This window comes from Trematomus bernacchii, unplaced genomic scaffold (genome assembly GCF_902827165.1).
Source record: "Trematomus bernacchii unplaced genomic scaffold, fTreBer1.1, whole genome shotgun sequence".
NCBI classification, from domain to species: Eukaryota; Metazoa; Chordata; class Actinopteri; order Perciformes; family Nototheniidae; genus Trematomus; species Trematomus bernacchii.
In genome coordinates, this window is record NW_022987851.1 from 10,219,908 (window position 1) to 10,508,265 (window position 288,358).

The window sequence follows — 288,358 nt, forward strand, 5'->3', positions numbered from 1 at the left end:
CATGATAAATACTAGTAACCTGGCATTTCGATGCCTTTTCTCATCTAAACTATTCAGTATTTGTATCTCTCTATCATGACATAAAGACGAAACTCCTCTCCAGAAGTGAGACGCCGCCATCACTGTTAACTGATTAACTGCTACCAGCTGATGACTTACTTTCCTCTTATTTGAAAAAAATGTTCTTATGTCCATGTTGTCTGGGGGAGAAAACATATCAAACCAAGAGATCGTCAGCTTTGATTTTCGCTGTATTAACCATTTCCTGAACATTTGGTGTGTGTGCCTTACCTCCGCTACCGGCATCGCTTCATACAACAGATCTGGGGCCTCATTTATAAAGGGATATACGCTCAAAAAATGGCGTACGCCAGTTTCTACGCAATGTTTGCGATTTATAAAATACTAACTTGACGGGAAAATGTGCTGTCCTCCACGCAAACTCTAACCCATGCGTACGCACTAAGCACACAAACGGGAGAGACGAGAAACTGCGACACCGTTGGCAGAAGGAAGAATGGAGAGAAATATGTGGAAATAATACCATAAATAAAATGTTACCTCTCATTTATCAAATATGAAGAATTCATTTTCAAACATTGATTAAAGCCAATCTTAAAATGATTAAACAAACGCCTGTTTGAGACTCCTCAGTGCACACAAAAACATAACTTGGAGAAATAAATAAATACGGATATGCTATTTAAAACCACCTCGAATATGTTGTGTTACTGTTATGAAATGTTTTCTAATAAATGATGCGGTAAGCAGGAGGACAGAATAACGTCTAAACTGACGCCGTTTTGTATTTCTATAGGTTGTATAGATATGAGCATGGTTTTATATACTATCACGTTTAATCGTGTTTTATGCCGTTTGCCAAGACTTGATAAGTCGCTCGTAAAACACAGGAGGTATGGAAACTAAGAACACCATATGTGGTAAATTGTACAGCTAATATAACACAACACATTAGTTGTATTTCCTTTAACTGGTGGATTATGGATATATAGTTGCTGATCGACAGCTGGAACACAAACTACCAAATACAACAAAATAATTCAGATCCAGTCGTCATGATTCCACTCCGGAGGGATTCCCCGATCATTTCTTACAGTTTCTCATCAAGGGGGTGTCTCCTGTCCCCGGTACAAACACACTGCCTGAGGAAGGTTATGTGTAATTTTTTTGTCATTAACTTTTTTCGGACCACTTATTTATTTATGTTGGTGACGATCCGACCTCCATGCTGCTACTCTGGTTCAAACTGCACCCACCAAACAATATGATTTATCTCGACCTCTCCACAATAACCAAAATCTGACACGGTGTGAGATGTCTTTTTTAGCTGTTCTATCGTCATTTCCTGCGATCTTCTTCATGCAGTCAGTCAAAATGAATGAATGAATGGCGTTTCTTTGACTATTTATAGGCAAATATGGGCGTTTCGAGTCGATTGTGTTTTATAAAGGGAAACAGGCGTAGGAAGTGCCGTACGCACTTCCCTCGCCGGTACGCAATGTTTTGTGAATCGGAAAATGTATGTACCTATTTTTGTGCTTTGTACTACGTAAGCAACCTTCCTACGTCAATCCTACGCAAGGCGTTATAAATGAGGCCCCTGAGCTGTCCAACTATGACAACACTCCTTGAACATGCGCGCGCTATGTGAGAATCTGCCTTGGTACAAAGTAGCAGTGAAAACATGGTACAGAGTTTCATTGATTTGGGCATTCTCTCAATAAGCAAGTGGAATGGATTTCATTTGATAGTGAAGCACTGACACAGCGCTCTACAAAGTGTGGCGAGTGGATAGACCGATTCACGGACTTTCCGCATAGTAAAAGTGGGGGGGTCTAAACTAATCATTTGAAAAAGTGGGGGGGACTTGTCCCACCCTCATATAATGGCTGCGACGCCCATGGGCCTATGCCTCCTTAGTATTACCGTATATAAAATAAAATACTCTACTTTGAATAATTAGTGTTTGGTATGTTTTCTATCTACTACTTCTCCCATTCACAAATCCGAAATCAAATAAAAAAATCTAAGATTATTTTAATATGTAACAAATATATTCCATTTCAGAGCAGAAGAAACAGCCTTCAAGGGTCAAACTCTGCACATACATCATTCAGCAGTGCACAGTGAAGCTCCAACATTCAACTGTATGAACAAGCAATACTTTGAAATGCAAAAGTCTGTTTGTGTGTGTGTGTACGAGAGTCTCTTTAATAACAATTTTCAACTCGAGCCTGAAATTCGCGTTACACGTTCTCCCGGTAGCCAATCAGCAGTGAGGATAGAAAACCAAAACAGCAGCCGTTAGCTGTTATCACACAGAGCTCACAGCCCCTCATATCTGTTCAGAAGCTGGACAAAAGTTAAACATGAACAAAACACAGACTGTCTATGTCATGGTGAATACAGTCGCTGCTTTATTTTTGTCTTTAGGACGTTGTTGTGAGTTTGGACGGAGCAGCTACAGGTTGGTTTATCCTGATCGATCCGATCTCCATTCAGAAAACACGCATTTTAAAAGGTTTTTCGCCTGCCGTCTTGTGTGCACACTTGTCAAAGCATTAATTCATGGTTTTTCCTAACCGGTATCAGTATTTTGTTACTTCGGCTAGTTCGGCATCATTTTGAAACGTGTATTACAATTAAATCACGGTAAAATATGTTAATTTTTTTGTAGTTGAGTCTACCACAGTTGGATATAAGCCCTGCCCCCTCTCCAGCGCCCCCTGTTTGAATGACAGGAGTAAACCTTTATATATACAGTCTATGGAGTAAACACAGCTGACAGCCGCAGTGAAACTCCAGCGATTACAGCAATGCGAATATTCGCATCGCGTCCGTTGTGAACGCAGCATAATGGCGCCAGAGATTTTCTTTTGGGGGTGCTGTAGGGTAGCTTGATGTTTCATAGAGGGTGCTCAAACATGGGTTTCCCATTAAAGGTAGGGTAGGTAAGTTTGAGAAACCGGCTTGAGATCGCTAAAATTTGAAAATACACAACCGGAGAAAATCTGCCACTTCCTTATAGACAACACACACGAACGCGCACATGACCAATGAGGGCACGAGATAAGTTTGTGCACAGATGGAAGGCTGACAGGCAGGTAGGCCATCCAGTTATTTTAGCCGGCTAAAATGATTGGTCGTACTTTTTACAGTATTACGGCTTCCACAGATGACATTTTTTTAATGGATTTTTTGTCAAAGCACTTAAGATATTCATTGCTATCGGGATGTTAAGAGCATTCCATGGAATATAACAAAAAGTGTATCTCGAGCCGGTTTCTCAAACTTACCTACCCTACCTTTAAGGTACCGGGCGCTACAGTGGAATTTTCTACTGCAACAATCCCCACGCAAATACACAGTGTACCCGCGACTGTTACAATGAAGGCTCGATTATCAGCTCACGGCATATAGGTGTAAGCAGTGGTAAAATGCTATTTTTACAAGTGGGGAGTGGACCTAACATCCTCCAAGGGGGTCCAGGGGCATGCTCCCCCGGGAAGATTTAAATAAAAAAAAAAATTGAATCTGGTGCACTTTGAGAGCAAAATGAAGAGATCTATGGATACATCTCTCAACACCCATATGAGACAGAACTGTAAACAGATTTACTTTTTCTTTATGTATATTTTACAAATCACTCCCCTTTAACTCTATTCTTGTTTTACTGTCATATAGTATTTCATTTTTAGTGAGTTACTCAGATGAGTACCAGGAGACAGCGTTTGGTACTCACCCCACACGAAGCGTGGTCCTCCTCAGTGTCTCCTTCACTGTCCTCTATTTACACTTCTTGCAAGCTAGATGATGAAGATGATGAAGATGAACCTCCCTGTCTCTTTTTAAGCCACGGATTTGCTTTCTCCGAAACTTGTTGCCAAAACTGTGAAGTCCTTGCATTTCCTGAGGCCAAGTTGAAGGATCAAATACTAAGAAATTATCACATGACTTGAAGTCATATCTGATTTAAGATGTGGGAATTTACTAAGTACACTTATTCAAGTACTGTACTTAAGTACAATTTTGAGATATTCCTACTTTACTTGACTTTGATGCTACTTTGTACTTCTACTCCACTACAGTTCAGAGGTAAATGGTGTACTTTTACTCCACTACATGTATTTAATACCTTTAGTTACTTTACAGATCTGGATTAATGATGTGAAATATAATCAACTCTTAAATCAGACTTTAGTCCCACCTGGAGTAAATTCACAAGCTACCCTTTAGTATACAAAGTCATTAAAACTAGCTGCACCTTTACCAGCTTTGATAACACTTTAATGATCAATCATTATAAAACATATCATATATATTATTCTGAAATGGACCAATCTGCAAAACCTTTACTTTTGGTACTTTAACTATATTTTGATAATACTTTTCTACTTTTACTTGAGTAACATTTTGAATGCAGGACTTTTACTGTAACAGAGTATTCCTACACAAGGTCTGAGTACTTCTTCCACCTCTGTCTGATTTCAAATTCTTCCATTAACACCCTGAGTAAGTTTGTTGTAAATAAAACTGCAGCAGCTTGACCACAGAGCGTGAACGTTGTGATCAGCTGATTTTGCGCAGTTCTCCAGTGTGTGCGCGGGGCACAGAATGTGCACAGGGGAGTCTCCCACTGCAGCCAGTTGGCGGAGTTTTGGCACAATTCTGTTGTTCATACCGACGTTAACCCTGTCTGTGCACACGGTGAACAACTCTGTCGTCCAGTGATCTAAGCCTCTGCCTCCTGTAAAGCTTCACAGGTCCGTCGGTTATGTCCTGTGCGGCTCGGCCAGCACCCAGTTACAGTACAATCAGTCATAGAAAGTCCGAAGATTTCTTGCAGGGAGCGAAACGGCAACGTAGCTGCTTAATGTCTTGGTTTTTTTTCACATGTCTTGTAGTTTACTCCATTGAGTGTTGACAAGAAACACGTGTAGACGAAATATGTGTTTTGTTTTGATGTTTTGAGGTACGCAAAGGCGCGTCGTGACACAAGTGACGTTACGCAATTCAGATTTGTGCCGCGCATGCGTACCTGCGTACCAGTTATGTGCACCCCTGATTATATTATTGAGGGAGAATTGTCCGGTGCTACAGAAAAAACATTGGGGGCTAAAGCCCCGAATACCCAGGCCAGGCGACGCCACTGGACCAGACCACTGCTCTAACGCTTTTAAAGCAACTTCGAGATTTTAACAGTGTGAGGGGCACAAAGGCTATGGTGGCCGTAGGACGTACAATTATTTGTGGGGCATAACGGCCAGACCGAGGGGCAACGACGCCCATGGCCGTCATGGCCGCCGTGAAATTCCTACCCTGATTATGACAGTAAAACAGAAAAGGGCCTTCCTCAAACAGCTGGTACAAAGTTAGAAGCACACTGTTGTTTAACATATCATTTTTAATGAAGCAATAGGATTTACTTTGATTGTGACTTATCCCCCAAACCATGATAGAGTCCCTGAACAAGGAAATAAAAAGTATACCTGTCTACATATAGTTTTTACTGCAATATCCTGTAGTGTATTTGGAACTATGGAAATATGAAAATAAATCACCTTATGTCATGAATCAATCCCTAATAAAGTTTACTATTAGTATCGTACATGCTCTGGTGCTATAAGTGTACACACAAATTGAATTGTGTTTTATACAGAATTTTAGATCATGTTTCCAAACTAAGCATTTGAACAGCAGATATTTGTACCCACATGTTGGCATTTGTTTCAGTTTCCTTGGCTGTCATTTACTTCCTACAAAGCCTAGGACTCATGAGGAGGCACATGAGGAATTGATTTCCGATCATCCTACCCTGCCTGAAGGTTCCCATTGTGTTTAATTGGCCGCGATCACTTCCAACTGCCATGACTCATTTGTTCGACAGCTGAAGGAAATAGTTTAACTTTCACAAATTTCACCAAACGATTTACTTTTCCTCTTCACAAGCCAGCATTAGGAAGTCACTTCTTTGGTTTTGACTGAAATTATATCTTCATCATAGATCTACTGGAGTAAAATTGATTAATATTACGGAGGAATAAAATCGAAGAATACATTCGATATTTTATCTTAAAAACGTTTTTTTTAAACCTTTTCTAATTGTTGGGAAAATACTGAATGTACTCTTTCTACACGTAGCTGTGTACGTAACACGATGTATAATTACATGGATGACGCTCATGAGACACTGTGTTAGACATATGATAGCTATGTTGCTACGATTAACATGATGATTCAGTACCTAGGGAGATAGGCATATGACTGTCATGTTTATTGCTTACGCAGGCCTTAGCTAATCTGAACTAAGCATAGAATACTGCTTTCAACCGGTATACATGTATCTTGTGACTGTGTAACACCCTGTCTTGTATATAAGGCACGTGAAGGACACTGTTCAGGAACTAGTTGTATCAAATGCTTTGTATGTGATGACTACTTCCATTCTTGCAAGGATAATAAATACATGTATCCTGATATTGAAACTCAAGCCGGTGACGAGTGATACTTTTCTAACACTAATTATTTCAATACTTAATTCTGCCCTTATGTACAATTTCCATCGCTCCATCTCATATCGATTTAAGAACAAGCTGTCAAAGCACCTGTCAACAGCTGTAAGTTAAAACAGGCTCAGCTGCTCAGCATCATCTCTCTGTTTCCACTGCAGCAAACCACAAATACATTTCAGCTGAAACACTCTTTGAGATAAATTCATTGCGATAAAGGTTAGACATTTGAATGAACTCACACACATTTCAGCCTCGAACACAACTTGTTTTCTGTCTGATTATCATGCCTGGCAATGTAGAATGAAGAGCTGTCAATGGTGATTTCAACCATTCATTTGGGGAAGAGTTTGACATTTTGGCAAATACCCTTGTTTGCTTGCTTGATAATAAGGAGAGGATCAACACTATTCTCATGTTTAAATATAAATATACAGCCAGAATACAGTAAGCTTAGCATTAAGTAAGGAAGCAGGGGAAAACAGCTAGCCTGTCCAAAGCATTGGTGTGTGAAGAGAACTGAATACAAATTACGGGTGATAAAATTACTTGTACCTGTACCTAAGCCCACAGAGCAAGCGCACTAGCATTACCCAGAGAAAGAAAAATAATCTCATCTTTCTGTAAGTCTTCTTAATCTTTTTTTACTTCAGGGTTTTTTAAGTGTTTGTAATGGGAATTTGGTTTACCTAAAAATGGTCTGCTGAATTACAGACGCCTCTTAGCCATTGTAAGTTGGTAAAACGTTTTTATTTTGCCCCGAAAGTAGTGATTCCACCTTTTAACCACTCAGAAAATTGGCTTCAAAGCTTCACTTTTCCTAGGCGCCTGGTCCAAAGGGAAATCTTTGAGCATTGAGAAATGCTGGTAGGCATAAATTAGGTAAACTTCTTGTGGTGGCAACCACAATACAATTTTTGATGAATAACTCAAGCACTATGAGTTCAGAATTGTCAGTGACTAAATCAGATTGCAATTCAGATCTTGTATTAAATCTGACATTGTTTCATTCACACTGCCCATAGCTACTGACCAAATTGAAAAATCACTTTACTGGAGGGGTTGAGAATAATGAGTATTTTTATCGAACAAAGACAATTTGTACCCTACCTGCTTTTCCAATGTCCTGGCTGCTCTCAAACAACTGGTCCTTATCACTCACTAACACAGACATTTTTTTTACTTTTGCAGCGCTAAATGATTTGTGTTCCATAACAAATTGCTTGATAGCTCATATAACTGAATTACTTAAAGGGGATATGGGCTTAGATTTGTCTCATAAATATTTGTGTGAACATAAAAATAATTTGTGTGTAAATATGTGATTTGTAAATGTAAAACACCATCAACAAATACATTTAAAAGATTTGCAAACCCACAAATACATTTGCAAATGTAAAACGGATCTGCAAATATGCAAAATATTTTCACAAATAAAAAAAAGATCTGTGAATACTATAATTAATTTACAAATTAACAAAAGGAATTTGTGAATATCTCTTTAACATTGACAACTTTCGATCAGGCATTTGTGAATCCATTTTATATTTTTCAACCAAAAATGCGCTTGTGGATCTCAAATCTCTGCTTGTGGATCGTCTTTTTACACACACAGAATTTTGAGACAAACTTTCCGCCGGTCTCGACCGAAATCTGCTCGTGTCACTCGGTTATTTTCGGAAACCACATGATGGCCCGCTGATGATGACATTTCCGGATTTCAAGGTTTCAAAGTAAGAGCTTGATGGTTTGTTTAATGTGCCGTTTTTGTACGTTAGGTGCTTTCTTTATCACCATCATGTTATAGTGATACAGTTAGTTTGTGTTAGTTTATTTGTTCAATACAGCCTATTTCGAGCACATTCATATGCATTGATGTTGAAGTAGGCTAGGCTACGCCACTTCCGGGTCCCAGGGGGCTACAGCTGGCAGCCAAGTAGCCCCAGAGATAACTCTTTCTTCATATTTTTTGTGTATTCAATCTCAATCTCAATCTCAATCTTTATTTATTTATATAGCACATTTATAACAACCTTCAGTTGACCAAAGTGCTGTACAGGCAATAAATATTAAATAACACAATGGGAGTACAATAATAAAACAATAATTAAAAACATGATAAAAAGCACAATAACTAGAAAAATATTTAAAAAAACACATACAAATGTAAAAATGTAATGTTCAACTAGTATTAAAAGCCAGTGCAAAGAGGTGAGTTTTTAGCTGAGATTTAAAAAGTTCAATAGACTCAGTAGTCCGGATATGTACTGGGAGGCTGTTCCACAGTCTGGGAGCTGCAACACTGAAAGCCCTGTCACCTCGGGTTTTTTTCCTGCACCGAGGAACCACCAACATATTTTGCTGAGCTGATCGCAATGCTCTAGCTGGAGCATGGCGGTGCAACAACTCAGACAGGTAATGTGGTGCCAGTCCATGCAATGATTTAAAAACAACAAGTAAGTACTTGAACTGTATTCATTCAAGCGGGTCAAAGTTACAAAGCACTTCCCATCTTATTAATCGGCCTAGTTTTACCTTACCAGTGCAGTGGTAAGGTTATCCGTAGAAAAGCACCGTATTTAGGTTAGCCTTCACAGTAAGGCTACATTAATCAAATCAAATCAAATCAGGTTTTATTTATAAAGCACATTTTAAAAGCGATTTTTGGTCGAGCCAAAGTGCTGTACATGTAATAAAAAACACATTACTACAAAACACAATAAACAACAATAAATTACAACAGATATAACTATAACAGATATAAAACACACGGAAAAGTCAGGAGTCATGCTCCGCTCTAATTAGAAGGCCAGAGAGAAGAAGTGTGTTTTTAATGTGGATTTAAAAACCCCTAGGGTCTGGGCCGACCTCACATGGAGGGGCAGAGTGTTCCAGAGCCTGGGGCCAGCTGCTGCGAAGGCTCGGTGCCCTCGGGTTTTTAGCCTGGTCTTGGGCACTACCAGCAGCAGCTGGTCAGCAGACCTTAAAGCTCTGGCTGGGGTGTAGCGCTGGAGCAGTTCAGTTATATAGTCCGGAGCCAGCCCATTTAGGGCTTTAAAAACAAATAAAAGGACTTTAAAATCAATTCTGAACCGAACTGGAAGCCAGTGTAATGAGGCCAGAATAGGGGTGATGTGGTCGCGCTTTTTGTGACCAGTCAGTAAACGTGCAGCCGCGTTTTGGACTAGCTGTAAGCGTTTAATTGAGGCCTGGTCCATACCCACATACAGAGCGTTACAATAGTCCAGTCTCGAGGTTACAAAGGCGTTGATAACCCTTTCCAAGTCTTTAAAAGATAAATACGACTTGGTTTTGGCCAATAGTCTTATTTTAAAAAAGTAGGATTTTACTACGGTGCTAACCTGCTTGTCAAATTTAAAAGTGCTGGTGAATGTCACTCCAAGGTTCATGACCGAGGGGAGGATTTTTTTTTGAGAGAGCCCAGAATATCAACCGGAGAGGCTGGAGGTTGCGGTCCAAAAAAGATGACCTCAGTCTTGCTCTCGTTGAGGTTGAGGAAGTTTTTGCTCAGCCAGGATTTAATCTCTGCTAAGCAGTCCATCAGCTGCTGTAGTGAGTGTGTGACATTTGCTTTTAGAGGCAGATATATCTGTACATCGTCGGCGTAGCAGTGGAAGGGAATGTTATGTTTTGTGAGTATTGAACCTAGGGGCAGTATGTACAGTAGGAAAAGGATGGGGCCCAGAATCGAGCCTTGGGGAACCCCACAGGTAAGAGGGGCTTTGGCAGAGGAGAAGGCACCTAGCTGTACCGAGAAGCTACGGTCTGTCAGGTAGGACCTGAACCATGCAAGGGCGGAGCCTGTGATGCCAGCAGACTGTTCAAGCCGTGACAACAGGATGCTATGGTCCACAGTGTCAAAGGCAGCTGTCAGGTCTAACAGCACCAAGACAGCTGGGCTGCCTGAGTCTGCGGCTAGGAGCAGATCATTAAAAACTCTTAAAAGAGCTGTTTCAGTGCTGTGCATGGGTTTGAAGCCAGACTGGAACTTTTCATGGATTCCATGCGTGGTTAAAAAAGACTGCAGCTGGGCGTAGACTACTCGCTCCAGGGCTTTTGATAAAAAAGGCAGCTGGGAGATGGGCCTAAAATTTGCGAGAATGGAGGGGTCGAGATTTTTCTTTTTAAGGAGTGGCTTAACCACGGCGTGTTTGAAGGCAGCTGGGACACATCCTGAGGTAAGAGAGGTGTTTAAAAGTAATAAAATACTTGCTCCAACTGATTCTAAAACATCTCTGAGAAGGCGAGAGGGAATGCTGTCTGAGGTGCAGTTTGTCGGCCGCAGGTGCTTGACTACATCCGAGAGAGAAGAGAGGGATACAGGGTCAAAGTGGTCGAGGACAGCAGGGCACAGAAAAGGAGCAGGATCTGGGGTAGCACTAGTGTGGGCTAGCCTAAGAGCAGATACCTTTTCAATAAAAAATGTAAGAAACTTATCACAGAGAGTAGTCAATGGGACAATAGAAGAAACATCACAGGGATTAATGATAGAGTTGAGGACATTAAAAAGAACCTGAGGTTTATGGCTGTTTTTGGAGATTAACAGAGAAATGTGCTCTGTTTTGGCTGCTTTGACTGCCGTCTGGTAGTCGGAAAGGCAAGCACGAAGGATTTCTAGGGAGACATGGAGTTTATCCTTTTTCCATTTTCTCTCTGCACGCCTGCAAGCGCGTCTAAGATCACGAGTACAGTCATTGAGCCACGGCTCTGATAGAACTTTGGCGCGTCTAAGCGTAAAAGGAGCAACAGAATCCAGTATTAGTGTACATGTCGAATCAAACATGGAGATAAGCTCATCAGCATTAAAAGCACAGTTCACATCTAATTTACAGATCGGAGAAGCATTAAAAGCATCAGAGAACTGTGAGGCAGTCAAGGGGTTAATCGAACGCAGACGCCGGGGCACGTGATTCGACTCCTGCGGAAGGGATGGTGGTTGTAAACAGAACCGGTAAATGGTCTGAGATACGCGTTGCTGCACATATTTCATCCACAGATACAGACAGTCCAAACGATAATACTAAGTCCAAAGTGTGACCTTTTTCGTGTGTTGGGCCAGCCACGGACTGAACGAGACCAAAGGAATCAAGGAGATTTAAAAAGTCCCTAACCAGAGGTTTGGACTCGCAACACACATGGACATTGAAGTCTCCGGAAATCAAAACACGATCATATTTCACCATGATCCCGGACAGAAAGTCAGAAAAGTCATTTATGAAATCCTTATTACACTTTGGCGGACGATACACGACTGCGCAGAGTATAGGCGAGGCCGGGTTCAGTTCAAAGAGCTGCAACTCAAAGCTGGCATAGCTAGATACAGGGTGAAGCATTCGGCATTGGAGGTTAGCTCTAAACACTGATGCTATGCCCCCACCATGGCCAGTGGCACGGGGGGAGCTGAAGAATGTACAGTCAGGAGGGAGAAGTTCAGAGAACGGTGTATACTCGCCAGCGTGGACCCAGGTCTCCGTCAGGAACATAAAATCCAGTTTACGAGAGGTGAAGAAGTCGTTTAGCAGGAACGTTTTGTTTGCTATCGACCATGCAAAGTTTTCGCTCCGGGCTAGCCGAAGGTGTAGTGCGTCTCAGCTGACGAAGATGTGCATGTTGAACGCCGCGCGGGCCGGGAGCAGTCAGTCGGGCAGGAGGAGCTGCCAGTGGGCCCCTCAGAGTCCGGAGCTCCGGAAAAACGGGGCGAATCCACCGATCCCTCACTTGGCGTGCAGCAGGAGGGCCGTGACATCCGAGGTGTGGATAATTCACGGAAGAAGCCGTCAGGTATGCCTTCAGATGGACCAGTGCACCACCACGCTTTCCCCGTCGTCGAAAGCGCTTTCGGCGAGGCAGGATGCAGGGCAACCTGCGCAGGTAGGTGGGGATATCCGACAGTAGAGGGGGGGGGAGACGATTTATGGTTGCCAGATGTCGGTTTGGGCAGCAATATCAACTCCAGTGAGGGTCTGAGGTGGAGGAGAGCTTGGCGATCATAAACTAGCAGAGCAGAGACATTCTGACAAACATAAAACAAAAACAGGACAGCTAAAGTTAGAGAGCTTAGCGAGCGGCGAGCCGACACAGGCGCCATCTTGAATCACTAAGGGACAACATTAAATGTTGTAATATTCATTGATAACAGCAATAACCCTCTTGAGTCTTTTTTAGATGTCTCCTTAAATCACCTTTTAAATGTACTTGTTATACATGGCACCCCGTGTGTTACATATCAAAATGTTCAGGACAGTCTCTGTTGTTGGTATAAAGTCACTCACCTTGGAGCACTTTGTGATGAGATAATTTGACATCCGATTTTTTTTAAATCTTCAAAACTCTTGTGAAAATACAGAGTTACTCATGTCATCCATTGTTCTGGTGTTTTAGATTTGGTTTACCAAAGTCTTAGGTTCACAAAAGTAGTGTAATATATGACTAACACTGTATATACATTTGTAATTCATGTCTTAAATGAACATTTTTAAATTCGAATTTTGAGTAAAATAGTTGTTTATCAATCTATCAAACAGCAGGGACTGAGATACATCAGGACTGAATGACTTCATATGACATACCAAGGTTGTGTGATGTGTACAAATACAAATTCAGCATTAGAACTCTTTTTCAACCAACAATTTATTATAAATATGTTTTTTTCAACCAACTATTTATAAAAATATAATAAACTGGAAAATCTTACTATTTACAATATCAGAACTTTTTCAACAACCTACTCATTATAAATGTAAAGACAGGGGAGCAGTGGCAGGGTCTTTGTCAGTCTTCCAAGACAGTGGGGCTGGCTGCTGTGCAGGTGGGGGTGATGGTGCAGGGCTGCTGGTGGCTGTGTTGGAGGGAGGTACGTTTGATTGTCCCGGGTTGATGCTGGTGGCTGTGTGGGAGGTACTTGTGCTCTACGAGACCTCCTTGCTGGCCGGGTTGATGGTGGTGGCTGTGGTGGAGGCCTTTGTGCCAAGGTGTATCTTGACCTGGTGGCAGGCACAGATGGAGGTGGAGGCAGCTGTAGTGATGCTGGTCCTCTGGTCCTTGGTGGTGATGGCTCTGGTGAAGGCCCTTGAGCCACAGTGTATCTTGACCTGGTGGCAGGCACAGCTGGAGGTTCTGGCTCCTGGATATATGCCGCCTGTGGGCCGCTAGGCCCAGGCAGCTGTGAAACCTCTCTGTAAAACAAATTAAAATGTAGGACAATAATTACTACTAAGTTCATTGAAATAAAGTTCAAGTGGAATGTTGCTTAAGCACAAATAACAAGGCACAACTAAAAAGAAAGTTTGGGAGGTGGGGAAGGACTGGAGTCACACACACACACACACACACACACACACACACACACACACACAGCCAGAGCCGCCCCATAAACTAACAACTCATTATATTTGTAGTTCTTCACTTTGCAACTCTTTTGTCTCACACACACACACACACACACACACACACACACACACACACACACACACACACACACACACACACACACACACACACACACACACACACACACACACACACACACACACACACACACACATATTTTCAGTTACTTTACATTCAGTATAAAATCACAGACACACATATAAATAAATCTATAACAAAGTCCCCTCTGTACAAAACAGTAAAATACATGTCTATAGCCACTGTAAATGTCTCCGTCTTTCATCAACACATGTAACCTCACTTTTACACATCAAAATAACTTTTACACATAAAAACTAAAAGTTTACTATTTGAGAGTCTATTTTGTCCCAAGAAAAAGTTCAATAAACCTATTGTTCATTTTTGCGGTATTCCACACAAAGTGAAAGTACACTATTACTGTAATATTTACACTTACCCATGTCCAAATGGATCTTTGTTGTCCCTGTATTCTTCTTCTTCAGAAGAGTCGAAGCCTTCTGGTTCTGATGCTCCATTTTCACGAGTGCTAGCGAAAATAATCTCTAGCGCGTCCGTAACTGTTATGTTTTTTTTAGCCATTTTCTCAGTCTCTCTCTTGTTTCCTCACATACGTTAACTGATGGGAGACACGTGGTTTATGTTTTTTTCTTGGTCGGTAGGTCCTTAGTGATTTCTTGAGTGTCCATTTGTCATTTCAGACCAACATAGCTGCAGCTGCCCCGGCCGAGATTTACTTGACCGACATACGATACAACCAAATCCCCAACACAGTCTCACGGCATTTCGTGTTATAGTCACAAAATTAATCTATTGATTCGTGTTCACCAACACGATTTTCCCATTTTTTTCGTGTCACACAAGAATTTTAAAAGCAATGTAAATAATAACAAATTAGAAGGAAAAACAGATTTAAAAAAATACAGATTTCAGTATTCTGACACAGAACGATTTTAGAAGCAATGTATTTATATTGGTAGTATGTTTCGTGCCTGCACCAAATAATAACAAATTAGAAGGAAAAAAAGATGACAAAAAATACAGATTTCAGTATTCTGAGGCTCTGAGCCCCATTTCTTTTCCTCACTGACGGCAAAAAAACTCAGACATTATACAATTTAAAATAAAAGGGATAGGGTTAGGTTTAGGGTAAGATATTGAGTAAGAAAATGTTTGTATGAACCACACAGCTTCTGGTCTTCCAAGACCCGACCGGACAAAAAGACGTGGTGCAGGCACGAAACATACTACCAATAGAAATACATTGCTTTTAAAATCGTTCTGTGTGACACGAAAAAAATTCGAAAATCGTGTTGGTGAACACGAATCAATAGATTAAATTAATGTTGTGACTATAACACGAAATGCCGTGAGACTGGGTTGAAATCCCACACAGTGTAACGCAAAGTCAAGCTGCTTTGAGCGGCCGGCTACTCTGAGTCGACGGGTAAAGTCTCACAATAAATACGTAGAATATGTCGACATGGCGCTGCGAGCGTCGACTCCAGAGGGAAGCCATCATGCTCTTACTTTGAAACCTTGAAATGCAAAAATGTCGTGATCAGCAGGCCATCACGTGGTTTCCGAAAATAACCGAGTGACACAAGCAGATTTCGGTCGAGACCGGCGGAAAGTTTGTCTCAAAACTCTGGGTGTTTCTCAATCGCGAGTACGCTTGCTTGGTAGCACATGTCTGCCGAGCATCTTGCTTCAGAAGCGAGGCAAGAATACTTCCTGGCATTCAGAAAACAAAGAGTGGAATAGGCTAGCAAGTGTGCAGGTGTGCGTCATATGAGAGGCCCGCCTTACATTTTCCGTAACAGAGTATTCTGATTTTAAGACCGCGGAGTCTACTCATGTGCAGCCTCGATATTTCTCCAAACGGAGTACGCCAGGCTCGGTAGATTTCCAAGTATGCTGGAGATTGGAACAGTACTTCGGCGGCACTCGATGACGTAGTATGCTTGAAATAGTGGCTCTGGAGCAGCTTTACTCGCGATTGAGAAACACCCTCAGTGTGTGTAAAAAGACGATCCACAAGCAGAGATTTGAGATCCACAAGCACATTTTTGGTTGACAAATACAAAATGGATTCACAAAGTCCTGATCGATATTTGTCAATGTTAAAGAGATATTCACAAATTCCTTTTGTTTATTTGTAAATTAATTATAGTATTCACAGATCTTTTTTTTATTTGTGAAAATATTTTGCGTATTTGCAGATCCATTTTCCTTTTGCAAATGTATTTGTGAGTTTGCAAATCTTTTAAATGCATTTGTGGATGGTGTTTTACATTTACAAATCACATATTTATTTACACACAAATTATTTGTATGTTCACACAAATATTTATGAGACAAATCTAAGCCCATAAGGGGACCTATCATGCAAAATGCACTTTTTGATGTCTTTTATACATAAATATGTGTCCCCAGTGTGTCAGGGAACTCACGCAGCGTCAGAAAATAAAACCCTCTCTTTTTTCCTCTGTACCCAAATCTCTAAAAACGGGGCTAGAGCTGATCCAGATTTGCGTCCGATATGACGTAATATCGGATCGGCTGGCTTTACACCCACGGCCCTATCAGAAACGTTGCAATCAGAAACAATGCCCAACTGTTTTGGACGTAATAGGGTCAGTGCATGTTTACATTAGCATCGCTAACACTCAGAGCTAACCTGTACTGGATAGAGCATGTGTGTGAAGAAGCAGGAAATAAAAAGGAACTCACCTTGTGGTATAACCGGCAAGAGAGAAAGCCTTTGAGCTCCATACTGTTTCAGAAATAATCCTTGATAATCCATGACATGGCGTTTCATCACAGCAGAATCTGCCGGTAGAATCTCCCGCATGAGCTCAGCCCCCTCCTTCTTTTTTTTTTTTTAAGCTTTATACCCCAAATCAGCACTTTTGAAACAGGAAGTGAAATAGAGGGATATGAGGCATGGCTAGAATGGGTGATCTGTTTGGTATTTTGAGCAAAACACTTCATAGACATGTTTTTTATATATTTTTTTATATATCTGAGACCTATGCTATTGCCTAAAAATAGCATGATACTGTAGGTCCACTTTAAACAAGTACAGGTCATTTGTAGTAATACATTATTGTACTTATTCTACTTATCTTGGATTTAGCAAAAATGATTTATTAGAATAAACTGCTGTCCATTAGCTGAGTGTATGGCAATACTGATAACAAATAATTCTAGTGTCAAAGTGCACTTCAGTCAATAATTTGACTAACACTATTTACCAACAGCATCTAAGGTTGCTCCGGTGAACACCACACTAAATACAGGTAAAACATGTAGACCTGTTAACTATAAACGTACCACTATACTGTTTTATACATTGGCAATACGACACGGCGCTTCCTTTACAAATGTCACACTCTACTAAGTAGACAGTGTTCACAGTGTTGGCAGTGTACTAATCGGAAGTGAGACACTGTGCTAGTTTAGTTTGTTAAGATGTCACTAATTTGTTTTATACTTGAAGTCTCTTCAAGGTACGGCAGAGCTGTTAAACCGGTTATCTTCATTTCTCTTCCCCTCCGTCATTCAGACTCTCTACAGGCATCTTCAATAGCCTGGATCTTCTGACTACTCTTCAGATTTTCCCATTTTAGCCTACGAGCTATCTCTTCTGTTTCTTGAAGTAAACATCTTTTGTGCCAGCAATATTCAACCCATGGTAAGAGTAAAGAGGGAATCCCTTAGTTCATCAAGATAAGATGTGGAATTGATGATCGCACGTTGTGAGCCGAACCATATGAAGCTCTCCCCTGCTGATCTTGGTATGGGTGCAACATCAATAGGCCGCTGGCACAAAGAGAACAAAGTGCAAGTGTGTAGTTTTACTGTGATGTAAACCTAACACTCCTTTGATGAATTCGTTTTAAATAAACCTGTGTTTAAGGTTGAGAAAATGATGGATAAATGTTGCAAATTATGGATAGAAAAATACAAATCTAAAAAGAAAAGCAACACTGTCCCAAGATTTTAAAATGGCTTTATTCTGAGAGTACTACAGTGCTGTCTTATTTCTAAAACAAAACGAAAGACTGTAGGCCTATAACCTTTGAAACAGACCTTTTGATCATACTCCTCCGCCCAGCACTGTCTTCAAGAAACTCTTTATGCACTACCAATTTCAAACAGCATAAGAAAGAAACATAATATCCCTCATATTACATTGTTGTATTGACAACATACCAACAGCCCCTCCACTTTAAATAACACAGTACATTATTTGTCCATGTCCTCAAAAAAACGACACATAGAATAATGACTGATATGATGCACATAGACAACATCATTTGACACATGCTTTCAAAACTGTGCAAAACAAAACAAAATCACAAAAATGTATTATTTACAGGAAAGTTATACAGGAAAGGATAAATTGTCAGGAATCTAAAATCGTTATTATTATATCATTATGTCTTCCAAACAGCTGCATTTAAAAGGAAGTTGAAAAAGAAATCATAGAAAGTGGTGGGAGGCAATAACCTTTGATTCACTAGCAGGAACAACGCCACAACAGTGTGATGTTTGTAGGTTTATTGCACGGGACGTGCTGTGGTCCGTGCAGAGGGAGACTCAGAGTGGGGGTACCGTCTCCGGCATGATCTGCTCGGGCTGATTGCGGGCCCCCAAAAGAGTCGGATTAAAAGCAGCTGACTTGAGCGTGTGGATGTCTGACGTTGTTTCGATTGTTGCGGATGTAAGCGTGGTACGCTTGGGATGACCAGCGGCAGAGGGCCTAGATGGTTTGGATAAGAGATGCCCGGTCTAGCTGCTGTGGACGCTGCGCTGATGCGGGAGAAATGGCTCTAATAATGTTCTGAGAATGCCCCCAAAATGTGTGGGATGTTCTGAAAGTGTTTCTGGACCAGAAACGTGTGGATTGAAAATGACATGCCCGGAACGAATGACTACATCTTCACTTCTAAATCCAACTAAACATTACCATTGAGGAGTTAGAATGATGCGCACGCAGTTTGCCCAGAACCGGGGCTCCGTTACACTCTAAAGGGAAAATACGTTTATGCCATAAATGTTAGGTTGGGTTGTAGGGGCAGGTGCTCCTGGTATGAGCGCCGCCACGGAAAGAGCAGATGTGCATTAGGCGGCAGTTACAGAGAAAGCAGCCTAGCTCATTGAAGTTATTACACGCCATCCTGCCTCCCTGGCGGGTGATAGACGGTTGAAGTCTGAGGCGTTGCGTGATGGAGAGGGAAGTGAGTGAGGTGTTTGAGGTGGTGGAGCGCTGACTGAGCATGCTGAGGCCGGGTGGGAGGGGGCAAGAGAACGCGCTCCGAGGTGTGGTTAAACCGAGGTGTGGTTAAACCGAGGTGTGGTTAAACTTTACCCGTCTCGATGTGGACAATGCTCGTTATCAACAGTGCAATAAGAGTTTAGCATGTAAGGGCGGTAACACGAGCAATTTGTCTAAACATCTTGCAAAAGTGCACCACATTCAGACGGAGAAATGCACCGTTTTCGACTGTCTTTCTAGTAGCTCTGTAGCCCCATCCACGAGTAACGTTTCCACGTCAGGTATTATGTATGCTAGCAGCTTCACACGGAGTTAACTCAATTATACAAACATCACATGGGTTAATGATTAGAGGTAACTGAGTTATTTATTTTGTTAAAGTTTCAGCTATTCTGTTTACAATTCTTTATTTAATACGATTTAATAAAACATTGTTGTTTGTTTTGATGTGAAATATTATGTATTTCATTTAAATAAAAAGCAATGTTAGTTTTGTTCACAATTTGTTTAGTTAGTTTACCTTATTTTTTCTCTCCAAAAGAACCGATAAAAGTACCGTTAAAAGACCGGATCGATAAGCGGTATTGATAAAAGTAGTAGTACCGTTGAAACCTTAATGATACCCATCCCTAGTAGAGACACTAAAGAGTAAAGGCTCTTTTAAGAGCCACCTCGAAAAAGATCCATAAACATGAGTACACAGGGTTGTGTTAGAGTTTGCTCCTCATGCCAGACGGGGTTCATAATGAGTTATGACCGGCACTCATGATGCGAATCCTGCCTGGGGTTGGAGCACGCACACGCAGCTCTCGCCCAGCAGGTGTCATGTGCTCATTGTCATTGTGCCCGTCTCCCTCTGGCCGACAGACAGCGAAGAGCGGACGCTCTCGCTACTGCGGCCGAGGAGGATGATTGGCCTACTGGATGGAGTCCTACTCCGTGGACCAAGCCCTTGAGTTCCTGGATCCGAGTGCTGGGCAGGGGTCAGAAGACTCCTACCCCGCCTCCATCCACGGATCACCGTGTGGTTTCCCCATCCCGTTTCTCCCCAGGACGGAGGAGACAGAGATGGAGCCTGGTGCCGGCCTGGCCCGGCTGCGGGACCCGCAGTCCGTCTTTCCGCCATCACAGCTCTGCCGTCGATAGGCAGGATCCTGCAGGAACTGCCGGAGATCATCGAAAAGGCAGGCGCCTGGAGAGGTCTCCTCGTTCCTCCGGCTCAGGAGAGCTCTCTTGCCGGTGGCAGGAGTGTTTCTCCCGGGTACAGACCGTCAGGAGGGAGCGGCGGCGGCGGCCACTACAGATGGAGCATCTTATTTCAGACTCCAGCTTACAGCTTCCTGCCTACTACCAGCCAGTTACCTGCCTAAGACCTGCCAAAGACCAGTATCTGGGAATGTTAAGCCCTCCCACTATTTTCCAAGAGAGCGTTGCCAGATTTTCAATTTCAGGATTTAACCAGGAGATGGCGCTATATATTAAATAACTATGGCCAAACTAAGACTTAGTTTTTCACAAGAGAAAATGCAGATATTATATAAAAAACTAAAGTTAAAATCTTGTTTTTAATGCCCCAAGAGCAATAAAAACACTTTCATAAATTGCATTTAGCTGACGCTTTTATCCAAAGCGACTTACTATTTAATAAATGATTATTCATAACAAATATGAGTGATGTGTGATTATTATTCATGCTATATACTGATATAGGGCTAAGTAAGCAATCAATCCTGCAAATTAATCCTTAGTTGTTCAATATATTTATTCAGACAATGTGAGTAGAAATACAGAAATTCTGCTCCCACCTAAGGCCAACGTTGCAATATTACAACATTTCCCTAAAAACGTACCAAAACGTAAACATTTTTAAAACTCTTTCATTTCTGCTCCAGAGGCCAGGGGTTAAATTGGGATTTGATATGTGGGGGGGCTCTGTTAGAAGGTGCGACGGGGGAGGGGGGAGAGAGTTAGACGCTCGTGAATTGTCAACGGGGGGGGGGGGCCTCTCTGCACGGAGGAGCCGCAGAGGAAGAGACACACGTTCACTAAGCCGAATCACAGTGATCTGCTATTTTAAAGTAAATTCAACACATATCGACCCTAAATATAGCATATATTAAGAACGAGAAAGTGTTAACATCGTTTTTTGTAAACATATGACAAATGTGCGAGGGTGATGACATCAGAGCATCGTCCTATGGGCTTAGCCCCGGACAGGTACAACAGGTATTCACTCAGAGGGGGGTAGGTACCCATTTACATGTAAAAAATCAACATACAGTAGGGGGGTGGGGGATGGTGAACGGTATGGTCAATGTTTGTAAACACAATCCCCAGGATGTGTCCTTATCAAACCAAAATAGAAAATGCAGATATTACACTCAGACATTGGAAAACTATATGTTAAAAAGCCTCAGTCACCTTAATTCATGTAATAAAAACATCTCAGGTCAGTAACACTGAAAGCTAAATGTGCGTACGTAGCGCTGTAACTTCCTCCACAAAAGCAGCCTTCTGTTTATTCAACGTGGTGGGGGCCGAAGGAACCGGGCAGAGTTTTTCGCCGGTCAACGTGTGTGAAAGTTTAAATCTTCCTTATTGAGCTTTAAAACAAATGAATAACGACTATATATAATAATAAAATAAACACTGGCATTAAATAAAAAGTCATGAAAGAGATAAGGTGGAGAAAAGTTTTAAGGAAGTAAGCAAGGAAAACAGAATGTCGAAATCCTCTGTTTCACGCGATGTTGAACATTGAAAAGTCCTTATAAAATGATAGAATTTAAAAGAGTCTTGAAAAAGCATGGTGATGGCAATAAATGCATTAATGAATCCCCAAAATCTACAGAATACATTTAATTTAAGGGGAGCAGTTACTGAGAAGTATATAATGAGAACTGCTACCAATGGTGGCCTATTTAGTTTATTAAGAAATACATATTTTTAGCTATTCATTTGCAGAAATGTAAAGTGATCTATCTAAGTTCTATTCATATTCTTGACGGGAAGAGTTAGTATACAATAGGCTTTAAAAGCCTTCTCCAAATCAAACCAAGATATCTTGGGTCAGTCTTTTCTTACAAAAAGTTTGTGACAAGATGTGAAGTTAACAGGTATTCACTCAGAGGGGGGTAGGTGAACCGGGCAGAGTTTTTCGCCGGTCAACGTGTGTGAAAGTTTAAATCTTCCTTATTGAGCTTTAAAACAAATGAATAACGACTATATATAATAATAAAATAAACACCGGCTGTTGTTATGCCTGCTGTAACGTTAAATTACTCCGTTCTCCGCTTAAGTAATTATGCCGTTACAAGCTTCATAGTTGTATTTATCATCTAAATTTGCCGAAACAAGTTTAATATTCTGAAAGCCAAGACTTTGTTTATTTGAAATCAGATGAAAACAAACTGTAACGGACCCTGCCGTGTTATCTTGATATTTCGCGATCGCGATAGAAACAACAGGAACTGCGACAGCATAAATATGCGAAGACAAACCTACAGACTGCTGGAGAAGAGATATCACAGGGGGGGGGGTTGGGACACACACATTCCGATGGCCAATTAGTTTTTAAACAAAGAGTAGGCTATACTCAACATAGGGGGGTGGGGGCTGGTGAACGGTATGGTCAATGTTTGTAAACACTGTGACATTTTGACTTTATTTGATCATTTCAGTTAAAAACTAACGTTCATATTTCATATTACTGTTTTGCCTGGCTGGACCTGTAATTTACAGGAAAGGAGTGCACGCTACTAAAGAGACACGCTACCATGGAAACCAAACAATGGTGTTGCTGTATTGAAGTCCGAGTGGAAACAGTCATATTTGGAGCGTTATGTTAGAATGAAACAGCCAGGTCGTGACTCACAAAAAAAAAGTGTTACTTCACTAACTGTAAGCTTGTCACTCAGAGTAACCTACAGTTAACTTAACTGTTGGAAAAGAAAGATCAGGGGGGGGAGAGAGCTGTGATGGGCCATTAGGTGTGTAAACACACAGCTGAGAGCTGCCGTTTCATTCTGACTGTTTAAAAAACGGTAACAACGGACTATTTTTCTTAGCGGATGCATGTCAATTTAAATCAATACATACAACTATTTTTTAAATCAATAAAAACATTTTCTAAATCCATAAAAGCATTTAAATTAATATTGGGAGTCATGTCGTTACTTTGTTGAGAATGTGGCCATGTAATAAGCGGGATAATTTGCAGCGACTTGGTCATTATGGGGAAAAATAACACCCAGGGATCAAGATCCTTCCGCTACGCGGATCTTGATCTGCCTGACCAGGCTCCAATAAAATATAAATATTTTTAGTGAATTACTGAGTTTAGGCACGTTAATAACATTTTAATGAAGTTGAATACAGTATATTCATATTTGTCAGTGATTTCATGTCAATTCGGCGAACATAAACATAAATGATCGTGGTGAAGATGATGATTAAATTAGGATTAAAAATCGAGAGCCGGCTGCATTTCCTCTCGTTCGTTTTTTCGACTAAACAACATTATTTTGTTAAATAACAACATGGTGATGTTTTGTAAATGATTACATGTCTTATTTAGCACAGACTATGATCCTATCCGTGACATATGGATCTTAACAAAGATCCGCTATACATTAGTACCAGACATACTGTACATCCAGCTTACTGTGTCGAAGTTGATTTCACATGACTCCAGTGTGGAACCCCACTGCACCCCCTGGTGGATCAATGATCCATTGCAGCTGGCTTCACAATAATTAAATGTATTTATCACGGGGGCGGTATCAAGTCAGACTGGGGGCCGGCTCTTCATCACGGGCCGATCACGGGCCGATCACGGACCAATCACGGACCAATCACGACCCTCGCGTTTCAAACTGTCTGAAATAAGATGCTCCATCTGTAGGAGCCTGCAGGCTCCGGTGTCCTCATACGTCCCCCTCACTAACGGTACGTCCACACAGCAGCGTTAAAAAAATCTTCCAATGCTTCTGCCCATTCACTTTGAATGGGGTGACGTCACTTTGCCTCACTTTTCGCCAAACTGCATTGTGGGAAGCAGAGCGGAGCTTTCCAGGCATCTCAGGCTTCAAAAGTTGAGCAATGTTTAACTTTTTAAGCTTCTGAAGCTTTCGGTGGAAGCGTCAGCCAATCAAATCATATACCAGTACAAGCTCTAGCCAATCAAACCGCTGCTTGTGTCTCAGGGGCGGGAGATTCATGTTATTTGTTGTTGGTCGAGCTTCAGACACGCCCGCCGGCAAGCTTTTTCCAAAGCCGCTGTGTGGACGGGCCGTAAGGGGTTGACGGATGTTGGTTTTCCGACCGCGCCTCCCCTGGAGCGAACCTGACGGCATTGTTCGGGGTGAAGCAGGCCAGCACGGTCGCCGCACAATCTATGAATTTCAATTTCAATCTGGCTTTAGAACATCCCACTCCACTGACACATGCCTTCTTTATTTGAACGACCACATCAAACAAGAGGTGGACGAGGGTAAATACTGCGGCATGGTGATGCTGGACCTACAAAAGGCTTTGTCAGGCACTGTCAATCACCCCATTCTGATTGACAAGCTAAAAGCAATTGGTTTTGATAAACTATCGGTGAGCTGGATGCAATCCTACCTGGAGGGGAGAGAACAAATGGTGGAGGTAAACGGTACTCTGTCCCCCCCCCTCCCAGTGAGATGTGGTGTTCCACAAGGAAGCATATTAGGTCCGTTACTGTTCCTAATTTATGCAAATGACATGTCATCAGCATGTGACTGCAACTTGTTCCTGTTCGCGGACGACTCAGCCCTGCTGGTCTCTGACAGGAGCAGATTGCAGGTTGAAAAAACCCTCAGCTCCGAGCTCGGCAGAATCTGCACCTGGCTCGCCGATAATAAATTATCATTACACCTGGGTAAAACAGAGTCCATTCTCTTCGGTTCGAAACATAATCTCAGCAAATCCGACGACTTCTCAGTTGCAGTGGGTGACATTATTGTCACAAGTAAGAAGGAAATTACATACCTAGGATCTATTCTTGAGGCAAACCTCTCCTGTGACAAAATGGCATCCAAGGTAATAAAAAAAGTCAATCAAAGAACTAGATTCCTATACCGGATCTCCTCTCTGGTAAACAAAAACACCCTGAAAACTCTGGCAGGAGCACTCATTCAAGGGTACTATGACTATGCTTGCACGTCATGGTACCATAGCACCTCCAAGGCGCTAAAAATAAAACTTCAAACATCGCAAAATAAACTGGTCAGACTACTGCTTGACCTTTCATCTAGAACCCACCTCACCTCTGCCCACTTTGACAACCTAGGATGGCTTAGAGTAGACAACAGAGTACAGCTACTTGCAATGGGCCTGGTCTACAAGATCCACTACACCTCTATGGTACCCATGTACATGTCAAAATTCTTCCCAAAGGTCAAGGAATACCATGATCATAACACCAGAGGGAGCTCTACAAATCATGTAAAACCCAGATTTGGCACAAAAAAGGGGGAATACACGTTTCGCAATTATGCCACATCAAGGTGGAACGCTCTTCCCACAACTGTAAAGGAAAGTAAAACTATACTTACCTTCAAAACCTCTCTTAAAGAGCACCTTCGGGGGAGAGCATTGCAAAACAATGGACAGCTTCCCCCCCCCATCTATGTATATACTCGCATTTTAGACTCTGTTACTAACTGTATATCTGTAGACTTGGTATGTCTTAAATGTCCGGTTAGGATGTATTAGAACGAAATCTAAAATGAAAATTGTAAATAAGCCATCTGTATGTAAAAAACCACCTGTATGTAAATTGTAAATAAGCCATCTGTATGTCAAATATGTCTTATATGTCTTAAATGATATGATGATTTGGAAATGGGGGACCCTGATGTAAACAAGACGAAAGTCTTTCTCTGGTCTGCATCCCCTTAACAATTGTATGTTTTGAGCTGTACTGTACTGTACCCAATATACAAGCTGTTAATAAACGTTTCAATCAATCAATCAAGCACGGCGTCCCTTGCTTTCCTCCCCCGGGGACCAGGTTGTTGTTCCGCTAGACCGGATGCACCAGTGTGCCTTCCAGGCGTCTGCAGCGGCGAACAACATCGCTCTGCTGTCTCACTCCATAGTGAGATTATCAAAGCAGCCCTCCATGGCTTCGGAGGAGATAGAGGAAAGTGCTGCTGGATGCTCCAACCCAGTTCCACGCCATGGTGGAGTCCATGAAAACTGCCGCAGAACAGGGCAGCATGTCAGCTGGCTCCAGCGCATGTGTCTGATGGACAGATGGATGAGCAGGCTGATCAGCAGAGGGTACACTCTGCAGTTCGCCTCCCCCCCCCCCCCCCGCAGTTCAATGGGATACAGGAAACAATCCTGTCATCCCAGGAACAGTGTCTTGCGCTCCATTCAGCGCTGCAGGAACTCCTGTTGAAAAAGGCATTTCCAGAGTTCCTCAAAGGGAGGAAAATCAGGGGTGTTTTACTCCCGTTATTTTCTAAATCCCGAAAAAGACCGAGGGAATGAGACCCATCCTCGATCTGTCAGTATTCCACATGCTGACGATCAAACAGGTGCTGGAATGTGTTTACCAGGACGACTGGTTCACTTCCATAGACCTGAAGGATGCATACTTCCACGTACCCATCATCCCGAAACACAGGAAATTCCTGCGTTTCTCATTTCAGGGAATATCGTACCAGACAATCGTCCGCCGTTCAGATATTCCCTGGCTCCTCGCACTTTATCAAAGTGTGTAGAGAAGGCTGGAGCCACTACACAGAGGAGGGATGAGAGTGTGGTTTTATCTGGATGACCTGCTATTGCGGGTTTGCTCGCTTCCCAGCGAATTGAACAGAGGGGCTCGCAGAGCGCAGGATCACCCCCCTCTGGGGGTAGACGCGTTCGCACATTCGTGTGTGTGTGTGTGTGTGTGTGTGTGTGTGTGTGTGTGTGTGTGTGTGTGTGTGTGTGTGTGTGTGTGTGTGTGTGTGTGTGTGTGTGTGTGTGTGTGTGTGTGTGTGTGTGTGTGTGTGTGTGTGTGTGTGTGTGTGTGTGTGTGTGTGTGTGTGTGTGTTGGAGCTGGCTGTTGGAGCTGGCTGTGCCTTTTGTGGCCCCGATTCTTTGCCCTCGCTGGCGGAGGAGACGAAGCCTGGGATCTATCTGGAGTTGGGAGGTATTTCGTTGGGGGAGCTTTAGTGGAAGTGACGGCTGGTGTGTGGGACACTGATTGCCGAGCGCAAGCGGCTCCGTTCGGATGCTTGGCTGTGATCCGACTGCTGTGCCGTGGATAGCCGATGTCGAAGAGATATTTGTCTGACTCCGGCGAGTTGATCAGCAGTTCGGGATCCGTGATGAGTTTAAATTGTTTTAGTAGTAGCGTTTAAAGTTGGTTTGAACCATGACGACGCGCGGCGTGAATCACGGTCTGCCTGTCTGACGTTGAGAGAATGGAGACAGGCAGTGGCCGGAAGTTTGGCCAGATATAAATAGGGGTGGCTGTGATTAGAGACGGGGTTTAGGCGTGGCCCTGCTCCTGAACCTAGGTTAACAAGTTAACTTCGTATATGGAGGATCTCCTAGAAGGCATTCATGGTGTGGCACTCGTGTTCACATGAAAAGTGCAGACTGACATTTTGCACACCATCTCACACCACATATCCATTGCGTTATCCATGAAAAAATTATTAGAATGATAACATTTATGTGTAAAGAAGACTCTGACAGCGCAACCACAGACAAGTCAGAGCTGCACAACACTAACAAAATATATTACTGTTACAGTATCATTATAAAGAGCAACCAAAAAAGAGAAAGAAATACTTTATTTTCAGCAATCATTTCTCATGTTTTTATAGCAAATAAAACTGTGCAGACAGTCTCCATCGATAAGGATTGCAACAGTTTTCTTGCGAAAAACAACTGATGCTGTAATTGTTCTTCATAGGATAGTCTCGCGTAGCTGTCAGACATTAGTATTCCCTACAATTTCACGCCGGCAGAATATGATCATGCTTATGAAATTGTACTTTTTTTGTACACCCAACATCCTCCTGAACATCCATGACCTCTGAGCGACAGAAGACAAGGCTTCTTTGAGTGGAATAAACATGTCACGTAGCAATTACATTTTCCTCAAAACAAATAAGGTAAGACCATTGTGTGCAGTGTATGTAGACCTGATATCTCAGAGACAGGATTATTTCTGGCACGTAGCCCTTCCGCCTTTTAAGAAGTAATTTGCTAAGGCTATCAAATCACAATTAGCCTCTTTCTTTTCATATCAGTGCATTTCTGGACATGTACAGCAGTTACACTGTCATGGTGTTTACAGAGATTTCACACCGTCTCAGCCGTCAGTGCCAGAGTTAATTGCTCAAAAGAGTCGCTATGCAGTTATACGAGAAGAATATTAAACACCGATTGATCTTGACCCTCATGCTTTACACCTCAACCAGTGAATGTGTACTACTGTAAAAGCACTAACAAGCATGAGTCCTTACCTCTATTCACACTCTTTTACAGAGCAGCAGAGTTGTGTTCCTATTTCTTCTGGACATAGCCCAATAAGACATTAATCTTTCAGGAGTACCCTAAACTCGGCATCCTTTTCTTTAAAAAAGTGGTAACAGGAGCAACCATGCACAGTCTTTCTTGGACTATTTTAACACACATAACACTTCATAAAAATATGGGCTTGTCTTCAGAGGTGGAGAACAAAATGTCTGCCTGTGTTTCATGTGGCATAAGGCGCGTTTTGAAAGAACATTTAGTACACCATAAAGATGTCTCATTGCTAAACATATGCACTGAGAAAGATCAGCCCATTAAAATGTGTCACCGCCTGTCTGTTACTCAATAATGCAGCCACTTTACATCTTTTCCTCCATGTATATTAATGTAGAGCAAACATTTTATATGTAAAACCATTCTTTAGCCAGACCGACAATTCGAGGAGAAATAAGGTTATTTTTCTGTCTCAATCTGATCTTGTGAGCCCCTCGCAGAGATTGTTTTGAGCTCTGATGATATTGGTCAGGGAGAGCAGTGGCTTGATCCACAGTTGGTGCTGCATAACAGTAGCTATTGAATATTGAATGATCAGCCCCAGGGGAAATTAATGGGGTATCACAGCACACAGCCTCTATCAAGTCTAGTAGAAATGACAGTGGCAGGAAAGAGAGAAAAAAGGGGCTGTGGGCCAAAACACTGAGCATACTTATTGTTATCAATTGAAGTTGCAGAGCTGCAGGTGCCCAAGGCTCGACTCCACCTCTCTCTCTTCCTGTGTACACACTCAACTCTTGTGTGGAAAGAGCAACAACAGCTGTTTAACCTGAAGCACTTTTGTCCAACTGAGGGATTTATGGATAGACTCTGTCAATGCTGAGCAGAGAGTCATCACAGTCAGCCTGTGAACACCACATTTGCTTTTCCAATATAAAAAGACAAGTACGGTGCCTGAACAGCTGCTCTCTAACTTACATTTTGCATCAGTTGTAACATCCCCAACAAAAGCATGCCCTGTGAGAAAGAAGAATGAAACCAATACTATTAAACAAGGTTTCCTGGGTGTAGGGCTTTTTGTAGTGGCGGATACAGTACACAGAGAAGCCTGAACAGGCTGCCTCCCTGTTGGACAGCTGAACTAATGGAATCCTGCATAGTCTCAATTATAGCCAAGTCCCAGATCTACTCTAAGTGCCAGTTGGAAACAAGACATTGTGTATTTACAATTTTATTTCTCTACTGAGACCTAACAAGAAAACACAGAAGGAGAAATGAGTACGGGGCCTAAAGGCAAGTAGTGTGCCAAAGAAGACAATATTGTTAGAACACTATATTAGCAAATGCTTGTTGATTTTTTTTACGGCTGCGTTCATGACTTATCCAGAGCAGTCAGCTAAAAAATCTGCACAGCAAAGGAACATTTTACACCATGGATTCATTGAAGGCAGGTGGTATAACTCACTGAACACACTGAACACCAAGTGCCCCTATTCATTTTTTTATAGGACTCAACAGATTTCCTTTTCTAAGCATTATGGGAAAGCAGGAGACAAAAGACTGACCAGCAATGCAAAAAGAAATGGGGTAGAAAGTTGTAAGATTGAAATTTACCGGAAAGCTTGATAATGATACGATAAAGAAAATGGATGAAGTTGTGGTCCACAAAGTTACCTTTACCTGCTTTGGGTAAATATCGGTTGAGGAGATCATTATTATAGACGGTTTTTTGAGGTTTGTTGGATTTATGTTGGTCCCATTTGCCACCCAGTCGTACAAAAGATCAATGGATTATTTAAAAAGGAACCAAAAACAATGTTATACTATAGGAAGCTACTAGCTAGGGAAGCACTGACAGGCCCATAGCAATGATGAAGTAGGAAAGATGAAATTCTCAGATTTAGTTTGTTTCCAGTTTCTCTCTTACCTTACCTCTACTACTTATGTGTGCTACTACTGTAAGCACTCTGCATATGTATAAAACTACACCTTTGCCTAAGCAAATGTAACCATATTTACTGTTTTAAAAGTAAAAGCATGAGGCCACCTCTGTAGATTACATATGCAGTTCCCATAGATGAACTGTTCAGTTTAATATGGCATTGCGCCATTGAACACAACTAATAACGCATAAATCAGCGGCTGCCCTCAGGTTGACTCACCCCCGCCCTGCAGTGTTCGCTGTGACTCAGGCTGCTCCTGACATTCACCTGCCTGCCCTCATGGGCGAAGTAACAGACCAGTAGCTCTAACCTTTACTCAACCCCTGATTTAGCCTGCCTGTCTACACCGATAACACACTCTGTCAGAGTCAGCCTGCGAAGAGGAGATGAGGGTTGCTCTGTGGTGCTGCTGTGCTCAGGTGGGGCCTTTAGTCACTGCCGCCCATCCACTGCGTGTTAGGCGGCATCCTCCTTTATCTCGGCCTTGGTAGCCTCTATTCCATACACCCACTGAACCTTAACACTCATCTATTCTGCAGCAAAAAAAAACATGGCATGGAGCCCTGAAGCTCACCTACATGAACTCACACAAAGGCTGCCTCCAGATCCATCCAGTCAAATGTCCTCACTCTTAAGCTCAATTCACTTCATTGCAGTGGGGGAGACAACTTTAGTGTATATCTCCATACTTCAGATATACACTAAATTGTACATTTACAACAGCTATATAAGAAATGGCACATTGATAAAGTGCATGACTAATGTATTTAGTAAGCACTCACTCTAGCACAGTTATATGAATTATATTATATTTTTTAATACAGATTGTAATTTACTCTGCATGAGACCGAGGCTGACCACTTGTTAGCAGCAATAACATTGCCGCAGTTGATGTTGTGATAATGCCCTATATAATGTAATGAAGATGTCTAAATTAGTGATTTGACCTTAATGATATTTAATTAAAAGTCAAAATTCCTGTGACACAGGACAAGTTTTGATTTTTCATGTAAAACATCAGATTTAATTATTCATTGAAGCCATATAGCATGAATAAATCTCTTTGAGTTTGCTGCTTGGAAAATGAACTCAGTGCTTTCCCTCGTAGATAAAGATGACAGGGACTTTTCCAGAACAATCATCACCTGATAGCAGTTGTGTATTCAGGGCAAAAAGGTGGTTTACTGAGTGAGTATGTGGAGTTTATTTCAGCTTCTTCCTTGATGACAGATGCTCTCTGAATCTGAGCTTTGAGTGATTATGTTTGTCAGCATGGTGGTGTGTTTGCCGAGCACTGGAGAGTGAGATTGGGAAGTGAGAATAGGCAGCAAAGATGGACAGCTGCAGTGCGGTGTTGATTGCCACTTCCTCTAGTGTGATTTGAAATTGAGTTTCTCAGGTAAAAGAAAAAAGAAAAAGTCTCCGCCCACTGTATGTCTGGTGCTCATCCTGCTGCACTGCCAATCAAAGCTGAAGCGACCTCTTATCACTATGCCAACGCTTTAGCCGCTAAACTAGCCCTGTTTAGCCCTTCATCTCCACACCAAGATGCCACGACCGCTCTCACTCATCCTCTGACTGAAGGGTTGTGATTGGGCGGGAGAGAAAGGTGGTTTTGCACAGTGGTCCAGATAAGGAAGACTACACAATGATTGTATGTGTGCAATCAGACCCTGTTGCTCTTGCAATTTTAGTAACAAATTGTCTCCCTTGTAATCAGCATCTCTCTGCCTGCGGTTCTCATCAAACATCTTTTGAGTACCCTGTTGCCATGGTACCTTTAAAAGAATCTGCTGCAGATATGTCTTTTTTCTCTTCCTGAGATTGCAATTCTCATTTTTCTGTCTGCTTACCTCACAGACAAAAACACTTTGGATCAATACAACTCAAAATTAGGACATCATGTTAAAATAGATTTTTTTTCTTGTGGAACTTAACAAATACATACACGGATAGAGAATATTATATAAGAAACATTTTGCTCTCCATCTTCTGCTTTATTTTAGTGGAATAATATCAGATTAAATGCAAACACGAGCTCTCAAAGAAATATGGGGTTTGAAATTGGACTCGGCAGGGCTGAAGAGATTCTTTCAGAGGCAGCAGTTACACATCTTAGGGTGCAATTTCTATTTACAGAATCAACATTATTGGTTTTTAGAAATCTTTAACCAAACTTTTTAATATTTTTCTTTATAAAATATATGTTCTTATAAGTGCAGCTAGTATCGCCTATACTGAATACACCTGCCTTTACAGTACAGTAAATCAGTTTTCACTTATTCCGACTCAATTTGTTTTGTCTAAGGATAATCAAAATAGTGTTTTAAACCTGCACTGACTTAAATTCAACATTTGTGTAAGTCCAATAGATCAAATTCTTATTATTGATTTTGTCTAACATGTTGCTTGTTATTATGAAGCGACAAGGAATTCTCACAGAATGTGCAGTCTCCCTCAGCTTTGAGCTATTTAGTGTCTTTTATCTCTTTTTTTTACAGACTCTTGCCAGTATAACCAACTGTGTTTCCAGCCACAGCAGGGAGCTGTTTTTAGCAAAACAAACTTTGATAAACTGTGCTACCTGTTCAGCACCAAACAGGAGACAGACAAAATTAGCAACTAGCCTTTGAGCATATAGCAGCTAAAGTTGAGATATTTCCCGGGGATCAAACAAGCTAAAAGGAGACCTTACATTTGTTAGGCAGCGTTAATGAGTGATACAATGTCAGCAGGATGTGTGAAGAGGCAACTGTTTGCTGAAATATCTGCCATAACTTTATATGATAGTAATATACATGTGTGTTGCTTTAGTTTGCACAATAATTGCATGTGTATAAGAACTAATAATACTTTTGTGACACTGTAAATTGAGATTATAGTAAATAAAACAATGTCGATTCTTTATAAAACCAAAATGAAATGTGGATTATCAATTTTTATGTTATAACTTTTTTCCCCCAAATTGTTTCTTTCTGTCAACAATCAGATATAACTGACATGTATTGTCATGTTCAAATGCCGGATAGAAAAACATCTTTCACAACCTTGATGCTCTTAGAGAGCTCATGATCAAAATCCAAGCTCGTCTTGAAGAGCAACAGAAAAAGCTTCAATGTCACAAAGCCTCACTCTCAGCCGTCATCAGGGTTACATGATCATTTACAGCCAACAAGGAAAACATTCAAGATGCCTATAATCTTAAGAAAAACAGAGAACATTTCCAAGACTGAATGCATGCAGACATTCATTAACCGTAACACAACAGATGTGATGGATGATTTCATGCCTCTGTGGAAAGTGAAACAGAGTGCTCTTTGAAATACTGAATCACTCAGTGCAGGAGCTCCATTAGGAGACAGGCAGTTAAAAAAATTAAAATGTGAAGAAAGACTCTTTAAAGAGGCCAGTCATGCCATGTCTGCTTTTTCTTTCATTGTCATTGAGAATGTGTCTCTCAGTCCAGCAGGAGATAATTGACATTTTATTAAAAAAAAGAAGAGGGAGACCTTTTGGATCTTTCCTTTTTTAAACGTCTTACCCCTAAATTAATAAATGGGGGACCTGATTTTAAAACCTATCCTCTAACTGTTTTATTAAAATGTCAGATCAGAATTGAACATGGTGATATAATTTTAATGTTTTTAAATGCTGGCATCAAAGTGGCTATTTAAGATGCCCCTGAGAATTAACTATTCATGTTACCCTGTAATACTGATGAGAGCTTTTGCAGCTACAACATGTTGGTCTTTACTCTAAAAGCTTTGTCTTTTGTTCTTAAAGAGCAGCAGGTTTCTTTTTATAACTTGATAAAGAGAGACTCAGAAGATCCCTAGCGAGTGAGCTGTGCCTCACACTTCCCCAGATGGCCCCCTTTATGTTTTCTCTTACAAAGACACATTGAAGAGCACTTTAAGCCATAAGTGCCATTATATTTTGTTTAGTGTTGAGCAGACCAAGGCTGAGATACAGTACATATGAAACATGAGATAAAAGCATGACTGTACCCGGTAAATGGAACAAAGCAGTTCATTGAGAGCGACCCCTCATTCATGCAGAGCAGGAAATGTACCAGATTCCCGGAGTTTGTCAAACACGTCATGATTTTAATCATTAACAGCATTACCTAACAGGCATTTGCGTGAAATACACTTGATGATAAACAAATATAAGACTGAGGTTTGTACATATGATTTTTGGGTATATACATATATGATTATGACAAAATTATTATGGTAACAAGGCTTCAACCTTTTTCAGTCTGCATCAACTTGGTTTGGTTTCTCTCTTCTTCAGAAGGTATTATCTTTATTTATTTTATATAACATACGGTGTTTGCCCACCTTCTCTCTCATCACTCTCTTTCGATTCTACAGAAAGCAGAGTACAAACCTGCTTCCAACATCAAAGACTGAGCGCTCCACATGAACCTATGCCCCCCCATACAGGCGGCCCTTAGTTGAAACATGCAGCTCCCTACACATGCCTGTTATTTCACCATGTTAAGGAAACACCGCTGATAAGCCAATTAGAGACCCTTAGTGAAAATCACATCTACGGTGCTTCCGATGTTGATGGTAAGCTGGAGAGTTTAAAGCACATTAAGAGGACCTATTGCACCGCGAGAGAGTACTAATGCACAGGGTAATTCAACTGTATCAACAAGACTGCTGAAATCCAATATAGAGCGCACTATACACTCAATGATGTTCCTGTTCCACAATGTTTTTATTCTCGACGCTTAGTTAGATTTATATTGCAATTTGATTATGTAAAAAATATGTGTTAAAAAAAACTAAAAAGAGACTACCCAGCATCCAAATGCTGCAAAAAACTCAATAAAACCATGTTGTGTCTGAAAAAGAAGTAGGAAAAGCTGTATGTATGAAGTCATACTTTATATATAATCATTAAACTCAATGTTAAACATAATCATTATAGCTTTCCTCCTCAGTTTCACTATCCACACCTTGACCAAATAACAAAAAACAACAAGAATCAAAACAATTAAATTCTTATTAGCAAACCAAACAACAACAATCTAAAAGTATCTACATATCCTGTACCCGTCTTACTATGCCAGTTCCCTTCATCGATCATCTCAAAGCTATTCAAAATCTTTTAAAAAAGGATTTAAACTTTCAAAATGATCTGCATGTTTTCATTTACTCACTACAGATGTTGAGTCTCTTTCATTCAAAACATATTGTGGATACTATTAGGAAATAAGAGTACTTTCTTTTGGTTTGGTACATGATTTAAACAATTTTGAAGCCAACCAAATCTTAAAATTGTGCTTTTAATATGATGAATATTGATCTTTACTTTATATTTATAATTTAGTATCGGTATTTCTCTAATCTCTATTCAAACTTTGCACACACAAGCGTGACCCATTCACTTCTGACACTGACGGAGCATAACGTTGTAGTTATTTTGGGCTCAGCCGTGGAGAGTAAACAGGGAGTTTCACAGCCCTTAATGGAAATTGATCCGAGCAATTTGTTATGGGCAACTGTGTTATGTCAAAAATGACATTTTGAGGTGGACACATACAAAGGCTATGTACACCTGAACCTAAATTGAGCAACCTCAGTATCTAATATGTTCCAGGTCATTAAACGCACCCTCTGAGGGATATTAGCGGCTGGGTGCGTGGTGTGTACTGGATCTGAGAGCAGACGCCCCTCTTATGTTTTGCACTTTAGAGAACGGCAAGTTTCCTTATTAGAGAGGATGGCTCACACTGACCTAATCTGCTATTATGCTTTCAAAGAATAGTGTGCAGTAATTTCATCACTTTGGTGAGTGAAGACAGTTAAGACGGACAATCTCTCAATATCACACTAATCAATCACTTTTACAGTGCATTACTGCGAAAGGGAGCTTTGCCCCATGGAGTGCAGCCTGGTATAAATAGCAGATTGGCTTCCTTCATGGCTCTTTCTGAATTTCCATCAGTATTCACTGCATGCGTCCCATGCACTCCCCCACCCCATCAACACACATGCTCATTCACATCGGGCTCAGAGCAATCACCTAATGAAACATAAACTCTACAGCACGTTCTGCGGCACAAAAGGCGCTTTCACACCGGAGTACTTTTCCCAGTATAGTTCCGATAGTTCTTGAAATTTTGAGTTCACACCAAAAAAATCCGGAACTAGAATTTAGTTCATGAGAACCTTTTCACCCCCTTTTTAGTCCCTGCTAGAGAGCAGGTACTTTCCTGGGAGAAAAAGCTTCCCATTTCTGATTGGCTGGGCGAATTGCAAACCACGTCCCGTAAAACTCGTTTTGTGAAGCCGCCATTGTATTTGCTGGCATTAGCATTATTAGCATTAGCATTAGCCCAGCGCACCAACGGAGAGAGACTAACTTATGGCAACACAAAAAAAAACATGGGAGCGGTGGAGTGATGAGGAGGTGTCGGCGTTCTGGCGATTTACATTTTGGAAGATCGTCATCTATTCAAAAGGCAAAAAACTAGTTTGAGAGTGCATTTTAATTGAAATGTCTCCCTCTGGTTTCAATCCTATTTAAATTGACTATGCTGGGAATACCTCTCGACTTACTGTTAAGTCGTGGTTTTACCATGAAGCGTGCTTTGAAAGTCTCTCAAAATGTGTCACATCCTACCGATCCATTCATAATGCCCTGGAGGTGCCCAGCCCATTATGAACTGTCCTTTAATTACAACAGGCTGATGCTCTTGTACAAAGGGTGGCACATCAGATTATTGTAACACCTGTCATGTTGCAGCAGTGAAACAAAGATGATGTGAAATGCAGCTGCAGTAAGAGAGGAGGATGTATGTAAGGCAATTCGAGAGAAAACGAAATACTCCTATTATGATTTACAATTATATAATTTTCCTTTTTAGGACATGAAGTGCGACTGTGGTACTCTACTATGAGCAGTAACCTTGTTATTTATGGATATTTTATCCCCTCACATTATTATAGTCCTACATTCGGGACCGGTTATGGGTGATATTTTTATTGTATCTAATCTTTTCTTATAACACCACGTACTTTTTACAGCAAATTAATTCTGCTCACAGCAGACATTACGTTTAAATCACCTGTACTTTAAATGTGAGGTTGTTCTTTCCTCTCCTCACTCTCTGTAGCTCTCTAATATTCACCATCCATACAATGCAATGCAAGTCTGTTTCTTTGCAATATGTATGAGGCCCCTGCAGTCACGTCAGTCTGATTTGACAGGATTTGTCAGAGAAGACACAAGAATTACTTTTCCCCATCACATGTCCTGCGGCCTCCGTGCAATCAGATAATACTCTAGGGGATGAATATGCACCAAAAAACACATGTTATCCTCTTCTTAGAGGAATATTGCGGATGTGAACATTATAATAAAGGATGGGCTGTCTCTGGCTTTCTTCTGCATCTCTGAGAGGATTATCCCTTGTATTGTTTTGTTTTTCATTGTGGGAGGATATTTTCTTTTTTCCCCCTTTCTCTTAATATCCCATTTCCAATGCAGAGTGCTTGACCCGAAGCAAAGTAATGATGCCTCAGACATGTGGGTGGTCAAGCTATTTGTGCTGCTGCTTATCATGATGGGCATTCAAGATTGAGAGGGATAAGAAAAAAAGAAGGGTAGGCCTATAGACTATTCATTACAGACAGAACACAAAGCAGTAAACTCGCCGATAGGGGGGTTGTGGATGTGATTTTTTAAAAGTGCAGCAATGACCCACCCCACCTCCATCCACTTCCCTCCCCACCTTTGCAGTATCTTGTTGTGGTGGACCATGAGCTGCCAGCCCAGCCCGGAGTATCGCAAACACCTCCTCTAGATATGATCCCACCATCATGAGAAAGCATATCACTCTCATCTTCACCACAGGAAAAAGAAACCCTCAGCTTTAAATGCAGCCCAAATGACATCACATTGCTGCAGTGCTGCACTGTCCATGAAAGGTGTCAGTCGTTTTCCTCTCTTACCAAGAATTTGTCCACTGGCCACTTGGCTCTGCTGTGCTCCAGACATCATGGCGTGACAATATGTATGCATTTATATCTGGCTCTTATTACGCAGGTGGACGCCTGCATGAGGAGTAGAGACGCATTTTCAAAGGCTGCCTGTTCTCCAGGACACAGCAAGATTCCCTGCCACATCCCGCCCGGAGAAATCGACCGCATCGCTTTGTTGAAGGAGCGGACAGTCATGTATGAAAACTAATTGCTCGCATGGGTACGCATAGAAGCCTATTAGAGAAGAAAGAGGGGGGGGGGGGGGGAAACAGGGTATTAGTGCATGGGTGGGATTCCTTCATTGCGCTTCAGACGGAGGAAGTTATGACAACAAATTGCTACAGTAATGGTAAACAGCTGCCAGTAAAGCAGGCGTGATAACTGCGCCGTATAGCTGTAATTACTAGACTTTTCGACCTTCGCCAATTTTTTTCACGGACTTCAATTTGACGCCAACCTTCAGCCGTCAGGGGCTTTTTTTCAGGAGCGCAGCACATCGCCTCCAAACGAGCCCTGGACTGCAGTTTTTCTGTCCTGACTCCATCTGTGCTGCAATTCATAATAAGAGGGAGATTTATTGGGAATTGAATCGTATTCCTGCGTTACAAACCCGTACGCGGGGGACTTGATAGGACCACGTCCTGCCGCCTTAACCCCTCTGAAAGGCAAGTCTCGGACTCTCCCGAGCTTTTGGATTTTTTGGGGGGAGATTTCGGGTCTACAATTTATGTATTTTACGCCTTAATCGGATCGTACTGGGATTTAAGGTGGGGTTTTTTCGCGACGCAGGTAACTGGAGAATACCCCTCTGTCTCTTGTTGGTGATACTTGAGCGGCACATTTGTCGCTCATCACGTCCGTTGGATTTTCCAGCACGAGCCCTCAAGAGCCTAATGAGAAGGTTTTTACGCGTCGATATGGAATAAATGAACTCCCGTTACCATCCGAGAGTGAATGTATCCAGAGAGACAAGTGTGTGGACGGCGGAAATCATGTGCAATAGGATCAACCCTTCGGCGTCTGCATTATTAGTGCCACTTTTGGTAAGTCACTTAGTAGACTTGGTGAGAAATGTGCGATGGCTTTGCACTACTGACACAAGCATGGATAAATGTGTGCCTCTCTGAAGAGCTGAACAGGCTCCACATTTGTGATGTGGTGCATCGATTGTGCAAACAACTATATATAGCCTAGAATAATAGGCCTATCTATCTATCCATCAATCTATCTAGATAGACTATCTATCTATCTTCTTGCATAATGTGCACATTTTTGCTCTATTTTAAGAGCAGCCATTCAAACTAGTCTGCTGGATAGTATGATATAGCTGAGATGTGTTCAGGCTACTTGAGATAGTTAGTCCGACTCCTCACGTGTTGGAGCAGTTTCTGTGGAAGTGCATAGGCCTACTGTCAGTTGGTAGATGGGTCCAAAACAGCCCTGTCATTCTATATGTGTTTTGGGCTCCAAAGTGTGCAATGAAATATGGTTAAACAGTGACACATGACTTTAATTCCCAGAGAGTGGAGTGCATGTGGAAATGGACCGGGCGTGTCTGCATCAGCACGACGCAGAGAAGAAGACTTTTCATAAATTAGCAGCAGCTCTGAAATCCTCCCCATCGGGCCGTTCCACTGAGTGCAGAGAGAGTGGACAGTTTTTTTCTGTGGAGCCACAGAGCTTGCTGGAAGATCAAAACTCAGTAATGTCCCTTTTGAGTTGAGTTTAAATATATAAAAAGAGATTATTGTTTTATTTGATGGTGTTGAGTGGAGGCCTCGACAGGATGTGTTTCTGACAATCAGCCGAGCAGGTTAAGAGATGATAAAGAGTTACAGAAACACTGATGCAGCATGATAATAATCTCATGGGCGCTATGACTGAGTGCTGGCAATTATGTTTGTAAAGTACTTGGAATTTTTAGCCCCCCTCATCATATACCAGTTACTCAATAAGCTCAGCCTGCTTTGATTCAACTCAGCATTTCTAGGAAGTTTGTTATGCTCTGCCATTTCTAATTTTGGCACGCAGGCTGGAGAGGTCACTGAAATATCTGTTTATCACTCAGAGGACACGGGCAACAACAGATGGGAGAAATGAGGGTCCAGGATGCCCGCATGGAGGTAGCAAGGTTGTAAATCTATTAGATTGAGGAGGGGGTTAGGTGTCATTGTGCTTACACTCAAGTCACGTGAAGATCCCTCATATAGCTCTGCTTTATCCGCATAATACCTTCCCAAGACATCCCCTGGGGAAGATGTAGGGATTGGCCAGCCATGTTGCTACATCAGGGTTTGCAGTGAGAGTTACTGCAGCTTGCAGTGTTATTGGGAAACAGTGAGTGTAAGCTGCATCTGTAAACAGCCTCCTTTACTCTTATTGAGCCTAAGGACTATATGTGTGCTTCCTACACCTCTGCCTAGCTGTAAAATTAAGTCAGAGTAAGATTGAACACATGTAATTTGTCACATGATCTTGGCATTGTTCAACATTCTTATAATCTCCTTTTGTGTCTAAGAGCGTTAAAAAACATCCTTTGTATGTCACACAGTATATGGCCTTTATAGTAAAAAACAAACAAAAGTACAAGCAGCTAGCTGAGGGGCTCAAGTGCTTCAGTAAATGCTGAATCCTGGGTTTTAGACCGACTGAGTGAATAGAGAAAATATAAATAACGTTTGGTTAAAGCTGTGCACCACACAGGTTTTAACATAAGGGACTTGAAAGACTTCTAAAAACAGAGGTTAATGAGGGTTCTTCTTAGGAGGGTTGAAACCCTTGAGCCTTATTGGATTTGCTATTTGAATTAGCAGTGCATGCAGCAGGGCTCTTATGTATTTAGATGTCGTTTTTTGCTAGCTGTGTGTGTGTGTGTTGCTGTAATGATCACGTCTTTGGCTTGTCAATGTGTTGCGGGGTGTTACAGCAGAAGCTCAGAGCACTTGCTGTCATGTGTAAGCCTAATGAAATCAGGCAGGGTGGTCATTATCATTATCGTGCATTATTGCCAACGCTTCCATGTTTAGCAATGCAATCGCAGGCGGGAAACTGTCTGCCGGACAAATTCATACCTCTGCAGGTAATGCATAAAAAGAAAGTGACAATGCCATGTGTGCAAGGGTTTCTGCTTTCGAGGTTGCTTATGCGGACCATGGGGTGAGATTAATGTGGTCTCTCTGCCTTGCCATTCTGTTGCATTGTGTTACAGCAGCTGCTCATGGTGCCGGTGTCATGTGTTAGCATTATGAAATTGGGACCAGTAAAGGGTTATCAGCCACTGCGGGAATGAGAGAATAGCAGCGCACACAAGCTATTGATCTGCATCTGAAGTATACAATACATAATAGGGTGTATAAACCTGTTTTTGTTCTCTGCATAAAGCATAGTCTTTTGCAGTGAGTCATGCTTGCAGACCAAACAACTGTAAAATGTATATATTTGCTGTCAAGATCATTTTTTCACAAGCCACTCCAAAATATAGTATATACAGACGTACAGTATTGTAGTCATGTGTGCTGGTTTAAAGATGCAAAGTCTGATCACAGCATTAAGGTAAAGTAGTTTGTTGAAACTGAGAAGGGTCGATGGTCTTGTTATGTGATTGATTTTTATTTCCAGTGGTTTAAATCTCAGTCTGCCTTTGCATCTATGCACTTTCTATTAATAACCAACCAAGCTCATCATGACGCAAACAGCGACAGACTTAAAAGAAGTGATTTCTGTGAATAAAAAACGATCCTCTCGTTAATGTGTGAATTCTGGACTCTGCATGCATTACGAAAACAGTAAAGAAAAGAGAAAATAAGTACCAATTAAGTTGTTATCAGACCACAGAAGAGCTGTTTCTCCCAAGGCAAGGCAAGTTATTTAGTGCTCAAGAAGCAATACGAAAAGTTGAAGAAATGGTGTAATTACAACTAGCCAAAAAGATCAAAGGAGTAGCCACCAAAGCTCTGAAGCAATTAAACTAGAGCTAGACTTATTATCATTTTTTAAGGTTAGTAAGTGACTCTGAAGGATAAAAACTGTGGTGAACCCTTAAGCTGTGAACACTGGAGGTAAATAACAACCATGGCTCTAGAGGCATAAAACACTTGTCAACGTTGCTGCATCAGGAATTTAAATAAGAGCAAACAGTAAGAGGACTAAAGTATTACACCAAGAGGTTGCTGCAGTGATATTTTTCAAGTTGTATACAAAGCTATTGTTCACTTATTTGATATATTTGATACATGATTACCCTGCTCAGATTTATTATGTCATCAGGACACTTTTGTTTTTCATTTTAGCACCATGACATTTCATTGCAAGTGTCCTGGGTTTGAATAATATAATCAGAATATTTGTTTCTTCAAGGTTGAGGAAAATAAACTGGGCTATGTAGATGAACTCTTTTTTGCCAGTTTGAAGGTGACTGTGACTTTGAGCCTTGTGTAAGACTAATGACCTCTACAAATTTGACCTTGCCTCTCTCCAACTGCATGCTGGGATGTGCTGCGTTATTATTTTCTACATTTGGCCAGCAATTTTGAAAACAGAACCACTCTTACAAATAGGTTGCAGTCAATCATATGCTGCCAAACATAAATGATTTTGCAAATGTTTAGTCATTCATTGACAAAAAATGTGAAGCAAAAAAAATGAAACAAACTGTCATCTGCATAAAATACAATTCAGCTGAAAACTCTCCTAAACCTTCCAGAAATATTATCGTGGCTGAACCGGAGTAGATAGACTTCATGATTTTTGCCTCATGGTCATGGCTTTTTTTGTCTTGAGAACATTGGTATTCTGACTTGGTAACCTTTGGAAATAATGATTGCTGCATGGCGCCTTTTATCCTAGAAGCCTTTATGTAGCCTCTCACATCTGAGCAGTACATCTGAATAAGGGAAGCTGTCACTTATTGTCAAAGAGCATGAACGTGTGTGTGGAGCATGCCTGTTAACCATGGCTAAGTTGGTTTTGTTGTTTTCTTTGACAAAGACTAATAAAACAGGTGCGCACAGTGAGCGCTGGTGCTTAAAGGCTGACCTGCTCGGGGCAACATGATGAGTGTCGCATGTAAAATGTAGCACGAGAGTATGACCAGAATGTACAATGGGGGCTTGGTGAGGGAAGAAAGCAGTGGAGAGTCACTCTCAGGGACGTGCTGTCTGAAGTGAAGGATACAGACCCACATAAAGATCTATATGGAGGTTAGAGTGCTAATTCCTCCAGGAATGCTGTGCAGGATGTGGTATGATATTGAACACTCCACTGAGCCCAGCGGTAAGCAGCCGTCATAATCCAAACATCCCATATTCAACCTTACAAGAGACACTGGGGTCCTGACACAAATATTAAATTGGAAACAACATGTCATCTACTGTAGAGCATATGGCATTTTAAACTGCAGAGGAGCATCACATTATATTCTCATGAGATCCGCTGCATGGTACCAGACAGTCACCCTCAGATAAAAAAAATGATTAGTGGCATCTGACTGGAGAACCAATGTTGTGCAGTGATCCTACGGTGGCGGCCTTTAACTGTCGTCCTGACACTGTGTCAGAACCTTTATGTGGCCATTTAGATAAAGTGATATGATATCGTTATGTAAACAAGAAACAATGGCTGAGTAGCATAATAGCAAACTCGCTGTGACGTCTTCAACTGCTGCTTCTAGTCTTCCTCTGTTTATCTGAAGGTGACACTGATTTAGATCATGCTGCATGGTCACATTGATCAATATCTTCTGCCAGAACAGCATTTCCCTTTAGCTCTCTTGAGAAAGCCAATTAAGAGAGCTCCATGCTCTCATACAGAACTTCAAATGCACACAAACACTATCTTTCCCCCAGTCACATTAAATAATGCATAAGAACAATATATTATTGTGCAGCGCTCATTACCACAGGTCCTATTAAGACCTTCTTCTCTGAAGTAAGAAGCATTGGGCGAAATGTAGCGCATTTACTCTGCCATTTATTCTGGTCTGAGGCATTAGAAAAAAGATAATGCCTCCATGAATAACTTTAGCTGAATATGCCATTGCAATGAGATCTTTTTGTCCTTAAATATTGATTTGTTTGTCAGAAAGTGGTGCAGCATGCTCTTCGTCAGACTGCAGCAGCCTCATTGGAGATGTCTTACTCTGCTGCCTATTAAAGGCTGGAAGACCGAGGAAGCATGATCTATTCCAGTGAAGTGAACGTTCAAGAGCCTCAACCTTCACTTTCTGTTTCCTCAGTTTGGTTGAATGTCTGACTTTAGTAGAGAGACACATGCATAATCTAGAGCTCCAGTGCAAAAACAAAAAGTCTGTGAATAATATTTTGTTGCTGACCATATTTGTTATGGGTTTGTGTTTTGAAAGTCTGCTGTTTCAGAAGAAATGAACTGGATGCTTTTCAGTTAAGGCTGTTGTGCAACCCCAATACAGTATATGTTATTGTTTTTTGGGGAATATAATAGAAGTTCTTTTTAACTATGCTTTCATGATTCCATAGTCATAATGTTTTAATACGTAATCAAAGAGCATGTTTTATTCTAAGAGATTCACAATCAGGCATCTTGATTTCGTGCTGTTGCGACTGACAAACAATGGTGTAAATATTCAGTTCACCTTAATGAAATCCCCCCCAACCACCCCCTTACTCTACATGTCTGGGAGGAGAATTTCCTTGGTGCCTTACAAAGGACCACTGCTGCAGTGATAATGCTCTAACTAGGCTGGACCATCACAAAAGTACAAAAAGTACACCTTAAGGGAGATGAAGAATCAAAGAAACCTCAGCAGCAGGATGTGTTTGGCCTGAATACATGAAATAAGTTCTCCTTTGGCTCATGCTTTGGTGAATGTTTTGTTTGATATTTATCTTTTAAGCACCCAAGATTAACAAATTGATAATTTACCGCCTTTGGCTTTTTGAAAACAATAACAACCTAGTAGGCTTATCTCAAGGTGAGGTGCACTATATCAGTGCAAAGCCGCAGATTATTACTGTGTAAATCTTTGTCACCTTTTGAAAGCTTTATAACTCTGAAATACTGTGCACATTCTCCTCAGAGTAGATTTAAGACACAGCTTACAACAGTTTCCGAAGAAATGCGGCACAAATAATTATTGATCAATGTTTCCTGAAAGTTGTAGAATATCTTTATCTCTGCCATTGCAGAGAAAATATGTTTGTTATAAACAATGTTTTATTCCTTCCCCTTCAATGTTAATGTGAAATTTAGAAACACTGCTAATTTAAATGACATCCAACAGAATGAATGGTTTGTGCAGTGTGGTGTATTTATTTGGCTGTAGTAAGCAGTATAACTCATCGATCAGCACGTTGTTACACATACGTGGGCAGAAGGACACTTAAGCAGGGTGGATTTCTTGCTGACACCGAGCTTGAAACAGGGCTCAGAAAAATCTATCCCTTAGATCAACATCTATTGGATGTTTCTCCCCTTGTTTCCAAATAGTTCTCTTAGGTTTAGCTATTCATTACAAGGGCTGTTGCTGATGTACTGTTTCAGGCAGTGAGTTAATTTCAGTAATACTTTATTTTGGTGATATTTATGGGCTTGTTTCTGGGGATTGATTTTTGTACCCTGGAATGTTTCCAGTGACTCCCCTGTGTCCACAGCCTGACTTACTGGTTAGTAGACCATATAAATCCTGCTGAGCATGAAATGTTCATGTGTGAATGACTGCGACACGCACTTTTCAGGTGGAGTTACCATCCGTTCTCAGGCCTTTTCAGTGTGAAGTCCATCTATGTATTCAACCTTCTAAATATATATCCATCAAAGTCAACCGCAATAAATATAGTGCCCATTACTCACCGAAACCCATGGTATTTCCTAATCCCATACTCAATACTTACACATACAGTACAAACTATGTACTTCTTATCATGCATTGCACTTGGCATACAAGAAACAAACATTGGGAAATGATTCATGACTCACATTATTGGACATCAATCATTGCCAAAGCTTTAAAATTTGAAAAGAGATGGCAACAAATATTTCAGATTTAGATTTTCATAAAAATTCGGGAGCTGTTTGACTGCTATTCAAATTAAATGTAATTTAGTGCAGCTTTGAGTAGTAGATCCTCATTACCCTTTATGCTTCACATTGTGGACGAATGCTGTACTTCCACAGCAAAGTCAAAACAAATTATTGTGAATTGTTTGAGTTAGCATTATTGCCATATTGCCATTCTACGGAAAGCAGAGAGCATACGGGCCTCTCCAGGTCATGTTCTTGCAGATTAATTTCATCTGTTGCCATCAGGGCGTATATATGCTCTACCTGCTCTGAAGACAAATCACTTTTTTAAAAATCATTCATCCCCTCTGCACTCAAACTTTTAAATGCTTGATAGGTTTTTTAACTTGATTATTTATTTATTGTGATACTATGAACTACTTATCGTGTAAATTGGAATGATCCAGATCCAGGCTCCCGGGTGTATCTGTGTGCTTTCTTCCTGTATGTTCCTGCCTGTGTACATGACATAAGCTGCTCATAACCAATTTTCCCCTTGAGGGATTAATAACGTTTTTGATTGATTGATAACATATCTTTAACCTGCTTAAAAATGTAGCATATAGTATAATTTGGTAATTCTTTCAAATCCCTTTTATTATGGCAACTTTGTTGGGAGTAATTCATAGTTTTTATTGTGCCTGATTATGCTGCCAAATGTGTGTTGCTTGTGTCACTGTCTCTTAGTCCTCCTCTTTTGTTTTTAACCCTATTTCCTGGTCCATTCAGGTAATCTGCACATATTAACAGAGCCTGCTTTAGCCGGTGATGGGATAAGCCAAGGAGAAACTTGACATAAAAACATCTATAAAACCGTTCAGTGGCAATACATTGCTACATACAGTAATTGTGTTCAACCCTACAATGGGCTGTGATTAGAAACTCAGTCATTACACGATTTTCCGGACTTTGAACAATGACATTGTTGAAAACAGGAAAGAAAACAGAGCCTAAAGAGGATTCTGTCAAAACCTCTTTAAGGTGCTTCTGTCCCTTAGTGGGCCAGTGGAAATATCCAAAACACTATCTTTATTTCTCTTGAAGCAGATCCTCATGTCGAGGGCATCCAGTGTGCACTATGCTGTCAACATGCAGCTTCAGCTAAATATAGCCTATAATAGACTATAATGATACAATCTCTGCACCTTACTGGAGTATAAAGCTTACTTGTAATGATAAAATGCAATGCAAAAGAAACTCTTTTTTGTATCATCCAGTGCAAAGAAATTGCAGAGCTGACAATGTGAAGACCTTGTCCAGCATTTTTCATAATAAAGACACTTTCCTATATTGCAGTGGACTGTGACTTTCTATTGTGCCCTACGGAAATGGAAATCTGTTCAAGGGAATGAGTTGAAGCTTGTTAGTCCAGCACACCAAGTTGCTCTCGGTACAGCACTTACGGTCAGCTGAAGGCTGGGATGATCAGGTTGCTGCCAAATGCCTTAAGTTGATCAGATGCCGTTGTCTTAATTATGAATACTGAGCAGTGCAGTATGCTGCTCTGGATAAGCCTGTCTGCCAACAGCTATAAATGCAAATGCTAATGTGAGGGTTGTGATTTTCTTTTTGAAGGAATGAGGATTTTCTTCCAATAAACATGTGAAAGCGCTGGCCATTGCAAAGATAATGGCCCGCTCAATAGGCTGCTGTCTTAAAAGTGGAAATCTCTCTGTGGAGTCCCATTAACCCACAGCACTGGGTTGTTTCTCTTCACTGCCCAATTTCTAAACTGGCATGCTACATAAGACAGCTGAAGGATGTGGTGGTTAGCATGCTATGTTCTCGACTGGATCTTTTGTGATGTGTGGAGTCATCTGTAAGGGCCTGCACTTGCATGAGATATAAACCAGAAAAAAACTAAAGCTACCTCGACTCGAGCCCGACCGTTAGAAAAACAGCCGTGGCTTTAAAGTCTCAGCCCTCAGCATTACCTGTCTGTCAAGATGCATTGAGACATGCCAACCGAACTCGTGTCAAAGGAAACAGTGCCCAGTAAAAGGTCAGCTGTATATCATGCTCGTATGAGCTGTGCTGAGATGTGAAACGAAAGCTTTATGGTTTGATAACAACATCAACAATAGCAAACTAGCAAACAAACCAGCCCTGCAATGTAAAGTGATAATCTCTTTAAAGGGTGGTTATCCTCCAACAGGCAATAGCGGCATGCTTTTGGCCTTTAGGAACCGTCCATGCCTACAGTTATTGATGATGCATTTTTGCTTCAGCGAGATCAGTTCATTAGATTGTTGTGACAAACTACTTTCTCTAGCGGGAGACTTGATAGATGATGGCTGGATGTAGCCGTTGTGGGCTGGGAGTCTATTGACTAAAAGGGCCTCATTTATGGAAGTCTAGTGATGTATGACATTGGTAAAGCATGTTAGACTCCTCCTAGATGTCTGGATGGATGGATGGGTTAGGACTCCAGAGCATGGTGTATCATTTAACCTCCCAGAGGTGGTATGTTCGATGATTTACAAGTGATTTTAAAATAATTATATTTTACTGGTGGTGTTGAATCAAACAGGGGTATAAAAAAGGCTTTCCCACGCGGTAACTTCATATAGTATTGACAGATGACAACAGGTGATGCAATCGTTATTGAGATTAAATTACCCATGGTCATTGAAGATTTTGGCCATAACTTCGAGCCCTGCATGTATTTACTCTTGCTGTTTAACTTATATTGCGACATAACTTTAAAATGTGAACATTATTGCTTAGCTGCTGCTTCAGACGCAGCAGCCCTTCTTCTCTCCTGCCGGCAATATCTCACATATTGTGTTCAGTTACTGTAATTGACCTTTTAGATAGTTTCCAGTGCGATATTACTGGGTTTAGAGCAACTTTGCTGTTAAAAACATTACTGTTGCTGATCTATAAACAATATTCGGTTGCATTGAAACTACAATTGAATTCTAATGATTTTAAATCAATCTTTCATTTAAATAAGATATTAAACAAACCATTATTTAGTAATAAAAGGGACATTAAGAGAGAAATCATTAAGGGTAGAAGTATCAATAGAATTCAAAGACTCTTTCAAAAAAAGATACTGTTTCACTATTTAAATGCATTAAATAAGTCTAATGTCTTATTCTTCACCAGAAGTGTTGAATAAAAACATTGTCACTTCAAAGATTATTAAACTGCCTTTGTAGATTGGATGGCTTTAAGAAAAACTTTTCCGTGTATGCAAATCTCACCATACTGCAGAGCTGATGTGCTAATTATTAATCCTTTCAACCAAAGACAACTGAGATTTGTCAGGATTTCCATGCTTGAGCTCAGCACTGAAGCAGGATTTGAATCTCAAAAACAATTATTGACTCAGCTTGCTGTCTATCACCTTAGTTTTTTCGAATAAAGCATCCATACAGTATATAACACATATACATCATCTAATTGGGTAGATGTTGAATGAAAAGCGGTACATTATGAAACTTAAAACATATACCTTTACCTCTTTTTCTCCTACTTTGTTTTGTGTGTCTGATGATTAGATGCTGATTTATGGGTGCATGTCTCAAAGGAAATAAAGCACGTTCAGGACGAAAAGATGATAACGTCTTAGAAATGCTCTAAGTGAAACAGCGCAGGGCACTTGCTCAGTTATAGCAGATGGATCCCCTTTGATCCGCGGTTGGGGAGGAGAAGTCGATTGAGTGACTGTGATAAGACGTTCAGCTGTTAAGCACTTCCATTGTATCTTGATTTGAATGTATGTAGACTGCATAGGGATTTTAATAACCCTAATATTTAAACAGAGGATGGACATTGAGTTGCAATGCAACCACCATGATGGTATTTTTAAATTGTGTAAAAGAGCTTTGAAGTCTGAATCAGATGTTTCATTAACAAGAAGACACTGGAGGAACATGTGTTCTTCTAAAATATGTAGTACCTTACGCAGTGTTTCCCCCCCCCCAGCAAGAAAAGCCAAAGGCCCCCTAACCTATTCGGGTGGCCCACGCATCCACCCCCTCCTCAAATAAGAAAATACATGCAAGTTCATGGCTACTGTAGACAACGTTCTTGTTGCTCTGTGTTGCGTTGTTAATGAGTGAGACACACCGGAGATGAGGATCTGTGGGGTTTATTCTCCCAAAAATATAATTTACAATTTACAATTTAGGCATTTAGCAGACGCCTTATTCCAAAGCGACTTACAATGACCAATTACAGGGACATTCTCCCTGGAGTAACTGAGGGCTAAGTGCCTTACTCAAGGGCACACTAGTAGTGGTGTTCCAGGCGGGATTTGAACTTGCAACCTTCCGATCATCAGCCCACCTCACTATCCATTAGAGTCTAATGGATAGTGAGGTGGGCTGATGATCGGACCACCAAAATAAAAATGTAAATATGAAAAAAAAATTTTTTTATGAGATCCATTTTTTTATGAGATCCATTTGTGGCGGACGATATTTAATTGTGGCGGCCCGCCACAATTAAATCAATGTATTGGAAACACTGCTTACAGTGTTATGTGCCAAAGTCAATCATGAAATGAAATAATAAGCTCTGTAATTGAACCGTACCGTACAGGATGTTTAATTCGGTATTCAATTCCCGTTTTGGTAGGCCAACACCTTCTTTGAAATCAAATTTAAATCACAAAAAATCAGGGACCCTTAAAGTTCATAGTTTGAAACACAAATGAATGTCACCCTTTTTTGGTGACACTCCAAACAATGGTGCAATGGCAGGACAATGACGGTACACACAAGATATTTAATCAAGTCACGAAACTAAATAAATTAACTAAAATTGATATACTTATATATAATAAAACTTTCATGGCCATACATTTTTTTTAACTCAAAGCAAATTAGAGAAACAGTCACGTTATGATTGAAATTGAGGATACTATGAAAGAGAACCTGCAAAACATACTGTGACCATGAACTTCTTAAGCAAATGCACGCCACTCAATCAAAGAACCCTCCCTCACATGGATAGTGACATGCAATAATATAATTTAAGACCACTCTGATATTGTCCACTACTGTATAGAGCAGGCAGTTGGTTTATTTTGTATCAAGGTTCATTTATCAACTAATAAAAAGCTCTATTTAAATACATGTGAAAGACAAGTTCAGGAAATGTTACACTCTTTAGATTTTCCTCTATTCCCATTATTCATGTCTGACGAAACCACGCCACCTCTGTCCCCAGCTAGTTTTTTTATCCAGAGGCTGGACACCATGTTACTGCGACAGATCTGTCCTCCCTCCAGAAGATGTTGGCAAATTAATTTCTCTGACAATAGAAAAGAAAAACTAGCAAATCCCCTTTCCTGACCTAGATTGAACTTGAAAAATATGTTAAAAGCTGAATTTGGACCATTGACTTAATTTAATTGGTAATCGTTTTTGTAATCATGTTGAATAAACCAAACATACCAAGATACATACAAAACCGTGAATTTTGTGCACCGGTACGCTCCTTTTAGAGCTGCAAAAGTCTTTGCATTTTGACAAATCAGTACTTTTTGGTTAGACAGAGCGAGCAAAGCACATGGCAGCTGGCTGTCAACTTGAGTAGCTGTGGGGAAGAGGCTTCATCGTATTAGACAGTGAAATCCGTTGTGCATTTTACGCTCTTCAATTACATCCCCTGTGATCCTTACACGTAGCCTGCAAGAAAAATCTATTTTAAATCAAACATTTAAAGAAATGATTTGGATTAAAATGCTAGTGTTAACATGTGTCTGCTAAAGCTTTGTAAAAATACACAGGCACCGTCTTCACTGTGAATTTTTAGCAGAAAAATACAAATATGTTCGCACTATACTTTTTCACTTTTCAAAAAACATGCTGCTTTAGTAGAATACTGTGGGAGGCTAGAGCTACAGTATGGGTAGATATCCTTCCTAAGACTCTCTGACAAAGGCCAATTTCACTTGTGTGGCGTTGTTGCTCAAGCGCTTTGGTTTGCTTTCCCTTTGTTGATAACACACATCAGTGTTATTTGCTGCGTTGCCACGGCAGCGAACATCCTTCAAACCTGTCAGGTGTTCATGGCGTCCTAGTGGCGCAGCTGGGTAAAGTGTGTGCCATGTAATCGTGATGTGCCGTTTGAATGCAGCAGGGACACATCGCATCTTTCCTCACTGTATTTTACCATAAAAACCTTTGAAGCCTTGTGTTACTCTTATCAGAGAAATATGGAAGTAAAAGCGTTTTGAGCAACATGCTGTGATTCACTACGCCTTATCTCAACCTATGAGAGAAAATCATGAATGTTTGTTTATTGCGTTGTTGGAAGCTGATTTGAAAGGCAACTGTACTGCATTTCAAAGCAGGTTATGTTTTGGCATCACATTTAAATCAACTGTCCTTTTAAATTAGACATGCAATAAAGAGACTTAAAGATGCTACTCGAGCCTTATTTAAAACAGATGCACCTCCGTGTTTGACTTGAGGGAGAGTGTTTCCCTCAGCATGGCTCCAGTTTCAATCGGTGTCCTAACTGAGAAAACAGTCCCATCATTCATCATCAATCATGATCGATATATCCATTCAATGATCAACCATTCATTATCTCACCATTAGTGAGCAGTGCTAGTGGTGTAACGTTGCCCAGTGCAAGGCGAGGCGAGGCGAGGCGAGGCGAGGCGAGGCGCTTTACAAAAATGAAAGACATTAAAGGTAGGGTAGGTAAGAATGGAGAAACCGGCTCGAGATCGCTAGAATTTGAAAATACACAACCGGAGAAAATCTGCCCCTTCCTTCAGACTTCCTTACAGAGCCCCTCCTCCAACACACACGAACGTGCACATGACCAATGAGGGCACGAGATAAGTTTGTGCACAGATGGAAGGCTGACAGGCAGGTAGGCCATCCAGTTATTTTAGCCGGGCCGGCTAAAATGATTGGTCGTGCTTTTTACAGTACTACGGCTTCCTCAGATGACATTTTTTTATGGATTTTTTGTCAAAGCACTTAAGATATTCATTGCTATCGGGATGTTAAGAGCATTCCATGGAATACAACAAAAAGTGTATCTCGAGCCGGTTTCTCAAACTTGCATACCCTACCTTTAAGAGCATTATTATAAAATGATATCTAGAAACACTCATTTAAAGGGCCCATGTCATGGCCATTTCCACTGATCATAATTACATTGTTGAGGTATACTAAAATAGATTTATACTGTGCAATTTTCCAAACTCACATTGGTTTCGCATACAGCATCTCTGTCAAGTATGTGTATTCAGCAGTATTCACTCTCTCCACTAAACGACTCGTTGGAGCTCTTGCCCCCCCCCTCCCTGTGAGCCTAGTGTGCTCCGATTGGTCAGCTCGGCCACTCTGTTCTGATTAGTCAACCACCAGAGAGGTTCCGCCCATGTCTAACAGTGCTTTTTCCGGCTGCTCTCAGCTGAACATCAGTCTTATCATGGCGTCGGTATAGCCGTATATTTTATACGCCAACTAACCGAACTGTACCTGCAACTGTTGTTATAGAAGAGTGTGACGGCCCCAGGGCCTTTGTCTTACGATGGGGTGGAGCTGAAGAGGCTAATCAGCGCGATCACGGACACCTGGCCGGAGCCGAGGTGCTAGCCAGGTGCCCGGAGTCAAACGGCGGCCCCTCTCTCTCTCCAAAGCAGCTCAGCGATCCTCTCCCGTCGACCACCTATCTCTGCATTTACCACAATAAATGTGCCGTGGTTTTGTAAACTCGTGTATGTCTCCTTGTCTTTCCGTTGTGGCCTACGAGCCGGTCATAACAAAGAGTAAGTTATTTTTACCCGTTATAAACTACTACTGTTTGATGAGAAATCAAATCATGGTTTGCTATATATGAATGATATGTTATAGGAGCAAATAATTCAGGGAAGAAAGGATAGGCCTACTAAGTATTTCCATTAAACTTTATTTTTAGAAATGTACAAAATGAACGTAAATATACATATATACACGGTATATCGTCAATTACTCCCCGTTGTCGGCATCTTGCCTATAGCAGCCGGGGCTTTTTAGGACGATGCATCAGTGTGGTAGTCCAGTCATGTATTGTCCGGCAGGATCTGGCTGGACGAAATCAAATGCAAATCACAAAATATTAGAGAAACTTAGTTGTTTTAGATTCGTTAGTAGTAGTTGTGGTAGGAGTGTGGATCTATCTAATGAACAGCTTGCCTGCTAATATGCTAACCTAGCTTTGTTTACCTTGGTAGCTAACACGATATGAACGTTAGCTTGGAGGAACGGCAACTATAATGGAGTGTAATAAAACTACTATGAACAAAAGCTAGTGGTTCATATTAGGCTAGCAATAACGTGTTTATAATTGCAATATTATACGGGTATTCTGCTACGTTCGGTCATACATTGTAACTTGCATGAATACATTGTTTTGCGCTAGCATACAGCTAGCCTCGTTAGCTATACATGCAGTATGTACATGTACTGTCACAATGTACGGTAAATCACCCGGAGTATACTGTATGAGTATTCCGTGTGTGTGACTGCAGACATTCTCCTGCCATGACAAACATGTAAGGCCATCTGCTGACATTGTAGTTGATATATTTAAACGCTAGCAACGTAGCATAACAAAAAAAAAATTCCGACCAAACTAAGGTCTAGCTCCGTCGGTTAGATCGGTAGCATACACGCTACGCCAGCTATAATGTAATTACGTTTCGCGACTGACCGTACGGTAAATCACCTGGAGTATACTGTCTATGAGTATTTTGTGTGTGAATGCAGACATTCTACATACATGTATGTAAGGCCATCTGCTGATATTAGAGTTGATATGGAAACGCTAGCAACTTAGTTAGCACAGTTAGCACTGGCTTAGCAGTCCGAAACATGTTTACACATTTAAACAGTCGTGGTAGATACCTTGTTTGATAAATACACAAATAACAATGCAAACTTACAGGTTGTGTACCCGAATCTTCCCCTGCTCCAAACGGTCCAAACAAGCTGTGCATATCCGGCCTCAAACTGTGCAATGTTTTGGAAGCTTTCGTCTGTGAAATGCCGGTTCTTCGAACCTCTGACAGTAAATGTTAGGCTGGCAGAGGGTGCGGCCAGCGCCGCTGGGTGTGGCCATAGCTCTTCGGGATTGGTCCATTTCGTTCCGGGTACCGCATGACATCAGGCCGTACCCGGAACTAATTGGAAGACTCAAATGGGCAGTGACGTATCTCCAACGAGGCGTTTTGGGGAGGTATTTTCTGTGTTAGAGTTTTACTCGCTACAGGGTGTACTTTGAGGGTTTTGACTCTGCACACCGTTTACATGCATAAAAACCTTCATAACACACAAGGGGACGGGTAATAACCGGAAATGCATGACATGGGAGCTTTAAAAGCAATGATATAAAATGACATTTAAAAACACTACTTTAAAAGCAAAGATAAAAAGCAAAGATAATAAAAGTTACAGTGCAGTGTGAGATATGAATATATCAATTAAAAGCAGCGGCAAAAAGAAAAGTCTTCAGCCTGGATTTAAAAGTAAGAGTTGCAGTGGACCTGCAGGTTTCTGGTAGTTTGTTCCAGATATTTGGAGCTAATAACTGAACGCTGCTTCTCCATGTTTAGTTCTGACTCTGAGGACAGAAAGCTGACCAGTCCCAGAAGACCTGAGAGTTCTGGATGGTTCATAATTTAGCAGGAGGTCAGAAATGTATTTTGGGCCTAAACCATTCAATGCTTTATAAACCAGCAGCAGTATTTTGAAATAAATTCTTTGACACACAGGAAGCCAGTGTAAAGACTTCAGAACAGGAGTGATGTGATCCACTTTCTTAGTGTTGGTGAGGAGCCAGTGTAAAGACTTCAGAACAGGAGTGATGTGATCCGCTTTCTTAGTGTCAGTGAGGACTCGAGCAGCAGCGTTCTGAATCAGCTGCAGCTTTCTAATGGATTTTTTAGTGAGACCTGTGAAGACACCATTACAGTAGTCGAGTCTACTGAAGATAAAAGACAAGTTTTTCCAAATCCTGCTGTGACATTAGTCTTTTAATCCTCAATATGTTCTTTAGGTGATAGTAGGCTGATTTAGTAACTGTTTTAATGTGACTGTTGAAACTCAGGTCAGAGTCCATGACTACACCTAGATTTATGGCTCTATCTGTTGTTTTGAACATTGCAGACTGAAGCTCAATGCTAACTTTTATACGTTCTGCCTTGGCTCCAAAAACCATTACCTCAGTTTTATCTTTGTTTAATTGGAGAAAGTTCTGACACATCCAGTCATTGATTTGTTCAATGCACTTAATCAGTGTTTGAATTGGAGCATAGTCTCCTGGTGAAATGGTTATGTAAATGGGTGCCATCCGCATAGCTATGGTAACTTATTTTGTAGTTTTTCATTATCTGAGGCAGTGGTAGCATGTAGATGTTAAAGAGAAGAGGCCCCAAGATGGAGCCTTGAGGTACCCCACATGTCATATTTGTCAACTCAGATGTGTATTTACCTATAGAAACAAAGTTGATTCAAACCAATTTAGAACTGTTGCAGAAAGTCCCACCCAGTTTTCCAGTCGGTCTAGTAATATGTTGTGGTCAACAGGGTCAAACGCAGCACTGAGATCTAATAATACTAACACTGAAGTTCTGCCACTGTCTGTGTTTAAGTGGATGTCATTGAAGACCTTTACAAGAGCAATCTCAGTGCTGTGGTTTGGACGAAAGCCTGACTGGAACACATCGAAACTGTTATTTAAATGCAAGACATTACTCAACTGTTGAAAAACTACTTTTTCAATGATTTTACCTAGAAATGGGAGGTTTGATATGGGCCTGTAATTGTTCATTACTGAAGCATCTAGATGATTCTTTTTTAAGAGCGGTTTAATGACTGCCGTGTTTAGGGCCTGTGGAAAAACACCTGAGTGAAGAGATTTGTTTACTATATGAAGTAGATCTGAGGCCATGCAATGAAAAACATTTTTGAAAAATCCTATTGGAATAATATCAAGGCAGCAGTTCACACAGTACTGTCAAACTTCGATATGCAGCTACCATGTTTTTGCGTGTAAAATAATGCGTGATGGGTTGTAATCGACTTGTAGTGCTTACAATATGCTAACTTGGCTACAACTTGTTTTTTTCAAACGTATACAGTAATGCTGTCAATGCTGGTATATGACATTATTCCCAGGACTGATTTCTGACTCCAGCACAAATGGAAGCAGCATTAGCTCTGCAGTTTGGAACATATCAACCCCGGCCTAAGCTTTTGTTATATCAGCAAATACTGTCTTGTTGTCCGATTAATATCGTATTGTGTTGAAACTTGTGATTTACAACCCTTTTAAAGAATTTCTTAGCCTTGTATTTATCTTTTTTTATGGAGAAGCATTTTATACGATAAAGATCTATTTATAATATATATAAACATCTCTGTGAAATATTTTTCATTTAACCAAGAAAACAAGACAAGTGTAATTATGTTGTTCCAGGAGTTATATTTAGAGCATGCTGTTCATTCAGGCAACTTGATAGGTAATACAAGTTAAAGGATTGCTTATACAAGCAAATGTTCACTCATTTTAAAATGTAGATGAAAAAAATCTGCTGCGTACCTTGTGTTTCCGTTACCTGGGGGCAGATATATGTCCACTGTATCCAGAGGACACAAAAGAGTACAGTCATGCCAGTGGCTCTTTGAAGCTGCACTGAGGCGCAGCGGTGCTTTCAACTAACTGTTGATGTGAAAAAGATGTAATGTTTTTCAGTAAAATTGTTGGGATTCATCTTCTGTGGACCATAAATGTCTGTACCAAATATCAACCCAATACATCCAAAAGTTGTCAAGACATTTTGTGGCACCAAAATAAAAGTTAAGGAATTACTAAAGACAATAGGTCCATAATAGACCATTCGCATGTGTATACAACATAACTTCAGTGGATGTAGTAAACATTGAGCTATTTCATAGGATAAGAAAACATTTTGACCCACAATGCACCCTCTGTGACGTTTACATGTACATCCTGATATCGGTGCTGACCCCATATACCAGATGTGAATTATTAAAAAGTTTGGATATAGCTTTTCTATTTTGAGTCATGCATCATTTTATTCAGTTCATACATCATTACCTTCAGTTGCTTTTCCAGAGTTGACTGTAGCTTTTCACATTATGTATGCCCTGTTCTGATACACGATGTTAAATAGAAAAATATTTTTTCTCTTCAGTACTTTGCATAAAATGTACATTTCATTGATATAATCATATTTTAGCACTGCATCTACTCATACAAAATGTTACCTTGTTGCTACCTATGTAGTCATTGTTTATGAAAATCAGCTCATGCACAATTTTCATCTTTTCCTCATCATTCAGGTAACAATGAAGTTCATTATGGTTCAAATACAAAAGCCTCTCCGACTTTTATTCAAATGAGTAATTATTCTCACAGTTACTGGGAGTCTGCCATTGTTAGGAACTCTCTGTTAATCACGTTGGATTATATCAGATTACTGAAGAATCTTACATAGACAATTATGTTTACTTTGTACAACAGCAATCCTCCCAGGTGATTCAATTGTCAGTCATAAATTAGTTTTAGGTAATATGCTGATAACCAGAATTAACTTATGAAGTTGTCAGTCGGGTGATGAAGGGCCTCAGCTTGCAATTTAAATATATGGGCAAATCAATGTAGACATACCAGTATCATTGGTAATGGTATGAAATTAAAATGTGTGTTATTTTTTTCCAATTAGGTTTACACAAACAAGGAATTTGCTTTGGTATGTGGTGCATACGAAGAAGACGTAGCAAAATAAAATAAAAATAGGACTGTTATGACAGTTATTTTATTTTAACTATGACTATTAAAACGAATTAACAATGTTTACATATATGACAAATTCTATATACTGTATACAGAGTGGAGAGCTGTGCTGAAAGCGGTAGCGAGGAGAAGAAATGTGCAACATGTGCAGGATTTACAATATTAAAAAGAACTAGATGTTCATACTGTATGATGAGATGTGCATTCATGTAATGCATAAAGTGTTTTTGGGGTGGATACAAGTCAGTGTCAGTGGGGGGGCCGGGCCTTGTTAATGAGGCCGGTGGTAGAGGGGAAGAAACTGTTCAGGATGGTAGGGGTCGGCCACAATCTTCCCTGCTCAGATCAGCTGTTTAAATAATTTAAGCTAAACATTTTAGATTATTTAACTTAAAGATATGAATCTGAAAAGTTAATATGATATTGTGAGGGAAAATGTGTGACATTAGTTTACACATTTCCACAGATGGATTGTTCTATATTCATAGTAGGGCAGTTAAGTCAGTCAAATAAGTGATATTTCTTCCTATAATCTGATGGTAAGAAAAATTGTCCCATTTTAATATGAAAGTGAGCAACAAATCATAAAAGCACCATGAAATAGATTTTTGACTTTGAAGTAGCTACATTAAAATGACAAAAGCGCACGGGAAAGCCATTTTAGGATGAATAACAATTGCCAGCATGAGTCAGCTTTTAAATCTTTGGGGACAAAAGCTTCCCTTGAATTAGAAAAACATGAGAGAAATAACAGTCCCAACTGACTTACGGTTTTAATTTAAAATATCAAGATATTATTGCTCAGTTTAAGCTTACCCAGCCCGCAGGAAAGGATTGTGGATGACAAAAAGCCTGATGCAAGACTACATTTCAGAATAATAACCATAGAAGAATTTAGTGTTACTTTTATAGTGTATGAAGCAGGAGAGGATGTTCCTGTGTGGGTTATTCAAATAGTCAATTAAACAGTTTCCATATGTTACAGTACAACATTCATGATTTTAGGTATTCATCCCTGGCTGTGTTCCCTGAGACGGAGGCTGTCCATGAATAATTAGCTCAGTTTGAGCTTACTCGTTAAGAAGCTTAGAAGTGCTATGAGCTAAAGTATAAGCCGGCTTAGAGAGGTAAGTCTTGTACACCAACTATTGACCACATGTTTTGGGGGTGCACAGATATATTTCAGCACCTTTTGAAGAAGGGTTTTCTTCAGCGGGATCCCATATCAAATTAAGCTGTTTTCCTTTACTTGAAATAATAGAGATCTAAAGATACTGCTGGAAATGTTAAAGCACATGAAGCACTGAGCTGTCACCCCTGCTACTGCAATTTTCCACCCTGTAAATGCTTGAAATGAGTATAATAGGAGCGATGGTTAGAATTGACATTAAATCAATCTGCAAGTGTGGTTTATACATTTCAACCATCACTAAATGAAGTCTTAATGATAGCATCCTTTCATTTGGATTGCACTGCTTGTGAGAAATAGGCCACTGACCCCCTGTCAGCCTGTCTGAGCGGTAACGGCAATGTCAGTGGGATAAGAGACGTATAATGGCCTTGTAGTCCCTGTTGCTTTTTAGAGGCATTCAGATTTTCCGAGCCATTACCTTTGAGAGATGAGCACCAGTAAAGAGTGGAATATCCTGTTTGAGCAGTGTTCACACCAGCATTGACTCCCGCAGAAGGGGACCTTGTTTTTGTCAGTAAATCAACATGGCCTGTAAGGCTTGTGGCTGCACACAAGGGGGAATCATTGGCAGTCTCAGTTTTGCTTTTGTCCTGGGCATGGTGGACGGTTTCCAATGGTTACTGGGACTTTCACAGCCCTGGAAGGTGCTGCAGTAGAGGCTCAGTTCCTGTCTGTAAAAAACACCTGCAATAACATGTCACATAATGAATTTCTAGCGCAATTGCATAACTAATTCGAATGTGGTTTCCTATTAAACAGGACAAGAATAGTAAATTCTATTTGCTGGAGATATGGAATTAAGACTTCACTACCATTAGAGCAAATGGTGCGTATCACGACAGTGTACCGCATATAGTAGCCAGCTAAGTGCCGATAAATGTACCCTTTTGTAATTCAGGCGGAGATTTCTTCATCCACCATTTCCCCTTGAGATCTTTTTTTAGAAATACAATAAAGCTCCATCTGTCCATCCATTTTGAATGTAGTTCACACAGCACAAAAAACCTTCAAGTATACCTTTTAAAGTCAGAACTGAAGAAAATATAATAAATCTTGTGCGGTTCCAACACCCTTTGAATGTGCAGTACGTCTCCATTAGTACCAAGCTGGTTAAGAAGAGTCCTCTTGTGTCTCCTTTCACCCACATACATATATATATATATATATATATATATATATATTTTCTGCTAGAACATTTTTCCTTTTGTTTAATTATGGATGTTAAACCTGTTTGCATTCTGTTTTAACTATATTAAAATATGTAGAATGGCCGTTAGCAATGAGTATACAGCTGGCTTATGTATTTGCTCTCCATGTGGTGCGCACAGTATACAATATTTACATGTTAACTCACATTGGTCTGCATGCTCGACTTCTCTCAGATCACAGTCAGGCTAAATAAAACGTGTGTCGACATTGCGGCATACAGATGTTGCTGTTAGCAGATCTCTCTCTGCGTGCATCTAAATTAGAAGCACCACTGTGTAATATCAGTTTAACACACACTACAGATTCACAAAGAATAAATAGGTTTTAGGCTACATTTCTCATCTTGCATACTAATTTGACAGCTGTTTTCTTTTCATAAATGTTATTATAAAAGGATGACAATAATGTGAGAATTCCTTTGTGTCAAAATCTACTGTGGTGTTAATCCGCTGTTCCTGCTGAAAAAATGCCAGTGTAATACCCCAAACAATCAGGAGAACAACTTCCATTTATAGAGGATATTTCTGCCTGAATTTTTAATAAACGTCTGATGTGGATGTCAAGTAAGCAGTTTCAGTAATGCAGCTGTGATGCAGATGTTTAGCTAAAGGCCAGGCTCTGAATACATAATCAGATATCCCAGATTCCCTGCTGCATCGCTGCAAAACAAGCAGGGATCATTTTACCATTTCAAAGTATAACTCTTAATTGTGTCAGTTCATTTAAACAAACTGCATGTGAGATGTTGAGATTGAAGGAGGCACATTCTCAAACCCAGCGTTGCAGTTTAGTGCTCTACAGCTCGCCCCCTATATTGGCACATAGTCACACTGTATCCATTATTAATGGCATGGTCCTCAAGGACGACGTCTGCACAAATTAGTATGCAGAGAGCGCCAAGATCACTTACCAGCAGTGACTTCAAAATTAAGTATTAAAACCAGAATTCTGGCCTTTCTTTCAGTGTGCCGAGGTCATATCTTCTGCTGCTCTTCAAAAGGACCATGGGGAATTTTGGGATCGAAATCTTGATGCTCCACGGTGTTTGCAGTGAAATAATAAGATTTTGCTCTTGTATTAATATACTTTTATCTTCCTTTTTTCTTATTAGGGCTCTGCAAAAAAAGAGGGGCATCCAATTATACCCCTCTCTGAATTATTTAAAAATATGTGAGCAGTTGTTTCATAATCACTGCTAACAGAGCAAATCCGCTCTAGAATTTATTTAAAGGGGACCTATCATGCAAAATGCACTTTTGTACGTCTTTTATACATGAATATGTGTCCCCGGTGTTCCAGGGAACTCACCAAGTGTCAGAAAACACAACCCTCTCTATTTTCCTCCATACCCAAATCTCTAAAAAAGGGGCTGCAACGGATCTGATAAAAACTGATCCAGATTTGAACACTTTCCTGACGTCAGGAAAGTGGCGCTACGGCTATTGGGCCAACTCCACCAATCAGGAGGAGACAACCACGGCATTGCCGTTCGAAAGCGCTGGAGACGCTGTAGTACATATGCCAGGCCTCTAGATGGTGCTGTTGCTCACAGAATCAACCCTTGCAAAAACAGAGCTATAAATTGTCAAATTGAGCGAAATGAGGCATGGCTAAAATGCATGATCTGTTTGGTATTTTGAAAAAAAAAAAGTATAAATATGCCTTATATAGGTATGGTCCTACACTATATTATTCAAATATAGCATGATAGGTCCACTTTAAGTTTGCACTAAGATGATAAAAAACGGTTGGATAGGAAACCTGACTAAACATATCTCTATACCGCTTCTGATACTCATTGATTAATTGAAAGAAATCCTTCTGGTAAAAATGGGCTTTTTTTGTGAAAGGAACAAACAAAAATAATGAAGCTGTAATCCACCACCGCTGTTGTTTGACAATGAAATAACTATGAAGAGGCATATTTGGCTAACTTGGTGATTTATTCGCCCCTCCAAACAATAGTTTGGGTGTTCCCTATTGGATTTGATATTGTCTGAACCTGTTTTCTGTCCAAATGATCCTGTAGTGTCAGAGGTAACAGAATAATCCTTATGTTACTGATTTCTATATCGAGCACAAACCCACATTAGCCATTGACAGCGATGTCTTAGGGAAGTTTCATCAACCGGATAATACATACTTGTGTAGAAGTTAAACATGGCTGCCGACATCAAAATATTGCACATGAATGCAACCGTCGGTTCGATTTCATGTTTGTGCCACATGGAAGCATGCTTGCCAACCTTGAGACATCAGAAATCGGGAGCATTTCCAAAACCACCGCGGGGGGGGGGGGGGGGGGGGGCGGGGGTGCTAGTGGATCGCCGGAGCTGTATTAGATTAACATTAACATGCTTCTTGTAGTTGTAAGTGCACTGCCTTGCGGCCTGTAGCACCATCCTTGATGGAGCATATGTGTGGGCTGGACCTGTATTTTACAGGAAAGAGGGTAGAATTGTTCTGTTGTTCTTCCTCACCCTCTCAGACTTTCGGTTGCGCGCGCTACTAAAGAGACGCGCTACCATGGAAACCAAACAATGGTGTAGCTGTATTAAAGTCCGAGTGGAAACAGTCCTGAGTAAATCTGATTTTGTCAGAAATCGGGAGAAATGCGGGAGAAATATGACCCCGGGAGGAAACCGGGAGAGGGCAATGAAATCGGGAGTCTCCCGCGAAAATCGGGAGGGTTGGCAAGTATGCATGGAAGACCCTAGAATGCACTGAAATCGTTTAGTATACAATACGTCTGTGAGGTCTTGCATCTTGACAGACATTTCAGATGTTTGTAGGATAATATATCAAAAACTGTTTACATGTTTTGTAATATCTGTTTTCTAACACGTTTTGAAAATCAGTTTCAAATACATGAGTAGAACATTTCAGGTTTTCTTTTGATTTAGGCATGACTTTTCAGACTAATGAAGACCTCTAATCTTAATTAGTTGGCATGATTCAAACGTATATATGTGGAATATTGGATCAGCTATGAGACAGTGGCTTTTCATAAACCCATATTCACTTATATCGAAATTGAAAGCTTCTATCACAGTAGCAAAAATCATCTTAGGGCGAGGTTTCAGTGAAAATCCCTTATTAAAATACAGAAAGCCATTATGGTAAGTTATTAAATTATTGTGGGGATGACTGAAGTCTAACTAAAGGTCTTCTTTCATATAGTGAACTGGTTGAAAGGCAAGGCATTGACAGTGCACACTTAGAGCCTGACATTCAGCTAATGAATTGCTAGGCTGTAATGTATTCATCCCCCTGCTGTTATTGAGAACCGGTTAGATGTGGATATGGACGGATTCATCACTTTCCTGCCGTCTGCACCCTTTGAATGGAGAAGTGGATGAACAATGCTAGAGAGTAGGGACTGGTCTGAGGCATCAGGCTTAAATCTGTGCCACTTTTCTATCAACTGCAGCGTGACATGTCCACCACTCTGAGGAGTCAATTGACCGTCAGGCTGAAAGGGATTTGGGGAGTTCAAGGTAGTGAATGTAGCAGTCCAATGTTCCCTTTTTAGTGAAACTCACCTACCTCAAAATCTATGGTGGCACTAAAGGTAGCAATAGACCCTTAAGGAATTGTAAAAAAACAGCAGAATCTAATGGTGAAAGTCTCCCTTTCACTGCCTGGAATTACTTTGCCAAGCCTTTACTGTGCCTTCAGAGAATGGAAAGGGACTATAGCAGCTCTGTGACCTCTCAACCATACATGCAGTCAAATCTGCAGGCTCTGTGGACAAAACCGTTTTAGGAACTCACTGGGCCAATCGAATATTTCAGTGTTTTTTGACATTCCTGCAGGTTAGAAAGAGGAATGTAGACGATAGCTCATTACACTTCATTAGTGTAAAAATAATCCATCAGAAACTCTGTGGTAGCTGGAGGAAACTACCATCTGTCACCTGATGTGTGTGTTGGATGCCTCAAAGACTCATAAAGAAGAAGAAGTGCCAGAAAGCAGTCCATCCCTAACAGAGATGTTTTTCTACTTCAAAATAGATTTTCTTTAAGTTGCTTTAATGGGTTGAAGCTGCAACCCTTATTACTAACTCCTCTAGGACTTTCTCCCAACACACTCTCAGTAAATCTATATGTGAGATGGGCGTGTTTCAATCCAGGAGCCATCACAACTTCCTTCAGTGTCTCTGTTGTGACACACTTCCCCCCCCCCGGTGACGTTGGCTCCTGTCCTCATTGTTTCTCACGCTCAGTCGTGTAACCAGAAAACAAAAGCCACTTAATGCGTTTGATGTGTCACCAACACCAGAGCGGGCGCTGCTCTGATTTGCAGATTACACAATTGGCTACAGAGTGAATCCCAAGAGGAGGATGCTAGCAGAGGCGTCACTTTGTGTTGAAAAGTTGTGGGGACATAAGGGCACAGATAAATCATATTTAGGATTTTAGACAATGAAATGAGGGTTAGAGTGGTGGGTCGGTAAACAATGGCGCATTAAAAGTGCAATTCATAAATACAAAGCATAAAACGGACAACGTTGGCAACACCAGTTATCCATATGCATCATTCATAAAGAAAGGACGTAAAACATGGACAAACTGCAATTGTCAACAAGTCGGCATTTATTATTTATTTCCAGCTTATACTTATTTCTTTGGAAAACGCACATATGTTTTTTTTTATCTACATTTACATTGCATTGCTAGTTTTCTTATTGTGGAAATGAACCTTTTCCAAAACATTCTGATTTGTTAATTAACTTTCTTGGTGCAAGCTAACTTTTCGATTTTTTCTTTTAATAAATCGTGGTTTAAAAAAAGATTGGGGCAAAATCTGCTGTGGCACAAAGTGGTGTGTACACGTCCCGAGCAATCACAGTGGAAATGAAAACAATGATAGTAGTAGTTAGGCCTCGAGTGCAAGACACTTAAGCTGACCAGAGGCCTGTACTACGAAGCCGGATTTTCCTAACCTGGATATGTTTGAGTTAGCCGGTTGGCCCAATCCAAAACATACGCGCTCTCGCTAAGCTGTACTACGACGCTGGTTATCAAGTGGATCGCTCAAACCAGCCGTGTCCTATCTAGTTAGGTGCGCGTTCACATGAAAGGGGTGGTATTTGGAGCATTCGACCAATCACAAACATGGACAAGCGTACTGACAGCGCAGCATGAAAAATGAAAAGTGAACTTTAATATTAGTCAAATATGAAGAAGTTAAACTTTAAACATCCATGACTTAAACACTTTGTCCAGGATAAAAGCCACATAGCTGCACCTGCAAGGTGAATACAGCTGGTAAAAGAAAAAGTGTTTGAATGCGTACATTAACAGGTTTATGATATCACTGCCCCGTCCAAGACACGAGTGGATCTGACTTTAATTACATTTGACTCGAGTGTTTCGTCAACTTAATGTGTTGCTTAAAATAATACTTCTGCATACAGTATGTGACACTGAGTGTTGCACGGCCAGATACGGCTCCAGAAGCTGACTCAAATAAGGAAATATATGATACATTATGATGTGATATGATATGAATGATAATGGGACACATCGACGTCTGCACTCACAGTGCCGCGGACTGTACGTAATGTTACTTTGATCCGGTTACTTATGTTGTGGCAGATATTTAAGTAAGCTTTCTTAACGCTAATGTTATAATAGTCAGATTGCTCTGAAGATGGGAGGGGATATTCTATTCATTTTCACGTTCACACAGTCAGTTGATTTTTGCCGGCCGTCTTTCCTGCAACGGCAGTTTTTCTGTATTTCCTCTATCCTGTAATATGACTTAATAGCTTTAAACTCCGCACACGGAGCTCTGATTGGTCAGCAGGCGGTGCTTTCACTGAGTTGATCTCTTAGCCTGCAACCTAACCTCCTCCCGAGGAGGTTAGCCACTCAGCATAAGTTACCATGGAGATCTACAGTAGCCCGCTAAAAAGAGAACCAGCGTCGTAGGACCGGAAAGCCCGAGTTTTCCCTGAAGTCAGCCGGCTAAGCGAAAATCCGGCTTCGTAGTACAGGCCTCTGGTGATCCCCAGGATTATGATGTCTGCGGTGTACTGAGGATCATGGTCGTTGTGTTGTCATTTTAGATTGTTGCTTATAATTCAAATCCAGAAGGTAATACAATTCCTAAAATACATTCATATACAGTAGCATAATGAGGGCAGCTACAGGTATGATCTTTTCAACAGATTTTTCTAGATAAAATGCACAAACATTTTTCAATATATATTTTATTTTTAGATAAATCACCACAAATAGTAAAGTTAAAATGCAAATAAGGTTACCAGTTCTAAAAGGGCATTGTGGAACAAGTACAATTGATACACATCGTGTTAATAACCAGTATAGGTGCCCTTAGCACTAAAACAACTGGGTCTTCTCTCCCCACTTTAACTCCACACTTCTGGTTAGCAGTTTCAATATTAAAATGATGTGATTTAATGAAGTGTAAAAACTGTCTTCCTAATTTATTTTCTCTTTTATTCTCCTCAGTAAAAGATCAAATATACATTTTAAGTGGCAATCTTGAAGATTTTCATTTAAATAATAACTGTTAAGTCACTATTCATCGCCATTTGAGGTAATACAGTGGTGACTTATACGTATATTGCCCACTCATGGAAGTATTGCAATATTTATATGTTTGCAGTATTAAAAAAGGGTTTATATCAGAAACAGGAGACCAGACTGCTGAACTCTAAGCACAATATCATTGTTTTCACATAAAATAAATCCTAAATTGACCACAACTCAAATGTTGAGGATTGCCGTTAAACATGCTGCTGACACAGGAATTGTGTAACAGATTGTTATTGATTTCACATTATAATAATGTTCTGTCATGTAAAGCTTAAGGACCCCTTTACTTTCTGTTGGATTTCTGCAAAGTCATTTAAAAGGGATACACTGTATCTCTATAAAATATATTAAAAAAACCTCTTAATTAATTGTTCACCACGTCTGTTTTAGCTCACACACCAAGCCTCATTTGAATTTCTTTTAACTATCAGATTGAGTCTTACAATTACCACTAATCATCTCTCAAGGCCTGCATTACAGAGGTTATATCAACCTTTATTTTATCTTCTTCTTCTCTGCTCTTATTTTTGATCGGCAAAGGATTTCCACCAAACCTAGTATTGAAATAAGAGGATTGATAAAACATGATATTGTTATGTAATATTGTAATCTTAGTTTAGATGTTGTCCCATATACGTTTTACACATGTGTTTATTGGTTCTCATTTTACTTCACAAATCACATGGTGTTTTTTTCTGTTTCTGAGGTTTAAACACTACCTGTGTACAAATTATTTAAGTTCCTGGCTTGTGGTCTGGCAGTGACACAGTCGTCCGGCAGTGGCACAGTCAGTAGGGGCTTGGACTGTGAGCCGTAGGGTCGCCGGTTCAAGTCCCCGAACAGACCTAAATATGGAGTGTGGACTGCTACTTGGAGAGGTCCCAGTTCACCTCCTGGGCCCTGCCGTGCTGCCCTTGAGCAAGGCACCGGACAACCCCCTCCCCCCCCCCACTCCCCCTCCCCCCACTCCCATTGCTCCCCGGCGCTGTACAATAGCTGCCCACTGCTCCTAGTACTACACTCCTGGTACTAGGATGGGTTAAAAGCAGAGAACACATTTCACTGTGTGTGCTGTGTGCATGTGTGACCATTAAAGAGGGGTTTCATCCCTCCGATTCTATTCTATCTATTCTCTACATGATTTTATGTGGCATGTGGTAATCGTTTCTGACAATTCACACATAGTTTAAATACATTAATAACATAATTTTGTTTTTATAAGCACCTCCCATACTGTGGAACCTTTTAGTATCCATGTCTATACAACTGGTGTGCTTTTCCTGTCAGCAGTGCTCATAAAAAACACTTAGAAAAACCGCTGTTGTCTCGTTCCATACTGCTCACAGTTAATAGAAGATTTCCAGCAGTGTAACATGATGCAGCCAGGCCCTTACTGCAGAGGACCGGCCCATCCCATCCAGCAGCCCAGGCTTATATGCCATTCGAATTACCATTAAAGACTGAAGCAGGAGTGTGCAACCAAGTGCTTACAGTATGTAATGGCAGACAGTGATAATGTAGCCACACAGCTCAATGCCAAAAAAAATTGGTTAGTCCAATTTGCCATTGCATTTGTTCAATCATTAGTTTTGTTGGCCTGCCTCTTAATGCTGCTGAATGTCAGGTTGGCTGTTACAAATATAGAGCAGTGGAACATTATGAAGGTTTCATAATAGAAATGGACTAAAACTCAACGACATATGAGATATGCGGTTATATATATAGGACCATAGTCACATGTTTTTTTAGATGCAGGATAATAGGATGGTGGGAATCTAAAGTTTAGAGCACCAGAGGTTTAAATCCCCTCTCTCTGTGAATGTGTGTGTGAGTGAGAAGCCTTTCTCTCTCCCTCAGCAGCTACTCAATGAGCAAGGATGTGGTCGGGCGGCACGGTGCAAAGAGAAATCACTGACACTGAATATGTATCACCTACAAGGGTGCTTTTGTATCGCTGTCCTTTGTGCTGCCCTTCCAAAGAGAGAAAAAATAATATCTCCATAGAGCTCTGTAGAGAAGAAACATCCAATTAGTCGAATAATGTAAAGAATTATTTGGCAACTATTTTTGATTAATCATTTAAATTGTACATGACAACCATGTGCCTTTTTTCGTCTGGCAGTCGTGTAATAGTAATTATCTTTAAATGTGTATTGGACAAATCCTCACCATGGCCTTTTACACAGTCTTTGGGGATATTTGTTTGTAAACCAACTGATCAATCATAATTAAGTATTTGAGAAAATAATTAATTGAGAACTAATTAAAGATAATCGGGGACAAATGTTATCGCTGCCCTAATGCTACGACATATTTAGTATTAGATTGAGTATTTGTAGATTCATAGTAAGAAGTGTAATGGCTTACAAATCACATTTATCTGATTAATGTTTAGAGAGACTATTGTGATAAATGGACTCTTATTTTCACACATATTTGTCCAAGTTAGTCTAAGGCATTGCTTTTTTATTATTTAATTTGAAAAGATGGCACTTCTGTGTTTGTATTATGGCATTGCAGGAAAAGAAACACATCCGGCTAGCTATACAAATAAGGGGAAAATGTGTTGAAAAGGCACTTAAACATCAAGTTAATACCACCCATTCATCACAGTTTGCATATAAAAAGGATGCCTACTGCCTCTCTGGATTTTACAATGCAGCCATTGTTCTCATAAACACCCAGGATTTTTCGCTTTTAAAGATTTATCACATAAATTGTATTCAGCAGTCCCTAATTTGTCTCCCCTTTGCCTTATAGAAATGTTGTTTTTATTTCATCTGCTGACTGCAAGAACAAATATATTCTTTGTATAAAAAACCTTTGGTGATATAATTTTTCTGTAAAAGCAGAATACAAGCCAACATTGGATCGCAGTGGCAGTAATTCCTGTGAAGTGCAAGACTTTAGAGATCAGTTGTGACTCGTTGTCTTGATAGATGTGGGAGGCTGTGCATGTTTAGGGGGCCCAGAGCCCAAATGTAGCTGTCGTTCAGTGTATGATGAAGTTGCATCATTTACTTCAACACTCCTTATACAAACCATATATTCATGTAATATCTATCCTCTTGGCTCTTCTGTGCTCAGTGTTATGTTATTCAGTGCAAATGATTGCGTGAAATCATGTATTGTTGGTGTATTATCACATTAAAGACTGAGTGTTGTTAAAAAGGGTGTTAATGATAAAAAGGCTTTATCATGTTCAGTAGATTAAAGCCTGGCTGCAGTATAATGCACTGCTCCTGACCTATTTGGACACTATAATGATGTCCCAGTGGACCTCAGAGTGTAAAATCACCTTACATGGAGAAAAGCCTGGACATCATGGGGGCCTATAGAACGGGAGCACATTATGAAAAGCTTTTAATTCAAATCTGATCGATTTGCTCTCGACATTATTCTCCCTATAGATGTCATAATTTAATAGGTAGGATTATTTAGTGTAATCTGAATGTTTAAAGAGACATGGGCAGTGGTGCTTTTAAAACATTGCATTTTGATGCAGTGCAGCATCCATTATATAACTTATAAGCAGCATTGCTACAGTCCTCCTAAAAGAAGAAAGGAAAGTGTTGCATTGTCTTAGGAAAGGTGTCTGCAGCGAGTAGGATCTGACATATTTCAAAAGCGATCATGTGCTGTCAAGTCCGGTTTAGCTATGGCCAGCCTTAAGGCGCTACTCGATTTTGTTGTCACTGTAAATTCACTCTGCCTGAAGCGCCTTTGGCTTCATCACTTGTGTGCACGTTGTTACCTCTCTATCTTTTTCACACCCTTGCATCTTCCTTTTGTTTCCTTTAGAAAGTGTCAGGTTTTTTGCTTATCTCTCATTCAACACATAGCTCTTTGTTCCTGCCTGTTATATCACCTGTCCTCTGAAAAGTTTGACTTGGAAGAAACTAAACATCAACCTCCCAGTGTTTTTTCTGGGTCAAGTGCAAAATCAAATACAGTAGGACTAGTCAGGGATGCACCAGCACTGGTTTCTATGGTAACTGCAGGCCTGTATTTAGTGCAGTTGTTTCACCGCGCCCGGCTCTCTGTTTTCAACCAAGCGGGGAGGGAAGAGTGTGGACTGTTCCCAGGGGGGCGAGAGAGAGAAAGTGGGGCAACATCTCCCGTCACCGTCAAACTAAATCTTTCAGCTTGAGAAGGGATCATGTCATGAATTGCTTTACTTGTTTCAGAATGAGTTGATGCTGAGGGAAGGCTATCAAACATATAGAAATCACAGTCAGAGATCTATCCGGCATCAAATATCTGTTGACACAAACACAAACTTCTGTCCTTTCACGTTAGCATCTTCTCTGCTGTGCACCTAACACATGACCGGAAACTATAATGTTGCAGTAAGAAAATACTGTGGCTGCTTTGGTTATATATTATCAATCAGATGATATAGATTAGATAGGATAGGATGTACATTCAGAACTTCAGCATTTTGTTTTTAACTATGAAGATGTCATTAAAAGTTGTTGATTTGGCATGAATCGTTAGTTTATTTTACATTATTATATTACATCATTTTGAGTATCAACTTATAATAGTATAACTCATAATGTGTTAGATTAATTACTATACCATAAGAAGAATCAATCAAATACATTTTAAGTGATCTTCTTACATTTTTTTTAATTGTACCCTATTTTGTATTGTTTCATAATAAATAGGTTGGCTGTGTTGTATTCCAATCCAATCCAACTTTATTTGTAAAGCACTTTAAAACCTCAAGACCAAATTGCTGTACAGAGAATCACAAAAAAAACCAAATAAAGTTAAGAACACAAAATAAACGAGATTAAAACAACAGCCATATAGTAAAACACTATACCATTTAAAGGCAGTAAAAGCAACATTCTCCAAAGTGCAGAACGCTAGGGAGAAGAGGTGGCTTCTAAGACTCGATTTAAAAAAGGGAAAGTGTAGGAGCCTGTCTAATGTGGAGGAGAAGAGCACTCCACAGTTCAGGGGCCGCTGCAGTGAACGTTTTTGGCACATTCAGGAGCAGGTGATCAGCTAACAGTCGGGGTCAGTAGGGGTGTAGCAGCCCAGAGAGGTCGGGCGGGGTCCGACCATTGAGGGATTTAAAAGTAAATAAAGGGAGTTTTAAAAAGAATCCTAGAATATTTGTACATTTACTACGATTTTAAACTGATCTGTTTGGAGATCCATATTCATACAACATCAAGTATAATCTTTATGTCTCTCTCTGTATGTATGGCAATGTGTTGACCTTGGGGACAACCAAGGGTCCAATGGTAATCATCTAATACTGAACCAAGTGATTTATTCCAGCAATACACAAAATGATTTCCCCACATTTCTTTCACATTTTAACACAACCTTAACCATCAAAACCAAACCAAAAAAATATGTATTTTTTAAGGCTACGTGATAGAGAAGACAATCTAAAATCACAATATTTTGCATCTCATATCTTTAATGAGTCTCAAATCACGATATTGATTACAAAAAATATAGAAAACCATCAGAAGAGAATAAGGATTATTGTTGTTGGATGTGATTTGTAGGTTTTGTGCAATGGCCATTAGTCTGTTGAAAACGCACAGTATATAATCACATAAATACATTTCCCATTTATCCATATAAAGTATGTATATAGTCTGTTTGATTTTAAGGTTTTCTCGAGGTTCTAACAGGACAAACCTGACCTAACATGCTATTTGAATAGGCTTGGGTTCTTTTAATACAGTCGGCCTTTATAGAGAAAGTTAATGAAAACCTTAAAAAGGAAAAGAGACAACATTTTTCACCCAGTGTGTTTTCAGGATCCAATACCTCTCATTGCATAAAGCACAAAACAAGACACCGGCAATAACTGTAGTTCCCCTCAGAGACGACCACATGACTCTGGCCAGATAAACATTCGTGTTCCGGTCCAGCTCACTATCTTTGGGGGAGGGAGTGCAGTCTGCCCACGAGCGTAAGATGATGAAATATTCAGAGCTGGCAGCTGAGTGCAGGGAGGCAGGCTTGACCACTATCATCTATTCAGTGGAAGTAGCAGCTTCATGGGCAGCACATCAACAACGTGGCTTCTTCAGGACAGAGGTGAAACTGGGGTATAGTCCCTGGGGTAGAACTCTGTGGAGTAATACGAGAAGACTAGAGACGGGAACTATTGGCTGAGCAGGAAAACGGGAATTGGTTGCATCAAAAAAGGATAGGAGGGGATGGAACTGGGTTAAAAAAAGCAAAATATCAATGGTTGCCAGTTTGTCCCTGAATGTTGACCCTAAAGCCACGGTGGACGTGTGACAGGCAAACATGTCCATGAGGTCGGACCCCCACCTGTGCAGTTCAATCCAGGCAAGCATTTGGGTCATACTTTCAAAATTGATGAAGACCCAAATGAATGAATGATGTACAGCCAGATGTTTCACATGCTTCCTCTGGCACACACTCAACATTTCCCATTTAATTTTATATAAACCTGCTGCTGCTTGTGGGAAACAGGGCTTAGAACAAAACTCATTTGTTTCAAAACACAAAGACGCATTTCAGTGCCAGGTGACAGCAAGATATGACAAACAAATGGAAAGTTCAAAGCAGGAGCTCTCTGGGATGTGGTATTTAAATGAGGCTGGAGTGAAAGTACGGCTAGGGAAGGGCTACAGCTGTTTGAAGTGTGACAGCTTTTCACTTTGCTTCTAGCAACTCATTTCAGGTTCAGGCCTGCACCTGCACACACTGGTGTCAAGATGCTTTGGATCTCACCTTTACTTGTATTTTTCACCAGTTTTCTTTCAATACCTTCATAAGCTCAGAACATTTGAACTTTTTGTTACATATTAAATGTAGCTGCAAAGCAGTTCCCCTACTGGTATTTATTTTTTTCCTTCAATTTGAGCAGGAAATGAGTTATGTGAATTAATTGCGGAGTTAGGGGTTCTTCTGCCCCATGGCCATAATTGCAAAAAAACATAAACAATTTAATGTTCTATGAATAATGCAAAATGGAGGTATCAGAAGGTAAATGAGCCAAATGAAAACTCTAATGTACGTTCACATGGAACAAAGACGTTAATGGAGACACTTTCGCTTTGGGAAAAACAACCAATCAGTTTGCTTTAAGTTTGTCTGCTTCACATTAAACATAAGCTTAACATTTTGTGACCTAACAGGAGCAAAGAGAATCGTCAGAGCCTCAGAGAGCTAAGTTAAAACACCGCCGTGAGCTCAGCGCAGCATGAGACGCATATGAAAATATATTCGCCCCCTTGACTTTATGTTCTTTATTTTGTGCTTCAGTGTTTTTTTTTCTAGCAGAGTGCAACACCAAGCTGCATTTTTATCAAATTAAAAGGGGAAAAACATTCTACATATATCACAGGAAGTTGTGGAGAATCATTTTGTATTCAATCTAAATTGTTGTTTCCTGCTGGTATGATGCTGATGTAGTTTCTCTGCTACATTCACTGACTCATGGCGGTGTGCTGTTCCTGCATTTTCAATGATCCACCAGTCCTCTGTGTATAGCATTGCTGCATTTATCATTATTTGCCAGAATTCATTCTGTCACACAAATGGCATTGTCAGTGGCATCATTTCCTGTTTTCTGTTCTCTTTGTTTGCTGCAGGGAGCTAATGCTCATTCATAAAGCTGTCGTTGATAACAGTTTAACATTTCCTGCATGCTCTTCACAATAAATATGTCAGAAGGCAGTGGGAGGCCTTTATTGTGAAACCATCTCGGAATAATGCCGGTGAGGTTCACTGATGTTGAATTGGGACTATTACATCTTTGCCAAAGCAAAGTGGATACGAGCATAACAAGGACTGATGTTATCTTAAGAGCAATAATGAGGTGTTAGCAGCTGGAGTTAAACATGAAAAACACCCTGCAATAGCTTTGGCTTGTTTGCAAAAGTAGGAATAAAACAGAGCCGTGCGCAGGTGGAGCGGTTGGAGGAGACGCTGCAGCTTAATAGTAATTGTCAAGTTAAATTGATTTTCTTTTTAAACATCGGAGTTCAAAAACATTTTTATATAAAGGCTTATTCCCTCTATTGTTGTAGATATTACTGTTATTGTTCTGGGTATAATTACAGCTGTGACTAGGAACTCATTTTCACAGTATACACATGTATTGCCAACTTGCTGTTGTAATTTAACTTTCTATGAATCATTACACTAAGTGTGGCGACTCTTTCCAGGCACGTCCTGAGGAACACCCCGTGTGGGTCACACCTGGTCTGCATTCTCCTATTGAGGAATTTTTTTGGTGGCATTTTTGCCTTTTTTAATACAGCTGTAGATAAACAGGAAGTGGGCTTGGTCGGATTTTAAGCCAGGCCACTACGATAGGGGATGCATACTCTGGCGTTCCCCTTTTAAAGATTTAACTTTGATATGCCCTAAATGAACAAAAGCTTTTTGACTGCATCCTTGGCTCTGTGCAAGTGTGCCTGAAGTAAGCCCAGGGACTCAAAATCCTATCGTTACTCAATTAACAGTCATTCCCATAAGATTTACTTGCGAATGGCATATGAATACCTTCATTTACTTAATTTCCCTTCGATCATAACTTAAACAACTAAACTGTAGTGAAGTAACACTAACTTCTGCACACTGCTTGTGTGAATTCTGCAAAAATAAGACCCAGAGAGACAAAACAGTTTTATAGGAAATATTGTTCTAACTGCAGCCAAAGGACAAAGTATGAAAAACGAATGAAATATCTTCGCCAACAATGTTGTTGTTGAACAAGAGAAGCAAGGCCATGAAAACATTTATAAATTGTTTATTCATTGTGTTTGCTTTTAGTGCATCACAGCCAGAGTTCGGCCCAAACCCTTTCTAATCTAATCACAAACGCCAGCATCAGCAGAGATGGCTGCAGAACGAATGATTGTGACACAACCTGGGTATAGCAACTCCATCAATCATATGAGATTAATATTACAACAGTTTTTAGATTAAATATGAACCCCTTCGTCCAAGACTCTGTCCCAGCAGCCTTCTCCATCTTGTGCAAATGTATTGTCTCTAGACGTGCATGTCATTGCAGGGTGCATGACAAACTGCTCTTTCTCATTTTTGGCTTTTTTGGATAAATTGATGAATGCCCATTCAGAGGCAGTGTTTATTCTGCTTTCTGTGTTACTATTATTTGTCTTTGTTACTTTAAACCAATCGCTATGAATATGTGTTTATTCTGGTGCAGTGTCCCCATTGGTGGAATGTAACAATGTACACTTGTATACGTTAATGTACTTTTGTATTTGCATTCTTTGCTACCTGATGCTACACTACATTATAGATTTATTTTCCATTCCATGATTTTGATAGTTAAAACGTACTTTTAGGATAAAAAACATAGCACATGTATTACATAATGATTATATCTTCAAGAATAGACTGTTAAAAATTCTAAAAGTACAACATAATAAATTTAATTACGCGTACATATTACTGCATCAGGAATGATAAATTAAGTTTCTTTATTCCTAGAAATTGGTATATGCAATTTTTGCAGAGTATATTTTGCAGATAATACCTCTACAACTTTGAATGCAGCAATGAATTACAGACTATATTTTTTTTTTGCAAAATAAAGAATACTTCTTCAACCACTAAACTTAAACAAAGGAATGCAAACTTACCAATTCATTTCTTCTTTTAAAATATACTTTTTACAGAATTGATTCCATATTTTCTATAGATAAAGCAAAGCTATTCCTGGAGATATGTCTCCTGTTTATAATGAGGGAATCTGTAGAGGAGTAATCTACTTTTGAGGCGCTCTGAGCTGCAGGGGGTGGGAGGGGTGGCTGGGGGGACTGCTTGACTGCGAATAAAACCACCTCCAGACTACAGAGCTGTCATTAATCAGGCCCTCGGCTGGCAGTCCGACGTCTGCTGCTACGTTCCCATCAGACGGCGTTGTAGGATATTTATGTTGATTGTCTGTAGTCGCTCTTCCCACGTCCTCTCCCATCCACTTCCTCCAAGTCATTAATTAAAAGCATGTAGCGAATTTCAACTCACAGCTCTCTGAGAAATATGCAGGCACATTTTCCCATCGGGTTTCTTTTTCGGGGAGTCTCCGTCTTTCTCTGACAGCGACAATGGGCCATCATGCCACAACATACTCCATTCTTTAAGTTGTGGACAACATTACTTCTTCTAAAGGATACAAAATGGGTGTATTTAGTGATGATTAAGGGACTAATTTGTCTTGTTTTGGTCATGTTTTAGCCACATTCGGCAAACATCGTCATAGCTGGGGTTTCAGCCACTAAGCCTATGGGAAGTGTGACTTACTATGCTGAAAGCAGCAGTATCTGACTGTGACAGTGTGTGGTGTTGAACAACGGGTGGTTGAGTCGTGTCCTGTTCAAAATAAAACCAAAAAGCTGCTGAAGTATGTAGATTACCCCGACATTTAGCTGTTTTGTTATGGAAGAACCTTTAAAATGAATTGCAAGAAGAACAGACCCATTGTGCTGTATGAAGGAGCCTTAAGCCAAGAGGAACTTGATGTGTCTGCTAAGTTAACACACCACTGTATTCACCTCTGCCACAAATTCAGGTTGCTGGAATAAGACATTTGAAAGAGCTGACTGTCAGAGGAGTTCTCCATTAGTGCAACACCCACACTGTTCCTTTCTCACAGATGCAAGGTGTATCAGTTATGGAGCCTGCCAATGTTTGCATATGCAGCAGCTCTTCTGAAATCTGCAGCAGAAATTGTCAAAGATGGTGATCGTTTCATTCCTCTCCGTCGTCCCGGGCGCTTCGACACTTCTGCTGGAGTGCGGTGGAGAATCTCGATTCCATGGCAGACAGATGCCAACTTTCATCCCTTTTTAGTTTCCTTCAGAGAGGCAGTACGTTGGCTGAGAACATAAATTCAAAGTCAGCCTGAAAGTCAATCTCAAAGGGCTTTCGACCAAGCCACAAACGCAGCTCTTGATCATCTCTATGGATTTATATTAAGATTGACATTTTCAAAGAATTAATGAGGCTTAACTTGTAATTTGATAACAAAAATAGGTTTCTTTATGTACTTTAATTGATTTAAATAAGCATTAGGATGTCTTATATTTTAAGCTACATTTCGCACAGAAGCTGTTTTGATAGAGTTGGGCATTGTTCCTGGAGAAGCAAGTGCAGTATTGTTGTGGGCGGGGGTGCGTGCCCTCAGGTTGAGCATTAAAATCATCAAACAAAACACACAATATATTTAAAGCTGGATTTTCTCCAAAAGTTTGGAGGGCATTGTGTGGAAAGATATTTATGGTCTGCTAAGACCACTCTTATTTCAAAGCAATGGATAAGATTTATTATTAAGTATTGAGTCCATTCAAACAACACAGTCATTTATCAGCTATGAAAATGTACTGCGGCGGCAGCAGCAGCAGCTATGGGGTGAATAAAACAACATAATCCACTGAGTATGCTGCTCAGGTCATAAACAGCAGGTCAGAAAAAAGTATGGTTCACAACTTTGCATCACTAACATATTTTATTTTACTTTACGTACTTATCTGGCCCTGTCTCCCTCAGTGTATGTGTTAGGCTACTGTAAAAACAGTTTTCTAATTTCAACCCCCTGCCTGAGATACTCTTGAGAAAAATAGAGATTAAGCTATAGACTGTATTAAATCATCAACTAAACGTGGGTAAAGCCTTGATTTTAAGTTTTAAGGAAGTGTAAATTGTGTATTCTTAGAAAGACCAAGACTATGCAAAAGTATTCTATAATATTTTAAATGTTAACTCTGGCAACTTGATTATAAATTAATAAATTAGCCAATACACTAAGAAATAAGAGTCATTTTATTGGATGTGGAGTGAAGCTTTCAAAGTCACTTGTGTAAGTGAGATATGTTTTGATATTGGATTCAAACTCTTTGACGTTTTTTCAGCACATACCGCTGCATGCCAAAATCTAAAGATGAAAAGTGTCGCTGTGCTTTTCCAGTGGCACTGTTTGAATTTGTGTCAACATGCGCTAGGTTTCTGAAGGCATTTGATAATTAATTATCTGACGCAACTTATCAGTAACTCAAAGCTGGCTATAGTCAAGGCTTATTTACGATTTATAACACCTTTAAACTAAACTTTACATACATGGTTTTTTTCAAGGCACTGAAAAATTTCCCCCAAAGAACTCACAATATACAGAAATGTTATAATCCTTGACTGTAATTCTAGATAACAAATAGTTCTCGTAGACTACATTTAATTCATGAGAATGAGACCTCTTTATATGTGTAAAGTAGCTGTACATTTGTTGAAGTTTACACATATATATGTATATCCACAGCATGATAACTGCCACACATCAGCATGTCTGTAAGTGAGTTCATTAAATGGCTTTGTATGTTAAAGTGCTCACCTCCCGCACCTTAACACTCTTTACAGTATCATATAGCCATGAGCCAGCTACAGTATACGGTTCATATCATCTTTCCTCCTTATATACAATGAAACACAAGTGAGGATGCACAATCAGTGAGACGCCAAACATGAGGAATAAAGACTTGACCCTCATTTTCTATTTACATTAATGCAAGTCACATAGTATGATTACTTTGAACCTTGATCCATACAACTCCTTTTACTGTCACTTACTGTGACACAATCCTAACATGACCTTTACTGCTATCATCTCTGTTTCTTTAGAATACATTAGTGGGAGTAAATCAACCCTGTGTGTGTCTTTTTGTGGTATTCTTGCACAACCACGGAAAATAATAAAACTGTAGTAATAATAGCCATAGTTAAATACAGTACATACTGTATGTTCTCACTATTTTGAGTGGCCAACTGTTGCTTTCTACTGATTTGCCTGAACATATACTTAAAGGGGACCTATCATGCAAAATGCACTTTTGTACGTCTTTTATACATGAATATGTGTCCCCGGTGTTCCAGGGAACTCACCAAGTGTCAGAAAACACAACCTTCTCTATTTTCCTCCATACCCAAATCTCTAAAAACGGGGCTGCAACGGATCTGATAAAAACTGATCCAGATTTGAACACGTTACTGACGTCAGGACGGTGGCACTACAGCTATTGGGCCAACTCTCCACCTATCAGGGGAATGTGGGGTTGGGCCACGGCCGGCCATTGCCGCTCAAAAGCGCTGGAGACGCTGTAGTACATATGCCAGGCAGAGTTCCCGTTAGAATATTTTTTTGCCGGTCAACATGTCCGTTAAAGTTGAAATCTTCCGGACAAAATTAGATAAGTGCCGGTTAAAGGTCTTCTTTGTTATTTATTGAGCTTTAAAACAAATTGATATGATTCGACATTAAACAAACTAATTATAGTAGATTAACTACATTATTCAAAAGTGTACAGTAATTTACAAAAACGCGGGAATAATAAACGGAGCGCTCTCTCCTTCTCCTGACAGCCCGTCAGTATCATGCAGCTCGCGGATCCAGTAATGAGTGACCCGACAGTAAAACTAAACATATCTATAACTAGTTTAGGTAGTTTGAGAGGTAATTAAAATAGCTACGTGTGATTTTCTAACCTGAAGTGTGTTTTGCTCTGCTCGCCGCTGCAGGGGATCATGCAGAGCTGCGTGTCGACTCGTCAGCAGCAGCCGATCTCTCTCTCCTGTCAGATTAGACTTTACTCGCATTTATGTCCATATCGATCAGATCTAGCTAGTTCTAGCTAATGATATGACTACCTGCTTGTTAAAAGACACCTAAACAATAAGCGTCGCTATGCAACCGGATGAGGCCACAAAGTATAGCGCAGCATTATGCATTTGTTTACATGCCCACCGGAACCCCGAGGCATTACCAACAGATCAACGCACAATCAACCCATACAGGACATCTCTTTCTCCACATTAAGTGTTAGACATTAGAATTGACAATTTTTGTCTGTCACATACTCTTTTGTCTGTCACATACTATTCTTGTCTGTCACATAAGTGGCGCAACTGATGCGGTATTGCGCTAAGGGAAAATTATTTTGACCGGACATTTTGACCGGAGAGATTTAGATTTGCCGGACTTCAGCATATTTTACCGGTCATTGTCCGGTAATTACCGGCTAACGGGAACTCTGATGCCAGGCCTGTAATTGGCGCTGTAGTCTGCCACAAAAGCAGCGAAGAAGACTTCCCGCGCATGGTTGCCATGGTTGCCCTTCTGTTTATTCTCCGCTGTGGCTCTTTTTCTCCCTCCCCGAGGCAAGCGTTTGCTCCTGCTGCTGTAATTCAATGCAATCCCTCCCCGTCGAGGCAAGCACTGTAATCCTCTCCGGTTAGTCCACCAGCAGATGACAAACACCCACCTCTCCGCCTCTTCCAAGGAACGAGGGGACCGTGCGGCAGAGTTTCAGTTAGGTTTTCTTTCGCCGGTCAAGATGTCTGTTAAAGTTGAAATCTTCCGGACAAAGTGCCGGTCAAAGGTCTTCTTTGTTATTTATTGAGCTTTAAAACAAATGAATAACGACTCTATATAATAATATAATAAAACACGGAGGACGGAGATCTCCCCCCTCTTCTGACAACCCAGCAGCTGTTCAGAGCACGCTCCCCTCTCCTGCAGGGGGGCGTGGTCAGCTGCAGCTCACAGAATCAGCCCCCTGCAAAAACAGTGCTGGAAAGAGCAAATGGAGCGAAATGAGGCATGGCTAAAATGCAGGATCTGTTTGGTATTTTGAAAAAAAAACTATATTTATATACTTTATATAGGTATGGCCCTACAATATATTGTTCAAATATAGCATGATAGGTGTCCTTTAAGCAATAGCTCACGACAGGCCGTGGTATATGGTCATTATATCACAGCTACTGTAAGGGGCGTGGTTCGGCCCGACAACCCCGCTTTTATAAAACGGTTACCAAGTGTGGCAATATGAAAGAAAAATACACACTCTAATTTAAATAGTTTTTATTAGTAAATAATGATGTTCAAAATAAAATAGTCCCTCCGTTGCCTTCTGCACAAAACATGGTGGTTGCTATGCAACAACACTAACAGCTAGCAAACATATTAGACAGAGAGCGTTGATCGATTATTTGGCTATTTATTTACATTCATTTGTATGTTGCCGTTTATTGTGCACCCACTGAAAAACTGTCCAGCATCAGTAGAATGGCTTACGTGGTTACTTGTATAGGTTGAGGTTGTTCTAGGCTGTTGCTTGGCGTGGCGAGAATATTGCTCCACTTTCTCCGGTCCCCGAGATTTGAAAACATCGTTGCTTGCTTTAAAAGTAGCACAATTCATTATGTCAAACCTTGGAAAGTATCTAGATATCCCTGCCCTAATGCCAAAGTAACTGGCAACTGAATATGTTTTGCCGTTTGATGTCTATGTGTGGACCGTTGCTTAAAAGGAGGGTTTCTGCCCTGTTACTTCTCCGCTGTTTTCTTGTCCCAGTTTGAAAAGCAAACTGCATGCAGTTTGCTTTTCAGCAACTGTATACAGTTAAATCGACCGGACCTCTTTCTGCAGATGTGAGCGTCCTTAACAACGGTCAATACTGTAAGTCCTTGCTGCCCATTATCCCTTACATGTTTCCATCTTAAGCGTTGTTAGTTAGTTAGTTTCGTAACGGACGTAATGTAACAGTTGTAACGGTTGTAGCTTTTCTCAGACGTGGAGGGATACTGACTTGTTGTGAAAAGTAACTACAATTCTACCTGTGATATACGCTCATTATATGACGGACTTGTCCGTTTTATAAATATATTTATACAATGTATGAACTTTTTAAGGCTATGCAGCTGTGTTAGCATGGCAAATGTATATGTCAGGGTATCAAATTAGTCATGGTAGTATTCTAAAATCCATTCCTGAACTTGACATATTCATGTTGTCTGTAGATGGTAAGCTTCAGGGCCCAGCTGATGCCTCTGTTAATTATTTTAACTCCCATGCTCGGGTCAGGCAGCCTAAGGCCTGTTCCGACAGCTTCCACTGGCCTGCACATACTGCGGCAGCAATTGACTAATTGAGCATTTAAAGATTGCTGTTCCTACATGTTTAAATCCATTTACTATATATTTCATTTAGACTGCTTTACTGCCAACCATTTGTTTTTCTACCTTTCCCCGTAGCGTTTCATTTATTTCAAAACAGTGCGAAACCAATTTGCAGAAAAGCAAAACTTTCTTGATATTGGTAACCCATCACTTGAAAATAATATTCATTGTTTTGTTTTTTTCAGTCACCGTTTCGTTGCAGACTTAATGCATACTAAAGAGTGGGTTGATTTGAAAAATCTGCCTGGCTGTGCATTCTTGTAGGAAACTGCAATCTGAAACGTGAGAGTTGGCTGCCAAACATCCTTTAAATGTTAATCATCCTTCTTCTAACCAATTCCTCCCTGCTTGTTACTTACTCCTGTTACTTATATCGTTTGGTATCTTGTGAAAAGAGACATCTTTCACATTTCAATGTATCACACTCAGATGTGATACCAATGTGTTGTAATCTAAAATTAGGAACATTTGTTTTTAATATTATCATCACAGGTAATATGTTCTGTTGCAAAGAAGTCACATAATCGATAACTAGCCTGCTGTCAATCATATGATGAAATTGAATATATTCTAATATCTTTATATCTTTATCTTTTTTTGTTTTATCGTGTCTAAAGAGCACAAGGTTGTTCCATAAGCTTTTGTTGTTTGTAGTGATAAACTCGTTAATATAAAGGTTTTACTTTCCTATTCCCACGAGTTGTGAGCCGACTGAGCGCTGTTTGAGTCGACTGAAAGCATCACAGTTAGTTTTACCTGACTAGAAGTGCATGCTGTCTCCAGAGTCAATGAGGAGAGGGGCCTGCATCATCTCCTTCATTGAGATGAACAACTGAGGACAATGACCTGAACAAAGTCACATACACAATGCCAAGATGAAATGTAGGTTTTATAATAATGTTTAAGGCTTTTGTTCGTCTTTTTTTACAGAACTATAGGCTAAACTAGTATGTATTTCGACCTTAAGCCTTTCCAATAACATATCTCGCAGATCACAAGCTTGTAACCATCACTGCAGTATAACCCCTACCTTGATCACGTTTTAAAAATAGACACCTCAAATCTCTGTGCACAGATATCATGTGTTAAGAATTAAACAAAATGGAGAAATGAAGGTGAAGAAGAAAACACATATATTCTTCATACACCTGCATCTTACTGTTTGCAAAGAGACTGACAGGTTAGATTAGGCCTTATTTACTTATTTTCACAACTGTTTTTCAGCTCTACAACCCAATGAATCCAAAACTAAGTCCATATGTTTAGAATTTGACATGATTTACCTCCTAAATGCTCATTGGAAATTGAAAATAAAGCATAATCACCTAAGCTGCAAATTGTGTTGTTCTATATCGGGAGCCAAAGTGAGGACAAGCTAAACACAATGTTAGTACGGTACATTTAAATCTAAAAGAAGAGAGGCTGTAACCCTGCAGCTGCAGTTACAGTGTTTAGACATACAACATGTGGTGTCATTGTTTAATTTCAGCTCTAGGCCTTCAATCTGCTTTTTTTTTTAAATCCCAAAAGCCAGTGCAATACTCCAGTGTACATTCGTATCAAAGGCCATGTATCGAGGGTTTTCTAAACTGTGTATTAGATCCAGTGACGGGCCTTGGCAAATGTCTCTTGTCTGGGTTATCGGTCTCTGACAGCCCACTGCTCTCTGATGGCTGCTGCCGTCACAGGAGCATGCATCACACACTTGTCAAAGCGCCTCTCCTCCATCCGCCCCCTTTCCGCTGAAAGTCAACACCACAGTCTCACCACTCATATATTTACGTGCTCACAGGCACCCTCACAAGACGTGCTTACACGCGAGCACATGCACACACATGCAGGACACATATACAGACACCGTTGCCATTATGGTGACAAATCCTGTCTGTGCTGGCTCCCATCTGTGAGTCATGTCGTGGCGTGTTGTACGAGTCAAACTCCCCCGTCATCTGCCTTCCACAGATGGATCCGCAGGGTGTCCAAGGGTTGGTGTCTGGTGGCCACGATTGCAGGACAGTTTGGATTCAATCCTCCCATGATCCGGATCAAGAGCAGACACATATTTCCCAAGCTTTGAGGTGTAGGGGGGCCACTCTCCAACACAGGGGTCAGGTTAATCATCACGGCTTGACTGGGTTTAATCCATTAAATCATGGTTCAACCCTGCATAGCTTGGTCGGCTGAATCGCTGTACTGATCCTATTTTCTCTCCATACATATCCGTTCTTTCACCCTGCCTCTTTTTTGCCCCTATAATGGGATTAACTCCAGTGACACCAATCTGAAATCTTGCTTTAAACTCTGCCTGGTGAGTCTTATTTTACTGGTTATTCCCAAAAGGGATAAGGCATGGCTTGGGTTTCATAATTAGATTCCTCTCCATGACCTAAATCCAAATGATGACAAATTCATGATAAATAGCTGGAGGTATGCACTTCTTGTTTTCTAACGACCCTGTCAAAAACCCTCCAGTAGCATGAAAAAAACAACTGACAAACCATGTTAATTAATGTGTCCATTGGAATATGTAGAGGATATGTCATAAATTATGGAAGCTGTCAAATTCATTGAGACCTAACACCACTGAGGTGCTGGGTCTGTGCGCCAAACAATGCTTTGTCCAGCTAATACCTTTTTTGGCAGTAAAGATACAATAGAGTTACTCCACGCCCACAATCAAATACAATACGTTCTCCATTACTATTTTCGTACCCACCAATAACTTTTGAAACACAGCTATTAAACCAGCTTGTTATCAAGCTCTGTCCTCTCCGTATATAAAATAGAACACAGAACAATTGACCTTGGCAGAATAAAGACCCTTTGACTCTTCTCTGCTTCACTCTCAGGGTGCAACAAGACATTGGAAAGCCATTTCATTGCTTTGTCTTTCATTGAGCCCAGAGTCATTAACTATTAACAGTATTTTTCCCCCTCTTGTCAGTGGTCAAAGGCGGCATAATGCAAGGCCATCTAATTTGGATTCGTACAATACAGTTATGCAGAAAAGCATATGGTTGTTGGCAATCTACGTGTCGATGCAGTGAACTGTTACTAACAAGGTTTGACCTCCTTTATATGAATGTGCCGTAAGGTTTTTCATGAGGCTTGAATATGTTTTTGTTTTATTTAAAAGTGGTTTAGAAGTTTTGTTATCTTTCTTCATTGTGATTTAAATTGATTCATACGCTGCACCCCATATGCATATGATTAAAATTAAATAATTAAAATAATCTGCATTTTTATTCTTATCATATATTTAGCTGGTTGTTGTTGGCAACACATGTTTGGCTTGATGGATAACATACATTCATACTGTATTTGATGTGTCATTTAATTAGTCACCCTTCTTTTATACTAACATCGCATTTTCATAAAAATAGCGAAAGGAACCTTGACTAAAGATGTCAGCACTTAAGCTAAGAGTTAATCCATTGCGAGGTTACATCATCCCTTACTTGCATTGCAACGCCATGGAAAGCCAAGAAAATAGCTTTACAGCTATTCAAAGGCCACGGTGTATGTATAGTACAGTATATGGTCATGCTACATATCAACATGGAGACACAAGCTGTGTGTGTTTAAAGTATAGCACTCTATAGAAGATGGCTCTATTATTCAAAATGCAGGTAGGAGTATCTTTTGGTTAAGCCTTAAGAACACTGTTCAATGATGGCTTACTCCTTCCTGCTGGCACTGAATGGACTATATTATCTGGTAAAGCACTCAGGTGTTCGGGTCGGTTTATTTTTCATCAAATGGTGGTAAATGGAGACTATATAAGACAAAATAAAATAATGAAAACCGAAATAATAAATATGTTATTCTGGTTTCTTTGTACACACATTTACTCGCTTGCCCTTACCTGATCTTTACTGCTCTGTTCCTAATCATAAAATATGATGAAATCCCCTTAATGCTGGAACCACCTTTCCAAAAAGTAACTTGATGATTAAATAATGATTAATGACTTAATTGGTGGTTGGTAAATGATTTACTCATGCTTAAAATCAGTTGCCAACCATCAATAAAAGCAAAGTTTGGGTTGCCAGGTTGATAAATGTAGGTCATAAATAAAAGGTAATACACTTTTAGTGGTGTGAAGTAAAAAACTATAAAACATTGATAAAGGGGCGGAAGTATTTTTCATATACTAATAAAACATCAGCAACAAGGCAAACATTAATGTTGATAGAGACTTTTTATTTTATTCTCCTATACAGTTTTGAATGTTAATGAAAGGCTTATTCTGATTGATAAATCATCAGTAAATGGTTAATTATTATTTAATTAACACATTTATTACTAATATATAAAAGGTGTCAAATTAGAAAGTGGTACTTATGAACTTGTTATATATATATATATATATATATATATATATATATATATATATATATATATATATATATATATATATATATAATACTATCTCAGTTGTGTATATGTAAGGTCTCCGTGCAGACGAGCAAACTCCACCTGCACTTTATTGCGTAATAATTTGATTGACATTCCTTAGCAATTTCTTTGCAAATACTGTAGTCTGTTTGGCTGCAGTCCCATTTCACCGTGGCCTCTCCGCCTCGCGCTGCCCCTCCTCAGAATCTGGTGGATGGTGCTGAGAGCATTTGGCCAGTAATGCCATTTAATCATGCAGGCACATGCTCATGTTTCTTTTCCTCTCCTTCAGCCACTTTTTTATCTGGCACAGATGTTCTGAGCTGGACCCAGATTTACATTTTATGGAGGACTTAAAATTGAAAGCATGACATGTGATTTTTGCTCTCTCCAAAATCCAAATGTAACGTGGAATAATTTGAAAGGGTCCAAACCTGTCTTGAAAATGCATAGTGACAGCTGTGTGGCAGGAGTTAATACACATAGTGCCAAAGAATCATAAATACCATTACTATTGTCTTTCAGTGAATCCCTGCAGTAAACAGTGAGCTTTTGTAGCTTTTCTATCAGAGCATTTTCCAAATAATCTTAATAGAAATCTCCATATGTTTTGCTTCGAAGGCCAAAAGAGGGCTTCAGCTGCACCTGCATTGAATCCAACATGAAGAGAAAGATGAATCACAGAGAAATGTAATTGTATCAGATAGGAGAGAATTGAAGATGCTATATACCACAACAAACTGGTTGCCATATGCCTTGTACTCACATCAATTCATTTCTTGTCTGTGATGCCTTTTTATCCTGATCACTTGATTCCTGTACATTTCACATCATAAGTGACATGTGGAAAAGGTCTATGGTGTTGCAGAAAATGGATTTGGGCATCTTTGGTGGCTAATTCTGATTCATGGAATTGAGAGAGCTGCGTTAAGGATGTTAGACATTAAAGAGTTGTATTTTTCAAGGGATTATCTGCGAAGGAGGAAGTCAGTATTCAGACGGAGCTGACTGGCACGGCAAGATCAGCTTCCATCCAAGTAGAACACTTCTTCAGGCATGCAAAACATGCAGACTTAAGTCACATAATCCCTTTCAATATTAGTGAGGATGTCAATACGCTGACATAAATGGATAGGATACAACAGTTTTTCAGGCTTACTGTTGTTTCCTTTCACAGTGTTTGCAGTGGTAGCTGGCAGGTTGCTATTATTAGCCTCTGCAGCAATATAAATGCTACTGTAGATCTACTGGCACTATGATAACAAACCATATTTAAACCGCTGGTGAAATGCTGTCCTGTCTAATAAAATATCATCAAGAGCATTCCCGGCTGCGATTTATTCTTTGCAACACAACGTTGTGGCATTTATGGGGCCTGCAGATATTGAAGTAAATAACTGGACAGACAAAGCTCATGCTCGAGCACATCTCTGGGGCTAAACAAACAATGGAGCTGCACATTTGGAGTTCAAATGAGACTGTAACTGTGGATCATAACAGGGCTTTTCTGGTGTTTTGTGGAAGCGATGCTTTGTCAGTGTGACTAAGCAAGGCTGTCCAAGTCCGGCTAACCATGACTGTCGGAGAGAGCTATGAAAACAATCGCTTTTCAAAGCAACTGTCTGCAGGCACAGTTTTGACGTTCACACATTCAGATTTTGCTAAATGTTGAGAATGGCATTGTCTTCGCCTGCTTTTCACACTGCCAGGCATTTGAAATCCTGCACTTGACATATTGAAAATGGCATTCAGTGCGAAACATGTACATGTATTTCGGGATGTTCTCATTTTCGATCCATATCTCATCTTACCCTACCTGACCTCATGTGGACCTATATGTCTTATTGATCGGTTGAAGGTTTTGTATGTTAAATGTGATAAAAGTAGAACATGAAACATTTCAACGTATGTTTATCAGTCTTCTTTTGGATACTTGTTTATAGTTCAATCATAGACCAGTATATTTAGGTGAAAACTGATTAGTGGGGTTGGGCAATACTCAGGTGTCATGATATTCCTCCTTAATTATTGAGGTTTAAACAGGTTCAAACCAAAGCTGTAAAACTGTAATTATCCAGAAATCACACAGAGCTACTGTAGATTTAAACGACATTTCCTCCTATTTTATGAGCTCAAATTAAAATGTAATGCGCTTTTGGGAAATGCAATATAATCCACACTATGTTGTTACAAAACTGAAAATGATACAAAACAAAGTAAATATAAAGTTATATGCCCTCATGCTTTGATATAAAGGGGTCTGTTATGGTTTCATTCCACTCGTTTCATTATAATTTGCCATTTGGACATGGTTTGCTGCATTTGATATTTAGAAAAGCGCACTGTATCATCGTCCACATCATTAGATCAGTGGTAATAAGCTGTGGGCCCATAAACGACACATTTGGGTTTGAAATTATTCTCTGAATACCTCTAACTTTGCCTCTACCGTATACTTAAAGTACTTAAGCAAATCTTTTCGCTTTACATTTTCAACCCTGACAGTGCTTTGAGCTATCTTCCATCAAACCTGCGTTGAGTCTTTTTTTCAACTCAATGGGCACCTCTAACATGAAATGGTTAGTTTGATCGGAGCAATTACTGCCTGTTTGTAGCAGGGTTTAAAATGTGAGATTTTTGTATTGCCTCTCCTTGGCAGCACTAAGGCAAAGCAGCTATTTAAAGATGCCATAGCCTTGGCTTCTTCTTTTTCATCCTTTTTGTATTGAAACCTTGTCAGTAACAAAAGACATGCTGCTGAATTTCAATGGCGCTGTAAATTCAGGCAGTGTGCTGCTTTCTCCTGAGCATGGGCCGATTGTGTTAGATGTGTGGCTCGGAACAAGCTTTATTGGGCCAAGGTAGAGGAAGGCACGATGATTTCCCTAAACAGCTGTTTTTACTCGCTGCTGCCAAGGAGACATGATAAGGAAATAACTCTTGTGTGTTCTATGAAGGCTGAGGTTGTGTTTATGCAGATCATGGGGTTCAGCATTTCATTACACATTTTAACATAAATTGAGGAAGCAGTTTCTCAGACCACCTCTAAATTTAGAAAGCAAGTGCTTGTAGAATTGTTTTCACTGTTTTTCACAGTGAAGGCACACACACAGACATCCGCAAACTCACAAAAAAAACTTTCATAAATATACACACCTCCCTTTTTGCATTTGTGATTAAGTACATTAAAGCAATGCAATCCACAATCAATGAAAGATGAATGATATAGTAATTATAATGGAATCCTAATGAGTTAAACTAATGGTTGATCTTTGTCCATTATGTCAAGCAAAACTACATGCAGGATGTATCACGGTTGTCCTTCCTGTTGATTGAATATGTGTAGCCATCAGCGGGAATGATACATATGTTCCAGCTGTTGTGAATTATTCAAAGGATGTGCTGCATGTATTCAAAGTGAAATAACACATTTATTCAAATCAGTGTGTTATTAATTATTTGTATCCCCTGACATGTCAGCAGGCTCAAAAAGTAAACAAACATCTGTGTCGTTTTTAATGCAAGGGGCTGGATGCATTTAGGGAGTTTAACAATCCACAATACATTAGATTATAACAGAACCTACTGTTATTGCAGTATAGAGTTTCTGTCTTCTCCAAGGATAGTGCCCATCAAATATCTCTAATCTCTATTTTTATTTTACGTTACTTACTATAATAATGACCTAACAGCCCAGGTTTCATTGTTTAGTAATAACCACATGCATTCATCCTTGGAAAGAAGGCTACATCTAACACAAATGAATTGAAACAGGGACATGATGTACCCTTGGACGAAATTGCAGAGCTGTATAATCGTATTTAGGGTGCTGTTTATTTGTGCTTTGGGCCTTGGCACCTCCTGCACAGAAACAGTTTACTAAAAGGAAGAGCCAGACTTGATTCTCCTCGCGGCCCGTCCTTAGCAAACAGTCTGCTGCTTTTAAAAGGGATAAACGCAGCTGACATGATCTGCCATACGAACCCTCTTGCTGATGATACGTTATATTTCCTTTGTCACTTTTTATGAAGCAGAGTGAACATGAGCAAAAAACATGCAATTTTTAATCTGTGCCTGGTGCAGGAGAGGCTGCACATCAGCATTTGAGGTTTTGCTTGGGAGACCAAAAATGCAAACACAATTTGATGGACTTTTGTTTGCAACTTTGCTCAAATTTGCACAAAGACCTCATAGTATGTGATTTGCTGAGCTTTGAGCACAGTAAGTATCAATTTGACCAATACAAAGACTTGTTTTGACTGTCAATAGGATCCATAAGAAAAAGAGAAAAATACTCTCATGTTCAGTTTACACTCTGGGCACATGAACACTATAATTTGTGCTTGTTGTTTTTTCAGAATATTCACAAAATAAACATTCTTGCCATTTACTGTTCAAAGTCTGTGATGTACCCTGCATGTTAAAACTCAAAGAAATGTGCATATATTTGGTGAGAAATGTATTCAGTAGTAGCCTATACTGATGCATTTAGTTCCCAAATCCTGACAAGGGAGGTCAGAGCTGTGGAAATACAAATGTGACGTATTGCTCTGTAAAGCCTGGAAGTTGTTGTGTTAAAGCAAACCCGTCGTTCTTTCACACTCTCACACACCTACAGATTATTTATGTGCTTCAGCTAAATGTGCTGAGCATGGCTAAGTGTATAAATAGCAGTACGGACATCATCAGAGGCTTCAGCTCATAAGGGGAGGGGGGGTTGAGGGTCGGGGGTTGGGTTAGGGAGGGGAAAGAGCTTACTACCAGAGCATCAGATCATGAGCAACAGAGACGATCCTCCCTGAGTCATCAAGAGGGAAACTCTGATCCCTTGCATGCTCTTAGTCTGCATGGTGAAGGCTCATGCGTAACTCTGCTGACCTCTGGGTGCACTGCTTCGCAACTTGTGCTTATTGCATAATTATTCATATGATGACTAATAGCATTATTCAATGTTATCGTTGCTTCACTGGCTGACATATGTGAGACATGATAACAAAGACTTGCAAATGTAACTTGTTCCCGCTTAAAAATAGCTGCATAACCAGAGTAATTATTAGAGCGTATAATATGTGATTTGATTCTCTCAGGCAATGTGTATTATTGCTCAGTGTCACCTCAGTCACTGTGTCTCCCACAATGAGATTTCTTTACAATAAAGGAGTCACAATATCCTAGTAAATATTATAGTAAACATCAGCGTATTCTTTTTCGCCCTAGCTTTACACCACCATTAGCTCTGTGTGCTCATGTGTTCCCGCTCTGTGCAGCCCACAGCTCAGGCCTCCACTTTGCCTCGGGTTGTTGCTTTTTTGTCTGGAGCTTTCTCATCTCTGGAGGTCACATTGTCCGCCCTAGAGGTGCTGCTAATGGTCAGAGAGCCAACCATGTGGGCAGTCTAAGAGAAGCATATGCTGTCTGTTAAATCACACTCAGCGGAGGTGGCCGGCTGTTTGGAAGCTAATGAAAATGACAACATGCTTAAAAAGCCATCAGTTAAGCATGCAGTGCATCAGAGCAGGTAGTTCTTGAAGTATTTCCCTTGTTTCTTCATTTCACATCTTGTCTTTGTGTTCCACACTGCTCGCCTGCAGAGAGCGGGGATTTAACAGGCGGAATAACTAGGATTTACTTTATAAGGTAGTCTCTCGCCACTATTCATCCAACTGGTTAGGTTCACCCTGGCCTGACATCAAAATGTGTTTTTATATTTGCTTTTTATTGGAGGCTTTTATAATAGCAATGTAGGTCCTGGCCACACTTTTTCTTATTTTAGGCAAGTGAGGCAGAGGAATAGAAAAGGGATGTGTGAGTGCGTGGTGTTTTCACACATGGTTCAGACACTGCAATGAAAAGCCCCTGCAGAAGGTTCTTTCTCACTCTTCATTAATAATTCCAGAGAGTGTTTCGATTGAAAGGTGATAATGTTTCTATGGACACCGCTGGCCTCTATTACCACACCAAAGACTAACAGGTACCGCTAAATAGAGGGGAATAGCATGTTTCAGTTGTCAGTATGAAATCCTTTCTGTTGAATGCCCATCTGAGAAAGCACTGCAAACTAAACATCCATTTTGTCAGTATATGTGGAGACATTATCCAGGCTCACAGTTATCCAAAGGCCGGCCTCACCCTGTGTGCTGAAGCTCGAGGTCCTGAAACCCTGAACAAATAGCTGTTTGTCCTTGAGGATGGCAACAAATGAGAAGGCTGGGTTGCTACACTGGGTTTAGAAAAAAAGGGGAAAGCAACCACTACCCTAACAGCTGCAGGTTTAGTATCTCAATCATCAGTCTTTTATATATATATATATATATATATATATATACCAATTATATATTAAACTGCATGTGTGAATCCAAAGCTACGATATTGTCTTACAGTTACAAACATTTAACATTTAGTTAGTTCATTGATTATTAAGTCAAAAACGAATTAGCAACTTTTTGTATCTATTATCTTTATTCTTCTGTTAATAATTTGAGTAATTTGTACAAGCAAAAAATAGGAAATATGTTCTGCTTTGTGCTTCTTAAATGTGAGTATTTCCATACACTTTGCATTCATGAGGCTCTTTCTGGAAAACAAATTGGACACTAACAAAACTATGAAATTATTAGTCAAGAAAATAAAAGATAATTATATAATAATTAAAACCTACATTTGTAATGTTTGCTTTACTGCAAATGGATTCTCCTCTGTGTTCATAATCTTTTAGCACAGCACAAATACGGATACAGCTGGAGGAATTATTTCGTCCAATGGAGACCATGTTATTGTTGAAGGATGTTTTGGATCAAAACTGATTTAGATTTTGAGAATTCAACCTTGCCTTCTCTGCTGCAAACCACATATCCCAAAACCGATTGCTGTTATTTAGAAATCAACAATATCTCAAATGTAGAGAAGAAAATCCTCTCCAACCTTATCACTGTCTCACTCTATTGAAGTCTGTGTGCAGCGCCTGTGTTTGATGTGTCTGCGTGGGAGTGTGATGAATAGATGGAAGGGCAGTTTGCATGCACTCACAATATGTAAGATTACAGCCAATGTGGCAGGAATAGCTCCAGTGATATTTGCAGTGTGTGAGTGTGTGTACAGTGTGTTTTAATCAATTGCTTGGTGTTTGATGCTTCAGGGAACATAAGATGTACGCCTCAGTGAAGTGCGACATGCGTGAAATTGTACTTCTTACAGGACTGTCTTAGGTCAGTCGTAAAGATGGGAGTTGGCCATTACGTGATTGCATTGTGAAAGCAAATGATTTAAGTTGTATTAAAAACTGACAAAATACCAAGACTAAATGACATATTACAAATTCTTAATTAATAACACTTGAAAAATGTTAGATTAAGCTTAAATGTTGTTAAATGAAATATCACTAGCCTACATGTAAAGGGCACTCTTGTGTGTACGAATTTAGTAGCACAATGAAGAGTCTTGTGTCTTTTGGATGTAATGGATGACTTACTGAACAACCTTTAAAGGTTGTTCTCAATGTCAGGGTCTTTGTGGAGGGCCCACTTTGTTTACACATGGTAGAAGTGAAAGTTAGGGGTTGGTAAATATGTCTTACTTGGACAAACAGCCTGTGTTGTTCGGCTGTGGCTGATGAAAAAAGGAGTGTTGCTTTGGCAATTAAATCTGACAGGAGAATCGGAGCTATTCCTCTGTTGTCATCATTCCTGGAGAAAAACAGGTGGAAAATGGGTCCCTTTTTCTTCATCTACAAAAGCTTCAATTAACTGTGATAGCATTTGGTTGTGCACTGGGGAGAGGGAGAGCAAATTGTGGCTCCTTTGAATTGTTTTTGCTATATACAGTACTGCGGCAGTTCAAATTAGTTCCAATAAGTTTATTTGTGTACTCTGCAAACTATTTACAGCTAACTGGTTTGCTTTGGTCTATCCTGCAGAGTTCAGTGTTGTGCATGTGAGCTGACTCCACTAAATTGTAGGTGTAAATGAAACCCCTGCGCCAGAAACACTCAAAAGTTGGTCTTTTTGGCAAATGCACTGATGCTCATATGTTCAGTAGTAAGTGCTCCCAGCTGGTAAAATCAACCGTCATAAATGCAGTTAAGTGGAGACGGTCGGTCACTCGACTAGGACACACTTTGTAAAAAAAAATGCTTTTAAAGGATGAGTGATACTTTCCATATCATGAAAAACTCACTTTTCAGTGTTTGCCCTCATGCATTTGAGTATTTTGAGGTCCTACCAACCCACAACAATCTTTTGTTTAGGTCAGAAAACATGGGATGCTGCAAGCCATTCAGATTTACCCTTTCTATGTCATATGCCGGCTCAATAGAATATACCACCATCTATCTATATGTATCAACGGCAAACGCTTGAGAACTAGCTTTAAAATTCAAGGCAGCATAAATGTTTTATGTGAGGGGGGCTTAAAGAGACAGACAGGGGTGATACAGGTATATATAGACAGACAGTACAATAACAAGTTATTTTTGGAAAGCATGTTCAAATGCTTAAGTATGAAATATATGATATATGATAAAAAATAATATATCCCACTTCAAGGCTTTTGAAGTTAGTGTTCTTTTTTATAACACTCCATAACTAAATACACAAGAGAAAAGGAATACATTAAACTATGTGTTGATCTACTTGAACATCTGCTGCAATCAAAAGCATGCGCTAATGCCTTGCTTTAATAAGTTGTATTATTGTTGGTGCTGCAAAGGCGTCAAGATCATCTTAGCAACTTCAGACATTTCCTGTAACTAAGTTCATCTTCTGTACTGTAGCTATGTTGTTGAGGTGCCTTTAAGCGAAATGCTGGTAGGAACAGAGTGGATATGCGCTGCATTATGGGAGCAATAAAGAGTTTTTCATCTTGGTTTAGACTACGGGGCCTCTGTGTAATTGTTTTTTGTTACCTTCATAAGTATAAGTGCAACACAAGCACTATGCTAGTTCTTTGTGCCTTTAATGGAGCCTTGCAGAAAGAATTTCATAACGAAAGAGAGGCTAATAAGTCATCTATCTACTATCCATCTATCATGGAAAAGTAGGGACACATCATACAGTAAGACCATGGAGTTCTTTTGGACTATATCTTTAAAGGGGACCTATCATGCTAAATGCACTTTTGTACGTCTTTTATACATGAATATGTGTCTCCGGTGTTCCAGGGAACTCACCAAGTGTCAGAAAGCACAACCCTCTCTATTTTCCTCCATACCCAAATCTCTAAAAAAGGGGCTGCAACGGATCTGATAAAAACTGATCCAGATTTGAACACTGTCCTGACGTCAGGACAGTGGCGCTACGGCTATTGGGCCAACTCCACCAATCAGGAGGAGACAGCCACGGCCATTGCCGTTCGAAAGCGCTGGAGACGCTGTAGTACATATGCCAGGCCTGTAGGTGGTGCTGTTCTCACAGAATCAGCCCTTGCAAAAACAGAGCTAAAAAATGTCAAATTGAGCAAAATGAGGCATGGCTAAAATGCATGATCTGTGCGGTATTTTGAAAAAAAAAAGTATAAATATGCCTTATATAGGTATGGTCCTACACTATATTATTCAAATATAGCATGATAGGTCCACTTTAAATAAACTAGTTCCTGCCATGATCTGGATACCTTGTTAGCAAATAAGCTGTTATCCCACTTCAAATCCCCCACTTGTTAAAACCTGTTAAACATGTTGACCTTTGAGTTTGAAAGTGATAAATGCTAATATGTATCGGCAGTGCTAGACTTTGGTACGCAGGTTTGACATGGAGCTGCAGAATCAGTGCAGCTGTCACTAATGAACTACAAATGTGCCACTAATTAGATGGAAATGAGCTGTAGCGGCTTGTGTGTACCGCCCATGTAAGCTTTAACTCGTTGGTCAATGTGGTGGAGCTTGTTGAAGTATTGAACTGCAAATAGCTGGATCTTTTTCTTTTTCTTGCACATAGTTGCAAAGATTTTTGTGTTGAAATAACACACTTTATAATTGAAGGTTATGCATGACCCGTTCTTGCTGTAAAGCACAAAGAGTGAAGACTCTGCAGATGGTACATGTTCTCTATACAGCTGTCATTATTCATTGAATTCATTCATTGAATTTGTGGTGAAAGAAAAATACACATTTGAAAGGAATAAGTTTCCACCAGGTAATGGAAGTGCTCCAGTCTACAATCTAGGGTAATTATTAATATACAGGCTGAAGACAAATATTAGTCATGCTTATAAAGCAGGAAATCATTTTTAAAATAGGTGGCTGGTAAAATTATATTTCTGCTTCAATTTCCCCTCTTTTAAATTCCCTCTAGCAGAGGCTCTCGGCAGAAAATGATTGTTCCACTGCGTCAGAAATATCAAATCATTTGTATTGAGTCTGGGAAGAAATCAAAGATTGAACTGTAAATTGATTTTATGATTCTGACACTATTACAACTGGTGCCGTATTGCCCCTAATGTTATTTGTACTTGTACATTAAGGTGTGACCGTTTATTTCTTTCTGCAGACTGCTTTGAAGTGAACCCTTTGAGGAGCATCCAAGGCGACACAGTATTCTGGTGAGTTCCCAAATTGAAATTATAACGCTCTTCACATTTACATAATATACAGTACAACCACACATAACCCATCCAGCCTGCAAACACCAGCAGAAAGTGATGGAGCAGAGGGAGAGAAAGGGAGAGTCTATTGATCCCTGTTTTTATTGCACAGGGTCAGTATTTTTGACCCACCATGCATGCATATTCTCACTACATTAAACACACAAGCAAACCCTACAGTTTTACACATTTTCTTGCCTTCTCCTCCCACATCATTCTGCATGTGGTCCTCCTCTGTTTGTCACATGCACATTTGACCACATGTTCACAGGCACAGAGAAAGAGAGGGGAGGGAGTGACACTGTTAGCTCTCCTCTCATAGGCAGGGTTGGGCTGGCGCCACGGCTGTTTGCCTCATAGCCTGCGCAATGGGAGTCGGCTCCATTATCAGAGCTGCTGCTTCGCCACCCTGCAGCAAACCCAGCATCCTCTGCTCCTGCAGATTTAATTTCTTATCTCAATAGGGAAAACAGCCCTTCTGATGAACAGCAGAAAACACCCTGGGCTGCTGTGAACACGGATTGAGAATACATAGATGGTTTGATGACCTTATGAACGGCCACAGCATTGATATTCCTCACAGGAATGTGCAGTTGGTCATAGATATGTAAGGGAATTTGCTTTCTACTGTAAATAATTATTCAGGGAGGAGTAGCTATCTGCACCATTAATCCAGTAGTGAAGCAATTATTTATGGAGCCGTCATCAACAGCACAACAAGCATCCGATGCTCAAAGTACAATGTGCTGTTGTGTGCTTCACATTTAGGTCTTTGTGTTCGCAGACAAACAAAGCAGCTCTTTAACTGCTGTACTCTCGCATGACATAAACTCGGCATGAACCGACGCCACATGTGTGCTCCTTTTGTTGAAAGTCTTGCGAGGGAACATTATCACATAGCTAGATATTCCAAATGACACGTTTTCGTAAATGCCTTTGTGCCACAAAATAGGGAAATCTAAGCTTCTTACTGCGGTGTGATACCCCTGCACTTTTGTTTTCCTTTTTTCATTATTTGTGACAACTGGAAAACGTTTTTTCTTGCTTCATTTGGTAATAAGCCCAAAGTCTGTGATGTAAGTGAAGAATATGACTTGTTGTGGCATTTTCAACCTTTTGCTAGCAGCTTAATCAATGTCATGAAAAGCAGGGTGGTAGCAGGTAACAGTGGTAGTTGTGTGTCAACTTTCTCAGGCTATTAAAATAAGTTATTATGAGCACAAAAGAGTTATGTAATTGTTTATTCCCTGGCTAAATAAATGTATTGTGTCTTACAGTAATCACCAGGTACGGCTGCTGTTACTCATAGTAGTGCTATCTTAGGAATCACATAAAGAGTAATGTATTACCTTTGAAGTTTGCTTGGCTGTTTTTTTAGGATGTAGGTTTAAGCATTATTTTCTGTTAAATACTTAAAGCTCAGATTAACTGTATTGTAATTATAATAAGTGCAATATGTTTTGGTCTAAAGCAACATTATATGTGTGTTAGCCTTTGCAAGAATAGACAAAAGTAAAAGAGAATCCAGAGACTACACAGACTTCATATCAAAGTATGTATGAGAGACGTCACCCCACGCCAGGCATGGCCGCTAAACGCTGCAGATATTGATTCTGATCGTTTTCAGATGGCTGGGGTTTACATAATGTGGCACCGTGAGAGGACATTGATTTTCCTGCTTTGAACTGGCAGTCCTGCAGGATGCTTTTCTGCACAAGGGAAGTGTCTGGCTTCAGCATTGCTCAGTGAAGCACAAATTGGCTTTACATGTATCAGCTGAAGTCATTTGGCGACTGGATAGAAACAGACAATGAACAATTACAAAACATTTGTTTTCCCCACAAACATGCGAAATACTTAAAATAGGGTGTAAACATGTTTATTTTTTAATGAGATGAGCGGATCATTATTACTGAGGATGTGTTGATTTGAATATGTGTAGGATATGAAAACAGATTCAGGTTCTGGTGGCACCACTTTCATTAGGTTTCCCTCTTACAAGCTGTTTCATGTAGAAAGACTGCAGAGAACAGAGCGCAGGGCTATACAGTTCTCTGAACTGTGTATTTGAATGTTCAAAAATAACTTGGCAATATTGCAAATAGACCTATGGAGGGTAGTGATAGTGTGTTTGAGAGAGGCAAATTATGGTTTTTTTAGAGAGAAGAATATTGCAAGGAGGAAAATATTGAGTCTTCAAAGACGCACTGGTAATCATGTTGACAGTGTTTTGATTATATTTCTTCTTGCTACGCTACAACTACAAAGATTGAAATAGCATATATATAAATACATATCATTTTTACAGAGTCAAATTAGACAGCAGTCAAAATTAATTTAGTTTATTAGGCTTACCTTATTCACAGACACTGTCTCAAACTACTTGCTGACAGCCACAGTATGAACACAGCTAACAAAGGGTTCAAATGCATTTAATGGCAATGTAACACTGCAGAAAAAATCTCCATCTAAATAAATTAATATTTAGTCATTTAATTAGTAGTGTGGATGCTTTGAGATGCTGTTAAAATGCTTATTTAACAATTGTTGTTCCCTGAAGTTTGGCAAATGCTTCATAAAGCATTACCTCGGGTTATAAAACTCAGTGTTTTCTATATAGTTTAAATCAATACCATAATGTTTAATAATAATTAACCAGCCCAAGGCAAAGTATTTTATAAATGATTGATTATAAGCAGCAATGCAGAGGAAAACATTTTGACTATAAGTGTGAAATAGAATATCACTTTAACATTTATGTAAGATTTAGCTGCCTCTGGTCTTATGCCTGTCATAAACTAAATTACATTTTTCTCATTTTATCATACAGCAGGAATAATAAACCAATTGACATGAGTACTACTACGTGAAATAATTGCAAAGCTCTTGGATACATTTCCCTTCATGAGAACACATTCAGAATGCAGAAAATATAGGCAAACCAAAGTATAGTTTTGGACTCATTTTGAAATGAGACTGTCTTCATGCAAATAGCTGTTTTGATGTCTTTTGTTGGCATCTGCTGCTTTTCTCAGGGCGCTATAATTAAACAGGAGGAGGCCGCAACCCTTCTTCATTCTGTGTCAGTTTAAGAAAAGGCTGGCAAAATGCATTGTGTCAAAGCAATAGAAGTTGAACAACAGCTAGATTTCGCACACAATAGAATTCATTTTGAGGAGTGTGGGTATTTTTTAATTTGTGTATTATTATACATTACCATAGCGGCATACTTTAGAAGCCTGAAAAAGTTGGGGAAAAAATCAGTTAGGTGAACATTTGCTCTCTAGAATTAGACTTCATTTTGTGTTTATGACAGACAAGTTTCATATACAACTGCGTGAAAATGAGTATATATAAATAAATAAATATGATATATTACTACTCCTTTGATTCCATCTGATGATAATGGCTTGAGTCCTGTTTTGTGACACCCCTAATTATAGAAAAACACGTTACAAATGAGGGTTAATGATCAATGTTAGGTTCAATTGAACGGAGTTGAGCCAAGTTGACCTTCTTTCAATTGTTTCCAGACATTTTGAAAGCAGCACTCGATCACAAGATAATCTTTCCGAATTACAGATAAAAACACCATCTTTTTTATTATTTACTCTTCACGTGTCACCACCCAGGTTTACACCCACAGCACATCCCCTGATCTGACAACATCCTCAGGATAACTCTCATAAATCATCATTAAAGGGCATGGACCTGGGCACTTTGTCAGAGTTTAGAGTCCAGTGAAGAGGCACAAAAAGGGGCAGAAAATAGATCTCTTTGATGAATAACAGATTATGATGGAGAGGTGAGCAAACTTTCCTCTCATTCTCTGCCCACATGTGCAGTGCAGCAAGACTGGCCTTCTCGCAAAGCAGCAAATTGCTGTCTGATCCCAAATGGGATGTAATCCTCCTGGAGCTTTGTTAAGATACAGTGAAGTTCAAATATTTCCTCTCAATTTAATTTAGTACAAAAAGTGAAACTGCATGGAACTCTGTTTAAAAGATCAAATAAATATGCAAATGTATCGTCACTTTTTTCTAATTATCTATACGCATTATATACAGTATTTCTATTTATACACACATTTACATTACAAAGACAACTTTCTTTAACAGTCTGGTGTGTCTGTATTACCAGAGGATCAGCAGCCTTGTTCAGCCACGCTACTGCTTTTGTAATGTTACATTTAAATATCTGATATCAAATTTCCACTTTGACTTTAGCGCTCAGCCCGACTGATGCTGCTTCAACGGCTGTTTGATGAGTTTTAGTTGGTCCTCCTTCTGAGGGCGGGGTCTCTAAAATTAGAAACTTGACTGACATCATGTTAGCTCTCATGTGAAATAACATGATGTGGCTCATTGAAATGAACTTGGGCATCTAACAAAAATGGAAGGAGCTTCAAAAACCATTCATCCAATTGACTTGACACATGACGGGTGTTGTGGTGACGACCAAACGATGTGCAGCGTCGAATGTTCAGTTGTTTTGAGGAGTTGATCTTGACAAAGCTGCGGGCAGAAACACCAGAGGCCGAACGGGCCCCGCACCAGCGTCCTGACATCTGAGAGTGTTCGGAAATGTCAGTTGAAATGATGAACATCGACCCACAGTGTACATTCCCTAAAGCAGAGCTACCATCTGTATCTCTTTATTTCACAAACATATCTGTTTGCATAACTGTATGCATTTGTTGTTTCTGTGTCCATGCTCAAGGCAAGTGCAGCCACCTGCTGAGGAAGAGTTTCTGCAGCATTTGCTACAGACTGTTTCTCCATTTGGTCGCTTAAATGGCAACTAATTAGCAAATCAATTATGGGAATCTTCATTTTCGGTACTGACCTTCACCATTTCAGGCTGGACATTATTGCGTTGTAAATTTGTCACATACTTTTAAACTAAAGTTAACATGTTATAACACAGAAAATGTGGTTATCGTACCTCATGTTATATGCATTTAAGTACTTTTTTTTACGGACATAACTTTAAAGATTTACTTTCACTTCACTCGTGTATTCATCAGGGATAACACTCTTTGATTAACATTAATGAGATGTAAATGTGTCAGATTTAGGCAAACAGGCTAATAATCATGTGCAATCCCTGATGTTATACAATAAACAAAACACACAACATATACAAAAAGTGGACAAACAGCTTCAAAGCACATATACTGTAAGAGGATACAGCATAAAAACAGACGGGCATGCAACAATCGGAATAGACAAAACAAGACAAAGTGTTTCAGGCCTGTCTTCTTTTATGACTGACATGCCAGTCACAATAACACAAAGAGGAACGTGTTGTTGTTTGTATCAGCGTTGTTAATAGCTATTCTGTCATTGTTTCTTTTTCAAGACTTTTCTATTCACAAATAGTAATTGGAGCTTGCAGCTATTCACATGGGATCATAGGCTGAGATCAAAACCGCAGAGAAATATGATGCCGTACAGAGAGGAAGGTGTGGCAACAGTAAAAAGGCGACTGCTTTCATACTGTATGACACATTTTATACTTGTATCCTTCATACTTTGCATTGTGTATTTTTTGTAGCATATTCTAGCCACTGCAGAAAAGATAAAAAATGTGTAGGCTGAGTTTCGGTAAGAAAATCCAAAGAGCCTCTCGGTAGGAAGTCTCACAAAAGTGGCATGTTTAACGCTTCACGCTGTGAGGTTCTCTGAAAAACGGTGTCAGTGAGACCTGGCATCTCTGGAGACAGGCCCGTCCCGCGATGCTGCAGGGAGATGAGAGATAAAGAGCCCGCTGAAATACAGGTTTCTGCTCTCTGATCCACCCACAAGAATATTTTGTAAACGGCTCACGAAGCACGTACAGCTGCATCAATTACAACTGCATGACAGCAATTTCATACATCCAATAAAACTAATCTTAAAAAAGAGGGAAATGTGGCATACATGACAGGGTCAGACAAAGCATAACAGAAATTCACAACAGACATCATGTTCCCTTTGTTTGAAAAAACCCTCTCCTGGTTTTGCAGCGCTGCAAGAAGAGCTATAAATTATTCAGGTGCTCCCCTATGGCTGCCGATTTACAGCCGCTCACTTGCGTCTGACTGGTCATATTCGCCTGCTGTATTCCTTCATGATCTGCCTGTTTTAAAATGGCAGCAAAATACATGTGACCTCTGATTAGGACTCACTCTAATGCCTAATTTATTCATTACACTACGCCTGTATTGGGTATGCGCCATAAAGCCTTAATCGTAAATACTGTGGAATATCAAAATGAATGTAAAGAGGAAGGAGCACATTTATGTATGAATACATCAACAAAGAGAAATACGGCTCTTTACTCAACAACAAAGACAGTGGGAGAGTGGAATAACATAATGCACTGGTCTTAGATACAGGGTGGGTACGGGTGCTGGAAATCCTTGAAAATGCTTGAAATTGTACGAGGTGTTTTCAAGGTTTGAAAAGTGCTTGAATTTTGGGAATGGTGCTTGAATTTGGGATAAAGTGCTTGAAATTGTAAATGCTTTACTTCGCTTTTTAGATTAAAAGAAAATAAAGAAGTCGGAGCGCGCTTAATTGCTTCGCTTTTACATAAAACAGCTCCGCTCCGGCCTTCCCGCGCAATGCGCGTGACCGGCAAGTGTTTTTGTTACGTGTGTGACCTGGGCATTCTGATGAGAGTGATAGATGACAGGAGGTTGCCGTTTCAACGAGCGTTGGCTAGCAGAAGACAAATACAAGCCATGGCTAAGACGAGGGTCAAGCCCAAGAGTAGCCTCCGGCAAAGTGTGCAACAATAACGATGCGAGAGTCTGCGCTGACGAGCCACACCACACGAAAGGTACGCTGTAGTAGAACATTTTAGATTAGGCTATCGTTGCATGTAAAATACATGACACTTTTCTCTGTGCGCGGCAAAACAAGCTCGCCAAAATGGCTTCACTAGTCTGGCAGTATTTTAAGTGTCCGAAAATGACAATAAAATAGCGGTATGCAACGTGTGTGTGAAGCAGAAATCCTGCAGCTCCACCCGCTGTGACGGACCAGTGAGCGAAGCAGAACACACATTAAGAGTTAGACCTAACACACTTAGCTATTTTATCTACCTCTGGAACAAGCTAAACTAGTTATAAATATATTTATTCTTCACTGTTGGGTCGCTCATTACTGGATCAGTGAGCTGCAGGAGATACTGACGGGTTGTCAGGAGAGAGAGAGAGGGGGAGAGAGGAAAAGAGAGCGGTATCGGCCGATACTGATTCCGGCGATCGGCCCCAAAATTGGCGATCGGAGCATCCCTAATAATTGTATATGATATGTTTTATAATGATTGATCATTAAAGTGTTATCAAAGCTGGTAAAGTTGCAGCTAGTTTGAATGACTTTGTATACTGCAGGGTAGCTTGTGAATTTACTCCAGGTGGAACTAAAGTCTGATTTAACACTTGATTATATTTCACATCATTCATCCACATCTGTAAAGTAACTAAAGGTATTAAATACATGTAGTGAAGTCAAAGTACACCATTTACCTCTGACTTGTGTTTACTGCCAACCTAAAAGTACCTCAAAAATAGTAATCAATAATATATTGAAAAGTTATTTGGCTGATTGTTTTATATTGGCTCAGCCAGGTTATATGGGATGCCCAGTCTACGTACAGATGGGTCACTCATTTTGAAATATTAAACTTAGTTTTCTTTTCTAACATTTTTAATTTTTCATCCTCATGTAGAATGCTATTATGAAACACACATTTGGTTGTTTATAGCATAAAGAACATCTGATTTAATGTGAGGTAGGGAAATAATCATTTGAGTATAAGTATGTGTATATAAATATGTAATTTACAACAGCTGTAAGATGCTTGAAAAGCTTGAAAATGCACCTTGAAAATGCTTGAAAAGTGCTTGAATTTGACTTTGGAAAAGGTGTAAGAACCCTGTAGATAATAACAAATGTTTCTGTATTGTAGCCTCTGAAGGACATTTCTGTTCAGACAGCGCAGCATGTCCTCTCTCTACACCGCTGTTCCTTCATTCAGGCTGATTTGCTGTAGTGACTGCAGGGACAAGAGAAGATAGTTGAATTCCCTCTCTGCGAAGCATGTCTCTGAGTTCTTCCCACATCTCTCGACTTGCTGTCCATACTGTCTGAGGGCTCATTCAATTCTCTCAGATGTATGGTCATGACACCGGGAAATGGCATAAGAAAATTCATTCTTGCAGGATGTCAGGTTGTCTCTGCAGATTGTGGCACTCTCTGCTGATTTTAAGACAGCACATTTTGTGTTCACTCAAGCTGTAATCCTTTTGAGTCCAACCCTATTTTGGTTTCTAGTACACATTGTAGGCATTTTTTTTTAATCAGATATAGTCAGACTGTGTAGTTACTTTCAGTAATTACTTTTCTGTGTAGTCATTTTTATCATTGGTGGTGGCCAATGTATGTCCTTAAACTTTGCACAAATGATTTGCCCCATGCATGATATTAGGCCTGACAGTACTACTGGAAGAATGACAACATCAGTCGTCTCGCAAGTAACCCTAAAACAACTTCTGTTCCACCCGCGATCAGCTGTAGTAATTATGACTGGGGTGTAAGGAGGAAGTATGTGCAGTTGGGATAGAGCAAGAAATGATGTGTATAGACGAGGTCGAGTGGAAGCATTGGTCAACAAAACATCAGACTTACTGAAGAGAGCTTTTATCCTTTTTTTAACCGATAGTGAACAACAAAAGTCCCCTAACCTGTAAAGTAGTTATTTCACCTCAAACCTTGACTATAGCGGAGCAAATGTTCACACTGCATGTTGTCTTATAACAGAGATGTGATTCATCCTATTAACATCATTTTATTGTTGAAACATGTCGTGAACTGATGCCTCAGGTGGCCATGTGTTTTCCACACAGTTGGAGTCAATCATTGATCAATAATATGTATTTAAAAAAAGACAATGGTCATTTCAGTATTTTTTTGGGAGTGTATTTCTATTACTTTAAGGATTTTGCACAGAATAATAAAATGAGAAGGTAACCAACCAGTCATCTGCTGTTATGAAGAAAACAATTGCTCTGTGTGCAGCATGAAATCAATTTCCAGTTGCTTAAGGCATGATTGAAAAGTCTAATTATCGACTTACTTCTTCATCGAAACAATGTTTGAGCTTGTTTGTCTGCGATGTGAATCCGTTGCTCTTCTGATGTCTTTCTGAAAAAGTAGCCGCTCAATAAATAAAAAATAAAAAAATGAATTGCAACATATTTATTCAAAATGCAGTGCAGACATATTTTAGAATATAAAATTGTCATCATCTGAATTTATGCATTTTTGTCAGAATTGCAGCAGTTGGAGAGGGAAGAAAACAAAATCCCTCTCCTACTATAAACCTAATGTGTCGCAGGATAAGTAGGTATAATTAGTCAGTGGCATATTCTGCACTTGACAGTTACATACCGCTAAAAGGCAGACAGCAAGCTGGGGAATGGTTTCGAATGTCAGTTGTCTAATCAGTCTCTTATCTTATCGTCTGAAGTCATCAGACACTTACAGACACAAATTAAGGTCAAGTCCAATCACTTTAAAAAGAGACGCTGCCCAAATAAAATGGATCAATAAATCCTCTAATCACTCTCCCACTTTGATTCTGTCTGACTGTGAAATTCTTTCTCCTGAGTCCAAATTGAGAGAAGGCCACCTTGTTTTTTTTTAAATCACCTTTCTTTGTGATGATTTGAGCAGACAGTCAGGGAATATCTCATAGTGAAAATGTTCTGGTTGCTCACATTTAAATTACCTCAAGTCTGCGTAGTTATCAGCATGTCTTTCCTGACTAAATATTTGTTTACAGGACTTGTCACTATGTTATGATTAGAGTCTCTTCGTCAAAGTCATTGACTATCAGTCACGCACTGCTGGCCATGTTTAGATGTGCATGCCATCGTGAAGCAGGTCTCAAAATCAGGATGGCACTCTGAATCCCCAGCCTGCGTCTGTTCCCCTGAGTCCTTTCCCTTTGGCAAACAAATTGGAGCGAGCTGACCTTTCATCAGATATGTACAGCAAAGTTGAGTGTTTAAGCTTCAAGAAACATGCACGTTAACTTCAATTAATCAAGTGAACACCATTACAGCAGGTGACACATACGAGATGGTTCCCTGCACAATCCACATATTTTACTCATCATCACTCCGAGGCATTACTTTCTGACTTTTTCCCAGAGGACGGGTTTGATCACTGGGCTCCGTCTCACATTCACTCACTGTCTGCAACACTCACGTCTACTTTTCTGCATGCTTGGCATTATATAGAAGCTTTAACTGGGGTAAGGTTTTTGAAAAATATGAAAATAATGAATGCGTTGAAAGGAACCATGCCAGATTCTGGGATTATTATTGCAAACTGTATAAGAAATAAAAAGACCCAAAAAATAAAGAGACATGTTTCGGGACGAGTTATTACATTTTTAAGGGTCCCCTTTACTGAAAAAACATTTACTATACAATACAAGAACAATTAGACCTAATACAATACAAACCAATCTTGCTTTGTTTTCGAGACAAAAAGTTAGCAAACTTGAAGAACTTTCCCCATTTTTAAAAGGAATATATAAAAGTTTTATCGAGCCATATCATTAACGACAAAGGAAAATGGAACTCACTTCACTCTCCCCGAATAACCCAGCTCACACAATCCGTTTCCCTTCCTAAAAGTAGAGCGCTCATCCACCAATCAGAGGGTCTGTGGTTTCTTCCCTTGCAGTGTCATTCGACAAAGAACTGAAACCCAAACTGGCCTACGGTGTGTGAGTGAATGTTAGTGCCGCCTGTCTGGACTCGTTGTATGGCCTCTGCCGCAGTAAGAGTGTGTGTGAATGGATGACTGCTGACTAGTAATGCGCTTTTGGTCTATCCATAAATGCAGTCTCTTTAACACACGGCGTCCTCCATCACATAGGTCTCTTGCTCAAGGACACTGACAAATGGACCGTAGGAGCCATGGATTGAACAGATCTATCCACTTTTAAAGAAAATCAATATTACAAAGTTCAAAAGAATCAATGCAGATCAATAAAGTATCCAGAAAGAGTCAATAAATACTATTATGGAAACAATAAAAACGTTGTCAAATAAAGTCAAATAAGAAGGTCTGGATAAAGTAGAAGCTAATTATATACAGTATGCCTATTAAAATGCATTGTATTGTTTCTAACCCCTTTCATTAGGTCTCATAGTCAAAGGAAAGGAAAGAGGCAAAAGTATAACAAATGCAGTTCTTACACATAATCACCAAATTAGGTCTAAAATGGTCTTGACAAGAGGAATCTAACTGGTGATACAATTCATGTTATTGAAACTCTGATGAATACAATCATTGATACCTTCCTCAAGGTAAGAAGAGACCTTCATTTTGCTATACTTTCACTGGGGGGAGGAAGATGGAAGAGTCTTTACATCTGAAACAGAGAAATGAACCCCCCTTTATATTCTGACTCTATCTGCAATATCCAGAAAGGTTGCGGATATATTATCGAATCAGATTAGAAAAACTCAGTGGGAGGAATTCAGTAATCCTAGATTCATTATCATTAACTTGCAGACATTCTGGAGATATCTGCAAGCCATTCATTTAGGTGCTTCAGCTGGTGTAATTTGACAGAGGATTCAGACTTAATAATTTCATTACATGCGGGATATGAACATATTTTTTATTGCAAACGTTTTTGAACGCGTTATCAATGATTTTGCAGGCTGGAACCGGTGGGTGTTCGTTTGGGAAATAGATATCCTGTTTGCAAGTGCTGTCACTGCCTTGGATCATCCAATATTATTACCTTGCAGAGATAAGTGAGCCTGAGAGTGCAGATTGAAATAGAATGGAAATCAGTGTTGCCCACAAAATACAAGAAATAGTCAGGGGTTAGAGGCAATTTACTTTCATTCATTTGTGGTAGTTCAAAAGATAAATCCTGCTGTTCCAACGGTTATTGAACTTTCGGTACTGACAGAACATTTTTTCTAAATAATTGAATTACAATCTGGACTTTATTGCGGATAGAGGAAGGATCTGTGATCAACACCGCAAATGAAATACAGTGGAGACGATGAACTACCTCCAGCAGCAGGAAAATGATCTATCAGCAAGTTATGGTCTGAACCGTTTGAAGGGCAGTAACTGTGACATAAACCCTTTTACAAGTCTTTTAAGCAGGAAGACCTGGTCTGCAGTGTCAACTGCCCCACTGAGATCAAAAAGGGTTCAAACAGAGCAATGACCAGCACAAACAGCAACAAGGGGAGCTCAAGGACAATCGTCTATGTGGGCCACAACGTCTTAAAACCCAATTAAAACATCTCATTATTATTCATAGAAGAGAAGAGCTGTTTTATTAAACTGATTTTTCGTAAACCTTTGAGAAATACAGTTTTTCTAAAATATATAAATGTTGTATTGAAATCAATGTCACACTGCACCTCTTGAATTTTTAAAGAAAACGATTTTGTCCAGGTTATTAAATACTGCCTCACCGCAGCACATGGAGAAGAGCTCCAAATTGACATATATTTAAAAAGACACATTTTCTCATTGCTGTCTAAAATCTCTTAGGGCCTAACAGAGAGCGATTGACATTTTCATACTTTAAGCTCTGGGTATAATTCATGAAAATGCCGGGCATATTTGAAGAGCTTCAATTTTAACATTTTATAGAGTCCCAGAATCTCACCAGAGGTGACTTGTTCCATCCCGCACGGTTCCACATCCATTATAAATGGCTGGCTCAGACAAGCCAGCAGTATACATATGTTTACAACTGTCAAATGCACCAAGAGGAGTCCTGAAGAAACAGCTATCCATCTGAGCTGCATGGATCCCGCAGACCTTGTTGTAACATTATCTCCCAAGTATGTTAATAATACATAAAGAAATAAATGTGCCCGGTTGCACAGATGCAAAGACATGGCAGCCAATGTAGCTTCAGCATAGAATATATTTTAAAGTGAATGCTGGGAAATCATCTCACAATATGCACACTTTCTGTAAATAATCCATATTTTAAAGTTGTAGCATTTAGTCTATTTATCTATTGGTAGACTGTTAATATAATCAGCTTTAATATGAAAAACCTTGGATTGCAAATTATGAAAAACCCCATTTTGTATTCAATGGATTAAAATGAGTTACCAGTTTGAGGTTGTATTTTCAAATGCTTATAAGTAAAGGAAAATAATCATTCAGTTCCCTTTCTGCTCAAAAGGTCGAATGAAGGTCCCTTCATTGTGAAATGTCATTTTTCTCAGAAAAAATACTTTTGATGCTTAGGGTGAAACAGAATTTAAGATATTGTGTGATGTATATAAAAAGTTGTCCCCCAGTTAAACTTGGTTTTGAAAGCTCCCTTTGAATGTGTAGTTCAAGAACAGGGCAGTGAGGTGTTATCGGTATTTCCCTTTTAAGTACAAAGCTTTAAATGTGATTAATTGTCAATGTTTTGAGGCTGGTGTTTTTCAGTATTTTCTTTAAAGGGTCTGGGGAGAGTTGTTATCTTTTAAGTTCAGTGAGACTTTGTAGAAACCTCCTAAAAGTTTTTATTTTATTTTAGGTCCTATGTTATTTATTGAACAACTCAAAATATGGACTCTAGGGTCGCAGCAGGCAAAGGAGACATTAAGGGTTTATATACCAAAGTGTTCGATGTTCATGAGAAACAAATTAGTACTACACAAATGTAATTTCCAAGAGACAAGAGGAAGCATTTATTCTGTCTGGCACAAAAAGGGGCTCAGGGGAACTTACATAACATTAAACCAAAGTAAAAACATTAACTTTAAATAGTGTCTCAGTTTAATACACAAAATTACTTAGCTCTGTATCATTTAACAAGACTAAGAGTCCACAGCCATGCTAGAGGCTCTGTGAGGCTATACTTTTCCACAGTGTTGCTTTTAGCAAAGCCTAAAATGCTTACATTTACAATGCTAGCATGGTGATGTTTACCATTCAAGGATCATGTATTGTCCTTCTACAACACAGGGCTGCACAACAACATGCAGTTGCAGCCTACGCTACAAAAAAACACATGACAAAATAAAACAGAACAAAAACAGAACCACATTCCTGTAGTGCTTGTAAACAGCAGCAACACAAACAATAGTGAATTCAATGTGAATTCTCAGATACCATGGACTGCATCTTTCCTTTCAAAAAGCAGCATCCTAACACAAAGAGCAGCTGAGGCTGATGGGAAATCATTAATTTTCGGTATTTATTTATAAAACTGGGATATCTCTTTTAACTGGTCTCCCTAAAAACTTTTAAAGAAATTGCAATGAATTCAGAATGCTGTGGCCAGGATTTTAACAAACACAAAAAAAGGGATCACATTTCCCCTGTACTGGCATCACTGCACTGGTTACCTTGTCTTTCATAGCAGCTTTACATAACCTGGCCCTTACATACATCACTGACTGCCTTTCATTTTATAACCCTACAAGGACACTCAGATCCTCCAATGCCTTTCTTTAAGTACCGAAAGTATTACACTAGAAATATCGGTAGGCTGCTTTCTGTTTTTATGGCCCCAAACAGTAGAACTGCCTCCCATTGGATCCTAGCACAGCAAACTGATGGAGTTTTAAAAAGTAAATTAAAGACCTATCTTTTTAATGTTGCTTTTAATTCAGGGTAGTTTTACTGTAGTAGTATCACTGTTCATGTTTTATTGTTTTATGGTCATGTGATATAACGCTTTCTGTTTGTTTAAAACTTGTTTTTTAGTTATGTTCTATGTTCCTCACTCTTTATTTTGTATCTATAAAGCACTTTGGGCTGCATCTTGCATGAAAGATGCTATATAAATAAAGTTATAATTATTATTATAAATAAAGTATATTTATATATATATATATAGTACTATTTAACCTGATGTTGGCGCTAGAAGATTTTACAGGGTCACCAAATTCAACCTGAAGGGACCATGGTTATATTCATAGCAACCCATCCAAGAGTTTGTGATATAGTTCAGGTTGGAACGAGGAAGTGCTGGACGCACATGAAGTTAAAGCTTAAAGTGGACCTATCATGCTATATTTGAATAATATATTGTCGGGCCATACCTATATAAAACATGTCTGTGAAGTTTTTTTTTCAAAATACCAAACAGATCATACATTTTAGCCATGCCTCATTTCGCTCTATTTGCTCTTTTCCAGCCCTGTTTTTGCAAGGGCTGATTCTGTGAGAAGTCTTCTTCTACAAGAAGACTACAGCGCCACTTACAGGCCTGGCATATGTACTACAGCGTCTCCAGCGCTTTCGAGCGGCAATGGCCGTGGCCCAACCCCCCATTCCCCTGATAGGTGGAGAGTTGCCCATATAGGCGGAGCTCCCCGTTTCTGACGTCAGAACAATTTCAAATCTGGATCAGTTTTTATCAGCTCCGTTGCAGCCCCGTTTTTAGAGATTTGGGTATGGAGGAAAAGAGAGAGGGTTGTGTTTTCTGACACTTGGTGAGTTCCCTGACACACCGGGGACACATATTCATGTATAAAAGACGTACAAAAGTGCATTTTGCATGATAGGTCCCCTTTAAGTTTTGAGATCCAGATGAGTTGGTTGTTAGCAAATACTCCACTTTTAGTCAAAGACATGTCAGGAAGACACAGGTAACAGACAAGGCAAACATTGTAAATAGTTCATATATTAATGCATGTCACAGTTAAACGTAGTCTACTGTAAATTAATGACAAAAAAACTGGTGAAATGTAATGTTTTTCAGAAGCAGCAGTAGATTAAACTTGATTTATAGAAAAGCCAATAAGACAAATGAAGGACATGGATTTTGGAATTCATGAGAGCCAGCTGAGGAAATCAGATAAGCTCCATGTATTCCTCTTCGACATATTGGAAAACCATTTGTATCAAACTTCTCCTCTCCTGCTTGTTCTCTTCATCCTGACTGTTGACTTCACAGACAAGTCCTGTTACTGTTGGCAATTAACTAAAAAAGAAACCCAAATAAGAGAACCCTGAGTATTTAACGGCCTGGTGAGAATTGGGATGTTTGGATGGGCAAGGAAAATGAACAGCACTTGTTTGTTAACCTGTTTTGTTGGTGACTGCTGCACCCCCACCTCCACATCCTGTCAAACTGACAGCTCTGGCAGCGCTTAGGCACAAATATGACATTATTTGCAGATGGTAAAAAAAGAAAAATATCTGGCTAGCAAACATGATTCATAGTTAGTCCCAGCTCTTGTTTACAGACAAGTTGTCACATTAATTTAGCAAATTACGCTCGTGCTTGGGGCTCTGTAAAATGGTTTTGCCCTCCCACTTTAATGGGGAAGAGGGGGTTGTAAAAATAATAAAAACATTTTTCTCTCCTCAGCCATGGAATATGTTGCCTCAGAATCCCCCAGAATCATTAATCCCTCCAAAGGGATTTTTACAGCAAAGGTGCCAATATTTTATTTTGCAGTATTCAATTAATTGTGAGAAATGTTCACCCAGCTAAAGGCAGCTCCATTACTCTCTCATAACCCTGCTTAGAGGCTTGTATGTAACAGGATATGCTAACAGTTGTCGTACTAAGCCCTTGTAATCTTCATGCTTGAATTTGTGAACAGAGGACCACGTCTTTTCCACATACTGTAAATACTGATGGTGTAAAACGCTGTGTGGCTTGAATTCCCCGGTGTTTTGAAACATTCCCAAGAGTATAACGCAGCAAACTGTGATGCTGCAGCACAGATGTAAAGGCGACTAAATATGACTGAATGATAACAAAATGAAAAGTTACGGATTATGGTCAAATCTATATGTAAACCCCCTCCTTCACAGTTCATTTTTTCTGCAGACTGCAGCCCATATGCTTCTGTGGCAGTCAGTGAACCATGAAATCACTTGGTTTTCATGAAGCTGATTTGCATTCTCAGGTTAAAGCTCAATGGGGCAGGAGAGCTAGTTGTAAAACCTTCATTTAGTATATCAGACCTGTCTTTCCTTATTACGGCTGCACAAAATGATCAGAGTGTCACAGTTACTGGAATGACTCCACATGCTAATGAGACGAGACATGCAGACAGCAACACCAAATGACCCTGTTTTTAAACAATCACACGGTGATCTATATTTGTAACCCTCCTCATCATGAGCTGATGTAGCTTAGTTAATGAGGTTTGATATGAATATTCACCCAAGCAAATCCAGAACATAGCTCTGCAAAAACAATCTTAGTATGAATTGTAGTTGTAGGTTTCGATATGAGCAGCTTGAGCCGTGTGTGTCCTATACCGTTCATAATAATCTAATTTCCTTCTGTGCCTCAAAGCCATATGTAGGCACTGCTTCTGTTTAGCTACATTACTAAGGCCCTTGTAATATTTCTTCCCGTCTATCTGACATGAACAAATCAAACGCCCAAACATTTCCATAAACTGCACCATGTTGTGATGGCACCAAAACCTGTACACAGTGTTAAGATATCTGCCTGAGGATGGATTACGCACGTTATTGGTGGAACCCAATGCAAAACTACAAAGCTCTTTGGGAATTAGGGAAATGTGAAATCTAATCCGAGTGAACTATTTGTTCATAAGGGAAAATATACCTTGATTATTTTAATAGAATCATTTAGACATTTAAGGCGGAGGTTCTGAAAGTATCCCTTGGTATAACATACTAAAGAGTAAAACAAAACAATCCCAACTCGAGGTACGCTTACGAGCATTTTCAGGAGTTTTCAGCAGTTTGCTTAATTTACATTGAGATCACTCTGTTGAAATACAGGCGTGTCTTAAGATATTTCTCGATTATTCAGCAATGCATTTCTATAACAATGTTTTCTATAATTGTTTTTTATTAGGAATCGAAATCGATGCAGCAGAACCAGAGATATTGTCAATTGTATTCCACTCACTATTCTTCATTTTCAATGTCAAAACTTGACACCTACATTTCCTATGATGCATCTCAACTGCCAAAAGTTGGTTCAGAGATGTGTCAAAAATACAATTTGCTTCATACTCTTGATGATTCTTTATTTTGTAGTACAAATATGTCAACACTTTCAAAAGCAAATGTTATTTAATATTTATTTTGGCTGCAATCTTTGAAAATGATTGATGATAAATGATTCAGCACTTGCCAGTAGCTTTGGATGAATACCATATTATGATGTTTGATGTTTAGTAAGCTATGGACTACTAAAAAGTTTTACAAGATGTTGGCCGGTCAAACATGTCCAGTCATCCAGTCCTTACCCAAATTATTGAAAGGTAACTGGAGCCAACAAGATTTCAAAGACATTTCACAAAGCAGCGTGTGCAAACAACATAATTAGGACTTTATGTGAGCTAAATATTACTGCTTCTCATGTAGCTGTCTTTGATTCCAGGGCTTTGGTTCATAATGAAAGATCTTGGCAAACATTGGTTGGATTGACATGAACTATTGTACAAACATTAGGCTGTCCAGATGATGAATCCTGTAGGTTTTGTTGAAGTGGCATCAACATTTCAACTACACTAGTTAAAAATCCCCAAAAACAATAGATCCATTGCCATGTCATGTGGAACACATAGTCATGTTCTAGCTCCAATCTTCAGACCGACATTTAGTTTTCTGCACTACTTTGGTTTATGACTAAATACCTGCAAAACTAATGACATTAAGCCTATCAAATCAAATCAAGTTTTATTTATATAGCACATTTTTAAACGATTTTTGGTCGAGCCAAAGTGCTGTACATATAATAAAAATACCCTACAGTAAAGACACTTTACAGCAAATACAACAGTACAGTTTGTGCAGAATATCAGTGAGAAAAACGACAGTTGTGCTTTTTTATTTTCAATGCTCGTTTGTCATCAAGTTTAGGTAGCAACCGTGTAAGATGTGTTCACAAACCTTGTGTATTTGATTTTGAATACACACTCACTTGTAGATTGGTGTGGTCCGAGCAAAGGATCCAGAAGTAAAGTGGTAGGAGGTGAGGAGGTGGACATTGTCCCGCACGCTTTATGCTGCTGCACTGATTTTGCACCGCCGCTGGTGTGATCCTATTGTAATACGGTCTGTAGTTTGTGTTTCGTTTTCTCCAATGTAAATGACTAAGGCTTATTTTCCTTTGTTGGTATCTCTTCATTGTAAGAGAAATGTTCATCAACTATCACAGTGTAAGAAAGCTGCATTAATATAAAACCATTTTTAGAGTAAATATGCATCTATGAATATACAGTATATTCAATCCCCTTCACCACACTCTATTCAGTGCTGAAGGCCACAACATTGAACATTTGAAAGTTGTCATACGTGAAGAATTTGAACAAATAACTATTTCCAAGGTCAAGAATGAACCTTCAAGCTGCACATGTCTTTGTGAGTTTAAAAACATTTACAGACTGATAAAAGCTGCCTGTGACTCATGTTTTTGTATCAAATAGTTCATACATGTTTTATTACAGTTAGAATTTGTTAATGTGTTTAATCATATATCATGTTATATGATTACAATCATGTTATTCTGTGTTGTACGATTCTAAAAACACAGCTAATGTCCTTATGTTTACTTAACTGAATGACAGTTTTAATTAATTAATTAATTAAGTAAGTTAATGAAATATTTATATCAGACGTATAATGCTAAATAGGATGTAATAAAGTAAAGCATTTCTGTATTTTCTTCTTTTTTTTTACAATCTATATCAATTCCATATACGGATTTGAGGACCTTAGTGTGTTTGTGATCAAAGCTCAGAGGTTTAATTCATCTTTTATGTGTTTGAATATATAATGAAATCTTGTACGCCCAACATAAGGACATCCACTAGCCCAAAAAACAAGTGAAAAATATTTATCCAAACGACTATTTCACTGTGAAATTCAAAGAAATAGCCACTGTTAAACATGTTTAAATTAAGGCTGAGTTAACAAGCTCTGTGTAAGGGCACAAATAGCCTTCTTCAGGATGTATGATCTACCAGCCTTGTCTGATGTAGTCTAACCATACAACCAGCCTTAATTATCACTGAGAAGTCCGGGCCCTCTCTTGGTAACCTTGTCCTCTGTCAGCGCCTGATTCATGAGTATTGATTGGCTGGGGAACACACATACACCCACCATTCATCTTTACATGACCTTTAATGCCAAAGGTTTGAAGAAGCTAATAAAAAGCTAATTATTCAATCAAACTGCTCCGACAAGCAATTTTCCGTTGAAACAGGTTTTTCTCATTTGAAGTAAAGAGCTCAGCTCGGTTCACACCAGGCCAGTGCGATGGGAGCGCTCATTAGAGTCTGAAGAAGTTTTAGTTTAGTGGTAACGGCAATAATCACCTGACTTTTGTGTCCCCACTTGACTCTGAGAATGTAGGACCCAGTGATTAAACTTGATAAATTCTATACATTTAAACACATTAAGTCTACACTTAGTGACATATTTTCAATATGTTCACAGTTTCCGGGCACTGCTGTTCATGCAACCCTATTAGGTAGATGTAATTAGGCTTTGACTGTGTCAACACAGCTGCTGAAAACCCATGAATACATCCAGCACTATGATTGATATATTGCCATGCAGCGAATATGATCCTGTGTGTAAATCAAGTCATTAATCAAGGTGTTGACATGAAGAGTACATAACTGTACAACCAGGGGAATAGAGGAATAGTATAATGGCACCCAGTTTCAGTGATCTGAGGATGAGTTTGACCTCACAGATATGAAAGTTATCAGGCTACTCTACACCTCAGAGTAGTCAGTCCATTGCCGAGTCATGATGACATTGAGAATGTCCTTTAATAAGCGTGTCACTCCTGCGGCTGCTTTAACCCTCAACTGTGATCGCTGCGTTTATGGAAACAAGGTACTTGTAGACATTTTGTGTTCTAGCCAAAACCTTTACTCCAGTCTCACAATCGGAAATTATTAAAGTCTGTAATAAATACACAAAAACCTCCTCTCTATGGGGGAATTAATCCCTGTATTGCTCTGGTTTATTAAATTATGTTGTTCCTCGCTTTCCTTGCTGGTAAGCTCACATTGCTATCACTTCCGTTGATATCTGGGGAATGGAGAACAAAGGAAGGCGACTATCTCCAATATGAATACATTTACTGAAATCCATAATTGATTGGAGCTCCCAGGCTTGTTTGATGGTCAGCAGGATCTGATGTAATGAGACGCCTCAAGGTTTCTGCAGAGGTTTCTTTTGCTGCTTTTGCTGAGCTGATATCTAAGACAGAAAAAAGCCCCCCTCTCTTTAAGTCGGTAGAAAGATTATTCTGACATTGTCTTTTACATTTGTTATTTGTAATCTTGTGTGCTTACACAAAAAGTATGAGATATGAATTATATTTTATTCCAATCTTTAAATAAATCGATGCAGCTCTGATCCGCTTTTCCTGAAACTTGCTGTAGGCAGAGTCTTCCAAGCAAATCCTGATATAGAAGAAAGCTTATTTCAGATATCTCACTTCTAATACAATAATATCCCTCTGCTAGTTTCTCAGCAAACTAATTGTTATACAATATACTACATGGGCAGATTATGCTTTCACTGCAGGTACATTTATGACCAAAATGTATTTTTAGTCAAATACATTTATATTGGTGTTGTTTTTAAAATACACATTTTAAATTTGTATTGTATGTTAGCACAATACAAACTATAGGAAACAATACTTGACGTTATATTATCAAATTACTCCTTACAGACCACAATGTCAATGATTTCCTTTCAGTTTTTTTAAATGTTTTAGAATTGAGGATAATCAAACACAACAATCACAAAATAAATCCTTGCACTAGGTGGAGTAATAAGGATCAAAGTCTATTTTATTTAGCTGGTAAACTCATGTATCAACGTCTTACAGTATATTATTTGGGATTTTGTAGCATTAGTGTGTGTTATTTGTTTAATTTCATATATGTCCCATATTTATATCCATACATGAATGATATGTGGGGGTGTTCAACCCTGTTCAGAATAATACCTTTCACCTCACTTGCATTACCAGAATATAGTTGCGTACCTATAAGCCCCACTTTATCCAGCAATTGCTAGTTGCAAAGGGGTTTATGTAAATGTTAAGGATATTTTCTTATGAAAGAGATTTAAAAAATGAAATGTTTCATCGTTCATGTAACCAGACTGGCCTTTCTTTTATTTTTGGCCACACACATAATGTCATCTTTGTGTGAAGTGAGGGACAGAATATAAAAATAATGAGGTAAAAAGGGAAATCTCTGACATCCTTGTTGAATTACCGGAGTATTTTAAGTAACAAAGCTGGCAGCGCAGGAGCATCACTGTCTCCGGAACAACTGCCTTTGTTTAGCCCTGATAGGAAGGCATCACCCTCATGGATAATGACTTGATGGAATATGTCCTTTGGCCAAAGTTGCCTGGCACTGAGGATTTTTTTTTTCTGCTTTTCACTTCATATGAGGGCTTGGGGAAAACTAACATGAGAAATAGAGAGGTAAAAATATTGTGGCCGCAAGAGCAAAATGGAGCGGGGAAGTGGAGTGTTTGATACAGTGAAGGGCAGACATGTTGGAGATTAAGCGAGACCGGCTTTTCCTGGGCCGACTCCTGGTTCATCCCACTGGGCCAGGTGATGATTTGATGCTTGGAAATGGAAGATGGAACCGAGAAATCAGTCGTTAATCCATTGGGTCTGACCAGCAGGTGAAGGACTTTCTGTGCGATACAAATGTAACAACTTCATGCACCTCCCAGTGGTTGCTCACTGACACATTGCCTGTCGAGGGGGCCGAGTAACCGCAGTTAATATGCATGGCATGATAGACTGTGAAATTATAGACTGTGTTAAATTGACTGACAACTTCACTATTACTTTATTTTTCTCTCTCATTTCCTAAACTCTGACATGACAGCTCTGGCTAGAAAACGGGATGATTTGAAAAGGATTGGAGTGACGTATCAAAAAGAAAAAGCTTGCGTCATTAATACTTCATTGGCTGGATGAATAGCTTAAGGTGACAAGAATAAAGTCCCTCTCTGAATACAAATGGGTGTGGAGTAGAGGCATAAGAAGAACCTGAGTGGAGAATTCTGTTTTTCTTAATGCTCGAAGGCTCTCTGCAGACAAATGTGAGCGATATGGTAATCTCCCTTGGGTTGCGTGCTGAGGTTCTGCTGGCAGAGCTGTGACATGTCATGTAGCTTGTTTTGAATTTTAGGGACAAGTGAGAAACTGAAGGCCTGTGACCTTGGCAGTCAGTGCCCTCCTGCTGGAGAAAAAAGCAGAAATGAAAGAAATGTTTTGCAGCCGCCTAGAAATAGCTTCCTAAGTGAGTTACAAATCCTTGTCCTCATCCATCTTTATCAGATATGTGCATGGCAAAATCCTCATGTTAAAGTATGCAGTAATTATTTGGACCCATTTATAACCTTTTCCCAGTCACAGCAGAAAATGTGCCGCTCTTTGTTTTGCAAAGATAACTTCCAAGGCTGTGTCAAAATATGATGAATTTTTCATTATGCTCCCCTTTACACTTTGTTCTCCTTTAGCTACATTGATGCAGTGAAATATTAATGTCAGAACACACATTCATAGTTGTGGTATCTCCAAACTCTGTTTTCTACAGCCTCTTCTGCTGCTTATGCCTCTTTCTTGTTGTTTCATAATCAGATCAGCTTTCATATCGCACCCAAAGCTGCCAAGTGGAAAAAGGAGCAAGCTTAGTCAATGAGATTATGTATGTACTGTATGACTGCTTCTGTTGTAAGTTGAGGAATGTCTTCTTCATCACAAGAATACAGTCTAGAGGTAGATAAACATCCCTAAATGTGTTAGAGCAACCCCACGTCTGACGGGGGGGTTGCAGTGTTGTAAGCCAAGCTGTCTTTATTCTTTTAAAAAACATGTTTCTTGCCCTTTAGGTGTTGTTTTACTGTGACGCCAGTGGGAGTCGCCTTCCTCATCTCTGACTCTCTGACTGCCAGCTGATCGGGATGCTGATGTGAAACCTGCGATGGAGACCGGGGCTTGATATCTGGTGAGTTTGTCGTGTTTTCCAAGTCACTGCATATTGACTGAGAGCATTTGCGGCTCCGCCGATGTAACATGCTCATATACAGCCTTTTGTAAAGACATGATTATTCCGTGTAAGCAAGTCAAAATATACCCTAATAACAAACCATGGGTGACCAAGGCGGTTAAGTCCAGCATTCAGAAAAAGAAACAAGCTTTTAAACAGGGAAGTGCCTCTGATCTGCATAATGCTAATAGGGAACTTCAAATAGAAATTCTGAAAGCTAAACAGAATTTTAAATCTGAACTTCAAAACAAAATGGCTGCAAACAACCTTGGCTCAGTCTGGAGTAGCATGAAAACCATAACAGGCCTCCGGGAAACAAAGAATAGCTGCCATGTGACTCTGGATGGCTTTAATTCAGATGTTGAGTTTGCAAATGCCCTAAATCATTTTTTTTCTCGATTTGACACATTTAATTTCAGTAATAATATATCTGAACTGAAGCTTAAACTTGAAGACAATAAGCATTTTAATATAGACCAGAGGGAAGTGGAAAAGGCCTTCCATTTAGTACAAATAAATAAGAGTCATGGACCTGACAACATCTGCGGTCGTTTACTTAAACTTTGCGCAAAATAACTTAGCCCTGTGTTCCACTACATTTGTAATATGTCTTTACAGACACAGCATGTGCCAAAGGTTTGGAAGGATGCTGTGGTAGTCCCTGTTCCCAAATCCAGAGGCCCCAAAACTCTTAATGATTTTAGACCAGTTGCACTTACATCAATTCTAATGAAGACATTGGAAAAACTAGTCAGAGCAGAAATCTTAAGGAAGACTGAGCATGCACTCGATCCCATGCAGTTTGCTTACAGGCCACACAGAGGAGTAGAGGATGCCACGGTCACCTTATTTAACTTACTTTTTAAACACTTGGAGGGAAATGGATCTCATGCTAGACTTTTATTTGTTGATTTTTCCTCTGCTTTTAACACAATTCAACCTCATATTTTAATTGGCAGACTTTTAGAACAATTTGAAATAAGCAATAATCTTATGAGCTGGATTCTTGATTTTTTAACCAATAGGACACAAAGAGTGAGGGTGAACGGGACCTTATCTGATCAAGTCAGCTCCTCCACTGGCTCCCCACAAGGATGTGTCCTTTCGCCACTATTATTTATACTTTACACTAATATGTGTCAAAGTAGGTGGGAAAATAGGACTATTTTAAAGTATGCAGATGACTCTGTAATTGTTAGTAGGCTCCAGGACAATGAGACCAGCCACGGCCCTGTCATTGACGACCTTGTCAGGTGGAGTGAGGAGTCCTATCTACAACTGAACATAAGCAAAACCAAGGACATGATCATTGATTTTAGAAGACATCCCCACATACATGAAGTCTTAACAATCCAGAATCAGAAAGTAGAATTTGTGCAATCATACAAATATCTCGGGACAATTATTGACTCAAAATTGAGCTCTGATCCAAACTGTGAAGCTGTGTGCCAAAGGGGGCACCAGCATTTGTACTGTCTTAGGAAACTGCTTTAACATTGACAAAACCACGATGATCATGTTTTATCGTGCTTTTATCGAGTCAATTCTGTCTTTTTCACTAATGTCATGGTTTGGTAACCTGACTTTAAAGAGCAGAAACTCTCTGAGTCAGATCGTAAAGTGGTCCAGCAGACTGATTGGTGAGCCACAGCTAAACCTGGAGACCCTGTACCTCAGGCAGTTACAGCGGTTATCCAGCTCCATATTAGATGATGACTCCCACCCTCTGCACTCAGAATTCAAGCTTTTTCCTTCGGGCCGGAGGTTAGTCGTCCCAAAGAGTAGAACGAAGCGGTATAAAAACAGTTTTATCCCAATAGCTATTGCACAAATTAACACATCATAGGAGTGTCACACAGATGCCTATTTGTATTTATTTATTTAATTGTGAATTTTGAATGTCCATGTTTGTACTAGTGTTTTCCTTCTTAAAATGTTTTTGAAATATTTTGAGATTTGGTTGAGCAGGGTGTACTTGTACTTTTTACTAGTCCTTTTATTAGAGATGTGTCTGTTGTTTGTGTTTGTTTTTAGAGTGTGTCAGGATGGATCCCTTGTCTTTTTCTCTGCAAACAAAATCTACCTACAGGTACAAATAAAGAACCTGACCTGACCTGACCTGACCGCCTATAGCTGGGGTGGCTCTAACTATGCTGAAAATGTTGTTGTGTTAGCAGTGGTACATCAGCATATTGAAGATGCAGTACTATGTGGAACACCCGTGGGAATTTGTTACAGAAAGTACAGAAAAGACGGTGAAACTGCAGGTGCAGAGCAGAACTGGGTCAAATTTGCAAAACCACATTTTTTCTTCTTTGTGTTACACATTTTAAAAAGCCATGTGGGGGGAGTTAAATCTGAGTCATCTATATTTAATAGATATGATAACACTACATTTAGACATCCAATGCATCTAAACTAAAACTACAGCAGCATACATACTGATTGAAAGACGTTATTATGTATTAGTAGGTATTAACACTTAATGTATTAGGTAAGAGCTTTAGATATGAGATTCCCATTTATTCAAGCTATTCTAAAATACCTACTTATCTGTTTTAAAAATTACAATCTCTCAGCCATTAGCCTTTTTGAGGCTATCACCATGCTGCTCTGATGGTCCCAAAGAGTCGAATAGTGATTTAATCACACACACTACAGACATTGATTGGAAAGACAAGTACATTTTTAGTTATTTATTAACAGTATTATCAATAGCTGGCAGCTAAATTGTCTATATATATTATGAATTATTGGGAGAAATGCCATCCTAAGTCAAATGAAACATTTAGCATCCTTATAAAGCCCCAATGATTTAATAGTTAGTTTCATAACCACATGTGTTCTGTCACTATTTGAGTGACATTAGCAGTTGAATCTGGCTCTTAGATCAAGTTGTCTATTTGTTACTTATTTGGGGTCAGACCTTATATATATATTGTTTAAAAATCTTAAATGGACAACATACAATGTCTGCAGGGTCACAGTGTTGTAAGAATGTGTGGGAGCGGGCTGGATAGATATTATGTGTGGTCAGGAACTTTATATGCATGCAGTAGGTGGTTAATGGACAGAATACATTCCACAGCCTGCTGAAATTTACATTTGACAATAATGGACACTATATGCATGTTATAGCTTAATATGTATATAAGACTGTCATATCTAAGATGTGTAAGTACTTTAGATGTTTATGTATTACAGGGTAGTTGTACTGGGATTGTTTCCTGACGCACGTCTGATTTAACTGTCCGTGAAACAGATGGTGTGTGAAAAAAAACTGTGATAGTTGTTTTTGAATGAAGTCAGGGTCTGTTTAACGAAATAATATATATTACACTGTATATGTTAAACAATGTATGTTAAAAACAGGTTATCGTGCTTCCCAAACATGAACAAAGACCTACTATGTAAATCTCTGCATGGTTAATGCTCTAATCACTTACATCTGTTCCTTCAAACATTATTAAAATAGAGGCTTGATTTTTTTAAAGAAAATAATAAATGTATACTGTATGAATTCATTTATTGTTCTTATCCTCTAAACTTGCAGAACTATAAGCATTAGCTTAGCGTTGAGTAGCTGAGTAGCGCCTGCGGTCATTTTCCAAGACCGCATACAGCCCGACAGCCTTCACAATAAGATAGGAGAGCATATCTCTAGCCTGCAAGGTAATACACTGGGCAAAATAAGGCCTGAAGGCACATTCTCCACCGCCCACTGTTGTTTCTTGCTTATTGCACCATCTTGGGGCTCTTCTTTTTTCTTTAATCTGGATTTTGACGGCAGGACAGGAGTATATTGCTCAGAGAAGTTCTCGTAAGAAACCTAGAGGGTGCTGCAAAAAACACTTTTCTGTGAATAATTACTCTCCATCCTTGCACCTTGTGGCTTAACTAACTCCGCCAGGTTCCTGAAACTATCTGACCCATGGGTGTAACTTAAGGGTCCTACCTGGAGTCGTAGTGTAATTGACTAGATCTCTATCTTACTTGAAATGGGCCATAAAGGGCTGTGGGAGTACATAAATGCAGTAACATGTTTCGATCCCACATTATATAGCATAAAACTATTAATTAAAACCTGGCACACAAGAGAATAGAGTTAATGATCTGTGCTGCGTCTTCAGAGAGCGTTCAGCCGAGAATAATTGTGTGCATCTGAAGTGCAGTAGGTACCTGTTTCCCCCTTAACATCTGTCTGCTGTGCTCAAAGTAGGCTTGCATCCTGAAAATGTCATTGCACTACATTCAGGCACAATAGTGGATGCTGCATGCTGCCAATAGCTGTGATTTGCCGAGGGTCTAGTTTAAGGAAAAGGTCTGGGTAATTCCTCCGGGGCGGTTCAGTAAGGAGGGGGATGGGAGGTGAGCTTATTTTACCTACCTCTGACCTGTGGTCAGTACCCCTGTGGTTCCTGCGGTCAGGGGGGAATCACACAGTGCTGAGAACAAAGAAATATGATGGCTTCCACTTGTCCTCCTCTGGTTCAAAGGGAATGGCAGGGCAATGCTAATTAGCCAGCTTATGTTACTGAATTGAACATAACTGCTGTTCCCTTCAGTGTCCCCCCTCCCCCTTGTCGTTGTACGCCTAACAAGCATTGTCTACAACAGTCATGCCCCTTGCATAACTCTGCATATTTTTTTGCACTGTAAGGCTTCCTGTTTTGTTACTGTCCTAAAAAAGAAAATACTTTCCAATGGTTAAATTAATTATTTTCATAAGAATCTAATTTACCCTTACCTGTTAAACAATAGCCATTTGTTTTGTGAAATGACAGCAGTTCTGGCCCATATGTATTCTTTTGACGTCTTCGTCCAGCTGTTTGGAGTGCGGTTTAATCCTGGCTGTCAAGTTTAAGGGCGATAAGAGGCGTAACTACAGGATTCCCTACTAGTTCATCTCTGCTTGTTCAAATTGATGGTGCTACAGCTCAGAATACGATGCTCTGTAAGTAGGAAGTGAATTCATGTTTTTAATCAGGGATCAAGGGGGAGAGTGAAGAAGAGGTCAAGTTATTATCCTCACATATTCAAAAGTCTAGTGGCGGCAGTATGCATGTACGCCTTCCCTCAGCTGTCTTTCCCTCAGCTTTGTCTGTTCTGTGGTCTGCTTCTCTTGTCAAAGTAATCTGAGTCTTGCAGCCAGTGTTTCCTGGAATACCAACTATTGAAGGCAGTGACAGGCGGTGTCGAGTAGCAGCTCCCGGTATTCTCGAGGTTCAAGGCACATGTTCAAGTTTTCATCTCCACACCGCAATCTTGTTTCTGCAGCTAATCATCCACATAAATTAAGATCTACTTTCCATGTCACCCACGTCTCTGAATAACAAGGGCTTTGTGAATTTGAGATGGTGTAGCTACTAGCTAAAGATGGTGATATATGATAAAAATCCAACACACCTGCATGCGTGCAAGCACAAGTCAGATACAATTGAGGCGTAGCTCCAGGGGAGTTATGCTCAGCGTCTCCCTCTTGCTCTCTCTCTGTCAGATATCTTTTTGTTAGTGCAGATGCACTCAGGGTTGGCAAACACATTGAAGGCTGAGTCACTTACACAGCCTCATCTTGACACACAGCTGACTCAGAGTCTATTGATTTCTTCATACATCATATTTTTTTGTACCGTTTGTTGTTATGTATGTATACAGGTATGAGGGGGGGGGGGGAGTGGTGGGCGCTGTTTGAACTCCTTTGATGCACAAACTGTCTGTCGCCCAGCTACTTCAAATGATTACAAATTCAGAGCCATGTTAGATGACATAACCTTATTACATAATCCTCATTAGTTACCAGGGACACAACTGAGTTTAAAAATCAATTTACATTAATAGACAAAAATAGCACAATCAGTGTTTGTGAGCATAAACAAGCCTCTCTCCCAGAGCCACAAAACAGAAGCCCTCTCATCTGTGTTGTTGTTGTGCTAGTAAGGCCTGGAGCTCATTCATTACAAAGTAAAAGGTGCATTTTATTTTTGAAGGAGTGGTGTACTCACTGGAATTGTAGCCTCCATGCTTTAAAAAACAAGAGGATTGAAGCTTTATTCCTAAGGTACCAACTGCTAAATAAATGCTCACAGTATTTGTACTTAAAGGGATATTTTTAGGTATCAACCATAGCACAAAGGAAAGGCCTGTACCGCCTGCTGTGCAGAGACATACAGTATAACACACCTCCTGTGCTCCCTCACTGCTCGTTCATGTGAATATCTGATCATCCTGCCTTACTCACTGTCCTGTAAGTGGCTCATGATATATCATGCATTATCAGTGTCCATCTGTGCATCCTTCTAAACAAGGCCATGACATGAACCCCCCCCCCCTTCTTTTATATCATCACCAGATACAGCGTTTGGGAACAGGCCGCTTCATAGTGTCAGACTAGTAGCTGGTTATGAGCCACAGCTCCTCTATTGTCTGTCATGCTGGAGAAAGAGTGGGAGCCCCTAAAGAGGCCTGGCAGAGGCTCTGCTTCCATCTGCCTGCATGCCTCGCCATGGAGCCCAGCTCGCACCACTTGAGATTATACTCACGTCCAAGCTGTTACTGTAATTTGCATTGGCTCATAGGCAGAGAAGAGTGAGGAGGAGGAGGAGCTGCACATGAGACAGGGATGTTAAAAGTGGTCCTGGCAGCACAATGAGCTCGCCTGTGTGTAGTATTATAAACAAGTGGCATGGGCAGAGCTATATTAAAGTGCAATAATGGCATAGAGCAGGTCGCCCTGTGGATTACAGGAATGTAGTCTTTGAAACTATCCCGGTCACAATCAACATTGCTGTTATGTGCTTTATAGAGACATTATCTTAGTCTCAGCGCCCGTATGCAGCAGCATATTAAAGCTATCAGTCAGAATCCATTAAACTAATTCAACGTCTGTCATTCTGAAAAACTGTTGTGATTCCCACTAATTAGCAAGTGATATTTTCATTTCCTTGTTATTGATTTACATTAAAGGTCACTCACCTGGAGGATACCCACGCAAACGCTGACGAAAATGAGCAACAAGAGAAAGGGGCATGGCCTAGGATCTAAGCAAAAGACAATACCACACGAGCCACTGTGCTGCCCTCCCTGTTTTAGATTATACATCAGACCTGGGAAGTGATCATTAAATCGAATCCAAAGCAGCAGCTGTATTTATAACCATTTTCTGAACTAAATGCGTCCCCATTGGATATATCAGCAGCACTCATTTGGGAGGCGTTAAATATCTAGAGAGGGCTTGATGTAGGATTATTTAATTTAATTTGCGTTTTCCCTCAATAAAACGAAACAAAACCAAAAACTACTTTTCCACTCAATCCCATTGAATGTTCTCAGATGTCTTCATTTCCAGGCTCTATTTGTTCCTGACGTGATAACTTTTGCAATGCAATTTGGTTCAGCTGCACATTTATCTAATTTACAAATTAATTGGAGACAGAAATTAAAGAGCAATTTCTGATAATGCCACCCCCATCAAATAGGTTGTGAACTAACTAATTATTTCCTTTTTCTTTCCATAAGCATTAGCCAGTGCAATTATTTCAGTCAGCAGGGCTTAACCTCTATTGTTGTATGTACATATATAACCAGGGTTAAAACACTGGAACTAAGGCATTATGTTAAGTATTGTGTTGTTGTGGTGCAGGTTAAAAAGTCAGACCATTTTTTATTCATTTTAGTTCATTTGGCAACTTTCGAAAACATCAACAATTTTACACAGCAGTTAATCCCTTTTTTGTAACGCAGACTTTCCATTATAAAGAAAGTTAATTTGACTGTTTCACAAATATTCAGCTATAAAAACTTCTGCAAAGCTATGAAGAAAATAGATTAAAAACATAATTATGTGAGGGCTAAATATGACTTTTAGTCTCAAATAACAGGACTGACAGGGTTGTTACTAGGGACTCACAACGTGTAAGATGAGCTTGCCTGCAGCCAAATAATTACTAATTATACTGATATGTCACGGATTTAATTTGTTGACCTGGATTCCCTGAAAAATGCAATTCGAGGCAGAAATAGCAAATAATCTACTCAGAAAATCATGCTCATCTGACTTATAAACATGACTTCTGTTTGAACCTGGCAGGCATTTCTTGAAGATTAAAAAAAGTATTTAGACAGAGACATCTTAACGTGATTTTTCAACTATTTATTTTGAGCAAATATAGTTAAATGGATCAATTAGTTAAAGGTAGGGTAGGTAAGAACGGAGAAACCAGCTCGAGTAAGCTAGAATTTGAAAGTACACAACCGAAAAAAATCTGCCCCTTCCTTCAGACTTCCTTACAGAGCCCCTCCTCCAACACACACGAACGCGCACATGACCAATGAGGGCACGAGATAAGTTTGTGCACGAGATGGAAGGCTGACAGGCAGGTAGGCCATCCAGTTATCTGCCGCGGGCCGAGGCAGATAATTGGACTTGCTTTTTACAGCGCCACGGCTTCCACAGATGAAATATTTGTATATATTTATTGTCAAAGCATTTAATTGATACATTGCTATCGGGATGTTAAGAGCATTCCATGGAATATAACAAAAAGTGTTTCTGAAGTGAATTACCTACCCTACCTTTAAGTTTAAAATCTGGATTTTTGAAAACATTTACAATTATAGATATGCTGATAACGTTTTTATTTTTAGAGTGCAGCTTCTGTTTTGCTGTTTAATTGGGAAGGACCCACATCTGGCATGTTTATTAGGCATGTAAGATATTACAGACATTACGCTTTGCTGAGAACTTCTGAATTTAAGCAAAACTGTATTTAACACAAAAACCTTTAACTTGGGCCGCCGGATAGCACAGTGGTTGTCGACACCTCTGTTGCAGAGATTTGGTTAAACAAGGCAAACACCATCCATCTGGACAAGCCTCCAACAGCTTTCCAAATATACATGATTCTAACAATAATCATTTCAAACACCTTTCTCTGAGTTAAACCATACACTGACCCCTGGAACTTTCCACCTTGGGATCTACAGTACATCAGGGAAACATGCACTTAGTTTTTTATGTGTTAGTCTTTGGTGTAGGTGGTGTTTTTACTACAGAGGTTGTGGCAAGCGAGATAACACCTTTCCGTTGTCATCAACTAACGCTACCACCCGCTCATAATGATTCCAGTTGTGGTTTCTCTCCAAACTGACAGAGATGTCACTTCTTTTTTTCATCTATCCATTCACACCTGCGGTTAAGGTTAAGCTTGTTTTGAAGGTTATGTAATAACATTTTCCTGCGGTGGCAGGTTTTCATACATTGGTCACCTTCAACTGACCACAGGTTCAAATGTAATACAGACTTTATGAATAGTTTCATCATGTTGAGAATATTGCAGTGCACTGCCACTCTGTTAGGTGTAATGTTTCTTACACGTAACTGTGTTTACGCTGTGAATCTATCAATACACCTCAAATGTCGAGATGACAACTTTGACACCCTCTTGCATGACATACACTTTAGTGAAGATTGCTTTTTTTTAAATGTATAAGGTTAACGCAATAAAATATTTTTTTTCAGAAGAAATGTCTGTGAATTTCAACCCGATTATGCAAACGACAAATATTTTTCCTCAATTGGAGAAAAGTAGAGGAGCATAATACCAGCGCCGATAAGCACATATATCGTAATCTTTTTCTTGCTGTTTTACATGTCGTAATTGCTTTTTCTCTTCTCGTTGACTTTGGGGAAGGAAAAATACTGTCTGCAGGAAGACACATTTGATAAGCTCTGCAATTTCAGACGTTGGAGTTACACAGCTGTATCCCTCTCATCTGTGGACAAATCTATTACAGACCTGGCATTTCTGCCACAAATGCTGTCCTCCTTAAAACATAAAGCAGAGCGGTGACCACAGGCTTCTGCCTCCAATCTTTGTCTTTCCTCTTCCATTTGATTTACATACTCGTCTATGTACTTGGCTGGATAAATACAGTCGACTATTACAGTCACATGACCCTAAATCGCCCTCATAGTAACTCAGAGATAATCCGCCACTGCATTTAGCTTTTTGAGTTTCCTTAGAAGACAGTAAACTGCAGATGAATTCAGCCTCACACATAAACAAAACAGCCTGTTCAGATTAATATTCAGGGTTATTAGGCCAGACTGTTGCCCCAGTTGTAGATCCCTACACAGTTAGCCATAGAGGAAGCTCCAGGCGTTTGCTTTCTGTGTTTCATTTCATGCAGACTCGGAGACAAACTTTAAAAACAAAACAAGATCAGGATGATACAACACATGAAAATAAAAATATATATGCAAATCCTTTTAAGAAAGCAACAGTTCCAAAGAGCAACTGGTGTACAGAGCAAAGGTGTGTTGTTGTTTTTTTCTTTCCTAGCTTTGTCACAGAAAACATATAAAAGCATTGGTCCATAATGGTGACAAAATGAATGTTGTTTTCACTTATTTCCCTTCATTCTCATGGTACAAAGCCAACTGTAGATAAATCAACACTGCCACTGTGTATGTATGTCCAAGGTGCTTCATTTGGCTCGGAGACGGGATTAGTGAAGCTCAGAGCCTCTATATGAATATAATACCCACAATATATGTTTGACAAAAGTGCTGCCTAAACCTGCTTTGCACAAGCTTTTCTATGACATGTGTCAAATTCAAGCTGTGCGTCTATTATTTGTGTGCACTGAGGGAATCACATGCATTCATAGCTCCCTCGTTCTGAGGTCGTAACACACACTCATAAGCATTACAGCCTTGAGTGAATTTGGGCCACTGTCTTCTATATCAATTAGAGCTGTGAGAGTTTTTCATAATTGCGTCCAGTTCGTACTGTATAATTATTAATGTGAATCCTGTTGGTAATAAATCTCAATTGTTTTTGTTAATCAAATGATATTGCAGTCATAAAGGAGAAGGTACACATGGGTATTTTATTTCATATTTGACTTAAGAAGCAACATGATGAATGGGATTATGTATATTAAGTAGGGTCTGTTTGAAAATAAACACAATGCACACAATGCACTAATAAGATTAGCAGTCTACAGCCAAGCTAGCAGATCTGTCAGGCTGTATGTAGGTACAGTGGTGTTATGAGCTGGGGGCTAATGTCAGCATGCTAAAATGCTAACAATGATTATGTTACATGCTAAATAATGTTAACAAATAAATGACATTTATCTAGTATAATATTTACTATGGTCATGATCTTAGTTGAGCATGTTAGCATGCAGTTTAAAAGGTGCAAAATGTCCTTCATTTGCCAGGTGTTCATCCTACATAGATGCCTGAACCAAACGTAAAGACCAATCATCTAATAGTCTACTTAATACCACAAATGTGAACCTCATGGTGGCCCAAGAAGAAAAGACTGGGAATCAACCAAGCCATGGGGATACACTGACTAGAAAACACGAATGTCTGAACAAGCATTTATTTATGCAAATGTTTCCCCCAAATGTTAACTTTATGGTGGAGCTAGAGGAAAGTCAGGGAATGTCAATAGTCCATACAGTTCATCCTCTGAGGACAATAAATGTTTGAACAAAATTGTATTGAAAACCATCCTGTAGTTTATTCAATATTTCAGTCTAGGCTAATCCCAAATATAGATGTACTGTAAATGTCAGTACATGTATCTTTAATGACAAAACACAATTTGGCTCTGTCGTGGGTTTTTGTGATTGAACAACTTGTTTTTTTACTATTTTGGTTTGAAGGAATTCATTATGTGTAATTCCATTGTGTGTTTACTGGATGGTCACCATTGTGTGTTGCATTCCAAACTGTTAAGTAATGAATGCTCAGTGCAGGATTGGCTGAATGGATACAGTGTACTTAAGTCCAACCATTTTATATATTTTTTCTCTCTTCTGTAAATCGGCTCTTTACTAGACTCTGCTTTGGCTGTGAAACACATAACAGGCATGCATAATACCTTGCAAGGATAAATACAGAGCAGGATAAATGCAGTATAGGAGCCTTGGGAGGAGGATTGGAAACCAAGTGTTGATTCCTCAGCGTCACTGACGTACAAAGTGGCACTACAAGGCACCAATTCAGAGGGTCTATTGAGCTTGTAGAGCGAGCAGGGCAAGGAGCTGCTCGACACTTATAAAGTAAAAGAATCAGTCGCAAGATGAAATGATAAATGTAAAGAACGAGCAATGAGAAAAAAACATCACCGTGTAGGAACTACATGTAGCAGAGAAAATCATGCTGCTACGATGTTTGTATACCATCAAGTATTTCCACTGGATTTAAAAATAAAAAAGACTAGAAATAGAACACCCTTAAGCTGGGTGTCATTAAGAATCGCCGCTTGGCCTCATATTGTTTGCTCCTGCTTTTTTTGTTGTCATTTTTTTTGACAATATGTCGACTGTTCTAGAAATCTCTTGGAAGGTGTCAGTGAAACTGCTACATGGAGAAAGGAGTAACAACCACACTGTTATTTATTGGGATATTTCTGAGCTTAGGACATGCTACCTCCTGAAACTAAAAGAAAAAGAAAAAGTTAGGCTGAGCCCTTGCAATCACTCATTGTTACTTTAAAGTAACAGATGTTGAGTTTTTACTTTTAAGAAAATATGTGTTGGTGTGTTCACTTCACTATTATTATTATTATTATTATTATTATTATAGAGAGATTTTACTTGTATTTCACTGCATTTATTTTGCAGCTGTAGTTATTAGTAACAAGTAAAAGTCATTTTACTTTTATACCTCAAGTACTTTCAAAATAAGACTTTTACTGTAGTGAGATTCTGAATCCCAAAATGTTACTTTGACTTGTATTGCTAAAAAATATGGCATTTATACTTGTAAGTCAAGTATCTTTATACTTCCTCCACCTCTGATATAATTAAACATGCAAGGGTTTAGTTCATTTTTCTCTTAATTGCAGTAGAGTGCTCTATCCAAAGTCTACTATAGAAAATGACCATTGTAGCCAGAGGGCAGTGCATTGTCATATGCATTCATGGTGAACGTTAACAGATGGACTGCAGATGTTTTGTGGCTCAGTTTCTGAAGCAATTTGAGCATGAAGTATTGTGAACACCATATTTAATAATCATATAATATGGTGCTTGTGATTAGTGAGACTATTTCAGTGAAGAATGCAGTAATCAGGATTCTTTGCAGAAATGTAATGTGTGAGACTTTAAAAGCACAAAACAATCACTTCACATGTACAAATCTATCGTATGCCATTCATGTATATCAAGATAATTTCCCTGTGATTATTTGAGTGGTCTGACATATCAAGAGAGCTTTGAATAGTATCATTTATTTGTGAAGCTTACCCCTGAATATTGTCTAATATAAAGACCTTTTTTAACAACGTCTGAATCATGCACAACTTATTTTTGGTGATGTTGAATTGGATTTTTTGGGGTTTTGGTGTCCATTTTTCACATTTTTCTGAAATGTTATTGGTTGAACTATTGATTGATTTATTAGTTATTATAGGTAATTATCATATTATCTACCCTACATTTGCCTAGATTTCTGAGATTTCTTTATGTAAGTTATGTCGAAGTAGACATGACACAAGAATTAATCACAGGTATGTTCTCCAAGCACTCCCATGTTATTTTCATTTTATGTGTGAGTGAGTTTTATGTGAGTTGTCATGAACGAGCAGATTATGTTCAAGGGGAACACAAGACATGATTTACCATACCTAAGTGATTAGTTGAACTTTAGAAAGCGTAATTTGAATATAAATATGTGAAGATATTAGCTAATTTGTATCTGTAGCAGCAGTGATTGGGGTTTGATTATGAATTCAAATGAAAGAGAATGTAAGCAGGTAAAAGGTAACAATCAATCACCTAAGTGTTCAATCAACAAGTGGCGTGCATGAATATAGACACGCAGCGCCACTGTAATCCTAATGGTCTCTATCTTGTTTAGGTAAGCTCTTACAATTAAAGTTTATGGAGCTGCAATAGTTGGTGCTTCTCAATTCTTGCACATTTAAAGTTTTAAATGGGATGTAATTGAGAAGACCGTCTTTGCATGCAGGCATAATTATAATATGCAAATGCTGTTTACGCCATAGCCCTCATCCCTCTTGATGGGATTCGACCAGAAATCCCCGGGGCCGTGGAACCTCGGTTCAGGCATCCACTGGTGAGACGGAGCTGACACTGTGAACCTGGGCTGTCAATAATTATGCCTGCATCCCGACAAGAGTCACACAAGGGCAGCTGGCAGTCCACTGCCTGCACCGTCTAATTGGCGTTTACGGTTTCCTGACAAAGACATGTCCAGAAAATATCCGCACAATGCACCAGCTCTGAGCAGATGTTTTTCTGAAGTAAAGACACACTCTGACTCACACATATTCATATTCCATCACTGTTTTCAATGTCACATTACAAATCTATTCAGCTTCAGCTTACTTATAGTTAAACGTTAAATCAGGGCTGTCATTAAAGATCAAGAACCGCTGATTATGTTTTTGATAAATCAATATCTGTTTGATTTATACAAATATTAAACTGATGACTAGGGAAACCAGGAATGTGTTACACTTTGAAGATTGACTAGAACTGCGTTGTCGTAGTTGCCTAGTGATGGAAATGATTACCATGCTATCGTTTAACTACCAGCATGAGGCCTTTTTTCAATGTTATCCCCCTGTGTGTTTCCTAACCAACTCCTGTCACCTCTACTCTATTTTCATAATGACAAAATTATAGAAAATTATGTTATTTTTATAAATATTACATAGAATAATTTGGGGAAAAAGGCTCAAATGATTAATTAGGTAAGACTTTGTTTCTTATTAAAAGTAAACATGCTTATTATACTAATTATCTCATTAGGGAGCTGTTCAAGGGATTTCTTTGCGCTTGGATTGAAAAATTATTCTTTTAAAAAGTCAAAACAATGTCAAACGTTTATTAAACCCTAAAATGTCATATTCGAATTGCTTGTAACTTCAGTTTTCTATCATATATTAACTAGAAAGGCAACAAGTCCTCAGTTAAGAAAATGGTTATATTCTACATTATACTGAAACAAAAATTCGAACCATAAATCAAACATCACATAATTGCTGATTACTTTTCCGTTAATTGACTAATAATTTCATCCCTACTGTAGTCTCATGTGAATAAAGATTTTAACGGCCAGTGGAGGGTTTTTCTCGAAGCTATCATGTCCACGTTAGGATGCCAAGATTACATCAAGTAGGCCATATTTCATGCTGAAAAATGGCAGCTTATAGCACATTCCTGTACAGTTTAATGATGGTAGTTAACACGCATGTACATTATTCCCACAGAGAAAGACTATTTAAGAGACTCTATAAGATTAGTATACTTGATATTTTTGAGTGAGTGTGTGCTTGCCTCATGTGTCAGTTCTGTGATTTACCAGATATTCTAAGTTTTCTTGAATAATTGTTGAATTTATAAGAGTCCAACTATTTTCTGCTTATTTAATTATAAAGACAATCCTGGTGAATTCATGCGTCCCCTAATTAAAATGTCTAACAGTGCCACCCACTCAGTACCACCCACTATATGTAGGTGTTTATATAGTTTAGAAAAGAGGGGCTGCTGTTTTAATGTATTTCTTGCCTCTTTCAGATATTGCGAAGATGCATCATCATCCTTGCAGCTGTCTGTCCTCCTTTATCCGTTAACCGGATGATGGTGTTAGGAAGGCAGCAGCAGGAAAGTGTTTCACTGTCAGAAATAGGACGAGCTGTTTGAGACGGCATCTTTCAGCTCTCATTTGATTCGTACTGCATTGTTTATGAAACGCTCAAAGCTCATACTTTTAGACATTTTTAAGTGAGCAACTTTTTATTTTAGAAATTGCAGTAACTACTCTTCTTTTAACAGAGCTTCATGGTGAATGTGTGAACCATAAGAGTTTTTTTTTTTAAAGTGTTGATATTTTCTTCAGGTTTCCTGTCAGTATGTATGAAAAACTAAGTTAATTTGTTTTTTTCCTCTTGAGCTATTTCTGCTTTCTATTTCTGGTTGATATGGTTGTCCGTATGGTAATTTATTGATGTATACTAGGATAGGTTTTCTCCTGTGTTTTTGTGTTGTCATGTGCTCACATGTAGGCTACATGCATCGCACAGAACTGTGCTTTTATGTGTAATATGATGTGGGTATTTTTTAATAGTATTTACTGGTGGTATTCAACAATAGAATGCATGCTCACCCAGCCAGTTTTCTGATTCTGGATTGAAAGCTTGCTTTCTCCAAACGACAGACCAAAACGTCAAAATATTAAGTTAACATTTAAGAAGCTTGTCCGACACGAGCTGACACAACTGGTATTTTTCGTCAAGCAATTAACTTAAACCGACACTGTGGATGATACATTTTGAGCAGTTGAATTCTCAATTCATCCGTACTGTAGTAGTCTTTAGTAAAAGATTTAGTTTGTTGGTGCATTGTCAGAGGCAAGAGGAATATCATCAAACTGCCTCATGCTTAGTAGAACAATTTACAAGCTTTATTCAAGATGTACAATTGATAGATTGTCAGCTCCCTCTGGTACAGGACTCGAACTGCTTCAAAACCAAGAACTATATATCTGCACATACCCCCTGATAACACTATAGTTCAGCGTCAAAATGCACTGTCATCGATAAATGGGTTTACAGCGACCGAATGGAGGTCACTCTCACCAATAGGAGAGAAGACAACAAGCCAATAGCATGGCCTCTGAATAACCTCTTATCCCGATCAAATGGCCATAAAGTTAAATCTCAGCTAGGACGAAAGATTCAAGACACTGAACAAACATTTTAGAATGAAAAACTCTTTACCTCTTTCCAGGTATCTGACCTCCTGGTAAACTATCACCTTCACTATGTAGTTATCAGTCTTCCCACCCTCCACCTCTCAGTGCCATCGCCGTTAAAAAAAAGCAGCTTACTATCTCAAATAATCTTTCAGAATTTGAATTGAGTCTTTTTTATTCATGCTTGTTTTTCAAACCCACTCAAATAGAGGAGGGGTTGATTTCAAATGTCCCTTTTAGTTCTGATTTGCATTTAAAGCGGTGTCATAAAGGCTAATTTAAAGAAAACAGGAATAAAGCAAAACTTGTGTAGGTATTGGTATATGCTTGATATTAAATATAAAAATATATAATAGGCAATTTCTTGATTATTAATAAAAAGGTTCTTATTAAAGAAATTGTGATCCAATTAAAAGGGCATGCTGTTTTATCAGTGCACATTTTAATTAACTGGTTACATTTGGATCCAATTTACATATCTTTAGCTGCTCAATTGTCATACTCAGTTTGTTTCTCGGATGTCTGCAGATTTTTGTTGTATGTTCTTTTTTCTATTCAAGCTTAATTCAACCTTTGTAGCTAACGGCAACAGATGTCAAATGAAGTTCGAAGGATTTTAGGGTGTTGGCTGTATCAAGATTTAAACAAAGTTGAGCACAGTGGTAAATGTCAGGTACACTCTTGGGCGACTTAGGGAGTGCAAAATCTTCACATTTTAATTAGGCTGTAATGAATTATAACGCTCTTCTCAAGTAAATAGGGATCACATTTAATTGGTGTTCAAGAAATAAATTGGAAAGTTACTAAATTATAAAACCAGCTTTGGTAGCTGTTAAACTGAAGGATTATGCAAATGTGTAAAAGCCATATCTTTATTAAGTATTTGCATATTTATATTATATATGCATGTATAAAATGTAATGTATGTGCACCATGAGTATTGCATTAATGCCCGGGTGTATGTTAATGTATGATTTTTATTTCCGAATATTCCGTTTCTGAATATATCAGAATATTAATATAATCTTCAAAAAATTGTAAATGTAAACAATCAATCAGAGGAATCCTAAGTGAAAGGCTGTGCTTCTGCGTGACTTGGCACAAAAACAAACCCAAAGTCCACCCTGTGTTATCGATTTGGTGGCCGGTGCTAATATTAAGCAATAAAACAGAAATAGAAATGTCAGGCGGCGCTGCCCTTTTCTTTTAATTTTCTCAGCCATTCATACATCTGTTCTTGTCTCTTCTTACCTTCTCAGCAGCCATTAAGACTGAGACCTTGTGTTTTACGGGCAGCTCAACAGCGTCTTAATGCAATTCAGAGACCTACATTCTACACCAGAGTTGCCTTGGCAACAAAGTCCCCCCGCCCCTCCCTGAGATGCTGAAAGATCAATAGAGTATCCTCGACGGTGTGGCAGGAAAAGCTCTGGCACAGATGGTCCTCTGAGAAACCTTAGTGGCCTAGTTACCATCTGAAAACCAACACAATCAGGCAAGATCGCTATTATGTTGAAACTATACAAACTTGGGCATCAATATTAGATTACATCTGAACTAAAGATCCTAACAGTGTTGAAATGATCTCTCCCTATCCTTCCTTCTCTCCACTTATATGAGTCTGTTTTATAGAAAGTATCATCTGCAGTGCTGTAGCCTACTTTATTGTTTTAGCTTCCCCAGCATCTTTAAGAAAAGAAAGATTTGGGGAATTAATTTAGACAAGGCAGGCACACTGTGCTGCCAACCATAAAGAAGCATCGCTAAATAAATAAATTCTCTCCAGGGGGGTTGAATTTTCTCACTCAGTGTACCACCTAGTATGTGTTTCTGCCCTTGGAAATGGTTTAACTATGTCACATGTTGTTCTTTTATCTTGCTTGTACACTCTTTGTTGAATAAATTGCAGACGAGAAATGTTTTTCAATTTCAAAGAGTCAAGGTGGTTGTATTTCAGAGATTGAGGTTACAGCTTAGCCTGCAGAGTCATACCAAGGAGGGAGGTAAACACAAACCTAGTGAAGATGGGGGTCCAGTGCTTTTCTAAAACACAGTTTAATGGCTTACTGAAATGTAGTATAAAGTCGAAGAAATATACAGTCAGTGTTGAGTAAATTCAATCAACAAGCTATGAGAAACCACCCCACTGGTTTGAACTTGTGCTTCAAGCTGTCCTATTTCCCTTAGAGGAGGACATCATAGAAAGCCAGATTTTAATGAGAGGACTGATTGGACAGCGGTATTTCATAGTTAACGAGGTGCCCTGTTGTCTGACAGACAGTAGCCAGACAGCAGTGTGTGTCTGAGCAAGAGAGCATTTCATTGCTATGCAGGTTTGATGTAAAGTGACAGAAATGCACTTACACTTTCTCACTATGTTAAAAATGCATAACAACTCTCTTCCGAGCAAGTTTGTTTAGTTAGGACACAAGTAAACACAGTGTTCGTACAAACATGGTGAATTAGGAAAAGCTCGAGAGATAGAGGAATAGAGTTTGGCTTGTCCTTTATTTCTGCATCTGTGGCATTTAAAATATTCCATGAATCTCACTGCAGGCGTTTTTTAAATTACATTTTAATTTAGGGTTATCTGTACTGTGAGCATTAGATGCTTTTGCTTTGGGCACAATGGGGGGAAATCAGTGGTGTGAAGGACGTCAGCAACACCTCAACATGGTGGAACATAGATAAAAAGTCTCTTAAATTAGTCATGACAAATTGGATGAAACATCAAAAATGGTGGAAAAACAGACAGTATGTGTGTTTAAAATCCCCAGCCAGCTTCTCCTGTGTGAATTAAAATAATTATGCTGGACCTCTTAAAAAAAGGGGAATTAAAGTGTCACCCTGTGGGGTAGTTGGATGTAGCAACCCAAATGTCATCCTTTAAACACCTAGAATAGAAAAGTCGGCTGTCATTCCTTTACGTTATCGGCTCTAACAGGCTCTCATATCAACTGTGAAGCTTAAGGGGTTAGACATCAAGATCAGGAGGGTAAACCCAGTGACAATGTGGCATCAGCACATCACTGTTTGTGTTACACTGGGGTCTCTTTTTGGTTATTGCAGCAAAGGATCACTTGTTACTCATGTCACCATAGGCGTGTTCTCTCCAAGAGGCGTGTTCTCTCCAAGACTGAAATCAATACTTCTAAATGGGAATCAGAGAATCAGAACATCCTCAGGAAGGACTTGAAAACAAGCCGTATTTCCGCCCTGTTTCACTTCACCTATGATTTACATGACAGGTTTCAAATTTTGCAGTACATCTCGGAAGTATAGGGCGAGCAAAGAGCATGAAAAGGTCATAAAATCCGTGAGCGTTGCTGACAAGCGCCCTTTCCCACCTTCAATTCTCCATCCTGATGTGGAATTCAGAGCAAGAAAAACACACGCCTTGTCATATGGTGGAAATGTACATGGTATAGTGTTGCCTAATATAGGAAAATGTTCCTCTGATCATTCAAGAAATGATATGGTTCAGTGGTGATGCAGCCTTGTGGCAAAAAACATTCTGTCATTGCCATTAAAAGGCTACAGAGACATGGGTTGCTGCAGCCTTTCATCTTCCCAGGTGCCATTATTTCAGAAAAGCTCAATTTCATTTTGTGATTGATACCTTGCTGGCAGTCTCTGCAATCTCGGTCAGACTCTTGATTTTTGCAGCAGGCTCTCATAAGGGCGACAATGCTATTTATTAATTAAAGAATCTTTAAAAATGTGTGACTCAATGTCTCTCCTTTTTTCTCTGTTTGTTTCACACAGGACCTGGAAACAAATCAACAATGGACCGGCTGGTTCTGTGCGTGCTGCTGTGCGCAGCTCTGGCGAAGGGATACAGCTGCCCGGGCCGCTGCATTTGCCAGCACCTCTCACCCACTCTGACCCTGCTCTGTGCTAAGACCGGTCTGTTGTTCGTGCCCCCCTCCATCGACCGCAGGACCGTGGAGCTAAGACTCACAGACAACTTCATCACCATCATCCGCAGGAAAGACTTTTTCAACATGACCAGTTTGGTGCACCTCACGTTGTCCCGTAACACCATCAGCCAGATCATCCCTCTAGCCTTTCTCGGCCTGCGGTCCCTGCGGGCGCTCCACATGGACGGGAACCGCCTCAGTGCGATAAAGACAGACCACTTAAAAGGCCTCATCAACCTGCGGCACCTCATCTTGGGCAACAACCAGATCCATCAGGTGGCCGACACCGCCTTTGATGAGTTTGTCGTCACGATAGAGGACTTGGATCTTTCCAATAACAACCTGCGCACCCTTCCCTGGGAAGCCATAGCCAGAATGACCAACATTAACACGCTCACGCTGGACCACAACCTGATTGACCACATTGGAACGGGGACTTTTACACTGCTCACCAAGCTGGTGCGCCTGGACATGACGTCTAACAGGCTGCAGAAGCTGCCGCCGGACAGCCTGTTCCAGCACGCTCAGGTGCTGTCGGACACTACGGGCTCAAGCTCCTCCACCCTGGCTGTGAGCTTTGGAGGAAACCCTCTTCACTGTAACTGTGAGCTGCTCTGGCTCCGCAGGCTGACACGAGAGGACGATCTGGAGACCTGTGCCTCGCCGGACCACCTCATGGACAAGTATTTCTGGTCCATCCAAGAGGAGGAGTTTATCTGCGAGCCTCCACTGATCACAAAACATCTTACCACAAAGCCCTACGTGATGGAAGGGCAGGGTGTGACTCTCAAATGCAAAGCAGTGGGTGATCCAGACCCAGAAATTCACTGGCGGTCTCCAGATGGCAAGCTGGTGCATAACAACTCCCGCACCATCCTTTATGATAATGGCACCCTTGATATTCTCATCACCACGCTGAAGGACAGTGGGGCCTTTAATTGTGTGGCCTCCAATGCCGCAGGCATCGCCACAGCTGCTGTTGAGATCAACATGATCCCCTTACCCTTGTTTGTTAACAACACAGGCCACATGCGTGAGGACCCCGGCCTCTCAGACATCACCACCTCCTCCAAATCTGGCAATGACACCAAGGGCTACGACAAGCAGGACAGGAGGGTGATGGTGAGCGAGCTGACCTCGTCCTCCGCTGTGATTCGCTGGCCATCAGAGCGCCACATCCCTGGCATCAGGATGTACCAGATTCAGTACAACAGCACCGCAGATGATACTTTGGTGTACAGGTAAGGCATGGTGGGGGGGATGGTTGGATGGAGAGATAAGGGAGGGTGGTAGAGTAGGGACATGAGGAAAAGGTGAGACATCTGGAGTCACCATCTGCTAAATGACACGACGGTCCATTATGGCAGTTCGACATATCCCAAAGATGCAAAATGATTAAGTATGTCCAGATATAAGCAGAGCCCCTATAGTGAAGTCTGGGGTATAAACTAGGGAGGACATTTTTAATTTTTACATTCATTTTAATTAATTTGCATAATAACATGCATCAAATGTGTGTAGATATTTACAGACCCAGAAACCCATTCAAGTAGATTGTTGCATCAGCTGAAGATATTGTGGAGTCCAGCACTCTGAATAACTAAATGCCCCTTTCATTAAAACATGATATGACAACAAACAATTACATGAGGCCCAACTATTTCACTGCATGTAGCTGTTTGTATCATTAGCAAGTGCCTGCATTAATTGGTTGAAACACAGAGTGTGATTAGCTGCGGTTTTCTAATGATAGGCTCGGTTGCAGTGGTGGAAGAATGATTTACATTGGTTTTCTAGGTAGAAGCAATACCACACTATAAGAAATGCACTTTCCCAGCCCTGCATTCAAAATGTCTCAGTTCATTTTGACTGTCACATTTACTGTACATTCTGCTGGAGGTAGTTTTAATCTCTTAATGTCCAGTTGTACAGTTGATTTGCCCTTACAAATATTTACCTTCATGTATTGTGCTCCTCCTTTGGATAATTTTACCCTTTGGGGCCTTAAAACAGCTATAAAATAATTTAGGAAGTTTAATAGTAAAATATTTTGCTTGTCGAACTGCTAAAAACTAATAAACATTCAAAATATAGTAAAAAGTTCCAGCGAGACACTGACTTTATACACTGGTTTATTTAACAATGGAAAAAATCAAGCAAGGAACAGCAGTAGAGTAAGTGTACTCAATTTAACAACAAAATGTAGCTTATTAACAGTCATGTCTTATTATCCAAAATGGCCCTTGTTGGAGTGTTTTATTTGTCTAATAAATAATCGTTACTCAAGCATTAATATATATTTGTTAATGTCTATAGTCAAGGTGGAACCATCTTACTTTATAGGCTTATTGTATGGTTATGGTTGTATCGCTGTAAGTACTGTAGCGAGGGAGGAGTATATGTTATCACACGAGGAAAATTCATCAAAACTGTATTTAATTACAAGGCTTTAGTAACTTTTCACCACTGCAACAAATAATGTGTGAGTAATATATAAAGGGAACATAGAAAACTGGCAAAATCAACAGAAGCAAAGTTACACTATTTTCAAAATAGTGAGTAAAAAATTTGCAAACGTTCTTATAATAATGTTTGAAATCTGAGAATATGTTTTTCTTATGCAATATGTGACGCACACTAACCGGATGTTGTAATCCGAGGAGTACTTCAGGATTTATGTATTCATGGGGCAGGTTAATAATAGTCGTCGCCTTTCTTTCTTTTTTTTCAGGTTTTATCAGATATAATGATTCGCTCTCCTGTATAATTTTCACATCCAGTTAAGGCATGGAGCGGAGTGTTGTTTGGTCTTTAGGAGGTGCATTATTACCAAATGATAACCATCAAATTCTCCCTTAGGGGAGAAGGAACACGCTTCTAATTATATTAACGCCAATGTTGACCTGAAGACAAAGCCTTCCTCCGTTGTATTTAGAGTCGTGTAATCTTGAAGTTCCCGACAAAATGTAACCTTATGTATTCACACATCCAAACTGCCTTCACATCATGCGTCACTTGTCCTGCCTCCTGCAGTGGTTGTGGCATATTGTATATAACAGTGAGCCTCCTCTGCCTTGTTTATCACCTTGTGTTTACCCTTGCTGTCATTCTATACAGAAACTTAGAGCAACTTATCACTGCTTTTTTATGATATAACATATTATCTAATAAGTAAACTCTAATGAAGTGTTGAGCTTTATATTTCTGTCTACCTGAATGAGTAATATTTGCAATGGTTGTCTTTTTGTTGTGTGGAATTGACACCTTTGTGTGATTTAATACACCTTATGCAAATCAGTAAATGTGGGCGTTGTAATTTCAATGATTAATCGTCCATATCTTCACCACCGTGCTGTTTTTTTTTTCTTTGCAGAATGATCCCATCTACCAACAAGAACTTCTTAATCAATGATCTGGCCGCAGGGCGGGAGTATGACCTTTGTGTGCTGGCGGTTTACGACGACGGTATCACATCGTTAACGGCCACACGTGTGGTTGGCTGTGTGCTTTTCCACACGGCCAACGAGGTCAGCCAGTGCCGCTTCATGCACAGCCAATTCCTGGGAGGCACTATGATCATTATTATTGGCGGTATAATTGTTGCTTCAGTGCTGGTGTTCATTATCATCCTGATGATACGTTATAAGGCCTACAGCGGCCCGGAGGACGACAAGTCCAAGGTCAGCTCCAGCATGCACTCGCAGACCAACGGCAGCCAGCAGCGGCTCCAGCGCTCCGCTTCCAAGCAACCGTCTGATGAGGGCCAGCATGATGCGCACGCACCCAAACAGTGCATGGCGCTGGTGATGAGGGCGGACAATGAGAAGAAGGAGAATCCAGCAGCCACCACTGCCATCCTGGAGGTGGAGCTGCCTCCGATGACTGCCGACAAGATGAAGAGAAGAACCAGCCTGGACGCGCAGTGCTCCGGCCCGCCATCCGAGGACACGCAGACGGACAGTAGCCTGACGGGCTCCACCATGTCCCTGTGTCTCATAGGCCCCAACGCTGGCACCAAGGAGGCTCCCAGGCTCAAGGACAAGAAAGGTGCCCTTGCCAACATGGGATTACTCCCTAATGAGCTGGCACGAACTAGGCACAGATTCTCTTTTGACGGAGGGGATTACTCCATTTTTCAGAGTCATAGTTACCCACGCAGAGCGAGGACAAGGTGGCACAAGTCCACCAACCAGCTCAACACGGAGTCCTCGCCGCTCGCCAACAGGAGAGTTACGTTCAGCAGCACTGAGTGGATGCTTGAGAGCACAGTCTGAGCAAAGCAGTGTAGCCGGGGGAAAAACAAATGGCTCTGCAACTCACACATGTAAAATCACAACTATGTCTACATGCCATAAACACACACTTTTCCCATACATAGCAAACTATGAACACAAGCACATTGACTTACACATGCAAACTGTGTGTGAGTTGCTGGAGAAGAACACACCCCCCTTCATCCTGCCTCCCCTTCATACTCCCAGAGAGGTGTGTTGGCCATGTCCTTTCTTTATGCAGCAGTGCCTTATTCTAAAAAGATGTATGAATGGAGGATGCTGCTCACTGTAGTCATAAACTGTTCTCTCGATCATTGCCGCCCACCCTGATGATGGGAAGCATATCTTTGGATTTTTTTTAAATGTTCTTCTTTTTTTTCCTGTGACATGCCAAGGGGGTGTGGCGTTTGGATGTGACTGTTTAATTGTTGAAAAAAAAGAGGAAAAAAAAAAGTCATCATTTCTGTAAAGTGAACAGCCAGGTATCCTGTTATGTCAATCATGTTTTGGGTTCTTTCAAACAAAAAAAAACTTTTGCACAGAAGACACGAGATACAATGACATGTATCACCACCAGTCTATACAATAATAATAATTAAAAAAGAACAGGATTTTACACAGACCGATTTCTAATGTTAGCATAGCAAGGATGGACTTGGAGACCAACCGTGGATTCCTCTCTGACAGTCGGACTGTATGATGTTAAATAGGTATTGTTCCAGATGTGACTGTATATTAATCGGTTCTGTATCTGGCTGGTCTAGATAAAAAGACAACAAACAAAAAAGACATATATAAGTATATTAAAACATTGGTGTATGTGTACTAACTATGTAAGTAAGTAAGTCATATGTCACATGACTTTTTACAAAGCATTTGGGTGTTGGCTGCAAGTTTTTACATTAAAAACCTGTGTCATCACACCTCGCCCTATTTAGTATGTCAAAGTTTGGACCATTTATCCCCTCACGAAGGGAATTAAACATTTTGTGTGGGTTAACTGTATCACTGGTGTTTTATTTGTGTGCTTCAGGAGCAGCAGTGTGTGTCCGCTGCAAGGAGACACACACACATTGACATGATAAATATTTGATTACCAGGTGCTATTTATAAGGATTCTGTGAAAGCTGCACAACGACCTCGGAAGCAGAGTGGGGTGTGGGACGTCGAGGGACGTGATAACTGAATGTGATGCTGAATTCACATGCAGCCCGTTGTTATGAACAAGGGTGTAATATTTGTTGGATCCCTCTAGGGGGAGACAAGGCGTTGTAACGCTCTCATTAACTGCAGGGAAGATGCTTATAACCATTGTTAGGAGAAAGCCTGTGAAGCACCCTGCTTTGAAGGTTCAGTTTACACTTGTATTCAACCTAAACCCTATCTATCTACCACCTAAAAGCAGTACTGTTTGTGAACAAACACTAAAAGACATATAATTATAATGTAGTTATAAGCAGAGATAAGGACATGTTAATTGTGCTCACCACCTTCTTTTGTGAAGCATCTGTAAATGGTGTGTAAACAGATAATACGTGAATTATACAACAGTTATAATCATATTTTGATGATATATAATTACAAACATGAGCATATCCTCACAGTGTGTTATGAAAACAAATCACTTGTCTGCAGGGCCATCGGGACGTTCGGGGCGAATCCCGATGGGCTGGTACTGAAGTGGGCCGGTTGGACGATGTGGGCAGGTCGGATAAGTCACTAGCACCTCCCCCCCCTCCCCCCCCCCCACGGGCGAGAGTCCCGGGCTGATTTATAGTCCCATTCCGCCCCTGCTTGTCAGGTTTTTAAACTGTTTATAAGAATTTGTTGAAAAAACTTGTTAGACATAAGATTTTAGCCACATCTCATGGCAATTTAAGTTTGCTCAGAATAATTGTTTTTTAAATAGATAAATATTCTAATGAGAAAACATATGTATCAATTGTATGTATAAGTAATTTTTGTATGAATTAAACTGTTTATACACCATTTAGAGATGCGTCTTATAAGGATTTATACCGTGGTTGTTGAACGTATATTTATATCTACTTGCAACAAAATGACAATGTGTAATACACAAGCTTTATTGGTTTAAATACTGCATACAGCACAGACGATGGAATAATATGTTAGGGAAACGCATGACAGAGGGAAACAGAAATAAATGGGGGGGATGAAAGATATTTGTTTGCTGCCAGCCTCCCTCTGATTACAGCTACTTAACAGGCTGAGATGAAACTGAGCTGTGTGGACAGCATAGAGATAAAACCTGGAGCACAGAGATAAGTCACACTAGAGGTTTTCAATCCTCTCAAATCTCCTCTTTGCATCCTCAGTGATAGATTGAGGCTGAGAACAGGGTCCTCAGGTCCGTTTTATTCATCATTCTTAACCAATGTTCAGCCAAAAACCATCCAATTTTAGCACAAAACCTTGTTGTTTTTACAGCTAGACCTAACTTAAGTTAGCTAACTTAAGTTAGGTCTAGCTGTTTAAGAGTGTTAATCTCGGCTGTCAATTTGCTGTTCACACATTTTCCAACGGCTTCCCTTCTCCTCATTAAGTCCTGAAGGTTTGCAGGAAGTGAGCCCCTTCCCATTTCTCACAGCAGCAGTGTTTTTCCCTGCCTATGTGTAACCATTATTGAACACAAAATGTGCTTGGACAGGAGAAGGCTGAGACTTCTCCCAGTGTTCAGAATTGGCCGGGGCAGCCAAACTAGCGAACATTGGAGGAACAGCAGAGCACATTGTGTCTTATCAGCAGTTCTGAGTGACTGCAAGAGAAATGTGCCTCAACTTGGTGAGGGTGAGTTTTTTTCACCGAAGACCCAATTTTATGTTTAATGCATACTGTAGTAAAGTGTATTTAAAAAGTCTAATCTGAACATGCTTGTGCTTTCAGGTCTTACTTCCCTGCAAATGGTGTGTCTTTCCTGAAAATGTACTAAATCAACACACTACAAATGTAGCAATTTAGTGAAATTGTAAATTTGCACAAATTGTGATAGCAGCCATTTATCTAAACCTATTGCCATCTCAACCATTTGAGGAGACTTGCAGTGATAGACATCAGCAACAATTCACACCCTGTATTGAAGAATTACTTTTTGAACGCTACAGTATGAATTGGAGACATATTTTATTATTTATTGTGTAGCAAGATACAATTATGAAATACCACAATTGAATCTGTATTTATTTCTTAGCAAAAGTCAGCAGTCTACAGCCATACCATAAGGTTTTTCAATCCTCTACTGCTTTAAGGGTCTTTCAATAGTAGGGGACCAATTGCCAAGAACTGCACAACACAGCAAGGTAAAGTTGTTTACATTTCAAGACATAAACCACAGTGGAGCCCGCCGCCCGCAGTCCTTTTCAGCTGTTACTCCTATTGTAACATGCTGTGTAATGTTAAAATGATCCACTGATCAAATATTGCTGAATTACAATAAAAGCATCCCGCCTTTTCACCCGTGGTTAGTTTCAGCAGCATCAGCAGCAATGATTTTGGTGTACACATTTCCTATTTCCTAGGTCTGAATGCAGGTGGTAACCACAACAATAAGGCTTATCCGAAAGTAAAAACAGGAAAACAGGAGTAAAATCAAACCCAGAACGTAAACCACCAGATTCAGAATGAAGCTAGTACTGCCTACTGAGAGGCAAGCACAGAGAGACTTGAGAAGTTTAGTGCTGAGGACACAGCTAAGGGGAGCTCATGAAATGAGGTTGGCGTGTTAGCATGCTAAAAATGTTAGCGCTAAATCAGTACTATTACAATTGTATCCCCTGGTCGAATTGAATATCTGGGCAAATTTGTATGCAACTCATTCAAAAGTCATTGAGGTATTTAACATATGAAATGCATATCAACCTTGCATTTCATATGCAAGGGTCTCAGACCCAGCGCCAGAACAAATCTACAGAGAGTGCATATGATTTTCATGGGAGGGCACACAAAACCGCCAAGTGCCAAGGCCCGAGATTTTCTTTTGGGGGTGCTGTGGGGTAGCTTGACGTTTCATAGCTAGAGTGCTCAAACATTTAGGGTTTCCCATTAATGTACCGGCGCTACAGTTGAATTTTCTACCTCAACACTCCCCACACGCACATACATAGTATACACATGCGACTGTTACAATGAAGGCTCGATAATCAGCTCACATAAGCCGCGTTCACACCGGAGTACTTTTCACCGTACCTTTCACGTTTAGTTCCGTTAGTACCGCTTATGTCGTGTTCACACCAAAAAGAGCACTTAATCTCGGGAACTTTTACCCCCATTTTTAGTGCCTGCTGAGAGATGGTACTTTCCTGGGGGAAAAAAGTGCCCCAGTTCTGATTGGCTGGGCGAATTGCAAACCACGCCCCGTACAATTCTGAAATGTTTTGTAGAGCCGCCATTTTATTATCCTGGCATTAGCATTATTAGCATTAGCATTCGCCCAGTGCACAAACGCAGAGACTAACTTATGGCCACACAAAATAAAACATGGGAGCGGTGGAGATGAGCAGGTGTTGGCGTTCCGGCGATTTACTCGGAAGGCTTCAGTAGAAGCTGCTGGGAGTCCCAGCAGCTTCTACTGAAGCCAGTCCCCAACTCCGGGGACTTCCGGCCGGGGACTTCGGGTGGCAGTATACGCCGTGAAGTTGTTTGCGGCCTGCCAGTAAACCCAAAGCAGAAGAAGAAGAAGTGACGTCAGCGGCACATTTGCCTAATCCTCCCTCAGGGACTTATTCCGGTGTGAACGCGATCTGCTCTTTAGTTCATCAGAACTAAAGAGTTCTGATGAACTAAGTACTGGGAACTAAGTACGGCAAAGTACTTGGTGTGAAAGCGCCATTTTGGAAGATCGTCATCTATTCAAAAGGCAAAAAACTAGTTTGAGAGTGCATTTTAATTTAAATGTCTCCCTCTGGTTTCAATCCTATTTAAGTTGACTATGCTGGGAATACCTCTCGACTTACTGTTAAGTCGAGTGAAGTTGTTTGCGGCCTGCCAGTAAACCAAAAGCAGAAGAAGACGAAGTGACGTCAGCGGCTCATTTGCGTAATCTTCCCTCAGGGAAAAGTACTCCGGTGTGAACGCGATCTGTACTAAATGCCCTGGGGTAATAAGTGCCGGGACACTGAGTGCCGGCACTAAATACGGCAAAGTACTTGGTGTGAACGCGCCTATTGGTCCAGGGGCGCCGCCAGGGATTTTGGGCCCCATGAAAAGATATCACATTGGTTACTTAAACATTTTTTTCTTAATGTTCTAAAATTGTTTGGGCCCCTGTCAGTCACAGGCCCTTAGAATCGTCCTAACTTTTCACCCCCTTACGGCACCCCTGCATAGGTGTAAGCAGGGGTAAAGTGCTATTTTTTATAAGTGGGGGGTGGACCAAACATCCTCTAGGGGGGTCCGGGGAATATTTTTTTAATATTGAAGTTAAATGCATCAATCTGGTGCACATTGAGAGCAAAATGAAGAGATCTATGGATACATCTCTCAACACCCATATGAAACAGAACTGTAAACAGATTTACTATTTCTTTATGGATATTTTACTAATCACTCCCCTTTCAAACTGTATTCTTGTTTTACTGTCATATAGTATTTCATACCTGTTTTTCATGTATTACTCTTATATTACTATCTGACTATCACATACATCGTAGCCATGATCGTAGCATTAAAGTTCACAGTTTATTTATAATTATATATAAATGTTTATAAATAATTAAAAAACTTGTTTATTGGGGGAGAGCAGGAATGTCAAATGGGAGGGCCCTGGCCCTGTGTGCCAATCCATCTATGACCCTGAAGCTAGCTAAAAGCTTCAGATTCAAAAAATGTTATTGTGGACCCTCGCAGACCATAAGTGTAGACTTAAGCAATAAGCAGATTTGTGCCTTTTATTGTGTATAGGTGTATTGAGAAATGGCTTTTTGAAAAGCTTTGGTATGAAGTGCAAAATACATATTTAATTATATATAATGCAACAAGAAAAACATCTATTTATTGGTTGTTTTCTTTCTAGATAATTATTTTATGAGTAATTTTTCAGCAATAAAGCACTCAATTTGGGATTTTGCCCTCTTGCCAAAATCATATTAACCTTTACAATGTGTTTAAGAAAGCTCAGTCAACACAGATTTGACCAGCCAAATTTCTTATGCTTTTTTTGCTTTCCAAGTTTCCGGGTTTGCAGCCAAGCTCAACACATCCCACTCTCTGCTGCTTAGAGAGAGCACTTAGCCTATTGACACTGACTCGGTAAAGTGCTCCGGGCTTCTCGAGTAAGCATACACTTTTCAAATGGTATTCCACCACTTCCTTCAGCATTATATTATCTAAAAATACCCAGATGGCCCAGGACTTGGTACCAGGCTTATTTCGACTTTATCGAAAAAAGAAAGTTAAATACAAATGTAGTTTGACAAGTGTGGTGCAGAGAAAGTGACCAGCGGCACAGAACATGATGTTAAAATGCTTTGAATAGTGCTGTTTGTGTGTTGTGTTAAACTTTCATTGTCAGGGCTTCTGCTGGTCTGACTGAATATTTTTCTCAGGCATTACATTTATCCAGAGTGCCACAAGGCCTTACAGCTCTTTAGCATCAAGCTGAATTACTAAATGTATTCACTTTGATCATGAATGGCAGATTAAGGTGTTCCTCCTGCATCATAAAAAACTGTTTGTTGCACCAAGGTCTTTGATCCGTGATGGTCTTCGGAGAGGAAACCGCTGTCTGTGATTTTCTTTACAAACAGCCTGACAAGTAAAAAAAAGTATTCAGAGCGGAAATTTATTTTTGTCTAGATTTGACTTCCACTCCATTTGCACTGCTGTATTTAGCTCTGAGCACAAGTGAATGTGTACCCAACAGATGGTGGAAACTAATCATCTATATGACAGAATATAGGAATGAAATACATTAAAAAAAATCTCTAATGGTTCCAGAGCTATCCCCAGGGTTATTCGTGTTAACAATACCCTTCTTTTTCACCTCCTTTCTCTTTGTGCAGTTCCTAAACTATACACAGGGCTCCCGCCTTCACCATAAAATTCAAGGACTTTTCCAGGCCCAATTACCTCAAGTAATCGTCTCGGCGTAGTTTGAGACACAGATCAAGGCTAATTACTGTTACCACACTTATAATGAGAACAATCAGCTTAACATGAGCTAGCAGACAATTAAAAAGTGAGAGTTTGAATGTGTGAAGGCTTCTCACTTCTGGGTTACAGTGATGGCAGACGAGTGAAAAAAGACAAAAATAACTATTTCTGTCCTAGCAATGAATGAGTTCAAGCCCTTTTAATGAATCATGTATTTATGTCTGCTTTCAGAAGCTTAATTTATACCACTTTAAATTCACAAACGGACAGGATTTTGATGTGTTACATGTGGGAACCATATAAAGATTTGGCTACACTTGTTGGTCGATAAATTGATGGATAGTTTATTTTTCTTTTTAAATGTGATTTGTTTACAGTAAAAAAAAAATTATAATAATGAAATCACAAGACAAAGCATTTATATTTCACCATTTTTAAATAACCAAAAATATTTTTAAAATAGATGTTTATTTTTCAATTGTTGGCATAGAAAAAAGTAAATGTTAAAAAAATGCACATTTTAAAATAATTGGCCAGTAAAGTTGGAAAACATTTCTTAAATAAATGTGGTTTAAAAAACACCGGCCAATTGAGGACAGAAAGTCTCCCTGGGAGGCTGACAGCCGAGAGTCAATGATCAATCAATGAGCCTGCAGCCCACAGAATCCCTGATGAGGCAGGTGCAAGATACCCCACCCCCCCTTCATGGATGAGGAACTGCCACACAGAGGGCCCGCAGAGAGCCTTCAGCACAGGTTTGTTGATGTCTCACAAAGTACAACACAGAGAGGGCCTGCAGAGAGACGCCCTCTGTGAATTTGAGGAGAGCCAGAGAATTGTGCAGTACTTTCTTTGGTGGTTACCTGAGCGACTGTTTCTGTCCAAGTCTTTGAATCTCAGTCTAGAGAAGTATTATCTGAACTCTCTGCGCCTGCTGCTTTCGAGTTCTTCCTGCTCCTTTTTGAGTTTGGCCCCGAGTCTGAGTCTTTGTGGGAGTCTTGCTTTCGCTTTTTACGCCTGTCAGTTCGTCTTTCCCTTTCATCATTACTCTCGCCTGAGCTGCTGTCCTCTTCTCTCCCTCTGGTCTTCGCAGTTTTCTTGTTTTTATGTCGACTTTTAGTCCTTTTCCTCCGCTGCTTGTCTTTGGGGGCATTGCTGTCATCACTGCTGCTCGAGCACTCTGCTTTCTTACGCTTTTCCGCCTCGTCCTTCTTCTTCTTCTTTTTCTTCTTCTTCCGAGAGGATTTTTTGGATCGTTTGGATAAGCTTGCTTCTGTGTCAGACTTGGCCTTTTTCAGTTTGTGGCGCCCAGTCTTTTTTGTGTCACTGCTTTTTTCACAAATGAAAAGACAAATTGAATATAAAACAAATGAGGCTAGATAGGTTTAGTACGTATGACATAATTCTTAGGGGCAATCCACAAGTAAAATGTTGTTTTAACCCTCTAAAATGTCCTGCTTTTCTCCGTTTTAGATCATACTTGACTCAATGTCTTGACAAAACAAGACTTTAGAAGACATCATCTTAGACTTTAAGAGATTTGACGTACATTTTTTATTATTTCATTCATTGACCAAAATTATATTCTCTGAAGTATTCCACAGAATCGATAATGAAAATATTCAGTTGTCACTCACAGCCCTCATTACAACAAAGAGGTGATGACTGGTGTTATAAAATGACTTAATAAGCACTAACATTATGGAAGTACAGTGTCAAATCTCTAGAGGGCCCCTTTGAAATGAAGTTGTAGAATCATTTTAATCTCTGGCTTATTTGATGCAGTGCAGTTCCATTTTTGCTTACCTGTCCCTTTTAAACTCCTCTGGATAAAGCTCCTTGAAGCCACTATGTCCCCACCTGGCATTTGAAAACATAAGATAAAGCTTTGTCAATCTTGTGCGACTCCCCTATGTTACATTATCATGTAGGGAAATTAAAACTGTCAAGAATACAAAGGAGGACACCAACTTTCTTATTTTCACCTTTCAGAAATATCATCAGCATTTAGCAAGATTTCTCCCAAGAAGTACACAAAAAAATACATGTTTAGATGAAGATGTAGTCTTGTACTGTACCTGTCAGAATCTTTGGCCTCAAACTCATACAGTTTGCGGCTCCAGTATCGAGCCTCCTTTTCATCATGTTCCGAGCCTCGCTCTCTGCTCCCCCGACTCAGGTCTCTGGGCTGATCTCGATCACAGTGCATTTGTCCCCTGAAAAACCATTACATCAATAAATCAGACAGCAACATACAGTAACAGGTCTCTAAACGGAGGGCTCCATTATGAAACATACTCCCAAATGATGCTCTGGTATCACTTGGGTTTCTGTGTCTCAAATTAAATTGGGACATTCACTGTTCCTACCTCTCACTCTTTGTGTCAGGAAAATGTGTGCTGTGGGACGTGTGGACCTGATAGTTTCGCTTTTTCCACATCTCCATCTCCTCCTGGATCTGCAGCAAGTCAACAAGAGTAAGTACATTACAGATTGCCCAGACTCAATGCTTAGACAAACACATGTTATAAATGCTTTACTTAGATGCACAAAATGCATTTGAGTATACAGGATTCAAATACTTAATTCCTGAAATGCTAATTAGTTTGTGAAGCCTTTCTTTTGTGAATTTGCCGTCAAATATCAGTAACATACATTTATATCTTAGCTTAACGATATATTTGTAATCTGGATCAGAAAAAGCTTCAGGTCAAAAACACAACTCATCTCTAGGATAAGAGTTCTTCTGTAGACAGAAAACTCTCTCAGATATTTTAATAATTGTTAACAATTTAAGAGATTTGATTAACATAAATACCACATGCCATCTGGTTCTCTCAAATGTGATGAAGTGCTGCTTTTTCATTGAATGTACGAGATAAGTATGGATCCTTTTCACAGTTCTCTTACATTCATAACAAACAATTGATTAATTGAATAATAAAACATCAGATTACTCCATAATGAAGATAAGTTATTGCAGTTAAACAACTGTACAGATTCAAGATTCAATGATTTAAAGGCTTTATTGTTACGGACAGAAGCAACAGTAGGTAGAAATTAAAAGCTTAAGTCCCTGGCTTCTCAAACAAAGCAACTATCGCATACAAATAAATAACATAGTGACATAATGGTGCAAATAAAATTGAGGAATAGGTCAAATATACGGTATATATGTAAAGATAAAGTAAGAGTGCCTCCAGCAAAAGCAGGGTTAGGTAGGTAAGTAAGTTTAGTTGCAATGTTAAACCATTTTATAGTCTACTCCAGTGATATATATAGACTATTCTGCACAATTTCTATTATATTCTATTTTATTTTATTTACTTGCACTATTATCTGTTGTATTGTGTTGCACCGTTGGAGTAGCCTGTGACCTAAGAATGTAATTGTCATAACTACACTGTAGCTATGTACATATGACAATAAAAGCCTTGAATCTTGAATCTTGATATTACTGATAGGCTACTACTCGGTTCGGTGACAGATGACCATTTACTGATTTAACCATGAAAATAACTGTCAATGTAGATAAGTTGTCAAAGTGCATCAAAAAGCATATCATTAGACTAACAGAGCTTGTTAACAAAGAAAAAGTGCTAGGTGAGACCCCCATACCCCCGTCAGAGGTATTATTAGTTTGTGTTTATTAACTGGCCCCATACCTCCTGTCATTTAGCAGGAGTAGCCCCAGGGCAAAGCAATGAGAATATCCCTGGTCTACAATCAGCTACCACTTCAATTAGCTTCTTAGTCTACCCTTATTTATAGCAATGATGGTAGATACAATACAAAACACATTGGAATAACGCAACACAATGACGTTATTATGTTTCAAATCTCAGGCTGTTGTATAAAGCAGCACCAGTTCTAGCTTTGTACACCTAATGAAAGGGCATATTTCCAACGTGTCTCGGAAACACATGAACTCAAACGCACCTTGTTGTGGGCATCTGTGTGGCGGATTACATTTCTCAACAGTGTCTTCCCCAGCGGCTGCCTTGACATGATCACACCTGAAGTGAGACAAATGTAAATCATCATCAGGTTAAACTGATCTTTTGTTAATTCAATATAAGAGTCATTTCTATTATGTATACATAGCTGCAACAATAATAACTCTGTTACATGAACATCACATGTTAGCCTAGCTCGCTAGCTAATACTGTTAGATATTCGGATTCAAGAGTATATTTCAATAAACAAAATGTAACTTGTTAACAGTCGGCCTTAATTACTGCTTACTATTACAACACGTTCAACTTCATGTTGTAGATTTGTACAAACTGTACCTTTTCCAAAACGAGTAGCATTCAAGAAGAAGAAAACACGGCTTACAGCATCTACCGGTACTTCCGCTTTGCACGTCATACGTCACCAAACGTTGGCAAGACTGAACTCTGATTGGTCCAATGGTCCGTCCATCAATGACGTAAAAGCTTTACATCAAGTGCCTTGTGTGGTACAAAGCAGTTTGTTTTCGTGTGTTTTAATCAGAAAATGGCCATATCTCTCACAATTGCAAATCAAACCTACTCCGAGGACTACATACCTATTTTCCCTCTTGAATTCGTATCACAGGGAAACAACTAGTAGCCATACAAAGGTGAAAACCATGGACACATCACAGAATCACTCAAGTTGTGCTCAGAGTTATGAGAATGTGCCGCTGACGACTACACTTTACTGGAAAATTGGTCACAGCATTGTATCGCTTACACATCCTGATACATTTCACATGATAAAGAGCAAAAAACACCAAAAATCAAAAATATATAATAATGAATAAAACACAAATAATAAAGACAAAATAAATTAAAAAATAAAGAATTACTAGAGGGGGGACATATAGACTTATGGGGGTAGGACTTTCAATGAATTACGTTTGTATGTTATATAAAGTAAATAAAAAGAATAAGCAGCCTGAAAGCTTTACTGTAGTTGGCTACAGTATTTGAGTAAATGTACTTACCCAAATATAAACAAGGTTAAATATAAAGGATGCCACACCCTGCACAACTGATGTAAAGTCCTCAGAGTGCCACACAGTATGCTACATAAAATGCTACAAACAGGAGCTGCAACATCAGCCAGTTCTGGTAATGTATGTCATACATACAAGAGGAAGATCTCTTTGTAACAACTAATTCATTTCAGTCTAGTTACAATACCCTGGCAGTAATGCAAGCACAGCGTGATGAAGAGTAAGTGGTGCTCAATTAAATGGTAGCCAGTGACAGCCAATAAGTGGACTACTTGGTTACATGTATGAATAATAATAATAATAATAATAATAATAATAATAATAATAATAATGGGTTCCATTTATAAAGCACTTCATATTTGATTTCAAATCCCGAAGTGCTACAAGCAGTGAGCAACACTGTGATCCATATTACCACCAACCATGAAGATAATGGTGTGCTTTCAATATAACCCAGTGGGAATCTAAGTTTCATTTTATGTTATGTATGCCTCTTCAACCTAATTTTAGATGAATACCTGTCAGCTATATGCTACAGTCTCGCTGGATATAAAGTGTTTATAATAGGCAGAGTTTTCTTTGAAAGTGCTGCTCACGCTTCAAGATGTTTGATGCTTACTGTAGCTCCTTCAAGTTCTGACACCAGTCACTGTGGAGAATTTCTGACACAAATCATGGACGACTGATAATCGAGGAAAGAAATGTCTCTTTATTTTGCTTTTTTGTTATTTCCTCTCAAAATCATTGGTTTAAACTTCATTAAAGAAGGTATTTTAGTCTTTGTTGAGTTACACAGATCAAACCAGATTTGAAGCAGTCAAAGTAGTTTAGTGTACTGTTTTATTGCAGTTATTGTACATTAATGTACCTGAATTAGTTGAACATTTTGTATTTGTAGCTCAATTCTGATCGAACCAGGATTTCAAATAAAGCATTCTATTTTTTAGAATGTTCTCATTATTATTACACCTAAATAAGTTAACCAAAAAGTTGTATTTGTATTAAGTTTCAACTTTACCAAACAGTTTCTGTTATTAGGATAACACATGTAGGAGGTGATGCATCATTGGCAGAGGTATGAATGCTTAATCATTTTCAGATCATTTCAGAGCAAAATTGTTTGTTTCTCTATGGCAGCTATTTAATGCACAGATATGCAAAATAGCGGGTTTATAATAGCAAAAACAACTTTCACCTATACAGTGTTATCTCCCCAACAATAACCCTCATGGACTTCTTTCCTAAATTCTATTTGACAAAACAAAAAAGATGGGATTCTTGGGGAAAAAATCTTATCAGTCTGTGGGGCTTCATGCATATCTGAAGGTCACTGAAATAAAAAAGATGGGTAAATCTTGTCTCGTGGCGGGCACAATAATGATTTACAATCAGAACAAACAATCTGCTCTATTTTACCAACTCATTTGAATTTCAAATTGGCCGACTGCATGCTGTCCCTGTGGCAAACACACTTTCTTCTCCTTCCTTCCCTCCCAGTGGTGGAATGACTTTCCAGCCACGCTTTGAACAGCAAAGTCACTCCTCATAGATCATCCGTGCAAGCATAGAATATTGTTTCATGATACACTTTGTTTCCCCCAACTTCCTCAGTCACATCTTGGTCTCCAAAATCTTCATCATCTGCCTTCCCTGTACCCGAGTTTGTCCTTGTCTTTTTTTAATATTGAAGGAAAAACATTCAAAGAACTGAGCGCACAAAGAAACAATGGGAACTATATGAAGGATTTTCCTGGAAAGGCTTTTTGAAAAGCTTCTGAATTTGCCAAACTGATATCAGCACTCTGTCATCATCACCTTCTGCCAAATATTCATGCCACTTTTTCTTTGGAAACAATACTTACACTAAGTCTCTTTTCTCTAGTTTTGGATAGAGCCCCTAAGCTATTTAATCCCCATATCAAATACTTGGATATGCATATATCTTTGATTTACTTGCCAGGTGGGACATATTAGTTTGTCAGCAGAGCAAAAAAGCATAGCATAAACATCTGAGGATGATAAGAGGCAGAACAACTAGTGATTCCAATAATCCTGAAAGGAAGATTCATTGTTAATTTAGGCAACAATAAGCTAAATAAGTTCTCATTGATACAGTATGATGTTAACATAACATTTTCTCTATCCTCTAAAAGTGAGTGTAGGCCCATAATTGTTTTTAATTGTTTTCCAAATAATGAATGCATCATGTTGAGCTACTTAAGCACCAATAAAGAACATTGTGTTTCATTTTACAGTAAGTAATGTCATTAATTTGTTAATTAATTTGTAGTGTAAGTTTATAGCTAAATGTGTCTTATACTGTAGGAAAGGCTGCATGATGTGGTTTGAACTTATTTGTGTCCTTTCATCTATTGAATAAAACAAGTGACCCTACTGTAATATTAGTAATATTCATGTATCTAAACACTCCTGCTTCTGCTGTTGGATGCAGTGTAAATCTAATGCTGCATTACTCTGGTGGTCTACTACACACATGTCCATGTCTCTGTCATATTGCTCTTTAGCTCATTAAATCATGTGTTGATGGTGCTCTTACAGAATTTAAAGCACTGTCATTTTGTTCTGGGCTCATATGCAAACTGCCACTTACAAACCTATTTAACATTCTTGCTGGTGACGCCAAAACATTTCTAACAGTTTAATGACTGAGTGCTTTACAGCAAGTATTTAACACTATCAGCACATGTTCTAGAACATATTTTGTTTCTGTTGCCTGCTGCCCAAGTTGCTAACATAACACTTTAACACTTTAATGTTAAATGCCTTTAATGTTTCAGCACATTTTATTTGAAAAAAAGTGTTTTTTTGGTCTTCCCTTCACCATTGCTGTTAAACGTCTGGTCACTGCATGCAATACACGTTCATGAATAATCTGAAATGAGCTGTAATTGTAGGCTCATGTTTTCATTTTATAAATACCATTTTCTGTTTGTGTTTTTCCCCATACTTCCTCTGACTGTGTAAATCTATCATTAACCTCTGACATGTTTCGGCATGCGTGGTATGTTGTTGTTGTTATGCAAGCTTGTGATTTGGTTGAATCAAACAAAACACAGATTATCATTTATCTTTGTCGATCCACATGCTCTCATTTTAGCTGCAGGGAAATACAGTAAACACAAAAAGGGAAAGGAGTGAGAAGCAGAAAAATATCTCTCCTCCTTGTGAAAGGAGAGCAGTGAGGAAAGAAGGGAGGAGGAATGAGAGAGAGGGGGGAGGGTAAACACACCCAGACAGAGCCATGTCTGACATCCACGCTGACTGAAAGAAGGAAGGACTGATACAAAGCCAGTGCGTCCGAGCAGAAGAGAAAAAGGGGAAGGAGGGAGGGAGGAGAATGCAAAAAAGACCGGCAGAGAAAAAAGGCTAAAAAGATGCACAAGAGCTGCATCAGTTCTCGTCTGCAAGGAACAAAAAACATTGTGTTCGTGAATGGGAGCTGGTGAGCTCAGGCACAGGGCGAGTGCAATGAGAAACCAGGCAGACTTCAGACTCTGCTGTTGCTGAGCACCCTCTCTCCCTCTGTCTCTCTTACTGCCAGCTAGGACTGAGCCTAGGTATGATAGACAGGCTTCTGGGTATGATTTGGAGCTTTGTTTTTGGGGGATATGCTGATGGCTGGCTTTAAACGTGCTGTTATTTCTGATTGAACACAGTGTGCGACGTGGAGACGCCTCTGGTCGCCTGCTTCCAGGGCTGCTCCCCTCCCTGCTGTCTGAGCCTGTTTGGGCTATGGTCCTGACTGAGAAGCAGAGCATCACCCAGATGTGGGGCTGCAACTGTATGGGAGGTTAAGCCAGTAAACACCAGCATGGGAGCCAAACAGATGAAATGGTAAGAGCAGTTTTTTATTATAGCATTATGGCAACCCAGGGTGCTGTTTTTGTCTAGCGAGTGCATCCGTAGCAGAGATATAAATACAGCAGGCCTATATTCAAGAGGATATACATCATGGTAATACTCTTATCAGCATGCTGGATCAGGCTTAATGCTAGTAATGCATTTCACCATTGCAATATGACTTTGCTAGCTTAACTGTGCAGGTTATTGTTCACTGTGTTTACGGTGCAGTAGGTGTGTCCCTGTCTCTCAGAGCTGGGCTGCTATTGCCTAGCAACCACTATGTGACTACCATTACCGGCTCTTCCATCTCATGATCAGGATGGAGGTCATACATTTTAAATTGTATAAAAATAACAATTACAATACAGTCTCACTTATGAAGATATGTCTTAAAGCCAGCATCCTTGCCTAGATTTGGTACAATTACAAGACGAGATGCAGTTCAGTATTTAACTCTAGGACATCCCAATATAGGGATCTGGCCTCTGTAAACAGTTCACAAGACAACATTGACAAGACTTGAGAGGATCATTTAGGAAATAAACAAATATTTAATAATTTTAATGTAAAAAAAGACAGTATGTTTTCCCAGTTACAGTACAATGTGGAAAGAGTGCAAATTTAAAGTCTAAGACAATTTTAAAATATGTTGGGATTCAAAATATATACAATGCCAAAATCAGGTTTACAGTTTAGATAATTAAAATATAAACAGGTTAACAAAACGGATCAGTCTAGGGGGGGTTCCATTCAGATAACAGTATTAGATCTAAAGTGAAGTAGTGTAACAGTACATGGTTAAAACAGATGTTCATGATTATGCTCTTGATATTGTACTTAATGTCCCATTATGTCCCCTGAGTCAGTTGCAATTAATTGAGTTGTAATGATAATAAAAATTAGTAGTCGACTTGAGACGTTAATCCAGAGAGAAAAGGAGAGAGGGGGGATAATACCTGAAATATACCTTTTGGATGCTCCAAAAGTTATTGAAAATGAACCACTCCAAATGTTTGGAAGGTGAGTCTGTCTTTGATGAAACTGATAATGATTAATAGCATCTAGAATATAACCAGAGGCCCGAAGAGAACATTTATTTGGATTTATGGAGGAAATATAGTTGGAAGGTAAATATAGGGGAGTTACAAGTAACATACAAACCTCTGAAATGGTATGAAGCAGATGTAATAAGTCAAATAAAGTACTGCAAACGTGCACTTCAATACAGTGGTGTAGCAAATGTACTTAGTAACTTTCCACCACTGCTGATCAGATAATCTGTTGCACTGAAGCTCATCTCCTGCAAATCCCAGTGCGTAATCCTTGGTTTGCCCATATGTTCCAAATCTGTATTTGTGTTTTATTTCGGTGTAGCAGACAACAGCGAGCGACTAAAGGACACTTTTTAGTTTATTGAACTGCTGCCTGCTGAGACAATGATAGAGGGTATCTTGATAATGTCATCGTCTGCAATGACGCAATTAGTTGAAGGCAACTGCTTTGATCCCCTTTCCAGAAACACTTAGGGATAATCACAGCAGCATCTGATAAGAAGCTCAGTTCATTTTTTTTTATGTGACTGGATGCAATTACTCTTTTTGAAGAGTGGGAAGGACTGAACAATCAGACGTTTCTCATTGTGGTCTACAATCCATTTAGTTCAAGACTGAAATGTCTCATCAACCTTTGGATGAACTTCCATCAAATGTAAGAAAGATATCCAGAGAGACAGATATGTGAGATGAAGAATCATAATAACCTTTGTCAGCCATTGACTTTCCCTCGAGTGCCACCATGAGGTTGACATTTTTTTTTCATTTGTGACATTTCTTATCCACTGCTGGTTTGGCGTGTCAATTCAAAATGATTTCTAACGCCATCATCAGGTCTTTTTATTTATTGGTCTAATACTATTGATTTTTGACCAAATACCTTCAAACAATTCCAACAGCTCTACTTTGTGTTATGTGCTAATAAGCACATGTTGGCATGCTAGCAGTCCAAACTTGCATTGTCATCGTAAGCATTTAGTGTGCTGAGATTAGCTCACAGTACAGCCTAACAAAGCCGCTTAATCTTGTTCTGAGTTTGTTTGGTGGCTCAGAGGCAGAATTTAGGTGCACAATATAATAAACATTCACAGCAACATGTGCACAATTATTCTATAAAGAGGCAGCGTGAATGCTATAAAGTGACAGATAATACACGTGTTACGGGTTTACTGTCTGTTGTGGTATTAGCTTGTGCTGAGTAATACTATTGGATAAGCAGAAAATCTCATCAGCTACAATCTAAATCTCTACATATGTATAATGGGAAGAATATGTTCTTCCTAACTGAGCAAATGCAATCCCTCAGGACATTCTTTGGTGTTTAAACACAGTTTTATCCCACAGTTAAGTCCACAGTTATTTTTTCCCACTCAGATTTTCTTGGCCTCAGTGACAGGGTGATGAATTGTGATGGTTCTTTATGCCTTCTCTCAAGCATAGAGTTAAGATCTATTTCTGCAGACGCAGGCTTGCTTTCCCATGAAGACACAGTGGAAAACGAAGGAATCCCATGTTAAAGGAGCATGCATAATGCCATAGGTCACAGGTCACAGTAGCTGTATCCTATTTCTGAAAACACAGCGCATTGAAGATGACAGCCTGCCTGTACCTCAGGCTGCTGAAGATGCTCTCAGAAAACACAAATGCATAAAAGCTGCAAGAAAACCAGCTGCTCAGAGACCATACAGAATATGGTTTTGAAAAGATGGCCAAAGGGTTTTAGCAAACTATGTAAAGAATTTCCTGTGGGAAACATTATAGAGTTGAACCACTCTGTCCCCGCTGGGTATTTTTTCTGAACAGGTTTCTGTCATTATTTGCACATATTCTGTGATACACTGTATTCTTATGGGCATTGCATGTTTAAAATGTGATTAACTCACATTTGTATGCTCTTTGGGGAGTTATTAAAGGGTATATCTCCATTTTATGTTTCTGGGTTTATTTATTGCCATTCATTTGGCAGAGATGCAAACACACACACACACACACACACACATACACACACACACACACACACACACACACACACACACACACACACACACACACACACACACACACACACACACACACACACACACACTCATTCCTTCCCGTGCCCACCATCTGTTTCAGCCTGAGCTCAGCCAGCCCTGCTCACTCCCCCAAAGAGGAGTATGTTATCACCCAGTGTGCTGACACCCCTAAAGAAGAAGCACTCCATGATCAGTCTGAGGACCAAGGCGAACCTTGGGATGACAAATCTGAGCTGACAGAGAAGAAATATGTCACAGGTCGGTTGGCTGCATATCAACTCTTTCAGAGCAAGATGCGTTGCAATGAATCCCAACAAAGAAAAAGAATAGCTCCATAGCCTCATCTCCCCTCTAACTCTCTTCCCTTCCAGAGGATGTGTCGCTGTGCGGACTGTGTCCCTCCCTCGGGCACAATGTGCAGGAGGAAGAGAAATCCTGGGAGGAGCAGCTGGACGCCCACCAGGAGCAGCTGGAGAAGGAGATGCAGGAGGCCAGGAGGATGGTGTTCCGCCTACAGGTAAGTCCCGGTGATGACACACTTAAAAAGCAAACCACTGCTCCTTTGATATGAACACATTGACAGAAGGCACACAGACTACAGATGCACCATAAGAAGGTAACAGCTCAAATATAGCACACAGAGATTCTAGCCACGTACAGACTTCTGATCCTCTGCCCACATGTTCAAAATAGATCAAATACATTTGAGAAAAATGGATACAATAATAAAAATTGTAATACACCTCAGCTCTATTGAAACGTATGAGATAGGACTCGTAACATCTGTGTTAAAGTTTCTACTTGGGGTTCATGAAGGCATTCGTTGATCACAAGATTGACCCTCCAGACCTCTATTTGTCCATTGTTATTGACACTATTTATAATCTCTCAACTGCTGGTCAGGCTGACAATATAATCTCTATTCTTCCACTGTAAAATCAATACAAAGCTGGTCCAGTATTAGCACATGCGTGCAAAGTAATCTCTGCGATAGTGATGATTGATCCAGTGGCTACATGCCTCTAATGCAGTGAAAACAATACATGGGAATCTCCAGGGATGGCAAATATTGGATTTACAGTAGTTAATTAATAATATTGGATAACATGCTTTTATTTTGAAAGTACTTCATATTACTTGCATTTTACAGGTTGAAATATGGTCATTTAATCTAACTTATTTCTTTCTTTCACAGGGACAGTGCACAGCATTTAGCAAAAAATGTTATGTGCAACAATTTGAACATTATATTAAATGATATGTTTTTTTTATTATTTCTTTATTAATAGATAATCATATATATATATATATATATAGTGTATTTTCAACATACAGTATATATTTGAACATTAAATAATAGGTGGTATGCACTCCATATTTTTATAAAACTGTGCAGTTCTCATAGACAAATAGACTTCATAAAGAAAACCGAACCAGTCAAATAAAAAAAACCTATATTGATGGACAATACATTTCCATTATAATGCAAAGTCTTTCTTTTCTTACTGGGATCCACATTTGAAAAAGTGGATCACATATTTTACATTCTAAACCCTTTTTAACTAGACCTCTAAATCAACTAAGAATTTCCAAGTATTTCAAATGAATGAAGTGAAACAAACATTGTAGCTCTTAGAAATAGACCCTCAGGCATCCTGGATACACCACATTATACTTTGATTATGTTTGTGTCTGCACCTGTGTACTTTATACTGTACAGTACAGTATATGTGGGTTAGTTGCAGTGTGTGTTTACCCTTTCAGGCTTTTCATTATCCTTTAAATTTGATACGGTTTAGTCCAGTTTAATTCTCCGGCTTTATTAGTGGGAATAGTAAACTTGTTGTGCAGCCAAGTATTAAAAGTCTAAACTGCTGTGAATACAAATACAGAAATAAATGATGCGTCCCTGCCATGTTTAGTTACATTTGACTGCTTACAAGCTTTTACTTTATACTTTTATATTGTCTGTTTTGCCCTCAGTCGTTGCTGCTCCATGGCTCCCTCCCAGAAGAGGACCAGGATGGATCTGTGAGCATGGGAGACAGCCGGGGTAGCGCTGAACAGCAGCTGGTACAGTGCCCTCTCTCTGCTAACTCGAGAAACCAACACTTGCTCGCCTCTCTCTCTGTGTGAAGTGTCAGTGTCAGCCCTTCTGTTGTGATGATGTTTGCAACCATCACTCCTCTCCAGAGTGGAGACTGTAGAGCACAATTGAATCTCTCTGATCTGCTAGCCCTCTGTCGTGCAGGCCCACTGCCTCCTCATAGGTTTTGACATTTTTCCTTTCTCTAATTACGCTCTCATACCCTCTCCCTTTGAAGGTTCTAATCCGCAGTCGCCTGGACCAAAGTGTGGAGGAAGGCCTTGATCTCAAGGTACAGTGAGTAAATGCAATTAGGTTTAATATAGATGAGCTGCCATACAAGAAAAGAATGCCTTTCTCTAATGCCATTGTTCATTTGTGTGGCTCTCAGAGGGAACTCTTGAGAAACAAACAGGAGGCACGCCACCTTCAGGCCATCAAGGTAAACCTCTTACATTATTTTCACCTCTGTGTGCAAGTTAAATCTCATAAAAAAATATAATTAAATATATTCCACTGTTGTGCTATCCTACACTGAGGATTTTGCAGTTTCTATTACAATTTTTTTTTATATAGTCTTCACTTTTTATAAGACGATAAAGTTTAGAGAAGGGTATGCTGTAGATGAGGCAGGTGGATGCTGTGTATCTGTATTCAGGTCTCTTATGGACGTTTCTTTGATCTCCCTCTCTCATTAGGATGCTCTGCAGCAGCGCCTGGCAGTGCAGGAGGACGCTGTGCTGCAGCTAAAGCAGGAGCTGCTGAGGTGCAACATGGCCAAAGATCAGCTGGAAGGGGAAAATGTGAGACAAGTGATGATTTCCGTTTGACACGATAAAATGTTTGACTTGCTTAACCTGTGGAGGCAGGTTTATGTGAGAGCAACATAACACTCTATATCAAGCCAATTTATTTTTGTTTGCAGGCGGAGCTCAAACACAAGTTGAGTGACCGGAACAAATTGCTTGGTGAATATGAGGTATCATCTTTTATTATTCACACTTCAATGCATTCTTTGGATGGATACATTCATATGCAGACTTATGTCATCCATCTTTCTTTTCACATAGCAGCAGCTCGGTAGGAAAGACAGAGTACTGCAGCAGCAGCAGCAGAAGCTTGATGATGCCCAACATAAAGCACACGAAGTCAGCCATGGACGGGTAGGGATCCAGATCTGATTTTTAACAATATAATATATCAATTCAAATATTAATTTCAATCTGGTTAAGTACAAAAGTTAAAAAAATAAATCAAAAAGCTTAACTATGTGGATTTTATGGATATTATTTATCATAATAAAAAATGTAATGCTCAATCATTTCTCCAATCCAACCCTCTGGCACTTAGCCCCGAGCCTGTGGGTTTTTACTGAATATATAAATCTTTTCAAAGAGGTGAGAAATATGTTTTTAAAATGTCCTATTTGCAGAATGTTGGTGAGTATTTAAAGTGATGAAGAAACATGTCACTCACTGCAACAGAAGCTTATTGATGTGTTTAAATAGCATTGTGTACAACAATAGGGGATTCAAAGGTAAAGCACAGGGGAATAAGGTTTATCAGGCTTTGGCTACGCTGGTAAGATACTGATCTTATCATGGCATTTGTTGAACCTTATTATGAAAAATTACCAGCTTCATCCTTGAAAATCCGCCAGCCTTAATTACATATTTACATGTATTGTTGTTTATTTTTGCAGTCATTCAGGAGTGAAAGCGATGGTTACAGTAACTCCGTGGTTTCTACATCTCCTGCAGTATTCCAACACACTTCCCCAGTACGTATGCTTTTTTATAGCGGTCTTTATTTTAATACTATCAATTGCTGTTTATTTCTGTCCATGGTGGTTATTGTATCAAAGCTCATTTCGAGTAGAAAAAGAAAAAATATAAGAAAAATGAAGTCAGAACGTTGTCTTGGTCTAAATGATAAGATATTCCTATCAAAAATAATTAGGTACAAGGTTAACATGATAACGTAATAAGTCAATATTTTGACACACAGGGTCACAACTATAATATACTAAAACAAAATTGAAAAGCTAAAGGTCATACATTTCACAGTCTCTGAACTTTTAATTATTAAAATATGAGACTTGTTATGCATTTTGATGTTTTTCTCAGTGGTAAATGTCTTCCAGACTTGTTGCCTTAATATGAAAATCAAAACCTTGCAGAAAGTGTTTAACCATAAAGAAGCTGTTTGTCACAGGGGGAGGAGCTGCAGCTGGTCAGAGAGGCCCTGCGTAGTCTGAGGGACGGTTTCTCTGGCCATGATCCCCAACACCACACGCTGGACACGTTGGAGCAGGGGGTGGGCAGCCTCATGGACCGGGTACACACTCTGGACAGCCAGCGCAGACAGGACCGAGGGGTACTTACTCACAGACACCATGTCGGAGAAAATCTTAACGCATCTGTCACCTAATGAGTGAGTCAATAACAAATCATGTTTACCATGGCTCTTCTTCCAGGAGGAATTTAAGTCCCCGGGACGCAGAGCCACCTCGACAGAGCGGGATTCCTGGCCGCAGAGCTCAAGTGAGACAAACAGAATCCTTGTTGTTTGTTTGGGATTTGTCATCCTCTGCAACATCTCAACTCTGTTGTAATCAAATTGTGCCATGCAATTACACTGCTATGTATGGAGTGGGCATGATTGGCTGTGAGGCGAGAGCCATTTCAGACTCTGGTTGTGAAAAATAGCATTTGTTGTGTTTGTGATTATTTCCAGAAATGGCACACTCACACAGCAGCCCGGGACTGGACACCGCCATCTCCACTAAAGTGCTCTACTTCACTGATCGCTCGCTCACTCCATTTTTGATTAACATCCCAAAAAGGTGACAAAAAACAAACAATTTATAACAGGTTTATGTAACGTTGTTGTTTTTTTCCCCTCACTGTAGCATGCATGCATTTTAAGCAAATTGCTGTGTTCACCGAGGACACATGGCTTAATCCAGGCATGACTTGATCTACATATAGATGCTTCAGAATCTTTGCTGTAAAATGTAAATGATTGTCAAGCGTAATGTCCATGTGGGTGTATATGTGCATAGATCATGACTGACAGTGCGCTTTCACAGGCTGGGTGAAGTGACACTGCGAGACTTCAAGGCCGCGGTGGACAGACAAGGCAGTTTCAGATATCACTTCAAGGCCCTCGACCCGGAGTTTGGCACCGTGAAAGAGGAGGTAGGCGTGGGAGGAAAATTATAGCCTCTGCTTCTTTTCACATCAACGTCAGCAGGCAAATATAAAATGGCAGTTATAGAGTAAGATATGCTAATAATAGCCGTGGCTGTGCTATACTTCAAATAACACTGCAGGGGGACTGAGTAGTCATTCTCACTTTCAATCCAGACCTTTGCTCGTTGTAGATGTGAGTGGTTCTTAGATATGTAAATGCTGGATGTTGGCGCTTCAGGTATTCCAGGACGGAGCAGTCGTGCCGGGCTGGGAAGGGAAGATTGTAGCGTGGGTGGAGGAGGACCACGGAGAGAAAAGGTAGAGCCAAAAGCCACAGAACACCACTACAAACCTCAGTTGTTGCCACTGGACCAGGATCTCACTGAGAGCACTTGTGATGCCATAATAGAGAATACTAATAATACAATTAACTTGGACCAATAGGTTTAACACCAGTACGATACCATGTTTTAAATGTGAATGTTTCATATAAATAATCTGTTCTTTGACATTTAGTACCACTTTTTTTTATTTTGAAGGTATGAATATTATACATTTTTGCAGTTTCTAAATGAATTTGTAAGACTAAAAATGTATGGTCAGGTCAAAGATTGCTTTTTTTGAATTTACAAATAACACATCAGGACCGGTGCTCTTAAAAGCTGTAAACGTGCATAATATGCAAACCTTAAAATAAAAATGTTTACTGACATTTTCCACACGTTCCAGATTGCCAAATAGTGATGTTGATGTTCTGCATCAATTTTGATGTTTTAATAAACATGAATTATTGCAGCATGGATAATTTTGTTGTCAATTATTGAACGTGCCTAGAGTAATTATATTGTACTCCAGCTCAAAGCCATTATACACCTACACTTATACACCCACACATTAAAAACAAAAGCAATAGATTGTAATTAAAGTCAATTAATTTGTGGGGGTTCAAAATTATGCTTGCTGCTGTGTATCAACCCACACAGCACGGGACAAAGTGACACATTTGTTTCAGTAAAACATTGGGTCTCATTCAGCAATTATTGTTTTCATCTCACTCTTTTATAAAAGCGTGTGGCAGATTTGATGTGTTATTAGCATAACCTTTCAGCAGGACTGAAATGGAAGTACTGTGAACAATATATCTATTTCTTTCTGCACTGATGTAACAGGAAAATGATCTAGCATCTAAGAGTAAGCCATTCTGAAGCTGAAATCCTCCATGGGTTTAAATTGGATCAGTGGACCAATAGAGTTATTTAAATACACACATTGAATAATGCAAATACTATCATGCTGTAACACATCTTAATCTGATAATATGATATTCATGTGTTTTAAATATATTTCTAAAATGTAAAATTGAACTATAGATACTTTTTTTTTTTGTATCTGTGAAAGCCAGATTCTTTTATCTATCTCAGTAAAAAGTATTTTTGATTCCTCCTAAAAATATTAAGAGAAGTACAAAATAAGGACAAATTGGCGAATCCCAGAAATTCACGGGTAGAACGAAACAAAAACAAATCATGAATACAAATATGAGAGGGGTTTTATTTGTATATCGTATCCTGCACAAAGCCAGATGGATTTGGAACAGATCAGTTTACAGGGGAGCTGTCTATTGTTTTGAGGCTTTTCAGGCTTTTCAGATTGCATAGCATGAATTCAGTTTGTTTTGGTTATTTGGTTTGAGGTCATCTCAGTGTCAGAATGCATAGCTTCACAGTTTCTTCTGCCCATTTCCAGCACTACTCACCTCTTTTCTTCATTATTAGTTTCACTATTTAGTCAAATTGTCATAAAAAAACATCCACTCTCAAAGTTAGCGTTCGATTCTTCTTATTGAAAATGGCCGATGCAGTGTCTTCAATAACAGGTTTGGGGAGTTCTAGAAGCAAATAGTAGACATCCTCCACCTCCAGTAAGACGTCGTCCTGTAGATAAATAAAATCACCGCTCAGTTTTACTCACAGAACGATAACAGCTATGTATTTTTACATTATATTAATGACATCCCACTACGCACTGACACGCATTGGATTTTAAAGTTGTTCATAACTGTTCAAAGGAGTGTGTAACCGGTTACCTTGGAGATTCTCAGCTGACACTCGGACATGGAGCAAACCTTTGGCAGATCCAATAAGATCTCCATGCTGCGAGCAACCCCTTCCCTATCTGTCTTCACCTCGAGTTGGTACTCAGGCTTCTGAGGCTGCACAAATGTGGTGGAGATGACCTGGATCAAATCCATATTTATTTGCTCTGCAGGTCTGAAGTCAATTTGGGCTCCAGGGTCCTGGTGTTGTTTCTCTGAGCGTAGAGCGGTTATTTGCTGCAGGAGGGCAGCTGGGGTCTGACTGGCTGTGAAAAAGAACACGATAGATTATTAGGAACTTTGGTAGAAGGTGAAAGATAATACACCTGCAGCGGCAAAGAAAAATAGATCCACCATAAAGGGCTTGTAGCGGCTTATTGGGTATAAAACGTTCTGCCCTACCTGTGTCTGTTTTACTGGAGGTGTAAGGCCACTGCCGAAACCCAAGGCGGCGGTGCAAGTCTTCTGGGTTACTCTTTGGGCTACAGCTGACGACAGTGTACTCCTGAGATAACCTCATCCCATGATGCTGCTGGGCAAAGCTCAGGGTCAGCATGTAGACTTCTGTTTTGTCTTTCTTACTTTCCTGTAGCACTGCAGGGTTAAATGCCACATCCAACACAGTGCAGATACCTGGAAAAAGAAAAACTACAATGTATTGTTTTTTTCTTCTAACGAATTCGATTCGGTAGATTGTGATGCTGCACAACTTTGACTTTTACTCTGACCTTCATTCTCGTCTGTTTCCAGTTTTCCTGCACACACAGGTAAAGGCCTGCTGGGATCCTGAGGTGCAGGCACACGTTTCCAGCTGCATATGTTGATGTACAGTGACCCTTTCTTTGGCTCCTGTTGAGAACACAGATGTAACACCTGTCAATACACACCCTATCTCTAAACTAAAACACACACAGGGGTGGCAGCTTTTCTATTAAGGCAGGGCCGGCCCTTGGCATAGGCAGTATAGGCGAATGCTAAGGGCGCATCAACCCATCGGGGGCGCCAAACATTTAAAAAAAAGAAAGTTCGAAATAAAAATATATTTTTTGGGAAATTTCATAACAACACAATTTCCCGATTTTGGATCAACAAAGTACATCTTATTATCTTATACTAACAGAACTACGCCTATATTGTGTACAGCGCCCATAAACTATGGCACACCCCCCCCAAAATCAAGTTGAACTGCCCCAGCTCCAGTAAAAACCAGAGGTTTATGTGAAATTGTTCTTTTTTTTTAAATAATGGTTTTAGTGTGCAATTATAGTTTTTAATTTTGTATTTGTGTTAATTTAAAATAAATCAAACTCCCAAAAAACGTATACAGCTTCTGTGTGCTTTTGTTAACATTGGAATTTACTGTGTGTGGCCGCGGGGGGGAGAGCTGAGCTCTCTCCTGAAAGACTGAGAGGCTCTGATAACCTCAGCTCAGTGAGGTAAAGGCACACCTTTATATGATCATTATAGTTATACAAAAATAAGAGAATAAATAAAAAACAGGTATAAAATACTATATGACAGTACAAAAAAGTTGTTATTAATAAACAAGAATACAGTTTAAAAGGGGAGTGATTTGTAAAATATCCTTAAAGAAAAATAAAATCTGCTTACAGTTCTGTTTCATATTGATGTTGAGAGATGTATCCATATCTCTCAATGTTGCTCTCAAAGTGCACCAGATTGATGCTTTTAACTTCAATCCGGGGGCATGCTCCTAGAGGATGTTAGGTCCACCCCCCACTTAAATCATGTTCACATGGATAGGAAACTAAATACATTTGCACACAACTTGTGTCCATATCTTTCTGTTTTGGTGGTCATGCCACAACTGTGCACGTGCATACATGCGCGAGTCATAGTGAGTGTCTGCAGTTGGGGGGGGGGGGGGGGCAGCTAAAATCTTGCCTAGGGCAGCAAATTGGTCAGGGCCGGCCCTGTATTAAGGGATAGAAAGTAGAGTGGAAGCAATGTTTACGGGAAAAGTCCATTCCCGTTTTTTAAGCTAAAATATTGCAAATAATTAATGTTGTGACAGTAAACTGAATAGTTTTGGGTGTGATACTGTTGGTTGAACAGAACAATCCATTTGGAGATGCTTAAATGCTATGGGAGTTTGTGATGGGCCCCTTCACTATTTTGTTTATTTGAAGATTACTCAAGTTTAATCTTATCTAGTAATTGTGTGATTATATAGTTTAAGCTATTTTAGACAGACAGGTGCAGTAGATGATACACATTGACCTTATTGAGCATTGTCCCAGTGGACACACATTCACTTACTAAAAAAAGTGTAACTTAGTAAAAGCAATATTCTTTTCTGTCAATGCCAGGCATTACACCAAATTCTGTGACCATTATATTATGTGTCCTTTTCACATATAGGGTAGGCCTACTGCTAAAATGTTGATTGTAACAAGTTGCCAGCAATAGTAAGTCATAATCAAGGAGAAACAAAACGTATCGTTTTCCTTAATAAAAAGTTGAAAGGCACAGATGCTTTTTGGAAAGAAAGGAATACATTCATGTTTAAAGCGTCAGCTGTGGCTTTTTATTTGGGTCATTTAATTTGGTTCCACACCTGTAATATAGCTCACTTACCTGGTTGGCACGGGTCTATTATTAATGAGAAACACCTGTGTTTCCCTGCTGTGACGCACTGTTTGTCGTCACAGAGAATTTAATATAGCAGGATTGGTTGTTAAACTTATCTAGTGACCGTTCATTTTTAAGCTAATGCAAACGACGTAACTTACCAACATTTCAGTGCGAATACAGGAGTCTAGCTCAGGCGGTGCACTGAATCCAGCTCCTTCTTTCATCTGCTTCTCTATCAACTGGCGGTATGCTGCGGGGTCATTTTGAGAAAGATCATCCAGGATGGACCAGAACTGGTTGACTTGCTGTAAAACATCCCCTGTGCTGCCAGACATCTTGAGGTGACTTGGAGTCAGCAAACACTAATGTTGAGGCTAGCAAGCCACTAAAGGTAGCTAGTGAGTGTTAAATAGTTGAATTTAGAACAAACAGCTTGTTTACAGTATAATAAATTAGTTGTGCTATTGAATTAGGCTCCAAATGTGAAACAAAGATAAATAAAACACACTTTGGTTAGTTCAAGTCTGTGAAACAGCTAACGTGTCTTAGCTAATGTTGTTAGTTGCTATGGAAACTGGTTACTCAGAAGCCGCCTGGTGGTCAGAGGCAGAGTTGCAGCTCAGTAATCACAAAGGACACAGTTTAATAAGACACATAATTTATATTCAATACATACAAACATTTACGTAAATATGCATAATGTCTTTTGATTGTCTTAATGTGTACATAATACAACGGACATTTAAAGTAAAAATATCAACTCTGTTTTTCAAATGTCTCAAACATCAACAGCATCCTTTGCTTCTTCTTTCTGACCCTCCCTCAGCCCTCAGTAAGTCTGCAAAAACAAAGAGTCATTATAAGCAAGCGGTTTATTAACTGTACTTCTACAGTTTACTGTTATTTTCTAGATGCCGATACTACAATATCTCAATGCTGGCAGTGTATACAATTGATTATTGACTGATATGACTTGAGTGGAGTATACTAACAAATATCCTCATCTATTAAGCAAAAATAGCATTTTGAAAACTCCAATTCAAGTAAAAATCCAGCATTAAGTACAATTAGTAATAGAAGCGTCCTCAGCAATGCAGTATCAACATTAAAAGTACTTACGTGGCAGTAAAATGAACACAAAGGTGATTATTTATATATCTGATGTGGGCCTACTGCTACTACTGAGCTGCAACGATTAGTTGATTAACCAATTAGTTGATAAACAAAAGCAATATATTATTATTCAACAATTAGTTTCTTAATGTATTACCTTACCTAATAATAATGTTGAACATTTGCCAGTTCCAGCTTCCTAAATGAAATGATTCTCTTATTTTTCTTTTGTCTTATATGATAGTTAAATAGGCATCTTTGTTGGTAAAAAAAAAAAGAGAAGCATGTTGACAATGTCACCTTAGACACTAGGACACTTCTAGACTAATTCATTTGTTGGGGAAATAATTTGCAGATTATTCGCACATCTAAAAAGTCTGTTTACCTCAATCATGTCGTAGATCCAGCCCAAGAATTCAGCAACGTTGGTGTAAACCCCTGGATGGTTGGGCTCAGCACAGCCTGTCCCCCAGCTGACGACCCCTACCAGCCTCCATACATTTTCATCCTGGCAAACCAGAGGACCCCCACTGTCCCCCTGGAGAGGTAGACACAAACACTAAACTCACCCAGCTTTCATCATGCCAGGGTTTTACCGTAAACAAGTCACATAAAAGAGGATGAATCTTTAAAACGCCTCTGCAAGCCAGTGTTCAAAACATAACTCTGACCTGGCATGCATCCACTTTTCCCTCTGTGTATCCTGCACAAAGCATCCGTGGTGTGATCTCTCCATTGTACATGCAGGAGCTGTTGCAGTTCTTTGTGCTTATTATGGGAACAGGCGCCTCTTTCAGGGTGTCAGGTGAGTGAACTGAGCGAGAAGACACAGGTTTAATGCTGCTCTGTCAATACACCTGGCACACTCTGTCATCATGTGTGAATTAGACTTGCAGTAGATGTAAATTATTTTTAGAGCAGTAGTGCCTCACCACCGTCAGGCTGTGTGTATCCCCATCCAGAGATCCAGCACTGTGTTCCTCCTGGAAGATCATAGTCGTACTGAGGCAAGCAGATGGGCCTAATTGTATCTGGTGTCAGAATAATTTACATAATTATTCTGACAGGCTGGAACATGATAACTTGGTTTATGATTTTCTTTTATTCAGATATGTTTTGTAGTTGTAATGGCTTTTTATTCAACACTGTTTGAGAGACCTAGACTGGATTTATTTCCCCCTGTTGGGGTTTTGTCTTGTAATAGGCTCCCTCAAGTTTCCCTTTACTGCAAATATGTTTGGGTACACAAGCCATTGTTAAATAGGTCCCATAAGTCTTCCTCAACTTGAAATACTATTTTTCTCATGTTGTCGCTTCCCTTGGTTATGCAGAATGATGAATGTGCAGAGTTTGACACTCGAAGGCTGTTGTATCCACTCCATGGGGAAAGTCTCTCTGTGCTCACCTTAAATCTCAATTTAAAACTTGTACAGACAGGAAAGATTTCATAAAATGGAAGCCGATCGTTGTCCAATATGCAATTTACAGGAATGTGGTGTTAAAACTTCAGGCCTCCAGTACACTTAAACTGTAAATAGATTCTCAGTGAAGTAGTAGACATTTTGTCAAGTGGTTAAACTTTGGAAAGTACAAATATTTGCACATTCATTGATTCGGGATTTTTAAATGAGGAAGGAGTAGATCTAATAATTTCGAGATAATTGATACCCTTTTATGGTTCAACAGAGGCTTGTTTCCTGAAATTTGTCAGGATAAGAAAATCAACAGTAAACTGAGGTCGAAGCATTGACATTTTGTTGTGTGTTTGAAGCACCGCTATCTCTTTTGTGTTCAAAGGTTTCAAAGAGCCTCACAGACTGACCTGAGAAATTTAAAGGTGTCCGCAGTTTCATAAGTGCTATATCACTGTCGTGGCTCCTGTGGTTATAGTTCTTGTTGTAAATGATCTTCTCCACCGCATATCCTGTGTGCTGAGCCATTTTCGCAGAGCTGCGGGTGACAATACCAGCGTAGACCACCCAACTGGACACCTGAGGTAGCCTGTAGCTGACATTTGAGAAAAGAAACAAGGAAGAAGACACTGATAAGAACCGTCATGTGTCCAGTGAGGCGCAGCTGTTAATGACTGATTATTCTCCTTCTAGTCCGTAGCCCCGGCCCTTTAAGTGCTGTAAGGTCAGCTGTCTTACTTGTGCACACAATGGGCAGCTGTGACTACCCATTGACTGGTGATGATGGAGCCTCCGCAGGTGTGACGGTTGCTGTAGTAGAGGCTGACCTGCCAGGGCCACCTGCCCAGCGTGGCCTCGACCCCCCCGATTATCCTGGGCAGTTTCGCTCTTGTCCCACACTCTAAACAGAGATCCATTCATCAAGGAGTTGGATTGGTCAGAAAGCACAACAGCAAATGACAGCATTCACAAGCTTTATTGTTATAATGGAACTTCAGGGTGTTGGATTTAAAATCACACACAAAAAGTTAGGTTCATTTGCTCACCGAAACATTGCAAAGCGATAACCTTCCCTGTGATGCAGTTCCCCCTAAATGAAAATAAATTGTGTAACTAATGATGCATAATTATTATGCAGTAGCTTTCTGCTTCATTACCAGTATGATGTCCTCAGACAAATTGCCTTACCTGAATTCCCACATATTTTCCAGATTGCTCTTGTGCTCCGAGGTAATTTGTATAAAGCCATCAGTAAAGTTTGGCCCGATATCAGTTAGATTCACTCCTTTATGCTTGGTCAGTCTGGTAAGAGAACATATGCAAAAATGGTGGGAATGAGTGTTCAGATCATTTAGACTCATTGAGGCAAATTTGCAAATGAGGTATTGGAAAATCATAAATAAGCTGGGACTTCAACCTTGGCATAGCTGGCTTAGATTAAAACTATAAATTAATGAGTGGGAGCTGCAGTCCCAATCAGTGTTAAGGGTGTACGATTATGTCCAAAGTGAAAAACCTCAAATAGCCGAGCTGTCTGCAGACCAGCGTTCCCAGTGAAGAGTTCCACCTCTCGTAGCACACTGGCAGCCAGGTGGGCAGCTTCCCCAGCTGGATCTCCAGCAGGGAGTTCTCCGGGCTGATTCTGTAAAACACTGAACCTGATTGATTGAAAATCCCTCCAGAGACAAGCTCTCAGGCAACAGTAATGAACGAGCCTCTTTTATAAGTGGGGAATGATTAGGAAAAACACAAGTATCTATGCTAATACAGTCAAGGAGATTGTTATGAGTGATGTTTTCATGTCAGTCAATGGGCCTGTCTCAAGAGTGAACAACAAGATGACGTTATTGATTGATCATTTCACAGCTATTAAACAAAAAATCAAAGCATCAGCCAGCACACATTCTGCAGTATTTAATTCATGGATGAAAAGGGGAGGAAACACAGACCTTTCCTGGGGTCAGAGATAGAAATATCTTCTGTTACGTTGCAGAAAGACGTCTCCTTTGTGTCCCCAAGTCCCACTGGACTTTGGGAGTAGGAAGGCTTCAGCAGAAGTTTGACTAGATGAAGATGTAGGTAATCAGACTTTTAATAAGCCACTGACAGAGCAAAAATGAAGTGTATTGTTTCGACTAAATGTTAACAGATGTTCTGAATTAGAACCTCAGAACAGACAAACCCTGTGTGGTACAGCAGCACATTTTACCCTGAAGTAAATGATGTAATGAAATACTTTCACAAATAGGAGTTCTGTTCATTAGAAAAAACATTTGCTAGTTTTAAAAGCCTCTCAAATAAGAGAAGGTTGTAGCCTTCAACTACAATCTTTTAAGATCATTTTAGTTGCACCTTCATATACACATTTTCAGTCCTGTCAAATGCTGATAATAAACACCCTTAAAAATCTGCCAAGCTCTGAAGCTTGAGTAGCTGTTACAAGACATGTTGTACTTTTTTCCTGGTTACAGTTAAGCTAATTTACTGATTCTATCTCAGCACAATGACTCACCAAGAAACCAGACACCTACAGCCAAGCCTCCCAAGAGTCCGACAGCACACACTGCCGCCAGCAGCCTCACTAGCCTCTGAGCTGTAAAGAAACAATTAAGACCTTTCATAATGCCTGCTAAACCTGAGAGAAATAACTAAATGTCAACGGTTACATTCAGTATATAGAACATTAACAAACAGGACTAGATTATTGATAAGCTATATTCTCTATACTGCACAACACTTAAGAGTTGAAAAGCAAATCTATACTGTGACATTTCGATCCAAAAGCTTTATTTCTTATCAATGAAGTGTAAAGGATTGTATTCAGTGCAAAGTCTTTTGTTTTTGTACTGGTGATGCACGACTGCTGTTGTAGACTGTCGCCCATCGGGGGGTGCACCACTGGAGCTTACCGTGAGTCGTCGGGTGAATCCCTTTCAACCAGCCCTGCACTCCCTTGGGCTCCGTCACTCCTGCAGCTTTCTCTGAATGGAAGGGATGGCTGACAGCTGCCGGGTTCTCAATCACTGATAATGTGTCTCCATCAAAACTCTAAAATAAGTCAAGTTAGCCAGTCAGACCTGATAACAGCTTGTTTTGTTAAAGTTTTTTGCACCTTGAACCTTGAAATATGCTTACTTGCAAAATAAACTACCCGCTGAACATCTGCTCCTCAGACACAGTGCACTTGACTCTGTCAGATTTAATTAGGAGTTAAGTAAACTGCGCACTCCGGATGTATGGAGTCAGAGCTACAGGTGTGTTCACTATATCTCCTCAACATGCATGATAGAAATGAGCATGCTAAAGTCTTGGGGTGTCTGTTTTGGGTCTTGTACAACACATGCTACACAATACTTGTTATCAAAAAAAGTTGTTTCTCTCTGGAGTGAGAGTGTTTTGGTTGGGATTACTCCTCAACGAGCAGCTGTTTCTAAAAGCAACATATTGAGAATATTACAGTAATTATAAAAAAGCTCTTCATCGACGTGAGATGCAGACTTGGTATTATCATGTTACAGTACACAATCCTCCTAAATAAAAGCCACACCATCTGCTCTCTTGTATTAGCTCTAGGGTGTAGCTAAACATATCATTTTACATTTGGAATTAGCATCAGTTGCTTATAATGCAAAAGAACACTTGACACATTCCATGCAGGTGTGTCATTGTAGGATGAACATGAATCATTTAAAAATAAACCAGTGACAGGAACATGTGTGTTACAAGTTTGAAGTTAACGCTACATGTGTATCATCAGCTGTTACTGTACATTGTGATGGTGAAAGTAAAGAGGTGTCAGGATTGCATACATTAGACAGATGTCTAAATGTAGTGAATATTTAGTCTCCCTTTCTTACCATGTTTTCCCGTCGTACAGTCCTGAGGAAAAGGCAGCGGTGTCCGTGCTCATCTGCAGGCCTGAGCTGGAGGTAGAGAGCTGTGTCCCTCTCGCAGTGGATGCACCATTTAACAGAATGCAACTCTGGATTTTCCCTTCACAAAGAGACAATGAGGTCAGCAGTGGAGCAGAGAATGAGGCTGTTGTTCGTCCAGGGGGGGTCACGGGGCCTGTTGAAGCAGGCTGAACCAGGTCTTTGTAGGGGGGGAGCATCTCCAGAGATACCTCCAAGCTTAACTATTGATAGGACACCGGGTGTTGCTTGGTTACCCTTTTTACCCGTGCCAAAAGATTGGCCATTTGCACCTGAGACATTTTATTACCTGACAGTTTGTAGGTTCGGTGAAAAGGTCATTATTGCAGATTGTTGAAAGTCTCATATCATGTCAATCCCCGTCATTTGGAATCCAAAGCTATCATCTCTCAACACTCAGAAACAAAATGAATGTTTTCTGTCTGCTCGCTGACAGATGAGACTTTCTCCCTCTCCACTGCTCGCAGTCATACGCTTTCAATATTCCTTTTCTGTATTTAAAATGTCATCTTTGTTTTAAGTGCTATGAAAAAGGAAGCGTGAGTGGCAGCATAAAGGAATCATTAACTCTAAGAATAGTAAGAATAATTAATAACTGAGATGTGCTCTTTGAAAAAGGTGAGAGGCTTATTTGAGGGAGATCAAAGCCTGTCTTCACGTCGCCTCTCAGACGAATTATTGATTTATTCAAATGAAATGAAATTACTTATTTAATCCTTGTAGGTTAAATAATATGTAAGACAAAGGTTGTTTATGTATCTCCTATATGCATGGCGCGGGATGAGTCAGAGTCCAGGTGATGGGAAAAAATGCCAGGAAGAAAATTCCTCCTTGTCCAACTGTCAAGGCCAAATCTGAGAAATGGCTCAGATCTGTTCCACTCATGTAACAGGTGCCATGGAAATATTTGGAAATCAAACATGGAGAAATGACCAATGCAGTATTTGCATTAATTGAACGTGAAAGAGCAGCATCTGAAATGAGTAACACTGGGGTTTGTGAAGTTTATAATGTTTGATAATATTAGCAATGGACTCAATTGTTCTTCTGCAGAAGCAAAATGAAGAACACAGCTGCATCTCTTCCTGGGACTTGTTGTCTCCCTCTTCTGGTGAAATGTATTCTCCCAGAGAGTCAAAAGTGGTTCACAGAGCTGCCATTCACTTAATTCACTTTGTTAGAAATCAATGGGCAAAGAATAAGGGCATTTTCATTCAAGGACATGCATGTAAGTGATCGGTTCTTCAAGCAAATGGTTATTTATCCTCCATCAAAATGTTTTGACGTTTAATATATAGTCCCAGATATGAAAAATGTGCCTTGGCTAAGTATTTTAGTCACACAAGAAGTTAATGTTGTGTAGTTATCCTTTTGTAGATATTCTTTAACACTGTTCTTAAGTATTATAACAGTAATCTATAATTGTCTGGTCCTTACTTGTTGTGGTTGCTTATGAATATAATAAGTATGTTCTCAGTGTATGAGTTACACCTGTAGCTTAAGAGTCATTCAGTCTAATACAGTCCTGCAACACACAGTCGTTTTTGTGATGCTGTTCTGTTTTTTATGTAGGTCTAAAAAGACTTGCCTTATTTTGAAGACATTTATCAAGCAAACGGGCCCAATGTTCTCTTAGTTTATAATAACGTAATTTAATGATATAGTCTGCAGTTGATTGAACAAAGCAATTTGCAACTAAGCAATTTGAAGATGTCAACTGTAGCTCTTTGGAAACTGTGCAGGACAATTTTCATGATTTTCTGACATCTAAGAACAAAAATTATATAAATGAATATTTAACGTATTACTTGATAATTAAAATAATCAGTCCTTGCTACAGCCCTATTCATACTTGGATGTTTTATTTCTAATATTAAATTAAATAACTAAAATACTCATTATAGCACAGTACAAATTAACAGCACCAAAATCCTCCAAAATGATCATGAAGTTGAAACTACAGTTGATAAACACTACTAAAACTGGACATATTGGGGAACACTTTAAACATCTCAAGCGAGTTTGTCGTGTGAGTGTGTGAGTGTGTGTTTGTGTTTGTGTTGGTTTGGGAAGGGAGGCATGTGGGAGGGAGCAGGGGAGGTTTGGTCAGTGTTTGTTTGTTTTGAAAAAATGAGTGGGGATGAAGTCTTATTTGGTACTATCTCATTTGGGTCAGGTTTTGTTGCCAGTTGATTTCTTGGTGTCATGAAGTCTTAAATGTAATGTCATTTTACCCTCACTCATCCTGTTAAAGAAAAAACATTAAAAAAAGATAAACACTACTAAAACACAAAAATGATAGTGAGAGCACCATATATCACTTGATATTATATAAAACCGCCACAAAGTTATCAAGGCCAATAAACGTTCACTTAAGTTAATAAATTGAGTCACTGACAAGACAGAAAATATGAACATAAGCTATTATAATGATCTTTTGTGAGGAATCTAAATTTCATGAGGAAAGCCCTCCAACAACAACAATAACAGTCTGCGACCTTGGTGTCACAGACGCCCCATAGGCACTGCATTCATTCATTTATTCATGGAGTCCACTGTGGAGAGGCTGGCTGCAGCCCAGTTTGGAGCTGCTTCCATCCCTCCTCACAGGGGAAGCTCTCCCTGTTTGCTGTACTGAGATCTGATCAGCTCCGCTCTTATCTCAGCCATTTGTCTGTGTGCCTCTCTCAGAGTCCAGACCTTGAACATCAGATGCAGTCTCTCCATCCCGGCTCTGAAATCCCACAGTAGGGTAGAACTGAGCAGAAGGGAGGGAAGCTTCTTTTCAAAGTTAGGGCAACATTTGCCTCAACGGCTTTTTGACACAGTCCAGCCCACCAAGCCATTTAAACCTGACTCATTAATGTGTGGGCTGTCAGGAGAGTTGTGCCATCTACGCTTTTGGCCGTGACCCCCCCCGCGGAGGCCGCCATTAAGGCTTGGGCCCACAGTTAGAGGGCAAAGTGGAGCATGTTAAAGGCACAATCAAAATGCAATTTTCTTGTCTGACAGAGCACCACCGCACAATCACACAAGTTTGAGTATACCTATTAAAACCACCCGTCAAATTCCAAATGTCTAGGCCTAAAATGTTTGTTTTAAAGGTCACCTATTATGCAAAATCCACTTTTTCCTGTCTTTTATACACATGTGTCCCCTCTGTGTAAAGAGATTCTGAAAGTTTCATTAAAAAAGATTTACTCACTTTTTGTCCTGATCCATTTATATAAAAACCTGTCTGAAAATGAGCTGATCAGATTTTGGACACTTTATGATGTCATAACGATTTGTTGGCTTGTGTAACCATTAGCCAATAACCGACCAAGGTAACACCCCCCCTTATCACCTGAATCTCCTCCTAGAGCACCATTGTGTTCTTTTTAACCAAATATCTCTCAGAGGGGCGTGGGGAGTGGCTCCTTATTTTCATCTAAAGTAACAGACACAGAATCAGCACTTTTGAAACAGGGCTGAAACAGAGGGGATTATGGGATGCTACAATGCACGATCTGTTTGGTATTTCGAGGCAAACACTTCAGAGACATGTTTTGTATATATCTGAGACCTTAAATAAAGTCATGAAAGTATAACAGTATAATAGGGGACCTTTAAACTAAACTAAAATTTGACTTTTCTACTGAATGTTATCTGAAATCACTCCTATCATTATATGAATTAAGCTACATTCAGCAGCCAGTTAGCTAAGCATAATAACCTGGTTGTGTCCATACTTTACGTAACAACATCTGCCTACCATTACCTCTTACGCTCACTGGTAAACATGTTATATTAGGTTCTCTCATTACAATAACATAAGTGAAAAATACAAAAGTGTTGTTTCATGGGGGATTTTGGTAGGTGAGTTATTTTACATAAGACAGAGCCAGGCTAGCTGTTTCCTGTGGTTCTTGCCTTAATGCTGAATTATTACTGGCTCCAGCTTCAAATGCAACATACAGATTAACACATTGTCAACAACAAAATAAATTAAGTGTAATACATAAAATGCCTGAACTATTTATTTAACCCTGTTGAATATATAAAAGGGGATATTGTTTCTGGCTTATGATAAAGATGAAAAGATCACAACTTCTACATTTTCAGGTAAAAGATGGAACTTACCATTAAACAATTGATTAATATGTCAGGTGATTGACAAGTGATGAAAGGCAAATTGTAAACGTTTTCTTATATAAAAGCATGGTTGAATCTGTAATAGTCGTGAACAGAGCCATCAATTGGTCTTCATGTTCACACAAAAGCTGAGCATACATACATTGTAATGTGAACAAGATAATGATATCTTCAGAGTATTCAGTGGCGAACTCCCTCCCCTTCCGGTGGACCTCCATGGGACCTTATTTCGGAAAAATTATGTATTGAAGTCAATGGAGAGAGAAAGATTATCTTTCGATCCCGTTTGAATTGTGCCACGAATTACACATATGATGTTTGTCAATTTAAAAGATAATTTTGCAAGTCAAAAAAAAAAAATGTGTCGTAAAACTGTGAAGTAACACATTTGTTTGTGTGAAACGCTCAATGAACTACATCTCTGGTCAACAACACACGTCACCAAGATGGCCGTCACTACTGTCTTGTCAACAAAACGATTGACTATCACCACAATGAAACACGTCCTGAAGAATGTCATGCAAAGCTGCCTGCCTGTCTTCCTTTGATTCTCTCTGAACTGCCTGGTCGTTTTAATGTTTAATGTCAACCATTTGTGCAGATAGCATGAAGTAGAGAAGATCGCCGATGCTAACGTTAGCGTTAGCATTTTCCCCCGGGCTTAAATGGTGTATTATAGAATGATCACACCGGTGACAGTACTATTCAAAGGGTTCACGAAATATGACTACTACTCTTACTGTTTAACATTTTGGGTTACTTAATGTTACTTCATGTTAAGGCTAATAAAAATGACAAGGCTGTAATGCTAACTAACGTGCTAGCTACTAGCTAGGTAGCTAACTTGATCAAGCCACTCCTGGTCCTTTCATCAGACGGGAAGCAAAAGAACGAGCAAGACCCATTGCTGGTATAATAACAACCTGGTACTAAGCACACAGGCATCTTGTTAAAGTTATCTTATCTTAGCCAGCGCCATATAGATAGATTATATGTATATTGCGCTGATCTTAGGTATCTGAATGGTGGAGGAAAACAATTGTGACATCACTTACGCGACTCTGGGATTTCTAGTTACGTATTTTTTATAGTCTTATATTTCAACAGTTTTACGACAAACTGTGACTTTTTTGACATGGAAATGATTTTTTAAGATTGACAAACATCATATGTGTAATTCATGGCACAATTCAAACGGGATCGAAAGATAAGTTTTCTCTCCCCATTGACTTCAATGCATAATTTTTCCGAAATAAGGTCCCATTACCCGGAAGTAGGTGGGCGTGACTTCGCCACTCTATAGGTCACACTGTACAAACAGCTGTGAGTGAAATGCAAATATTGATCTAAACTACTCCTATAATGTGAATAGAATGCACCACAAATGTATAGGGTCAAGAACTAATGAACAAACCTTTATTTGTGCCAAAGCATGGCTGAGGTTTTTCGCAATGTCATGATGACACAATAATTTGTTCAATATGCGAAAGCTTTCCAGGTCATGATGCATGATGATGATGGAGACCACTAATCTAACACATACACACGCACGCACAAACGCACACACACACACACACACACACACACACACACACACACACACACACACACACACACACACACACACACACACACACACACACACACACACACACACACACACACACACACACACACACACACACACACAAATACAGATGTTGGCGTTATGACAGAACATGATTACAATGTCCAAGCAGGCACAAATCAGATCTAGTCTCTTGTAAATTACATTGTGGACACACAGCACTCAGATTATATGGCTGTGCTGTCTGCCAGTGAGTTCTGGAACAGTACATCTCACACCTCGTGCCCAGAGGTGGGAAGTTGTGGAGTACAAATACTTTGTTACTGTACTTAAGTACATTTTTATGGTATCAGTACTTTCTGACAACCTTTTACTTTTACTTCTTACATTTTTAACACAAATACCTCTACTTTTTACTTCTTATATTTTCAAAAGAGGCTCGTTACTTTAGTTTTAATCTGCGTTTGGTATGAACTCAGTTAACCTTTACCTGCTGGTAAAACTAGTGAATCACAACTGTAAATAATATTAAAGATGAGTGCATACCAGTGTCATGAGTTATACCTGAGTCACTGCTGCTTAAACACTTGACCCTATAAGACCACACATATATTACATTGGACACATAAGGAAAGTTAATAGAGTAAACTAATTATAAAAATCATAAAAGAACAGCTGAACAATGATATCCATTATTTTGTATGACAAAATAAAACCTGGTGCTAATTATTTCCCCTCACTCTGCACAGGCTGATAGCTGTGGTAGCATACTGCTCTCTGGTGGTAGACTGTTAGACTTCCATTTAAAATATGCTTTTATTATTTTTGGTGTAAATATTCAGCGTGTAAATCAATTCCTTGTTTTTGGATACATTTTCCTTTTTTTAAATGTTAAAGGTTGCTGTTTTGAGGTCAGGTTTTATTGAAAGATGGAGTGAAAATCTCTGAGAGGAACAGTCATTTAGAGAGATCCCATGTTGGGCCGTTTGTGGCCTTCGTAGTCTTTGACAACATTTAATGTGGACATTTCAGTGTGTGCAACATATTGTAATTACATAACAATATACTTATGACAGGTCTAAGCGTGAGGGTGGCCTCAGCATAGCGGCTAAATGCTAAGCAGTTGTGGCAGTATTGAAAGTGGCAGGATGAATAAATAGCTGTCATGTATGTGTTTGTGTCTTGTCTTGTAGAGGCTAATGATAGTGAGGGTGGGTAAGAGCAGAGCTGCTCCCCACCAGATGGCGGGTAATGTGGTTTGGTTTAGCTGCCCACCACGCTCACTCTAATTAAACAGAGAAGATTACATTAACACTGGCTCCCACTCAATCTGCTCCTCCACTGAGCGTGGCGTTGCACTGAAGGTGTGTGGGGGGGGGGAGGGGGGTCACAGAGGTGATCGTAGTTTGCAGAGTCACAATTACACATTTGCAAAGCTAAATTCATTTCTTAAAGGTCCCCTGTTACACTGTTTTTCATCAATATATTATAAGTCTCAGATATATACAAAATGTGTCTCTGAAATGTTTGGCTCCAAATACCAAACAGCATCCCATAATCCCCTCTGTTTCAGCCCTGTTTCAAAAGTGCTGTTTCTGTGTCTGTTACTTTAGATGAAAATAAGGAGCCACTCCCCACGCCCCTCTGAGAGATATTTGGTTAAAAAGAACACAATGGTGCTCTAGTATCCCTTTCACACCAACGCAACTCCAGTTCAAGCTCCGTGCTAGAGCTTTTCAGGTTCAGAACCGGTACTTCGGTTTAGCTCCGGCTCTTTTCACACCGCTCAGAGCCCGACTGGTGCTGCCGCTGCTGCGTCATGACGTCACAGTTTACGTCGCTGATTTTCTCCCCAACGGAGCTCACCTCACAACAACAACGGGCCGGGGACTGCGTCAGGTCGATGATCGTGTTGCTTTTAATCATACGAAGCCAGATTAAATTAAATAACGACTTCTCCAACCTTATACTTTTCTCCAGAGTGCCGTGGTTCATTGTTTATTAATGTGTTTCAGCTCACACGGCTCTAAAGTATTCACTGTCTGACTGTCACACAAGCAGCTGATACATATCCCCAGTTCCCCTTAAGTGAATGTGTGTCAGTCTGAATTGACGCTGTTTGGCATCACAACGCTGTTATGAAAGTTGCTCTGGTATAACATGGGTGATGTTAGCATAGCAACCGAAGCTAAACTGACTACTTGCTAAGCCAATTTCTACAGGCACATTTTACCGGCGTATTTTTCATTATGATTCTACTTGTGATAGTCGGACATGACAACCTGTGCAGCCCATGTATTGATTCCATCCGATAGCTGCTATAATAACAAACAAAACGTCTGCCTGCTCTCCACAATGATCAATAACAGCGAACGGATGGTCAAAGTAAGGTACAAATAAACAGAATCACACGAAGCCTGGTTAGTGTTGCCTGACTTTATAAAGCGTGTTTTTTTTTACAAGTGTGTGGTTGCGTTCTAGTCACTTTGCTCAGCACTACTGCTTGTTACAACTTTTATTTGCCGTACTCGCCTTAACTGTTAGCTCAGGTTAATCTCGCCCCCCTCCGACGTAAGCGTGACGTATGCGGTTCTTGCTTCTAGACGGACAACTTTTTGGTGCTCGAAACGAACCGGATTCCGGAGCTTAGAGGCTGCTCCGCTGCGGTGTGAACAGGAAAACCCGGTGCTTTTCAAGCTCCGAACCGGCCCTGAAACACCGTTGGTGTGAATGGGGTATATGAGGAGATTCAGGTGATAAGGTGGGCGGGGGTGTTACCTTGGTTGGTGATTGGCTAATGGTTACACAAGCAAACAGACAGGTTTTTATATAAATGGATCAGGACAAAAAGTGAGTGAATCTTATTTCCTGAAACTTTCAGAATCTCTTTACACAGAGGGGACACATGTTTATGAATAAAAGACATGAAAAAGTGGATTCTGCATAATAGGTGACCTTTAAGAGAATAACACCCGGAGAAACTCAGAAATAAATGCTTCAGTTCAGACGATTGGATCAACTAGAAAAAAAGTCCAAAAGCTTTTACAATCATTTTCCCAACTGCTGTTGACTCCTTGAGCAAGGCACTCAACCCCCACCTGCTCTGTTTTTGAGTTCAGTGGTCAACAACATCTGACACTGGATCTACATAAAGCTCTCAGGTAATGACGCAGTTGTAAAATCGTGCAAATGTGGATAAATATTGTAGGTAACCATTCAAAACTAAATGGATAATTTGGTGTACAATTGACCAAAGCCAAACAATAGCGGTTCTTATTAGAGGAAATGGAACAGGGTTGTCTCTTGTGAAATGTTTGATCAGCAGCTGAACTTACTGATGAGGCAGATGTCTGTGAGATCTGTTGGCAAATAATGTAATAATGTTTCTTTTCAACATAAATGATTTAAAAGATCTGTAGAGTTAAATGTATTCAATGTTATTAAGTAACAGCAACAGAGTATAGTATACAAGCAACATAGTTTAATGTAGGAATCAGATTTACTCTTCTATTTAAAAAACATGCAACCCCATGACAAACAGTGTGGCAGGTCTGAAAAACCATTACACTTCAGTAAGCAATTCAACATGTGGCATATTGACAATGTTGACGTTGTTTTCCAGTAGAAAGATGAATGGAGTCTCGTAGGTCATTATAATTAGTCTTAAGTCACATGTGTCTGTGGCCAAATTAGCTGAAAAACACAGAACCCTTTAAAACAAACGTGTAAACAACACTGTTAAAACTGCAGGCTGGAACTTTGCTGACCTGGTTGAAATAATATAGCTAGAAAATAGATTACATAATAAAACATTCACAGCGCACTCAGAGGCTACTTTATGGTAACATGGAGACGATAGAAAAAGAAAACCAGAGGAATACTTTGAATCAGCATGATAACCTGTTAAATCTCTAAGGCATTAGGCAAATAAAACCCAACATTAAAAAGATGTACAGTAAGAGCTGCCAGCACCTGAAATGAGTAAGAGGTCTCAGTTTCACTGTGGCAGGCCTGATGTTCTGATACTTAGTGCCTTCACATCTGGGATAAAACACCGGCCAGCTGTGGCTCTGGCAGAGGGCCATCAGAGGTCACCACGGAGCCTGGAGTGACTCCAGCTGTTTGCACGTCGTCCAGATGACACATAAACTCTATAAACAGCTTGAGACGGCGAAGGTTTGTGGCAGAAGCCAATAAAGCGTTAAGAGGGATCAGCTCATTGTCTCTGTCCACATCATGGGCAGGGCTAGAGCCGCGCTGTAAAAGTGAAGTGTTCAGGCTGAATAAGAGGAGCTGGACCAATGTGTACAGTACCCTGGGGTGTACTTCTTCCTATTTATGGAGAGACAGAAGCTCAACTGGTTTAAAATAAAAAATAACAAAGTCTACCCAATATTCAATAAACTGTATTGCATGAACACCACATGTTGTAGCCTGAATCACAAGGAAAGCCTTAACAGTTTATTTAATTAAATACTATAGTTTTATGGTATACTATAGTTTGACTTGTGTTGTTTTAAAGGTCCCCTATTATACTGTTTTTCATCAATATATTATAGGTCTCAGATATATACAAAACATCTCTTTGAAGTGTTTGGCTCTAAACACCAAACAGATCATTGTAGCATCCCATAATCCCCTCTGTTTCAGCCCTGTTTCAAAAGTGCTGATTCTCTGTCTGTTACTTCAGATGAAAATAAGGAGCCACTCCCCACGTCCCTCTGAGAGATATTTGGTTAAAAAGAACACAATGGTGCTCTAGGAGGAGATTCAGGTGATAAGGGGGGGGGGGGTCATTTTCAGACAGGTTTTTATATAAATGGATCAGGACAAAAAGAGAGCGAATGTTTTTTCCTGAAACTTTCAGAATCTCTTTACACAGAGGGGACACATGTTGATGTATAAATGACATGAAAAAGAGGATTTTGCATAATAGGTGACCTTTAAATTATATTTTCTTTGGGAAACCTGTATGTTATACTCCTGTCATTTATAAATGAGACAATGGTCATCAGCATCATCTGGGACAGTGATGAGTGTGCATACGGATGGAGTTTGAACAGCTTGTCTTCTGGTGTGATACCTGTGGAGGAGAACAGCTGACTTGACGAGGAGCCCCCCCCCCCCACACTGAACAGCTGTGGAAGCCTTTTCACCTACCTTGTATATAAATGAACCTGTCACATTAATTGTTTCTTTAATATAGATTGGCAAACAACCTAAATAAAGTGTATTGCGATTACATCTTGAGTTTTATGTCAAATGATCATCAACATTTTTAAAGTATATGATAATTATGTAACAAAAAAAAAATAAATCATAACATAGATACCATTTCAAATGTCATTTCAAATGTCATACCATATTATGTCTTAACAAAATGCAATTCAAAAGGTATCTACAAATGTCATGTCATATTTTAAAATAGTAGTTTGCCTTACATATAGTTTGATCAGTTCTTCAGGGACTGGTCTGCTTTCTGTCCCCAGAGTCAGAACTAAACATGGTAAAGCAGCGTTCAGTTATTATGCTCCAAATATCTGGAACAAACTCCCAGAAACCTGCAGGTCCGCTACAACTCTTACTACTTTTAAATCCAGGCTGAAGACTTTTCTTTTTGCCGCTGCTTTTAATTGAAACTGAGCGGTTGTGTAACCTTAAAGAAAGGCATCAGTAAAATGGAACTTCTGTGTGAACTATTCATATCTTAAACTGCACTGTAACTTTTTATTCATGTACTTTTTATTAATGTATTTTTTCTTTTAATGTTTCTTTTATTATCTTTTCTTTTTAATGCCTTTGTCTGAATGTCTTTCATTTTTGTAAAACACCTTGAATTGCCTTGTGTTGAAAGGTGCTATATAAATAAACTTGCCTTGCCTTACATTTTTACTAGTAAGTCAAAGTAAAATATGACAAAGAAAAGTAATAAAATGTCGTAGTATATCAGTAGTCTCTACAATTTCCTTGAAAAAGTCATATGATCACAGTATCTCACACAAATGTCACAAAAATATAATAGTATAGTGTCAAAATATCATCATACTACTATAGTATGCCATAAAAAGTCATAGTATACTATGTTATAAAAATGTAATAAAAGGTAATAGTTCATAATAGTATAGCATGTCTTTTAGAAGTCATAGAAAAGCATTCCCTTAAAATGTTACCTCATTTATTTCTGCCCAAAACTGTAAATGACATTAATGACAAATATCCCCTGACTGATTTTTGTAATCCTTTGATTTAATCAATTGTGATAAATAACATCCATTTTAAGATAAATATATAGAGCATATATAGAAAAGGATGGATGGTCTTGATATAGTTGTGAGACCATCCGCAAAAAAGTAAAATACCATTGACATCAGAGTTTGAAAATGAAATGCAGACAGCCGAAACAGAGGGCAAATGAGACAAGATGCATAAAATAGTAAATTGTTTTATTCTTTTTTTAACCATGCCACCGAACACTGACGCATACAGAGTTGTGCCTGAATCCACACTGAGAAAACACTTTCACACACTGTGTTACAAAGCTGTAATGAAGAGGGATTTTACTGCACACATGGCAAGAAGAACAACCCTGATTGGATACCAGGTCGAGCTTTGATCTGGCCCTGAGGTAGACAGACATTGACATAATCTAAACAATGCTAATCACATCCTTCTAGGACACATCAAATAAAAGGACATCTGCATTATCACAACATAGAAAGATCAGAGAAATAACCCTTTTCAAACAAAAGTGCTCTGTTTCTTTTGGTCCACCAAGGAAATCCATTTATAGTGCATGTTCATGTAGAATAGATACAGTGAATGTGTGTTTTCATGGCACTGAGTGTTGTTGGCTACTTAAGAAGGCATTGGTAATGCCCACAGACGCCAAGACTTGATATACACACTGTTTTCATCCGAAGATCTCGGTCTATTGTCGCTTTGAAGGGAACAAATTTGATGCAGTTCCAAGCAATTGTGATTTCAAAAGTACACGCTTGACTCATCAGCCACTATCACAGTATGTTGTATCCAGTTGCAATTTTCAGACAAAGTGGATCTACATGGCAGTCTATCTTTATTTAAGTAACAATAAACAAACACCCAGAAACAACTACCAATAGCACAGACCCATGTACTCAAGCACATCAATGCTCTACTTATAAAAGAGGCACAAGGGAGGGATCTTAATCAAATCAGAGACTTATAAAACACACACATTAAGATGTTTCTCAAATCATACCAAATGTAAACAGATAGCAAATTACTGTAATACAAAAATACAACATGTTTAAATCTATAAGGCCTGTTTTAGGCTCACATTAGGGAATAACATACAATGACAGTTTGTACATTACAGCTACACTATACTGACAATAACCTGCTCATAGTGATTCAATGTCACAATTTTCTATTCATGTTTTGTATAAAAACAACAATTTATTTTCATGTTTTCTTAAATTTTCTCCTAGAAAATTCTGATTCTGTGATTTTGTAAGACATGTATATATAGTTAATGATAAAAAACTACACATTAAAGCCATGTTGAGGCTGTTTTTTTACCCACCGCTTGTCCATTTAAATTATGTATTTGTTAGAAAATGAAAAACTACTGATGACTGAACACTTTGCAGTAGGTTTGAAAGTGAGGAGAGGTAGAGCTCGCTCTACTAGAAATCATCCCAAGAGACACCGTGATGAAAACCAGCACATATTTGGTAACAAATAAACAACATATAAATAGCAAAACCTATTACATTGCAAGAAAAACTCAAATTGTAAGCCAGCTACCTCGAAACAATATCATCCACGGCAAGAAAGACAAGGCAATTAAAGAGATCAAGCTTATGAGGTCAAAACGTGGCGGCCATTCAAGTAACACATGCAGAACATAAACAAATCCAAAACAAAATCCAGCATAAAATTAAATTGAGAAGTCACAGGAATTTAGGAGAGAACATGTTGCAAAGTTCAGCCAATCAAGCCTTCGTGGAATTATATATTCAATACTACTGCACAATCATAGAAGATAACTCGGGTTCAGCAATCGATAAATCATAAAATCTCCTGCTCCACAGACAGGTCAGCAGTGGCAGCCATTGTGACTTTGATTTAACAACAGTGGAGAGACAGTTATTATCAAAACTGTGTGTGTGAGGGAGAGTGTGTGCACTAGGGCTGAAACAATAAGTTGTCAGTAAACTCATTCTCAACACTTCTGAGTCTTTTTGTGGGTTGAAAATAATACATCACCACGGCTTCCTGTTTCTCAAAATGTGGCCATTTGCGGCTTGTCTTTCAAATCAGTGGGAACAAAAGTGGTTATTTGAAGATGTCACCAAAATGTGACTACATTTTTCAGACTAAACAATTTATCACTTAGAATAAAAAATAATCTAATTCATAATAAAACTAATCATTACTTGCAGCCCTAGTGTGTACACAGATTAATTTTCGTGCTTGCATGTCTCTGTTGTCAGGTAAAAACCTTGTATCTCCCACAACGACAACTTCACACTTAATTCAGAAAGAGTCTAAATATTATTTCTTTAAACCCACAGAGAGACATTTCATTTTCCAGCATGAAAAACAGCAACACTGGAGTTACAAGGTTTTCACCCAACAGTGACAGAGTGTGTGTGCGTGGGGTCCAAGTCCTGCTCAGACGTAACAGACGTACAGGTAAGTCTTTTCTATCCTCCAGTCCGCCGGCACGTCCTCCGGCTTGTGGCCCTTTATGTGCTTCTGCATGGAGGCCAGGCTGGGGCAGAAGTCCTGGCAGACGGTGCACTGGTACGGGGACGCTCCGTTGTGAGTGCGCAGGTGCTTGATCATGGCCGAGTAGTCTCTGGACCGTTGGTGACACAGCTTACACTCAAATGGCTTCTCCCCTGAAAAATTCAACAATACAGCATTAACCTTGTAGACCCGGGGCCAGAGGGCCGGCCACGTGAAACGGGACTCACCTCTATTTCAGTCCACTGTACTCCAGGTGGTGTTGTGTTTGTGTTTGTGAGTGTTTTCGCGTCAGGATTAGACCTATATCAGTTTGCCAGTTAGATATTGGCCAGTCAGCGTCATCTACAAATACGACAGAGGGTTCTCTCTGACCTCAGCAAGGCGTCAGATAGCAGTCGGTACAATGTAACCTGACATTACATTTAGATCTGTTGCACATTGATAGGGTTTTGTGTCTTATTCGCGAAAAGAAGCTTTAAAAGCTGAAAAAACATCAATATTTAGTGGTTAGATTGACTGTTAACAGCATTTCAAATGCCATTTTTTTACGATAAAAATAAGTAATTTTTGTCATTTAAGTTTTAAATAAAGTTTTTGAAGGCAGGCATTATTCTATAGTTGTCTTTTGTCAACATTTCCATAAAAAAAACAAAAGCATGAGTGCATTAGTCAGACCTTTAATATTTCCTGACTACCCTAGCCTGTCTGTGGCATCTAATTTGTTCTGAGGGAAGACGTAAATCTTTAAAATAGGTCACAAAAAGAAATGGCTGCAATAAAGAAATAAAGCTAATTTTCTTAAGCAGTTGGGCACCGTAGTTTGTAGCAAATGTTAATCAAAGAGAAGAGTAAAGTACAGTAGCACATTATTATATATGTGTCTTGGCAGACTAAGCTATTCAGAAATGACTTGTCATTAAGATAAAAAATCACATATATCACCAGCCTTTTAAATATAGATATTGCATAGAGGACCACCCCTATTAGCAGCGCTGAAATGCCTCCCTGTATGTGTGAGTGTGTTCTCGCCTCTGTTCTCTTACCTGTGTGGACACGGTAGTGGGTTTCGAGCTGGTGTTTGAGGCTGAACCTCTTCCCACAGCCGTTGCACTCGTAAGGCTTCTCTCCTGTGTGGATGCGTTTGTGGCCCCTCAGCGTGCCGTCGTCTCTGAAGCAGCTCCCGCAGAATTCACACTCAAACGGGTGATCGCCTGAAAACACAGTCATGTCAAAACAGCAGCCGCAACACCAACACAGCTCATTATCACGAGAGGCAATAAAGGCTAACTTCGTCTTTGGCACGACATGGAATGGGCTCATATGTAACTACGTAGGTCAAATAGCTCTTTTCTGCACATGCATATCAAGCGGGGGAATAATGTGCTTTCAGACGTCGCTAATGTTATGACATGAGGACACTCCTCTTGGCTGTCTGGTAATAGCTAATAAAAGCCCTCAAGGCATGTACTGCTCTGTGCTCTATACTGTAGTTAATCTATTTCTCTCCTAGGCTGAGGGTTTGACTCATCTCCAATGACCTATGTGCCTCATTATCTCAGTGTCCACAGCAACAGCCAAGTCAGAGGATACATTGCTCTCCTCATTACAGGCCCATTCTCCCCAATCCCCCACCCCACTGTGGAGCAGATGACATTTACAAAATGTTACTTCCAAGCAGAATGGCATACAAACAAGATACGCCGCCATGGCCAAAACTCCCTTCACTTCTGTCTCTTCACATCAATTATGTATTTCTCCTGTCTAGACATCAAGCCATCCTGACAGCTAGGAGTGTTATTTAAGGTAAAAGAAGAAAGGGGGACGTCTTTTCAGTAAATATCTCTCCGTCTCCTGCGGCACTAAGACTCACCCTTGGTAGAACACACAGACAAGTCATTTCCATTTGCTTTTCCTTCAATATTTATTTGGGTTTCCTCTATCATTTTGGGTGAACCACACTAGAACTGACAGCCGTGAATTGCAGAAGCCCAAAGGCTGTCTAAGAACCCAAAATATAAACAGGATGAAATTGCCCAAAATATGCACCGGCCATAACGGTACAGTGCTGTCATCAGAGAGGTGAGTCATCGTATAGAGAAGTGAATAAGAGGGTGGGAGAGGATGCATGCAAATTGACTTAAAACCTTAAAGCCAGTAACCTAAGGAAATGAACAGAAATAAAAACAGCCGTCTCCTTTCCAACATATGCATGCTTTTGACACTGCATGCTTATGTTTTATGACAGGAGATAGTGCTATAGACGTGCGAATGATCCGTGTCTTACCCGTGTGTGAGCGCAAGTGTCTTTTGAGGGTCGTGTGGCTGGGGAAGGGGCGCTCACAGTGGCTACAGATGTAGCTGTGCATGCCTGTATGGACCTCCATGTGCTGCTGCAGGGCCTTCTGGGTCTGGAAGCGCTTTGCACAAAGCAGACAGAACAGCGCCATGTCAGTCCCTGGAGAACACACAAGACACAGACGCACAGTTATTTCAGTACCATACACAGACAGGGCCTTAAGTGGGGAAACTGGGTCACTTCAACTTTGTGTGAGTCCTCAGAGGGAAAAGCTTCTTTCAAAGAGCAAGTGCCTCTACCTAAACTAACTCCCCTAAAAGCCCAGAGGCACTTTCAACTGCGAGTCTTTATGCGTTCTATTTTAAACCATGAAAGTCATTGTTTTCTTTAAGAATTTCCCACACAATGCACAGCATGCCAATCACACAATCAATGGATCCTTCCTGGTGTGTTAGATGTGTAATTATTCTCTTCATTCCCCATCAGGAGTCAGCTCCAGCCTGTGAAGTCCTCTGTCTCTGTGCTCAAAGAGCGGCTGATAGTAGCTCCACCCTAAATGATGCCTACACTATGCGCTCTGTGCAGAATGTTAAGTAGTGATATCAAGCCATTAAAGGCAGGACTGCAGGAAAAAACACAATCCAGTTTAATCCTGTGTGTGACCTGGCATCTCTTCGGGGCTGCTTTCCTGTTGCACGGAGTGTGGAGAGGAATACAGATAGGGAGTCGCTGGCAAGGTAGCTCTAGTCAAAATGGCAACGTGAAGAAGATCCATTGGCTGTCATACAGTCAACACTTGATCTACAGGCTGTGTATGCCAGCACTCAAATTCAATCTGGCATTCACACCGAGGCAAATTCATATATGCCGTAAGACTGAGGGACTGGTTAATCAGCTGCATTGGACATAATGTGCATGTCCTGCAGAACGAGGCTTTAATGTGAGATTATGAGCTCCTTATTTCTCTGTCTGCTCAGGTTGCAGATCATTTACAATGCTAGCAGGTCCCATTGCTCCTGACTCAGATTCAATCAGACATCTCCAGCGGAGGATCATTAGTAAACAGAGGACTGTGCCAGCACTTCATTGGAATTCAAGTGGGGTTGCTGTGTCGCATTTAAAATGCAGTCTGATGAGGTCCACTAAATCAAATCATTTGTTACTGTTATTGAAGTGCCTTGAGGCAACTGGCAATTAAATTGGAATTAACGCAGGGAAAGGGATACAGCACACTCATACTAAGAGGGAAGAGTGTCAGACTCTTGCTTTAGGTTCAATCAAGTTAACAGACAGACAAGCCTGTTCAAACTAGAAAGAAAAGGAAACAAATCAAGCAAATTCACGTTTCATGGGATAAATCTGAAACATTCACTGTGTATTGTTTACTAATCCACATGTCACAATTTCTCAAACAAAGCAAGACGCTTTTTACACTTCACAATTCACTGATATGTATAATTTGGCAAAGAAGCAAAAAACCTAATATTAGAATTATGGGGCTTCTTCTTTTTAAACCTAGCTTTGAAATGCTCACTAATAGAACTGATCATCTGTAATCATTAACAGAAAGAAGACAGGATGAAAGACATTCCCTGATCCTAACAATCCTGCATGGGGGCGATCCGCTGGACCCAACTGCACCTGTTCAGAGGCTCTAGCCTCTGGACTCCTGCACAAAGGGAACACAATGAGGTCCAGGCCCTCATTGACCAAGCCCATTAGTCATAGGCTCCTCACGCAACTCCTACAATCCCTGTCTTTATGCTGTCGCCTAATGACCACGGTCCTTTCTCACCCACGGATCACAATATTTTAGTTCTAAACAAAAGACCCTCCATTCTGAACGCCTCTGCACCCTGCCCACTCCCCGTATCCGCTGACCAACCCTTTCACTGTCTAACCAGCTTCACTTTCCGCCTGAGTCATACCTAACTAATGCCGATTCACTGTGCACTGTGCAACAGTGGAGTCGGGATAATGATCCATCTAAAAATGGCTTAAGGCATTTAAAAAAAACAAAAAGCAATCTGCATAACCTGTGATGTGGAAGCCTTGATCCACTTTTAGTAGTTTCTCTTGTAATGTTTTCTGCAGACAGCAGGGGGCGTGCTTTCTTTTCCAATGTGTCCTGGATACTTTAGCTGCAGGCAGAGCACAGCAGAGCCCTCAGCCAGCCGAAAAACACATTAACCACCTTGTAGACACTTCAAAGCTACTTTAATCATCCTCTCTCCGCTCTCTCTTTATTAACTATCATACATTGTAAATGCGTGTTCCAATGCGGCCGGGGTACTTTGTTCTGTCTGCTCTGAAAGTTTAACATCCCAGTTTCTTTGTGCAGGTTAAACCGTTACTCCCTGACACACTGGCAGACTCTCACAGATGTATATCCTGATACTTCTGTCACCAACAATTCTGAAACTTGAGTAAAGAAATATGACAAATATTCTGTCACAAGAATCACACTCTTGATCCCGGGTTGACACGCAGTGACAACACCTCAGCAGTCGCTTTTGGTTTGATTCTGCGCAACCGAACGCCGAAAATAAAAATAACAAATAAAATCTTGAAGTGTAAACAAAAACCTTTCGGAGGCAAGGAAGTGTTTGTGTGCGTTAGTGGTGGCATTTCGCCTCGCTGTGCTCTGTTCACTTTTCAAAGAAAGAGGATTTGCTGTTGTAGAGTTTTCCAGTGAGCTTTGGTAATAAGTGTAGAGGAGCTTCTTTATGAGAGAATAAGCCCTAAAGTTGGCTGTCATTGCCCCCTGCCTTCTCACCCTTAACCAGACAATGGGTTTGGGATTTGGGTTTTAAGGCACAGGATGACCCCTGACCCTTGGCCCTCAATGGGGTAAATACCATGTAATCAATGGTATTCCTCAAAGGCTGGAGAGATGACTGAGCATTGTGTTTAGTGGAAGGGAGTCTTAACAGTGGGAATGATTTACTTTAAAGGAAATCTGCCAGGGAGGCAGAAAAAATAAACATTTACTGTCTGTATTATATTACTGAGCTGCTTGTCTAATGCACACGGTCTGAGGTTGCTATGCTATTTCCGCATATCTCCACTAAGACCGTGTGTATGCTCATGTGATTTAACATGGTCTGCCTTCATACATCTGCCACTTATTCAGTCCAACCGAGGTGGGAGCCAGCCACGCTCTCACGCTGCCTAAGAAACAAAACCATGTGTCTAGGCAACCAGATAGGATCATGGTCCTTGTTGGGGTGAAGTGTTCAAGCTAATCCCTTCATTCACAAATAAGCGCAGCCTGTTTCTTTTCAAGCTGCAAACAAAAGTCTTCCCACCCTGAGAATCTGGGAGTAAACCCACTGCAAATTGAACAAGAGATTGTATTCAGTGGTGACGGCAAATCTGTATAATTTCTTCTGTGTTAATCTTAACTTTAGTGTCCGGAGCCCACCAATTAAAGTGATTGATTTGTGAATAATTGTCTGAAATAAATAGACACAAAACATTTCATTTGAACTGCAATCATTTAATAGGTTTAATCTATAAAGTTTGTTTCAGTAAATTGTGATTGACAGCCAAGTCAAAGCTACACAAATATTGTGCTGCCCTCAAAAGGTAGAGGAATTTCACACTGATTTCACAATTTACAACATTACATCATGGCTGAGCGTGTCTGCTAGCTGGAGGATGCTATGTGAGGACACTATAAACTCTGTCTTAAGGCTGCTGAGTGTATATACTGTGAGCTCACTGATATCATTCAGTTAAACATACACAGTCATGCAGGCTACATTATGTGCAAGACCTCCCATGACACGCTTCTGTATGTGTTCATGCCGACAGCTCCCTGTAGTTGTGGCGGCCCGAGAAGCACATGCACAAAGGCTACAGTACCTTAAACAAGACCTTAAACAACCCCGGGCGCTCATCAGCAGCCTGCTAATCTACCCGAGTGAGGAACAACCGACTTAATAATTAATGCAACAAGAGATACGTTGCTTGTGTTTAACCACCACTCCATGGATCACTTCGTTGAGGTCACACATGGGTTCACTTGCCTCAATTCCTAGAATATTTGCTCTGTCTACTGTATTTCTACCTGAAATGACAGGGCGACCTGGGGCTGTTTGTATCATGACAGTGAGAGCAAATAAATACTGTGATCTCAATGGCCAACCAGAGCGCAGTTCAATTCAGTTTAGGGCTACATTACAGCTGGGTATTAACAGGAGGCTGCAGTATGATGACGGACACATGATTAGGCGAGCTTAAAGGTCTGCATAATAAAGCCCGGGCTGTATCTGAATCAACTAACAGACGGTTTAATTAGAACTCAGACAGAAGGTAATATTATTCCCTTGATGAAGCAGGCTGTAAAGTGTGGAAACAGTGCAGCTGCTGCGAGTACACAAAGGCAGCACTCTTATGGCCTTTGCCTTGAAGGCAAGGTGGCAAAATGGTCAGCCAGCATGGCTTGAAGTGCTTACAGTCACTTTCTGAGCCTGCTGTAGATAACATACAGTCTTGGGTTTTCCAAAATGTAGAGCTTGGTGCCCCACAGCCCTCGATTTGCTCTGATGAAACAAACCCCCTTGTTGTTAGAGCAATTCGGAGACAGATCCATTCTTTTATTTTGGGCACTGACAAGTAGGTCAGAGGAGACTGTGACAGTGCTGTGGTGAGGAGTAAACAGCAGCACATGATGTTGTTTTCCTCTCAGTCCTGGCATCCAACACCAGCAGCAATCCTCTTGCCCTCAGGAAGTCCTCAAATACCCCCTACCCCCTTCCCTTCCCACAGTCCACCCTGCCCCCAAATCCCCCCCCCCCCTCTTTGATCTCCAACAACCCACGGCCATTCACCTCTGACATATCAAAATAGCTTTAACAGACTTTCACTGTAGCCACCAGTGTTGCCAAATTCAGCCAATTTGGGGTAAGATCTCCCAAAGTAGTACTATGTGCCTTTTAGAGGAGGTGGGCCGCCGTGCTGCAGCTGTTGAGGTCTGACAAGTGTTAATCTGCGAAGAGGAAACTCATTTGGCTCACTGGTTATGCCACATGGCAAATTAAAACCCAGGAAGCGGTAAAGATCCTGTGTTTTTAGGAGGAATAGAATCCAGGTTATATTTATTAAATGTAAATGATAATGGATTGGAGCATATCCTTGGCACAGCTGATTAAATTACCTGTAGCTACAATAGGAGTCAGTAAAAAGGGTCATGCGTCACAGCTGAGATCACAACAAAATGAGAGAGTAATGCCCTCCTGTACCCTGTTCTGGATACACTGCCAAGTTGAAACCGAGCTCTGGATGTTTACAAGTTGGGGAGATGTGGGTAGAAACTTCTGGGCACCGTTAACACCCCTCCATGTCCACATCCATTAAGTATTCATACTGTGTGTGCCACCTGGAGTTACAGTTACATGCCAATGCTCCGGAGAGGGTTATCACCTTTCTCTGACAGTAGCAGTAAAGGTGTGGGTTCAGACACTGCCAGGCATATGTATCGTCTGACAACAATACAGCTTTTTTTCACAGTTTGATACTTTCCAGTCAAACAAGTGCTGTTATGTCTTTCTCGGGAAAATATTCAACACACATTCACTACAAAGCATTCTCATTAAGGCTTTAGAGGTTTTCAATAATGATCTTATCCAAGGCAGGTACCAAGGCTTTAGAAATGACCGGGTGGAGCCCTCATATTGGACTGATTTTTATTATTGTTGAATTGAAAAACTGGGTCATGCTTATTTGTCTTCCGAAAAAAAGAGCTACACCTAACCATTCTTTTTTATTATGAATTTATCTGCCTCTTTTTTATTTTGAATAATCTTGTAAAATCTTGGACAACAGAAAAAAAATGTCTATCATAATTTCCCGGTGCCCGAGGGGATGTCTTCAAATAGCCTGTTTCTTCCAACCGACAGACGGAAAACTCAATAACATTTATGTTATTATCAAAGATGATTAAGAAAGCCAGAAAGTATGGAGATTACAGAGGCTGGTGGCCGTCAATATTTGTATTTTTTTCTTAAAAATGACCGACAGCTAAAAATACAAATGTCAAAGTGTCGTTATTATATTCTTTATGCATCATCACTGATACACTAAAGTACATGGTTTTGTGTTAGCTTTTACGATTGTGTGTTTGTTTTACGTATCGCCTGGCTACAGCAGATAATAAAGTTGGGTATTAATTACTTATTAACCATCACTATGGTTGTTAAACTGTATAAACCCTTTATAAATCGAATTCAATCATTAATTGGCAGCCCAAGTCATAATTACACCAAAAACAATACTTAATGGCTGGTTACAAAACTATATTCTTAAAGCCAATCTGTTTTATTGACTTCTAAGCTTTTATTAAATAGATTATAAACTTTCATTTTGGTTGATTGATATATTGTCTAATCTCCTTGTTTCCCTTGACCTCTGCCTATAAAGCACTTAACTGCTTGTTACTAATATAACAAAGTCTTCATTCTTATGTGGGTTTTAAGAATTAAAAGAAGAAAACGTCTTCAGCTGCTCAGGCAGGTTGTTCCAAAAACACAACTTTTAAGATGAGAAACTACGATCATCCTGACGCCCACTCAACATGACAGACATTCAATACACAAGAAAAAAAAGTCACAAGAGAAGGTTTCACAAACATTTTAGTTATCGGAGATGATTGAAAACCAGAAGTTGTTAATCTCATTGCGTGAGTTAGTGTGAGTGTAAGGTGAATAATTCCACAGGCAGGATGTGTGGATAGTGTGTCTGTGAAACTGTAACGCTGGCGCTGTAAAGCTACCACTGTGGCAAAGTGGCAAGCAGTGGGTTTGGATGCCAAGAGATATTAGTGGGTGATATGTGAGAGGGCCTCCCACCGCCATGTTGATAAATTATGGAGCATCATGACAGGAACAGTTTAACCCAGAGCCAGCATGACAAGCAAGTTTAGACCCATCACAAGTCCCACAGTCACGGCTTACTTGACAGTTCAATGCATGCTGTCCAGGGTAGACATAATATGTGAGTGTGAGTGTGAGTGTGTGTGTGTGTGTGTGTGTGTGTGTGTGTGTGTGTGTGTGTGTGTGTGTGTGTGTGTGTGTGTGTGTGTGTGGAGTGTAAGTACCTGTGTGTGTTTGCCTGTGGGCTTCCAGAGCATCCTCTGAGGAGAACGTGGCTCCACACTGATCACACACCAGCGCCTCTGCAGGAGCTGTAGATAAAATCAAATGTAAAATAAGGTACATCAGACAGTTAACATTTACATGTGTCTTTTTAATTGTAGAGTAAGTCAGTTAATGTGGCATTTAAAGAGAACTGTAGAAGATGGGAACAAAGGCGCCTAATTTCAAAAGTCACCAAAGAGCCTCGGTTGTCACACACTTGTGCTTTTCAGGTGTTAACACAAGGAAGCGAATGCGCAGGGGACAAAGGAGCAGAGGAACGCGCCATAAAAACACAAGTCAGGACAAATAAAAGCACCAGACAGGGTGCAATGGCCCTTCTTTCTTGACAGAAAAGAGCCGAGCTGAAGAGTTTTATTTACCGTGCCCTGTTATCAGTCTCTGAACAGTGAGCAGACTGTCTGCCTATGAGGCCACAGAAGGACTGGGTGTTCTGTGTACAGCAGACGCTACCGCCTGCGGCACATCACTCTATCAAAAAATAATAATAAATACACTTCAGAGTCAACACCCCAAATCCCATCGCATGCACTGTAACTACAGTTCCCAGTTCACCTTTGGAATGCCCTTGTCTATTCAGATGAAGACATGAGAGAGACAAGTTTGCATACTGCTCGCAGAAATATTCGATCCTTGTTCTGCACTCACCTTACACCTGCATAGATGGACACATAGGACAGACATATGCGCACACACACACACGCACACACACACACACACACACAGCTGTTGGGATGTGGGTTGGCTCTCACAGAGATGTAAATCGGTTGCAGATCCATACAGGCCCAGGGCTCATTCACTGATCTATTTTCTGCTCAGCTGGCTTTAAATGAAGTTAAAATGACTCATTAAAACACCCACAAGCTTTGGGAACTCTGAACGCTCGAGCCTAAATGTGGTCCTCTTTCAACTCTAAAATGCCTCTATACACAAACACTGTGCCACTGTTCCTTAGCGCTGCACACAAATAACAAAAAAAGCCCCAATCTGTTCATTTCTAAAAACAACAATTTTTGAAAACAAACTGTTTGGGAATGGTACGTTTTGTTACACAAGACAAAAAAATAAAACTTGGAGGAGAGTAGTTTTGTATTAGGAGTAACAGTGCAACAGTGTTGTAGATCCTGATGTTGTGTGACGCTGTCCAGTGTGGTGTGTTGTGTTGTGTGAGATTGTGTGATAAGGGAAGAAGAGAACATAGTGCATTGTCTTGTGCAGTCAAAGGCATGGAGTGTGCTCTCATCCATAAACCATCAAACTGTCTCCAGACGCGGCTGCAATCGTCCTCCATCAAAACACTTTGTCTGGCATACCAAAATAAGAGCCAGCATCGAGCTGAATACCAAATCAGCCCATTAGAGCAGTGGAGCACTCGCTCCTTAGCAACCAGCGGGATCTAAGGCTGCTATACCGAAATACACGGTGACAAAGAAATGAGATCCACATCTCTTTTTTTTTGGTAGCATTATGGGTTGACACATTGGGATGGGGAGTTTATGCAAAAATTCAAATTAGGTTAAAGGTGCTGCTGTTGATGTCACTGCGAATTGAAAATCAAAGCGTGTTGTCGAAGGTCTGCGAGTAATGCAAGACAGAATGTGTGTTTAGGCGCATGCGGAGGGTATAAAGGGACGACTCGGGTGAAGTTTAAAGAAACAGATTCTCTCTCGTCTGTCAGCAGTATGTCAGTCCCAAACAATTCTCAGAGAGAGCAGGCGGGGAGGACAGGGACCTCGCCTTGTCTATACACATAATCCATCTGAGGCTTCTGTTTCTGTTTCATTTTTAGTGCCTGATCCTCCCCCCCCCCCCCCTCTCCTCACCCGCTCCCTGCCTCCCCCCCCCCCCCCCCCCCTCCTCACCCGCTCCCTGCCTCCCCCCCCCCCCCCTCTGCTCCTCTTCCTCTATTTTGGATAAAGTAGCTGGGAGAGCAGTCAGGTCTGATTAAGTCTGCATTTGGGTACAGTGTGTTCCTGGACACACATCTGCGAGCGAGCCATCACACACGCTTCGGAACACTGGCAGAACACCCAGGCCTGCCGGCAGCTGATGATGTCATCACTCAGAAGGGGCAGAGCTGGCGAGCCGCCAGAGTCTCCGAAAAAACACAGAAACGATTCAAACGGAGAGAGAGAGAGACTAGAGAGCGACGGAGAGAGAGGTACAGAGACCTGAGCATGGAAAAGAAAGCATGATCCAAGTATTCGGAGCAGCACTAACTGGTAGGAGGAGGGGTGGGTGAGGGGGTGAGGGGGGTGTAGTATGAACAGGTGCATTTGAAAGGCCGCACTATCAAGAGGCTTCATAAGCACTGAATACTCTGAGATGAGAGTGTGAGAGTTACTAAGTACCTGTGTGAGACAGCATGTGCATCCTTAGCCGCATGCTGTCCTGGAAGTGTTTGCCACAGTATTCACAGCCGTGGCCTTTCTCCTCGTTATGCAGCCTCCTGTGCGAAGACAAACACAAAATGTGAGTGTTAACAGAGATGACAACAAAGCAAGAACGCACTTGTGATAATAAAAGTCTCGGTTCTGCGCCTTTTTTTTTTCTTCTGCAAGGTCCCCCCAAACCCAGAAGCACCATTGTCCTCGTAACAAGAGGAGCATGTTTTAATTCCGGCAAGAATCCCTGGCTGAATGCAACATCATTAGTGTAAGAGGCCCTTGGAGTTCTGAATCACAACGCATGAATGCTAAAAGAACACAGACAATAGGATATCAGGCTAATTTCAGAGTGCAGACATACGCGTGCCTCCACCCGCCAGCACAGCAAGACACGGGGCACGCACACACATTCACACACTAAGAACATGCACGTCGACTCATGCCCCGGCTTAACATGCGCACACACACACACACACTCTTCTCCTGTAACTGCAATGAAAAGGAGAGAAGACGATGATTCGCTGAAGCTCCGCCGGCAGCAAAACCTATCATATCATATCACACACATCCAAGCACATGCAAGGCATCTGTACTGTTATCCTTAGATCACCCCGCTAACAGCCTACAAAGAGTCTACCATTAAACACACTCTGTGGTCAGAATCAATTATTCCTGAGATGTTACTTAGCACGCATGAAATGAACAATAACATATATTGGAGGAATATTTGTTTTGCTACATGCTAAGTAACAAGCTTTTGGATTTTTTCTGTACGTTTAAAGATGATCATTTACTTGAGCATTCATGCGAGACCTTTCATTTTGATATTCAAATGGCACAGCAGTTTGAGTTATCGGCCTAAAATCCACGACAAAATTATGAAAAAAATGAATGGTATTTTCTTTTTAAATCCTATAATTATAAACTCACAATAATTAATTAATTTAGTTAATTATATTCATAATTCTGCAAAAATGTTTTGTGTTCAAACATGCAAAAAAACAATATATAATTAGGTTTATTGGAAGAGTTTTAAGTAACCTTCAAAATGACCAGAAATACAGTAGTGTAGTTTTCACTATGTCATAAATGCATCACAAGTTTCTTTCTGCATATTTCAACATTTGGAATGCAATCCTTGTATTTTTTTGCTTCTTTATTCTCCCTTTATTTTCCTGAAACCTGTTTGATTTCTGAAGTTTTTCACACTAAATCTGTGCCAGGGGAAACTTCTTCAACATCTAGAAAATGTCAATCTGCAGAGCAGGTGTATGCTCAGTGACCTGGTTACAGACCTACAGAAACTTCATTACATCCTTAAGCAACGCCGCCAATGCAACTCCTTCAACCTGCGGACATCCGCCTGTCTCCATGAGTAAGCCGCGCGCATCACTAAATATCCCACAGGATGCTCTGTTTCACCCAGCGCTTTCAACACAACTCTGGAGCGGCACGAGGCACAAATGTCAGCCACAGGCGCGGACAGGAAAACGCTGTGATCCTAATCATGAGTTAACGGCATATTAGGACTATCGGCTCACAGATTGTCCTGTTTCTAATAATTAGTGATGAGTCAAACACTGCCAAACACGCACAATTATTATCATCCGCAATCAAGATAATGAGAGTTGTCATTGAGCTAGTGACTTTTTGTGTACAATGACACAATCTAGGCTGACAGGCTGGCAAATAAAGGAGGGTAGAAGAAAAAACAACAGAGCAGGTCGTGAGGCAGAAGTTATCCATCATCCAGCTGAAGCGTCCAGCCCGGTCCCTGCTGAGCGGCTCCTCTCTACTGATGCAAAGGCATGCATATCAAATAGCCTGCGAGACAGCCTGTTGTGTGAGACACGCTTCTGCACAAATAATCAAACAGAATTTGGAAAATTGGGCTTTGTAAATAACGGCGTTATGCGACACCAAGGCCTCTTTATACCTCAAATCCCTCACAAAGACCCGATTCAAAACTTCCAGAGACATCACTGTTAAGACATGAGTGCAGGTGTCCCTGAGAATAAATTAACATATTTGCTGTTGCTCCTTCCAGCTTCTAACTCTCACAGTATTTTAACTTGATGTGTCCAGAGTCTTTTCCTCACAGCACTACTTTGCTTCACATAAATCATTCCGCACAAGCACACATAATCCTGTTCATCCCTCACATCTTTTGTTAGACGCAGCATACGGCATTTTCTTAAAGAAGTATAATGAAAAAATGTCACTGAGATTAAAACAATTCAATCTTTCTTTTTGATTCAACACATTACAGACGATTTACAAATTGTCTTTTTGTTTGATTTTACATTACTTCCGATATTAAAATATATTGTAATTCTGCAGTAAAGTGTAAAAAGGGTGTTGTTACCTGTGCTGCTCCATGGCCTGCCTGCTGTGCAGCTGAAGCCCACACTCTCCACAGCACTGCTGGCCCTGAGCCGGGGCCTCGTGCCTCATCCCTGCTGCGAACTGGCCCAGCCTGCTGAGGAGCTCCCGGTGCAGCAGGCCCTGATGCAGCAGGCCGCTGTAGGCCCTGGGGTCCAGCGGCACGCCCAGGGAGGGGGCCACTGGCAGCATCCCCTCCCCTGTGTGGTTGGAGGGCATGGAGTAAATGGAGGCCAGATGTTTCTCAGAGATCCCGGGGAAACAGTCGAGAGTGTTTCCCATCACTTGGCCTCCTTCTTCGGGGCTTGTGTGCAGCTCTCGGGCGCTGGTGATCACGCTGCCTCTCAGGGGCGTCCCCGGACCCTCGTCTCTGGGCTGGTCTGACAGGCAGCTCCCTTCCCCGGCGCTGGATGAGCCATTAGGTTCATCTACCTGCATATTCTCTGATTTTATGATTCTGCCAGGATCCAGGGACGAGGCTTCTCCGCGGCGCTCGGGCTGCTGGGAACTCTCCATGTTGTCCTCCATGTCCATCTTGGGGCTCAGATCATGAGCAGCCTCGTTCTCTGAGTTCCCCTCCGCCATGTGGTACAGCGCCAGGTGGTGCAGGGCGGTGGGACTGAGGTGGTTAGGCCCGTCCTGTATGGAATGCTTCTTGGACATCAACATGTGCCTCCAGTGCCGGGCTCGGCCGTGGTCACTGGCGTCCCCGGAGCTTTGAGTCTTCACCGCCACCTCCTCCGTCTCCTCCGCTTGGATTGTCTCCAGCACCTTCAGGCACTGCTCCTCCAGGTACTCTATCTCCAGGATCTCAGCGGCGTACAACAGGTCGTCCAGGTCCTCGGCCGTGGCCTGGAGCGAGGCGGTGTAGGCGTACTCCAGGATCTGCTGGAAGGTCTTGGGGGACAGGAAGTCCAGGGCGTAGCGTAAGCTGCTGCGGTGGAACAAGATCTCGAACATTTTGCTGGTGCAGGCCAGGACCGTGCGGTGTGCAGGGAACTCCTGGCCGTCCACCGTGATGATGACATCACACAGGGTGCCGGACAGACGCAACTGATTGGCCCGCTGCAGAAGCGTGCTGGGGTGAGTCGGATTGTGGAGCTGGAGCACACCCATGTTTGTCAGACCCGTATCCACTCGGACCTTTGCCGAGCCCACGCATGAGGTGTTGCTGTCCTGCCTGCTTCACTTGCCTTCAACTGGTTGTAGGTCTGTGGTTAGGGTGGAGGGGGAGGGGAGACGGTCATTAGTGCCTGTCTCACTTACAATGTGATGCAAAAACGTTGTTAATTACATTCCAGTGTACACTTTCATCCCTGATCAATCAATAGAAATACTTAAACAAATACATTACATTAAAAATACAATTATATATATATTCTGTAAAATTCAAACCCCACCTTTAGGGTTCTTAATCCATGCACCCTACATGATTATTTATTTTAATTAAGAACCAGATGCAGACAACAGGTCGATAGGCACAAAGCAACAGTTTCCATTGCAGGTGATTAGTCTGAGGTCTCGTAGAGCGGTCACGTCGCTGTAATAACGTCTGCATACTGAGAGGTGACGGTCCAATTTATCAAGCAGCTCACACACACACTCACACATCTGTGCCCTCAACAGGTAGGCCCGCTATTAACAAACGCCTTGCAGGGCTGATTAGTTCATTTAGGCTGCGCACGTTCCTGATTAGACGTGTGCGAGACAATTAAGCCGCTCTGTTAAAAAAAAAAATCCCTAAATAAGTTATAAAACTATTAAATGGAGCAAACCGTGGAAATAATGCGGAATCCTGCGACAGGCACTTGTATTTTGACCACATTTAAATCCCTAAATGACAGTGTGAGTAAACATTGGACTGTGTATGATGATGTTTGTCGGACCTCTCAGCAGCACCTCGAGCGATGCTGACAGGCTGCATCCTCAACTAACCGCAACATCGGAGCGCATCAGGTGCACACGCACAAATCCACATTTATTATACAAACACATTGCGACAAATTAACCCTGTCCAAGCGCGTATTTACTGACTGCACGGTGTTTGAGGGAGCGCGAGCTGGGCGAAAATTTAAACACACCAATTTATCCCAAAAACTGTCCAATTTGTATATCATGTCCGCGCGATACAGACTGAGCTGAATCAAGTTTGTAAAATCCTAAATCAGGCTGCAGCCAAACTTAAGGTAGATTTACACACGTGTGCTGTTAAACGATATCATTTTACACGCTATAAAACGGACATTAATTCAAATATTAATTGTTGGAATTAGTCTGAGACTGGAAAGTAGTTGATAGGAGAAGAATGAGCTGAAATGAGCAGCAGAAATATTAAAAGTGTCGGCTGTCACAGTTGTTCTTACCTCTGTCTCCTAACGTCCTCCGCTGATTACCCAGGCAGCATCATGGTTACACATTTCACAGTACCCGCTCCAAACTCAGTCTGCTCCAAGTAAGCAAATCATCACCCAGCCACCACAGTCAAACCCACGGGGGGACAACCACACTTCCGGGACGAACTTTCAAAGTAAAACCCTGTCTTGAGAACCACGTGTTGAAATATTTGATTGTGTTATGGTTATTTGTAAGAAAAGCATATCAAGTCACTGATTGATAACCGATTTGTCTATGGTTTGACTTTTGGTGTTTTATGTAATGCACTTTAGATTGCCTTGTTGCTTCAATGTGCCCATTTAATAAATATTCATGTTTCAACCAGTTTTTCATCTGTGTGAACTTTTACAGAGAGACTCCAATTAAAATGTTTTAGATATAATCTACTTTGAAATCTAAATGTTGGTAATGGATAATATTATGTGTCAATATGATGTGTGGCTCTTATTGCTTCTGGTGTTGGAACAAAATAAGACAATAAGCTAAGGATTTGGCGTCTAATTTGGTAGTGATGTCCTTTTTTTGGTATAAAATAACTGAAGGTACTGTATCATTGCAAAACTTGTGTAAAATAGCGACGCTCATAAGTTGTACCATTATTTACCATTTCTATAAAAATAATTTGGTATTTATGTATAAAGTAGTGCAATTTCCCCTCCTTTTATAAAGCAATCGCAGCAACCTTCTGCAATTACTGATTTTAAAAGATGCATTATTTCATCGTGAAGAAAATAAGGAGCTTTTTAGCGGAGGATATCTGTCTCAGCATAAATGTTTCCTTACATGTAATTAACTCATACCTTATCCTAAATGTGGGAATATTTGTTGCATATATTCATATGATTTAAACATATACGTAGTGTAAGAAAGAAAATCCAGTTTGACTAATGCATATCTCATATTAGTACTGCCATAAAACCTATAGAAAATACAGAGAATGCAAAATGTTTTGACACAACTGAGGAACACACTTTTTGGCTCTAAAGTCCAGCAAAAATGTGGGAGTGGTTTTTTGGTGTCAAAGAAATGTTGAGCCAGTTGGGGGAAGGGTGCAAGAGTGACATAAATACAACTTCATTCTGACTGAAGGACAGTGAGATATTTCAAGATAACCTGAATACTGCTATTGCCATCATTTTCATTTTAGACTTTTCAACAGATGGTTGCTAGATTGAAAAAGGCTATAGAGAAAATTGTAGAAATACAAAGGCATCCTGGTGACCCTGTGCTTTAAGGAAGTTGACCCATGAGGTCAACTGAGGTCAAGAATGTCAGTCCACTATAATACCCCCATCCCCCTTCAGTCTCCCACGTCTTTCAAATATTTGTTAACCCTTGCATACATTTTCTCGTGACACAATCGTCTAAATGTTATTTGAGGAACGAAATCCTAGAGTTTAAATGTAAAAAATCTTTAATGAGACTTCCAATTATATAAAAACACAACATGGAGTCCATTCCTTCTGCATAAATGATTACTTACACATAGCTGAAAATACTTATGTAGTTTTCCTTGAGTAACATTTTGAATAAATGCAATGTTGTATTTTTGAATCAGGGTGCTTTTGTTCGTTTGAATGACCTAATACAGGATAAATACAGGAATATCTGCCGATAGTAGCTGCAGCTAGGGTGACCAGGTGTCCCACTTTGTGTGGGACTGCACAGCATTTTTATAATTTGTCCCACACATTGAGACAATGTCCTCCATCACTGTGTCAGATGTTAATCAATTAATAAAGTCTAAAAATGAATTTGTGTAGCCGGTAGAGGGCGATTGCCAAAGAGTTTTTTGTGACATTTCTCCAGCTCCAGACTCAGAGATGCAAATAAATATAGGCTAATGTGGACATGTTTTGTTGGAGAAAAAAAACCATTTCAAACCAAATAAGAAAGTCCTATAAAATCCTAAGTAATTATTATGTATAAGCTAGTTTCAATAGAAATGTTTATTTGTAAGGGCTAAATGGCCTTTTTTGAAATCTAAACCACCTCTTATCATTGCAGTAACAGGTCCTGCATTGTCCCACACAAACATTCTCTTTGTTCCACATGTGGCTTGTTGGCACCTGGTCCCCCTAGCTTCAACTCTGAAGGTAAACAAAATGGAGGCTTTTGAAAAAAATTCCACAATTTGACAAAAGCTCCTGTTGCACTAAAAAGTCTATCATGTCTCATTCTATTATGATTTATTTTGTATTTCTACTGTTTCACTTTGAAGGCTACATCACCTAGCTTCCTGTATCATCCTGGCTTTCTGTTGCTGGCTTAACCGGCAGCAGCAAATCACCACCGGGAGACGTCACTGCTCTGACTGCTCGCCCTCTGCTGCTCGTCTCTCCATCAAGGCGGCTATCAGAGACATCTACCGGGCACCTAACTACCGACAGGCTACCAGCTCAGGGCCAGCGTGCTGTCCTGCAATAACAAGCAGAAACCGGTTAATGCAGGCTGGGGATAAACATCAAACCAGTTAACAGAATAGTGGAGGGGAATTGAAGTTGGGTAAGGGGGCAGCCTGACCGGTGAAAGATGTGGAGAGTGAAACCGGATGCCCCGCCGGGTCAGTGCTGGCCGCCGCGGTTGTTGACGCCGTTGTTGACACAGCACCGGTACATTAGTTAGAGGTGGCAGGCCAAAATTAAACATCTTAAAATATCAAGCCCCCACTGGTTCATAGTATTTTGACATCCTAGCCTGGAAGTATCAACTTTACTCCCGCACAACACGCATTATGTAACATGTTTATTTATTCCTCCATTTATCAGAAGCAGGCCGGGGAGTTTTCCAGGCCCAACATAACCTGTTTGCTCTGTAACCTTTCTGTAAATAGTCCGGTGTGTCCATGACATGGCGAAAACAAAAGAGCAGCTACAAATAGGTAGGCTACTTACTGCCATCTAGTGTTTAAAATGTACAGCTACATGGGCTCAATCTCAGGAGAAAAGTAATTGAAACTTATGACAAAAGGGGCCAAGACAAAATTAGATTCGGAAACCATTTTTTATTTTGTAAATGGGTTAGCGCTCAGACTGTACACAACAGATATTTTCTGAGTTGGACCCAATAAAACCAAAAGGAGCATCCAGTGACAAGGAAGCAAAGGTAGTCAGGAAACAGCAGAGGAGTAAAAGGTGTTGAGTAAAGCTGTCTTTCTGTTCTTACATACTTTAGATCTCTTATCATCTTAAGATTTAAAAAAAGGTTTGATCTCCCGCTTCATGGGGACCACTCTGCTTCCTGCCAATGTGTATCCTGAACTTGTCAAGCAGTTGCTCCTGGTGAGTGACTTTTGTACAAAAAGACAACAACGAAATAAAATAAAATTCAAAGACCACATTACAGAACACTTGAATAACAACAGGGGGAGAGAAATAAAAACAATGTGTAGTTATGGCAGAACAAGCCTGAACGGTAACACTCATTAAATCAATATGAAAACTATTTACCCCAACAAACATGGGCATGTTTATCTGCCTTGTAGATATACGTTATAAAGTACTGACTGAATTCATGCCAAGGCTCAAAACACCTCCCTTCACTATAGCTGGCAATATATAGTGCTGTGACCAGAGACGGACAATTTCATACACTACACGTGTTATAATGACCACATTAGTCCATTTATCATACTTTTCTTCTAATACAACATATTAAATAAAAGAATAGGCTAAATCTCTCACGACAAAGCTATGCAGATTATCATAGAAACTGATGACAAGACAATCTATCGACACACAGGCACAGTGCACAAGCTTGCAGGCAGGAAATGGAAAATAAATCTTTGTAGTTTTTAAATAGTACAAAAACGCTTTTTTATTTTTCACTTTTTTTCTTCAAAAGCACAACTCAAAGTACGAAGCCAGACCTTTGATCTGCTTTAATGTGAGAAGGAAACAGTAGCTCTGTAGTCGTTGCCCTCTGAACAAATACGTGGCGTAAATTTAGCTCATAAGATTATCGGTTCTTCAACCTTTGGCTGAGAATCGTGTTCTGCTGGCAGTTTGTCTTCTGTGGACGTTAGCGTTCAAGGAGTTGCCTCTTTTAATCAAATCCATTTGATTTACAAATATTTTAATCAGCACTGTGGTAAGGCAGTGACAGACTGAATATTCGATCAGTATATGGGCCAAATCGGATGTGATAATGCACACTGTTGATGTGTTGTGGGATTCTCTCTCAGTCTCTTTCCCCCTGCAGCTGGCTGTGGGTTAATCCTGCATTTATATAACCATAACAACTATGGTTAGAATCCAAATACTGTGTTTAATCAATGCCAGCGAATCTGTGAGAGATGAAACGCCGCTGTAACAGACGTAGTGAAACAATAAAGCTTGTACACAAAACTTTACAGCCTCTTGCAGCTCAGACATGCAGAACAAGCTATTTACTGAGACAAGCCCAGAAATTAAATGAAAAAAAAATGAAAATAGTTTTTCATTTGAACTGTAAAACATGAAAATAAGAAAAAATATTTCTATAGTCAGGTTTTTCTCTCCTTTTTTAATTTTTTATAATAATCCAATATTTTTGCGCAGTTCAAACCAAAAGCAGAGAACAGAGAGTAGAGTCTAATTCCATATATTTATCAAGCGATCATGTAATAAGAGATTGTCCTCAACCGTCCTGACGGGTTAAATAAAATAAGAATAAAAAAATAAAATAAATCTCTTATGATCTGAAGATAAACTCCTTGGTGTATAGTAAACATCTCATGAATGAAACCCGGAATGAAAGCACAGTCGAAGTGTGCTCTAACCAATCGACAGGTGTGCGTGTGGTTTTTAATATGTAGTTAAGGGCACTGGGAAAGAAAATTCCTGCAGTGTTTCTCGCTCGGTGCTGCCGCAAAAATGTTTTGGATTGGACAGAGGGTTTCCTCGACCCATCATGCTTTGCTCTCGGTGGAATTTGTGTGTATGACACGGTTGTGTTCTGCAGTAATCTCCGTCAGGGCGTTTGTCATTTCTGCCTCCTCCACTTTGTCTTTCTGATCAGAGAACATCTTCCTGCAATGGAAAAAGGGAGAAAGTGCACAATTTGAAATCTGGTCATCCCTGTGTAGAGCAAACAACACTTTAGTTGCACAAAAAAGTTACACAATTTTAACCATTTACTCTGAATGACACCTTTACTCAAATATGTAAGAAGACAGTGTTTGTGTTTAGAGGTCTTCTTACATATTTCTTCACCACCTTGACAACAGTAGGATAAAGTTAAACAAACAGATAAGGACACTCCCATAGGAATCATTTGGTGTGGACTAACCTTCCTGATTTAAAACGGTATTTATCAGCTCTGCCCTTAAGACATTATGAGCCTTGTGGTGTGTGTGTATATCCTGAAGCAGTGAGGAAGAGTATCTACATCCTGCCTGCAGCTCTTGTCCTCTCCTGGGGAGGATTTAGCACTCAGAGGCAATACAGTAACTGCCTGAGACAAAACACTTCCTAATGAAACCCCCTTTCAGACATGCAACGTGTAACACTGCTGGCTCATCTATGTGAATTTGTGACATGGTTTTATCAATCAGACTTACAAAGGGGATGTTAGGACTTAAATCAGCCACAATTATTGTGCAACATCACCATCTAGTGCATGAGAAGCAGAGTTTGCATTGTGGGTTGGAAAGCAATGATATCACTATATCTGTTCTCTAAACAGCCTGCATTAATGTTAATTAAAACTCATTCTTCTGTTGAAGCCTTAACTAATTAGCATTTTAAGTGTCAGGATTTCCTCATCCCCCAACACATGCATTCCAATATCATTCCAATATCATTCCAATAACTTGTATATAGACTCGTACTGCACTATTCTACTTTTTAACTGTTAAACAATTGAACTGCTAAAACAATTTCATAACATTCATCTGCTACTTAGTAATATATATCTACTATCTAATATATATCATTCCAATAACTTGTATATAGACTCGTACTGCACTATTCCACTTTTTTTTCTCTCTCACTTTATTTTAGAACTATTTTTATTTTTGTATTACTTTACTATCTGTATTATTATGTTGCATTGTTGGAGAAGCCTGTGACCTAAGATTTTCAACAACATAATTACTCTGTAGCTATGTTAGTTTGACAATAAAGAACCTTGAACCTTGAATGTGCTTAAAATTATATCATGTATCTCTTCTGTATATTTTCCAACGGCCACCAGCTCTGATTGTTGTCGTACTTAGATGGTTTTTCCTAAACTTATCTCCACTTTATAGACTGCGACCAAAAGTCTTTAAAAGGTTCAGTGATTCCTGGTTTATTAAACTAAGATATATATATATATATTTTTTTAACATAAGAGATGATAAAGATAAAGATATACATCTGTGACAGCGCTAAAACACGACATGTATTTAGGTGTGCTGTTGCTAAAACCAGAAATGGAGAAAAAAAACAGTTGTCATTGAGGGTGGTGCGAGACAAGATAATTGCATAAATATGTGGAAACGGTTTTTGTGTGTAAGGTTTTTATAGTGTTTGTGAAGACAAAAAAGGACAAAAATAGTTAGCTAGGCAATGAAAGAGAGCTCGAGAGGAAAATATCCAGCCCCGCTTACTTTGTCCTTTCTCCCCTCTGCATGTTGGATTGTCACTTTCAATTAGCTCCTCGTAAAGATGTGTGTGTGTGTGTGTGTGTGTGTGTGTGCGCGTGCGTGCGTGCGTGCGTGCGTGCGTGCGTGGGTGTGTGTGTGTGTGCGTGTGCGTGTGTGTGTACATACGGGCAGGTGTAATCCGACAGCATGTAACTCAGACTTGTGCTCTGTTGGGCGTTTTGCAGAATAGTTTTGAACTCAGACATGTCAAGTAACAAGCTCCATGTCTGAAAGGGGCTTAAATAATTCTTGTGGTGAATGTTGCAAAAGTGGAGGCCCCCCTATGAAGAATACTTACACACACAAGCATAAAAACATTACCGTCTTATCACTCGTCTGTCACAATCCACAACCTCTTACTAATAAATAACCCAAATGTCCTTACCACAGTTTACCATTACAATATTTCATATTGTGTGGTCAATGGCAAGATGCAGTGGTGAATGAATGGGCATACAAGTTACACACATACACACACACACACACACACTCACACAAACACACAGATAAACCTCTAGAGGGAGCCGTACTCATCGTTGACAGGAGAAGCAGTCTTGGCCAGAGTCTCTGATGCCTCCAGAGCTGGGCCTGGGGGGGGGAGGTCTGCTGCATCTCCATTGGCCAGAGGGGGGGCAAAAGGAGGGCTCTTTAAGCTAATAAGGTATTTGTCAGTTTCCATCCCGTTTGCAATCTCTAAATCTGTATCTGCATTTTTAGGCCCTTCAACAGAGGAAAGTAAGGCGTATCTGTCTGACCGCGATGCAAAGGGATCCTTAGAAACCGGCTCCTCAACGGGGGGGGGCGTGAGGGGAGGAAATAGTAGTGACAGGTAAAGGAGAAAGAGCAGATTTTTCAGCATCCAGGACTTTAAGAGCACCGTGGATCCCTGAAAGAGAGCTAGTTTCAGCATCTTTGGCAGTGTTAGTATGGCCAGGTTGGTCAATAGGGCTTTTAAGGCTTTCAGGATCTGGTTTTGGAGGGGCAGTGGTTGCTAGAGGTGCGTCAGTGTGTACCGGGGTCTCTGTCTCTGAGGCTACAGTGTGTGGCTGTAGGGGCAGCTGCTTGACCGGTGGCTTTGGAGCAGGTTTCCTGATGTTGACAGAGGGAGAGGGCACTGGGGAAGACGCAGCCAGGGGCGATACAGGCGGGCTAGCTTTAGCATTCATAGCGGCAAGTTTAGGAGAGTTTCTACGCTTCGGGGGTATCGGCGTCTCGGATTTTGCCGCCTTAGCCCAATCAGGGGTAGAAGGAGGAGTGGTTATTTTCTCCAGTTCTTCGGGGGCGTTACTTCCTCTTTGTTCTACTAACGGGGCCATTTTAGCTTCGATGGCCGAGGTGAAGATGAGGGGAAGCGGCGGGGCCGTGTTGGACTCTGGAGTTGGGGCCGGGGCCAGGAGGGGGGTGGGTGAGGGGTCGTTGGCCAGGGTAGACAGGCTACAAGTGAGGGTAGTGGTCTCGCTAGAGGGGCTGTCCTGAGAGGGGTCAATTGTTGCGGTGGCTGTGTCAGAGTTGGTGGCTACGGAGGAGAGCGTGTCCAGTGCCAGAGCAGCAGTGAAAGCCGCCAGCCTGAGAGAGCAGGGAGAGAACAGAGACACACAGACTAGACACCAGGGTGACTGTGACAGAGGAAGGGTGGCTCGCACGAGAGCATGCATAGGGGTTAGTTAACTTAAGAAAAATCACACAAACATAGACAAAGCAACTTAAAAACAGCAACAATTAAGCCTAGTGAGAAAAAGAAACAAAAGAAGGCATCATGCTGTGAGTGGACATTGGAGGATACATCCCATACACACACCAACATGAAGTACGCTCACTAGGACAACTAACGTCCGGAAAAAAGCACCAGGCTTCCTGTAGGTAACTACAGCACCACCCGTAAGGGTTAAACAGTACCAGTGACTGATTCTCCTGCTGATAATGAGAGATGGCTTCATGTGAGTTGACTACACTCAAGAGGACTACAAGCTTTAGTGTCTTTAACTGGTATTGCTTCAACCTTGATACAATGAGACACATCTCTAAAGACTGGAGAAGAAACACAAAGAGTAGTAATCCCTCTGAAAGGGAATAAAAACAGAAAAGCAACACAGTTCAGTGGACTCCACCCAAGAATGACATGACGTTTTCTTTTTCTTTGTTAAACGGGTCGAATTGTTTGCTGTCGAATTTGATAATTATTCTTAGAAGTGGAGTGCAATGCACAACAGCTAAATAAAAAAGACTTGAGCAGTTGAAGGCTGTGTGCTCAGGGGCTGTCTTTACTCACTCTGGCTCTGTGAGAGGTGTGGTTTCATTGGGTTCTGTCGGTCCTGCTGCGTTGTGATTGGCTGTGCACTCGTCCTCTGTTCTGACCTCCACTATTGGCTCTTTGGACTCATCTTTCCTGCAGGACATAGAGACAAAACAACTTGGTAAAATGGCAACAGATATCTCATTAAACAGTTATTGGTCCAACAGTGGCTGTATGTAGCACAAATCAATACACAAGGCAACTTCCCTCTTAAAGTGATTCAAAACTGCCTTATTTTGCACATGAGAGTATTTGTTTGACGCCTCACTTAAAGCCGGCATCTTATATATTTTGACTGAAGGAGAAATCTACTCTAAAAACTAAATCTCATCCATGGGCCTGTGTGATTGATTTGTTTATTTCCCTGTCTTGCAGATAATTACAAAGCGAACTCTAATCCACAGCAGTCACAACAACGACGTGTTGGTTTTGCAAAGGAGGCACAACCGTTTTTCTTTAATGGCAAACCCCCCCCCCCCCCCCCCCCGATTATATCTTGCTTCACTAGCCTCAACGTCAAACCTTAAGCTAAGATTCTTCATCATCATCACTGTCAGTCCTTGAAGGCCTTCTGGGGAATGTAGGAAGTGACCTTTTAAAGTAGCAGTCGGCAAATGCAAGTAACGTAAAATAAAGAACTATGTGATCAGAATAGTTTTTGTTTATTCTACATCTAACAATAACTTTCAAAAGTCTACCAAAAACAATTAAGATTTATTTACTCTTTTTCAGAACTGGAATTACTTTTAACATCATTTTTTTCCTTTCTTTTTGGCAATGTTGGCCATTTATACATCCAGCAGAAGCTTAATATTGATTTAAGGCATATGACTTCTGTATCTGGATATATTCTCTGGATAACATTATCTGATATATCCGGTCATTACTTTTTTTTCTTAGTTTGAATCTGTGCAAGGGTAACGGTAACTGCTTAAGAAATGTGTCTGCATGAATTTGATGTCGCTGATACTCACATGAAGGCCGCCTTGCCCTCCTCCAGGTTGTGCCCTTTGGTGCCGGTGCTTGATTTACCGCAGAGGCACATGATGAGGCCACATTTGTTGACAAAGAAACAGGCGACATCCAGAGCTAGCAGCAGGAGTATAGATAATATAACAATAATCCCTGACCAGAGTATGATGTCCATGGAGAGCGCCGCCTCATCGCCCAAATCTGCTGGACAAGAGACAAGAGAGGCAGAGTGCTGAACAACTGCAGCGTGACACTTTCAAACAAACACCCAGGAACAACTGAATAAAAGTGCAGCTACGCTACAGTGACCACAAGAAGTTCCATAAAACAAAAACAACTCACCTGCTATGAGACACAGTTTGTTGTCTTGGCATGAATTTGGATGCATTGTGAAGTTTGTGTAGAATGTATAACAGCTATTGTTAAAAAACACATGTAAAAATAACATATCCAACCCATTTATTTGGTATTAGAAAGAAGAGCAAACCAAAGAGTACACTGTATTGCTATTACCCTGAAATGCAGGATAATTATGGACGAAAATGAACTTGAGGCTTTTCCAAAAATCACAAAAGGCTATGACGCATGTTTTCTGTAAAATCCACACTAAAATATCCTCTCTGTTTCTAGACAATTGTAAACCTTTAGATACCAATATTAAAGGAAGATCTGCTAGAGAATAAAATGCATCTGAGTGAAGCACCCTCCATAGTAAATTGTATAAAAACATCTATTATTGAATGATATGTGATAAACATTACATGCATGATAGATTTTAGACATATGTAAACAGCACTCAAACTGTTTTTTTGTGATCATTACAGCTTTTCAAACCAATCCAATATTATTATTAAAACATTTTTCAGTTAGGTGTTGTGTGTAAACGTTAATATTACAAACCTTGACATTACATATAATCATTTTGTGAGCAATTCAATTATATAATACAGGGAACGGACAGGACACTCAGCTATTTATCTATTGTTTTGTTTTTTTAAATATAACCTTATTCCACTATTGCTCATTACTGTAAACTGGCAGTTGTCTGTTGTCTACTGCTGATGACTAGCTGTGCTTCTGTTGAGGAGGAGGACATCCAATGCTTTGGGTTCAGCATCCTCTCCCAGAACACTGAGACACGTCTGTCATGGACACAAAGTCTGTTTTTAAGAAGTGAAAGCGTCCAGAGAGACAGCGAGGCCTGAGAAAGGCCAGCGCTGCTCGACAGTTATGGTGTGGAATCCCCATGAAAACTATGAGATCAGGAGCACAGTGATGAGGGACATGATGAGTGATGCCAAAGTGCATGTCACGGATGAACAGCCCTGAGTGGCTGAGGAGCGGGAGGACAACCCTGACCACACCAAAACGCACACAGGGCGAGACGGAAATGTTCACGTGGTCCACCACACCAATGTCCAGGACCAGGCGAGAGAGCAGGAACATTGAGAGAGGGGACAAAAGACAGAGAGAGAATAAAAGGACAGAGAGAGGGGGGGAATGAAGGGAAACAAAGTGGAAAACAAGAGAAGGGCGGGGAAAACAGAGGAAGAGAGAAAGTGAAAATGTGTCAGGTCTGAAAACCAAAAGTAAAAAAAAAAGATTTCTTGTATTGAGGGGGAAAGAAAGAAAAAAAATACAGCAACACCACAAAGCAAAAGCACAGCACGAACGGGGAAACTACACACTGCGGACTAGATGGTGAGTGTGGTGGGTGAGTGGGAATGCTTTAGATTGGAAAATGATTTAGAAAGGAAGTGAGAAAAAGACATAATGGTTTGTTGCCATGTTTCAGCAAAGCACTCGGCGGCGTCTAGCACCTAAAGGGAATGTGAGCAGCTTTGTAAAACCTTCAGCTGCAGTTAAGACTTGGAGGTACAAGTTAATCAGCGGTTATCAAGGTTCAATTTAAGGACTGCTTCCACACAGGGACAAACTGTCCATGCTGGCTACTATTTAAAGCAGTAAACAAAGCTAAAAGGACAAATACTATCATTCAGAGGAAATCATTTTATCCTCTGTGGAAAGAGCCTGTCCCAGTTCTGCGAGCGCAAACTCAAGCTCATTTCGCAAGGGCTGTCAAAACTTTAAAGTGGGAAAATTCAGCCGGAAAATCATTTCTGGCTCACCGCCGTTCAGGAAATCTATTTTTTTCCCTGTAGATTTATTTAGTTGTCATTCACCTTTCAGAGCTAGAGAGTTAGAAATAGAGCGTGGCGACTGGTTTTGAGCTTTGAGTTTGGCTGCACAGTTCTCTGGTTGTTTAGTTCCATTCTGAGGGAGAGTACCTGCGATGGATTCTGGCTCGGGGGCCGTCCTGAAGGACATGGAGGCCGGCTGGGACCGTCCCTTCTGGTTCTCTGCCACCACAAACATGCTGTACTCCGTGTCCCACTCCAACCCGCTCAGATTCACGTAGTCACTGTAGCTGGGAATCCGGATCTCTGGGTTCCAATCCTTTGTCCTCTTCTGAGAAGGCAGAGAGAGATACAGTTCAACTAAGTTTTTCAATATTATAATATACAGATTACCTTCTTAAAATATATGAATCCATTTGTCTTTAGAACCTCAAACAATTATGAAAATGTTCACATCAACATTTTCAAACTTATAGAATTTTTTGTTTTAGCTAACCAACATTTTACACAATTTTCATATTTAATAACTTGAGCCCTCACAATTTTGTCCGCTTTTGCTTGAAAACTGTCTTGAAAGTGAGTAATCGATTATATCAGATACACTTTCTGTCGACTAATTGAATAATAATTTCAACTCTGCATGCAATAACATGAAGGTTTGAACACTAATCTTTTTACAATGTGCATTATATCTCTTTAAGATGTTAGACTTAAGAAGACTCTTTAGATGCCATTACGGCTGCAACTAAGTTTATCATTAATTATTCATCTGAAATGTTATAACTTCTCGATGAACCAATTCATCTTTTGGAAAATAAAATCTTGGCAAAATAGTGAAAATAAGTTGTTCAGTTTAATATCACAACATTAAAACACAACCGGCAAATATTCTTTTTTGAGGAGCAAAAAGTATTTTGCTTAAAAAAAATATGAATTGATTATGAAAGTAGTTGTTTCTTTAGACCAATGACTTCCGCTCTAAAGGCTGTACTCACTTGCTTATAGCGGACGAGGTAATGTACGATGGGCGAGCCGCCGTCGTCCTGCTTGGTCCAGCTGACTTTGAGGGAGTTGCCTTTGGGCAGAAGTGACCCGTCCAGTTTAGGAGGATTGGGATGCCCTATAGGAACAAGACAGAGGTTATATAAAGGCTCATTAGAAAGATGTTGAGAAAGACAGGCTTATTTTATTGGCAGAACATTGCGTCTGACCACCAGTACCTTTAAAGACGAATAGAGCACAGAAAAACAAATATCTTGTTTAGAAAATAAAAGCCACAACCGTGAAACTGGCCTCTTTGTGGCTGTCCTTAAACACTCTTGCCCTTCCTCATCGCCCCCCTCGAGATGGCTTGTCTCAGTCAGACTAATTACCAATGACACACCGCCGCATGCTAATCTGAGTCAGTGGCTGAGTGACATTCACCCAGTGTCATACAAGGCTCCAGGGGAATTGATTATGAATGACGTTTCTTAATGAAAGATTTGCAGGGTAACATGTTTGTGCCTTGAAACACACTCAATAAACAATGTTTTCACTGTCTTAAACTCTACTGATTTACACAATCAATGTTTAAAAACCTAACATAAAGCAACAAAATTCAGTCAAATTGAAATGTATCACATGACAACTGTAAGACTGCATTAAGTTATCTAATTGCTAGTTCTTTGTATCTATCTCAGACAAAGTGTTAGATTTTGCTCCTATGACATGTGAAGTTACCCGCGATCGATGCTGTTATTTTTGCTCCCTTTAAGACACATTATCCGTCTCCTATCATCAATATATATTATCGATAATGCGCAGCTTTATGTATCTATTAAACGTGAACTTTTAAACTTTTTAATGTGTCTCCTTTTGTCTGAATGATATTAGGGGCTGGATCTTGTACTTCGCATAAGATACATAAGTCCTGGTCTTTGCTTAATATCAGACTCTACATTTTCACAAATGTACTCACTGCAGACTTCTAATTAAAAGATGGGGTTGGAGAAACTCCAGGGTCATTTTTTTATTCCCAATTGAACTCTGAGAAACATTCAGGAAGTTATTAAGTATTCATTATTACTAACTACTTTAGGACTCTGGTGCTGAAATCAAAAACCTTCCAATTACTTTTAAAGTGTTCCACAATTTGGCTCTCCCTCTGGGGGGCAGATCAGCAAACCCCTCAGTGTTTCAAAACCTATTTATTCCCAAAAACAGCTGATGCTTCCTGACCCTGATATGTTGTTATTCTCAAACAATATTAATCCTTTTCAATTTAAAAAGCTCAAATGTTTAACCAGGCTTGTTATGTTCTTATGTGTAACTGTGAGGCACTTTGTTACCCTGTCTTGTGAATAGAGTGAATAAATAAAGCATTATTTACAACAAGAGAAAATATGTATAATGGTTAGTGTTCATTTTCGGACTCATAATGTGGCTTGCCTTCAAAACAATTGTTACGTTTGGTCCAAGTGTTTAGCCTGTAATGCAGTTTAAGATTAAACATGATAAACAATGGGTAGCTATTGTTCTCAGCAGCAACACTACAAGCTATTGATAGAGAACCAGAGCTGGCTGGAGAGGCATATTTTTACGAATTGTGTGGTCGGCATGATGAGGATTTTCCTGTGATTAGAAGACACTGTTTATCACACACCTGATTTATAAAAACTCATCAAAAAGTAGGGTTTTGCTTTCAATACCACCCGTGTTGCTTTCAATACCACCCGTGTTGCTTTCAATACCACCCGTGTTGCTTTCAATACCACCCGTGTGATGCTGATATTAAACACTCTTGACTGTTATAGATTACCGTGAAGACAGCTCTGGCTCCCTCTCATTTATCCTGCTGAGGCAAGTGTCTACATGACTGATTAATGGGATTGAGTTAGACGTTTGCTACATGACTGCATAGAGGCAATTAATGTGTTGTTTAACTTTGGGATTTTCCAGTTAAAGTGAAGGGATCTTCTATTGCACCAGTATGTTACCTTCTGCAGAGTGGAGGGGACCATCAGAACCATGCAAGGCAAATAACAGTCACATAAAATGACACGTGTGAGTGAAAGAGGAAGAAGGACATGAAAGACAGAACACAGGTACAGGCAGAGAAAACGTAAATGAACTGGAGAGAAGCAAAAACAGAAAGATGTGGAATCACAACACAGCTTTTCATACTAATAAACAATAAAGTAATAATCTATTTGGGTTCTCAATCTGAAAAGTGCAGTAGACTTCTAACAGCTTTATCTGTTTGAGTTAAGCGACTTTATAATTTGCAAGGTAAGTGATTAAACAATGCTAAAGGACCACATTTAAAACATTTCCAAATGACACTAAAATGATGAAGCCAGAGCGGATATTTGCAGCTTTTGAAGCAGAAAGATTTGGTGTTAATTCATTATAATGTTATTAAAGCCAATTCATTCACAAGCCACAAATCAAAGTGATAGTAAAAGTCATCATTTGATAACTTGGCTGTCAACTCAAACAATGTGGGTGAGATCAAATCTACGGATGACAGACACAGAGGAGTTTGCTTTTCTAATCGGGTAATACAAGGTCACAGTTTCTAAAAAACAATATTTGCTATGCTCTAAAGTTATTATAAATGCAGCTAATGGGGGTATCCTGTGGGAAACGAAACAGCTACAGCAGTAAAAACGAATGTTTCTCTCTACAGAACAAACCTGTTTCCTCAGTGAAAAAATGAAAAATGCCGTCTAGGGACATAAAGAGAAGATATCAGGCAATCAGATTCAGTTGTCTGCATAAATGAATGCGTCAATCTCTGTAATAACACTTCACTGGAGAGCTTAGTCAAACGCATTTCTGCCAAACTGCAGCAGTCAAGCAAGAGGAAAGTAACCCTCTTATTTTAATGAACCCCACATTTAGTGTTAGAATGAGACAGATGCAGCACACAGGAACACATGAGGCTTCAAAGGTGAAAGGAAGTGAAAAAAAAAGTTATCCAAGGAAAATATTTAAGCAAATGAACCGCAGTTATTTTTATTTGTTTTTAATTTTACCCTTAACATAAATCAGTTTGTGTCCAATGTTATATACTGCTTTGAAAAAAATGGTGACAAAACATTAAGATTTGGTCTGCTGTCGTAGTCCTGAATAATCGATTAATTTAAGATAAACCATTAACATTTTAAATCAGTAAATAATAAAAAAAGACAATGACTTTTGCCATTGCCTGTCACTAAAAACCGATTGACGATGGTGTTAAAACAAATCTGAGTTGATGAATTCATCATAACAATATTTATCGTGCTGTGTTGATATGAGTGGGATTAAACTAATTACATAGTAGCTATTTATTTGATTTACTCGTTTGATACTGATAAACAGCATTTTGAACCACCTAATATATAAATGCACTTTAATACAGGGGTATCTCCTCTTGCACTTGATGCAGCTCTGTATCTTCTCCTGCACTTTATATGTCGTAGCTGCTACATTGTGCTGCCATGTGGTAAATGCTTGTATATGCTGCTCATGCTCTTTCTGCATATCATGTATTTATTTGTGCTATGTATATAAATGTCATGTTCTTAAATGTTGTATGTGAGGGACTACGGATGGAAATTAGCTCAAAGCTAAAATCCGGCATGTTTACGTTTTAAAGCATTATTTGTTTTAAATGTTCCTTGATGTGCACTGTCCCTCTTCAAATAAACGATTAAATGAAAAAAAAAATGAAATGGAAGGTGAGCAATTACTGATGCAGCACTTAATTTTGTAAGTGCTGCCTGATGCATACAACAGACAGATGAGCAAATGGATACAAATATAGACGATCAAATTAACATATGAGGAGATGATCAACACGCAGACAACACTGAATCATGTCTGACAATGAAAATGGGATCAATTATGAGTCAACAGGCACATTCGATGTGAAGCCAAGCGAGCGATGCAGCTTCTCTTCCAAAAACTCTCCTCCACAGCCAACAGAGGGCGCTCACAACTCAATAATGGCTTTCAGATTCACTTCCAGGCTGCCATTTGAAGAACTGAGGAATAATTCTCCGTTCAATTGTTCGCAAACACATAATGAGTGTACTAAAGTACTGTAAACGGCAGATGCTTTTTTCGTTCATTGTGAGACATGTGTGACCGGTGTGAAGAGATGGGGGCAATTTAATGTGTAAAATAGCCAGATTGTGTGAAACGATTTGGAGAAGGTGACAAAAATGTTTCCTGAATTCTTAGATTTCAACTTCCTATCATGGAAAAAAACTGAGTGAGGTAGTTCCTGCTGTCGGTTTGACTCCTTAACACACAAACTAACTTGGAAAAGGAAAAAGCTTGAGTGAAGACTGAAAACTCACCAATTTTTCGACTGAATCTTTGCAATAAAATGTAAGTCGCTTTGGAGAAAAGCTTCAGCTAAATGCAATGTAATGTAATGAGAAGACACTGCTGGAAACAGTCTCAATGCAGACGCTGTGTGTGGCTGTCCAGCAGCTGAGTGTTTATAGATCAGTGTTGGGATAGACAAGCAGTTTTTTTAATTTGTATTATTAGTCAATTTATCGAACATGTCAGAAACTTTTTTTTTATTTGTATTTTTTTATAATAATAATTATAACAAAGAGATGCAAAAAAAACTAAAAACGTTTAAGGTACAACAAAATTAAAATAAATACATTCTCAAATAGTCTCTGTCATGTTCAACAGGGGCAAGAAGAAGCTTAAAAAAACTTTTCTGGTCCTACCCCCTCTAGCGTAAATTGTTCTTGAAAATAAAAGATTAGGTCATCGTCATCAGCGTCATGTTCGTCATGTTGTAAACAAATACTTTTCTTTTACCAAACAACCAAAAAAGAAATAACTTTTACAATGACAAGAAATAACAAGTATGAGTTCACAGGTCCCGCTCATAACCATTCATGATTTGGTTTCTAAATAATAGTTTTAGTTTAGATAGACTTGTACAATATTTCAGCTCATCAATACTGTTACGGACCGTCCACACAGCAGCGTTAAAAAAATCTTGGAGGTGGGCGTATCTGAAGCTTGGGGATTTTTTGCGAGCAAGGCACCAACAACCAATCACATGAATCTCCCGCCCCCGACATACGAAGCAAAAAAGTTTGAAGTAAACTGGATATAAACTCCCCAAACAGGCGAAAACATACCACTGTCTCTGCCACCTCCCTCCATGCCTGCTCCTCCGGTTTATATCCCGGTAGGTAAATAGGGACTGGTCATAAAGCACCGGGTGATTCGCTACCGCTAATTTCTCCTCCATTTTTTGGAATATGAGGAAATGACCTGCGGTATGTCTCTCCCAGCATACACGCCATTTGATTGGCTAGCGCTTGAACTGTCAGATTTGCATACACGGGATTTGATTGGCTGACGCTTCCACCTCAGCTTCAAAAGTTGAACATTGCTCAACTTTGAATCCTGAAAATCCTGAAAATCTCCGCTCGCCTGCCCACAATGCAGTTCGGCGAAAAGTGAGGCAAAGTGACGTCACCCCATTCAAAGTGAATGGGCAGAAGCGTTTCAAGATTTTTTAACGCTGCTGTGTGGACGGTCCGTTATTCCACAGGTCAACACCTTTTGTTGTGATGCACTGAAGTTTTGAATTTGTTCGTATGGAAGGTTTTTTATTTAAATGCAGTTTCCTCTCCATAGAAGAGAGGACTTGTGGTGTTGTGTTTGTGAGGACGAGGGTGTGATTAAGGCTCCACAGTGTGCTGTAAACTGAGAAACTTACGGACAGGCTCCGTCTTGAAGAACTTGGAGAGGCTGCTCTCCCCCTCCCCCTTTCCGTTGATGGCGTACAGCCTCACCTCGTAGCTGGTCTCTGGCTTCAGACCTGTGACAGTGGCCTCAGCGCTGACGCCTGTAACAATGTTCAGAGGCAGAGCAATCCCTGTTGAGAACACCTTGATCCCAAGCGGTGAAACAAACTCACTCCCAGTTCAAACAGTACGTGTATAAACAATAATTAATTCCATCACGGGTAAACACTGATTAGCTCGATTCTCGTTTTATTCCAACAATGTTTAAACAGATAAGTCTATTTAGAGATGGTCTAAAAGGTCTAAACCAGGTATACACAGAAACAGAAATAACTGACAGCTGTTTCAAAGTCATAATCATGAATACATTACTTTTGGGAACTGGATTACTTTATATTAATGATAAATAAATGGCTATTTTCTAATATTGCAAATGTTTATTTATGTAATAATTGTCTAATTTGACGTTAATGTATTATTTAGTTTTCCACTATATAATGAAAGTTAATAAAATGTCATTTAATTCAGGGTATTTGCACACTTCTAGATATTTATAAGACAATAACAAAGGAAGTGTGGCGCCATTTCTACTGCCAGACAAATGCATGTTATTGAAATAGATACATTCTTAATTAAATCTAATCTTTACGATATTACCATGAATCTACACTTTATATTTAGGATGCAATGAGTTTCAGTGTAATGCATGAAAATCACATTTCACACAATTTTTTTTTGTTTGGTTTTGTGTTCTTACCATCATCGACTGCATAGGCGCGGTGCGACCAGGTGCCTCGGCCCTGAATCCTCCACTCCGCCCTGTACTTCAGGACAGAAACCCCCCCGGTGGACTCGGGCTCCCCAAACTCGATCTGTGCCGAGGTGGAGAAGGCCCTCACCTTGCTGAGGAATGGAGCTGATGGCACCTCTGGTAAAGCAAAGCAAATGCAGTGTGTTTATAACAACTGTAAAGTTTTAGCACCCCAATGCTGCCAAACTCCATTGTTCTGTTATAATAACAGACTGAACTCACAGGTCATAACAGTCAGAACCCCATCGGGAAAAACAGTTTCGGCTTTGTGAGAAACGCCTGATTTGTGACCGTGCTGCTGTTTCTCAAGCACTGAACGCTGCAGACGCTTGACTACTTCAGAAAATAAAAACAGTAGGAAAACAATCAAATGCTTCTGTGATGAACAGATTCAAGATAAATCGGAAAATAGTTAGCGGCTTGTTGGAGCTTTAAAAAAAAAAAGAAAAACTTTAGGGGTGTTGCTTATTATGCATCTTTGAGCTGGAAAAGACATGAGAAGCATTCAGACACCTTTGCACAAAGCAATGTTTCAAATATACAATGTAAACATCCATAATCTATAACAGCTGTTATTCGTGGAGATGTTTTTCTATGCCATCATAAATGTTGCATTTGTAGAGAAAATGTCTGAACTGTAGTATACACAATTCATTGATTAATTCCTCATCCTCTTCTCATTATACATGCTCCCCTTGGGCACCATAATAAACCACTACAATGTTGAATATCACTGTTACGCTGTTGAGCCACAATTGTATATTTCCATTTCACCTGAAAACCAATAACTTTTGAACCTGTCTCAATGAGGTAAACAATTGGATGAATGATAACCTTTTTTAAAGAAACTAGCAAAAAACTGAAATTCTACAAGTAGGTCCAAAATCAGAACGGCAGAGAGTAGAGTCAGTTCTTTCCAGCATGTCCAAGTATTAAAACTAGGGCTGTCAAGTTAACGCGTTAATAACGCGTTAACGCAAAAAAAAATTAACGCCACTAATTATTTTAACGCGATTAACGCATGTGTATTTTTTGTCCTCGGCCGCCGTAGTTTCAGAGCGCATCGAGTGTAAAATACCATCGACAAGCTGATGCTGACAGCCTCGCTCCTGCCGCCCGCTTGTGGCAGACCACACTTCCACGCTCACCGGCAGGCCCGGACTGGCCATCGGGAGGACCGGGAGGGAGTGTGTATGTGTGGCGCGACTCGCGCGAGCGAGGCACACCTTACGTGTTGTTGTTGTTAGCATCTGGTGCTAGCTAGCTGCGCTAACGGATTTAAGGAGCTGTTTCAATGACATTTCGCCGACAACTGCGCCGAGCACTTGACTTTATGCAGGTAGCCAGACAGTGGGACATTGTACGAAAAGTCAGCACACTCAGCACGGATCGTACGCGCAACATGATTGCAGCGTCCAGGCAGCTCCCATTCGAGCATATATGCCTTGAGCTGCACATAGCTCCAACGATTCATCACAGTGTCTCCACACACACACACACACACACACACACACACACACACACACACACACACACACACACACACACACACACACACACACACACACACACACACACACACACACACACACACACACACACACACACACACACACACACACACACACACACACACACACAGTATTATTGTATGAAAGAGGTTCCAGGTTGAATTGAGGCGAATATTTGTAATGTTCAGAGGTTGTTGTGTTTAATATTCATGAGAATATTTGTCATTGTTCAAATGATAATAAACAAACATATAAAGCATATTTGTCCACTCATATGTTGATAAGAGTATTAAAAACTTGAAAGATATCCCTCTAAGGTACATTTAGAACAGATAAAAAATGTGCGATTAATTTGCGATTAATCGCGATTAACTATGGACAATCATGCGATTAATCGCGATTAAATATTTTAATCGACTGACAGCCCTAATTAAAACACAAGTTACCAATCTGGTGGTAATTTTAGACTGTAATTTGAATTTTTTAAACCATTTTCTCTTTGTTTATAACTTGTTCCTCACTCTTTATTTTGTAACTGCTTACTCTGTAAAGCACTTTGGGCTGCATCTTGCATAACTAAAGTCTATGATTATTATTATTAGCATTCAAGTTATATGAAGAAAAAAAAGAAAATCACATCCACCCACCACGGTTCCCTCTATTTGATGGAAAATTACAATGTTTCAAAAACTGTGGCCGGCTGTGATAAATTCACACATTCTGGTGTGAGCACAGTTCTGTATTGAATGACTTTGATCTGCGAATTGAAAGCACTGTGATTACTGCGGTTGCTCGTGTTGGCTTGGAGGGAAGATTGTGGATTCATTTTCTTCAGATTGTGGCCTAAGAGTGCCGTTAACTCTCTGCCCCTCCGCTCCATTTGTCTAATGTGTTGGTGAATATACAGCTGCGGGTGAGTTGATGGTACAATCAAATGTTGTCCGTTTGATAAAGTGTATTTTAATTCTTAAATGCACACAAACTAAACTCCTCGATCTGCACAATAATATATTCCGTTTTCATTTCTTTCAATGCTAAATCAAATCCTCAGAGCCGCTGTAGTTTTCGAAACAACCAGAGGGAAGGAATGTTGAATTATCCAATGTTGGTTTTTCATCTAAATCTACCATCCATCCAAACAAACACAGCTCTGTGTGATCTCACGTTACGGTAGATGTTTTGGTCTAATGTGTTTTGAATATGGGTGAAATCTCTTTGTTAAGCGTGAAGCCAGAAAAGCTTTGTAATTAAATTCATGCGCTACTATGAAATGGGATTCTTTGTGTTTTGTTACTACTGAAAAACATTGTCCTATGTATTTATAGAAAGTTCACGCCTGACATATCATCAATAATTCCTTCAAACAGCACAAATAAATTCAAAACAAAGCTCAGAGAGTCACTGACCGGCCTGGATGAGCAGGAACTCTTTGGACTCGGTGCCCATCTCATTTGAGGCGCTGCAGTTGTAGCTCCCAAAGTCATTCTCTGACTCAGGGGTTATCTGGAGAAGAAAAAACAAAGCAACAAAATGAAGGGCAACATAGCAAAACAGATAAACAAAGTTGAGTGTCAAACACTCTCAAGGTGACCTTTTTATTTGTCCATTACAGTAGCCTATTTGTATTTGTTGCTATGAGCTCTCCTGCAGCTGAATTATTCATTAGATTTCTTTTTTTCACAATGGAGCTGAAAGAAAACCCCCCTCACTCGGAGTCTCATGAAATGTTGATGACACAAGGGGTATGTGTGTGTGTGCATGGGAGGAGTGTGTATACATTTACTTTATGAAGTGTAAATAGTAGTTTGACACGTGTGTGTGTGTGTGTGTGTGTGTGTGTGTGTGTGTGTGTGTGTGTGTGTGTGTGTGTGTGTGTGTGTACCTGCAGGTAGCTGGCTGATGGACTCCTGAAGATCTTAATGTTGGTGGTGTTTGCGTTGGGGAGCTGCAGTCCGTCTCTCAGCCAGGCGATAGACACATCACTGGGATGAGCCTTGACCTCACAGCTGATATTCACAGCATTCCCCTCCCAGGTGTACACTGCCACGGCACCGTGGATCTTAGGGGCATCTAGTGGAAGAAATGCATGTAATACAAACATCCTGCCAAACTGTTCTGAGTTCTGTGGTTTAACAGTGTCTAAAATAAATGAGTTTTAAAGGCCTCGACACGCCAAGCCGATTAATTTTGAGGTGAACGTTTGTTGAATGTTTTTACATGTCCTACAAACATAGGCACTTATTAGCCTGGAGTGGTGAGGAAGAATTCTTTGTTTTAATGTATGTATATAATAATAATAATAATAATAATAATAATAATAATAATAATAATACATTTCATTTATATAGCACACTTTAAAAACAACGTCATCCAAGGTGCTTCACAATGCTATATGGAGAAAAATAAATAAAAATGTATCTAAGGAGCATATTGAATATAATATGGTAAGATAAAAAAGGTTAAGAGCATAAAAGGTTAGAATACAAAATAAATAAAATAAAGAACAGTCAGTAAAATGTGCAGAACAGGTGGGTCTTGAGGCTTTTCTTGAAAACTGAGAGTGATGCAGAGCTCCGTATGGGAGGTGTGTGGCGTAGTGGAATAGTGCGTTGGTGTCCGGATCTGGGGAGCACAGGTTCAAACCCCACTGCAGTCAGCATGTCGTTGTGTCCCTGGGCAAGACACTTCACCCCAAATTGCTCCTGTGGGGATTGCCCACAGTATTGAGTATGTAAGTCCCTTTGGATAAAAGCGTCTAACAAGTAACATGTAATGTAATGTATGTTCTCTGGAAGCTGATCATATGTTTTCCAGTTTTCCTTTTTGTATGATGAATATAGATACTGCTGCCTGCTGTCAGAGAGTTATTTCCTCTCTTGATGAGCAGATGTTGACCTTTGGTTGTAATCTTAGCAATGTGTTCGAGTGCGGCTGTTCGGGCAAGGCGTAGTCAACGTGAGGCGACACAAGAATCGGCTAGTTTTTTTAATGTGAGTTTGGTGTGTCAGAACCTTAAATAAAAGTACATTCAAGAGCTCAGGAAATGTTTGTTTTGTACAGTTTGAACGCGTGAATCACTGGAAAGTCACTCTAGTACATTGCACTCATTCTGGAGGCTGAAACACTTCTAAGTCTTGTTGACTTGTGAAGCCCTCTGAGACAAATAGGATTTGTGATTTTGGGCTATATAAATAAACTTGAATTGAAAACTTGAATTAATGAGAGAGAAGGAAATACTTACAGCGGACCTCCAGATATGCAGGCTGATCATCCTCTCCAATGGCACTGCGCGCCGAGCAGAGGTACTGACCCGCATCTGTATACTTGACATACTTCAGAGTGAGGGAGGACACACGAGCATCACTCCTCACCACTACATTCCCATCCACACTCTAAATGGGAACAGAAAATAGCTTGGTTTAGGGGAAAAAAACATGCCATTAGCATCAGTTATTTTCCATTTCCATTTCGCATATCTACAAAGCACATTTCTGCAAAAAGATGTGACCTGAAAAAAAAAAAAAAGCTTAAAGAAAGCCTGCCTTTAATGAGCAGAAGAGACATTACGTTAATGAAAAAGGCACAGTCTGCTCGGTAAAGACGTAGAAACATAAGGACACAGTTGACAGAACAGGGGAGCTTATCAATAATAGATGACAGAAGGCACTAGAAACCATCCCAAGCTTTTCACACAGAGGGCTTACCAACTTGTTTAATATGCTGATGCATGGCGCTAGATAGCACAGCATTTCCTTTACATACCACACAAGCACTTTGATGTGAAAGACATGCTGGGCTTGGTGAAACTGCACACAATCACATTTCTTTGAGAAGAACATTTTCAGTTCATGAGCTGTGGTGTTTTTTGCATTGCTTTTTAAACTATACCAAGCATATTCCCCATTGTTAGTAAACTGCACAAGTCACAAACCAGGGGCATAGTAACCGATCAGCTGGCTAATGAGACGTGTACATGTCCTTCCTCCTCTACAGATACCTGGTTTCATTAACTTGATATGCAGGGTTACAACATCCGACCATAAGTGGCTTCATGACCTTTAGGGTCAACAACTCTTGTTACGGTTGCTGTTGTCATGTGACCCTAAACTGTGGGTGTACGCTTTCAGAGGGACAATATGTACTCTTTTGAAGAAGGACCAACAGGATTTTACTCATAACATTACTTACTGAAATGAACGATGTCTCTTTCAAAACCTTAATTATCTTCAAATGAACAGTTAATTAATGTTTGAATTGAGCAGAGCAAATGTTCAAACTCACAAAGACTCAACTTTATTTCATGGATTTGGGAGATGCAACTGTTTTTATATAGGACTCTTTTATACAGTAAGCTTTAATGTTTTTGTAAATTGTTCATTTTAAAGGGTGCTACAGAACTACATTTGTAAGCCTCTCTGTTGGCCACTTTCATGGCTTTAATCCAAGCTGCAGGCTAAACAATGGCACGGATGCTTTTACACATATTGAATTAGGGCCCAGTCTGGGGAGGCATGTAAGAGAAACCTTCGTTAGTTTGTATTCAAATTCAATAGACAAAGCATGTCTGAGGCATTCATTATGCATAGCGGGTAGCAGTACCAGGGAGAGACTTACATAACACACTAGCCTTTTATTCTAACCCCTGTGCAGGAGGCATTCTCCGGTGACCCTAAGGCACCGCCTCTGACTCCTGCATCTGTGCAACATGCCACTCCATGTAACCTCACAACGTCCTAGTTACTATATGCTCCAATACTGAGTCCTTTTTAATTGTGTTCTCCAACTTTTGGAAAAAGCAGCATCAACATGTCATCCCAGCCAAAACAACATATGGTTACTTTCCCTCCAGCCTTCATTCCGCATATGAAGTATGAAGCCCATGACAAATATAATCATGGGGAGGAAAATGGTGTCTTTACTGCAATTTAATGTTGCGATTCATTAATGTTTTATAGCAGTATATTTTTGGTATGAATGCACAACGTGCCAGAGTGGTTGTCTATAGGAAACATCCTTATTAAACAACCATTAAATATACTTTTGTGCCTCTAAGAGAGAGGTACAATACAACTTTACATGTCTTTGCGAGAACCTGCAATAAAACAGATGGAGGAAGGAAAATAAAGACTTTCCGACAAAAGCGGCTCCAATAAATCAGAGCAAACTGACAGCAGAGCGCTCTCTAACAGCTTCTGCAGCTCCACTAGCAGAGGAAAGAAACACTGCTGGAACATCCGAGCAGAACATTGAGGATACACTGCGGACATGTTAAACTCATGTCTCACCAAAGCCGAACGGGTCCTGCATACAAAAACACCTGCACCTGAATGTACTCTCCTTTCCATGCCCTGTCCAATGACCACTCCGCTGGCTACGCACTTACAAACATGCTCAGCAGGCTCATACTCCCCCTGCTCACAATCCTCCCCTGTGGCTAATCATGGGGAATCTGGCAGAGATACACACTGTTCAATTCAGAGTGCAGGTGGAATTAAACTCGCATCATTTTGTCAGAAAATGGAAATGATTATTGCCTGATCCATTAAAGTAAACCAATGCACTCATGAAACCACGGTGCTGCCAATATGCAGCAGAGATATCATTTGTGAGAAAACAGTTCACATTTTATGGTTCATAAAATAAATTAGCACGCAATAATTCTGTTTTTAAGCTGTGTTCGTTCTTGCTTTAGGGGAAAGTGTCACTTCCTTTGCATTATCTTTCTCCTATGTGGGAAACTCGGAAGCTAATTTTTCTACAGCTCAGTAATTATATGCATATTCAAAATAATGCATTTCACTGGCCTTTCTTTCTGGGTTAAAGTGTTACTACCATGACAGCACATTACTACTGATGCATACAAATGTTGGTGCAACCATGTGTAAATCCCAGTTTTACACAAACATAGACATTACTGTCAGCTTGTGCTTGATGAAAACGGTTCTTCCTAACCTCCCACAGTAAGCAGGGATTCACAATATGGATTTCTTTCATCTGTTTAGAAAACCAATAATTACCTGCTTCTTATGGCCAGTATCAATTTTCAAGTCTTTTGCACATGTGAATATAAGAGAGTTTAAGATGTAACAAGCTGAAATGGAAAATGTAATATTCTATAGATCTGCAAATAGACAGTACAATTATTAACAAACACAACGACCAGATCTGACTCTTCTCAATGTTGCTTTCTAGTACATACAAAGAGATATTGGATATGGTAATTGTGTTGTCTTTCTCTGAAACTAGGAAAAACGTTGTAACTGACGGCACTCTAGTCAGCGTGCTTTAATTCTTCTTCTCTGTGTTAATTGGTGAAGATTAAACATACTTTAAAAGATGTATAGCGCCACCTATTGTATCGGAGTATGTAGATGCTGCACTTTTTAAGCAAATGAGAGTGATTTGGCTTTTTGTTATCGACCCCTACTTATACAGTATACAAAGTGTGATAGCGTTTTTCTTTTGGACCTTGTAATAATAGGGGTTCTTATTGAGGAGATGTCAATATTGACTTTGACATTGATTATGGTGATTGCTGGAAACAGGGAGAGTAAAAATTACCCTCTTTCAAAACTACAGAGGCTTTAAAGGAAAAGACGGGTTCACTTGATGTGCAGAGCTCCCTGCAATTTGAAAATAGCTTTTCTATTTAAAGAACCAAATGGTCTAAAAATATGTATTCATTTCTTGTCAAATGGTATGAAATTATAAATAACAATGGCAAGCCTAACATTTGATCTTGCACCTGAAACAGTGATGAGCTGATCATCGAAGAAACACTTCGTGAGAGCACACATTTGCCTTCAAGAGGGATCTGTACTGTCCTCAAGTGCGGTACACTAAAATTAGAAATGACAAAGTGGTGTTTTGCACCAATTTTCTCACATGTAGAAGCAATGCATATATTTAATCGTGAAGTAGGCAAGTACACTGCGCTTTCTCTTGCCAATGTTCACTTTCTTTCAGGAACAGTCCCTGGCTCTGATACACTGAGCTGAAAAGACATCTTTCATTTTCAATTGCATAGATAGTCATTCATCTTTGGTCGTATAAATTACAGCTGTAAAGATATAATTAAGAATTTGCATCAGATCAAGTGAGATCTGGAGATGTGTGTGGGAGGACAGACGGATTTGAGAAGTTTAAAATCAACCAAATCTGTCTAAAACAAAGCAGAAAACAGGTTGAAAAACGGCATGTAAAAGAATGACGCATCACATCTATAAGATATCAAGAAGATGAATCATACGTCATATTTAAGCATGCAAACGTTTGCATTGAAACAGGCTGAAGAATGGAAACCCAAATAAGTCAAATGAAAAGATAGTGACAGACAGGCATCTGCATCTTTCTCAGGGTTCATACTCTCCCTGACCCTGATTTGATCAAGAATTTGGATCTGCATCCATCCAGAATTCAATTATATTCCTCTGACATGAAAGATGGATGGGTGTAGGAAAAAGTCATGCATTTAGAATACCTTGTGCTGCTCGGGCCGAGTCCATGATGCCTGCAGAAGACAGAGACACAACGACAAACAAAAGGCAAAGCAATTCTTAGAAGGTGACTCTTATCCAGGAAAAGCTGGGATGCTGCACATTGCATGCAAGTAATGAGTGTCCAGTTTATTTGTCGGTACATTAACTGTCCCTGAGCTGAAAGTCTGAAGATACAATAAAAGGTATTACCTACTGGAGAAGCCTGCTATGTCACAACAGGAGTTTATTCTTTAAAAAGGGGGATTTGGGGGGATTTCTACAGTGTTTTATATTTCTGTACTGCACGGTGAAACTAGACATTTTCCAACCCCCATGGAGTACGTGTATTGGCATCACGATAACGGAAATGCTCACAGATAAGAAGGTTATTGGTTTATCAGGAAAAGGGGAATCCATTACGCTGCACAACAGAGATATGTCAGCCCTTTTGTTCGAGGTAGTACAGCAATTATCAGCTCACAATCCATTTTAGAGGCTCGAAGGAATAATGAGGATATCAAATCCAATAAAACATATTTTTCCCTATCACTGTTGTGTGCATAAAAAGCCTTTCCTACGCTGAGCTGAACAAGAGATAGTAGTCATCAAGGCTTGCTGTGTTTCTCATGAGCAATGAGTGGAGTAGAAGAAGCAATTTTGTTTCAGCTCTTTCTGCACCCCGTGTGACACCTGGAAATAAATCTCTGCCGACAGGTGGCCAGCCTCAAATGTCCCGCTCTGAATGTTAACAGTTGTACTACTGTCTGAAATAAAGTGCTTTTTTGTGTTCCTTGATTGTATTTCAAGGCTAAAATAGATAAAAACTTGATTTGAATAACTCAAGTTTCATTGTTTCAAAAACGATCTGATAGCACGTCTGCCTGTCAGTGGATATTTATTGATGTTAACACTTTCTGTTCTGTATTATAAGAAAGGATGTTATTATAGAATAGCATTATTAAATGCCTCTCCATTACATCATGTAGTGACAAAAGCATCACAAGGCTATTTAACTCAATGTGTGACTTGGATCAAGGTGAGTTTAACATTGTATCAAGTAATTTAGAGTTCCTTAAAGGGGACTTCAAATAACAAGGATGCCCTTAAAATAAGAGATTGTCATAATCTTGTTGGTCATATCTCACACTCCACTGAATACAGAATGAATTCACATCATTACACATCAAATCAAACCTCTGGGTAACAATCAAATACAATAACTGTTCTAGTCAACATGCCACGTCAAGTTAAATCACAACGACACCGAAAAGCCCAACCCCACAATGCGAAAAGCTTTTCGGAAAGCATGCTCTATGGATTTCTACAGACGCTGAAGAGAAAATGTTAAGCATGACAATGGGATGTGATGGCTCGCATAGCGGAAGAAGTGTTGAAGCGTATCAGGCAAAATGATAAACAGCTATTTCATCAGGTGCAACTGGAAGAAAATGTCAAGGAAACCAAAACAATCTGCAGGAATAATTGAAGGGGGCAAAACAGTGAATCAAACCATCAATTTTAAATATCACCCTATCATAATCCATCTGGCGGCTTTTAAATAACACAAAGAACATATGGTGTTTTAGAATCCCCTGACTAACCTGCTTCACCTTCTACTGTGAAAAGAAGCAGGTGAAAAGAGTAGACGATGAAATACTTATTGGACAAATCATATGCAGAGCCCACTGTGCGAGTCTAATTTCTGCGTGCTCCTAAGAGCATTGTTAAGTCCTCTACTGTCACAGTAAAACACACTGCACTGTACATCATGACAAACAGCAGTTGGCTGAATATCACCACAGTGCCGAGAAAGAGCGGTGGTCCAATTAAAACAGGCAGCTTAATAGGCTGGAACATTGCCACCTCATCCACACACACACACACACACAACGCTCCTGCAGTAAGTGAGCGGACAAGTACTGCTGTCATATCTGTGACAGGTGTTTGCTTAAGACAAAAGGACAAATCAACAGCAGCAAATGCAAGCGGGCAAAGCGGAAGACACCAAAACAAAATCACTCCTGCAAGCTTAACACTCAGAACAATATAATGACGGCTCCCACAGGACTTATCATTTTACCAGCACATTGTTATTCCCTTCCATAGAAAATCATCCCTGCCTTTTGTTCTGACATGGATTGTAAATTCAGCGTGAAGAGGGCAAGAAGGAGACATGCTAACAGAATGCACTGTATGTACAGAGAGCTGCTGGGTGACGCCTGACTGAAAGGGATGACTATGCATATTGTCATGGTCCTGTGTCATTTACTGCAGAGCTCACAGCCTCTGCCAGCACATCACAGAAAACTGCGTTTTAGTGAAGAAAGCCTTACATCACCGCACTACTGGGCGACTGCGTGCTGCTGTAAATGAGTGGTCTTTTGTGTTTGCAGAAAACAATGCTCTGTCTGCACTGGCACGCTATGTTTAAAGCATTCCTCTGTTTCAGACGCCTTGCCACACCACATTAATTACACATTTTCTTTAAGCATCTCATTACTCGTTAAATAATCATGAGCTTCCTTTCTAACTGGCCTTCTGGATGTTACACAGAGCAGGCCTTGAAAGCAGATTTGTGTCCTGAGACTTGTATTTTTTAACAAAACAAAGATAACAGTCATAAAGTGCCATCACCAAATCCTCACTTTAAAAAAAAAGTAAAATAATTAGACCTTATTCACAACAACTTCTTTAACTCCTTAAAACTTGAAATGTCCTCTGATAATTACAGCTTTGAAACTCAAGCAGAATGTTCAATATTTATTCTAATAAGGCAAACATTCATTATGTAGATAATGTACAAAGCGTGGAGAAATACCTCATTTACATTTTCAGTTATTAAACAAACACACTTATCTACAATGACTTCCAGCAAATGCATTCAAAGACTGAAACAACCTCACGTAGAGTTGGTTAAAGTTTAAAAGCTTTATTAATAGCGGAATAAACAAAAACAAAACTGTCCTCAGATAAGTGTCAATTTGCAACCGCAAGTGATCAACACTTTTTGAATTTGCTCCTTTCCTCCTGTCTGTCATAATGAACAGTACCATTGCTTTTCTGTATTGTATGATACACCCTAAATCTTCTTCAGTTATAGAACAAAGCTTTTGTGTCAAAACTGAACATTTCGTGACAAAGCTTATTCAGAATTAATTTGTCTCTCTGCACGTTAACCTTTAAGACATGAGACCAATAAAAGGAAACCAAGTCAAACATACCCAGACAAGATTTCAAACCGACAGTGCATGTCTTATCACAGAATATAAGATGTAACATTTCTTACATGTATTCTCTAATCCTGATCTTTTTTGCTCGAACATTATACAGTCATTTCATATCCTGTGCGTCAGGGAAAGAGACCATCTGCCGCGCTACGAGTATAGTTCCAACATGAAAGATGAGGATAACATAATTAAAACATTCACCTTTATCTTTATTCTTCTTATGTTCACATGTAGGAGAAACTTCCTTTTCAGGCTTTATTCTAGCTTACAAACATTAACAAATGCTTTCTGATGTTTCATTTCTGAAGCTTTTTTTCTAAATTGGTATCGTTCTTATTATATTCAGACTGAGTATTGAACCATGAAATTAGTTTAGGTGCCTCAAAAATGTGAGATGTTAATAACTGAGCCACAGTATAAGGCAGATCTTCACTTAAGTGATGAAACTGCTACCTGTCTTAATGTACAGCAACAATTATGAAGTGGACTATTTATTGAAATGACCAAAAAAGTTAAGAATTGTATGGGAATAAAATGAACTTTTGCATAAAAACAAACTCCATGTCCTGGATGCACTGCATTATTCAAGAAATGACCACCTTGGGAGCCGAAGAACTGAAAACACATTCAAATGAACTGCTAATTAATTCTGTATATTTGTCACCAGCACACATCTCTCATAGCACAGTACAGATCTGTACTGGTTTTTCTGACAAACACAAAAATCTCACATCAATAAATGAATGATAAAAAAAACCTTCACTGCAACGCTTAAAGGTTGGTAAAAAAACAAAACAGCTGCCTTTTTTTTTTTTAAGTCAACATGTCCACCCCAAACGAATGTTGTTTCATTGTCACTCCATCCTCGATGAAATACAGCTGTTATGATGATGACAGATAGCATGACAGACGGACATCGGATGAACAAACAGAACAAGACAGTTGAACAATTAGCAGCCGTCCCAGCATGCATCTGTTAGAGCCCCGTTAGGGAAGTCATTTTCCTGGCTGATAATCAGAACTAGAAGGAAAACAAATCTTTGCTCTACGGTCAGTCAGTAAGGCTGCTAATAATTTCTTTGACGACGGCTGTAGAAAGATGCCACGGGTCACTAAACATACTGCAGACTAAAGCGCAAAACATACTGCCACCGTGGCATGTTACATGACATGTGTCATGTGACATGCCATGGTGCTGCACGTCAACAGGGCTACAAGGGGCAGAGATTGAGGGCAGGATGATATGTTTTGTAGTTGCCTGTTTCTTTGTTTATAACAGACAGCATCTGTGTGTTATTTACTTATTTGAGTCCATCTTCACACCTACAGTACAGTAAAGCCTGCCAGGCGAAGTGTTTTTAAGACATATACAGTTAGGATGCAGAGCCCTGAGGAGGCTCTCCTCCTCGATTATGACAACCACAAAAGAAGTCGCTAGCAAAAGAGGAAGTACATCAAAAATGCTGCTTTTCATAAGACATCTACACTGGATAATAGGACGAGGTGCAACTGTAACTGGGCTCTGCGTTTAGTGTAGCCTCACCACTGTGTGTGTGGGTTTACCCAGAAGAAAATAGGCCTGTCGTGACGTGCGTCATATGGTGGTAGCGTGTTTTGCACTCGAAGTGATGCTTCACTCAAAACCTATTTTTGAATATCAAACACTCAGCCCTGTAGGCTCGTAGATGGCACAGTGGCTGCAGCCTGCTTGAAATCCTGTCAATTGCAATGGATTCCAATAGCAACCAGTTTTTACTTGGATAAATGCCCAATAAAGCTCTTATCGAAGCATAATCCACTTCTGCACTGGCCAACTTTATCATCAGTACTCTAAAAATACTTGTGTGTTGGTCTGCAGGGTGTGTTTGATGCTCAAAGGATTTTAGGTGGAGCACTTTAACCCTTCATTTTCAAGGTATACTGACATGAATGTTAGACAATCTACAGTACTATGAGATGACAGACACACTATAGCTCAGCTTTAATCCTCATGCTGTGATGTAAAGTTTGAAATGATCAGGCAACAGCGACACAGAAATGGCGTTTGTCGTTTATACAGTTGTTAACTAAATTGTCATGTGATCTCATGAGATAAGCTCCACACACTTGCTATCACGAGATCAGTGTGACATCTTTCAGGCTATATTTGGGAGGCATGCAGCAGTCGAATCAATTCCATGAACTCTGATGAGATCATTCCTTGGGGCTTTCAAGAAACAGCTGGGTAATTTTAAATTAAAAAAAAAGAGGATTATTTGATTACACTAAGGGTTTTTGTCAGATGTGGAGGCATACTTTGCAACACTACTCCAGTACATTTCTGTGCCACGCGGATTTCCTACCTGATAGATCCTGTTTAGATGTGCCTGTAGGAAGAAAATGTACTGCATGTAATGGACTGGATCCAGAATTCCTCCATGAACTACAGTTTACCTCTGAAGCTGAGAGGTAATGAGGGGGAAATGCTACGACCTCGAAAGAGCAGGTCATGAGGGCGATATATGAACAGAACACCAATCAGGTATTCATTATTCTGATGGTTTGCACATGGGATGATGTAGAAGACATTACCAAAAGGGAATTGTATCAAGGACGTAATGGTTACTAAAGAAGTTAGCTCAAAACAAATGTAAAAGATGATTGCAGAATATCCATAGATAAACATACTAAACACTTTTCAATCCCCAGCATGAGCAGAATAATGAGAATGGGGATTGAAAATGCTAAACAAACACTTCATCATCCAAGTGCTAGCAAATACTTTACAATTAGAAGCGGACATAGTTTAATTTTTGTCTCAAATTGCATGCTTTTTTTGGGGAATGTTATAATTGGGTTTCTGATGCAGATTCTCTTGACATTTGGGAAAACTGATTGGGTTACTCCACATTACTCTAGCTAATTACATGAGATCCTCTGGGCCATCTAGAAGGAGCTGCTAATTCAAGAGAAATAATCAGCAGTACGTAATCTTGTTGAGGAAACTGCTGAAGTCCCCCACCTGCGCACAATCAATATACCTCTTGAATTTCGGTTAAAGGTATTCAATTCGTCTCCTTGGGACACCGATGTCCCGCAGGCTCGTGTTCCTCCCTGGTGATTAGTAGTCAATGTTTCCCAATTATACATCACAGGTCAATGCATTATAAAAGGTACTATAGTTAAGTCAGTGCAGAACATGCGTTTCCTTTTGTAGCATATATTCAAACTTAACAATATGAAAGTATTGCAAGTCAAATAAATGTTGTACATTTATGTGAAAGTTCATTATTTTCTAAACTCAATACACCTCTTTCACCTGGCATTTATTTGATTTTTTTAGCATTTAACAAGTGGTCTCGTATCTTATTTCCCTAGTGTGTACATGTTAGTATTGAAAAATCATAATTTCAGATATTCTTTAAAGTATGCAACTGGGAAACAGATAATATCAGCGTATTTTGCACCAAGTTTTGTTCATTCACTCCAGGAGGAAAAGAGCTTGCAGGACATCGGCCCTAAAGGAGCAGAACTGATTACTTAAGATTAAGATATTGAGATATGGACATCAATACAGCTTTTATGATATTACCTGCTCTCCTTCAGTGAAGACGCGCTCACCGAAACTCCAGCTGATGGTGGGAGTGGGGTCTCCCAACGCCTCGCAGGTCAGAGTTACCTGCTCCTCCATCTCAGAAGTGCTCTGGTTCACGATGTACGTGATCTTAGGTTTTACTGTGAACACAGACAAAAAGTAGTCACAATGACACTATCATAAAAAGACAAGCCAGGTGGTTTGGAAGCAAGTACAAAAAGGTAAAAGAGAAACTCTGAGGATGCGTGATGAGTTGAAAGGAAGGAGGAGGATCAGAAGCTTGAAAAGACTGTATTTTCTTTTCAAGTCTCAACAGTGGCAAAGCTGCGATTACAGTGTTTGGATCCAAACTTAAATCATGTAACAATTTCTTGAGCCTATCTCAAAAGGAGCCGGTCTTCATTTTTTGTTTCCTTTTGAAAGAACTGTCACGTTATAGCACACCTGAGCTAACCTGAAAGCACAGCATGTTGCCAAAAATGTGGCATGTGCAGAGCGAAGCAAATTCAAGTGCTCCTCCTGAAGCGAGAGGGTGAGCATCACTCTGTGAGCATCACTTTATTCTATCCACCTCAGAAAGGTAGAATGCATGGATTGAGCAATGCACTTGTACTTTAAAATGTTAGCCCATTCAATAGAGTAAATACTGTATAACTTACAACATTCACCACAATTGTAACCTTGCTTTGAATGCCTTCATCTCAAGTGATATTTATAAAAGAAAAAGAAAAAGCGATGCTATTTAAAACACACTTTTCTCCAAAACTAAGATGAGTTCAGAGCTCTTTGAGGCCCAAACTTGATCAGAATTGAAAATGTTTTATGTAAAGCAAATGGCAGTTGGGAGGTTGTTTGCATGAGTTGCCTGCTCTCTCAATCAATGTGATCAAAACACACCCACCTAGACCAGATGAAGATGAAGATGGGTTTTGAGTGTTAAAACTCTTGATAAATAACACTTAGAGAGTAATTAAATATTCAGTGTAATTTATCTTTAGATGGCATAATACAGGACTGTCTGTGATGGACCTTCAGCAGCACAAAGCCAAAAGAGAAAGCCAAAGCCTGACCGGGGGACACGGGCGGGGGAGTTCAAGGGGAGAGACAGGAGGCAAAGATACTGCATGAGGCACATTTGAGTTAAAAAAACAACGGAGTGTTGGCATGCTTCCATCTATCTCCATTATCACACAGAAGTCACATTTCACACATAGCTGGGTAAAAAGAATATTAAGTATTGAAAGAAGTTACTCTAAATGCACCAAAAACCCTAAAACACAAGGCGGTCACTCTGAAGAGGATTTGAATAACATGAGGAAATAATAGTACTAGAAATAGTTTATTGTGGCTGTAAATATAAATCAGGTTGGGGTGAAAATGACCCACGCACACACTCCGGACAGGATTATAGTCAGTGACCAGTCACTTTAAAATGAGTGTGAGTTAGGCTGAGGAATGCTCTAACATTACCCTTTATTGTTGCTTATTTATTAAGAAATGAGGAATATGTCGTATTTCAGACCACATTTAAGGGGCTTTAAAGGCCAATTGTGCTCCATGCATCTGTGTTTTATATGAAGATATATCTGATCAGACTTGACAGGTACTAAACATTTCAGAACTCCAATCAGCATACAGTAGGGGAGACACACAAATTAACACAGCTTTCATATTCAGATGTGGCAGGGTACTAGGAAAAGCATGATTACATATTTTCCTACTTTGATGTAAGTAGACCAGAGCTTTGTGAGTGCGAGAAAATCTTCGAGTTAATGAGCTAAATAGTGCTAAAGAGGTAAACACTGTGCTTTGAAGGCTGTCTTGAGTAATTGTATGATTATCGTTTAGCTCTAAAAAAAAACACCTCCGTTGTGTGGGAAACTGAACCAGATAACTCATAGTACATTGAATTGGCTACATGCACTGATATTGTGCTGTTGTGATTTAAACTATGGTTGTTACCTGACACAATAAAAACAACAATAACAACCTCGTGGGCAAAAGGGAAGAAGAAAGAAAAATACTTCATAGATTTCAGATGATCTTATCCCACTTGGCCAGTTCTCAGGATCCTTAAGCATCCTCTATACATGAAACAACCACAACCCACACTGAAACAACACCTCATGTTGTATCCCTTTGAAAAGAGACACATAACCATACTATTGTTCTTCCCCCACCTACATACTCTTGTACTTATTCCCACACACTTGGAACATTTGATATTGTCACTTTAGTTCATGTATGGGTGTATATGTAGCGTCTTACCAAACACTCTCAGACTGAGTTCCTGGTCGCTATCCCCAGCCTTATTCCTAGCGATGCAGGTGTACTCTCCTTCATCCAGCTTAGTTACTTCCATTAATGTCATTTCTGAGCCGTCCTCATTAAAGCTGTACTTCTCTCCTGCCTCCAGGTCCACATTGTTCCTGTGAAAAACATAAGGGTTTATCTATCCACACAACAACACACATCCTTTCTAAACGTGCACCATTTAACAAGATGTTTCTTTAACAAGACAGCTGTTTTCCTAATCATGACCCTTACATCTTTTGAACACAAATATGTAGTTTCTATACATATATATAGTATTTATACCGTCAAATGACATTAGATAGATAAAGTGGGTAAGTAGAAGTGCAGCGAAGAAAAAAAGAACCGCTGAAATCAATGTTTTTCTTTTGACATTTGGTGTTAAGAGAACATTCAAACAGAAAAGTGTGTTTTTTCATTTTGTCACAGTGTAGTGTGAACTGTTTGTCCCTGTTGGATACAATGTAAAGGAGATAATGTTCCCTGGCCTCAAACTGTCTGCGATCTCTCGTTCTGGCTTTAAAAACAGCTCTTTTAACAAGTAGCAGGTGCTCTAGCTGCATAAGTATAAAACATGATTTCCAGGGTGACAAAATACAAAAAAAAAGCCAACAGTATCTCCTTGGCTGTTCGCACTTTTTGCCTCCCCCCAGTCTAAGTCGTCTGTACACGCCTAACAGCTGTCTATGAAACGAGAGAAACAGGAACAGTTTAACAAAGCAGGAAGCTATCAATGGCTGCATTCAGACACACAGAATAGTGGCTATTGATGACATTCCAGTCTTCAGGTTTCACTGTTTACGTGCACCTTTTATACTCTTTGATTAAGTATCCCATTGCAATGAATAAACCAGTTAGTACCATATCCCTAATATCCTAGAGTTTCCACTGAAGAGGGTGTGTTACTGTGTGGACATTTAGCTGACAGTGTGTAGCCTAAAGTATATAAGATAAGATCATAAGATAAGAGGCACTTTATTGATCCCAAATTGAGACCTTTTTGCGTTGCAGCAGCATAAAAAACACAAAACAAAACAAGGCTTTGCACAAAAGTAGAAATTAAAGAGTAGAAATAAAAGATACTAGAATTTAAACGTTTTAAAATAGAATTAAAACAGCATTAAAAAGTTGAAAATCTACAGTGAAGATAAAACATCTATAAACTCTGACAATTAAACACTATTGAAGGCTTTAGACACAATATAATGCAGGATATTATTTACATCAAGATTGTAGGGAATGGAATATTAAATTAAATATAAATGTAAAATGTACAGTGTGTAATTAAATGTAAATGTAAAATGTACAGTGTGTAATTACATGTAAATGTAAAATGTACAGTGTGTAATTAAATGTAAATGTAAAATGTACAGTGTGTAATTAAATATAAATGTAAAATGTACAGTGTGTAATTAAATATAAATGTACAGTGTGTAATATATATTTTCGGTTCTGTAATATCATTTTCTTCACATCCTTTTATAATATATAATAGAGTTCCCAATGTTTCATACTGATATAAATGATGCAGAGTAATTAAGGTTAAGAATGACTGATGATGAGCGAAACCAAACTTTTCCTGCTGCCAACATTGTTGTTTACATTATGAGGGTCATGTCCCAGCCTCTGACAGTCTGCTGCAGTGCATTTGTCTCTCCAGTTAGCAGCAGAGTTTTACCTTGTCCATGTCACCATGGGTTCAGGATAGCCATCAACAGCACAAGTCAGCATGGCGGGCTGCCCGACATCTGCTGTAGCATTCACCTCTGACTGCCATACCCTGATGGTCGGGAGCACTGAGACACACAGAGATGGATAAATAATGAAAAACACAGAATGAAAAATATATTGGCAGATACAGAAGCAGGTAGCGACATAGATAAAAAAGAAGGGGGTTGGAGACAGAAGCTGTGACAAATTCAGAGCACTTATTTTAGGCGTCATTCGCTCGGCTCAGAAGTTGCTGGAAAACAGACTTCATTAGCATGGAACATCTTTGATGAACGGTTGCTCAGGGCAACTGTTTCCACATTGATGCTGGGCCTCTAAGGACATACAGCTTGTTTAAGCGTCATTGGACACCTGTCACACAAAAATATGCACACTGGAACAAACAGAAAGGAGGAAAAAGTGGCGAGGGGGCGCTTACCGTTCACTACGACCTTGATGATCCGCAGATCAATCTCGCCGCGGGCCATGAGGCGACCCTCGCAGGTGTATAAGCCCTCATCAGTCTTCTTTATGCCGCGGATGTGGAGGTGATTGTTGCTCAGTACCTTAAAGCGAACTGAAAGAAAGCAGAACATAAAGGCATTGTTAGATGTGTCATTATATTTGGCATGTTTAAAAGAGGAACGATTTGATGATAAAGAGCTGCTGTGTCGCTGCCAACACTTTGAAGTAATGAAACTCCATATATAAAGAAAATTGTCATCGGAATTAGTTTAAATTCACTTTGATATATCTGGCTGACAACATCTTAACACTGATGTATGATTTATTCACTAATATCTCTGCTTTATTATTACAGATTAATGTTGAATTTTTGCATTTTCATCTAGCTACATTAGTCTCGAAATATGCAATACTTCTGTCTGTCTGGGGGATACTTTTACATAGAAAACTGCTCTATTTCGAAACAGATTATATGTCATTTCCACTCCTTCAAACTCATATGTAAGCAAGCCCCCAAACTCTTTTCACCAGCTCCAGAAAAGCAGGAATATGACCCACAAGAGCTCTCTAACTTGGAGATGAAAAGTGAACCCAACAAATGTAATCATGTAGTAATTCAAAATACTGTTACAACCCACACATGAGCTCGCGTTATTATTTTCCAGTGAGCAGAACCAACAATACCTAACACATTATGATATTGCTCTGTGTCACAGGTGAATAACAGAGTATGCGCTGGATTTTCAAATTCCAAACCAAATTAATTTTCCTTTCAGAGCGCAGGATCAACCCTGGAGGAGAAGGGCAACAGATGCAGGGCACGGACAATTTCAAGTCTCTAATGTCGGCAAATCTGCATTACTGTAATAGCTTGCTGTGTCACGAGCTTGTATTTTGACTAGCCTTCTTTTTTTCATAGCATACATACCAATTACAATAAATGAGTCCCATTTTGAGGTCAGACTTTTATTTTAAAATATGCTTCATGATAATTGTCATTACCCTCCATTAAATTACTTTAAAAGGTACATTTTGCACATGTTTTGAACAAATTACAGTTGATATGTGTGTCTCTGTAGTTGGTGTAAAGAAGTGGAATTATTTGCCGAATGATTTAAAGGGCTTTAAGAAAATGTTTATGTTTAAGAAAATGTTTAAAGAAAGCGTAATAAGACAGTATGAAGATGACTTTTGATTGTGTTCTGGTTTTATGTTTCAGTATTTGTAAGTAACTGTGACTGAAAGAATATTGCCTTTATTTGACTTTTTAATGGTTATTTCATTTTTTTCTAAGAAGGGGCAGGTCAAATTAGATTTTCTTCTCCCTGCTCCTTTCCACCATGAGCTATACAAAATAAAAAAACAGTATAAGTGTACATGTTTTTGTTTTAAAATAACTGCCATGTGTGGAATAAACAAATACATAAATAAATATGGGTGTGATAATACATCAAAATGATATAACTTTGATTCTTCAAATTAGAAAAAAAAGATTTTAAAGAGATCATATGCAAACCATTTAGCAAATTAGACCATGTAATCTAAATATCCAAACATATTTAGAACATTCATTAAATAATGTTTGTCAGACCTTAAAGACTGGAACCACAGCAGCTGAACACCAAATCTTGTTAAATAGAAAAATGATCCCCTTGCTGTTCAGGGAGCTCTTACCATCTTTTTCCATGTGTATCTTTGCTCCTTTATACTTCCAGAAGACAGTGGGGAGGGGCGAGCTGACGACGTCACAGATAAGGTTGGCCTGGTCTCCTTCGTTAAACTCTTGGGGTGACGGTGCGTTTGTGAAGGTGATCTTTTCTGGAATATGAGAGGAAAAACACGTTTTACTCGTATTTATTTTATCTCCTTTTAAGGATGACTGTTGTGAAGAACACTTTTGTATTCAATTATACAGATATTAGCTTTGAACGTCTTTTCAACTGGCGATAGGAAATCTTATATGATAAATAAATAAATAAATAGCCAGTCATTTTCCTGAAAACAAAAATGACTGGAGAAGTACTTGGCAATTTGACCTATCAATTCTCTTCTCAGCATATAACATTATTTTACAACCAAACTTTATTTTTGTAAAACGGTGAAGAGGACTTTCTTTATCAAGTTCCTGTCAGACAGTTCATGTGTTACCATAGCTACAGCATTTCTTATTAACAATAATTTCAAAAACCCACTAACTGGTTAATGAAGAGCTTGGCATGGCATAGAAACATGTGATAATGTTTCCTTACAAACTAGACTGACAGGAAAAGATACAGAATAACAATAAGCCTCCCGCCTATAAGCTACAGCATCTCATCAAAGCTCATCATATCAAAACGTTCTCAGCCAGTGTGCAGTTCACGTGAGCGACACGTTGTAATGTAAACAAAATCAGACCCAAAACAGTAGCTATATGAAAAAAAAAGAAAGTGCATCTACAAACTGCTGCCAAGCTTCCAGAGCTGGCAGAAGTTGTCATGTGTATACAGTATCTGCTCTGAAGATATCAGTATATTGATTATTTTAAATGTGTTAGGGTTTGATTTCTCAAGTTTCAGTTTGAAGTGCTTGAATCTAAAAGAATAACTTTTCCTTCTTAAAAAACTATTTTTCAATTTACATTTACTGAGCCAAGAAAAATGTAAATTACAAACTGAAACTGCAATCTTATTTTGCAATAGACTGTATATTGATTTTAATATGCAGTATCCACATGGCTGACCACTTGTAATAATAAGCCTAAAATAAGAAAATGAAATAACAGGAAAAGTTGTGTTTGGCAAAGGATTTCATCTCTTCTAGACATTTGCTGATGCTTGGCATTCATGGAAAATAAAAGCCATTACTCACAAGAACTGCACAACAGACAGGATCATTAAGCAGCCCTCTAATGGTCTTCCGACCGTTTATTGAACTGATGAAAAATCCCCCCTCACTTGAAAAGAGAAAGAGTAATGTGCTGCCCTTGAGCAGTCAATAAAATACTACGAGTTCAATAGACAGGACTTTTTTTCTTCTTTTGTGTTCTTGCCACTCAATAATTTGTTGAGTGCATGGGGTGAGGAAAATACTTACGGAAGATTTTCACTTTGACAGTTGCCTCTGCCTGCTTGTCTCCGTTGGTAGCGACACACTTGTATGTCCCTGCATGTTCAGTCCCAGCTTTGTAGAGGGTGAGAGTGGATGACTCATCGTTACGGCTCACAGTTACGTCTGGTCTGTTCGGCTCTATCCTGTCCCCATTTGGTCCGAACCATTCTATGTGCCTGGCGACGCCTTCGACTGAGAGCACAGTGAGGAGAATTTATAAAACTGTTATCTAACATCAGAAGGTCAGCAGTGCCCACTGACTGAACATGTGCTTTTAGCTCTTTATAAACATAAAAGTCAAATAAATAAAAAACCATACATCCATTTTTTGCCTTGACCAGATGGTGAGGACGAAAGGAAACGCACGATATTAGCAGGATATCAAGGTTAATTTGTGGTAATTGTAACACAAGAATGTGCAGCGGTATTCCCTTTTTCTACTTAAGTAAAACTTGTTTTTGAGTTGGGATGTCTAACAGCTTGAGAAAAAAAAGCTGCTCTATAGTGTGGTGGTTAAGCAGAGAAAACTTCTGTACGGCTGGGCAGACGGCAGCGAGATGAACAGGCTGTTGCTGGGGTAGATATGCTCTTTCAATATTCATCTTTGGGCTATTTGCAGCCGCCTCACCTCACTAATATCCCTGAAGCTCGGTAGACGGTATCAATGACGTTCTGGGAAGGTAGGGGGTCTCATGTAAATAAGGGGGATCATTTATAAAGATTAATAACATGTATGCTAGAGATGTGGCGATTGGCTCTGAGGCCATCCAATCCACATTAACATATAAATCATCCATTCAGCACCCAAAGAGGAATTATTTTCTCCAATTTAGAGACCTGCTCTGGCACGGACGCTGCACCTCTAACGGGTCCTGGGGGATGTGAGGGCGAGACTGTCTGCTGAATCGCGACTGAGCAGACACTATAAAGTTTAAAATATGGTCACAGATCTGTGGATAAACCGTGCTGTCTGTGGTAATTGCAATACGCACACCACTTATCCTAGTATCCTTAATAATCAGGGTGTACAAATGATTTTTTTAATATGGCTTTGTAATGTGTTTATACAATAATAATACTAGTGCTTGGAAATGTTAAGTACTTGTACTAGTACTTCATGTTTAATTATTTGTATTTTGTCTACGTAACAGTTATCTATGTTGCAAATATACAAAGTAGGACAACTGTTTTTGTTTAAGAAAAATGAATTTGAAATATGAAGAAACATTTTTATTAAATAAGATTATAAACAAAAGAAAAACACATTTGTCTTTTGGCATTTTGCATGCTTTCCTCTTCTTTCTTCTCTCACTGTAAGCTCTACATCAGGGCTATTCAATTAGTTTGGAATGGGGGCCGGTTGATGAAAATGATCCAAAGCAAGGGGCCGGGAAAAAGATGGCTTAAAATATGAGCAATCATATTTAAGAGCTTCAGATACAGTAAATACTACAACAGCATAGTGGAGTGCATATATTGTGTTTAATTCAATCAAACAACATAGCCCCAAGGCCTTTATAGATCTAAATGGCAAGTTCAGAACTCAGTAGGCCTACATGTTTCATTTGATTTCATTTAGGTGAAATGATCTAATCATTCACGCAGAGATGCAATCAATGACAGGAGTTGTCACTACAGTATAGTAGGTGGGTTCGAAACCCGAGCCCGTCGAAGTTTTCAGGCATTGTCTACCCCTCTATCTCTCAATGTAACACCCTCTCTGGAATAAAGGCACTATGGCACAAAAAAAAAAAAAAAAAAAGATCTTAAAAAAAAAAAAATTGATGACTTTTTAACATTATACTCAAAGGGCCAGTAAATATCACCCCGGGGCCGGATTTGGCCCGCGGGCCGCCAATTGAATAGCCCTGCTCTACAGTATCTTTACAATATGTATGATGTATGAATGTAAAATGTGACATGTTGGATGCAGGTGTGTGTTTACCGTGTGAGAGTTTAGTGAACTTACCTTCACACATGAAGAACTTGGACTCTCCGAGACTAATCTCTCCATGAGTCGGCACGATCTGCACTTCCAGTGAAACTTTAAACGAGAAAACACAAAATCAGACACTTAATTAGCAACACAATAAATGAAGTACGAAATACAGTATAGACATTATTACAGTGTGACATCGAAAGGCAAGGAAGGAATTAGCTACCTGCAGGCGATCAGTGCTACAAGAGCAGTTTCATTTCCTACACGATCAGTCAATTACTGATAAGAGTATGTTATGTTGGCCTAACACTTGGAGATTCATTATATACTTTACTCCTCACAGTCACAAGCTGATTTGTATTCTTATTTGATTATATTACACCAACTAGAGACCGCTGTGAGTCAAATTTTGTTGAATATATTTTGGTATTAAATATTTCATTTAAAGTGAACAGTTGGTACAAGTAGTAAATGTCAAACTTTAAACCGACAATCAGCAGATTAGAGGAAATTGAAGAATCAAGCTGTGATTAATTCCCTACAGGAAGCCCAAAAGTCAGGATTACATCTTTTAAACTACATTTGGGAAAAGGCATCAGGTACTTGGAGCCAGTGGAAAGTAAAGCATGCACATCAAGAAAATTGACCTTGTTAGTTTTAGCACCAGAAGCAATATTACCAGAAAAACCCCCCAACATTTCCTGTTCCTTTTTAGCCTGCAGTGTTCCTGTCCTTTAGAGAGAATAACATCCAGCCAGCACTGCAATTATTCAGTCAACACTCAGCAGTGGGTACGAACCAGTGCTGTGCTGCCAATGTACATGAGAGAAAAAACATTTAAGATGCTTAAAAAACTCTTAGAAATCATGCTGTCTGTCTAACAAGATAAACGCAGCGCGCCTCCCAGAGCCTTCACTTCAGGAAAGACCGGAAGGAAAAGACAGATTTGTGACACAGAAGTAATGCCTGAAACATCTCTGTGCTTAGCTAGAACAAAGCTTCACTTGTTTCCTGCAGAATCAGCAGTCAAGGATTCCTGTGGTGTGACTAAGAAGTGTGACTAAATGAGCCCAAAACACATAAAACTTAATTAGCCACAGCTAGTTAGAAAATGGCAAAGAAAATATTATTGCAGAGCTCAAGTTAAGGAATATCAATTGCTTGTTTTTTTTCTAATGGTTTAACATTTTAAAAGATAAAGTAAACCGGCATTAAATTCACATTAGAGAAGCTGGAAAAACTATTGAACTTTGGGGACCTTTGCTTAAAACAGGGGTGTCCAAACTACGGCCCGGGGGCCAAATGCGGCCCGCGGACAATTTTGAATCGGCCCTCAGCAAATTCTAAAAGTATAATGGAATATGGCCCACAAATTAGATTCGATTCGATTAGATAGAACTTTATTAATCCCGAAGGAAATTCTTTTTGCCAGGTTGCTCCAAAATTACAATACAGATACATCTTAATAAAAGTATGCAATATACAATAGCTCAATATACTATATACAAAGTTTTAAAGTAACGTATTACAGTGCCCCAGTAGAGAATAGGTAGCAGCCTGTGACAGTGACAAGTCATTGGTGACAAGCAGTGTTTCCGCCAGACCAGGGCTGAGAGGGCGTCCACCCCGAGAGCCGGGGGTGTGACGTCACGTCGTGTCACGTCGTGTCATGTCGTGTCACGTCGTGTCACGTGACTTGAATTTTGAATTGAGCCGTCCCTTATAGATACTATCTCTTTACGTATGCACACACACACACAATTTTGAATTGCGCCGTCCCTTATACTATCTCTTTACGTCTCCCTGCCGACAGGGACACCCCTCCTGGCATGGTCCTTGGAAGATGCGGCAGTGTTTTTATTTTTTTCGTCACAGGAACACGCTTTGCTGGTGGCGAAAAGAATCCCACCAGACTCCTTTGCCCCTCCAACAGAGGGATGTCCTTGTCCTTTTCCTTTTCGTCATTTCAAGCGATAAAAACTCTCGATCTTCTCTCAAATTGTTTATTTTTTTGGACGCCCTCGGCTCGAGTTCAGGGCGTTCCGAGATGAATAAGGGCGTCAAATGACGCCAAGACGCACCCCTGGCGGAAACACTGGTGACAAGTCATATTGCACATTCAAGTAAAATACTAAATATCAAATACCAAAAACAACTAATAATAATTGCTCATTTCTCATCGTACTAAATAAAATTATTTTAAATATTAAATATAAAAACTGCAAATGTTATGAGATTATGACATTAACCTAATATTTCACATGGTGTTATAGTTTAATTATCCTTCCAGAAGGAGGAGTTATAAAGTTTGATGGCCACAGGAAGAAAAGACCTCCTGTGGCGTTCTTTGGTGCTCCTCGGTGCTTGCAGTCTAAAGGTGCTCTGATAGGCCTCCAGAGTGGCATGCACGGGGTGAGAGTGATTGTCCATGATGCTGAGCAGTTTCCTCAGCATCCTCCTCTCTGACACCTCTAGCAAAGGTTCAAGCTCTACTCCCAGGACCGAACCAGCTTTCCTGATGAGCTTATTGAGTCTATTGGCGCCTGCTGCCCCAGCACACTACCACGTACAATATGACGCTTGCTACCACCGAGTCATAGAACATCTGCAGCATGGTTCTGCAGACATTGAAAGATCTGAGTCTCCTTAGGAAATACAAACGACTCTGACCTTTCTTGTACACTGCGTCTGTTTTATTAGTCCAGTCCAACTTATTGTCTATATATAGACGCCCAGGTACTTGTAGTGATCCACGATTTCTACCTCTGTTCCATTGATGGTGACTGAGGTCGGGAGGGTCTTCTGTTTCCTAAAATCCACCACCAACTCCTTGGTTTTTGTGACGTTGAGTTGCAGGTGGTTTAGTCCACACCACTCCACAAACCTGTCCACCACACTCCTGTACTCAGCCTCCTGATCCCTCTTGATGCAGCCCACGATGGTAGAGTCGTCTGAAAACTTCTGCAGGTGACAGGACTGTGATAGGGATCTGAAGTCAGAGGTGTATATTGTGAACAGGAAGGGAGACAGGACCGTCCCCTGTGGTGCCCCCGTACTGCACAATAGGGTGTCCGAAACTATGTCCCGTAGCCTGATATACTGTGGGCGACATGTGAGGTAGTGAAGCATCTACCTGCATGTCCAGAAGCTTTTTCGCTGAGCAGGGCATATAGTGTTGAAAGCACTGGAGAAGTAAAAAAACATGACTCTCACAGTGCTGCCTGCCTCTTCCAGGTGTGTATAGGCTCTGTGCAGAAGGAAGATGATAGCGTCTTCCACTCCAATATGGGGCTGATAGGCGAACTGCAGGGGGTCCAATAGTGTCTCGTCGACTATCCGGAGGTGTGTCAGGACGAGCCTCTCCAGTGACTTCATGACGTGCGAAGTCAGAGCCACTGGTCTATAGTCACTGTGTGTTTTGGGATGCATATTCTTGGGCACAGGAACCAGACATGAGGTTTTCCATCGGTTGGAAATGAAACGATGAAATTAAACTTGTGCTTGTCTTATATTGTACTTCTTAAATAAAAATGTAAAAATAAATTACACGGTAGTATTCATGTGTTCATAAGACCACTTTTCAAATAAATTCAGTCAATTAAAGTTGGAAACATGTTCTAACATATCTTAGTTGATGAGAAAAAAGCCCAGTGACTTATTTACATAACAAACTTGAAATACACCCTTCCTATTTCTCCTTATTATAATCACTCTGAGGCTTCTGTTTTAAGGGATGAGCTGCCAACACTCACAAGCATCATTTACCTACATTTGATTAATTTGGCTAACTTGTAACTGAACTTACAGTATGAGGCAATATACCTCTGTTGAGTGGCCCAGCCCTTCGTATATTTTTCTGTATGTGGCCCAGAGTTTCCAATAGCCGCTAATTACCGGACGTTGACCGGTAAAATATGCTGAAGACCGGCAAATCTAAATCTCTCCGGTCAAAATGTCCGGTCAAAATAATTTCCCCTTAGCACAATACCGCATCAGTTGCGCCACTTATGTGACAGACAAGAAGAGTATGTGACAGACAAGAATAGTCAATTCTAATGTCTAACATTTAATGTGGAGAAAGAGATGTCCTGTATGGGTTGATTGTGCGTTGATCTGTTGGTAATGCCTCGGGGTTCCGGTGGGCATGTAAACAAATGCATAACACTGCGCTATACTTTGCGGCCTCACCTGATTGCATAGCGACGCTTATTGTTTAGGCAAGGCAAGGCAAGTTTATTTATATAGCACCTTTCAACACAAGGCAATTCAAGGTGCTTTACAAAAATGAAAGACATTCAGACAAAGGCATTTAAAAACAGTCATTAAAAAGAAAAGATAATAAAAGAAACATTAAAAGAAAAAATACATGAAAAAGTTACAGTGCAGTTTAAGATATCAATAGTTCAATTAAAAGCAGCGGCAAAAAGATAAGTCTTCAGCCTGGATTTAAAAGTAGTAAGAGTTGTAGTGGACCTGCAGGTTTCTGGGAGTTTGTTCCAGATATTTGGAGCATAATAACTGAACGCTGCTTTACCATGTTTAGTTCTGACTCTGGGGACAGAGATACATGATTGTAGTTATTGATACTGAAAGGCTAAACCTGAACATAACAAAGGTCTAGATTAAAAATTATAAAACGTTTAGGCATCTTTATTGATTCTCTATTCTTGTTTTGGTGATGTCACTGTTTATCAATGTGGGATCAATGAGAGGTGAAAAATACTGAGACACCTGTTCATTATACCAAAAACTGAATGCACCAAATTGTTAACTCCATCTTCCAGAGAGGTATTGTGAAGGGTATGATCCTCATCCAATCAGAGCAGCAGTGTTCGGTCGACACTGATTGCAGGCTTTTTAAATGACTGTCGTTTGCACTGTCTGCTGTCAGATTATCCTCATTTTAGTCAATTTAACAAAAGCTCTTTTATTGGCATGACAGCTATTCGGTTGGATTATTCTTAAATAAGTCAATTTGTTTCATTTTTTTCAGTAGGGTTTGATATAGTGAAAGAACATGAAAACCAGGCGTCAATTAATACTTTTTCTCAAATGAACTGCTTACTAAAACAATAGTATGGTAATTTTCAAGATAAGGATTTTGTATTGGATTAAGGAAATAAATGTGTGTTGTATTCAAGTAGTCAAATAAACAGGCACCTGCACGGTATGGTGATGATGATTGTTCAAGTCCAGCACATTTTTTTAATAAAGCCCATTATCACATTGTCCGAAAATGGTCGACAACCATTTTCTTTTCTTTTTTTACCAAAATGCAACTATGTATGTAATTAACACTCAGTTACCAGTTTATATTGTACACATAGCTGATACTAACACCCATCTTTGAATTTAGCCTTTGTGGCTGCATCGTTGTGCAATTGGAATCGCAGTGACATAATGTGTCTACTGAAGACATGGCAAAGTACTCTTTGAGCCCCTGCTACAGTCGCAAGAGCTACCTTTGACGCACGCGCACACACACACACACACACACACACACACACACACACACACACACACACACACACACACACACACACACACACACACACACACACACACACACACACACACACACACACACACACACACACACACACACACACACACACACACACACACACACACACACACACACACAACACACACACACACACACACACACACACACACACACACACACACACACACACACACACACACACACACCACACACACACACACACACACACACACACACACACACACACACACACACACCACCACACCACACACACACACACACACACACACACACACACACACACCTCGTCAGGGTCTGGTAATTACAACACCTCGCAGTAACATTCTAATAGCACCACAAACTGCAGCCTCCAAAATGACCATAAAGTGGAATCAGCCCTTTCCTAAAACATTTCCGAACAAAACAGAACATCATGACATTTATGAAGGTGGAATTTATTGCAAGGCCTTTGCATTGCGATTTAGCTGGTTGCACCCTCACTCACAAAGTCTACAGTATATTCCCTATAATTGGCTTAAAAAGCAGGGAAAAAACCTTTTAAGCATTGAGACGTTATGAAACGTTCATCTAACTGGATCACCTGAAGTCAGGCAGCAGTGAGCCACGTTGCGAAACCTGTCAGTACACTTCACAGGATTGTATTTTCTATATTAAAACCAACAATGCAAAACATTCTCATATCCTGAAAGCAAGCTGATGTTGAAAATAATGAAGGTCCCACAGGGAATATCCATCACACAATCCCTCTTCCCTGTCTCTTACTATACACTAGGTTTTTCTTTTTCTTATACTACAACAACACACCTTTAAAGTCTTGGATTTTTTCCAAAGCTAACTACTCTGTACTCCAATCACTAATCACCCTCTTGGATAGAAGTCAGAGCTGTGGCTCCTGCAGATAATTATGTACAAGACAGGGTAATTGCTCTCCAACTAACAGTTCCCTTTTCATATATTTAGGAGGCTAATAAGCTACTGTAGCTCAAGTCCAGTTAACAGGACAAAAACTCTTTCAAAGCAGGCGGGGGGGGGGGGGAATTACAAGAAGCCACAGTGTCCTAGAAATTAAATTAGCATGTGAATCCCCGGTGATCAATTCATTTTAAAACCAAGAAAGGCTGAATTGAAGGAGAAGTTACAGGAGCATGGACTGCAGATACAAGAAAAGTACATTAATGATGAAACCGTCGGTACATTACTTATTGTGTTTTTATTCTTTGACTGTTGTTTCTTCAAATTATTGACTGATTTAGCATTTTGTCGATCAATGTGAAGGGTGTGTCTGTGTCTCTGTTATCCCGAGGTCTAACATAACGCATTGCTTACTCCCAATTTGCCTTTTTTAATTATTATTAAAAAAATCAATTGATGTATATTTGTTAAGAAGATGTGAAGTATACTCTCAGATGTGTTCACCTATGCTGCAATTATTTCTGCAGACTGTCAACAATGGAGTGCAAACTCTTTACCTACTGTAAAGTGACTGCACTTTCAGAGTTGGAAAATACGATTAAATTCCCTGGAACTGGAACAAGGACTTAAAAAGGAACAGAAAGGACGACGGCCCTGGGAGCATCTGAAGGGGCTTTGTACCACTAATTGGCCAACCTAACCGTAGGCCTATAAAACTTTCATACAAATAAGTGTACCATGCCCAAGCCTCTTGTACGTTTTCCTAGTAGTTAAGGCCTTCAATGCTAGACCGAGTGAGAAACCTTCAGAGAAAACTATTTAAGTAGAAATAGTGACCTAGTTCAAGGAAAACATGCAATCGCCCTGCAGTTAAACTTCACATTTAATTTAAAAAATGGCCTCTTTAGACTCTTAATCCAAAAATGTGCCTAAAAAGAGAATAAAGGTTAATAAAAATTAATCTGAGCCATCCACCGTCAATCGCCAATATTACAATAAATGTAACCAGAATGACAATAAAATAAGAGACGGAAAGAATGATTTCCATAACATGGACACAAAAGAGGAATTTTCCATCAACAAACATTTCTAACGGATGTATTGCTCCACCTTTAGATTCCATTTCACATCAATAACTTCATTGTTAAGCCTGAAGAAAAAATACATACTGAAGAAACCGGGGAGGATAATTAGATGAAATTGTTTCTGACTTCAAAACACTGCCAATTATGGATGCACAACATGGTTGGAACCCCGAACATCGGCTGCCAACACGCAGATGAAGAATGCAGATCCGTCTAAATGAGGTCCTTAATGACATACAGTATGAGCAGAGAATGATGGTGTGCCTTCATTTTTACCACAATATCCAGAGAAATACCATGAAAACACAAGCAATGAATCAAGTCGTTAATTTCACTGCATCTAAACAGGAATGCACAAGGCGGATTCAAATGCAACACAGGAACAGTGGCTCTACTGACATTATCAGTTGGTTTGTGACGTAACGTTTACTGTAGCTGTGGGCAATGTCATATTTGGATGCAAGCTGATTGTGACTATAGGAGACAGCTTGCAGTGTCAATAATTAATGTCTCTGTAGGTCATCAAGCAAACCTTAGTGTTCATAGTCGTATTATTGAAATCTCATTAAATATATACCATGGAGTAGAAATACTATTAGTTGTAGCATATTATCAGTGACGAGTTTATTTTTCTGATGCTTCTTAATGCATGGAACAGCATGATGCAGAAACAATATTTAGTTCCACTGACTTAAGAAAAATGTGGTTTAAGACCACAAATGACTGGATCTTACACAAGTTCAACCTATTTCTATTTAAGGGTCTTTATGAGTTCTTTAGTACAGCCATGAGGCATGGTGCGAATTCAAACAACTGCATACATGTGCCTGCACGCGTGTGGGTGTGTTAATGTCTGTGTAGTGATGGTGTGGAGGGGGTTATTCCATGAATGAAAGTGATGAACATGGATGTCCTTGGGCGACAGTAATGAGTGGTCGCAGTTGGAGATCCTTAAATAGCCAGAACCCATCCTTTCCAGCTTTGGTTGTATCTTCAATGTCAGTTCCCCACGGGAATACACTGACTTTTCCACGGTTATGTTGGAAGTGGCTGATAAGATATGAGGAGCAAGGACAACCTATGGATGATAATTTATGCAGAGCTTGGCCTCTTTCCTCTAGCCTGCGTAGTTATCTTAGAACAACACCTCGGGTGCTAGAGACTGGTGTAGTAAGCCTCGACCCAAGCCGCGACTCGCTTCACTTGCCGTGCGCGATTATGCTCATTATTTATTCTGCCAGCGTACAGCACATACGGCGAACCCAAATGTCTAAATTTGACACTCACAAACCTTAGCTTAACCATCTGTAATCCAAAATAAACAAAATAATCTGATATGTACTTCAAATGAAAGGTATGCTAGGCACTAGGGCTGGAAATGAACTGAGTAAATGTGATACATGACTCAAGAATTATTTCTATTATATAGATTATATTATACAAGGTTAACAGGAGGATGCTGAAAATCAGGAGTTTCTGGAATGTGTGATAAATTACAAAAAAAAGTATTCATCAGATAGATTTGACCTTAAAAAAGGTAGAAATATGAATTACAGTTGTAGGAAAAAGCTTTCAATTTCCCCTAGGTTTATAGCCCACATGGATATAATGTGTGTCACACCAACACTCACACTCACACACAAACCCATGGTTCATGGTCTCATTCATGAACATGAATATGCCACTATTTCAATGTCAAAGTGCCTGTATGCAGCTGAACTGCCGGGAAAAGCAAATCATTTTTACATTTGTCTGCAGTACAGAAGAGCCTCTGCCTCAGTTATAGTGTTTATATAATGTATGTATTGCAAAAGAGACTGACTCACAATATATCACAATGTTATTTTTCCAAATGTTCTAGCTCAGAAGCTGCCTGTAGTTCACCTACTCTGATCAATGTATTGATATAAATCATCACAAACACAAAACTCTGAAATTGAGAAACACATTTTTCCCAAACCAACTATAACTAGCAGGTTAATAATGGACTTTGCACCATGTGGTTTAGTTCACACAACCCGTACACATTTTGAATCTCAATCGACGATGAATAGATCTCCGCCCACATTGCTATAAATTAACTCGGAAGCATTTCATTTTGAACAATCACGGCACTGAGAGCCCAGTCTTAAAGGGACAATGCGCTCCCAAAGTGTCTGTATTCAGGACTACTTTTAAGGAACAAGTGAGTGTTTGCTTGCTGCTCATGCCTCTCAACCAAAGTTATACTCACTTCTACCAGTTGCTATGGAAACGTGCTTCCCAGCTCCCCTATTCCCATATTTTGACATCACCGCTCTCTCTCTCTCTCCCTCTGTCCCTCTCTCTCTCATATGGCTCTCTGATTGGACGCAGCAGTGCAGCCTCCGAGGAGCAACTATTTACATTGAAGAGGTTGTTAAAACACAGAGCACAACTTCCCTGATCCCATGACTGCCTTCAGTGGAGGGGCTGCTTGTGCTCTGATGCTACGACATCTGTGCCAGTTATCCACATACTGTGTTTAAGTAAAGCTACAACTCCAACACTACATACAACAACACAATGTTATTCAGTGAAACTTGTGATGTCTAAAGAGCACATTTCAACAGTTCATTTGAGGCCTTTTCTGTAGACACTTGGAGCATTTCATTTGTGCTTTACTTTTTAAAACATGAGAAGACTGCACAACAGATGGCCGGCAGCTCACAGTAAATCTCTGTGCATTAGGTTTAAAATAATTGGTTGTGTGCCAACCCAAAAGGAACCACTAGTGCAGAGAAACTGCCTGTTTCCTAACATTATCTATTTTGAGATTTTCCGTCCAAATTAACCTTGTAAAAAACGAAATCTTAAATCTTTTTTCTGTGTCAACTAGAGCTTTAAATAAGGCTTGTGTTTTGTATATGTGTTATTAGTTATGAATGATTAACTATATCTGTATAATTAATTAATAAACACTCTATCTCTATCTCAACATGTATGGCAGCCATTCCACTACAGTGCCTGTCAAATTCGAACACAGAGAAATGTTGTCAGTATTTTATAGAATAAAAAAAAATTAAATTATTTTACTCAAATACATACCTATAAATAGTAAAACCAGATCATTTTGCAGTGGTCTCTTAATTTTTTTCAGAGCTGTATACTGCAAACACAGTCAGCCGATATGAGGATTTTTTTTGTTAAGACTAAGGGGTGTAAAATATCACTTGAAATACTGACGTAATGGTCATATTTACAGGTTGCATAATAGGGCAGCACCAACTGGAATAAGAGGCCGAGGCGCCGACACAGTGGAGATGATTCAGACTCCTCTCTGGGGTTGAAGAGTGGCCGTTTGTTTGGCTGTGATATTGAAGTATCCTTAACAGAACATACATGTCATATTTAATATCATATCAGTTGGTCATAAGCCAAAGGGATGTAGCTTGATGTGAATTACCATAAAAGGGGATTTAACCTAAAAGGGTCTAAATGTAAATAGCCTAGATTAAAAAAAATCATGAAACATTATCTTCAGATCAAACACGACTTACAAAATAAAACATTTTGACCTGACAGTCATACATGATGATACACTGAATATCTTTGGATTTTTAGAGTGCTGGTCGGACAAAACAAGCAATTTAGAATATTTATTTGGTCTTGAAATTGTTCCAGAATCCAGAGAACAATAACAACAACAACTGTGCAAGTCTCTGCATTGTGCTATTCTCCAGTATAGATACATTTTCACAAAAAAGCTAGACTCATTATTATGCATCACTTGAGTCTGTTGAAAAACAAAATTACATTCAGAAACTGAATTCAGATTAGGGAAGATATTTTTCCAGTCAATGCAGATGCACATGAATGCTCCATTCTCCCAGACTTGGCAGTGCCTTTCTAAGGACTACTGACAAGAACCAATCATAAAAAAACAAACAAGCCATTGTGGGCTGTTCTTTATTTAGTTGAATCTCTCATATACAGTACATTCTATGTGATATAACGCTGGGTTGCCAAAACATCCTTTAATCAACAAAATGACTTAAACTGAAGCCAAAATGTAAGGCAAAATGGCCGGTCCCTAATGGTTCCTCTTCCTCTCTTTCCTGGAGATAAGCTGTGTCTCAATGAGCTACGGTGTACTCCACTTCAGTGGCCAACAGAATTTGCCCTCATACAGGCAATTTAGTGCGAGTGCCCCTCAGCATCTGCCTCAGCTGTGCACGACACGACAAAAGCCCAGGGACATGGAGGGCTGAGCGTCTGTGGCCCATCATGCCATGCTGTGTACTCCTGTAATGAGTCAGTATTTAGAAGGCTGCAAACAAGCCCAGAAGAAAATGAAGGTATTGTACCGGCAGGGACACTTAAAATACAGTGGAGAGAAAGCTCCCAGATAATCACAGGGAAGGGATTCATTGTGGTCCATTAAAAATAAATCTGTAAAACTAAACAACCACAATGCCGGATAAAAAAATGTTTTGTGACATACATGTATGAGAAACAGCTATGTGATGCTGCAAAATAACAAGTACACCGCTGAATGCCAGTTGAATTTTTGCTCAGCTAAGGGCTCCAGTAGAGCAGCACAACCTGTGCAAGGACTGAGAGAGAGCAGTCTGTCACAATGTCTAAAAAAGACATGCATAATCAGTGAGATGGAAAGACTCTTGGCTGCATTCTGGGCACATTGCAAAGAATTGTTTTTATTTTGGGCTTGAATGTTGTGTGGAACCCATACAAGAATAGGGAGTCTGTGTGGCATGAACAATGACTGAAATGTTAACATATTTTGCAATGAATCACCACAGACTGTCACAAAACAACACTCTTTCTTCCAGATTAATCATACCAGTAGTTCTCCAGTGGCTTCCCTGTTAGCGCTAGTCACAACACAATCCCGCAAAAAAAAGCCCGCAAAAAAAAGCCCGCAAAGCAATGCCTTCGTGCTACCAGGGAGAAGGTGTTAAGGTTTTGCCAGAATATAATACACTAATGCTGTGCTCCCAGAATTTCATGCACTTCTAATCATTCTTGTAACAACAAAAGAGGGAAAAATGGGGAACAGGGAGGTTAGGAGGGAGGGAGTCACAATGGCCACTCAGCCACAAGCTGCCTGGGACTACACAGCGCTCCGAAGCCTGGCACATGCACACAGCGCTCTCTGTGTGTCCATTCAGAAGGCAGACAAGCTGGGAAGAGCCGGATAAGCCTGCATGTGACTCCACCAGGAAGAGGATCAATAAGAGGGAATGCACCATTTCAGATAGAGCCAGACAGAGCCAGGGGCAGGGCAGAGAGGCAGAGCGCCACTCGAGCACTCATTATGTCGTGTAGGATGACACAGTGTGTGCAGCCACTCCCTGACGCATCAATGAATGGAGGAAGACGATGCAGCCGACCCATTAGAGATTACACACCGCAGAGAAAATTAGATTAAAGCGCTAATGAAAATAAAAAAGCGACATGAGCGTGTCTCCATCAAGGTTACAGAGCTGAGGAAGATGACTGTGTAAACATGTTTATAGCAGGAGGAGAAACCAGACGCCCAAAGTGATCCGATGACTAGAGGAATGTTGAACAATGTTCACCATGGCCATCTCCTCTCCGCTGCTTGCTGGCATTGAAACAGTTGGCTGCAACAGAACATTTGGACAACACCCACCAGCGGTCAGTCACATACTGATGTCCCGCCTCCCATACTGTAATAAATGAGTCTGATATTACCACCTGCCAAGTATCAAATGCCAGAAAGATTAGTCGTGCCAGTAAATAAACAAGGGTCACCCACCACAGTGGCCAAGATGACGATGCCTCAGCTGGTCTTTTCCTCTCCTCATATTTTGTCCCCGCTGACCGCTTTACACGTTTGCCAACCACAAGCCAATCAAATCAAACCAAAACAGTGGCTGTGCATCAAACAGGTTTTTATTTAGATACCTTTAGAAAAACTTGCTATACTGTAATGTCCCATTTGACTGAATGGTTTACCAGCCAAACACTATTATATAAGATACAACACAGCTAGCATGATGAAATCACAAAGAAAAAAACAAGACAGCGAAAATATATTCATGATACAACTGTGAGACCAAGTTTGAAATCGTAGGCTTCTATCTGCTCATCTCTTTACTGAATGTCTTATCGTTCTTGACTTAATACAGAATATGAGTGCCCAACACAACTGAACACGAGTAGGTGTTACAGCTCAGAGTTTCATAATGCAGAAACACAATACTGTAACCTGCAGTCTAAGAAGAACTGCAAAATATGCCTTACCAAAATGAAACTCACCAAAACCTGAGATTCGGATAGTTAAAGTTTAATAGTTATAGTAATTTAATGTTGACAAACACTTAAACTTTCTTTGATGCTCATTAGAAATTATATCTACTATTTTATTCACCTGTAATTTAAAAACACCAATTCACTCAATAATAATCACTTAATACTTCTTACTTGCTAAATAATGTTTTTTTCCTCTTATATAATCTATATTCATAAGATATCTTATTTTCTTACTAACCAGACAACTGCCATTAGAGTGTAATTCATGTTTCTGATGTGTACGTGCAGTGCTGTTTAAAAAATCGCCCCCCCGCTAACCGGATCAGAATAAAAACCTTTGATCGTGACACATGAGTTATCTTTGCTCCACTAAGAAGCCCATTTGTTTCATCCCATTTAAAATGTGTTATACTTTATAAGTCCCCATGGGACACTTTGTCCTCTGAATGTGACCCATCCTAAATATTTACGAGTGCTGGGTAACCACAACACGGTGCCTGGGGATCAACTGCAGTTCTATGGGCCATCACCTTGGTCATGGCCAATAGCGCAACTAATAAAACCAAAGTGCAGTTCTTTAGGGTGGGAAACAAGAGCTCTCAACAAATAATTCTACATGGTTTACAGTGAAGAACCAGTGTCAACCACATTCAGGTAGAAAAGTATGTAGCTATAGGAATTTCACGATATCCGAAACTTCAGTAACAAGTTGATGCCAACATTTTTCTAATCTCTTTTCACTAGAAATGTTAAATAAAGAATGTCGGATATCTTTCGTAAAAAGATTTTCTTGGCCTTAGACAAGGACTTGCAAGGTACTTGGTAAGCATGTGTTATTCAAGCCCCTCCCCCCCCCCCCCCCATTAATCCATGCCACATCTAATTGTGCTAAGCCACGACAGAGAGTCAAATGTATTCTTAACCAACAACACCATGCTCTTCCAAATCCTTTCCCGTTGCTGATAATCTGAGGTTTTGCTGACACACTACATGGCAATGGTTAAGACTAGTCAGGTTTTCAGTGTGCTGGTTCTGTTGGGACCTGTGGAGCCAATCAATGATAAAGTTTCCCTTCATATACTGTATAGTTTTTGGATTGAAAAGATAAAAACCTTGGCAACCAAAGGGAACCCAGGTCTTTATAAAACGTAATTTAAAGGTAGGGTAGGTAAGTTTGAGAAACCGGCTCGAGATACACTTTTTGTTATATTCCATGGAATGCTCTTAACATCCCGATAGCAATGAATATCTTAAGTGCTTTGACAAAAAACTGTAAAAAGTACGACCAATCATTTTAGCCGGCCCGGCTAAAATAACTGGATGGCCTACCTGCCTGTCAGCCTTCCATCTGTGCACAAACTTATCTCGTGCCCTCATTGGTCATGTGTGCGTTCGTGTGTGTTGGAGGAGGGGCTCTATAAGGAAGTGGCAGATTTTCTCCGGTTGTGTATTTTCAAATTCTAGCGATCTCGAGCCGGTTTCTCAAACTTACCTACCCTACCTTTAAGTTATACAGGGGTAAGAGTAGGATGAGGCAGAAGGGCAGTTAAGGTAGGCAGCATTTCCTGTTTGATTTTGCAACGGCGCAAAAAGGTTTTGTCGTAACCCGTGAAGTGTGCCGCCGATGCCGTATTGGTGTTGTTATATCAATAGGCAACTTAAAAATATGAAGTTAAATAACACTTCATTGCAAAACAAACTTTAGAACTTATTGTCAACTATTGAATACATTATGCATTTTTTAACCTAAGCAAAGTTTACAACCAGGCTCAGAGAACTTTATAAATTAAATTGTTGTATTAAATAGCCTTATTGCTCTGTCAAAAGGAAAGTCGGCCAGTTGTGGCTTGTTGATGCTCAGTAGCATGCACTGTGCCAGATGGTTCCCCTGCAGCCTGTTTGGCAGGTCTGTATTCACCTACAAATAGAAACAGTAACAAAAAGAGAGGGTGGTGGGAAATTGAAACAAACCAAACCATTTCTGACATTACTTATTAAATGTTGTAGCCTATTCATAGTTTATAAGTCTCTTTCACTGTTCATAATGAAAATTGGCCCTGGGAGGGCCCCCAGCTGGCTCAGCAGGGTAGAGCTGTCCCCATTCATTATACTAGAATGGCAGTGTCCCCACTTTGATGAGCTTGTCATGTTTTGGACTGTATATAAAGACGGATGACATGACATCTCCCTAAAAGTTAAAGAGGCCCTATAATGCTTTTTTGGGGTCTTGCCTTTCCTGTAGTGTGCTATATACACGATGCAAACTCATCAGGTATGAAAAAGGTGACAAGGATCCGAGCCCCCCGACCCCACGGAATATCAGCTTTAAAATTAGGAATAACAGAGGATTTTAGCAGTCAGAACAACTAAAGCTGTTAATAATAACAGAAATGCCAAAGAGTCACATCTAATAGAAATGTATAAAAGCATTTATTTTAATTGTGTAGCAGTCAGTTTATAATTTTGGCAGCACTGATTTTGGCAGCACTGATTTTGCATTTTGAAAATGTATTTTCATGCCTCTGTGCAAGGCTTAGTCTTTCTATCTTTATAGCCAGTGGTGTAAAGTAACTAAGTTCATAAACTCAAGTACTATACTTGGGTACAATTTTGAGATACTTGTACTTTATTTACTTTTAAGTACTTTTGAGGAACATTTTGAATGCAGGACTTTTACTGTAACAGAGTATTCCTACACTCTGGTACTTCTACTTTTACTCAAGTACAAGATCTGAGTACTTCTACTTTTACTCTAGTACAATATCTGAGTACTTCTACTTTTACTCAAGTACAAGATATATACTTATACCACCTCCATTTATAGCCTATGAAAACAACTATTTGAAAACGAAGGCTAAAGCTAACGTTAGCAGATAGTGACAATGTATGCTAGTTAGCTAGCTCAACGATTCCTTAAATAATATTGCGACAGAAAAACTTTTCAGCGCACATCACGCTCTGCCGCTCTGACAGGCCCGTTCTAACAGCTGTTCACCAGCAGCCAATTTGTGCCACAGTGACTCCGGACCGCACAGTTAATATTAACGAACGCACCGTAGCCTAGGTAATGTAGCTGCTGAAGCTAGACCCTCATCCCGGAGCAGCAGAGCCTTATTATACATCCATGAGCAGAGCCGACAGGAAGACTCGAGCACACAGCTCGCGCTTCATTATAATATATAAAAAAAGAACACGATGCGTGTCATGATGACACATAACAGCTCGCGGCCGCAGATTACTCCGGGTCCAAGACCCCCCCCATACCCCAAAAATATTTTTATTGCAGATCTACATGAATCACACAAACGACCTATTTTGGATTCAAAACGGCGAATTTCGCCGAAAGGTGACAAGTTTGCATCCCTGTATATAGGTTATTGTGGAAGGTCTGCAAAGGGTACAATCTCAAAGTTCACGCATCACTTTGATTATAATTGTATTAATCAAGATATTATGGTAATTTGTTAGAAGGGGGATCAAGCTAATAAGCAGCGGCCGTGCTCGGCCTGTGATTGGCTCGTTTGGGACCTTGATACTGTGTTTCCAGGTCCCGATGACTACTGCGCAGACTCTGACTCAAAATGACATCAAATGACTATCTTCCTTGTCTACTACATTAGGGATGTCTCTCTTTTTGGAGAGATTGATCAAAATTGGTTTGCCATAAACATCACAAGATAATACATTGTGAATGTTTATTAAAACTGTACAATCTGTGTAACTTAATGTTAGCAAGCTTACTTTGAACACCTGTTTTTTTATTCTCTGGTGATGTAATCTTTCCTCTATCCTATCCTTGTTTTTCAGTCTGCCTGAGATGCTGTACTTGAGCTGTTGTTTATTTGGTTGTCATGACTTTTCTAGTGATTAATGTTTTGTCACCATGGTGTCATCACTGTGCCAGATGCTCTTCCTCAGTGGAGTAAGAGCGGACAACCAAATAAAAGAAAAAAAGAGCGGACAACCATTCTAGTTCTGCACTTGCAACTTCTAAACCTTTCTTCAAGTTCCGTAACAGAAGCTAAATAAGTTAGTACGGAAACAGTGGTAAGTAATGGTAAATCAACAATAAGAAGTATGCTTTTTTGTGTTGTTTTTCTGTCAGCCAAGTCTAACACAAATGTTGTGATTCATCATTTCGCACATTCTAGCGAGACAACTTCATGCTCAGCCTAGACAAGCAATGAATCATGAACAACCTGTTACTAAACCTGCTAAGCAAATCTGTTCATATTTACTGTTAGAATGTTATATCAGGTGTTCCTTTTTTCAAAAGATCCAATCAATATTCAAGAAACATTTAGCATTGACATTCGATGCACTTGCGTTCATACCGTTACCAACTAAATCAAAGGGACTTCCATTGAAAGCACTGATTGGTAAGCTGGATCCTGTATTCCCCTCATGCTCCTGATATAGATGTCAGTACAAAGAGCGAAGGAAAGCCCAAGGTTGTACTTCTCTGAGACAGACTGGCTAGGCGTGGTCTGTCTTCACAACGGCTCCAGTGAGGACGACAGATGGCACAGAGGCACCTTATGACACAACATGAGCTTCCTCACACACACACACCTTGTTGGCCAATCAGAGACTGGGCTGTAAAAATAGACACTGGGACAGGGCTAACCTCCAGAGGGTTCAGGCTAGAATCTCCGGAGACATCGACCGAGAGGGAAGACTATTGCAATTAATCTCGGCACTTAAAAACAGGGTTGTGATGAATTAGAACTGGGCGATGACTTTTTTCAGATTTTATGCCTGCTCGTTATACATGTAATAGGACTCTCAATATGTGATGCCTGGACTAATTTCATTACCAATGGACATACATGGATTTGAGGGGCATATCTATCATTAATGAGTTTAAGGTGATAAAACTAAGCATATCCATTTGCAAAAATACCATTCTCATTGATGGGTATTGTTAAACCTTATTTGTTTGACCTTCAAATGAAAATTCAAGAGCTAATAACTACTATTCCCCTCTCTTAAAATGTATTCAATTCAGCCTGATGTATCCAAGTCAGTATACACAGCACATTTGAGCTGAAGCTCATTGGATGTTCTGTGACAAATCCTGTGAGCTGAACTACTGGAATACATGTGTCAGGAGAATAAAAACCTCGAAAAATCATCTGAGAAAGCTTTGGTTCAAGTCCTCCTTCTCATTTAAACTGTGAGAATGAACATACTGGGGGAATGCATTTGGTGGAAGATTTCATTCATGTATGTTTCATATGTGATGACTGGGATGTCAACTGATCATTAACCAAAAATATAAGTGCTTTGCATTCATTGGTGCAGGGGCTGAGTGCATAACAAGCCACCCAGCTGCAATGCTAATCGACGCACAAACAAGTGAATCCATAATTTTATCATCTGCAGAAATGTGTTCCAAAAAAAGGAAACAGAGTCCCCAGTTCACATGTCAGGGACAGTAAGCAGCCACAATGTTGCATGCATTGTTGTTGAAAAATACAGCCACTCTCCCAGTAAGTATGCACATAGACAAACACTTCAAAAGACCGTAGCCCAATTCAGTGTAAGTATACAAAGCATGTATTTCAACTTAATTATCTTGCCACTTTTTGGGGTAGCAACTGTCCTGCGGTTATTTAAACAAGCTCTCTTTGAGACACTAGTATACTAACCGCAGTTGCTTCAGCCCACAGCTTGCTTGCATTGTGGGGAAACATTTTCACCCCATCAGTGAATAAATATCAAGAACCTCAGGCAAAACAGCCGCTCCAAGATTGAGCACTCCAATCACAATGTCTCATGTTGCAAAGGAATTTCAAATTTGCATTCCTCCAAGCTAATTTTCTGATTAAGTTTTATGAGAACATGAGTTGGGAACAGGGTTGTATATTTTGCTCAACACATCACTGCCATGATCTGGACAGATACTGTGGATACTGCAGTCCTACTAGTGTTTAAAAGCCTGATCTGCTTTGTAGATACAAATCAATACCAAAACAGTAGACAACAAATTAGAGACAGTGTATACACAATCAAAAGTAATATAAAAGTTGACCATGATAAACCATTGTATTACTTGATTTACCTCTAATAAATAAATGGTAGAGCAAGTCATCTTTAATAATGTAGGATTTTGCTGAACATTTTTTGTATAGACTCAATAGAAATTGCTCTCATTCATCAACACCCACTAGAGGAGTGGGCTTGTGTATAAAGGTATCAGCAGAGACCCTGTACTCTGTCTGTATTTTCTCTTTTTATTTTGCTGTATCTGCAACGTTTCTGGGCATATCCCTGCCCCTCGCTATGCGTCTGCCTTCAGTTTTCACACCTGAGGCTCCCTCTCCCCCAGGCTCTGTTCTGCCCTGGCTGACACTGTAATCGGTGTTGGAAGATAGAAAAACTCAGCTAAATTATCTTGTCTGAACACATACGATGCCCTTAAGCTAGCTCTATTAAAGATTTCTAAACTTGCTTGCTAGTGTCTTTGGGCTGGGAAACAGGCCTACTTTAAATATCGTGCTTACAAACTGCAATGGACACATCCTAACTCTGCCTATTAATTGTTGCAATGTAACACTTGAAAGTCAATCCAACACACAGACAGACAAGAGGGGGAATGCTAATGTAGCTGTCTTACTCATCATATCAACGTACCAGAAACCCTGAATTAACCGTTTTTTCCAATATGGCGCAGTAAGACTGATGTATGACATGCATACCACAGCAGTTGATGTCAAATGTTTTTAATGCTCCAGCATGATTGCTTATATCCATCCACTGGTGAAACTGCGGACTGACCCTGTTCAGTCAGAATTTGTTTGAACTGTGTGCTACTGTAGCCACTCAGGCAGAGAGAGCAGCCATGTGCTGTCATAAGGCAGAGTACAGCACTTCACAGGCATATCTCCTCTTCCCACTAATGGTGGTTGATGTAAAGAAATCTCCAGTGGGAGTAGATATACAAATCACCAGCATGCCATTGAGAAAACATTGGATGATTGCAGTTTGCCAACAGCATATGTACACCACGGTTACAGATTTGTTCCCAGAGCGAAGTGTTTTTAATCATAGTCAAATAATTAAAAATGTAAGTAGTGATTTACAAAATGTGCATCCATTTTCATAAAACTGCCTATGTTTCAAATGTGTTTTGCTTGAAAACCATGCCATACCATAAAAAAGCTGTAGGGAAATGACTAGGGCTGCTCAATTAATCGTATTTTAATCGCAATTACAATTTTGTCTTGCAACGATTATGAAAACAACATAATCGAAATAAAACGATTATTGATTTTTTTTTAAATTATTATTATTATATATATATATTTTTTTTTTTCAGTTGAATTATACTTAAAGTTCAGGGTAATCAACTGTTAAAAACATACTGTTCAACTTTTCTTTTTCAATAAATGGATGTTTTCAAAGTAAATGGATAATCGTTTTTAATAATCGTGATATCAATTATTGACCCAAATAATCGAGATTATGATTTTTGCCATAATCGAGCAGCCCTAGAAATGACTGTAATGTTGAACCACAACCATGAACATAAAACTATTGAATTGCTGAAAAGTGCAGGCTCGGAACGATAGTAAATACAATCAACAATGATAATAATTTTGGATAGCAATAGTTCTATATTGTTGTTCTTCCAGATAATGTGCCAACATTTTCAAACTGATTAAGACGGCAAAGATACCCAGTCTATCTATACTGGCATGGCCACTATGAATGGTGATGTGAAATATTTGAATTTGCTTTAGAGGGTCTGTCATCTGCCTTTGCTCTCTATGACATCCATGGAAGAAATGCACAATGGGGTCCATGACACATCCGGCTTCTGCTGGCAAAGAGAGCAAGACATCTTCCAGGCAGTGGAAGTCAATGAGTCACACTGAGAGGAGGTCCTTTAGGGAGGAGTGTGATAGACATCTTAAAAAATATATACCGATGTTTGGATATTGCATTTTCAGTCTGCCAGCATTCGTCGTTTGCTCTATCCCTCTTGACGAAGAGTTTATTTTATATATGAAGCATACATTAGCCCATTACCAGCCTATTTTGAGCCACAAAAACCTGTTTCTTGCGGTCAGTGTGGTCAACGCGGCGCAACCACGATCCACTTGAACGTCTGGTCGTTCAGCTGTGACTGACATCTGCCCTGAGCCAATCATTGCAACGCTGTCACTGCGACCCTGTCGGGGTTAAATACAATGGGAGGTACACAGCTTGGTGCACAGTTTGGTGCTCAGACCTTCTGCAGACCCTCGACACAACATCGGCCTTACCGCAATCGTGCAATATCACTTACCACAAGAAGCATGGAACAGGTTTAAGCCTTTCCAGACAAAGGATTAGCAAATCCTCATGACCTCTCAATCTGTCACAAGGTTAAATGCTGCCAAAGAGAAGCACTACATGGACCCACACCCTAACCCTTTTGTCAGAAAACTCACAAAATGTGGTTGTGTACCTGTCCAAGGATGCTCTTACCAAGCCAAACCATATCCAAACTGCCATTTCACAAATCAGATGCAACACCAGATCTCTAGCAATGGCGAGTTAACTATAGTCCTCCAGTGACCTCTGAATCAGAGATGGACTCTAATCCCCTCCAATCTTCCACCTCCGGTCTGTTCAGTCGAGGAATTTTGCTCTGTTCAACTCTCGATGATATTGCCTGTTAATGTGAGCTGTTCAGAGCATTTATTGGGAAAGAAAACATTAAAATGACCCTTTATAGCTTCTGAAAATGTCTTCAACGCCCAAGCTCCAGTGATTACATCTGATAGCAGAGTTCCCGTTAGCCGGTAATTACCGGACTATGACCGGTAAAATATGCTGAAGACCGGCAAATTTATATCTCTCCGGTCAAAATAATTTCCCCTTAGCGCAATACCGCATCAGTTGTGTGACAGAAAAGAATAGTATGTGACAGACAAGAATAGTCAATTCTAATGTCTAACACTTAATGTGGAGAAAGAGATGTCCTGTATGGGTTGATTGTGCGTTGATCTGTTGGTAATGCCTCGGGGTTCCGGTGGGCATGTAAACAAATGCATAATGCTGCGCTATACTTTGTGGCCTCGCCCGGTTGCATAGCGACGCTTATTGTTTAGGTGTCTTGATAAGCAGGTAGTCATATCATTAGCTAGAACTAGCTAGATCTGATCGATATGGACATAAACGCGAGTGAAGTCTAATCTGACGGGAGAGAGAGATCAGCTGCTGCTGACGAGTCGACACGCAGCTCTGCATGATCACCTGCAGCGGTGAGCGGAACAAAACACACACTTCAGGTTAGAATATCACACGTAGCTATTTTAATTACCTCTCAAACTACCTAGTTTATAGATATGTTTAGTTTTACTGTCGGGTCACTCATTACTGGATCCGCAAGCTGCATGATACTGACGGGCTGTCAGGAGAGGGAGAGAGCGCTCCGTTATTCCCGTGTTATTGTAAGTTACTGTACACTTTTGAATAATGTAGTTAATCTACTATAATTAGTTTGTTTAATATCGAATCATATCAATTTGTTTTAAAGCTCAATAAATAACAAAGAAGACCTTTGACCGGCACTTTTCTAATTTTGTCCGGAAGATTTAAACTTTAACGGACATTTTGACCAGCAAAAAAATATTCTAATGGAAACTCTGTCTGATAGGTTGACGTACCTAAAATGGAATGGGGTCTGTGGTAAATAGTCAGCATCTGTCTGTGTGGTACATCGGCCTGTTGAAGGGGGTTCTGTGACTCTATCTGTATTCACAGAAATACATGTTTTAATGCATCCCGGTTAAAATTACCTACATCTCAGTTGTAAGGGAACTAGCTGTCAGAATGGTAAAAAAAAGACATTCATTTCACAATGCCATCTGTTACATCTGTTGTTGACAGCTTTATTACTCCACGTACTGCAGAACACAAGCAGCGAGGAAAACGACGGTACGAGAATATGTCATTTCTTTGACATCTCTAAAGTGGCTATTAAGATTTCAGATTGTTATAATGTTTAATTTTGAATGAAAATAATGTATGTATTATTAAACAGAGAGGCATTTGCATTTACAGGGGCTACACCTTATGCTACAAATGTAAAATGGGTGTCATGTACGTTTTTTTTAATCTTTGGGCATTTTGGATACATAATTTAAAATGACTGCACAAATAAGGATTATGAAGTTAATTCCATATCCCAATGGCATCACCTCCTCTCATATGTGTTGTCCAAAAATAATGACATGTGGCTGTAGGACAGGGTGAGCCAACACAATGCTCATGAGCGCATGGTAGCCCACAGCGAGCCAACGAGGATCTAAAAATAGCATGATTGACACTTTACATTTTCAACCTGTACTCTGTCCACAAAACCTTTTTTCTGGTATAACACTGTACTTACTGTCACTTTTACAGATCCATCCAATCAAAGTGATGGAGGGCCAGGTTAAATACCACAAAGAAGCGGGCTCTGTCTAACTTCAGGTCTTGTACAAAACAATCTTAATCACAGCAATAATTCCTTGTCTGTAAAATGTAATGAACCCACAGAGCAGCGGTCCTCTCTCCCTACAGGCTTCAGCCTTTGTTTCGTACAGAGCAAAAGCCACAGCAAGTTGGACATTTCCTTTCTGCGTATATTCTGTATCTTAGCAACCAGACCCTACCAAAGTGCCCCAGATGACAAAATGCTGTGCCTCCAATGCGCTCACAGCTGGGTAATTTTAGAAGAGCGTCTTGACATTTCAGCTGGAGAAAAACACTTTGACTTTATGCATTGACAAATGTTGAAAAATATGTTCTGTTCAGAACAGAGAAATCAATTCACTTTTGGGTTGTGAATGTTCATGTTTTATTCTAAATATAAATATCTTTGCTTTCCTTTGATGACTTGGTAAAAAAGATCAATAATGATTGTGAGATAAACGTATTAATTGTTCATAGACATACAACTATCTTAAGCAAATTGATATTACTAATATTATATAAAATAATAAGCACTTCATATCACTCTCTACCTTTCAGGCAGCTCTCAAAATGTTGGCTGTAAGAAATAACACATTTAGAAAAATAAAATGATCAATTGAAATCTTTTTTAGGCAACATTTTTCTGAATAAGAGCCTTTGCATAAAGAGTAGGTTGTTTGAGTGCAAGTGTGATGGTCATATAAAGTACTCAAAAAGCTTTGGAATGCTATGTAATCAAACTAAATGTCTCACATAAAAAAAGAAAATATGGGTAATACTATTAAGTTGACTTTTAGGATATACTTGCCTGCAGAAATACTTTACCTGGAATCCCTGACATCCCGCATATTGAATGGATCAGAAACAGCTTTGGCTTGTCAGGAGATAGTGCATTCTCAGGGTGATTCAATTAGAGATTACAAATTACTGCTTTTTTACAGAATGAGTGTCACTTCACTCCTTTAATGATGGATATTTCCCCCATGATTAAATTACTGCATGTCATGACTTTGTGTGAAACAGAGGTATCTCCAAGTTGCCAGGCAATGACTAAGCCAGTGTAGCGTTAGCAGACAGGAGACACACTATGGTGACTAAATAAAAAGAAAGCCTGGGGCATAGCAATCTACACTTCCCCTGCTCAGTGCATGGTGATACAACCTATAGTGTTTTAATAATGAATGTACCATGATGTGCATGGATGCATGAGAAGACACACACATTGCTTCTCCTCACACTCCATAAAAGAAGTCGAAAGCTAAATCATAGCCAACAGCATATTGCTTTATGACGGTTATGAGACGTGCACTCATTTTCTTAAACTCAGACGGACACACTGTAAAGCTTGCTTTCAGGAGTTTGCGTTGAGAAGACTCAACTGTGGCTCTTTAAATTCCGACACTTCTTTCAGCATGAATAGTGACACGAGTGTACACTTGTTTCTTTTTTCAGGGGCCACATGGGCCAAAGACAAGGCTGTGATTACTAAGGCCCTCTAACACCTTCTTTGGTCTGACTTTCTGACTTCACAGTTGGGTCCAAACCAAAATAACAGGTAGGAAACCACGAGCAGAATAGCTGGACCCAGGTTTGATGAAAACAGGTGGTCTTGTTCCAAATCAAACCATGGTCTGGTTCGTATAGAGTGTTGAAGCCTTTTAAGGATGGTTCCTACTTTTTGACCAATTAAAGGAGGTTCTGGCAGGCTATCGTCACGTTATAAAGAGTTACAGAGCGTCTATTGGGAAAAGTTCAGTGCTTAGCATGTGTGGTAAAGCAAGAGAGAGAGGAGAGAGAGAGAGAAAGATGCGCTAAGATCTGACAGCCATTGGAGCAGAAGAGAGTTGTCAAGTGGCAGTAAACGTAAAGTGTTGGTTCATCTATTAGGTGATAAAAACATGTGGTATAGTTATTTAGTAGTCTTGCATGATTGCAATGTAAAACAAAGAAAAAGACAATCATATTATGTAAACAGTACACTGTTACAAAGCTGTGAACCTTTTCTCAGACTTTCAGGTGTGAAATGCGCCTTACTCCTGAGTCACAGGAGTCCTGTGTTTCCCTGATTCTCACACAAGGAGGGCTAGGAAGAGCAATGACTTCTTAACAGCCTAGGCATAAGGACACATCTGTGAGTATTTATTTGCAAGTGAATAGCCTTGTGAGAAAAGATTATACATATTTTTCCAAGTGCACCAAGCATTTACATAGCAGAAGGTGACCGGTCAAAACTGACCAACTGAGCATCAAAAAGGAAATAGCCACAAAGTTGTCTTAAGCCTTGTCTAAAGAGATGCAAGCCTGAACAGATGGTTATACAGTACCTAGTCGATATTAGATACTTGACAAAAGTCTCAAACGGTGTCAAAGGCTTCTTTTGTCCCACAGAGCAACTGCCTCCAAGTGGAGAGAGGCCATATAATGCCTAAAGGTTTTACCAATCTAGTGTTACATGTCCTCAGGGATCCTCTGCTCAAAGTGCTGGCCTATTTTGTTTTGTATTTGATGAATGACAAGGACACACTACTCTAATTTTGTGATAGCTCTGAGGTCTTAATATGTTTCCAGTTTTGAGAGAAGCAAATATACCGTGGTATGAAGTAAGATTTTGTATTCCTGCCGATTTTTATTCCATGTTTTATTCCTTCTTATTCCATTGCAATGTAAATACTGTTATATTTTACTATATTTTTTATTATTTTTTATATTTTTCTAGTTATCTACCTGTGTTTTTAATTGTTGTTTTTATGCACCACGACACCAAGTCAAATTCCTCGTACGTGTAAACCTACCTGGTAATACACCTGTTTCTGATTCTGATTTCTGAAGATTGCAATCTGAGCTAAAAAGCAATACGTACAGTATGAAGCAGGTTTTCAGTACATGTCCTCAGAAAGAATAAACACAACAATCTCGCCTCAGAGGCCTTAGTGTTTAACCTAATTCATGCTCTTAATGGAAATCTGATTAATAACTTATAACTCAAACCTCACAGGGCTGATATACTGACCACCACAAAAGCTTATCAGGGACAAAACAACCACTACAACCCACAGTCTGTGGCTCGTCTGTAAGTAGGCCCTTAGGAAAGGAGTTTTAATATTCCCCACAGAGCTTCACTGGGTCACGTGCATGTGTAATGTCATCTTTATAACGTCCTTAGGCAACGCGGCTTCTCTCAACTCTCTCAGACATGGATCTGTCTGATCCACTCCCCATCATTAGTAGAGTCAAGTAGTTCTGGCTGCAACAAACCACACTCTCTTTCGTGCCTTTCCTTCCCAATACTGGATAAAAACCTTGCCATCTATGAGATATAAAAATAAAGAAATATGGCAGCTTTAAAACTACAGTCTGAGGTTTGATTCACCGACTGTTTCACGGTTAAGATAACATGTGAATTCCTTGAAAAGACTAGTCTGAATAGATGAAATACCCCACACATGCATGGGTGACAGTTCACAGAAATTGTCTCCGAATCCAGTTGTTGTGTTTTTCCATCGTCAGCTCCATCCTTAAACATATTCTGGTCCAATAAGCAGCCTCTATAGCTCTGCGGCAGCCTGTCAGCAGACACTCTGTTCTTGGCGGCTTCAGTTATTTGATAAGACAAAACTAAAATCTCAGATAATGGAGGTGAGAAGAGAGCCTAGCACTTCACCTGCTTTGGCTGGATTTCCCAAATGGACCTTTCTCAGAACGTCTGTGTCTGAATTTAATATCATTTTGCAGAGCACTGGTTGACCCTCGAAGTGAAAGACATGTTGAGAAATGTCTGCAGATGCACAGTACAATCAATATTGCTGCTCTGGTTCAGAAAGAAATGAACAGACACCAGCAAAATTGCTTTCCACGATGGTTTTAAGTTAATATTTAATTATGTTTTGCATTACCAGTCTAATGAAGCCCCGAGTCATGATGTAGTGTTAAAAGAACAAAGAACTGACTCACAGAACATTTAATTGACAATAATGTTGATAAACAAAATGAATTGTTTTGAGTTTTTCATTAAGAAAAATATGATATTTATGGGTTTTTAATATAATTGTAAAAGGAATACATTTTGGGAAGAGGGGTTTTTTGTGCCAGTACCAGTTGACTAACGTTAATAAACCATGTCGGCCGATCGATTTGGGATTGTTTCACTAAAAGAACAACAATACAATAGAAAAACACTGGCATGTCTACCAATTATATGAAATGGAAGAAAACAGTCTGTAGAGCAAGGTAGGCAGAGGGGGTAGTGGAACAAAGACATGAAGTTAGTATGATCCTTTGTGGGGTGTAATAAGGAATCATTATTAAAAGAAAAGAAAATACAACTGACG

At 39.9% G+C, this 288,358-nt stretch overlaps 7 protein-coding genes across 9 annotated transcripts in view; 2 read left to right on the top strand and 5 right to left on the bottom strand.

Annotated features, from left to right (window-relative positions):
• Positions 1–39,165: 39,165 nt before the first annotated feature.
• On the top strand, positions 39,166–149,401 carry lrfn1 (leucine rich repeat and fibronectin type III domain containing 1). The gene is made up of 5 exons (XM_034112978.1): positions 39,166–39,729; positions 99,334–99,385; positions 123,319–123,434; positions 143,983–145,378; positions 147,511–149,401. The coding sequence occupies exons 4-5, from the start codon at positions 144,003–144,005 to the stop codon at positions 148,409–148,411; spliced, it is 2,277 nt and encodes a 758-aa protein (XP_033968869.1). The 5' UTR covers positions 39,166–39,729; positions 99,334–99,385; positions 123,319–123,434; positions 143,983–144,002; the 3' UTR covers positions 148,412–149,401.
• Positions 149,402–156,026: 6,625 nt separating this feature from the next.
• On the bottom strand, positions 156,027–159,958 carry nkapd1 (NKAP domain containing 1). Of its 2 annotated transcripts, none has more exons than XM_034112953.1 (6): positions 159,811–159,958; positions 159,458–159,534; positions 157,888–157,976; positions 157,597–157,734; positions 157,325–157,378; positions 156,027–156,844 (listed from the first exon to the last, which is right to left on the bottom strand). In XM_034112953.1, the coding sequence occupies exons 1-6, from the start codon at positions 159,887–159,889 to the stop codon at positions 156,415–156,417; spliced, it is 867 nt and encodes a 288-aa protein (XP_033968844.1). In that variant the 5' UTR covers positions 159,890–159,958; the 3' UTR covers positions 156,027–156,414. The 2 variants fall into 2 exon arrangements, with proteins under 2 accessions (XP_033968844.1, XP_033968843.1); XM_034112952.1 differs by having other exon boundaries at positions 156,027–156,847.
• A 3,695-nt stretch (positions 159,959–163,653) lies between these two features.
• Positions 163,654–173,511, top strand: dixdc1a (DIX domain containing 1a). 2 transcript variants are annotated; one of them, XM_034112909.1, is made up of 16 exons: positions 163,654–164,080; positions 164,180–164,357; positions 167,537–167,694; positions 167,808–167,953; positions 169,420–169,509; positions 169,761–169,814; positions 169,914–169,964; positions 170,221–170,325; positions 170,448–170,501; positions 170,596–170,685; positions 171,225–171,302; positions 171,737–171,898; positions 171,999–172,065; positions 172,259–172,367; positions 172,614–172,722; positions 172,955–173,511. In XM_034112909.1, exons 2-16 carry the CDS (start codon positions 164,335–164,337, stop codon positions 173,036–173,038), a joined length of 1,380 nt encoding a protein of 459 aa, XP_033968800.1. In that variant the 5' UTR covers positions 163,654–164,080; positions 164,180–164,334; the 3' UTR covers positions 173,039–173,511. The 2 variants fall into 2 exon arrangements, with proteins under 2 accessions (XP_033968800.1, XP_033968799.1); XM_034112908.1 differs by having other exon boundaries at positions 163,655–164,080; positions 170,593–170,685.
• A 758-nt stretch (positions 173,512–174,269) lies between these two features.
• On the bottom strand, positions 174,270–177,741 carry pih1d2 (PIH1 domain containing 2). Its single transcript, XM_034113315.1, has 5 exons — positions 177,565–177,741; positions 175,540–175,660; positions 175,214–175,444; positions 174,803–175,077; positions 174,270–174,650 (listed from the first exon to the last, which is right to left on the bottom strand). The coding sequence occupies exons 1-5, from the start codon at positions 177,739–177,741 to the stop codon at positions 174,513–174,515; spliced, it is 942 nt and encodes a 313-aa protein (XP_033969206.1). The 3' UTR covers positions 174,270–174,512.
• Positions 177,742–178,096: 355 nt separating this feature from the next.
• Positions 178,097–183,985, bottom strand: tmprss5 (transmembrane serine protease 5). Its single transcript, XM_034113272.1, has 13 exons — positions 183,789–183,985; positions 182,841–182,979; positions 182,444–182,524; positions 181,881–181,994; positions 181,448–181,583; positions 181,120–181,233; positions 180,978–181,021; positions 180,670–180,832; positions 180,342–180,526; positions 179,452–179,550; positions 179,191–179,333; positions 178,905–179,057; positions 178,097–178,244 (listed from the first exon to the last, which is right to left on the bottom strand). The coding sequence occupies exons 1-13, from the start codon at positions 183,789–183,791 to the stop codon at positions 178,236–178,238; spliced, it is 1,383 nt and encodes a 460-aa protein (XP_033969163.1). The 5' UTR covers positions 183,792–183,985; the 3' UTR covers positions 178,097–178,235.
• Positions 183,986–195,990: 12,005 nt separating this feature from the next.
• On the bottom strand, positions 195,991–214,947 carry zbtb16b (zinc finger and BTB domain containing 16b). Its single transcript, XM_034112956.1, has 7 exons — positions 214,886–214,947; positions 212,506–213,733; positions 210,105–210,202; positions 207,696–207,782; positions 200,585–200,755; positions 199,344–199,511; positions 195,991–198,452 (listed from the first exon to the last, which is right to left on the bottom strand). The coding sequence occupies exons 2-7, from the start codon at positions 213,636–213,638 to the stop codon at positions 198,223–198,225; spliced, it is 1,887 nt and encodes a 628-aa protein (XP_033968847.1). The 5' UTR covers positions 213,639–213,733; positions 214,886–214,947; the 3' UTR covers positions 195,991–198,222.
• Positions 214,948–219,804: 4,857 nt separating this feature from the next.
• The window catches only part of ncam1b (neural cell adhesion molecule 1b), a 73,468-nt gene continuing 4,914 nt past the window's right edge, over positions 219,805–288,358 (bottom strand). The window contains 19 exon segments of the mRNA XM_034113332.1: positions 219,805–219,925; positions 222,054–222,320; positions 222,322–223,089; positions 223,793–223,909; positions 224,791–224,989; positions 227,077–227,257; positions 227,922–228,046; positions 233,654–233,782; positions 234,439–234,609; positions 237,410–237,506; positions 237,886–238,073; positions 239,245–239,395; positions 250,280–250,422; positions 252,551–252,711; positions 254,274–254,391; positions 254,745–254,882; positions 256,445–256,588; positions 257,846–258,052; positions 259,830–259,904. Coding sequence (XP_033969223.1) covers positions 219,805–219,925; positions 222,054–222,320; positions 222,322–223,089; positions 223,793–223,909; positions 224,791–224,989; positions 227,077–227,257; positions 227,922–228,046; positions 233,654–233,782; positions 234,439–234,609; positions 237,410–237,506; positions 237,886–238,073; positions 239,245–239,395; positions 250,280–250,422; positions 252,551–252,711; positions 254,274–254,391; positions 254,745–254,882; positions 256,445–256,588; positions 257,846–258,052; positions 259,830–259,904 — 3,500 coding nt within the window.

What these genes read in the sequence shown, in the direction of transcription:
- lrfn1 (XM_034112978.1), top strand. Translation starts at nt 144,003, where the DNA reads ATGGACCGGCTGGTTCTGTGCGTGCTGCTGTGCGCAGCTCTGGCGAAG. An exon ending in GATGATACTTTGGTGTACAG is followed by an intron (nt 145,379 to 147,510) that starts GTAAGGCATGGT and finishes TTTTCTTTGCAG; the next exon opens with AATGATCCCATCTACCAACA.
- nkapd1 (XM_034112952.1), bottom strand. Translation starts at nt 159,889, where the DNA reads ATGACGTGCAAAGCGGAAGTACCGGTAGATGCTGTAAGCCGTGTTTTC. An exon ending in TGCTACTCGTTTTGGAAAAG is followed by an intron (nt 159,535 to 159,810) that starts GTACAGTTTGTA and finishes GTCTCACTTCAG; the next exon opens with GTGTGATCATGTCAAGGCAG. An exon ending in CCTGACACAAAGAGTGAGAG is followed by an intron (nt 157,735 to 157,887) that starts GTAGGAACAGTG and finishes ATGGTTTTTCAG; the next exon opens with GGGACAAATGCACTGTGATC.
- dixdc1a (XM_034112908.1), top strand. Translation starts at nt 164,335, where the DNA reads ATGGGAGCCAAACAGATGAAATG. An exon ending in ACGAAGTCAGCCATGGACGG is followed by an intron (nt 170,686 to 171,224) that starts GTAGGGATCCAG and finishes TTATTTTTGCAG; the next exon opens with TCATTCAGGAGTGAAAGCGA. An exon ending in TTCCTGGCCGCAGAGCTCAA is followed by an intron (nt 172,066 to 172,258) that starts GTGAGACAAACA and finishes GATTATTTCCAG; the next exon opens with AAATGGCACACTCACACAGC.
- pih1d2 (XM_034113315.1), bottom strand. Translation starts at nt 177,741, where the DNA reads ATGTCTGGCAGCACAGGGGATGTTTTACAGCAAGTCAACCAGTTCTGG. An exon ending in GTATTCGCACTGAAATGTTG is followed by an intron (nt 175,661 to 177,564) that starts GTAAGTTACGTC and finishes TGTTCTCAACAG; the next exon opens with GAGCCAAAGAAAGGGTCACT. An exon ending in GGAAACAGACGAGAATGAAG is followed by an intron (nt 175,445 to 175,539) that starts GTCAGAGTAAAA and finishes TTCTTTTTCCAG; the next exon opens with GTATCTGCACTGTGTTGGAT.
- tmprss5 (XM_034113272.1), bottom strand. An exon ending in AGACAGCTCGGCTATTTGAG is followed by an intron (nt 181,234 to 181,447) that starts GTTTTTCACTTT and finishes TTCTCTTACCAG; the next exon opens with ACTGACCAAGCATAAAGGAG. An exon ending in GAAAATATGTGGGAATTCAG is followed by an intron (nt 181,022 to 181,119) that starts GTAAGGCAATTT and finishes ATTTTCATTTAG; the next exon opens with GGGGAACTGCATCACAGGGA.
- zbtb16b (XM_034112956.1), bottom strand. Translation starts at nt 213,638, where the DNA reads ATGGGTGTGCTCCAGCTCCACAATCCGACTCACCCCAGCACGCTTCTG. An exon ending in GCACATGCTGTCTCACACAG is followed by an intron (nt 207,783 to 210,104) that starts GTACTTAGTAAC and finishes TTTTATCTACAG; the next exon opens with CTCCTGCAGAGGCGCTGGTG. An exon ending in CCACAGGCAAACACACACAG is followed by an intron (nt 200,756 to 207,695) that starts GTACTTACACTC and finishes TGTGTTCTCCAG; the next exon opens with GGACTGACATGGCGCTGTTC.